This window comes from Rosa rugosa, chromosome 2 (assembly GCF_958449725.1).
Source record: "Rosa rugosa chromosome 2, drRosRugo1.1, whole genome shotgun sequence".
In the NCBI taxonomy this organism is placed as follows: Eukaryota; Viridiplantae; Streptophyta; class Magnoliopsida; order Rosales; family Rosaceae; genus Rosa; species Rosa rugosa.
In genome coordinates, this window is record NC_084821.1 from 145,669 (window position 1) to 422,422 (window position 276,754).

Genomic DNA, 276,754 nt, shown 5'->3' on the forward strand with positions numbered 1-276,754 from the left:
AAAAATATATATATATAAACTCAGAAGAGTGAATTTGTACTTCTTGCAGTTCATTGAAATGAGACGTTATAAAGTCTAAGACATCACAAGAACTGCAAAAACTACCACTGAAAACGGAAGAAATAAATACCAGCAAGTTCGACCAGCCCCCTTCTGAAAGCACAGACTTTGCTAAATCCTTCGGAGAGATAGTCTGGTAATTAATGGCTGCCTTGACTCTGTTATTTGAAAGCATATAATCAGCAAATTAAGAACAAAGAGCATTACTTTAGAGAAAACAACCCTCAACCCCTAAGATGGTTGCTACCAAAATGTTCCATTATTTGACCAAATCTCTATGTGCACAGCACGCTGCCATCAAAGGAGATGACACGGTAAGGAATATTGATATGGCAAGGCTCTATCCAAGAGTCAAAAATAGATTCTTTTAATCTTTTACTGAAGGGCTAGATTAAAAATAGAAAAATGAATCCCACAGGGTAGCCACCCTGTTGTCTCCCAGGTCATATTTCATCTCCTGAAAAGAGGATTTGCATGGCATCATTGGCCTGAACAGGACTAGACTAATTTTTGGATTTGAATGGATTGGACGAGCTGAAGCTAGCACTGCCATTGTGTTTGATGTAGGAAACTGACTACCCGTATTACTTGAAACTAAATGGACCTCAATTTGATAGGAAGGCAGCATAGGTAAATTAAAGTGACATGGAACACGGCAGGCAGACTTGAGTTGAAATAGTAAGAAAGAAAAGGTAACACATACTGATGGTAGTGCGGTGACCAGAGGAAAGCTGGCACTGTGTTGTAAGTGGAGGGCATCGTAAGCCCTGAAGGAATCTGAGAGGCAAGCAACAAAGCCACCAAATATGCTAGCAAAGGTAGAGCAGCCTTCATCTTTGGTCCTGCACTCAATCCATGTTACAGATCAGATTCATACCTCGTTCGAATTACGCATTCGAATCCATCCATATGCGAATGCGAACAGAGATCGATGCAAATATAGATAAGTAAATAATAACCAATCTGATATAGCGAATCTAAGGGCAACAAGGAAACTAATAGATCGTTTTGGGGACCAACCTGAGGGCTGAGGCTGAGAAACTTGATCAGAAATTCAGAAAATCCTTTTGCTGGTATTATCAGAATTCAGAATTCAGAAATCAGATTCCCAAAACCAATTGAATCTGTCGACGCCTTTCTCCCTTGGCTACTGGAGATTTCTACCTACAAAATGCCAAGCCAGACTCTCATCCAATCACTTATTCTGAACTTTGGGCCCAATCATCCCTACTTTTAATCGCCAGGCCCTTTAGTTGTTTTTTTTTTTTTTTGGTCAAATAGAGGTCTGACGTCTGAGCATTTTAACCCGAAAATTAGGAAAACCGACCCAACATGTCTCGACCTGGGACCGTTTGGTCCATCTTTGTAGATAAATTTGAAAGTGTTTATAGGCCCGGACCGGTATGTATATACTTTGGGCCGATCTTGGGCCTTAGCATACATTTGAAGTTAATCAAGCCTCAACAAGGCCCTTCTAGTGACAGATCCAATTTTTTTACAATTTTAAGAGATAACTTATTAGACCCACTTTTCGATCACATATTCACATCTTAACCGTTTAGTTTTTAGGTATATATGAGCACATCACCTTTGCAAATTTTCAGCTAAATTGATGATCGTTAAGGTATCGAACCAAGTTAAATCAATGGATTAACCGAATATATCCAACCTGAACCGTTCGTGTTCATAATTGTAAATTGCAGTTATGAATGCCTTAATGATTATCAATTTGATTGAAAATTTGCACAGATGATCTACTCATATATACCTAAACGACTGAACGGTTAAGATATGAATATATGATCGAAAACTGGGCCTAATGAGTGATCCCTTAAAATGACTAAAAAAATGGATCCCCCATTAGAAGGGTCAAGGGTAAGATGTTCGATAAATTGTCTCAAAAAACTTAAGGGCAATAAGACAAATAGAGTATGAGCTAGGGAGTGCATACTTCTTCATCTCTCCCACGCTACTTGGGTCAGAGTGTTAGCTAGTGATGCTTTTGGCTATCCCCGAGGAAGAAAAATTCGTTCATAGATCCGCCACCTCTGTTTGTTCATGCATGTCAACATCCGCAATCTCATTGGACAATCTCTTAAAATTAAGGTATGCACAAGAATTCCACCGGCAATCAAGTATAAAGGTGAGAGGTCATGCACCGCTCATGCTATAATTAATCCTGTTGGTGCTGGACTCTGGCGGGCATTTGATGCATTAGCTAGTTCATCCTTTTCATTTACCTTCTTAATTAAACAGGTTAGCTAGAGAGTGAATGTTAATCATGCACCTCAACCGATTCAAAAGAAAATTAACAATATTTATTTTGTACCAATGGATTTATTATGATTTATGATCGAGACAGTACTAACTACTAGCTATAATACTAGTGGATTGATTGATGGAAAGGGTCTTGCAGAGTGCGGGGGAAAATCTTGTGAAGGCTGGCTAGCTCTCGTTTGTCATGTGAATGCTATTAATATTAAAGGTTAGCTAACTAGCCTGAGCTACTTCTATGCAACTAATATCTCTACACCGCTCCCATTCAGCTAGTTTGTATGTCCTAGCTACCTAAAAAACAGCTGCTAGTTTAATTTGTATGTGCTAGCTAGAACCTCTTCGATCTGTCTTCAGTTCATCCGCATCCATCTCCTAACTAGATGCTCTGGCGGTGGTGCGTGCTCCCTCTAGCAATCAATGAGAGACGTGTCCTTATTTCTCCTGAAGAACTCTCTGGGATCGAAGATGAAGAAAGGCTTGAGAAACTTCTGCAACGACGATGGCTCAACCTCTACCCTCAACCAACACGGCAATAGCCGCCCCAGCCCCCTTGGTCTTGCTCTTAGTCAACATGATCATGATCATACCTCCCCAGTAGGTCCTGTCAATGTCGACTCTGGCTTTAATAAACATTGGCAAAATGCTGCTGCTAATACTGATCATCATCAATATCGTCTTCAGGAAATGGAAAGGCAGCCAACGTTGGAGGAGATGATATTGAAGTTGGATTTGGAAGAGGAGATTGCAAGAAAATCAAAGGAGCTGCAGCTCATGAAAGAGGGCCACGAAGACGATGACTACAATATTGATATGAATGGACTAATAATGCGAGGACCGGGTAGGATGTCTTGCGTAAATAATTCAGATATTTTGCGGTCTGCAAGGAATGCATTGAATCAGTACCCTCGTTTCTCTCTTGATGGCAGGGATGCCATGTACCGCTCTTCCTTCAGAAACAACTTACATTTGCAGCAGGATCATATTGGTATTGTAGGACAGGAAAAGCTGAGGCCAACTCATCGTGATCACAGAAGAAGCTCAGATGTATGCTCATCAATGGGTCGTGATGCAAGTAGCAGTACCACGAGGTCTTTGTATCGTCGTCGTTTGCCAGCAACTTTAGCAGGGGAGAGTGTCGTATGGTGCAAACCAGGTGTAGTAGCCAAACTGATGGGGCTAGACGCCATGCCAGTACCAGTAAGTGTTGGTGGTAAATTCAAAGGTAGTAGTAATGAAAAGTTGTGTTACATCTTGAAGCAGAGTCAACGGAACATGATCACTATGAGGAGCAGAGGTGAGCAGAGACATGAAATGGAGAGAAGATCAATGATGCATGCTATGGATCGTAGTATTCCTGCAGCACGTAATTGTAGCAGATATAATAATTGTAAGAAAGGCAAGGCTGCTGCTGCTGCTACTGCTGGTTCCTGCAGTACCACATCCAAAACTACTCCAGCTGGCAATTACTGTGTTGTTAAGCCATTAGTCACCATACAGCATTCAGATCATAACTAGTAGATCGAGGGAGGGTCCTTAAAGCCTGTTTTATGACTGACAATGTATACGCGGTCAGAATTACAATCACCATCACTAATACTCTTCTGATTTGAAACGAGTGAAATCCTTTGGTAATAGTAATTGTGGATGACTCTTGCAGTTTCACCTTCAAAATGCTAATTATCGATCAGTAAGGAGATTTTTCCTTATATGCATGTGTTGGTTATTTGTTTATAATACTGCATACTGATATTTGTATAGTTCATATCCTTTTGATTCTATCTATGTGCAAGAAAATCCAATGTTTTTTGCTTATATCTGATGGTAAAGCCACATATTCTCTCCATTATTATTAGGGAAATTGCAAATTTCACCTCAATGGTTTTATTTTTTCTTTCAAGGGAGAAGAGCAATGTGTTTCAATTTCATGCAAGTCCTATGGACAATATTGGACTCTAATTTTGTCTTGAGCCACTTAGATCGATCGAATTTCAGGATCAACATACAGTTAGCTTTGATGATTTTGAGCAGTAAGAGTTTTGTTAAAATAAGATGACCAACCTTGAACCATATATAGGTGTGATTGCTCATGATGCAAGTAAGTGTCTTGGCCAGACTAAAAATCATAGATACCATTAGTAATTATGGTAGCGTGCAACAGGACTTAAGCTTTTCGATTATTACATGGATGCTAGGCAACCAAAAAAGTAAATTATAAGCTTCATATATATATATATATAAGCTCCTAGCTAGATACTACGTACAGAAGTTATGTTCATTAGTGCTGTAGGGCATAATAGGCTTTGTTAACCTGTAAAGATTGGACATTTGTACTCAAAAAGTGGCCGCGGTGGCATCATGATTCACAAAAAGGATTATACGTATGTAGCAGATGGTTACAGTTAAGATTGCCCAATAAAGTGCAGAAAAAGGTTCTTAGTTTGTACCAGAAAGGAGTATAGCGTGGGATCGAAGATTGTGATTCTCTCATTCATAATATATAGTTCTTTGAGCTTGACAGACGGTTTGCCACATGCTAAGCACTTTTGATAAAATTGATAAGATCCTGAATTTTTGGTAGTTAAGTTTTCCCCAATCTCCTTAACTTATCCCTCTATATATAAATATGATCGAGATTCGTTTCTTTGTACTAGTAGTAGCAGACTAGCAGCTGGTGTCAAAATTTCGATAGCAGGCATGGCAATTGGCATATAAAGAACTAATGTATCACAAATTCTGTATAAAGTCAAAGTAAAATGCCTGCCCCCATCATCCATTGATTCCATTTCCATGTGCCTAGTTGGGCACCCAAATTTAATTTTAAGTAAATACCAGGGTGTTAGAATATTTAGGTGAATATTCTGCTATATATTCAATCTAAAAAATCATATCAGATATAAAATAATGGGGGTTTGGTGCCTATTAATTTTTATTCGCAATGCAGAAATGGTAATTGGTCAAGTTGAGGATGCAGGTAGCTGATTGCAGTAAACTTCTGAAACAGTTAAGATTCTTGCTAGTAGCTGTAGGGATAGAAGCGGAGGGCAGCATCTGTTGGAATTCAGAAAGATGAATAGATGATCATAAAGTACAAGTGAATTGAGAAGTATATAAATGTACATTATATAATACATAACGTACAGAAGAGATTCGCGCCGGCCAAGAAAAGCTAGAGAGGAAAAGGAGAGAAAGGTTGGAAATTGGCCTCAGGCTCTTGAAAGAACCTAAGTAATACCAAGAAAGAGTACCTCATGTTCTTGGAATGCTGATGCTTTCATTCAGCTGACTAATTAAAAGTACTCCAGTCCAAGGGCCATGCGCGCATATCATCGTCTGTTACTGTTTTCTCTTTTCTGTTACACTTTAACTAATAACTATATATAAACTGTCATCTGAGTATGACTATGGGAGACTTGCTGTCATCCAAACTTGATCACTTGCCCACTTGCGTATGCATTTCCACGATCAAACATATATGTTCATTTAGTTAGGAAAACCCGGGCACATTCATCCATTATTACCACCATACTTGCTGGTCATTGAAAATAGAACTAGAATTAAATAGTCTCCATAGAAAAGTATGTAATCCATTATATATTTAGCCCTTCTTATCCTACAATAATCCACATGCAGGTTGTACTACTAGTGGTGCATGGTATAAACTTATCGATTTATATTGTTGGTCATTCTCTATCAGCTTAAGCCTGGTAGCCTAATTAACATGATTCTAATGGTGCAGTTACAGAATACAAATGTCATCCCCAACTCTCTGTCGATCTTTTTAGCTTTTGAGACCTGTAATTGTTTAATACACACATGCATACAGCACTCATCGGCAACGCATGGCAATCTTATAATCTTATTACTTGCAATATTACACTGCTATCAAACTCTCCGGTGTCTACTGGTTCATACTTCATAGTTTGATTGATCATAATTATTTTTCAAGTATTATCTAAGGAATCTTGGTTTATGAAAAGAAGGTCAAAAGTCCACTTGACTGCACTAATAGCCAGGCTGGGCGCAAACTGCCATTTTATATAAAGAGTCTTTCTTCAGCAAGCTTGGTATTTGATTTATATATTGGCTAGCTAGTTTCAGTTACTCATGAAGTTAGTTAATTGTCAGTATACTGTTTTGTGACTTTGTCCGTGTTTGTTTATTCCAAATTTTGGCCATTGATTAATTTACATATAAATATTCCTTGATCATATCCCATCTCGTAATCCCTGCCCCAGCATTCACATCTATATAAACCCAACAATCCCATCAGCCTTTTTATTCATCATCAGAAACCACTGATCAACTCTTTTCTCCCATCAACGGGAGCAATCTAGCTAGTTCCCGGGCTGCAGATTAATTATGGATGAATATCGTACGTGCATCATATTTGTAGTCCTTCTTGCCATTTCACAGACTGTGAAGAGTTCTGGTAATGGGTGGACAAATGCTCACGCCACTTTCTATGGAGGCAGTGATGCTTCAGGGACAATGGGTAAGTTTATTGATATAAGCTCATCATCATATAGAATATTTAATGGTGGTTGTAACTTGTAACTTAATTTGGGGTGACTTAATCGCAGGTGGGGCTTGTGGTTATGGAAATCTTTATAGCCAGGGGTATGGAACAAACACAGCTGCACTCAGTACTGCTTTGTTCAATAATGGGTTGAGTTGTGGAGGTTGCTATGAGATTAAATGTGTGAATGACAAACAATGGTGCTTACCAGGATCCATAGTAGTAACTGCAACTAATTTCTGCCCACCCAACGGCGCTCTTCCTAATAACGCTGGGGGCTGGTGCAATCCTCCATTGCGTCATTTTGATCTATCTCAGCCTGTTTTTCAACACATTGCTCAATCCAAAGCCGGAATTATCCCTGTGCAATACAGAAGGTATGTATAAATTAAACTCAATTTTGTAGATACCTTCTTAAGCATATGTGTATGTTTGAGATCTATATGTCAACATTATTCATCCTGCATCCAGGGTTGGTTGTAGCAAGAAGGGTGGAATCAGATTTACAATCAATGGGCACTCCTACTTCAATCTGGTGCTTATAACCAATGTGGGTGGAGCTGGTGATCTAGTGAGTGTGTCTATTAAAGGTTCGAAAAGTGGCAACGGTTGGATGGCCATGTCCCGGAACTGGGGTCAGAATTGGCAAAGCAACTCCTATCTTAATGGCCAAGCCCTTTCTTTCAAGGTTACAACCAGTGATGGACGCTCTCTTGTCTCCAACAATGTGGCTCCTCCCAACTGGTCTTTTGGTCAAACCTACACTGGAGGCCAGTTCTAAGATTTTAGCTCCTTGGTTAACTTCTGATGAATTAATCCAAAACTAACTTGATCCTCTGTCATTGTTGATATATTTTGGGTCTTTCTAGTGGTGCTCAATAATACACAAGGCACGCAACTGGATCTGAGCAAGCCTAGCTAGCTGCTAGCTAATACATCTTGTTTTTTTTTTCATGGACATTGGCTGAGGTGAACAAAGGTGGACACCCGGCCGCTCGATGAGTGGTTTCTATGAATTCTGTTAGTCGACTTGCTTTCTTAAGGAGATGAGAGACAGGGATATATATATATATATATATATATATATATATATATATAGTCCGGCTACGGTGCGGACGTCTGTACCGTGCGGACGGTACGGATTTCCCGTTTTCCCCCACTTTCCGATCACATTTTCACATCTTAACCGTTCAGTTTTTAGGTGCTAATGTATAGATCACCTCTGCAAAATTTCAGCCAATTTGGTGATCGTTAAGGCATCCAAAACTGCAATTTACCATTATAAATACGAACGGTTCCGGTTCGACAGATTCGGTCCGTTCGTGTAAATTGCAGTTTTGGATGCCTTAACGATCACCAAATTGGCTGAAATTTTGCAGAGGTGATCTATACATTAGGACCTAAAACTGAACGGTTAAGATGTAAAAATGTGGCCGGAAAGTTGTCGAAAACAGGAAATCCGTACCGAAAGTTCGGTACGGACGTCCGCACCTGAGAAAAATCCTATATATATATATATATATATATATATACATCAATTGTCAAATCATATAGCAAATACAGTGATGCAATGATCAGGGTAAAATGTTAACTCAAGATTGCTTATCAGTTTATTAGTTATTACTGTTGTTTGCTGAGTATATGTTGTTGGAACTCGGACTGTTATTTCATAGATAGTTATGAAGAAGTATACTGAGTTAATCGAACTCTGCTATGTGTTTTTCTTATTATTTCATTGATAATCCAAAAGTTCAATAATTTGAACTTCTAGTTCATCTCAAATGTGTATGTTCTATCTGTTTGGGATTTGTTTCTTTCACAGTGTTTTTTTTTTTTCCTTCACATAGCGTGTTTTTTTTTTTTTTTTTGGTGATTCTATTCAAACCTCTCACATTGGCATTTGCAACTCCTATCATATTTTTGTGATTAAACTTCCCATATATCTCTATGTACCTCTTATTCTCCACACTTCCACAACAATGAATACAAAGCAAATGTTTATCATCATTCACCATTGACAAAACCTTCGAGCACAGCAAACACTTTTTTTTTTTGAATGAGAGAGGAAAATTCCCCCCAAATTTATTAATAAAAGAAGAAAGAAGAAAGACTAACTAGATAGGGGGGACATGAACCTAACCCCTCCAGTAAGAAAGTTGGAAGACATCTGACCAAACAACCAAGCAAAAAACTACCGAAAGTGAAAATTAGGAAGCCCCATAAAATCTCTAGCTATTGCAAAAAGAAGCAACAAAATCCGGGGGCGAGTCCCACCAAACCATAGTATCTGAAGTGAAACCAAAATTTGCAAGAGCATCTGCAACTTGATTCCCTTCCCGAAATATATGAGAGCACCAGAATTGCATTTGAGAGATGCGGTGTAAGCAATTACCCCATTCCACTCGAATTTGCCAAGGCACCAAATTGGGTGATTTAAGAAAATGAAGAACTAGAGTTGAGTCAACCTCCAACCACACATGCTTCCAATCTCGAATCCAAGCTAGCTCAATTGCTTTAATAACCGCCATTACCTCAGCTGCCACTGAACTTGGAATGTCAAGATTAGAACAAAAGCCACCAAGAAATGTACCCTTGAAATCCTGAAACACACCACCATAGCCAGCTTGATCTAAGGCACTCCTCCAAGAGCCATCTGTATTAATTTTCACCCAACCCATTATAGGAGGGATCCAATTAACCTCAATGATAGAAGGAGCTCTACGTGGCCTGCATGTAGCCCCAAACCTTTTCAAAACAATTAGCTCTTGCACATTATTAAACATAGTACCTGAACCAAGCTTACTGGAAGCTAAGATCTGTCCATTAATCAATTGATATGCCATGGGTAGCTCGACAATAATTCCATCATATTTTACCTTGTTTCTGAAGTGCCAGATACACCATAGCACCACCACAAATGATGCAAGCCAAAGTTCACGTAGTTGGGGACTACGACCAGCCAACCCATGATGCAATATGTCCACAAGAGAACCATGAAGCCCACCCAAATCAAACAACTCTGCCATACGCCGCCAAATTGTTGTCGTGAAGGAACAAGACAAAAAAATATGATCAACGGACTCACCGTGATGATTACAAAGAACACATCTTGATGCAAGAGATACCCCACGTCTTTGAAGAAAATCCTCTAAAAGAACACGTCCTTTTAAAACTTTCCAAGCCAAGAGGGACATGCGGGGAGGAATAAATTTAGACCATATTAATTTTCCCCAACTTACTGTAGGAAATTTGTGACTCAAGAAACTATATGCATCACGAGCCGTTAGCTGCCCCGAAGGAGAATGTGTCCAGATTAGCTTATCTTCCTCATATGAATTAAGAAGCGGCACGGGAAAAGAAAAAGGAAACAGAAATGGGTGTTCTTCAAATAAAAAGGCAAAGAACAAAATTACACTTTGATCAAGCCCAGCTTCCAAATTCATGGTGGGTTGTTTGAGCAATTGATCAAATTGAAAAAATATTTAATCATTGCCCAAAAAAAAAATCTTCCGCAATATATATTATGAGAAATCAAAAGGCACTCTTGAATTGAGAAAAAAGACGAATTAGATTGTTATTTATATTTTTATAGTGACTTTTCTAATTTCTTGATGAAATTTTCTTTTTTCTCTATCAGTCAACAAAATCTAGTTGCAGATCCCCCTTTTGAGAATACGAGCTCAAGAACATGATCATAGTATTTCCTTAATTAAAGTTAGGAGAGTTAAAGACGGTTTCTCAACTAATCATTGTATAAAATCATATTAGACAGCAATTCGACAATCGATCATCAATGGTGAACAAAAGAAATGCAAAAGATGATGATGGAATTATGGTTCTCAGAGAGAGATAGAAGCTAGAGATGATTAGATTATTTTTAGGGAAATTGTCTGTACAGTATCTGACGTTTCAGGCATTCTAAACTTTTATACCTCAAGTCTTCAAAATGGTACCCGAGGTTCCGACACTGACCGAATATTTATATCTGGAGCCGTTACGGAGACTGCTAGCTGGCATATATTGATCATTAGATGACCAATTTACCCTTTATTTTTTGTTATCCTTAGTTCTTCTTCATATGATAAAAAAAAAAGCAAAAGAAAGTTTTTTTTTTTACTGGAATGCAAAAGAAGAATTTTGATCATCACCTTCTCCTTGCTTCTTGGTTATTCTTTCTTACTTTTTCTTCATTTGAATCATCTTTTCCACTAAAGATTCCAAATTCCGGCTAAAGATTTTGTTCAAAACTTGAAACTAAAATCTCAAATTCCAAAGCTCGGATATGACGAACAATGTCAAAGTATTGTTTGATTTCAATAATCTTGAAGTCAGCTCTTGGCCTATAGACTCTTTCACCCATATAGACATAAGCACCATGTCTCAGTTAGAGCTCCACGCCCTCTCTCTTGTCCTTGAACCGCCGACAGACGTACTCCCGCCTCCGGTGCCCCCAGTCAAATGTATCGACGGGCCATCGGCCGCTTGTGGCAGGCCTCCTCTCAACTTCGAAAGTGTCACCACCCTTAGCCCAAGCTAACGACCAGGAATGCAACGAGAACCATGCCATCATCACCTCCTTAAGCACTTGATTTCCCAGGATCCCAAATTTAATCAAATCGACTTGACAATCCTTGTTTTTGGACAAGAATATTGGAATTGCATAATTAAGTGTGAAGATGAGGACACGAGAGAGGAAGCCCAAAGTGAAAGGGTCAGGACGGGAGGGCATGCACAGATTGTAGACAAGAATTGTGCCCAGTTCTGTCTTTGTAAATCTTAGCTGCTTGTAGGGCTAGGCACGGGCCGATTTTGTGCTAATACCGAGCCCGATACCGAAAATATATCTTGGTACGGGATCTTGATTTTTCAAAGTTGATACCGACGGTACCGAAACCGAACAAGTTCAGTTCGGGCCCGGGCCCATTACGAGATTTAAGCTAGTTTTTTTTTTTTTTAATTAAAAAAAAAAATTGATCGTGCTCTCGAGCGAGCATCTGCCTAGACCACATTCTTGGCTCTAGCCATAAATTACAGCCAACCAAACAAAAATAAAGCGAGCAATACCAGCATCACCGATATAGAAAAGCATAGACTATCGAAATCCAAATACAACTCAATGATCAATTTTTACGAACCCAGATTTCAACTTTTACAAACCTAGATCTCAAGAAAAGGAAAATAATTAAAGGATTAAATTTTGTTTAGTCCCTGTACTCTGCCTCCAACATCGTTTCAGACCCTGACATTTTAATTTCATCCAAAAAGTCCCTGAGGTCATAATTTCCGTCTGATTGGTACACTCCGTCCAATTGCTTAGTTAATTGGCTGACGTGGCATAAATTTAAATGCCAACTCAGCGCCACGTACGTAAGCACAGTGGATGGTAAAATGTCAAGAATAGCCCTCCCCTTTTAACTTTTTAATTTTTTTTTATTCTACTCTATTTTTCTTCTTGCTGCAACATGTTCTTCCTCACACCGAATCCAAGGGAGCTTTCTGAGCTTAGAGAGAGGGAGGAGCGTTGTCGCCGTGGTCAAATTTTTGAAGCCAAACAAGGTCGTGATCCTCCTTCAGGGTCCCTACGGAGGTCGCAAGGGTCGTGTTCCTCCTTTAGGATCCTCTGCCACGCTCTACACACTCGACATCGATCTCGAGGTTGTCACCCGGACGTGCTCACCAGCAAGGAAAAGAAAGTCACCGCCTTGAAGGAGACCAAGAAGAGGTTTGAGGAGAGGTTCAAGATCGGAAAGAACAGTGGTCTGAATGTGGATTTGACCGGAAGGAGGTCTGAGGTGACCTTGCAGTTGAGGATAGAGATTCCGGTGTTTTGGTTGGGGTCCTCGTGGCCATCGAAGATTTCAGTTTTCAAATCAATTTTACATTCGGAGGTCAATTTCTCCATCAATTTTACATTTGGTTCGGCTTTGGTTCCCAATTTCTTCGATTTCTCGAAAATAGGGGCGTTTCATTGCTCTAATTCATCCGATTCTGCTCCAAATCTTCATAAAGCTTGGGTTTTTCAGCTACAATTCAGCTTCTGTAAGTAAAATTCCCGATGAATTTTGAACCTTTTAGTTGTTTTTTGTATTTCTGTGAGTGAAATAAGCATTCAATTTGTTGTTGTGGTGTGATTTTGGGTCAGTTTCTGTGATTGTTAGTGTAGTTTGGTTTTATTTGTTTGTTTTATGAAGATGATGAAAGTATTGTAAAGAGTGATGGATGATTCATGTGATCATAATTCAAGAACAATCGCTTCTGGGTATTCAATTTTCAATCTTCAATCGCCTCGAACTCAAGCAGGTGAAGCAGCAAAGCATAGACGTCCTCAAGGCTTATGAAGATTTCTAGGTTCGATTTCGGCTTTCGACTTTTCGATTTCAGATTCTTCAAGCTTGGTCAGTTGCTTGGTTCGATTTCTAGGTTCGACTTTCTTTAAGCTTGGTTCGAATTGCATCTGTTTTGCCTTGTATATGAGATGAAAATTGTATATGAAATTTGTTTTGCCTTTGTCTTATATCTTTTCTGCAAAGTGTGTTAATTTGCATCTATTTTGCAGAGTGTGTTAATTTGCATATGTTTTGCAGAGTGTGTTAATTTGTTCAGTCTTGTCTTGTTATTACTATATGTGTGTTTGTATCAGTTGGCTTCAGTAATTGCTTTGAAATGATGAAATCATAGTTGCATTCAAGCATCTGTTTTGGTATGCTAGACTGCAGTTGGGGGTTTGGAGTGAAAAATTGAATCACTTTGGAGTTATTTTTTGGTGAAGAATGGGGAAAAATGCATGGGGGATATATTGGACAATTTACAGGTCAAGTGGCATGCAAACTGCTGAGGTGGTGTGGCTTGGAGTGCCACATCAGCAAGTTAACGGCCCGAATTGACGGAGTGTACCAATCAGACGAAAATTGTAACGTTAGGGACTTTTCAGATTAATTGAGAATGTCAGGGACTGAAACGAAAAAATGGTCATAGTACAGGGACTAAACATAATTTAATCCATAATTAAATTACCCTACAGATACCATTTCTTTCATAGAACATGCACAAATTGACAAAACCCAGATCTTAAAAAAGATAATTAAAATCAATGGGTACAGATCTAAGAGGCGCTCCTTGTGGGTGGTGCGATGATTGTGGTGCCACTAAGGTCGACTGAAGATGGTGGTGGGCCGAGGATGCTGGAGATCCAGTGGTGTGGTGGTGATGTCTAGAGTGCAGAGACTATTTGAAAAAGAAAGGCTGAATAAAGGGTGAGGGAGAGAGAGAGAGAGAGATAAGAAAGTGGGATAAAGGGTGAGGGAGAGAGAGCCAGAGAGGGGATGAACACGGAGGGAGAAGGGGGGGGGGGAGAGAGAGAGAGAAAGAAAAGAAAGTGGGAGCCTTTTGGGAGGCGCACGAATGCCCCGTTTGGGATTGCTTCGCTTTAAAAAAAAAAAGCTTTTGTTCAAAATTTTAGATTTTATTGTGTTTGGTAAATAAATAAAAAGCAGCTTTAATTTAAAGTTATAGGTCACTGGCAGTAGATTTTAGAAGCAACCTAGATGTTGCTTTTAGAAGCTGCTGTGGATCAAAACACACTTTGCAGTTGTTTTAGTACTGACAACACTTTTAAAAATATTATTTACCAAACACGAAACTGTTTTAATTCACAACTGATTATTCTCACAACACAACAGCAACAATTTTTTTTTAAAAGTCACAGCAATCACAAACTAGCCCGAAGATGATGATTATGTAAATATATATGAGTCGGTATGGGCCTGGCCCAAACGGTACTTAAAATATGACAACTGAGGCCCGTCCCGTTTGTTCGGTTAGATACGGGCCAGGCCTAACAGTAGTTTTTTATATTTTTAATACCGGCCCGTTTTAGTTATTTTGCTACGGGCTCGGGTCAGGTTCGGTACTTTGGTTTTATATGCCCAACCCTAGCTGCTTGTAGTAGGGATAGGAAATGGTTGCAGTATGATGCTTTTATTAACATTCTGGGCAAATTGTATTCAAAATTTTCTCAACTCTCTGTGGGTTTTTGTGTTCTTGTTTTCTTATAATCTGATGATTGATACAACGATGAAAATTGAAATTGATTTGTGTTTGTTTTGGTCTTGAAATAGAGAGAATTGGGGAATATAAAAACTGGAACAACTTTCCCAATGTTGCCAAACATAGAAATGAATGATACATTTACTTACTTGGAATGGAAAAAGCCATGAATTAGAGACAACTGGAATGAAAGAAGTCACGAATCGAAGAAAACTGGAATGAGAGAAGAAAATAATCGGTGTGGGAATCATTTCTAAACCCATACCCCCATTGGTTATCAAATTAAGGGTTATTCAAGAACTGATTCATGATAATGAGGTGGGACGCACACCCATTTCAATATCTATATATGTTAATGAACGCAGGAATCTCATACATTGGAATCACATACCTATATATGTTAGTAAACGCAGGAATTCTCATACACTGTAATCATTCCATTCATTTCTATTCTAATTCCAAGTAAGTAAACGTGCTAGAAAAGTTCATGAGAATCTTAATTTTCCATTCTATGGGAAAGACAAAGGAATTACTTTCATTTCTGCGAACCAAATAAGACTTTAAAGTTTATCCGAAATGATTTCAAAAACCTCACTAGTTGAGACAATTTTTTAACAAAATAAGAAAACAAAATTCCCCTTTCAAATGGTACTTTCGACTTGCATCCAAAACGCTCCCGAAAACTCTAAGCAATACCAAAATCCTAGGTTTCGTGCAGTAGTGCAGCGGCGGCTTCGCGGATCCTCTTATTGTGCATGTTTCAATTTGTATTAAGTAACAATTGTTAAAGTGGTTTCCGGTCTAACCGGATTGTGGGTTCAACACTATGATGAAACTGTTTTAGCGATCTGACTACTCTATCCTAATTTAGTACGATCATTTTGTTTGAACCTAAAATGAGCATTTTGGCCTGACAAGACGTGTCTTGAAGAAATTGAGCCAATGTCAGTGGCTCAAGCTATATATTGTCGACAAGTTCGAAATATATTATTTAGAGGCTAGATAAAGCCTACCTGCAGAATTACGGAAAGAAAAGGAAATGATGGAAGCATGGAAATGAAAAGTCAACTTTAGCACATTTTCCTACTTCGGCTAGGAGAAACCGAGCTAAACAAGGAAGGAGGGGCGACAGACTAACCAAACAAAATCCAAATGAGCTAAAACTTTCCAGATTCATTCTAGACATCCCAAGGATCATTTCTTATGAATAGTGCAAGAGCTAGTTTGGAGTGGAAAACCTTCAAACAATTAGTCCAATTTTCTGAAAGACAAAACTGGAAACCGGACCCGTAAGGAGTCCAGCAGCGTTTTAGGCCCAACCACATGGAATTAAGCTCTGAAATTTTACCAGAGTAATCTACACTCATGGTGGATCATTTGATATGAAGAAGTCGAATGCCCATTATGAATTCTTGGTGGAGATATAACTGAAGGAATAAAGGAACAGAAAGTGACTCAAAACTACTCCAAAAACTCACCATTTTCAATTCCATTAGTGCTCCACTATCTCACTTAGTGCTCCACTATCCCATTTAGTGCTCCACTATCTCATTTATTAGTGCCCCACTATGATTTGTTTAAAGACCAACCACTATGGCTTGATAGTCTATATATAGAGGCTACAACAAGTAACAAGACACACAATTCATCAACAACAATCTCTAAGATTATCCAAGCCTCTCCAGAGCAACCCCTCTCCTTCTCTTGCCGGTGACCACACTCCAGTCCCAGAATCCTCAGGAGCCGACTGTCAGTGCTACCAAACCTTCTGTCAACGTGCTTCGGTCCTAGTCTCTTCGGGAGCCGACTGTAGTACCGCGACCACAACGGTTACGGAACCAGCCAAGCAAGGGTAACGCCCTCGCAAACCAGCCAAACTAAAGTCACGCTTTAGCAAGTTCTCCCCACTTGCCAGTGATTTTCGCTTTGCTCGATCTACGACGTCGAGTATCGATTGTGATTTTGAAGAAGCTCAGCAAAAGTCCTCGCCACGAGGCACAAAGAATCCCACGACGAGGTTGGTGCTATCCTCGTCCACAATCGCTTGAAAGAAGTCAGGTCAAGGGACACCTCCGACGACCTCACCCGAACGGTGCTGGCACGCCCACGCAAGAAAAGAGACTGTTGACTAGCTCAAGAAAAACTAGAGCCAAACACATTTATTATCAATGATCAAAACTTCACGGGGCTAGCAACTACTATGATGACTTTGCTGCCTCACCCAAACCCACTGCCATCTAAAGTTCCGCTTTCCTCTCTCCTGGAGACCATTCGCTTACTGAAAAAGCAGAATGAAAATGTGATATTTCATGCTTTAGGCACGAGTCGAATACCCTTCTTTTAGGAAAGATATTTCATATATTGATCATTAGATGACCAATTTACCCTTTATTTTTTGTTATCCTTAGTTCTTCTTCATATGATAAAAAAAAAGCAAAAGAAAGTTTTTTTTTTTACTGGAATGCAAAAGAAGAATTTTGATCATCACCTTCTCCTTGCTTCTTGGTTATTCTTTCTTACTTTTTCTTCATTTGAATCATCTTTTCCACTAAAGATTCCAAATTCCGGCTAAAGATTTTGTTCAAAACTTGAAACTAAAATCTCAAATTCCAAAGCTCGGATATGACGAACAATGTCAAAGTATTGTTTGATTTCAATAATCTTGAAGTCAGCTCTTGGCCTATAGACTCTTTCACCCATATAGACATAAGCACCATGTCTCAGTTAGAGCTCCACGCCCTCTCTCTTGTCCTTGAACCGCCGACAGACGTACTCCCGCCTCCGGTGCCCCCAGTCAAATGTATCGACGGGCCATCGGCCGCTTGTGGCAGGCCTCCTCTCAACTTCGAAAGTGTCACCACCCTTAGCCCAAGCTAACGACCAGGAATGCAACGAGAACCATGCCATCATCACCTCCTTAAGCACTTGATTTCCCAGGATCCCAAATTTAATCAAATCGACTTGACAATCCTTGTTTTTGGACAAGAATATTGGAATTGCATAATTAAGTGTGAAGATGAGGACACGAGAGAGGAAGCCCAAAGTGAAAGGGTCAGGACGGGAGGGCATGCACAGATTGTAGACAAGAATTGTGCCCAGTTCTGTCTTTGTAAATCTTAGCTGCTTGTAGGGCTAGGCACGGGCCGATTTTGTGCTAATACCGAGCCCGATACCGAAAATATATCTTGGTACGGGATCTTGATTTTTCAAAGTTGATACCGACGGTACCGAAACCGAACAAGTTCAGTTCGGGCCCGGGCCCATTACGAGATTTAAGCTAGTTTTTTTTTTTTTTAATTAAAAAAAAAAATTGATCGTGCTCTCGAGCGAGCATCTGCCTAGACCACATTCTTGGCTCTAGCCATAAATTACAGCCAACCAAACAAAAATAAAGCGAGCAATACCAGCATCACCGATATAGAAAAGCATAGACTATCGAAATCCAAATACAACTCAATGATCAATTTTTACGAACCCAGATTTCAACTTTTACAAACCTAGATCTCAAGAAAAGGAAAATAATTAAAGGATTAAATTTTGTTTAGTCCCTGTACTCTGCCTCCAACATCGTTTCAGACCCTGACATTTTAATTTCATCCAAAAAGTCCCTGAGGTCATAATTTCCGTCTGATTGGTACACTCCGTCCAATTGCTTAGTTAATTGGCTGACGTGGCATAAATTTAAATGCCAACTCAGCGCCACGTACGTAAGCACAGTGGATGGTAAAATGTCAAGAATAGCCCTCCCCTTTTAACTTTTTAATTTTTTTTTATTCTACTCTATTTTTCTTCTTGCTGCAACATGTTCTTCCTCACACCGAATCCAAGGGAGCTTTCTGAGCTTAGAGAGAGGGAGGAGCGTTGTCGCCGTGGTCAAATTTTTGAAGCCAAACAAGGTCGTGATCCTCCTTCAGGGTCCCTACGGAGGTCGCAAGGGTCGTGTTCCTCCTTTAGGATCCTCTGCCACGCTCTACACACTCGACATCGATCTCGAGGTTGTCACCCGGACGTGCTCACCAGCAAGGAAAAGAAAGTCACCGCCTTGAAGGAGACCAAGAAGAGGTTTGAGGAGAGGTTCAAGATCGGAAAGAACAGTGGTCTGAATGTGGATTTGACCGGAAGGAGGTCTGAGGTGACCTTGCAGTTGAGGATAGAGATTCCGGTGTTTTGGTTGGGGTCCTCGTGGCCATCGAAGATTTCAGTTTTCAAATCAATTTTACATTCGGAGGTCAATTTCTCCATCAATTTTACATTTGGTTCGGCTTTGGTTCCCAATTTCTTCGATTTCTCGAAAATAGGGGCGTTTCATTGCTCTAATTCATCCGATTCTGCTCCAAATCTTCATAAAGCTTGGGTTTTTCAGCTACAATTCAGCTTCTGTAAGTAAAATTCCCGATGAATTTTGAACCTTTTAGTTGTTTTTTGTATTTCTGTGAGTGAAATAAGCATTCAATTTGTTGTTGTGGTGTGATTTTGGGTCAGTTTCTGTGATTGTTAGTGTAGTTTGGTTTTATTTGTTTGTTTTATGAAGATGATGAAAGTATTGTAAAGAGTGATGGATGATTCATGTGATCATAATTCAAGAACAATCGCTTCTGGGTATTCAATTTTCAATCTTCAATCGCCTCGAACTCAAGCAGGTGAAGCAGCAAAGCATAGACGTCCTCAAGGCTTATGAAGATTTCTAGGTTCGATTTCGGCTTTCGACTTTTCGATTTCAGATTCTTCAAGCTTGGTCAGTTGCTTGGTTCGATTTCTAGGTTCGACTTTCTTTAAGCTTGGTTCGAATTGCATCTGTTTTGCCTTGTATATGAGATGAAAATTGTATATGAAATTTGTTTTGCCTTTGTCTTATATCTTTTCTGCAAAGTGTGTTAATTTGCATCTATTTTGCAGAGTGTGTTAATTTGCATATGTTTTGCAGAGTGTGTTAATTTGTTCAGTCTTGTCTTGTTATTACTATATGTGTGTTTGTATCAGTTGGCTTCAGTAATTGCTTTGAAATGATGAAATCATAGTTGCATTCAAGCATCTGTTTTGGTATGCTAGACTGCAGTTGGGGGTTTGGAGTGAAAAATTGAATCACTTTGGAGTTATTTTTTGGTGAAGAATGGGGAAAAATGCATGGGGGATATATTGGACAATTTACAGGTCAAGTGGCATGCAAACTGCTGAGGTGGTGTGGCTTGGAGTGCCACATCAGCAAGTTAACGGCCCGAATTGACGGAGTGTACCAATCAGACGAAAATTGTAACGTTAGGGACTTTTCAGATTAATTGAGAATGTCAGGGACTGAAACGAAAAAATGGTCATAGTACAGGGACTAAACATAATTTAATCCATAATTAAATTACCCTACAGATACCATTTCTTTCATAGAACATGCACAAATTGACAAAACCCAGATCTTAAAAAAGATAATTAAAATCAATGGGTACAGATCTAAGAGGCGCTCCTTGTGGGTGGTGCGATGATTGTGGTGCCACTAAGGTCGACTGAAGATGGTGGTGGGCCGAGGATGCTGGAGATCCAGTGGTGTGGTGGTGATGTCTAGAGTGCAGAGACTATTTGAAAAAGAAAGGCTGAATAAAGGGTGAGGGAGAGAGAGAGAGAGAGATAAGAAAGTGGGATAAAGGGTGAGGGAGAGAGAGCCAGAGAGGGGATGAACACGGAGGGAGAAGGGGGGGGGGGGGAGAGAGAGAGAGAAAGAAAAGAAAGTGGGAGCCTTTTGGGAGGCGCACGAATGCCCCGTTTGGGATTGCTTCGCTTTAAAAAAAAAAAGCTTTTGTTCAAAATTTTAGATTTTATTGTGTTTGGTAAATAAATAAAAAGCAGCTTTAATTTAAAGTTATAGGTCACTGGCAGTAGATTTTAGAAGCAACCTAGATGTTGCTTTTAGAAGCTGCTGTGGATCAAAACACACTTTGCAGTTGTTTTAGTACTGACAACACTTTTAAAAATATTATTTACCAAACACGAAACTGTTTTAATTCACAACTGATTATTCTCACAACACAACAGCAACAATTTTTTTTTAAAAGTCACAGCAATCACAAACTAGCCCGAAGATGATGATTATGTAAATATATATGAGTCGGTATGGGCCTGGCCCAAACGGTACTTAAAATATGACAACTGAGGCCCGTCCCGTTTGTTCGGTTAGATACGGGCCAGGCCTAACAGTAGTTTTTTATATTTTTAATACCGGCCCGTTTTAGTTATTTTGCTACGGGCTCGGGTCAGGTTCGGTACTTTGGTTTTATATGCCCAACCCTAGCTGCTTGTAGTAGGGATAGGAAATGGTTGCAGTATGATGCTTTTATTAACATTCTGGGCAAATTGTATTCAAAATTTTCTCAACTCTCTGTGGGTTTTTGTGTTCTTGTTTTCTTATAATCTGATGATTGATACAACGATGAAAATTGAAATTGATTTGTGTTTGTTTTGGTCTTGAAATAGAGAGAATTGGGGAATATAAAAACTGGAACAACTTTCCCAATGTTGCCAAACATAGAAATGAATGATACATTTACTTACTTGGAATGGAAAAAGCCATGAATTAGAGACAACTGGAATGAAAGAAGTCACGAATCGAAGAAAACTGGAATGAGAGAAGAAAATAATCGGTGTGGGAATCATTTCTAAACCCATACCCCCATTGGTTATCAAATTAAGGGTTATTCAAGAACTGATTCATGATAATGAGGTGGGACGCACACCCATTTCAATATCTATATATGTTAATGAACGCAGGAATCTCATACATTGGAATCACATACCTATATATGTTAGTAAACGCAGGAATTCTCATACACTGTAATCATTCCATTCATTTCTATTCTAATTCCAAGTAAGTAAACGTGCTAGAAAAGTTCATGAGAATCTTAATTTTCCATTCTATGGGAAAGACAAAGGAATTACTTTCATTTCTGCGAACCAAATAAGACTTTAAAGTTTATCCGAAATGATTTCAAAAACCTCACTAGTTGAGACAATTTTTTAACAAAATAAGAAAACAAAATTCCCCTTTCAAATGGTACTTTCGACTTGCATCCAAAACGCTCCCGAAAACTCTAAGCAATACCAAAATCCTAGGTTTCGTGCAGTAGTGCAGCGGCGGCTTCGCGGATCCTCTTATTGTGCATGTTTCAATTTGTATTAAGTAACAATTGTTAAAGTGGTTTCCGGTCTAACCGGATTGTGGGTTCAACACTATGATGAAACTGTTTTAGCGATCTGACTACTCTATCCTAATTTAGTACGATCATTTTGTTTGAACCTAAAATGAGCATTTTGGCCTGACAAGACGTGTCTTGAAGAAATTGAGCCAATGTCAGTGGCTCAAGCTATATATTGTCGACAAGTTCGAAATATATTATTTAGAGGCTAGATAAAGCCTACCTGCAGAATTACGGAAAGAAAAGGAAATGATGGAAGCATGGAAATGAAAAGTCAACTTTAGCACATTTTCCTACTTCGGCTAGGAGAAACCGAGCTAAACAAGGAAGGAGGGGCGACAGACTAACCAAACAAAATCCAAATGAGCTAAAACTTTCCAGATTCATTCTAGACATCCCAAGGATCATTTCTTATGAATAGTGCAAGAGCTAGTTTGGAGTGGAAAACCTTCAAACAATTAGTCCAATTTTCTGAAAGACAAAACTGGAAACCGGACCCGTAAGGAGTCCAGCAGCGTTTTAGGCCCAACCACATGGAATTAAGCTCTGAAATTTTACCAGAGTAATCTACACTCATGGTGGATCATTTGATATGAAGAAGTCGAATGCCCATTATGAATTCTTGGTGGAGATATAACTGAAGGAATAAAGGAACAGAAAGTGACTCAAAACTACTCCAAAAACTCACCATTTTCAATTCCATTAGTGCTCCACTATCTCACTTAGTGCTCCACTATCCCATTTAGTGCTCCACTATCTCATTTATTAGTGCCCCACTATGATTTGTTTAAAGACCAACCACTATGGCTTGATAGCCTATATATAGAGGCTACAACAAGTAACAAGACACACAATTCATCAACAACAATCTCTAAGATTATCCAAGCCTCTCCAGAGCAACCCCTCTCCTTCTCTTGCCGGTGACCACACTCCAGTCCCAGAATCCTCAGGAGCCGACTGTCAGTGCTACCAAACCTTCTGTCAACGTGCTTCGGTCCTAGTCTCTTCGGGAGCCGACTGTAGTACCGCGACCACAACGGTTACGGAACCAGCCAAGCAAGGGTAACGCCCTCGCAAACCAGCCAAACTAAAGTCACGCTTTAGCAAGTTCTCCCCACTTGCCAGTGATTTTCGCTTTGCTCGATCTACGACGTCGAGTATCGATTGTGATTTTGAAGAAGCTCAGCAAAAGTCCTCGCCACGAGGCACAAAGAATCCCACGACGAGGTTGGTGCTATCCTCGTCCACAATCGCTTGAAAGAAGTCAGGTCAAGGGACACCTCCGACGACCTCACCCGAACGGTGCTGGCACGCCCACGCAAGAAAAGAGACTGTTGACTAGCTCAAGAAAAACTAGAGCCAAACACATTTATTATCAATGATCAAAACTTCACGGGGCTAGCAACTACTATGATGACTTTGCTGCCTCACCCAAACCCACTGCCATCTAAAGTTCCGCTTTCCTCTCTCCTGGAGACCATTCGCTTACTGAAAAAGCAGAATGAAAATGTGATATTTCATGCTTTAGGCACGAGTCGAATACCCTTCTTTTAGGAAAGATATTTCATATATTGATCATTAGATGACCAATTTACCCTTTATTTTTTGTTATCCTTAGTTCTTCTTCATATGATAAAAAAAAAGCAAAAGAAAGTTTTTTTTTTTACTGGAATGCAAAAGAAGAATTTTGATCATCACCTTCTCCTTGCTTCTTGGTTATTCTTTCTTACTTTTTCTTCATTTGAATCATCTTTTCCACTAAAGATTCCAAATTCCGGCTAAAGATTTTGTTCAAAACTTGAAACTAAAATCTCAAATTCCAAAGCTCGGATATGACGAACAATGTCAAAGTATTGTTTGATTTCAATAATCTTGAAGTCAGCTCTTGGCCTATAGACTCTTTCACCCATATAGACATAAGCACCATGTCTCAGTTAGAGCTCCACGCCCTCTCTCTTGTCCTTGAACCGCCGACAGACGTACTCCCGCCTCCGGTGCCCCCAGTCAAATGTATCGACGGGCCATCGGCCGCTTGTGGCAGGCCTCCTCTCAACTTCGAAAGTGTCACCACCCTTAGCCCAAGCTAACGACCAGGAATGCAACGAGAACCATGCCATCATCACCTCCTTAAGCACTTGATTTCCCAGGATCCCAAATTTAATCAAATCGACTTGACAATCCTTGTTTTTGGACAAGAATATTGGAATTGCATAATTAAGTGTGAAGATGAGGACACGAGAGAGGAAGCCCAAAGTGAAAGGGTCAGGACGGGAGGGCATGCACAGATTGTAGACAAGAATTGTGCCCAGTTCTGTCTTTGTAAATCTTAGCTGCTTGTAGGGCTAGGCACGGGCCGATTTTGTGCTAATACCGAGCCCGATACCGAAAATATATCTTGGTACGGGATCTTGATTTTTCAAAGTTGATACCGACGGTACCGAAACCGAACAAGTTCAGTTCGGGCCCGGGCCCATTACGAGATTTAAGCTAGTTTTTTTTTTTTTTAATTAAAAAAAAAAATTGATCGTGCTCTCGAGCGAGCATCTGCCTAGACCACATTCTTGGCTCTAGCCATAAATTACAGCCAACCAAACAAAAATAAAGCGAGCAATACCAGCATCACCGATATAGAAAAGCATAGACTATCGAAATCCAAATACAACTCAATGATCAATTTTTACGAACCCAGATTTCAACTTTTACAAACCTAGATCTCAAGAAAAGGAAAATAATTAAAGGATTAAATTTTGTTTAGTCCCTGTACTCTGCCTCCAACATCGTTTCAGACCCTGACATTTTAATTTCATCCAAAAAGTCCCTGAGGTCATAATTTCCGTCTGATTGGTACACTCCGTCCAATTGCTTAGTTAATTGGCTGACGTGGCATAAATTTAAATGCCAACTCAGCGCCACGTACGTAAGCACAGTGGATGGTAAAATGTCAAGAATAGCCCTCCCCTTTTAACTTTTTAATTTTTTTTTATTCTACTCTATTTTTCTTCTTGCTGCAACATGTTCTTCCTCACACCGAATCCAAGGGAGCTTTCTGAGCTTAGAGAGAGGGAGGAGCGTTGTCGCCGTGGTCAAATTTTTGAAGCCAAACAAGGTCGTGATCCTCCTTCAGGGTCCCTACGGAGGTCGCAAGGGTCGTGTTCCTCCTTTAGGATCCTCTGCCACGCTCTACACACTCGACATCGATCTCGAGGTTGTCACCCGGACGTGCTCACCAGCAAGGAAAAGAAAGTCACCGCCTTGAAGGAGACCAAGAAGAGGTTTGAGGAGAGGTTCAAGATCGGAAAGAACAGTGGTCTGAATGTGGATTTGACCGGAAGGAGGTCTGAGGTGACCTTGCAGTTGAGGATAGAGATTCCGGTGTTTTGGTTGGGGTCCTCGTGGCCATCGAAGATTTCAGTTTTCAAATCAATTTTACATTCGGAGGTCAATTTCTCCATCAATTTTACATTTGGTTCGGCTTTGGTTCCCAATTTCTTCGATTTCTCGAAAATAGGGGCGTTTCATTGCTCTAATTCATCCGATTCTGCTCCAAATCTTCATAAAGCTTGGGTTTTTCAGCTACAATTCAGCTTCTGTAAGTAAAATTCCCGATGAATTTTGAACCTTTTAGTTGTTTTTTGTATTTCTGTGAGTGAAATAAGCATTCAATTTGTTGTTGTGGTGTGATTTTGGGTCAGTTTCTGTGATTGTTAGTGTAGTTTGGTTTTATTTGTTTGTTTTATGAAGATGATGAAAGTATTGTAAAGAGTGATGGATGATTCATGTGATCATAATTCAAGAACAATCGCTTCTGGGTATTCAATTTTCAATCTTCAATCGCCTCGAACTCAAGCAGGTGAAGCAGCAAAGCATAGACGTCCTCAAGGCTTATGAAGATTTCTAGGTTCGATTTCGGCTTTCGACTTTTCGATTTCAGATTCTTCAAGCTTGGTCAGTTGCTTGGTTCGATTTCTAGGTTCGACTTTCTTTAAGCTTGGTTCGAATTGCATCTGTTTTGCCTTGTATATGAGATGAAAATTGTATATGAAATTTGTTTTGCCTTTGTCTTATATCTTTTCTGCAAAGTGTGTTAATTTGCATCTATTTTGCAGAGTGTGTTAATTTGCATATGTTTTGCAGAGTGTGTTAATTTGTTCAGTCTTGTCTTGTTATTACTATATGTGTGTTTGTATCAGTTGGCTTCAGTAATTGCTTTGAAATGATGAAATCATAGTTGCATTCAAGCATCTGTTTTGGTATGCTAGACTGCAGTTGGGGGTTTGGAGTGAAAAATTGAATCACTTTGGAGTTATTTTTTGGTGAAGAATGGGGAAAAATGCATGGGGGATATATTGGACAATTTACAGGTCAAGTGGCATGCAAACTGCTGAGGTGGTGTGGCTTGGAGTGCCACATCAGCAAGTTAACGGCCCGAATTGACGGAGTGTACCAATCAGACGAAAATTGTAACGTTAGGGACTTTTCAGATTAATTGAGAATGTCAGGGACTGAAACGAAAAAATGGTCATAGTATAGGGACTAAACATAATTTAATCCATAATTAAATTACCCTACAGATACCATTTCTTTCATAGAACATGCACAAATTGACAAAACCCAGATCTTAAAAAAGATAATTAAAATCAATGGGTACAGATCTAAGAGGCGCTCCTTGTGGGTGGTGCGATGATTGTGGTGCCACTAAGGTCGACTGAAGATGGTGGTGGGCCGAGGATGCTGGAGATCCAGTGGTGTGGTGGTGATGTCTAGAGTGCAGAGACTATTTGAAAAAGAAAGGCTGAATAAAGGGTGAGGGAGAGAGAGAGAGAGAGATAAGAAAGTGGGATAAAGGGTGAGGGAGAGAGAGCCAGAGAGGGGATGAACACGGAGGGAGAAGGGGGGGGGGGAGAGAGAGAGAGAAAGAAAAGAAAGTGGGAGCCTTTTGGGAGGCGCACGAATGCCCCGTTTGGGATTGCTTCGCTTTAAAAAAAAAAAGCTTTTGTTCAAAATTTTAGATTTTATTGTGTTTGGTAAATAAATAAAAAGCAGCTTTAATTTAAAGTTATAGGTCACTGGCAGTAGATTTTAGAAGCAACCTAGATGTTGCTTTTAGAAGCTGCTGTGGATCAAAACACACTTTGCAGTTGTTTTAGTACTGACAACACTTTTAAAAATATTATTTACCAAACACGAAACTGTTTTAATTCACAACTGATTATTCTCACAACACAACAGCAACAATTTTTTTTTAAAAGTCACAGCAATCACAAACTAGCCCGAAGATGATGATTATGTAAATATATATGAGTCGGTATGGGCCTGGCCCAAACGGTACTTAAAATATGACAACTGAGGCCCGTCCCGTTTGTTCGGTTAGATACGGGCCAGGCCTAACAGTAGTTTTTTATATTTTTAATACCGGCCCGTTTTAGTTATTTTGCTACGGGCTCGGGTCAGGTTCGGTACTTTGGTTTTATATGCCCAACCCTAGCTGCTTGTAGTAGGGATAGGAAATGGTTGCAGTATGATGCTTTTATTAACATTCTGGGCAAATTGTATTCAAAATTTTCTCAACTCTCTGTGGGTTTTTGTGTTCTTGTTTTCTTATAATCTGATGATTGATACAACGATGAAAATTGAAATTGATTTGTGTTTGTTTTGGTCTTGAAATAGAGAGAATTGGGGAATATAAAAACTGGAACAACTTTCCCAATGTTGCCAAACATAGAAATGAATGATACATTTACTTACTTGGAATGGAAAAAGCCATGAATTAGAGACAACTGGAATGAAAGAAGTCACGAATCGAAGAAAACTGGAATGAGAGAAGAAAATAATCGGTGTGGGAATCATTTCTAAACCCATACCCCCATTGGTTATCAAATTAAGGGTTATTCAAGAACTGATTCATGATAATGAGGTGGGACGCACACCCATTTCAATATCTATATATGTTAATGAACGCAGGAATCTCATACATTGGAATCACATACCTATATATGTTAGTAAACGCAGGAATTCTCATACACTGTAATCATTCCATTCATTTCTATTCTAATTCCAAGTAAGTAAACGTGCTAGAAAAGTTCATGAGAATCTTAATTTTCCATTCTATGGGAAAGACAAAGGAATTACTTTCATTTCTGCGAACCAAATAAGACTTTAAAGTTTATCCGAAATGATTTCAAAAACCTCACTAGTTGAGACAATTTTTTAACAAAATAAGAAAACAAAATTCCCCTTTCAAATGGTACTTTCGACTTGCATCCAAAACGCTCCCGAAAACTCTAAGCAATACCAAAATCCTAGGTTTCGTGCAGTAGTGCAGCGGCGGCTTCGCGGATCCTCTTATTGTGCATGTTTCAATTTGTATTAAGTAACAATTGTTAAAGTGGTTTCCGGTCTAACCGGATTGTGGGTTCAACACTATGATGAAACTGTTTTAGCGATCTGACTACTCTATCCTAATTTAGTACGATCATTTTGTTTGAACCTAAAATGAGCATTTTGGCCTGACAAGACGTGTCTTGAAGAAATTGAGCCAATGTCAGTGGCTCAAGCTATATATTGTCGACAAGTTCGAAATATATTATTTAGAGGCTAGATAAAGCCTACCTGCAGAATTACGGAAAGAAAAGGAAATGATGGAAGCATGGAAATGAAAAGTCAACTTTAGCACATTTTCCTACTTCGGCTAGGAGAAACCGAGCTAAACAAGGAAGGAGGGGCGACAGACTAACCAAACAAAATCCAAATGAGCTAAAACTTTCCAGATTCATTCTAGACATCCCAAGGATCATTTCTTATGAATAGTGCAAGAGCTAGTTTGGAGTGGAAAACCTTCAAACAATTAGTCCAATTTTCTGAAAGACAAAACTGGAAACCGGACCCGTAAGGAGTCCAGCAGCGTTTTAGGCCCAACCACATGGAATTAAGCTCTGAAATTTTACCAGAGTAATCTACACTCATGGTGGATCATTTGATATGAAGAAGTCGAATGCCCATTATGAATTCTTGGTGGAGATATAACTGAAGGAATAAAGGAACAGAAAGTGACTCAAAACTACTCCAAAAACTCACCATTTTCAATTCCATTAGTGCTCCACTATCTCACTTAGTGCTCCACTATCCCATTTAGTGCTCCACTATCTCATTTATTAGTGCCCCACTATGATTTGTTTAAAGACCAACCACTATGGCTTGATAGTCTATATATAGAGGCTACAACAAGTAACAAGACACACAATTCATCAACAACAATCTCTAAGATTATCCAAGCCTCTCCAGAGCAACCCCTCTCCTTCTCTTGCCGGTGACCACACTCCAGTCCCAGAATCCTCAGGAGCCGACTGTCAGTGCTACCAAACCTTCTGTCAACGTGCTTCGGTCCTAGTCTCTTCGGGAGCCGACTGTAGTACCGCGACCACAACGGTTACGGAACCAGCCAAGCAAGGGTAACGCCCTCGCAAACCAGCCAAACTAAAGTCACGCTTTAGCAAGTTCTCCCCACTTGCCAGTGATTTTCGCTTTGCTCGATCTACGACGTCGAGTATCGATTGTGATTTTGAAGAAGCTCAGCAAAAGTCCTCGCCACGAGGCACAAAGAATCCCACGACGAGGTTGGTGCTATCCTCGTCCACAATCGCTTGAAAGAAGTCAGGTCAAGGGACACCTCCGACGACCTCACCCGAACGGTGCTGGCACGCCCACGCAAGAAAAGAGACTGTTGACTAGCTCAAGAAAAACTAGAGCCAAACACATTTATTATCAATGATCAAAACTTCACGGGGCTAGCAACTACTATGATGACTTTGCTGCCTCACCCAAACCCACTGCCATCTAAAGTTCCGCTTTCCTCTCTCCTGGAGACCATTCGCTTACTGAAAAAGCAGAATGAAAATGTGATATTTCATGCTTTAGGCACGAGTCGAATACCCTTCTTTTAGGAAAGAATGCCAAGCAGGTTATGAAAGAAAGAAGGTAATAAAACAGAAACCTGTGGAGATGGGAATCTTGCCTTTTCCAATGCTACAAAAGCCATAGCTTTTTCATTTTATCACAAGCTGATGAGATCGAGTAGAGAGCAAGGAAACGAAAGAAGTCGACCCGCCTTTAATTTACAAGAAAAAAAAAAAAGAAAAAAAAAATCCCTTTTCAAATGGACCGACGAAACATGACCGGTGGGCAATAAAAATACACAAAACGCGTGTAAATAACAACTCGGAACAAAAACTGTTAGTTAAAAAGTTTTTAACTAGAGCGGTGGACGGTGGCAAGCGGAGTTTAGGGCTGCGGGTCGGTGTTCCCGCCCAAACTCATCATACTGTAAGTGGTAGCCCCTAGGGTTTCGGCCAAGAAGTATGACTAAGAAAATAGTTGAACTTGAAGAAGAAATTGAAGGAGATATCGTAGAGACAAACGACTACATATTTGATAAGATCGGCGAGGCCGTTCCAATCAAGAGTGATGGTTTCAGTTTCGATCCCCAAAGCAGTCCCTCCCGGCCACTCGCCGTATCGGAGAAACACGGCCTCGTCTTCGTCGCTCATTCATCCGGTAAGCTTCTCGTTGATTGCCAACACCGAAATTGCAGCTTCTGATTTTGCACTTTCACATAACCTAACAATAACAATAACTTTTTGGTAGGGTTTCTCGTTGCGAGGACCAAAGATGTTATGGCTTCCGCCGCCGAGATTAAGGAAAAGGGAAGCTCTGCTTCTATACAGGAACTGAGTCTTGTGGATGTTCCCCTCCCCAACCTTCACATTCTCGCACTATCTACCGATAATTCTACTCTTGCAGCTACTGCCGATGCCGACATTCACTTCTTCTCCGTCGGCTCTCTCCTGGATAAGGTGCTTTTGAGCTCTACAATTCTACATCACTTCAATTTTAGATGATGCCTCATATATGTTCCATCATGATGGATAGCTCAACTTTGTTTTTACTGCCTTCGATTATACTTTTTGCACCATTCCTTAAGTTTAGGAGATAAATCACTTGAGGTACACAAAGAAAAGCAAATTGAACATGTTGATGTCATTGGCGGAGCTGCTAGATACACAAATTAGCTTTCTAGAAAGAGTGCAGTGCCTGTATAACATTTCATGTCTATGATACTACTTGTTATATTGATTGGCTTCCTAGAATTCTCCCAGACATACATTGGCGTATTTCATTGTCATGAGGTATCGGTGATTGCTCTTTTGAACTGTTTAATCCATGGGCCTTGCCTAAGGTGGTATTGAGTTGCAATGCTGCTGAATGTAGGAATCATGCAATTCTGGAATATTTTTGTTACTGCAAATTACAAGTTTTAAATCCGTGATTTGCTCCACATTATGCAGGGTCTAGAACCATCTTTTTCTTGCTCACTCAATGAATCCAGCTCTGTCAAGGATATTCAGTGGACAAAAAGTTCTGAAAATATGTATGTGGTTCTTTCAAATCTTGGAAAGCTATACCATGGAACGATTGGTGGCCCTGTGAAGGATCTAATGGACAATGTTGATGCTGGTATTTTTTCTTTCAATATATCATATACATTCTGCTGTGAGATACATCGTGGTGATGAATGATGATACTTGTTTCCATATGTATCTGATCATTAATGAACATTATCACCACACCTAACTACCATATGCTATGAACTTGATTCTTGAATTCATCTGTTTGAACTTGAATCTTGCCACTTCCCATTTGGTTCAACAAGTTGGTTACCTTTGCCACGTCAGTTCTATAACTTTTGCTCATATCTGTTTCCTAAGAGAGGTCAATTTGTTTTTTGCATGTTGAATTCAGTGTAATCTACTGTACTATACTGCGGTAACATATAAATCAGTTATGAAGACAGTTTTGAAATCTCAGTCCAGAGAGAAACATACTATAAGATATTTTGTACTATGTTCAACTAATGCTTATTTTGACTTGTGTTTTTTCATAGTTGAATGGAGTTCAAAAGGAAAATTAATTGCTGTGGCAAGGAAGGATACTCTCAACATTTTATCATCTAACTTCATTGAGAAGTCGTCTATGCTACTTTCGTTCAAGTCCTGGATCGGTGATCCTGATACAAACTGCATCGTAAAAGGTATGTTAGATTTTAAGGTTGTATTTCCATACCTGATTACTTGTTTTCATGCTTTTTGTCTTGAGGTATTAGGAATCAAGTTTTCTCTTATTCATTACACTTAGAAGATTGACCCTTTTATCAACCTCTGAAACTGAAGTATTTCCTCGATCATCAGTGGATACAATCAGGTGGGTTCGCAATGATAGCATCATTTTAGGATGCTTTCAACTGAATGCAGATGGGAATGAAGAAAATTACCTTGTACAAGTAATACAAATCAAAGATGGCAAGTTTACTAATGTAAGCAATCTATGATTATATTTTGCTTGCTGATAGGCTTCTTCTGTTCAGAATTTAATCTTGTACATAGTTCTGCAACATATTATAGCTTAATGTCAATATAAGAGTAAATGAGATATTGTGTAATTGGTAAACCAAGTTAAGGGTGCAAAACCATTCGTATTTTTTTTCTTCTTCTTTTAAAAGCCATATTAGATCAGGAGTTAAGGCTTAGTCCTAGGCATGCCTTGCCCTCCTTTTCTCTCAGGTTTGGCCTGGCACAACTTGTTGGCAATGGAGCTGCCTGCCTGGCTCATTTGTGCTGGTCCTAAAACATCTCATTGCAGATTGCAGATGTGATGAATTATCACTTCCTGACAATAGTAATCCGACTTAAATCATTTTGCTCTATGGCCATAATACTCATTTTTGGAAGTACAAGAAACCGGCTCAAGCGAACATCTTTTGCTTCGTTCTTGAATTTGCTTCAGCTATTTTTCTGTTTTGCAACTAAAGCTTCATCTTTTAGTGGTGCTTTTGCAAGTGTTTTATGTATATACACTTTTGGTTGCTGGTGCTTTTATGGTATGTGCAAAGCTGTTCATGGTTGTCTTTTATTGAATTTTCAACAGCAAGTGAGTTTTTTTTAAGATAGATAGGTATACTTGTAAGAAAAGAATATAAACTATAGTACCAATCAGGTGGGTCCTATTGGCCCCATTGGCCCTTGAAAACTCCAATTTGCATGATCCACACTTTCAACATATGGATTTTGAATTCATGAAGGTGATGAAATAAAAAAAAAAAAAAAAAGGCATGCCTTTTACATAAGCCTGGTAATTTCATTTTAAGTATTTGCTAATGTTATGAAACCTTTCTTGTAGGATTCCTGCAAGCCAGTTGTTATATCTTTCTATGATTTGTTTTCATGTCTCATTGATGACATTTTGCCGTCTGGAAGTGGACCTTACTTATTATTGAGCTATCTGGAGGAATGGTATGCATTCTCATTCAGTCCCCCGTTCTTGAGCTTTTATCAGTTGACTGAATGGTGGCCAACTTATTTCCATATAATTGTAATGAGTAACTCATTTTTTCTTTGGCGATATCATTGCAGTGAACTTGCAATAACTGCTAACAGGAAGAATGCGGATCAGCATGTTGTATATCTTAGTTGGTCGCTAGGAGAGGAGAGTAACGAAGCTGTAATTGTTGATATTGTACGAGATAATTTGAAACCAAGAATTGAGCTTCAAGGTTCTCAGAATTTTGATCTAGACTAACTACTAATGGTTCAATTAAACTAAGACTATTATTGTTCAGTTGATTAAGGTTCATCAGCATATTTTGTAGTCTCCGCTGTCATATTATGTGGTCTTGTCTCTTCCTTTTCAATTCATTTGCAGTGCATGTTTAAATATATGATCACTTTGTGGTGCATTGAATATCAATGTGGCTGGCACACCCCATTTTCAACCCATATAATGGTCTCTTATGCATCACCACTATTCATCTACTTTGTTTCTCTTGCTTTCTTTATGTTGGTTATATGTTAATCGGTTCGATTTTGTTCCTCTTTTCAGAAAATGGTGATGATAATTTGATTATGGGGCTCGGCATAGACAAAAGTTCAATAAGCCAGAAAGTTAGTGTCAGACTTGGATTGGAACAGAGAGAACTCTCACCATACTGCATTCTGATTTGTCTTACTCTAGACGGAAAGCTAATGATGTACCATGTTGCCAGGTAGCTTCTTGTTCTCTCAAATTTCTAATTATGCCTCAGCACATAGTTTTTTATTTTCTTGCTAGCTGTTTAAGTTTGTCACTCGTTGCGCTGCAGTCTTAGGTATTATTGCTTTTATATACTATAATATGCTTACCTGTATTAGCAACTGATTTTTTTTTTTCCTTCTTTCTTTTTTGTAGTGTTAATGATGTTACAGTTAAGCCTGCTAGTGTTTCTAGTGTTTCTGATGAGGAAGAGGATTCTACTGCATTGGTACCTGTAAGATGTGAACCAGCTAAATTTTCTCCCGAGCTGGGGAAGGAACAATTTGAAAAGCTTGCTATGGATGCTCCTTTGCTTAATAAGAACATACAGGAACTTGACAGAAAAGTAGGTCTTGATGTCCTTACAAAAGATGACCAGAGCTCTCTTAGTGTAAATGAGACTTCGATGCTCAAGGAGGAAAGTACCAACAGTAACAAGAAAGTGGAGTTTTCAACGACTTCTCAGTCATTTAAAGGTCAACAAGAACTTATTTTTTCGAACCCCTACTCAAATAAAAATGGTAAACAAGTGCAGCTTCCTGTACAGGAAAATAGAGATATACAACACGCATCTACTGATTCTTTTTCCCAAGACGGGAATAGTCTTGTGTACAGGGACTTAAGCAAGATAGGAACTCAAGAAAATGCTGTACTTGCAACTAGCAGTGTCTCTTTTGTTGAGACGGGGGTAAAATCTCTAGGAAAAATGGAGTCAGCAGATTTACAGAGGGTTTCATCTCAGTCCTGGTCAAGTGGAAAAATCATAACTTCAAAGGGCACTGATGTGAAATCTCCAACTGTGCCTTCAACTTTTATTCAAGGTAGCAGATCTGGAACATCAACTACCGTTAACTTTTCTGGTATGCCGGTTGAGAATAGGGGAAGGAGACCATCAGCTGCGGCTGGAAATATTGCATCAGTACCTCCCATTTCTGGCTTCCAGACGTCATCACAGGAAAATTTCTCGATTGGCAAGTCTTTCAACCACAAGATTCATCCATTGAAGGAAAATTACAGTGAACTCCCCCAGTCAAGGATGCTGAACTCTGAACCAAGTTTATCAAAAAAATTTGGCAATGTAATGTCCATGTCTATGAACCTTCTTTTCAAAGAGTTTACACCTGTTTTGTTGATCTCATCCCTTAAGTTCAGCTCAAATCTAACAATTATCTAAAGAAATTTATGAAACAAAGCAATTTGAATGAGTTAAACTTAATAGCTAGTGACACAAAATTTGCTGTGCATACATTATTTACAAGTATTACATACCAGAAAATTAACTACTTGAGAGAATATTATGCTGAACTCCATGTTGTTCTATCCGATGTTAATGCTAAATACTAAATATTTTAACATGAAATTTCACTATTTGTGCTGTTTACTCTATTTCTTGTAATGTTTCTTTTTCCTTGGGTCTTTGCATCTAATGTGCATTTAGAAAGGAAAAAATAAATAAATTTAACACTAGATTATAGTCCATTTTTTTATTTAGGACAGGATTAGATTCCTTGCCTCTTTTTTATTTTTTTTTATTTTATTTTTTTATGGTGGCTTCCTTGTCTAAGTAGTTTGAGGATGTCTTTATTCTGCTTGTTATGTGTTTGTAGAAGGCTTTTTCTAAGGTAGATTGCTTGTCCTTCTCCTTTTGTATTTTTCTTCATTCTTCCATGAAATTAATTGTCCCCTGTATAAGAAACAGTGATCTGCATATGTTTCTGTATTGCTTTATATTATAGTTTTTTTTTTCTCTCTCTCTCTCTTCTATAGGCTGTAAGGAATGTTCTTGAGACTGAAGTTTCTCATCGTCAGAGTTATTAATTATTTCGCTTTTTCATTCAGATAACAGAGATGACCAAGGAGTTGGATATGTTCCTACAATCTATAGAGGAACCAGGTGGTTTCAGGGATGCTTGCATTGTTAGTCAGAAAAGTTCTGTTGAAGAACTGGAGAGAGAGGTTGGCATTCTGTCTGAGAGATGCCGAACGTGGAAGGTGATGTTTCCCACTTAATGTCCTGATTGCTTTTTTTATTTTATTGGATAATTCATTTCACTTTCATAGGTTGTGTGTGTATTATTTTTTAACTCCTTTGTTATCTGATTTTTGGAAATAAAAACTTGACTTGTCATCATGTGCTAATCAAGAAATTATCAAATATTGCTAATTGGAACTTTTCTTTTTCTCTGTTCTGGTCTATGACATCTATGTCAATTACTAAGTTGGTCTCGGTTGTCTTTGTACTTTGCAGAGCACTATGGATGAACGACTTCATGAAGTCCAACATCTTTTTGACATGACTGTACAAGGTACTTTTAATGCCACAAATGTATAGTTTCATAAGCAGAATGCTTTGTATATATACATGGAACAATGTACACATCACTCTTAATGGAAGAAATGATTGTTTCAATTGGTTCAGTACTGGCACGGCAAATATACATGGAGGGGATTGTGAAACAAGCTTCTGATAGCCGATATTGGGACTTCTGGAGTTGTCAGAAATTGAGTTCAGAACTTGAGCTGAAGAGGCGACATATTTCAAAAATGAATCAGGTCAGACTTGTTCTATTGATGTTTTTGAACCGGACTTGCCCATTATTTTCTATTTCATGATTTTGTTCTATTTTTTTGTGTGTACCCAATGGCGCAATGTTGGACGTTTGGAAAGCAATAATAAAGGATGCTTCCTTTTGTTAAATGTATTTCAGGATTTGACTGATCAATTAATTAAATTGGAAAGGCATTTTAATGGCCTTGAGCTTAACAAATTTGGTGAAAATGATGGAGCTCATGCTGGTCGAAGCACTTTGCAAAGTCGATTTGGGCATTCAAGGTAGATTACGTTTTTGGCTGTAATAAGAGATTGAATGAAGTCTACTATTTTATGGTACCTTCTTTTTATTCTAAATAACATGAAGCAGTTACATGAACGGCAAAATCTGAATATACAGGAGGTTCAGTAGAAGGAACACCTTAGAAGAAATACAAACCTAATATTCGCAGGGCTAGGGGCCTACTTGTTAAAGTCTTTGTTTCAAATTAAGTACAGAAGAAAAAAGGAGAAACAGAGAAAAGTATTTGAAGGAGAGAGGAGAAATATATGTTTCTTTTCGAAAAAGAGAAGTATATGTTGGATGAGAAAATTATAGAAACGTAAAAATCTTAAAACACTATGTTGTAGGTTTTTCTTTTTTTCCTTGTTCACTTTTACTTCATCACCGCTTTCATGTCTTATCTACCTTTTTTCTCCCATATATTATGGCAACTTTTCAAAAATATATTGGACGTGCATTAGACCGAGCTTGCAATCTGTGCTCTAAGCCCTTTCCAAGCAGTTCAATCCAACTCATCAACTAAGATTCTAAAAAACCAGTATATAGATGTGGTGATTTTGTTTTAGGTAATTAAATAAATACAGGTCATTACAACTTTCTAACTTCACTGAGGTATTCTGTTGCAGGCACATTCAGTCCTTGCATAGTCTACATAGCACAATGACTTCACAATTAGCTGCGGCCGATCAACTTTCTGAGTGTCTATCAAAACAAATGGTGGCACTAAAGATCGAGTCACCTTCTGCAAAACAAAAGAATGTGAAAAAAGAGTTGTTTGAAACTATAGGGATTCCTTATGATGCCTCTTTCAGTTCCCCTTCCCCAGATGTGTCGAAGTTTCGTGGTACTCCAAAAGAGAAACTATCATTATCTTTGGGTTCATCTGCTGCTAAAGATCAAACCAGGAGAAATGCGAGCGCCATGAAGAATTATGAACCAGAAATTGCAAGGAGGAGGAGAGACTCACTGGATAGGGTAATGATTCCTTATATTCTGTCTTTTTGGATCCTTTATTGAAAAAGCCACTTTCTGCATGTCTCATGTTTACTTTTGTTTTTCCATGGTCGTGATCAAGAGCTGGGCAAATTATGAGCCTACAAAAGCCACTGTGAAAAGGTTGCTTTTGCAAGAAAGTGGAAAGGTAAGTGTGAATAGATCATCATTATCGGTTGATAAGCAACGCATTAGCTCTCGCCTGCTGGAGGGATCAACCGTTACTCGTCCATGGGATCACACAATGCCTGCAACATTCTTTCATCCATCTGAAAACAAAGGTGAGCTCTGAAAAAGTTCAAACCTGAAAGATATCTGAGTTTATTCTTGTCTTTGATAGGTAAAACTTGCTGATTGTTGCTCTTGCATGTAATTATATTTTAAGCAGGCATTCAGGATACACACTCAAAACAGGCTTCGGAAACCCCAGCAACTCCATTTGTTTTGCCTAAGGAATCAGTAGGGCAAAATCTTTTGAGGGAAACTAACATGACGGCAGAAAAATCTGGCGAGGGCATAACATCTGTTAAGAAGTCTGAATCAGTTTCTGCAAAGGAAAAGTCTGTTTTGCCATCAGACACTAGTCAGAAACTATCATCTTTTATGGTACCTACACAGCCATCCTCATTGTTTAAGAAACCCAATGATATGGTAAATTCATATACCAAAGAGAGTGTGAAGGACAGGCCTTTGAACACAACAGTTCCATCTCTGGAATCTGGGAAAAAATATAATTTTCCATTCTCTCCCTCATTTCCTGTTTCTGTGGCCCCTTCTGCCACATTCTCAATGTCAGTTTCAGCATCCACATCTTCAATATTTAGTTCATCATCAGCTCTATTGTCTTTATCAAGTCCCTCATCAACTTCTCCTTCCTTGTCCTCTGTGATGCCTTCAAACAGATCGTTGGCTTACTCAAACAATACTGCAGATATGAATAAACCTGTCACAACATCCCCAGTATCAGCTTTTCCCTCTCCAGCTGTTCTGCCTTCTGGTTCTTTCTTACTGAATGTTTCAAAATCACTGGTGCCCTCTGACATTTCGCCTGAGACAAATTCAGCATTAGAATCTCCAAAACAAGAGATTCAACCTTCCTCAAAGACTGCCGTGAATTCTAATACTATAGTACCACCAGTGGAATCTGGACCTTCCCCTGTCGAAACTAATTTGAATCTCAAACCTTCAATATTGCCTCCCCTTACAGTTGAAACTTCAACAGGACTAGCACCTGGAAATCAGTCCAGTCTCAGCAATTCTAGTGCTGCACCAGTAGTGGATCCTGGAAGCCAAACCAGTTTGAAGAATACATCAGGTCCTACACTTAATGTGACTGTAAATGCTCAGCGTGAACAGACATCTGCTGGACAATCTCTATTACCATTGGCCCTCTCAAATTCAGGGAGTGTTAATGGTAGGACTGTAGATGTCCAGAATGCCCAGGAGGATGACATGGATGAAGAGGCTCCTGACACAAGTAGCCCAGCTGGACTTAATTTAGGAGGCCTTGGTGCATTTGGGCTTGGCTCTTCCCCTAACCCAACTGCTGTTAAACCCAATCCATTTGGTGGAACATTTGGTAATGCAGCAACAAATGTGACAACTTTGCCTTTCCCCACGACTGTTCCTAGTGGAGAGTTGTTTCAGCCTGCATCTCTTAACTTCCAATCTCTACAGCCTTCTCCATTATCTCAGCCAACAAATTCAGGTGCATTTGCTAGTGGGTTTGGCACTGGTACTACTGCCCAATCTTCCAATCCGAGTGGGTTTGTCCAGCCATCACAGGTTGGACCAGGGCAGCAAGCATTAGGATCAGTTCTGGGTGCTTTTGGACAGTCGAGACAGCTTGGTACTGGTCTACCAGGAACTGGTTTTGGATCACCTAGTGGTTTTGGAGGTGCCATTGCTAGCAATAAACCTCCTGCTGGTTTCTCAGGTGCTGCTACTGGAGGATTTGCGGCTGTGGCTTCTGGTGGTGGTGGATTTGCGGCTGTGGCTTCTGGTGGTGGTGGATTTGCTGCTTTGGCTTCAGGGGGTGGGGGTTTTGGCGGTGCAGCTTCAGGGGTTGGGGGTTTTGGCGGTGCAGCTTCAGGGGCTGGGGGTTTTGGTGGTGCAGCTTCAGGGGCTTCAGGTTTTGGTGGTGCAGCTCCAGGTGGTGGCGGTTTTGCTGGGGCAGCTCCTGCTGGTAGCGGGTTTGCAGGAGCCAATGTGGCAGGTAGTTTTCTTATTAATTTTTTTTCCATGAATTTTGATGTGATTTATCTGTTAGGATATTCAGCTGATCTGTATCTTGGAAATATGTTCAGGTGGTGGATTTAGTACATTTGGTGGCCAGCAAGGATCTGGTGGTTTCTCTGCTTTTGGTAGTGGAGGAACCGGAAAGCCTCCAGATTTGTTCCAGATGAGAAAGTAACTGATTTTACCAAATCAAACTTGATGTATGCCTACTTGTCACAAATCATATGAATGTTGTTTGAGAAACTGCTTTTGGGCTAATGGCTATTCCCGGTTCTCATTGTACAGGTCTCCTTGTAGTCTGCAATATTATATGCTTGAGCAATTTTATTCCCTTGCATCCACCGCCTGTTAATTTCTAGCATGTTCAACCGTGCACATTATCTTGTTTGCATTGGTATTTGAACAATGGCAAAGAATTGAATAAATATATATCTTTGCAAATGCTTAATTAATTGAAGAACTCAAAATCACTCGGCCATTTTCACCTTTTTATTATACCCCTTGCAAACCTGCTTTAGGGATCTTGACTTGAAACTGGGGAATCCTGAACCCTATAGTCTTTAGAAGATGAGAAACTCCCGTGGCAAACAGTCGGAGTGGGGTACCATTGAGGATTAAAATGCAGACAATAATGAAGCGAACCATTGTTCCAACTGTAACCCCTTCATATAATGATTAATTTTCATTTCAAAACTAGTTCTTGTACTTGTCCCATCTCCATTTGCTGTCTTTCTCTCAAGGAAACTCGGTGACAAAATTGATTATCATTTACTGTATATACTATACTTTATTACAAAACACAAAACAGAACCAGTTATTGCATACCAAACATGAAACAACAAAACGAGAAGAGTAAGGGGTAGCGAAAAGCACCCCGTGTGATATATAAAAGTTCCAGTCTAAATGGCTTTTCAATCTCTGCAAGCTGTCACACTGGAACTCCTAACTCCGAAATCTTCATTATGCGTTTGTCCATCACAGACTTCTGCGTTTTCAATTGTGATGTCATTGCAGCAACCTAAATCAAACATAATCATATCCATTAAAACGATGCAACTACACAATCAGACGCATATTAGGAGGGGGTGGAATTTAAAGGAACAAATAGTGTGAACATAGTGTTTAGCTTACCTGTGCTCTGAGCTTCAAAGCTTCCCCGCTAGGAATTTCTCGCAGCCCATCCATTAAATCTACACAAGAAAATGTCATACAATGGGGAAAGTAAAGTTGAATCATTTTTCCATATCCAAGTTCATCACAAGTTGTTTCAGAGTCATGACAAATATAGAAACTCCCAAGACCAAGTTGAAGTCTCTCCAGTAATACACTTGAATATAACAAAAGGAGAGCAAGAATCAGTAATGAACTCAAACCTGCAGCTTGGGCGTCAACCTTGCGAATAGATTTGGATAGAGATTGAATTCGACTTCCCACATCCCTGCATAAATTTGTTTGAATCAATAAGAATATATGGGTAATGTACATGGATCACAAGAGTAGTTGAATGGGGGTGTACTTGAGCTCAGTTTGGCCAAATTTCATTTCCTTTTCAGCAAAAGCTGCCCTCTCAAGAAGTTTCTTGCTCTCCTGCTTCATCAGATCAACTGAAAGTTTGAACTGGTTTACATTCTTCTCAGCTTTGGCAAATTTTGCCTGCACAAAAATTAAAGTTTTAAGTTGATCAGTTTCAGAAGAAAAGGAAACTAGATGTAGAAGTTGTTTTGAGGTTGAGGTTGAAGTTGAGATTGAGAGAGGATACAACCTCGAGGCTCTGAAATCGACCCAATGTATGGCGAAATAAGAACCTTCTTGGTCCTGCAGACATTAGAAAGTAGAAAATGAGTGCAGACGTTGAGTGAAATCTTGTCATGTGTAATAACTAATAAAGCTTGTACAGGTAAGTAGGAAGTAGGAGGAGGACCTGGCAAAAGAATGAAAGCAGCAGTGAGGCCAATTCCAATGGTTGAGGCTGGGTTCTCTGTTGCACTCTTCAATCCATCTGCAGCAGCAGCAATGTAGTAGTACAAAATTACAAATTACAAATTTCACACAAACACAATAGTCATTGATCACAGGTTTGGATATTTTCAATTCTTGACTGACTAGTGAGCCACACTAGTCTAGAGCCGGCAATGTCAGGCAAAACTTTGATCGCTACTTAAGCGCATTTACACTTTTGTTTAGGGAATTAGATTCTGCGCAATGATCACAGTGATGTGTAAAAAAGAAGAATTGAGTAATTGACCTTTGATTTTGTGGAAGAAAGCATGTTCGTAGGTCCTGTAGTCGGAGACGGCTTTGTCCATATATTCCGGCACATTATCTTGGAGAGTGCGAGCTGAACGAATGGCAGAGTCCCTCGATTGCATCACCGTACGCTGCAGATCCTCCGCCATCGAAGCCATTGAAGCTGCTGCTGCTTCTGCTTCTGCTGCCACTCCCTTATACGCGCCGTCATCGCCTAACACCTGCTTCTCTTCCGGTGACGGCGTCGGCGTCGGCTCCTCCTCCACCATTTTGCTCTCTCTCTCTCTCTTCTCCTAAGCTTTGCTTTTTGGGGTTGCAGTCGTGCAGGTCAGCGTTTATTTTGGTTGTGGCCACTGGCCAGGCCTTTCGGGGTTTTCAGTATTATAATAATGTTGGGCCTCTCAGCCCAATTTAGTTGGTCGTGAAAGAGAGGGCCCAATGTGTCCGGCAAAATTAGTATAAAGCATGACATGCCGGAGGGCTCGTAGTCGTTGGTGTGAGACAGAGCAGAGGAAGGGAGGGCACCTAATGGTCAACGAAGACTGACCGGCTCCACTGAATTGTGAAATTGAATTGGGAGGGTGTAATTATTAGTTTACCACCACCCTATACAGATTACAGAATACAGTTGAAAGAAAAAGAAAAAGAGAAAAAAGGGAAAGGGGGAAGAAACAGAAAAGCAGCAGTTAGTTTAGACTTTAGACGGAACGGAAGGAGGAAGAAGAAGAAGAAGGAAGAATGAGTTGGCCCCTAGGGGGAGGGGGTTATAAACCCTAAATCGTCGTCGTCGTCGTCGTCGATTTCTTATTCGATTTTGTTATTGGTGAAAGAAAGAAGAGCGGAGAGCACTGGAGACGGCGGGTTAGGGAGGGAGTATATGATGCTTTGCGAAGCATTGCGTGATCGAATACAGGCATGGCTTCGTGACTACGACAGGCTTCAATATTTGGCCGTCATCCTCCTCTACATTCAGGTCTGTTCTCTTCTCTTCTTGCTGATTCATTCATAATTAGACGAGACGAGGGTTTCAATCAATCAATCAATCAATGGTTATGTATATATATATATACAGATTGCGTGCGCATTGCTAGGATCGCTGGGAGCATTGTACAACGGAGTGTTGCTGATCAATCTGGCGATTGCATTGTTCGCTCTGGTCGCAATCGAAAGTAGCAGTCAGAGCCTCGGCCGCACATACGCCGTCCTTCTCGTCTGCGCCATCTTCCTCGATATCTTCTGGTTCATTCTCTTTTGTCACGAAATATGGTCACTCATTAACTCACTCACTCTCTCTCATTTTCCATTCCTCCCCCATCTCTCTATCTCTTCTTACTTTCCCTACTCTCTCTCTTTTGCAGGATTCTTACTCCCGGCGATTATACAGCTCTCTATATCTTTTCAGTCAAACTCACTCTCGTTATGCAAATCATGGGCTTTTTTATCAGGTTTTCCTCCTCATTCCTGTGGATTCAGATCTACAGGTTGGGCCTTTCCTACGTAGTAGACCCTGCACCAACTCCTAGAGATGCAGATTTTGATTTACGAAATAGTTTCTTGAGTCCAACTACTCCCACGCCTGCTGTACTTAGACAAACCTCCGATTCTAGTGATGCCTTAGGAGGCTCTATCTATGATCCAGCTTATTACTCATCACTCTTCGAAGAGAGCCAGGTTTGTTCTAGGTCTATGCATGCTTTTTTTCATTATAATTACATGTCTTTCATTTGTATTTGCTCTTCTCCTTTTCATGTTCAATATCAGTTTTTGTCATCAACTCTTTCTCTTTCCATAATCATTGCACATTTAAAACAAGCTTACCACTACCAATCTTGGGAATTATAAACTCCACAGATTGGAGATTTTAGAGACTCTACTTCTTTTTCTTCATAAAAAACAAGAGTTAGATTCTACAATTGTCTTCAGAAAAGTTACAGTCTACTTCTGAAAATGTAACATAGAAAGCTAGTATGCCACTTAGAATTCCTAGGGTTGCCATGTGTGTACCTTTATCTATGAGAAAATTATTTCCATCTCAATGAGTTAGAAATCATTGGAAGGTCCTTCTATACTAACAAACATTATCATGGAGTAACCTTTTGAACTTGAAGGAGTTCTGATTGCGGCCCTTGTTTTGGGAGGTGATATATCCTGTTGTCACAGCTCTTTTTGTGCTTTCTTTTAGGGGGAACGTGTCACTTCTTGGTCTAGCTTTAATTTGCTTCTTTCATAAAAAATTGACAATAAAAATAGATTAAGGCACCATAGTGAAAAGGCTTTTCCATCTTCTCTATTATATGAGTGAGGATATGGCAGTGTGAGAAAGAGAAGATTGTCATCATTCATGCCAAGGAGGTCTCTATATTGTGTTGGCCTATGATAGTTTTCTGCTTTGGGATAAGAGGGATATAGACGCTCAAGTAACACTAGTATGGTGCCTTATAAGATCTCTCTTGTGTTTCTGCAGAAACCATGTGTGAGACAAATCTAAAGGATTTGGATTTTTCTAATAAGGTTCAACATGCAAGAGATGAGTATGTGAAAGCCCTTAGGTAGGACAGTCTACACAGTCACATGACAACAATTAATAGTTGAGGACTCATGGACTTTTTGTCTTACAGATCAGACTGTACTTGTGCCTTTAAGCTGGGGTTATAAGAATTTTTTTTTTTTTTTCATCTAGCATCCTTTTTAATTCTAAGCATGATGGTTTTGACGATAGTCCATACCGGGAAAACAAAATGGACTGGAATTATGTTTGGAAGTGTGGAGCTGTCTATGTTCTGTTTCTTCAGATGTGTTCGGGAAATTCTATAAATCCATACATACAATTACCACTTTCAGAACTTAATTACTCAAACGAAAACCTACTTTACTCAAATTATCTTAACGAGCACTTTTTTGTAGTTACCACATCATCCACATGAGTTGTTGAAGTGATAATATGCGTTCTCAAGTGGTAAAATATTACATGAAATAGGACATGTATGAGGAATGTTAACATACCATAGCCTTACCCGACATTGTTCTTGTCCATACGAATGTAGCACTGACCTTTTTTTAACAGTCTAGCAAGTTATATAATAACAAAAAGTAGCTGAGGTCGTGCGAGTTTTTTTATTTACGGTTTAGACTGTACTTGTGCTTTTAAGTAGGAGTTGCGAGAGAACTTTTCATATAGATCCTATTGATGGTCTTGACAGTAATCCAGCAGGCAAAAATAAAATGGAAGGGAATTATTTGTATAGTAATTGCAACCTCTAGTTTGGAGATCTACTTTTGCTATAATGTGAACTACTAAATTTGTCTTGATGTTTGGAAGTTTGGAGCTGTCTGAATTGTTCTATTTCTTTAGATCTGTTCATAATATTGTTCTTGTCAATCAGAAAGTGGCAATGCACTTTGTCAGCTGTTACTGAATTGAAATCACTGTTATTTGTTATTAGGGAAAATGTTTCGGTGGCAATGGATCTACATCTGCTGCTGAAGCTTGTAAGGTGAAACCATCTGTAGTCAGATCTTTTCAGTTCATAGATGTAAGTATTGATGAACACCTTTTGACCTTTTTTTTTTCATTGAACTTAGCAATATAATGTGTGATGATGTGGGGTGTGATCCCCACTGTTCTCCCATGGGCTAACTAACTATATATGATTTGATAGGTCTAATGATTTCTCCCCTACTGTTTTCTCTAATATCAACTTGACCATATATTTGATTAACATTTGAATTGGGTAGCATTTTGTTATGTACCTGGTTTCAAACCGAGAGTTTTTGACTGGAACCTTGTATGATACAATCACTACTTTTCCCAAGACTCATTGGATAACGGTTTGTCGTTATGAATCCCATATACTTGTAACTGTTATATGCAACTATTAAAAATATTGTGTAAATTGATTTTAGTCGTCCTGCTTTGAAAGGCTTTTGATTCTCTTACTTCAGTGTTGCTCTCATGCATTTTTTTTGGGCATCAAACTATGCTACCAATGCATTAAGTATTCATTTGTTTTTGGTGATAGTATTAGTGGTGGTTTTCCTGCTTGAGTTTAATTAGATATTAATTTGTCCAGGGGAGTTGTCAATCTGGCTGCTTCTAACTTGATTGGGTCCTTGCAGGAGGAGAAGACAGCAAGCCAGCATTCAGTTTAATTTTGAATAGGGTTATCTCTGTTTTCTTTTTGGATCCACTCCCATTATTGTTTAGAGGATCATTCACTTAGTCACTGCGGCCAGTCTGTGTATGGGAGTGGGCTTGTACAGTCAAAACACATTATTAAGCATTTTTTGCCCAGATGGAAGCTGCCAATCAAAGTAAAGGAACCGTGTGGTTTGGTATGTCAAAAGCTTGGATCAAGATTCAATCCCATGCTCCTTGTTATGTGGATGATGTTTCTTGGATATACAATTACATTTGGCATGTTGAATTGTCTGAGTTCAATCGGGCATGGTCCATGTAATGTGTATCAACTTTCTGGATTTGCAATGAGGCATAGATTGTATGCAGATTGTGCGGCGGGGAAGTTGAGGTTAAGGAACCCAGGCAATTGCCTTTTGTTCCCGTAGTATAAAGAATTGGTTGACCATTCAGTTCAATGGACCTTTGTTTTTGATGGATCAAACACTCCGTTACTATATCTTTTAACTATAATTGCAAGATTTTTTCAAATGTGTATGTTCAGTTGTCTAGTTGTATATCGTGTTACAGTTAAAAACTAGATTATGTATAAAAATATCAGGGAGACTGCTAGATGATGATAAACGAAGAAGATGAATACAAGAGTAGGAAAAAGTATTGGGTTGGGCTTTAAGTCAATCACAGTATCACACATGTATTCTAATAATCCTGACCTACGGAGTCGTTGCCTGGCTGAAACAGAAGTTGCGGAACGTAATCATCTAATTGGTGTGTTGAATGTGACACGTGAGGTACATAAGTCATGTAAGTGTTTTTAGAATAGAAATTACATAATATTAAGAGTTCAAGATGGTTACACGATATACAAGTATATTGGATTTGGTTAATTCTTCACTTAAAAACTGAAATGCAAGAAACAAAAATGTGATCCTAATGCGCTGCCCAAACAAACTTCACAAGGGGTAATATGTACATTTTTTAACCTATAACGTTTTTGCATAAATTTTCAGCCTAATTGATAATCGTTAAGACATTCATAACTATGATTTACAATTATAAACATGAATGGTTCAGGTTGGATAGATTTGGTTCGTCCATTGATTTAATTTCATTCGATACTTTAACGGTTATCAATTTGGCTGAAAATTTGTATAAGTGATCTATTCATGGAGTCACAAGAATTTATCGATCAAGATGCCGATATGTAACCGAAAAATGGATCACACAAAGGATCCCTTAAAATGACCAAAAATAAATAAATCCCTTAGTAAAAAGGGGTGTGTGTGCACGTGTTATAGTTTTTGTAGTTTTCCTCTTACATAACGAGTGGTATGAAATTATATACATTGATACATAAAGATATATATATTTTGTTGCATATTTGTTCTATATATAACGTAAGTTATTTTCATATATAACACATGAATAGAGGCAAAGATAGGTTATTATATATCTGTTTTATAAATAAGCTAATAGATTATTTCCAATTACAACCTAAAAGTCATGATCATTAGAACATTTTTTAATTAATTTGATTTCAGGTATGTATCTGATATATATGAGGTTAATTTTTTGACAAGAAATAGAGATATTATTAGATCCCAAAGCTAGAATGGCAAAAAAGACAAACTACACAAATTAGTAACCTAGCCACAAGCTCTGCCTCTCTCTCTCTCTCTCTCTCTCTAAACTAAGGCCGAGGCGGCACCACTCGTCCGGTGGCACTCCGACCGGCAGCAGGGTTGACCTTGATCGCGCTGCTATCATGACGGTGTTGCTGGACGGGTACTGAGTTCTATGGCTGGGCCCTTGGGTCGGCTCTGCTCGAAGGCTGGACGTGGATCCGGCTTGGCTGTTTTCATTGCTTTGAAGAGGTGATGGATGGGAGCACTAGTTTTCGGTTCATCGTCAGGCGCGCGTGGGCAGGGGTGATGGTGCAGCGGCGTCTTCTCGTTGGCGGCGTCAAGGTGGAGCCCTCGTTCTGATGGCGGTGATGGTGGCCGATGGTGGTGCTGCTACCAGATCTGCACAGAGAGTGAAGCATGGCTGGGTTGGGCCTATTGTTGGGCTTGAATTTTTGGGCTGGTAGGGTTTTTGCCCTAGGCCCATAAACATTCTCTTTGTTTTAGGGATCCTATGTTAGTAGAACTTACTTTCAATAATTTCCTAAGTTTTTAAGGATCTATGCACTTTCTGTGTCTCTAGTGCCTCTGGAGTAGTACTGAATGAGGATTTACGTTAGTCTCTACGAATTTGATGTATAATGAGTGGACCTATTTCTATGTATTACCGTGGGTACTACCACACCTTCTTGATCTGTCTAGTTAGTAATGGCCATTCTGGCATGTGATGAATGCAATTGACACCCGTTTTGGGTTTGATTCAAAAAAAAAAAAAACCACAAGCTCTGCTAAGGTTGAAGAAGAATTAGGATTTCGTCTATTTTTCTTGCATTTTCTCTTTTGGTGATGGCGGCTCGCTTTTTGGTGGCTTTGGCGTTGACAGAGGACGTGGTGGTGGACTTTGGTGAACGGCGTTTATTGTCAAAACCTATTTTTATCTGGTGGGGAGGATGATCTGCCCTAAGCTTAGGGATGAGAAGGGATTACTAGGCACCCTTGCTGTGGTGTAGTGATTGAAGGATCGGCTAGCAATCACGGTGCAGCGAGACGGGAGATTTCTATTTTATTTTAAGAAGGACGAGTGCAATCGGATACTACATGGAGGGCCATGACATTTCAATAGTTGGATGGTGGTGTTGGGCGAGTACAATAGGCTCGGGGACATGGCCGGTGTGCCCTTGCACTCGCTAGAGACATGGGTGGTGGTGCGACGGTTACCACCGCGTCTGAGAACGGAGGAATCCTTGATTTTGCTAGGATCCTCCATAGGTCAGTTTTTTAGGCTGGACTCTTTCACATTGCAACACAGAGATGCTTAACAGCATTTCCGGGCGAAGGTGGACTACGGCAAAGGTTGTGGACAACCAGATCTTTTGCGGTTCACGTCGGAGATGACGACGGAAGTAGACCTGCACTACAAGAAGATCAAGGGATTATGCCGTGCTTGTGGTATGTTTTTTCATGGAGCAGAGGGACGCAATCAGTTTTTGGTCAAGTAGGGGCCAAGGCGACAGTGGGGGATAGTAGTGTGTCAGACACGGTTTTGTCTACGTTGGGATCCGGCAAGAGGCTGATGATGGTGGGAACCAGGTTGAACCCGACTAGAAATGGAGGAAACTCAGAGGCTATAAGGTTTCCAACCCTAGCGTAGCAGAAGGGCAAACTAGTATAGGGATGGTGAAGCCGGTGCGGTCTTCGTTGGCCCAATTATTAGGCTTCTCCGCAATTGATTTTTAGGCGATCCTGAGATGGGAGAAGGTGGCGGCGGCTCCTCCGCTGGTGGTGGCTGAGAGTGATCTAGTACCACAAATACTTGGAGTATGGTGTGAGACACCAATGTCTCTGTTTGGACCCAAAATGAGCATTTTGGCTTGACAAGACACGTCTTGGAGAAATTGAGCCAATGTCAGTGGCTCAAGCTATATATTGTCGACAAGTTCGAAATATATATATATTTAGAGGCTAAATAAAGCCTACTAAAGAATCATGAAAAGTCAACTATAGCACATTTTCCTACTTCGGTTAGGAGAAACCGAGCTAAACAAGGAAGGAGGGGTGGCAGACTGACCAAATGAATTCGAAATGAGCTGAAACTCTGCAGATCCATTCTAGACAGCCCAAGAATCATTTCTTATGAAGAGTGCCAGAGCTAGCTTTGAGTGGAAGGCCTTCAAATAATCAGTCCAATTTTCTGCAGAAGCAAAACTGGAAAACTGGACCTGTAAGAGGTCCAGCAGCATTTCCGGCCCAACCACATGGAAATAAATTCTGAAATTTTACCACAACAATCTACATTCATGGTGGATCATTTCATATGAAGAAGTCATGGTCAAAATCTGAATTCTTGGTGGAGATATAGCTGCAGAAAAATTGGTGCAGTAAGTGCTTAAACCTAACATTTCATTAGTGTTTAAGTGCTTGAACCTAACAATTCCATAAACTCATAAGTGCTCCATAAACTCATAAGTGCTCCATCATGATCCCATTAAGTGCTCCATTATGATTTGTTTAAATGCCAAATAGTGTTGCTTGGTAGCCTATAAATAGAGGCTACAACATAGAACAATTCACTCATTCATACATCAAAACATCTCTAAGATGATCTAAGTTCTCTCTAGAGCAAACCTCTCTAAGAGCAACTCCTTTCCTTCTCTTTCTCTTATAGGTGATCACACTCTAAGTCCTAGTCTCCTCAGGAGCCGACTATCAGTGCCACCAAACCCTCTGTCAAAGTGCTTCGGTCCTAGTCTCCTCGGGAGCCGACTGTAGTACCGTGACCACAACGGTTACGGAACCAGCCAAGCAAGGGTAACGCCCTAGCAACCCAGCCAAGCTAAAGTCACGCTTTAGCAAGTACTTCTCTCTACTTCCCGGTGATTTTCGCTCTGCTCGATCTACGACGTCGAGTATCGATTTGGTGACGCAGAAGATTAGCAAAAGTCCTCACCACGAGGCATAAAGAATCCCACGACGAGGTTGGTGCTCTCCTCGTCCACAGTCGTTTGAAAGAAGTCAGGTCAAGGGACACCCCCGACGACCGCACCCGACGGTGCTGGCACGCCCGCGCAGAAAAGAGACTGTTGACCAGCTGCAACAAAATTGGAGCCAAACATTTTGGCACGCCCAGTGGGACAATCTGGATAACACTAGAGTCTTTTTGTGTTCGCCATCATTGGGATGTCAGGGGAAAATCTTTACCAAAAGAAATTCCTAAAGTGACAAGATGACCAATGTTGCCACCATTGGCAATATTGACATTGATGACGAGTTCGAACCACTCATCATTCCACCAGATGCTAGCCTGGATGAGAGGCTTCACATCCTTACACTGCATAGTGAAAATTATGGGAAGCATCTGGCAGCTTCGATGGCGAAAAGGGAACAACGAATTCGCGAGTTGGAGCAGCGAATGAATCAGAATGCTCAGAAAGCTAAAGAGCAGTCACAAAAGCTTTTCTCGAGCAGAGACAAACAGACTGCCCAACCTGCCGCGAACATCACATCTGAGTTCACGACCTTACGCGAGGAAGGTTCTACCTTGGCTAATTCGCATCAAGGAGAATTCGAACGTCAAAAATCTGCACGCGAAGAGGTTGTTTCTGAGACTAACTTGCCTATAGGTGGCAATCAACCTAAGGGTCTCACTGGTGAGTCACAGCCTTACACAGAGGTTGTGCATGGAGAAGACGGTCCACAAGAATGTTTTTCTGACAATGAAATTATTTCTAAACAGATAGCTGATTTCTCCACTGATCAAGCCAAATACGTGGCTACTGATCAGATGCATGGGGGGCAAGATATGGCCCATGATAATCCCTTTGATCAAAAGAAGCAAGTTCATGATCATTTTAATTGTGACTCTGCTACACGTCACACCATGTTCTGTGGCCAGCAAGTGGTCGTCTATAATGGCCAATCTGTGGCTAATCCTGAAGACACCATGTTCTATGACATGGTAGTTGGCGACAAAGCTGATCTTGGAACATCTTCATCTCCAAAAGTGCAATTGAAGATCATGTTTCGCCAACCAACAAAGATACTTGGGGGGCAAGATTACTCCTCCTACAAGCTAAATTTCTTCCAATTTTGGCACGCGAAGTATCTTTGTTGCTTTCCTTCAAGCTCCCACAAGGGGGGTTTTCATGCTATAAATTTTTACGCATCTGAGCTTGGAGTGAAGCATAGATGGCCTCCCCCGTGGCCTTCTGGAGGTTAGCTAAACATAGTGCTGCTAACTTCTTTCTTTGTTTTTAATTTCCTGTCAATTTTCAGTTTTCACTTTTATTTTCGTCATTTATATATATATAAAATATATATATATATATATATATATATATATATATATATATATATATATATATATATATAAAATTATTAAAAAAGTCATAAATACAACTCTTAGGGGGCAATTCTAAGTGTTCCTACACTCACTCGCAAAGCTACTAAGCCGAGTCAGCGGCTCCAGAAACTTTTTCCAGCTTTGCCCTCGCAGGAAAGGTTGAGCTCAAGGGAAATGTGAGAGCCACCACCGTGACCGCCACCTCCATCGGAAGTAGTCTTCATGTTGCCAAAGATGTCCTCACCATGCACGGGAAACAGTGAAAGGGTTTCAATCTCCTGGTGATCTTCTCCTCTTTGTTCCATGAAAGTTTGTTCTACATTCATGTCAAAGAAAGTAGAACTAGTTCCCCCTCCAACTGAGATTGAACAATCCCTAGCACTCTTCTCCATGTTCAAGGATCCATAACCACCATAGTTCCCCATCTGCCCGTTAAAAGCAATCATCACACCAGCGGAAGAAGCAGAAGCAGGTGCAGATGAATTGGTAACATTGTCATCACCAACAAGCCCTGAACTTTGCATGGGCACATGAACATCCGAAGTGGACCTCTTCTTCCGCTTCTCCCGAGCCCTTTGATTCACGAACCAAAAATAGACGTTCTTGAACTCGATCTTGCCGTACCATTTCAGCTGGAGACAGATCCTCTGAATCTGCTCTATAGTTGGGGACCTAACTCCCTTATTGTAGAAAAGCTCCTTGAGGATTCTTATCTGATCTGTAGTGGGATTCCACCTGTTCCGCCCCCGCAGCATGTTAGCACTACTCCCGGCTGCTTTGTTGCTTCCTCCATCCTCGGTTGGTTGCTGGGTTTGTGGTTCCATTAGTGATGGGTTGAGAGAATGCAAGAATTGAAGAGTGATGATGATGAGTAATTAAGAAAGATTGCTGTTAGAAATATTCGAGTTGATGAAATGATTTCGGGATTGGAAATTTGGGTTTATAATGTGGAGGAAGATATAGGCATGCAAATATCCACCCTTGGATGGACGGTCAAAGAGGAGTCAAATCGATGTCAGTAAATCGAGATTAGTGATTCCAAATCTCGGGAAAAAAGGGACTAGCAGCATGTGAGGAGCGGTTTTTGAGGAGTTAGCTATTATTAAAGGATTAATAGCATGTGGGGAAACCGAACGGTTTTCGAGGAGGTAACTGTTCTTTTCACGAGATTATTTTTCACGACTGTTGTTTTTCAACGAGTGATTAGTGCCTTAAATCTCGGAAAAGAAGGAATTATTGGCGCTAAGAGTTTTGAGTTGGGAGCCAGCAAGTGGATCCAAAAGATACATATTTTCTCAAAACCCTCACCGCGAGTCTCTTTTTGACGCGGAGCATATTTTAAAAAGTTCATATTATTTTCAATATACAACTATAGAGGCCTATATTTGGGGCCTTGCGAGACACAATTATTGGCTTCTCACGAATATTTGGATATCAGGATAAGAAAATATTATTTTATTCATAAAGTGGCTTTGCGGCCAAAAGCAGTACATTCATTACAAAGCCAAAAGTGGCTAGAATACAAAACAAGTATCTTCGGATTATCTTCTGAATCTTTTCTCAAGTGGAAGAAGCTATGGAATCCAACGTCGGGTTGAGCCGCGCCCCTTTACATGGAAGCGGCAGAGGAATACAACATAGGCTTGGCCAACGCCATTATCCATGAGAAAGGGAGACTCCAGTGAAAGAAAATGGAGCCTCCAAGCCCCCTCAATTGGAAGCAGCTATGGAATCCAACGCCGGGTTGAGCCGCGCCATTATCTCCTGGAGGGGCAGAGAGTGAAGGAACCGAATATCAGCTTGAGTCTCTGCACCCCCTCTAGCCTTGGTAACCACCATTAGTTGGACGTGAAGTATAGGAACAGCCATTCTGTGGCTTGAACCCATTCCTTTAAAGAGTCCAGCCCTTCTCATCCCTCCAAGATTCTATCAAGAAGAGAAAGGGGGAGAAGGAGGTGAGAACCAAAGCCCCTTCCATCTGGAGGGCACAACACGGGCCGGGTCCAGAAGGAAGGAAACAGAGGAGGAAAGACGAACCTCAGAGTGGCCGTCCTCCCTTTCTCCGTTTCGCTCCGTGTGTAGGATTATGACAAAGATGATCTCGCATGATCATGGATCCCACACTCGGAGCCCCCTCGCGTTTCTAAACCAATCTGAAGCCTGGCATTGTTGTTACAGACTCCAGAAAGGACGAAACAAGGGGTTGCCTAAGATTACGCCATGAGGCCTAACTCAGGCTTAAGATTACGCCATAAAGCCTAAAATTTAGAGGCTAAAGGTCATTTCATGAGGGGAAGATTTGTGAAGAAGGAGAAAAAGAAGCAAGGATTGAAAGGCCATTTCTCGAATATTTCAGAAAAGTTGTTGTGAGTATTCCCTTCCTGAAATACAACTATTTATAGGGACTTCAGGCAAATCCCCACCCTTGGATGAAGCTCAATTTCAAAACCGATGTCAGTAAATCGAGCTTAGTAATTCCAAATCTCGGAAAAAAAGGACTAAGCAGCATGTGAGGAGCGGTTTTTGAGGAGTTAGCTATTATTAGAGGATTAATAGCATGTGGGGAAACCGAACGGTTTTCGAGGAGGTAACTGTTCTTTTCACGAGATTACCTCCTCACGACCGTTGTTTTTCAACGAGTGATTAATGCCTTAAATCTCGGAAAAGAAGGGATTAACAGCATGTGAGGAGACCGAACGGTTTTCGAGGGGGCCTACAGAGATTGGCCCGCAAAGCTCAATTTCAAGCAAAGTTCCTCCACGCGGAGTTTCGCCGCAATAGCACTTGCTTCGGCCTGAGTGGCCCGTTCTCTGAGATGGGCCAGGTTGCGGCCCATTTCTTCAGAAGCAGCCAGAGGTTCATCGAGTTGGGCTTCTTCTGTAGCAATCGCGTTTTCAACAAAGGTTAAACCGGTATGGAGGTCCTCGATCCAAAGTTTGAAGTCGGACCTCTGGATTTGTAATTCCCGCAGGCGGATGGTTCGCTCATTTAAAATACCGCGAGAGATGTCCATTTCTCGAGAGAGGCTATTCAAAGCCTCTCGAGTGTCGTGAGCCTGGGCGTTCGCGACCGGTTGACGTTGGCGGGCCTCATCAAGTTCATTCAGCAGATCGTCAATGGCACTAAATTGCTGTAGGGTCAATGCCTTCTCCTGGCAAAGATACCTTAGGGCTTCCAAGACTCGCGGGAGGATGTCTGTCTCCAATACCTGAGGACCCAGATGTTCGTGAAGCACCATCTTAGCCTCATCCACAGCAGAAGGAGGAGTTATCTCCAACACCCTCATCAGTCTCTCGAATCTGGTGGGAGGAGGAGGAGGCAGCAGAGGCGCCACAGGATCACGAACCACCAATGCAAAAGGGTGGACAGCTTCCTCAGTTTCTTCATCTTCAATAGGTTGGTCTATCCCTTCAGCCGCGGGAGAATCTGGAAACTCAACTCGCGGCTCACCATGGGCAAGTGGAGCAGATTCAAGCACAGAGCCCTCAGCTTCGACGGTTGTCTCATTTGTTCGCGAGACTTGGGGGGCACCACCACCGTCAGTATCATTTTCTATCTCTGGGGCGACTGTCCCGCCGATAAGACCAGCAGCATTTGCAGCCACCTCCTCGGTACAAACAGAATCCTGGTCAGGTTCAGAAATGTCAGAGACCGGTTTTGGATCTAAAGGGAAATGGAAAGTATTGGCCAAACAGTGGCTTACCTCTCGAGCTGTCGGGTCAATATCTGGTACGTGGTCACCAAGAGGAAGAGGCCCCGCCTCATTCACCTCTTGAACCTCTAGTGCCGCGAGAATCTCTGTCGTCATCATTTCCTCATAAGTGGCAGAAGTCTCAGAGTGGCTTTCCACGCTTTCATCCTCCGAGGAGTCGTCATCGGAGATCGTTATTAGAATGGTAGGACCTTGCAGATGCTCTGTAGATGTGGGAGACGGAAGAGGCGCCACGGGGTTAGTTGATGCTTGAACTAGCGAGAGAGTTGGTTCTTCTGCAGTGGCTGAGGGTCCAGCCTCGCTTAGGCGAGAGGGATTAGTGGTCCTTTGACGGACCTGTCAAAAGATACATAGTGAAGATCCTGCCCAGATTCTAAAATTTAAATAGGATAAGACGGGGTCGGAGTTTACCAATCGCATTCCCAGAGGTTCGTCATCTTCAAAACTCTCTTCGACAAATTGAGCTCGATCGCGTTTGCAAGCAAAGACAGCAGTGGCCTGTACGAGAAAAGAGTCATAACTCAAAAGGGGGGGAAGCACCAAATATACAAGTTTGGGATCATTCTTAACTAAATTACCTCAGCGGGATCTTCATCATGCAAAGACTCTCCCTCAGAAGTCTCCTCTGCTATTGCCTTTCGTTTCCCGGCCTGAACAGAGGCTATCCTGCTCTGGGTAGTTTGCTGCAAAACACACTCAGGAATAAGAGCGGGAAAATCAACACAAGGAAAATGAATGGTGAAGAAAGACAAAAACTTACTGTTGCCCTAGGCTCCTGGATTTGTATCCCTGGACGCGATGAGCGAGAAGGTAGAATAGGTCGCGGGGGTTGTGCTGCAGGGTTGGAGAAGCGCTCAAGAATCTTGCGGTCCTCCGGACCAGGAATACTCATGCCACGAAAGATCAGGACGAAGAGTTCGTCATGTGGCAGGTCCCAACAGTTCACGGACACTTCTTTCCACCAATCAGCATAATCTTCGTCGACATCGTTGAGGGGGTACAGCGCTCTGACCCAAGGGGGAATCACTATCAAAGTAAACTGACTCTGAAAAGGGACAGACCCAGGTGGGGCTAATCTCCGCCAAGAGGTGTAGTAATTGGCAGAATCAACCAGAGGCCAGGGTACCAACTGGGCCAACCCAAATTGGCGAGCGAAGTGGTTAGGGGCATAGAGCTCATAACTTACGCGGTCGGTGGCAAGACGAATATCCAAGCAGGAGATGGCGCGACGAAAGGCTAGGAGGGCTCTTTCGCTATGATCCCGTCCACTGGGCAGAAAGCCATCGTCAAGGGGAGGAGGGAAACTCCTAGAAAGGACTATTTTTGGGTCCGGCATCTCTCCCAGCAAGTACAAGTAAATAAAACACTCGGAGTAGGGAGGAGCTCGATACCTTACGTTGCGGCAAAGCCAGTTCCCCAAAAGGGAATCAACTGGAGGTTCCTTTGGAATATCACCGCGACGGAAGAGAGGGAAATAAATCTGCAGCCAAAAGGCAAGGATCCAGAAGGGACCACTAATTTCGGTATCGAAGGGGCGCATTACGGCTCTATAAAGGGAGCGATATAACGCACCTAATACAGGTTGCCCAAGGCCAACGCAAATACCATTGTAGATAGCAGTGGCCAGAGAATTCCAGGGCCCAGTAGGTTTGTTGGAAGAAGTGCAAAAGATAAATTTGCAAAGCCAGAATTCCAGGAATGCGATACCTCCTGTATGGTCACGCTGGGTACAGTAATAGTCGCGCCAGAATGGGTAGGATCTGCTGTGATGCCCTCGACCAGCCATATCCATTCTCAAAGAAAATTGAATGCCATCAAACTGACCATGCACATAGGGGTCAAAGTCAATGGGCAACCCCGTGATGGTAAGAACATCCAGCAGAGTTATGCTCATCTGCCCAAACTGGAAGTCGAATGTATTGCTGGAGGTGTTCCAGAAGCAAAGAGCGGCGGCTAGCGGTGCAGGGCTAGTATTATGGGGAAGACAGAAGCATAGATCGATGGTTTGGGTGATACCCACCGCATCCCATCGGGCCAAATCTCTCGCTCGGACCTCCTGATACCAAACCTTTTCCTCGGGAGCGACGGTAGGCCAGAAGCCCACTTTCCTCCTTGGTCCCCAACTGCTAAAATCACCAGGCACCTGCCGAAGAGCCGCTATGGGACGGCGGATGGGAAGCGCATAATAGGCCATAGCATCATCTGGCAAACGATCGCGAGGTGTGGGACCCAGACTCGCTTGACTATCGCCGCCACCAAAGCCCATCAGTCGACTTCTCTCCTCTCCGGTCTGACTTCTACATCGAACACTCATGTTAGTCCGCCAGGTGAATGCGGCTTTCTCAGTGATTTCATCTGCCTGATCGATAACGAATGGTTTCTTGGATGCCATTTCTGGGTTGTGAGGAACACTTCTCCATTACACCTTGATTTATAGCTCAGATATTACTGGAGATTAATTTATTAGCTGGGCCAGTGAGTGGCCCTAGTTGATAATTAATGAGTTATTATTCCATCTTGAGAATCGCATCTAAGGCGACAGCGGAGATACTTCTCCATTACACTTCGATTTATAGCTCAGATCTTTCTGGAGATTAATTTATTAGCTGGGCCAGTGAGTGGCCCTAGTTAATAATTAATGAATCATTATTCCATCTTGAGAATCGCATCTAAGGCGACAGTGAAGATATTCCACCTTTTCCTACCACCGCAGGGCCAACATAGTGGCCTGAAGTTTTTAAATAAAACATGATTAAAACCGATGCGGGAAGTAGATACTAAAGTTGTAGCAGATACGGTGGTTTCACCTGGTCACACGTCATGATGTCGATAGCCATGATCTAATCATCCTCTTCGACATAAGACTCGCGAAGGATTAAATGACAGCAAATAGTTTGCTATTTTGCATCTTATTTCGCCAAGTACTATAGGCCTTGATCTAGCCAGGAAAGCGGCTTCAACACCTACATTTGAGAAAATCAACAGAGAGCCCGCGAACAAGGCAGATACATGTTGCTATACACATGGCGAAGCTACCACCAAGGAAGAGAAGGATACTCATTCGCAATCAAAAGCAGTCTCCTTCGCATGGGGGGCACGCTAAAGTTCTGATCTCCTACAACCTGCCCAAGTTTCGCCAGATCCATGGGGGGCAATAAAGTTGGCAAAGGAAGCATCAGTTCATAACAAAGGCAATCCAGATTGTGGCATTCAAGCTTTATGGCCTATTTAGAGGCCTATATGGAATCAGCAGTAATTTCAATCAAGCCAATACAAGTGGCTTTGGAGCAACAACATTATAAGAGTAGTGCTGATTCAAGACCTCTTCAGTCAAGACAAAACCTTTGACTTCGAGGTCTGGGGGGCAATGTTTGGACCCAAAATGAGCATTTTGGCTTGACAAGACACGTCTTGGAGAAATTGAGCCAATGTCAGTGGCTCAAGCTATATATTGTCGACAAGTTCGAAATATATATATATATTTAGAGGCTAAATAAAGCCTACTATGGAATCATGAAAAGTCAACTATAGCACATTTTCCTACTTCGGTTAGGAGAAACCGAGCTAAACAAGGAAGGAGGGGTGGCAGACTGACCAAATGAATTCGAAATGAGCTGAAACTCTGCAGATCCATTCTAGACAGCCCAAGAATCATTTCTTATGACGAGTACCAGAGCTAGCTTTGAGTGGAAGGCCTTCAAATAATCAGTCCAATTTTCTGCAGAAGCAAAACTGGAAAACTGGACCTGTAAGAGGTCCAGCAGCATTTCCGGCCCAACCACATGGAAATAAATTCTGAAATTTTACCACAACAATCTACATTCATGGTGGATCATTTCATATGAAGAAGTCATGGTCAAAATCTGAATTCTTGGTGGAGATATAGCTGCAGAAAAATTGGTACAGTAAGTGCTTAAACCTAACATTCCATTAGTGTTTAAGTGCTTGAACCTAACAATTCCATAAACTCATAAGTGCTCCATAAACTCATAAGTGCTCCATCATGATCCCATTAAGTGCTCCATTATGATTTGTTTAAATGCCAAATAGTGTTGCTTGGTAGCCTATAAATAGAGGCTACAACATAGAACAATTCACTCATTCATACATCAAAACATCTCTAAGATGATCTAAGTTCTCTCTAGAGCAAACCTCTCTAAGAGCAACTCCTTTCCTTCTCTTTCTCTTATAGGTGATCACACTCTAAGTCCTAGTCTCCTCAGGAGCCGACTATCAGTGCCACCAAACCCTCTGTCAAAGTGCTTCGGTCCTAGTCTCCTCGGGAGCCGACTGTAGTACCGTGACCACAACGGTTACGGAACCAGCCAAGCAAGGGTAACGCCCTAGCAACCCAGCCAAGCTAAAGTCACGCTTTAGCAAGTACTTCTCTCTACTTCCCGGTGATTTTCGCTCTGCTCGATCTACGACGTCGAGTATCGATTTGGTGACGCAGAAGATTAGCAAAAGTCCTCACCACGAGGCATAAAGAATCCCACGACGAGGTTGGTGCTCTCCTCGTCCACAGTCGTTTGAAAGAAGTCAGGTCAAGGGACACCCCCGACGACCGCACCCGACGGTGCTGGCACGCCCGCGCAGAAAAGAGACTGTTGACCAGCTGCAACAAAATTGGAGCCAAACAGTCTCCTATTAGACTAAGTAAGTGGTCCAAATTGGCTATAGTCCAGGTTGGGACTCGGCTAGATATGGAGGAACTTTTTAATCTTCCAAATAATAATGGAGTGGTTCATATTTCTGCTAAGAAGAAAAAGGAAGTCTAAAGGAGAGTAAGAAGGAGGTTAGGACTGCTAAGGGTCTAAGACTAGAAAAGATGAGGTTCTGACATAAGCTTGTCTTGACTGAGGCAGTGGGAGTTGAGGAGGCTGAAATAGTTGAAGATGAGGTTTTGGAGACCTCAATGGGAGAGGAGGTTGAAGAAGGTGTTGTTCTGCTACTTGAGATGGCACCTAGCTTGACTTAGACCAAAGATTATCCATATCGCCAAGAGTACCCACAATATCTATACACACTTGAGTTTTTTTATCATAAGTAGTGTGAGTAATTTTAGATGCTCTTCATTGTTTATTTAAAAAGGTTAAATTGCTTAAGTAACAGCTCTTTTTGACAACCCTACTAGGGTGGATCGTTATGTGTAATTTTGCTTATCTATAAAAGAGTTAACATATTTCTGAAAAAAAAAAAAAAAAAAAAAAAAAAAAAAAAAAAAGAGACAGAACATACAATATATGCAAGTAAGGGAAAATGTGCATCATCCGCTAGTACAATGAAGAGCCTACATACTATTTAAAGTCATTACACACAAAGTAAAATTTATTGGATCTCCCTTCGTCAATGCACTCAATTATGGTACTCTTGAAAATTCTTCGACTCGGTGTAAAAAAACACTTAGTATGTAACTTAAGCTAGCCATATGATTGTTAATTAGCAAGAAACGCTCTAATAAGAAATAACCCGACAAAGTTAAATCCACCAGGATCCCATATACGAAACCCTATAGAATAGGAGCCCAACAAGCCTAAAATTGAGCCCACTTCCAATTAGTTTCCCAAAACACTATGGGTACCTAAGACCCTCTTTTGGGTTGTCCAAGGACTAAGAACACCCTTCCTTGGCCAATTAGATTGATACCACAATTCCAGCCACTGTCAATAGTCCAGACACCCAACGAAGCTTCGACACCTCCAGCGACTAGAGTTAACTCCGATTCAATTTGCAAGAAATAGAATACACATGGATTTGTAGTTCTATATGTGGAAAACTCCACCCATCTGCCAGCGTTGGAGTGGCAAACACAACCGCGTGTGACACCCATCAATAGACCAGTCTGCCAACTTTCAACGAACCACCATCTCTGGCACCACTAAGGTATTGTCATCATAGACACTGTTGTAGCCTACCTAATAACTCCAAACCAACACTGAAACCACAATAGTCTAGTCATTAGGTTCAAGGTCAGGGTGAGACACACCAAACCACCGGGGTCCCAGATCCATGTCTTGACAGACACCTCATCCATCTTTGTCCTAATGAAATCGATAACGAAGGGAGAGCAAAAACTTGAGAAGGCGATCATGAAATCATTGATGGACTACTGCAAAAACATGCATCTGCCATGGTATCTTGGAATAGAGAGAAGAAAAATAAGAGACGGAGACACCCATTTCGACTTATGCAACACTAGAGGTGCCGGAATATATCTCCAACTGAGTTTCTTAATCGTGAAGGTAGCAATTAGTGTATCCTAATGAGAGGGCATTTATACCGCTAATTTTATGTGTGTGTGTGTGAGGTTTATTTGTTGTTTCTTTTCACTTGCAAGCTAAATGTTGATAGTTTTCTTATGACATCTCTATATTATACCTATGATTGTGAAAGGTACATATGATCAATTACCTATTTTAGAGGTATGTTATTTGTGAAAGGTATATATGATCAAGGAAAAATTTCAGTTTAGTACCCTGTGGTTTACACTCGACATCATGTCAGTCCATGTCCTTTCAATTTGATCAGCAACACCCCTGAGGTACCAATTTCGATCACCCGTGTCCAAAATTTCGTGGGTCGTCCAAAATAGACGTCAAATGCTGATCTGGCTCTGACAAGCCCAGCAAGAAGGCCCACAAGAAGGGTGAAATTCCTAATCTGCCCCTAATACTTCCCATCAGCCTCCACTGGATTAACCTAATTCATTTTGAACAAAATCAAACACCTCACTCTCCTAAAATCCTCCCCGAGCGACCCAAATCTCCCCCAAAATCTAGCACCGAAATCTAGCCTAAAATCGGGCAACCCTATAAAGGAAATCCTCCATTTGAAGCGTCAATGGATGAATGGAGACCCCGAAATGGGGGCGATACAGTTGCTGATGAAATTCCTAAATATGGTGAGTTGTTTTTGTTTAGAAAATTTGAATCCGGTCTTCGATTAGAGTAAATCGAACAATGGTTTTGAAATTTTGAGGGTTTGGTTGTTCGATTAGGAATGGGTTTGGGGGTTATTGCTATAAGCTAGGGTTTAGGGCATCGTTTAGCCCTCTTCGAAGCTTCTGATTTGGTGTATAGGTTTAGGGGGTGTTATTGTGGGTGGAATGGGTTTATAAATGGCAAAGTTTGTACCTTTCTTGTCTGTTTGCGCTGACGGTTTAGGGATTAAACATGTTTTTGATTTGGTGTTTGGAAATGTGAATGACTATTTTAGGGGTTTGATTGTGGGTGGAATGGGTTTATAAATGATTGTGTGTAGCTTTATTGTTGCATCTTTCATATTCAATTGAGCTGTTGTCTGTTTGTGTTTATGGTTTAGAGAAATTGTGGTGTAAAGTCGGTTAAAGTGTAAAGAATGCATGTGATGGTTGTTGGGAGCTGCTTTATGCACTTTAATATGGTACTGCATGTGTGGTCCTAATGTGGACAAAAGAAGAAATTTGACGGAGGGCTTTTAAAAGTTGTTGTTTTGTTTGGACTTGTGGTGCTTCTCATTCATTCAATTGTTTGGTTGTGTTGTTGTTTTGCATTCAATACATAGCTGATTAATTCCTTCTCTATGTTGCAGATCACCCAGATTACTTTACGGTCAAGATGTATCATGGTGGATGCGCAACTTTTATTGGTCTGGGGACCCTCTTAGAAAGGGAGCTGCTTTGATTTCTTGGAAGAACTGTTGTCTGCCTAAGGATTGTGGAGGGCTTGGATTAAAAAATATTTTCACTTTGAACAGAGCTCTTCTTCTTAGGAGATGCTGGGATATGGTGACAGGTTCTTCCGATTCTTCGATATTTCTGCGGGATAGATTCTTAAAGAAGAATTTAGACACGTTCTCTTATTATCAAAGATCATCTATTTGGACCGGCTTGAAGAAGTTGTGGCCAACTCTGGTTTCTAACCTGAGATGGCAAGTGGGTAATGGCAGGAGCATCCATTTCTGGAAAGACAATTGGCTTGGAGGTTCGTTGGTGGATAGCTTGAATATCAATCCTTCTTTCTGGCCTTATCTTCGTGACCGCGTTTGTGACTATATTGTGCAGAAACATTGGGTTCTGCCACATGAGTTCCTTGAGAATTTTCCAGAAGTTTCTGAAGACATTCTAAAGACTGAAATTCCAGCTATTGACATGGATGACACTGTCCTTTGGCCTACTACCTCTGCCGAATCCTTGAATGCGGCAGAAGCTTATTCTTTTCTCACTGGTCCTAGTACATCACTTGAGTGGGGTAAGGCTATTTGGCACAAAGCGGTGCAGCCCAGGAAAAGCATTGTATGTTGGAAGATCTTCCATCTTAAGATCATGGTTGACGAGGTACTGCAGAGAAGAGGTAAGATCCTTTGCTCCCAATGCTCTTTTTGCTGCTATAATGTGGAATCGGTCTCTCACCTATTTCTAAACTGTCCTTCGCTTGGGGAGTTGTGGACATGGTTGTTTGATATTTTTCGACTGCAGCGCCCAGTTGGATTAACCTTCCAGGGAATTTTTGATTCGAATATGATGAACCAATTGCCGGTGGCATCTAAATTATTATGGAGGCTAGCAGTTTGCAATATATTTTGGTGCATTTGGACTGAACGGAACAAAATAAGGTTTGATGGCAGGGTTTTTGATTTTCGGAGATTTAAACAGTTCTTCATTAATTCTTTTAAGGAATCGGCGATGTGCTACTTTGCTCCTTGTGGTCGTATTGGTACTGCAGCCCCGGTTTATTCTCTGCTGGGAGTTTCTCCTCTTCGAGCGCGAGCCCCAAAGTTTACCCCTGTGGTTTGGGAGTCTCCGCCTCCGGGTTGGATCAAGGCGAACACGGATGGGTCTTTTTCAGATCCTGCTAGAGCTGGCTTTGGCGGGGTCTTTAGGGATTCAGATGGTCTCTTCCTGGGAGGATTTTCTTATAAGGCTGCTGTCCCAAGTGCTATTGATGTTGAGGTTCTAGCAGTTATTGAAGCAGTTGAGGTGGCAATGGTTCGACGTTGGACTCATGTTTGGTTGGAAACTGATTCTGCTTTGGTGGTGCGTTACTTCAATAAACCTAATCTGATTCCTTGGAGATGGCGTATCCCTTGGATGAACTCTTTATATAAGATTAGCCATTTTACCTTTCGGATATCGCATATTTTCAGAGAAGGAAATGCATTGGCAGATAAATTTGCTCGCTATGGTGCTTTGAATATGGGAGCAGTTTGGTGGAGGAAACTCCCTTCATCCTTTCTCCCAGAGTATGCTAGAGACTTGACTTCTAGAGTTTCTTTTCGTTTCTCTTAGTGCAGGCTTGTTCTTATTTATTTGTTCTGTTACACTTTTAGGTCTTGTTTTCATAATTGTTCTGTTCTTATTTTGTACTGTGTGGGGTCTGTCTATCCATCCAGGGAGGTTTTGGTCTAGTCCCCCTCCCATGTTTGTATCTTTGTTCATTTTAATAAATTCCTGGCAAGGGACGGGCGGTGGGCTCCCGGTTGTTGCGGTCCCCTTCGGGGTTGTGTGGGTGCTAGTCACCCCTTTCAGACTGCTTCAGAGGAGCTAATATCGCCTAATCATTGCTAGATAAAAAAAAAAAAAAAAAGATGTATCATGGTGGATACATCAGTGGAAGCAATTATATTGGTGGTCAAGTCAACTACTATGACTATGTAGATAAGGATCGAATGTCACTTGTAGAGGTTGATGGGATGGTCAGAGGGTTAAACCAGAACTACAGTGGAAGGAGAATAGATTATTGGTACAGTATAGGGAATGAGGATGATGGTATGACTAAGATTAAGACAGACAAGGAAGCAATTACGATGTGTTGCTGTGTACCAGAAATTCGACTAGTCATCATCTACTTGGATCTACATGATGACTATGAAGAAATAAACTCGGATAGTGAGTTATATATGTATGAAGATGGGGAGGCAGATTGTTTTGTAAGTCCAGCTAGAAAGAAGAGTGGAGTTCTGATTGAAGAACTCCCAGATTCTCCAAGAAAGAAACCTGGGGTTATCATAAAAGAGCTTTCGGATTCACCAAGGAAGAAACCTGGGATAGAGAGAGCAGCCAAAAAAGAGCTTGCGATTGTGATTAGAGAATGGAATGGAGATGGCAGCATACCTACTCAAGCAAGCAGAACACCTACCTTGGATCCGAAGGCTAAAGGTAAACAAAAGGTCAGTGAAAGTGAGGATTTGTTTGACATTAAAGTGGGGGAGTTTAGGAAGAGAGAAAGAGTGGAGGTTGATTATAAGGAGGATGGGGGCAGAATCTGGAGATGATGATTCTGCAGATGAAGATTATAGGCCACATTTTGAAGATGATGAATATGGGGATTATGGTTGGGATGACGATTGGCTGGAAGATATGGAAGGTGAATTTGATGTCTTTGGTGAGAGTATTGGCCCAAGTACACAAGTAAAAGCTGCTGTTGGAAGTACTGTTGAGGAAGAGTTTGTGGTCGAGGACAATGAAGATATGTATAAAGCAGTTGATTCTGATGAGGAAGTACTAGGAGGTGCAGTGAGCTCTGATGGTGAGATAGGGGATGACTTTCCGGAGTTCAATCCCAAGAGTGACATGAAGGACCCATAGTTTAAGTTGGGGATGAACTTTGCATCAGCAAAAATTTTGAGAGCTGCTTTAAGAGAGAAAGCAATAATGGGAGGATGGGAATGCTGCTTTTTGAAGAGTGACAGAAAGAGGGTGAGAGTGATTTGCAAAGCGGACAACTGCCCCTTCGAGTTGTATGCTAGCAAAATGCAACATGAGTCAACCCTGATGGTGAAGACATATCATGCAAATCATACATGTTCTAGGGTTCATGTCAACTCTATGGTCAAGGCACCTTACCTAACTGAAAAGTTTGTGGATCAGATCAAGCTAAATCCTGATTGGAAAACAGGTACCTTTGTTTTCATATTTCTGATTTTCAACTCTTTGGAATGATTATGTTCCTAATCCATTCCTAATATGTTCCTTTATTTATTGAACAGAATCACTTGCACAGACGATGTCAGCGGGTGTAAAGGCAAAGGTATCCGTGCAGCAGGCCTATAGAGCTAAGAGGGCAGCCTTGAAGCTGCTTGAAAGGTCCATCATGGAGCAATATGCTAGAGTAAGGGACTATGGATCAGAACTAAAAAGAGTAGACCCTGAAACCACGGTGGACATAAAGTGTGATTTCAATGATGCTAGTGGGTTGCCTGTGTTTAAAAGGATGTACATGTGCCTCGGGGCATTGAAGACTGGTTTTAAAGCTGGATGCAGATCAGTAATCGGGCTGGACGATTGCCATTTAAAGAGTCCTCATGGTGGACAGCTCCTAACCGCAGTAGGAGTTGATGCAAATAACACCACCTGGGTAGTTGCATATGCTCAAGTTGAGATGGAGAGCACAGACTCTTGGAAATGGTTCTTACAGTTGCTGGTCAAGGACTTAGACATAGTGCATGAGGGGGCTGGATGGACCTTTATCAGTGACAAGCAGAAAGGCCTCTTACCAGCCTTTGAGTCCATTATCCCCCTTGCAGACCATCGGTTCTGTGTGCGACACCTTTGGACAAATTTTACGAAGTTGTTTCCTGGTAAAGCCATGAAGGACCAACTCTGGGCAATAGCAAAGTCAACCACCTTGGCGTATTTTCACAAGGAAATGGTTCTAATCAAACAAATGGACCCTAAGACTTATGATTGGCTGACAGGTTAGTATTGTTCTTGTTTATTTTATTTATTATTATTTTTTAAAGGGTCACCAAGTTAGTTTCTGCCCCATTTGGATTAATACATGTGTTTGTCTTGTAGATCCAACAAGGCCTCCCCTTCACTGGTGTAGAGCACACTTCAAGACTCACACTAAGTGTGATATTCTTCTGAATAATTTATGTGAGAGCTTTAACGCATTCATATTAGGTGCAAGAGGCAAGCCGGTTGTGTAAAGCTTTGAGGAGATGAGGGTTAAACTCATGAAGAGGATTATGTTGAGGAAGGAAAAGATGATGAAGTATGAGGGTACCATCTGCCCTAAACCTCGAGGAATTTTGGAAAAAAACAAAGTCAAAGCTGCCAGGGATTGTATCCCACATGGTTCTGGAGGTCCACAAATTGAAGTGGAAAGTTTTGGAGGAGGTAAGCATGTTGTTGATCTTGAAAGAAGGAGTTGTGCATGTCGGAGATGGGACTTGAGTGGTATACCATGTAAACATGGTGTTGCTGCAATTAACTTCATGAGGCTAAACCCGGATGACTTTGTTGATGCTTGCTACTTGAAAAAGACATATATGGCCACTTACAGCCACACCATCAAGCCTGTTAATGGCATGGAGTTGTGGTCCACTTCTGAAGAACCTACAATCCTACCCCCCCCCCCCCCCCAGTACACAAGACAGCCGGGAAGGCCAAGGACTGCAAGGATCAAGGATGCATCGGAGAGGGCTGAAAATGGAGGTTCCAAGCTTGGCAAAGTTCAGAGAAGTTTGAGGTGTGGTAATTGTGGTGTGGTTGGCCACAATGAGAGATCATGTCATAGGCACTTGCCTCCCAAGCCAAAAGCAACCAATATGAACAAGAGGAAGAGGAACAATGAAGAGGCAGGAACATCTGCAAATCAGGCAACCAAACTTTATTTTTTGTATAATCAACCAATTAGTTTTACCACATAACCATTCTTTTCGAATAATACAATGCTGATTTTGTTTCTTGATTTATTGTAGGGTACTGGTAAGAAAAAGGCTACCAAGACAAAGAATGAGTTAAGGCAGAAGGCAAGGGAAAGGGCAGAAGTACTAAAGGTTAGCTAATCGATCAAAATCTTATGATTAAAATGGTCCAATTAATTATGAGCTAAGTTGGTGTAGTTTGAGTGATTGTAGAAAAAAAGGGATGAGAAGAAGGCTGCCACAGCTAGAGCTGCTCCCACAAATGCAAGAGCTAGTTCTACAAATGCAAGAGCTGCTGCTGCTTCAAGCTCGAAAGGAACTGCTGCAAAAGGTACAGCCTCTGCAACACCCACTAGATCATCAAAGAGGCTTAGAGAAAGTGGAAAATAGAGTCAAAAGAATTTCAGATTAGCTGGCCTTAGTTTACTTTTAGGTGATCAGTTTTTGTTTTGGGATATTGATGATGATTTGTGTTTCAATCACTTGTGCAACCTTGTGTTGTGGTACAAGGTTGCTAGACCTAATCTTTTGATAAGATGATTAGGTCTACTAAAACTGCAATCTTTGGATCCCATTTGACATGTTTTTTTGGGTGATGGATGTAAGACATGTAACTTGTTTGGGTCTGCTATTCTTTTTTTTTTTTTTTTTTTTTTTTTTTTGATGAAAATATTCTTTATTATTGGTAAGTGAAAACAGATACAAGGCTCACATAGTATAGATACAAGCAGACTTTTTTTTTTAGCAATTAAATAGAGGATTAGGCGATATTAGTTCCTCTGCGACAGCTGATATGGGGTGACTGGCACCCACCCACAATCTCGAAAGAAAGGGGGCCATCGCAACCAGGAACCCACCGCCCATCCCTCTATTTTATTTTATTAAAAAAGGAAAAGAAAACACAAGAAGAGAGAGGGGGACAATAACCAAAACCTCTCTGAAAACAAAATGAAATAAAGTACTCAAAGTGAGCACTGAGCTAAAATAGTTACGAACTAATGAATAGAGCAATCATGCAGCAGAAACCACCGTTGCATGAAATCAATCAAGCACTTCAGAATTAGCTAATACGGAAATTCGGTAACCCTTGCAGATTGTGAACAAAGGCAGCTGATGCACAAGGAGGGCAAGAGTCCCACCAATAATGTCCCTCATGATCCACCCCATAGTTAGCTAAGCAATCAGCCACTTGATTCCCTTCTCGATAAATATGTGAAAACTGAATCTGCATAGAGGAGAGAATGGTACAACAATTGACCCAATCAACACTTAGACGCCAAGGGACTGAGTAATTTTTATTGGCAAGAAAGTGAATTGCTACCGCTGAATCACACTCAATCCAGAGAGAAGTCCATCCTTTTCCTGATGCTATTGAAACTGCATGAATAATGGCGTCTTGTTCCGCTGGGGAAAGGATACTTCAACATTCACTTTTCAACAGAGGATGATTTGCGAAGAGCATGATAACTGCTATTCTGAAATACAATTGACGATATTGATGTTATTGTTATTGTTTCAATTGGTCCTTGTTATTGTTTCATTGTATTGTTATAAATCAGGTTGTTTTCATGTCTTTAAATATGTTTGAATTGGAAAAAATGAAAGAATTAGGTTCTGTCAAATTCTGGGTTTTTGGAGGCAAGATTTGTCAATTGTCGATTTTACCCCTTCATGTGGGGCTTCTTGCTGGGCTTGTCAGAGCCAGGTCAGCAGTTAACGTCTGTTTTGGACGGCATGGACACGGGTGATCGAAATTGGTACCTCAGGGGTGTTACTGATCAAATTGAAAGGACAGGGACTGACATGATGTCGAGTGTAAACCACAGGGTACTAAACTGAAATTTATCCTATGATCAATTACCTATTTTAGAGGTATGTTATTTAATATCATGAATATAAGGTATGTTTAACATCATGGCTATAAGATAGTAGGCATGACTTTCAAGTTCAATAAATTTAATGCCTACTGACTTTTTTATTTTGATTTTTTTTTTTTTTATGCTATGAGCTACATTTTTTTTTTTTTTATTGTTCAATCACACGGTGTCCTCAAAGGCTTCCTAGGCCCAGAGACTAATTTGTGCTCGGGGGATCTTGTCAGAACGCTTCCTCCCCCCTGGCCACCAAGAATATATTGTGCTATGAGCTACATTGCTTACCTTTTCCAAAGGTATGATATTTACTAATGTTCATGGATATGAGTTATGTTGTTTTATGTTCTGAATTTTTTGTTTGATACCTTGTTAAGAGGTATATAGTTTTAGATACCTCATTGTTATGTGATTTATTAGTTATCTATTAAAAAGTCATGTTATATTATAATGTCCTAGCTATAAGGTATGTTTAATGTTATTTAATGTCATGGGCTTATGGCTAGCTATAAGGTATGTTTAACGTCATGGCTATTAGGTGGTAGACGTGACTTACAAGTTCTAAAAATTTAATGTCTACGGGCATTTTTAATTTATTTTATTTTATGTTACAAGTTTCATTGGTTACATATTCCAAAGATATGATATTTAGTGATATTCATGGATATGAGGTAGGTTCGTAGGTTGTATTATGCTATGATTTTTTTCTGATACCTTGTCAAGAGGTATATAGTTTTAGTCTTTTAAATACCTCATTGCTATGTGATTTATTGGTTACCTATTCTAGAAGTATGTTATTTAATGTCATGGCTATAAAGTATGTTTAATATTATGAGTTTCTTTTGATGCCTAGTCAGGAGGTATTTACATCGTAGGTATAGTTTTAGGTTACAGTGTCACGCATAGATCTATTTTTGGTTTTTCAAATAGTTGCCATACTCTCTCTTTAATGTTTAGTAATTTTTGCTAACAATGTCCTATAAATGTCTTAATTGGCTTTGTGTTTCAATCTCATATAAAACATGTTTTATTTGCAATTTGCATCACCTGAGAAGTTAGTTGGTAAATGTTATGATCTTTAATATACCTGAGAACATGGTATACGCTGATTGATGAAAGAAGGTATGCCCCCCACAAGCGCTTCGAGAAGACCTACCTACAATCTTCGATATAAATCATCATTCAGAAGGTTGAAAATTGGTTTAGCTGGGGGTGTGACTCTAATGAGGACCATTATAATAAGGATTTCATGAGAAGGTGACCTAGCGTATGGCACTCAAACTCAGCAACTACCTGCAGCCAGGTGTTGTCCGTGTCCGCCTCCATCCTATCCACCAAATCAAAAGGTCGTCGCCTCTGGAAAACCTTCGTTAGCCCAAGCGGTAACAGACATGCCCAAATGGATATGGACACCCAGCCATAACCATCCATTTCCATAGTTTTCGGCATCGTAGATTGCAATTCAAGTACCGTCACGACCCAGCACAACCACCAACTCATAAGCCAACTACCGCCCAAAACTGAGGACGATGAAAAAGACGCCCACGCCTAGGCCATGGCCAGAAGCCACCTAGCCCAATCCTCACCATCAACCACTGCAACATATAATCCCCATATTGAAGAAAACTCGACTTGAAATCGATAGGCGAGGTCGTAAAAGCTCTACTGTACTTGGCCACTAATGCGACCGCTAGTGGGGAGACTCTGAAGGCTCCCATTGGTGCCGCCTGTCGTTGGCAAAGCTAGGGTAGCCAGTAGCGAGGGCATTTGCTCTCGAAGGTTTTCATCTTCTTAAATAAGGTGTTTTTTTTTTGAGTTAATTACTGGTTACTCCCTATAGTTATAGGGTTTCGTCGTTTCAGTCCCTGACCTTCGAATTTCACCTAAAAAGTCCCTGAACTCTCAATTTCCTCCCATTTCGTCCCTGCTGTCAAGCTCCGTCCAAATTGTCCGTTAAATTGCTGACGTGGCATTCCTCACACGCTGAAATGTCTAATTTACCCTCACTTACTTTTTTAAAAAAATTTATTTATTTTCTTCTCTCTCTCTTCTGTTTTTCTTTTTTTCTTTTTACCTCTTCTCCTTCCATCTCTTTCCTCCTCTGTTCGAATTAAGCTAACAACACAGCAAGCTTCGTTTGCACAACACTCAATCGGTCTCCGAATCAGCATAGCTAAATCATCAACACAATTACAAATTGAGCTAAACAGACTATTAACAAACCAACCATAGACAACAATAACAGAGCAAAACCCGAAAAGCCGAAAATTCAATTAAAGAAACAAACTTTCAGACTAGAAACAATGGAACCAGAGGAACAAACCCAATCATCAGGATTGGCAGTGACGGCGTCCATGTGGCACCCCACAAAGGACAACACTTTCCCGGGCACAGTCCCTGGGTACTCCACAATCACGTTGCCCCTGCCGGGGTGGTAAGTCACGTGATTGATGAGGAGAGGTCCGCCGCCGGTAGTGGTGCTAAGGGGCAAGAGAGGCGAGCACGTGCTTGACGACTCGGTCCTCCTGAGGAATGAGGTCAGGGGGGTTGTTCTGGACGAACTTGGCCTCGCCGATGAGCTTGGAGAGGAGGGATATGAAGGAGTCCTTGTCGAGGTCGCCGAGGATTTTCTTGAGGTCGTCGGTGGTGGAGGAAGCCATGGTTGTGGAAAGTCAAAATCTTTGGGGGTTTTGGTGATCGACGAGGACGAGGATGAGGAAGAAGAGGACCATGAGGAAGAAAAACGGTTTCGCCGGAGATCGAGAACGGAAATGGGCGCGGCGACGGCGGCGGCAGCGGTGACAGGGTCCTCATCGCCGCCGATGCTGGAGTCCAAGTGTGCGGCTTAGGACTATTTCTTCATGATGGATGGAGGAAGAGAAGTGGAGGAGGATGAGGGAGCAGGAAGTGAAGATGGAGAGAGCTGGGTTTGTTTTTGGAAGAAGAAGACAGAGATAAACAGAGGAGGAAGAAGAAGAGGTAAAAAGAAAAAAAGAAAAACAGAAGAGAGAGAGAAGAAAATAAATAAATTTAAAAAAAAAAAGTAAGTGAGGGTAAATTAGACATTTCAGCGCGTGGGGAATGCCACGTCAGCAATTTAACGGACAATTTGGACGGAGCTTGACGGCATGGACGAAATGGGAGGAAATTGAGAGTTCAGGGACTTTTTAGGTGAAATTCGAAGGTCAGGGACTGAAACGACGAAACTCTATAACTATAGGGAGTAACCAGTATTTAACTCTCTTTTTTTTAACACTAATTGTAATAAATTAGAAAAGCAAGAATTCTTGTAAATGTTTTTATTTTAAGAAATAAAGAAGTTAGAATTCAAATTTCAATGAGTAGTTTCAATTGCTAAAATTAAAGATCAGTTATCATCTCATGTTACTTTTCACTACCCAAAGATTAAATCAGGTATATAGGAGAACACAAAAAATATTAATTATACAGTAAAACTCTACAAGAAAGGTTTTGCTTACATGAATTGGGTGTAAATTAATAAGAAAATAAGTAAGGCAGGCCTCGGTAATAAACCGAGGCTTTTTCTTCAAAACCGGCTACCGAACTGATGTTTGTCGGTAATCCATTTATGAAACTATTACCAATTCGACATATCGGTATACCGATTAGTCGGTAACTGAGATTTCGGATCGGCATTGATCGTTGCTTATGCATGCCAAACAACCTTGCAAAACTTTAATATTTGTAGCTGAAACTAGCTAGTTTATTCCACGAGTCCCTTAATATAAAGACCTTATACATATAAAGTTTGGTTAATAAGTAAATCATCTTCATACAAAGGTTGACTCACTGTACACAGTGACAGATTAGTTTGATTTGGTTTCAAGCTAATTTACCTCAATTTTGATTTGAGTGAATCAAGGATTTAAACCCTCACTATTGTATCTGACTTAGCCGTTCTCTGCTAGGGTTACTTTCTAAGGTTTAGAAAGCAAGCTCCGATCTACCATAGATATGAATATTCTTAGCTGGAATTGTCAAGGAATCTGCGATGACACTACAACTAGGGCTCTGAAGGATTTGATCTCTCAAAACAGGCCTCAAATTATCTTCCTATTTGAAACAAAAATAAGTCGACAATCTGACTTTACGACACTGCATAATGCGCTTGGCTTTGAGCATTCAACGGTGGTGTTGAGCGACAGCCAATTTGGTGGCCTGGGAGCTTTTTGGAATGATGATGTGCAGGTTCAAATGGGTACCACATCTGCGCATCACACGGACATGTTTGTGATTAGAAATTTTGGTGAACCTACCTAGAGATTGACGGGTTTTTATGGGTTTCCAAGGACTGCAGACAGAGATAAATCATGACAGCTTCTAAGGGATCTGTCTAACCTTGATTCTCTTCCTTGGATAGTGATCAGGGACGTTAATGAAATACTGAATAATGGGGAAAAAATTGATGGCCCGTCCAGGGCAGAGAGTCAGATGAGGGGATTTTGAGAAGCTCTTGGCTATGGAGACCTGTTGGATTTAGGGTTTCAGGGAGCCCGATCAACATGGTGGAATGCTAATACCAAACTACGGTTTGATAGAGCAGTATGCACTCCATCTTGGTTCGATATTTTTGTTTTTGCGAAGCTAGTGCACCTATCACCTAGTGATTCAGATCACATTCCTATTTTTTTACGTGCAAGCAAAGTCTCCTTACCCAAACGACCACGGTTTCATAGATTTAAATTTGAAGCATTCAGGCTTCAACATCCAGAGTGCGATCCCTTGGTGAAAGAAGCTTTGAGTACTGATGTTACTGGGGTGCCCTTATTTAGGGTTACAAAGAAGATTATGTATACAAGAATGGCACTTGATAAATGGCAGAAAAATGCCTTTCGAGCGAGGCAACAAAGCATGCTTGGTATACGTGCTCGGTTGGAGGAATTAATGGATGCTGCTGTTTGTGATACCATACATGATGAAAAGAAAGATTTGAGGTGTCGTCTACATACTCTTCTATCCCAAGAGGAAACTTTTTGGAGGCAACGATCAAAGGTAACATGGATGAGATAAGGCGATAGGAATACGAGATACTTTCAAAGGAAGGCAGTAAACAGAAAAAGGAAGAATTTGATTCAGGGTTTGTATGATGATGAAGGAAATTGGCATGAGGATGATGAAGGCATGGCTAAAGTGGTGTCTTCCTACTTTACTAAAATGTTTTTGGCTTCTGAACTTGATTTTGAAGCTATGAAAACTACTATTGCTGCCATTCAACCTTGTGTGACCCAAGAGATGAATGCGCAGCTTTGTTCACCATATTCTAGTGAAGAGATAAAGTGTGCCTTATTTCAAATGTATCCGACGAAGTCTCCAGGTCCGGATGGCATGCCTCCACTGTTCTTTCAACACTACTGGGAATCTATTGGTGAAGAAGTTACGGAAGCAGTTCAAAGTTTTCTTCATACTGGTCAGATTCTCAAACAGATAAATTTTACACATATTTGTCTAATCCCTAAAGTGAGTAATCCGGAGCATATGTCTGATCTTAGACCCATAGCTTTATGCAACGTGATTTATAAATTGTGCTAAAAAACTATTGCTAATAGATTGAAGCTTCTGCTGCCTGCTTTAATATCACCAATTCACCATTCCAGAGTGCTTTCATTTCGGGTAGGTTAATTACGGATAACATTCTTGTAGCTAATGAAATGGCCCATTTTGTTCACAATAAACGAGATGGTTCTGAGAGATTCATGGCTTTAAAATTGGACCTCAGTAAAACTTACGATCATATGGAGTGGGAGTTCCTTAGGAGGGTGATGAATCATTTTGGCTTTGCTCAGGATTGGATTGATTTGGTAATACAGTGTGTGACTACAGTCCGATATTCTTTTTTGGTGCGTGGTAATCCTAGAGGCTTTGTGATTCCTTCACGAGATCTGAGACAAGGGGATCCTTTATCTCCCTATTTGTTCTTGATTGGAGCTGAAGGCTCTATTGCAACAGAAGCAGAGGGAATGGTTACATTGAGATTTGTAGTGATGCCCCTGCAGTTGATCATTTATTGTTTGTAGAATTTATGGTGATATTGTGGACATGATAGCTTCAGCTCCAAATATGAGGATGGTTCATACTAAGAGAGGTGGCAATTCGGTAGCTCACTTGGTGACAGATCATGCCAAGACTTTGCAGTAGGACAATTTCTTTTTTTCTACACCTAGCTTTCTTATGGCTGCTATTGCAGCTGACTCTAATGCAATATAATTTTTCTATAATTCAATAAAGGGATGACCTCTTTTACTCAAAAAAAAAAAACTAATTTACCTCTACATAAAATTAAAATTAGCTTTACTAATTAAAAAAATTAATCTACCATTAATATACCGGTAATATATCGAAAATTATCTGTACATATAATATGTTTATCCCCGAACCGGCATCAAAAGAGTTGTCCTCGTGTAAAACGGCGCTCTTAAGTATTGACTAAAACTTCTTGTCAAAAATCCCAAAAAAAAAAGTATTGACTAAAACTGGATTTCTCTTTGAAGGACTTTTAAAAAATAAAATAAAAGAAAAGCCGAATCGGGAATGGTTGGCCTGCAGAGTGCCACGTCAGCACCACATGTGCAGACGACTGGTTTTGAAAAAGAAAAAAAAAAAAGGGTAAGTAAAATGTAGACATCCAATTCAAATTGTAGAGGTAGAGAGAGAGAGTAGAGACAAACGAAAATATCGAGACAAAAGATAAACCAGTAAATTGTAAAGGACATAAAAGAAAAGAAAAGAAAAAGGCTGTAAGAGAAATGGGATAGAGAGAGAGAAGGGGGAAGGTTTTGGAGGATTCTTCTTCTCTCTAAAACCAAAACCAGGAGAAAAATCCAAGGTTTTGGTTTGATCGCTTGCTGGCTTTTGGGTAAATTTCTGAATTCTTCCTGCTTAAATTTCAATTGTGGACTTTGTAGTTTATATATGTTGCATGTTCATACTGGGTAGGTTAGTTTACTGATCAATCACGTTTTTGTTTGCGTGTTAGATATGTTCTTCTCGAATTGTAATTCTATTTATTGTTCGGGGTATTAATTACTTGCCTGGCCTGGTCTTGAAATGAAATGAAATGAAAGCGATTATGCTGCTGCTGCTTCCAGATCCTTCTCACCCACCTCTCCATTTTTAAATTTCTCTCTGACTTATATATCCCTTTTTCATCATTCCTGACCTCCGATGCGATTTGGTTTCCCAGCCTCTGCTCTCTGATTTTGGATTTTTTTGGTAAGAATCAAACGTCAATTCTCTGTCTTCTCCTTTTCTTTCTCTTCTTTTTAAATTTTTATTTTTTTCTTGTTCGATGCTACCCGATCTGATCTGATACCGTGTTTCAATTGCTACCCTCCAGAATGCAACAAGCACAACTTGGATTGTTCCACTTCTTTTTAATATTTCCTTTTTCTTCATCATCACAGTTCATGGACTCTGCATGTTTGACCTTTTTTTTTTGGTAATTGAAGGCTTCATATTGTTAGAATTGTATCCTAGAATTTATGTGGGCGTTGTTTGTTATGATGGTCTAGATCTGTAAAGCCCCATGCTAATATCTTGATCAATTTCACCGTATTGGTATTTGACTTTACTTTGTTTTGTGATAGTGGCCAAAAAATAAAAAAATATATATAAAGAGAAATGGAGGAAGCAATGGCAGCTAGGTACTGGTGCCACATGTGTTCTGAAATGGTGAACCCCGTCATGGGAGTTGAAATGAAATGCCCATTATGCCAGAGCGGATTTATTGAGGAAATGGATGGCACCACAAGGGACAATCATGAACCCGACTCTGAATTTGGACCCGATCGACCTCTCTCCCTCTGGGCTCCAATCTTGATGGGGATGATGAACAACAATCCCCGTAGACGACGGAGATTGAGACGACAAGAGTTCGATGAGGATGATGATGAGGATAATGAGAATGATGATGCCCATGGGGGAGACACTGAACTGGACAGAGAACTTGAATCAATCATCCGAAGGAGGAGGAGAAGCTCATCTTCCATTCTTCAACTGCTTCGGGGCATTCGAGCAGCTGGCTTGGCATCTGAATCAGAGAATTCTGAGAGTGATAGGGACAGGGACAGGGATAGAGATAGGGACAGAGAAAGGGAACGCCTAATTCTTATCAATCCTTTCAATCAGACCATCATTCTTCATGGTTCTTATGATTCAAGTCAGGGTCAAAACAACAATCACACCGCTATTGGTTCATTAGGTGATTATTTTATCGGGCCTGGTCTGGACTTATTGCTGCAACATTTGGCAGAGAATGATCCTAATAGATATGGAACTCCTCCGGCACAAAAGGAGGCAGTGGAAGCTCTGCCCACTGTGACAATTAAGGAGAATTTGCAGTGTTCTGTGTGCTTGGATGATTTTAAGATCGGTGTTGAAGCAAAAGAAATGCCATGTAAGCATAAATTTCATGGTGACTGTATTCTGCCATGGCTGGAGCTTCATAGTTCCTGCCCAGTTTGCAGGTTTCAGTTGCCTGCTGATGAAGCCAAACATGATTCCAATAATTCTAGAAACAGCAGTAACCAGAGGGATAGTGAGAACACTGGCGGTGCTCGGGAAGAGGGAGATGAGGATGGGGATGGTATTGCGATTGGGAGAAATGGAAGTGGCAGAAGGTTTCAAATTCCGTGGCCTTTCAATCTGTTTTCATCGACAGAATCTCAATCTAGTGGCAGTGGGGGTAATTCTTCCTCATCAGCAAATGCAACTGGAAGCGGGAGTGGGAGTGGTTGGTCTCAAACAGATGACAATTGAATTCGAGTATATTTCCATATATTCGTTCTGTTCCTCCTATCCTTCATACATATTGGGTTCTTGTTCATTATGTGGCTTCAATGGTCTGCTGCGCTGCTACCTGTGTACATAGTATCTTACTTGAATGTGAATCTTGGGAGTTGAAGTTCTGTTCTTATGTTTTCCAAAGAAATGAGGTCTTTTGTAGATGTCATGGTCTTTTGTAGAATATGGTCTTTGATTTTCTATCTTGAATCTTGGTAAATTGATGTGCATTTGCTTTAACCATTTTTTGCTCTAGTTGCTTTAAAATTTTGAAAGGTTCAGCATAATTGAGAATGGTAGATGGACTTTTCACTTTTGGGTTGATCTTAATAGGTGGAGCCAACTGAGATGGACCAGTCACCAGTCTCTGTCTCATTATGGTCTATAATTTTATATAGGGAAAATCGTCCAAACAGTGTCTGAACTTTTTCAGACTATTAATTTTCATACTTATACTTTAAAAAACCTCATAATTGTACCTGAAGTTTTGGCCCCGACCCAATTTCCGTACCTAGCAACAGTAAAATCGTTAACAGAGTTAACTTTTAAAGGATATTTTCGTCATTTTACTGTTCATCTTCTCTGAAAATCGTCTGCATCCTCTTCTTCTTCTTCTCCTCCACCGAAACCATCACCAACACCTCTCTTGGGCCACTACTGTGGCTTACCGTCCACTGTCGTTGCACTACTTGGTCATTCGCCACACACAACCACGCTACTCGGAACTCCATAAATCAATCAACTTTGGCCGCTGCCTAGGAGCAATCTGAACATCTTCTTCTCTATTCATCACGATAAGATTCCATATTCCATTACAAAATTCCAATCAAATTGGCCAGAATATTCGCACCCACCTCGCCGAAATCCGACCCACCTCGCCACCAGTTAATGGGTTCTCTCCAAAACCAACGAGACAACCACAATAGGGGAAGAAGAGCAGAGCAGCAGTCAAGGCAAAGAACCAAACCATTCAGTCCATCTCGTCCCTCATCCCCCTCATCTACTCCATCAAAATCTTCGCCGGAAAATGGAAAACCATAACATCCAAGCTCGAAGAACTCAACTCCGGCCTCGCCGCAGTCGAAAACTCCGACGGAGATTCAGAGTTCTGTCGAAGACTTTAGCTACCATTAATGAGTGCCACGATCTTGCAGAATTACAGGTTACTGAGCCAGAGTTACCGGAACCGGTGATCTCTCGGCGACCCGTGATCCGGAAACGACGCACCTAATCTCGGTGCGTCCGCGACCCAGATCGCTAGGTTGAGCGATGCCTTATCGGTCCTCCATCTAACTTGATGTTTACCCATTTGGTGTTCTTGAATCTGATGTTTCCTCCATCTTCTGCGACTTTGTGGCTCGGCTTGATTATCCTCTTTTTTTTTTTAAGAGAATGATTTATCCTCTTCCTTTTCTGGAAGAGATTTTGATTCTACAAGAAATTTTGATCACGGTGAAAAAGATAAGCCCTAAGCTGAAGAACAGAGGAAGAGGAAGAATAGAGGAAGAAGACAATGTACAGTTATTGATTTTGCTCTAGCTAATTTTACAAAGAATGGCCGACTCATGAGTAAATTGACTCTGACCATCAACATTGACTCGTACTCTTAACACCTATTACCTCTAAAATAAAAATAAAAAAATTAGTTTTGGGCCAAGAGAGGTGTTGGTGATGGTTTCGGTGGAGGAGAAGAAGAGGATGCAGATGATTTTCAGAGAATATGAACAGTAAAATGACGAAAATATCATTCAAAAGTTAACTCTGTTAACGATTTTACTGTTGCTAGGTACGGAAATTGGGTCGGGGCCAAAACTTCAGGTACCATTATGAGGTTTTTTAAAGTATAGGTATGAAAATTAATAGTCTGGAAAAGTTCAGACACTGTTTGGACGATTTTCCATTTTATATATACAGATAAACGTTGAAGATAGCTCCTCCTAGTTTTGCTTATGGCATCTGAATCATTGCTGATGATATGAGTGAGGTTTCACGTTCAAGTTTGACAAAATAGAAAATGGTGGGTCCTGCTTGTATTTAGATGCCCTCCTTCTTTCTTCATCCTTGGGCTGAAATGCCAGCCCATTATTGCTTCAATTATACGCCAAGGAGGCCATGTGGACTGTTTGCTCTGCTCTTGTTTAGACAACGTGAATATTCAACAATGCTGTTCCTGATACATGAAACATGAGATATGATCGAATAGCTAGCATCTCTGTTACTGTGTGTCTATCTCCTTTCATGTTCCGGTGTGATCAAATAGCTAGCATCTCCGTTACCGTGTGTGTCTCCTTTCATGGTGTCATTGACAGATATTATAGATATCTCAATAGTGTGTGTCGCACATACTGAGAAATAATACAGACTGTCAATCAACAGTAACAAACAATAACAAACGGCTATTCAAAGAAAGGATGAAAATGATATTCCCCTTTCAGAGCAAGGCAGGGGCAACGATCCCACAGGCCAAAGCAAAAATATAGCAAATGATCCTAATAGTATTGAATTAAGTTCCATGTCGCACTGAGCAATTATATAGTAGATATCAAAGCCCCTGTCTCATCACAAGAGATGGGTGACAGTTTGATGTTTTTGCATCCAAAAACACACATTAAAAACCAGGCAAAAGTTATAAGCATTGTCATCAGTTCCTTCTGAGAAGGCCCGAAAGGAGAACAAAAAATTATCATGATGATCTGAATCAAACTCACTTCACAGTCAAGATCTTGATCACAGATGCATTTCCATCACGGTGCAGAGCCACAACAGCATCTCCATTCTTGCACAGTCCCTTTGCCTTAGCATGTTGAATGGCAAACTCCAGAGCTTCTTCAGTTGTTTCTGCATGAGAGGCCCTAGATGATCCTGCACTTAAGACTGGAACCAAACCACGGAAAATTAGACTATGCCTTGCTGGAGCTTCATCACTGCATGACCAGTCGAAAGAGTCAGTCTTAATCTCAGGGACAACAACAGACAGTATAGGCATGCCTGGCCTGTACTTGGCCACTAGTTTTGCAGTACTTCCTCCTCTGGTTAAGACCAAAATTAGAGCTGCTTTGGATGAGTTGGCTGTTTTAACGGCAGAAGAAGCCAGGCTCTCTAATGGGCTCATGGGCACCGGGGAGTGCTCCATAATCCTTTTGAAGACATCTCCATAGTGAAGGGTGCTTTCTGCTTCTACGCATATTTTTGCCATGGTGCGGACTGCAAGTTCAGGATAAGCTCCAGCAGCAGTCTCACCACTTAACATCACACAGTCTGTGCCATCTAGAACCGCATTTGCAACATCAGTAGCTTCAGCCCTAGTTGGACGGGGAGACTTGATCATTGATTCCAACATCTGTGTTGCCGTGACAACAGGTTTTCCTTGGATGTTGCACTTATAGATCATCACTTTCTGAGCCAGAAAGATCTTTTCAATTGGAATTTCCATTCCAAGATCACCTCGTGCCACCATGAATGCATCTGAATTTGCAAGGATATCATCAAAGTTTGCGACTCCTTCCTGATTCTCCACCTATCAATAAAAATTTTGGAATTAAAGAACAAGTAAAGCAAACAGGTGAAATTCACCTGTTAATAGTATCCATATAAGCAAGTAGTGGTTCCATTGCAAACAATCCCGTAGTTTCTAGTGATTATCCCAAAGACAATCCAAAGAATTATATTTGACCAATAATTGGATCCGTACTAGGCAATCTTTACTCTCAAATGAATCGATACATAGTACATTGCATACTGAAACACACCAATAATTGGTTCCATTTGCAATCTCTAAATAATCTAGGTAAGATAAACGTTTATTACTTTATTTTAGACCTCACCGTACTCCAAAGTGGTAAAATAACTAAATCCACAACTATTTTATATATCTTTTCATGGAAATGAACATACCTTTGACATGAGCAGGATGTTCTTAGCATGCTTTCCAAGGAGCTTGCGAACCTCCACTAGATCTGAACCTTTCCGAACAAAAGACAGAGCAATCATGTCAATCTTGTTTGGAATCCCCCACTTGAGAATATCTTCTTTGTCTTTTTCTGTCAAGGTAGGGAGATCCACAACGACCCCTGGAAGATTAACATTCTTTCTCTCACCAAGCATGGCAGAGTTCTCACATCGGCATCTGACGAGGCCCTTTACTTTGTCACAAGATAAAGCCAAAAATGAGATGGTACCATCAGCACAGAGTATCATGCTCCCTGGCTTGACATCCTCAGCCAACTTTTTGTAGCTCATGCAGATCATATTTTCATCACCCTTGAGGCTGTAGTCAGTGGATATGGTGATTTCTTGACCCTGTTTGAGCTGGACGGGTTTGCCATCCTTCAAAAACCCAGTTCGAATCTCCGGACCCTGTGTCAGTGCATATGAAATGAACAATCAGAAATTCCATACTTTTTTGCCATCATCATAAGAATGAGCGATACACATAAGAATTAGCTCAAGGTATTCTCAAAGGTAACAAACATGCTATTAAATCCAAAAAAAAAAAAATGTTTCGTTGTGCCTAATCTGAGGCAAGAGTGTTATCAGTAGAAATCTAATATACAAGTTGAGTTAGAGTTCCATAGTGTGAAGCAGAGAAGAAATGCACGCATAGATTGAGGACGAGACAAGTGCATATGTGTGGTGCGTATAAATTTCCAAACAAGCATATATATCATCAGCATCACACAACCAGCAGAGCCTATTTGTTTAAGTGTTTGTATAGCTTTAGTTTATGAACACTTGAAAAGAGAGGGGAAATCAAACACGAATTTCAAGTACGAGCCCTAAACCAAACAATAAATTGAACTGAACTGGAGGCGAAATCGAGCAAGCAAACAAAATAGAGAAACTGGAGGCAAAATGGAGCAAGCAAACAAAATAGAGAAACAAACAAACAAACAAAATAGAGAAACGAATAACAATAATGAAATGAATGAAGGAAGAGCGAGCGAGCGTATCCGAGAGATTCGGATCAAAAGGGGATCGGAGGGGAGACCTTGGTATCGAGCATGACGGCGCAGAGAATTCCGGTGGAATCCATGGCGGCCCTGAGGTTGTTGAGGGTCTCCTGATGGTACTCGTGGGAGCCATGGGAGAAGTTGAAGCGGGCCACGTTCATTCCGGCACGGAGAAGCTTCTCGACCATCGGCACCGACCTGGATGCAGGTCCCAGGGTGCACACGATCTTCGTCTTCGGCTTCTGATCCATCCTCTTTCTTTCTCTTCTCTCTCTCTCTCTCTCTCTCTCTCACTTGGTCTTCTTCTTCTTGTTTTTGTTCAATCTGTGAATTCAACCTCGATGTGAAGCACTTGTGTCAATAATGGGAAGTTAAAATATAAAGAAAACAAGCGAGAATACGATGGGCGAATATGAAAGAGAGAGAGAGAGAGAGAGTAATAGAAGACCGAGAAACGAGCATGTTCGGCGATGCCACTCTCCTTTTCTTTTAAATTATTAATGTATTATTTATTTATTTTGGTTATTATTCTATCACACTTTCCTACCAAAAAAACAGCATATTCTTAGTTTTTGCTTCTTGCACAACAAGGTAGCTTATGAAAATTAAATGCTTTTTTCTTTTATTTATTACTCGTCAATTAAAGGCTGTTCCTTATTCTAGTTCTAGTAGAGGGGAGTACTAACTGTAGAAGCACAATGCACAGTAGCCCTCCTTTAAGGACCTGAGAGACTAGGGGCCAAAACCATGCCTAGTCAACAATGGCGTCAGTCTCAATACCTAACTGGACACATTAGCACGCACCAACTCCCCCTTTCTCTTCCATTTTCATTTGTTTTCTCATACCGACCCGGTGGTGTAAAAAAAGGGGTTAGAGTTCGATCCCTTTCCGATATAACCCAAGAAAAGGACAAAAAAAAACTGGGGGTAGGTTAGCATGAGTCGTGGGTTGACCACCTGAATCCTGTGTGTTGAGTTTCAGCGTGCATTTAATAGTGTAGGAAAGGGGAAAGGGTTGGGATTTGACCCACCCAACGGCCTTCCTACCTCCTACGACTGGTGAAAGGTGACTCCTCATGATGCTCAGTCACAGATCACACAGAGCAGTCAAGACCCTTGCTTGCGCTGTCTACCCCTTTTGAGATTCACTTTAAACTTGAAACCCGCAATTGAATCAAATCAATGGGTTTTCCAATACCAATGGCCATAATCCTCCTAATGCTATAGGATTATAGCCAACAGAAACAAAGTAAACAGAAGCCGGATTACCAGGAAGCCAATGGGTTTGCACCTCCCATGACCATGTTACCACTTACCAATGCCCTAACTTCGTTACCGACAAAACCTCTTTTATTTGTATTGTCCACATTATGGTCCACCTTTACCATTTCCACCTCTAAAATCAGTGTCATAACAATATCTGGTTTGGGAGGCAAACTATTTTAGAAACTACATCATAATCATATCACATCTCAAATTACTAGTCTAAATGCTCATTTCAAAAATGTATCAGAGGATCAATCTATTAATGTCAGCTCTTGCCAGCTAGTAGACTTTCTATTTTGGAGCTCCCCACCATTGTGTTTCATAACTTAAAGATCCAGAGGGGACAGTTGTAGCTTCCTCGGAATCGTTCAAACCACCTGTGTACAAAACCAAGTGTGACATTCATTTATCCATCTACATATACACATAAGAATTGCTGAAAACAAAAGTGCATACTAGCTAGCTAGCTTACTCTCAGAGCGGTTGCATCACGACAATTTAGAGTTCATCATGGGCGTGTGGTTGTTCTTTGTTCATCAAGTCTAATTTATGTTGCAATTCCTGTTACATTTCATCCTATTAGACAGCTCAATGAAAAAGAAGAGCAGTAAACAATGCCCCAAGTCTTATTGGAACAAATTGCAATACCTGAAGTTTTTCCTCTAAGCAAATAGCTGGAGTTGATAACAATGCTACATACCTGCCACAGAAAACAGAAAGTTAGTCCCAGGGATACTGATCTTGTGTGTCTTTGTGTTTATTTAGGAGATACAAAGGAAGAAGCCTTTCTTACTCGCAGCGGCTTGGCTCATCAACATCAGCAACCTCATTTTTCAACCCACATCTAAGTCTGACCTGAAGAGTTACAAAGGATAAATCGAATAAGTAGTTTAACTAGTTTTTATGGCTCTAGCAAACCCATGACCCACAATTGTCTTACAATTACCCTTCAATAAACAAATAAAAGTGCTCTACAGAGATTTTATATGTGGCCAATATACCCATCCAAATAGAATTCATTCAACTGAAATTAAAAAATTCATAACAAAAAATGAATCATAACATGTAAAAGCATGGCAATAACTACCTTTAGACTTCTATCAGGTCCATTCCAGCATTTATCACCATTTGCAAAGATCATGACTTTATATGAGTCCTCAAACTTGTCCCAGCTCCTATTTTACACAAAATTATATAATTAGAAAAGATAGTATGAGATACAGTGAATACATCATTTCATATTAGTTGGTCAGAGAACAATAGAAAAACTGAACCTATAACGTATCTACTGCAAGCTGCCGCTTAACCAACAGGAGAACATATGGGGGATACAAATGCATGCAGCAAGGTATCTTCAATTAGTTGGATATTAAATCAGATAATAATTGCAAAATGACTTGCCTTCTGAACTGAACATGTCGACGACAATCTAGAAACAAATTGCATGAGTGGATATTTTCTTTCTTGGCAAAGTGGATTTGGAGACCTAATATGTGACGTTAATATCTAGATAGAATTCCGGTGGAAGAAGAAAATAATATAGATACTCCACACCCATAAAGAGTATTCATTCATATGATCTCCTGTTGTTTCTATCACTCTATGATTACTGAATCCAAGACTTCTTCTAATTTAGAACCCAAACACCAACCTCTTGACAGAAAATTCCTAAGGGATCCATACGATCCTGGTATGTGCATAAACTTGGTCTTATTTCAGCCCACCCAAGTCTTTTTTTTTTTTTCTGGTATATAATATGCGGGAGGCCATCAATATAGACAGATAAAAGTAGATACCTACCCTAGACGAGTTGTAGAGTGCCCCTCCTCCTGGGAAGCTTGCTTATATGGGCACACTTTGTAGACATACCTGCACAAAGAATTTTGAGTGCCCACAGGTCAGATACATCACAATTGAAAGTTATAATATTGACATTTGAGAGCTGTTAAGTTAAAGTAAGAAAAAGTTCGTAACTTATTCTGCTTGCTTTCAAAACAGCGACCATAGAATGAATAGAACTCCTTATCTGGTCCTGTAAGAGCAAATTTGAGTCAGCTCATGAAAGCCCCACCTAGAAACCAACTATGCTTTTAAAAATTCATATATTACACCAGCATGTGCAACTGATGTTATACTTACCAAAATCATGTTTTAGCTTTTGCGTCAAACTTGATATTCTTGACTCTATCTTGGACAATTTGGCACTGGATTCGTCATACTCCTTCCGTACACTAGCAGCCTCTAAACAGCGGATAAGCACCAAGAGATGAGCCATTACATGCACTTATTTCCCATAATCAAGCACTTAAGTAACATCGGACTTTTGATTACCTGATTGGTTCACTGGCGTCTGGAATATGTTAACAACGTGTAGAATGTTCCGCACAGTGTTTTGTATCTTCTCCAGCCAAGATGGGTTACTTAAGGTTGTTACATCTAAAATTCAGTTATGTTATGAGAAATTAATCAAGCATAATGGTTTAATTAAGCAGCTTGAGTTGCAAATTGAAGAACAAGTCCACTACCAATAGGCAGTTGCATACCAGACAAGTCTGAATCAGTGTCTGACTCGTATTTGTATGAAGAACCAGAATCACTGTGATCCTCCACGCCAAAATCATCATCTGCCTCATCCTCATGATCTTCATCATCATATTTTTGGTTGTCATCATCAGTTTCTGAAGCATAGCCATCAGACTGTTCATCATGGGTCTCCTTAGGCAACTCTTCATGATCTTCATGATCAGAATCTTTTGTAACATCAACTTCCCCTGATTCCTTTGTGGTATCTTCCCCTGTCCAGCGAGAAGCAACAAGGCGGCCCAACTCTTCCTTTGACAATGACTCTGTGTTTTCAGATGCATCATCTCCCTAAACATATAGAGCAAAGCAAAAAGCCATTAGCTCCCAAGGCTGATTGGACCAGAAACACTTAGTTGATTTTGGGAAGTTGGGATCCAATATCACAAAGTGGAAACCCTAAAAAAGAATATCACAGGAATACGACGCCTTTAAATTTATTTGCTCCTCTTTTTGATGCCTAATGATAAATGTTCAGCTGTGGTCAAAATAACAGAATACACATTATTTCCCACAGTTCTTTAAAAGCCCAAAAGTCATCAAGTTCCTTAAAAGGAAGAATTCTTTGAACTTAAAGCTGTCATTCAACAATTTTTCATTTAAAAATTAGTTTTCATTTAACTGGACATCATTTCTCTTAATATAAAATATTGTTGACTACTATAGAACAAGACAAGAAGCGGATGCAAGAACGAAATCTGTACTTATTTAAGCACTGATAGTACATGCTTACACTTCATAAGTGCCACAACTTGTATTGTAGCCTCAACAGTCTAGGACCTGATGGAGCACCCTAAATATCCATAAGGAACTTTGGCTAAACAAAAGAATCCTACCCTAGAATAACAATATTTCCAAAGAGAGCTTCATGTAAAAGAGGTGAAATTAAAAATTGGACCAAATTTTTCTTTCTAGCCATATCCTGGTAATGTTTTCTTACACAGTATGTACTTATAAAAGATGTTCTTACAGACCATCACGCTATACCTTTCAGCGGCCGAATCTATAAATAAAGTGATCTGATAGTCATTACCTCATCATGAGGCACCTTGCTTCCGCCATCAAAGTCAGGTTCAGATGTAGCAACAGACTCTTTCTTCTGCTTTACTGCTTCCTACAATAAGGTAGTAATTATGTCAAGATGACATGTTGTAATCTAACAAGTAACATAAGCAGTAAAAGCTCCAAAGAGTAGATTTTTCTATCTCAAAATATCAAGTTCAAAGTCTTGGTTTACCTGTTGTACACCATCAACCAGAGACCCTATATGTTCAGGAGTATCAATACTACCATCTTTAGTACCTAAGTCATCATGTTTCTCTGCTGTATCCTATGACAAGGCCGTCAACGTGAGACTAGAAGAAAATCCACTATTTGCATTGTCATTAAACATTGATTAAAGTCAAAAACTAATTTCAAGTAACAGAACATCTATTATAGTGTAGTAACTTGTATATATGCTTGTTTCCAGTTGCATCCACTAGATTCAGCAAATACAAAAAACTCATCCACACCAGCATATCATGACTTCAATCAGCATAAATACATTTTAATGTGGCCAAAGGAAAACTGTACACCTTAAATGTAAGAAGTCAAAAGTGTACGTATTTATTTGCACAATTTAATGGTGCTAAACAAATAGAAGAGAAGAGAAACAAATACGTAATCTGAGTAATTAGTTCAACCTGGTATGAATGAGAATCGTCCAAATTCCCAACATTATCATCATGTTGACTTTCTATAGGTTTGTCTTCAGCACTGCCATCCTCCACATCCTCACTCTTTTCCTTCTTAGCTTCCTCTTCAGCTTTAGTTTTCTCCTGGTCTTCACCACCACTGTTCTCCTGCTTAGCTTTCTCTTCCGCTTCTTTTTTCTCCTGCTCTTCTTTTTCTTTCTGTAACCGTTCCCTCTCCTCAGCCTTTTCTATTTGTTCTTTACGCTCTACACAACAGGCAAGCCAAAAGAACAGTTATGATGTTTAACAATATTAGCAGATAATTATAAAGATGTTGAATTATCTATGTTTATGTACCTCAGCACCAGAAAGACACTAAAGATACTTGGTGAATGTGTAGAGAGGGAAGGGAAAAAGAAAACTCGTAAAATCAAATGGGTATAAATCCATTATCATATGCTTGCTATATTGTCAAACTCTTAGATTCCCTCAACAGAAACATATAATCATGACGAAAATATACTGCTGACTTTAGGTACGTAAACAAATCAAGAAACATTTAAGGAAACAGATCACCCAAATACAGCAGCTACAATCCTAGAAATGTGGGGATGGAGATGATGAAAATGATGTCATATATAAGAGCCACAAGAAATATACCTCTGAGCTGTTCAACAAGTCGCTTTAGTGTTTTCTGGTCACTTTGCAGCTTTGATAGTTCTGCCTCATCTTTAGCCATAGCTACTTTTGCTTGTTCAACTTCCTGTTTTCGTATTGCAACTCCCTCTTGGTAAGTAGCAATCTTCTTTTTCAGCTTATCTCTAGCCACTTTCCCAGCCTCCCAACATGTATTTGGGCAACTTACTTTACCATCATATTCGTCACTCCCATCACAGCAGTCTGCATATTGTAAACAGGTAAACATGCATATCAGAGGAAATCAATTAACCAGGTCAGGAAGAATAAAGGATTTCACTACACAATAATGATATTCAGATACTAAGGAATTGAAAACTCATTTTCTGAGATTCAATGAATGAAGATGCATGACGCCTTCTCTATGCACGTCTCTTTCCCATTAAATTGGAAACAGGCATTGCGAGTATTAACTGCCTCAAGGTAAACCTACTTAAGGTTGCCTACTCGCCTTGCAAAATGGAAAATCAAAATGAAATACAAAATTGCAGCATGTCTGTGATGGTGCTCAAAGCATAGACCTTACCGCAAATACCATCATTGACTCTGGATGAAAATAGCTGGAGAGGAGCGTGACCCACATTTCGACAATAGAACTTTCCACCTGGGCATGCAGAAGTACCTGAAACCCCCACAAGTAGACATTCACTTTGATCAGCAGAAAAAACTCGAAGCATTGACAGAGATGAAAACCGAGTTTGACCATCATACAATTACAAACAGGTATATCATGCCATTTAAATAATCAAATCAAGCCTAACTATAGCAAGTACAGAAAAGTTAAGGCTGTTCCAATGACATGACTCTACACTATGCAATTTGTTAGAAGAGCAACGTATTGTGTTAGCTGAATGAACTGAGATCACTATAGCAACCGGAAATTTTTCAAAAGAGAAATTGAAGAGTGAGAAGGGGAAGGAATGCATACCAGGCTCGTCGGTACCGTCGGAGCAATCGCAGAAATCATCGTTGAGCTGAGCTCTGCTGAATTTCTTGGATCCGTCTTTACATTTGATCACCTCCGACGATTTGTAGTATTTCTCATCTGAACAAATCCAGTAACCGGCCTCAGATTAGTACACAGAATTTGAAAATTTTATGTAAACAACACACAAGATTGGGTAAGAGATGAGAAAAACTCGGCGGACCTTCGGGAGCAATTCCCAGAAATTGATTAGCTGCTGATCTGAGAATAGACTGTGAGAGTAGACACAAAACGCACAGCACCGTGGCAATGAAGCTCATCTTGTGCTTCATTTTCGATTAATTATTAGGACTCTATCAGTTCTTCCTCAAACAAGACCAGAGAGAGAGTTGTGGTATGGCGTTTCGAGTTGAAAAACGACGCCGGCTTTCTTGAGAGACACTACCTGCCCTTTTGTGTTTCGATCGAACCAGCGCCAAGTTAACGGGGGGTTTTACTTTTTTTTTTTTTTTTTTTTTTTTTTTTTTTGACTTTGTCAAGGGGAACCCAAAGGCTTCCTAGGCCCAAGATAAACCCCTTCGGCGCATGTGAAATGCTCCAACTGTGCATTGCAGCACAGTGGCTCGCCACTTTGACAGCTTCGGGGTTCGAACCTAGGTTGGGGAGTACACCCAACTAGGCAAGAATCACTAGGCCACTTGCAGTGGTTACGGGGGGTTTTACTTATTTCTTTTAGTAAAGTTTTTACCGTTGGTTTTTTTTATATTTACAATGAGACCACGTTTTTTCACCTTCGCCCCGGAGCTTATACCGACACTCACCGAGAGAAAAGATTCAACCTCAACCAACCAAGGAACGGGAACCCCAAGATACACACTGAAACAACCATTTACGATAAATAAAGTATCGGACACTGCCTGAACATACTGAATTGAGTAGAGTTAGGGCTGTCGATAATATTCCTCAAATTCTACGGGGGATAAACTGCCATCTACACCATTCAAGAAATGGTTCATAGCTATGTCATGATATCTCATGATCCTACAACTTCCTCGTTTGTGAACACTTCTATCACCTCACATTGTAAATAGAGAAGAAACCCTCTAAATTATTACTCAAGCTGACTTCAGCGTCAAAGGATCTTTGGCCAGTACCCACCGACCTCCTCTGACCGTTCGTTTCTGTTTTGCAAGTTTCATGCGCATTACTTCAAACTCAATCTCACTATCAACCTTCTCAGTTCAATTCGCTCCTTAGTTACATACCAAACTCTTGTGGATATTGGGGTAACACTTGCTATGAACAATCAAGTTTATTGATAGTTTTTTATATATCTAGGTAAAGGACGACGATAAGAAATTATGACAACTTCTAACATAGACAAACAAAATACCGTTAAACTAAAAGTTCAAATTTTTAAAAATTTATGCAAGTTTTATTCCAAAAAATCATTGTTTTAGAACTTAATTACCACGAGCACTTACCACGCATTTTTTGAATGTCATCGTCATACAAGCCAATCAAGCGTCCTTTTGGCATTGGCTGGTGTTGGATCATAATTCATATATATATTTGTGCCTTAAAACGTGGAAATTACTTGTTCTAAATTCCAATTTAATGTTGACTAATCTAATTCCATGTTTTATAGAAAATCTTGACAAGAGGAAAAAAAAAATGAAATTTCAGCGAATTTTTCATGCACCACCACTTTTGGCGGCGCAAGTGGCGGTTGACCACAACTCATACTGGTGCCATGTATTTTCCGGTCATATTCATGCATGGAGGAGCAAGGATGATGAGTAACATAGCATATATTCCATTACATCTATTCACCATTATTCTTTCTTCCATCTTTTCCATACCATCTCTACTTCATATTACCCAAAAGGCCAAAAGTCCACCATCATCATCACTTCAAAATTTATCATGTTTTAAGGTGTAATTACCATATTTTCTCCATCATTACCTACCCTAATCTACACCACTCCCTCCTTACCTTTTTTTTCCTTGATTTTGGATTCTATTACAACTCAAACACTCTTCCCTCCATGCTTCTTACAAGGCTATAATTGCTTCATTTTGCTATTAATGATGATTTCACACCTCTCTCTCCATCTATTTAAGAATCTCATCCCCTTACAAGCAAGACCACCACTCATACCACCCCATTACATCTCCTTTCTTTCTCCATCTCCACCTCCCAAAATCCAAATCCATAATATCCATACTCTCCTTACTACTCAATGTCCTCCATCATCACCACCACAACTACCATATTCCACCACCAAAAACTCTATCACCACCACCATAAACTTCATCACTACTACTCAAAATTAGCCAAATGAGCATCTATTTTCATCACCATTACATTCATCATCACCATCACCATCAACAAGTTCATAATGCATTCAATCCACCATCAAAGAGGATCCAAGGCAATCAAGGAGAACAATGAGGAGCTAGCCATCAATTTGTCAAGTTTCTACTAGTTCATTTTCTCCTTTAACTCTTTATTTTACCTTGACGTATATTATAAACTTGATGCTAATTTGTATGATTATGAATGAGTAGTTACTTTGTTGGGGCTAGGGTTGAAAGCCCTAACCAATCTTCTATGGATTGATGCTATAATATGATTTGATACAACTTTGATTAATGTGCCTACATGTTAGTTCAAGAGTTGAATGCATATGCTTAGACTTTTCAACTTTGAGTATGTGTATATGTCATGTCATGGTATAATGTTTAGAGTTTGGTAACCTTTGAATGTTAAAGCATGAAAGCACATTAGGTGTGCTGTGTGCATGTAGGGGGTTGTGAATTACAATCACTTAGAGATAAGCTTGGTTGGTTTGCATGATTTTTGCATCTCCAAATTTTATGCACTTAGGGTAATGCACTAGATACTGAACCGGATTGAAATCCATGACTTCAATAGTTAAGTAATACACCCGAGAGGGGTTGCTTGATATCACAAAAGAAGCATATCCCTTATTATACCCGAGAGGGATGCAAGGAGAGAAATTGGTTAATTAATTTAGCGTCATTTCCATTGAAATGCATCAATACTTGCAAGGGAGGTTAGTGGTAGACAATCTAAATCCAAACTTTCATCTATTTGATCACTAGTTTAGTTTATAGTAATTTAGTTTACATTTGAGCCTCTAGTTGTTTTCAATTCAAAACTATATTTAAAAACTAAAATAAAATCACTATTCCATCTTGCACATACTCACCATGAGCCTATATTTCCTTATGATTTTAGGTTCGTGATTGTATATTTGCATATTCTAGCTCTTTTTAAGTTCATACCCTAGCTAGTGACTATTTGGCTGACAGCTAGGGTGTGGTGAAGATAGTGAGAGATTGGCATCATGTGATCTAGAAATGGATTTGACCATACTATTTGGGGTCACCGATAGCGGATGAATTGCAAAGATGTTTGACATTGCAATTGGTTGCGGGTGAAGTAGTCTCGAGTTTCAAGTTCAACAAGTGATGCATGGGAAATTGAATGGGGATGGTTGAGTTGGCTAATCGGGAAACACATATTCGTTCTATGTGTGGTTTGTTTGATGGTCAATCGCCAACGACAACTGAGACTTATGGCAGATGGCGGCGCAATGGGGCAACAACTCAGTGGCGAATAAGTCGGCAATGAGACTAATGGTTGTGTCATTCATAATCTCTATATGTGGAGAAAGTCTTCATTATGAGTTTATGACTGCCGTGTTGGAAAGTAAATCTTGCAGTATTGAATTGGGATTGTCTTGATATGCAAGTTTGATTTGATTTGATTTGATTTGATAGGATTGTCTGTACAGTTTTGTTGATTCCAATTGTAATTGTGATAGTTGTCTTTCCTTACTGGTCTCCTAACTTGTTGGAGAACCACGAGATGTACAGTAGGTGCTTTGTATATATGTTACATGATTGAATACAATTGATTCATTCAACCAAGATATCTTTCTCTACATGGTATCAGAGCAGGAATAATTCCTGGCTCTTCTTCTTCTTCTCTTTGCCGTCACTAACAGCCTCTCCTTTTCAATTTTTCTGCCAAATACAAGCAGCCCTTTATGCTATTAAGTAGCAGCCTCACATTTTTTCCAATGGCAATTGGTGACGAATTTTTCTTTGAGACTCCTAATAGTGGAATTGGCACCAGCAATGCTTCCTCTGATGATACTGCCAATCCGCTTTTTCTTCATCATTCAGACCATCCCGGTCTTCTGCTTGTCTCGAAGAAATTGTCAGGTGACAATTATAACTCATGGTGTCGCTCTATGAGGATATCCCTGAGTGCCAAGAACAAAACCGGCTTCATCAACGGAACCATCAAAGAACCTTCTGCAGAAAGGAAACCTGATGAACATGCACTTTGGCAGAGGTGCAATGACATGGTGCTTTCATGGATTCTCAACTCTCTTGAACCTGAGCTTGCCGATTCAGTGCTTTGCTGCACCACACCACATGATGTTTGGGAAGACTTGCGAGAGAGATTCGCGTTGGGTAACGCCCCTCGCATATTTCAGGTTCAAAGAGACATTTATCGTATTGAACAAGGTCAATCATCCATTGCAGCATACTACACAAAGCTGAAAGGCTTATGGGACGAGCTTGCTTCGTACAGTACTGTCACTTGCACATGTGGAACGCAAAATGATCGCAGTAAGTTGATGCAATTTCTTATGGGTTTAAATGAGTCTTATGCTGCTACTCGTGGACAGATTTTGTTGATGAACCCTTTGCCTTCGGTGAGACAAGCTTATGCTTCCCTTGTCTAAGAAGAAAAACAACGGGAACTTGGTTCCTCTCTTATTACCCCATCTCACACCGCAGCGATGGCAGTGCGCATCAACTTTAGATCACAAACTCAGATGCAAGGGAATCAAGGTAATACCCAAGGTAGCAATTTTCGTCCTCGTGCCCCAATCAAGCATTGCACTTATTGCAACGAGGATTCTTTACCTAGTGGAGACACGGCTGGAATTTCTATGACTGGATCAATTCAATTTAATGATTCTTTTCAATTACATGACGTTCTCTGTGTGTCAAGTTTTAGAGTTGATCTTATGTCTGTTGGCAAGACTACCGATGATTTATCTTGTTCAGTGACATTTTTCCCATCTTGGTGTATTTTACAGGACTTGGCTACGAGGACGATGATTGGTGTGGGTAAGTGACGTGGTAACCTCTACTATCTTGTGGCGTTGGCTTCAACTTCTCCTTCATCTCACTTCGCTTGCAATCTCATCATATCCTCTGATCTTTGGCATCGTCGTTTGGGTCACCTTTCCTCCACCCGTCTCCAATTTTTAGCTAATAATTCTCTCAATTTTAATTTTGATTGTAATCATAAATGTGACAGACAAGTCTAATCGTCTGACATTGGGAGTGAGACATTAAATGTCTTGAGTCATTCATTGTGTTTTCAACATTAAAAAAAAAAAAATTTACATGTCACAAGTATGTCAGCTATTGGCATGACTTAAATTATATATTTTTGGTTTAGAAATAGGGAATTGAGAGAATTAGAGCAACTATTGGAGTTGAATCGGTTGATATTCAAAATGTTTTTGAATAGTTTTAGTAAAATTATTATTTAGAAGATGTGTAAGAGATGGTCTAATATTTTGGCAATGCAGATTTATTTATTTATTTATTTATTTTTATTTTTTATGATATAGAGATTTGGAATCCAGTCAAGCTGGGAGACTCATCCCCACACCCATATTGTTATTTATTGAATATAAATGCATCGAGGGGACATAAAACCTGAACCTCGAGCATTAATATTTACATTATAATAGTCCTCCAACAAAACATCATGTAAGAAACTAGGAGCCTCATCGAAAGACAGGTCAACAACATGACTTAAACTAGCAAAGTGAGCTAATCTATCTGCCACACTATTTGCTTCACGCAAGATGCGTCGAATTACAATGGTATCAAAATCAAGCAAAATATCCTTACAATCGTCTAATGGTTGTGTTATATTTTGGCAATGCAGGCTTGTTTCGAAATGTTACCGGTGCAAGTGGCCCCAGTTCGGCTATCCCTAAAACCCCTACAAAATCGCGCTGACGAGATATTTTGACACATTATCTAAATCTCCCAACAATGGAGGGAAGCTCGCTTCTCAGTCTCAGCTGCTCCTCTGCTCTTCCCAGTTTGATACCCACTCCCTCTTACTCCTCTCTAAGCTTCAACTCCCACTCCTCGTCTTCTTCTTCTTTGCTATTCGGAAAATCATATCTCGTGGGTTTAATCCCAAGACCATTCACCGTTCGAACCTCTCTCCGCACTTCCACGTTCGCCGCCGTCGATGAAGCTCTCGAAAAGCCCAACTCTGATTCCAGAGATATGTTGCCCAAGATTGACAAGAGTGGCAGATTTTGCAGCCCCAGAGCCGCCAGAGAGCTCGCTCTGTAAGTCCCATCTCATTTTCTTGTGAACCGTGTTTGTTTCTTGGAGACGTACGTACCCATGATTATTATTCATTCATATGCAGCTCCATTATTTATGCTTCCTGCTTAGAAGGTTCCGACCCAGTAAGGTTATTTGAAAAGCGAATGAATGTCCGTCGAGGTATATATTGCCCTCTTTCTCTTTCTTTCTTTCTTTCTTTCTGCTTTCGAGTCATTGTTCGTTCGGATATGCTTATTACTTACTGGACGACTTGTGTTTCCAGAACCCGGGTATGAATTTGACAAGGCTGCATTGTTGGAATATAATCCCATGAGCTTTGGAGGACCCCCTGTCACTGTTCAAACTGTTGAAGAAGCAGATGAGCTCCTGCTCAATGACCAAAAGGAATCTGCAATCGGTATGAATTTATTTGTGACGATTCTAACCTGACATGCATTCCTCCATATTTTAAACTTCATAGCTGCGCCAAGTATCACATTGTCGTCTAGTCTTACTTCATGTTTGTGCTAGAAAGTAAAGTGAAGAATTAGGTTGATGATTCAGATTTCCATGCTTTACTCTCAACCCATCTAGCTTGTCAGACTCACTATCAAAGGTTTTGCATGTGATGTGTTTTGATTAGTTCAGATCTATCATCCGTTTCTGGCAATGGAATTTGTTACTCTCTTTTATTTCAAAGTGGAACTCTGGCTAGATTTAGAACAGTAGCTCTTATATGAGTGCATCTGTACTTAGGATGGTTCTTAATGGAGGTCAGTTATGTCGCAAGTTTTTATGCTTTCTCTTTCAGAGGGTATCTCAACAGCTACATGAATGCGTTGTTCAAGAAACTTGTAATTTACAATCTCGTTAAGAAAATGATTAAAGTTGTCTCCTAGCTCTAACATCCCTCTAAAGGAAATTGTGTGCTACTTTTCTGATCTACTGAATTTTTCCAGTTAGCCAGAACTCTTTGTGCAGTTATTTTTAGTTGATAATATTATTAGACTTCACTATGTTTTTCATTTCCTCTGCGACTGCTGTCACTGCTCTTTCAAGAGGAATGATATCTGTTTTATTTCCATCTCAGAAGCGGAAGTTCTTGCAGCTCCTCCAAAGTTGGTATACAGCAAACTGATTTTGAGGTAAACCTTCTAAGTACATTGATCTAAATTCACTGTTTAAATGCAACCATTAGCTGTAGCAAACAGGATTGCTACAGATAGCAACTACTTATGTTTTCCTTTTCGTTGCAGATTTGCAAGGAAACTTTTGGTTGCAGTTACGGATAAATGGGACAGTCATGTGCTTGTCATTGACAGAGTTGCCCCTCCAAATTGGAAGGTGTGTACAAGGTTTAGGTCAAGTCACATTTTTACACTTCCACATTTGTCTTTTGTTCCAATGTTGATTCTGCAGTAGCTTACTTGGCTGTGCTTGCTGTTATGGTGTGTTTTTGCATTGTTTGCCCAGGTTTTATATGCTTTAACCTTGCCTGATATGGGGCCACATCAATAATTAATTTGTACACATACTCTTAACTTGCTCAAAGTTTCTGGGCTGGAAGGTTAATAGTAGTATATCTGAGTTATTCGTTATATTGACTATTCTGGTTAAGTTCTGGCTTATATGACTACAACATTGGCATAGGCGAATAACTGGTTTTTCTTTGTTTCGCCTACTCCTTTTGGAATTAGTAGTATTCTTATGCACCCAAAATTGAAGATGAGACTATTGTTCTGAAATGAAAAGAAATAAGAAGTTAATCGTAGTTGTTGTCTGGCCAAGTTAAAATAATATCTATTTGTCTACTGTAATCCTGATTAGTGATGTTGATGCTGGTGCTACTGCAGTACATCCTTAAATATGGCAGCTGATTCCGAAATTGTTCAATTCTTGAGAAGCATCAAATCTAGTTCAGTCATCTTCTGTGTTTCCAATTCATGCTGACCTATATTTATCTAGAAACTTTGGCAGTTGAATTCAAATTTGACTTGGACAAATTATATTTTCATGCTTGCCAGTGAAAAGAAAAGCAAACAGTATTTCTCCATCTCAAATTTAGATGTGGAGAAATATCATTTCTTCGTAAATAAAATTAAACAACTTTCTCCTTCCTTTTTACACCAATAAAACGGAAATATTACCGAGTTCTTGATATTTTACCACCCATCGGTTATGACCTTACACGGTTTGCTCCTATGTATTTATGATTGTCAGGATGAGCCAGGAAGCAGAATCTTGGAGCTTTGCATCCTTCACTTGGCAATGTCAGAAATAACAGTGTTAGGAACGCGACACCAGATTGTCATTAATGAGGTATAATCTTTTTTACGTTTTACTTGTTATGCTATCCTTGTTATATTGTTAGTGAAAAGAAAGGATTTGTGATATATCTGATTGCAATATCTGTTGCAAGTTTAATCAAATATGGCTCTATTTGTGAAGGCTGTAGATCTTGCTAAACGTTTCTGTGATGGGTCAGCCCCCCGCACAATCAATGGTTGTCTTAGAACATTCGTCAATGGCCTTGAAGAATCTGGTTTAACTCCAGCTTTGGGGAAACAGAAAGCCGTCACTTGATGTATTAACTGATTTTTGTTGATTTTTAACGAAACTCAGATAGTTGTTGGTAGGCTGAATTGAAGAGTCGCAGTTTGGGAGTAAGGCTCTAGTTTGTAGATGTTAGAAAACGTTGGAGGACTTAAAGTGAATTCTACAACGAGAAATTGAGGGCGTGTACCTGGATAGAACCATTGTTATAATAGCTAATTCTTTAAGAATTATGATGTATATGATAAATGTTATAGTATGGATTTTCTGAATGATATGAATCTTGGATAAGTGCGCTTCTCATCGAGTCAAGGGCTAATCCAGCTGTGTTTAAAGTTTAAGTTGTTCGATCTTATCTTGGCTTGGGAAGTTGTTTGAGCTTGTATACTTTATTTTTGCTTGTCAAAAGTGTTAGTTGGTGTTTGCATTGCCACTCTTCCTAGTTCGGTAGTTCCTACTTCCTACTTCCTACTTGTTAGGATATGCATTTGGCATTTGATTCTTGAAATAGGCAGACAAGGGAATTCATATTCTATCCATGGCACAAAGAAGATACAAGTCATAAGGTTAATCCCCAATAACTACATGTCGAATGATGATGCTCAAAAAGCTCACAATATCAACTTTCATTTTGCAATGTTATCGACACTTAACTTTAAAGAGCTACTAAACTAATACATTTCAATTTTCATTTTGCAAATAGAGAAACACCTTAAACTAAACTATTAAGATATGGGATAGAGAATGTAAATTAGAATTGAAGCATCTTCATTTTCTATGATTAAAAGCCTCCTTCCTAAATAAATAAAAAAAAAATTTCTGAGAGAGAGAGAGAGAGAGAAGAAAAAGAAAAAGGAGAGCCGGGCTTGGGCTAAATGTTATTGGGCTTAGAGCCCTCTAGGGTTTCGGTTATAATTGCTCTCTATAAAAGGAGCACAAATGCTCTTTCAATTTGTGACCGCAGAGACTCTTGTTTCGCCGCTGCAGGCTTGGAGTTCCCTTCGAGATCTGAAACCACAGCTTTCTCATCCTTTATGGTTTTTGTTTTATGTTGGTTAATTGTTGTGATGCCTAACATTGCAATTCTTTGATCCTATCGATCGAGGAATCTATCCTTAGGCTATAGTAAAGCCCCTGCATGCTCTGATTTTATGCATGCACTCCTCCTTTAGCTCCGATTATCCTTTGTTTCTTAGGATCTATTGGTGACAAGGACGATACATTCTTACTGTTTCTTCTTCTTTCTGTTTGTATTTTGAGTCGGAGGGTTTTATTGTGGTATGATGAAAAGAATCATTCGGATTCCCAATGATAGCATATATATGATATCTCAACCAGCTACTTCTGATCACATGGTTCCTTCACTCCCTACTTTCTTTTTTATTTTTTCTGAGTTTCAATGTTTTCAGTTTTGATTTTAGGCCGATGATGGATAACAATATTTGCTACTCTTGATGGGGAAATCCCATCTGATGATATTTTACCACCAAGATCTCTGAGGCCTATTTATCCATTTTCAACTGTTTTTATTAGTCCAGTTCCAATATACTTTTGTACCTTTTCCTCATAAAAAGGTTGAAAAGATCTCGAGGGTAGAATGCAATGTGCAAGAATGCTTGTGGTCTGGAATTTTGATTCCAAGTGGACATTCTTGATTATACAAAATAGAAAGTTTACTCTGGTGCTAAATGTTTCTGATCAAGTCAGTCTCTTGGTTGTGTTGTACTAAGGCCAGATTCAAAGGGAAGTACGGTACCAACACCAACAGAGTGAAAGACTAAGGATATCTGTATAGTACATGCAAACCATTTGAAATTGAGTCATTTGAGTGTGATGAATTAGGTTATCCATGATATCTCAAGTAAGAGGGATGATAATACGGATGGCACCAATCTGAAATTCTGAAAGTACCAATTTCCTTTCATGGTATTCCTACTCCGGTTCAAAGCCGTAGGAACTCACTTAACATGAATTAGAGCCGGTTCAAGGGTCACTAATTCACATCAAGAGGCCTAGAGTTCGAGGAATTAGACAACTAAGCTCACCATAACTGCGATCAAGCTAATCATGTAGTGAACCATGCTTGTATTTCTTACAATTATTAAATCGGGGTTCTAGCTCTAAAATCTAAGGATGTCGTCTCCTAAATTTTAATCTAGACTTATTAAAACACATACCTAAGAGTTGACAATTCCTAAGCATGCATTCTAATCGATTATCACAAAACACAAGCATCCAATAATTAACAAATTCCATATATAAATTAAATTAAGCATCCATTACATCAAATTTGGATTAGGGCACACAACCCTAACCCCAACAAGGAAATTACTCACAACCCATAATCATAGACATCAAAATTACAAAATTCAAATAGAAAAGAGTAGAGAAGTGTAGGAGAAAACAAGAATAGTCACAAATAGATAAAAAGCTAGCATGACTAGTCTTGATTTACAACTCCCACAATTACCCAAGTCTTGAATCTTGTAGTTCTTGATGAATCCTTGAAGCTTGTGTGAGTTATCCTTAAAATCTCCAAAGGAAAACATAAAGAGAAGAGGAAAAATGGAGGGGAAGGAGAGGAAAAGAGCAGCCCAAAGGGCTGCCTCTGTTTTCTTTTTGGTGCTTGCATAAACACATCCTACATTAAAAAATTATGTGGCCATCTACTCTTGAATTTAATTTTAAGAGTTTAGAGTAAAAATTCTTCAGAAGTTTCTTAATATTTGTTATTAATTAAATTTAAGAGCAGATGACTACAAAATCTGTAGTCACTTTGTGATCGTGTAAATATTACTAATGTTTTGTTATAAAGACGATATTTTTTTGAATTGGGGTATTGATCCATTAAAAATAGGAAGAGGCATATAACACAAGGGAAAAAAATACAAACAGTACCCAACTTAAGGCTCATTCTAAATTTGTATACCCAAATTTTTGAAACTATCACATTAGTACCCAGAATTTTCAATCTAACCCAGCATACATACAAGCCGTCTATAACGACGTTAACTAACCAACCACGTGGCAAATTTTGAGGGGTAATTCCGTCCCAACATCTTCTTTTTTTTTTACTTGATTAATAATCACTCTGGTTACTCTCTCCTTTCCCACTCTTGCCATAACTGCGATGATCATCTCGAACGATTGATCTTCAGAAATGCAAGACCCATTGGAATCAAACCCAGACTTCAAACTCAGGCAACGAGTCCACTCCACGGGTGACCCCTGTCGAATCAAGACAGTGAGGTACTTGGGACACGTTGAAGGCTATTCGGCAGAGATGGGTCGGAGTATGGCAACAGAGATGGCATGCATGATGGGTCGATAAATGGGGTCGAGACGTCGAGTATTTCTAGGAAAGCTTTGAAAGATTTGGCTCTTTTGTTCGAGCCCACAATCTAAGCTCTGGAATTTCATTGCTGCAAGCTCTTGAGCTCGTGTAAAATGTTCAACTTGTTGGTAAAGAATAGAGACAAAATTCAAGACAAGCTAAGTTGCTTCGAAGAGAGAAAGAGGTGTTGTTGTGAAATTGGTGCTGTTGTGCCAAATTTGAAGATTAGAATGAGATTCCCCTCTACCAAGAAAGCTATGGCTTCAGAACCACCAATTTTTGAAGAAGACGATCAGGATTGGATAAAGCCTTCCAATTAAAGGTAGTTACTTGGATTCTTTATGATGGATCTCTATACTTTGAGAAACGACACAATTGAGAGGTTGGAGGAGGTGGATGCAATATAAACGACAATTGAGTTTGTTGTTTGGGTTTGGGTTTTGGTCATTCTTTTTCTGTCTTTAGATTAAGGTTGGTTTGCTTTTGCATTTCCTACCCAGTTGCTGGGTTTTGCTGCCAAAACCCGATATTTGGCCCAAAAGAAGAAGAAAGGAACAAATTTTGGTGGTCAAAGTCTAGATTAATTAAAACATATGAGCTTGAACAGGGATTCATTGAGTTTGACTTTTTTTGGTTGGGATTCATTGAAGCTGGAAAAACTACCATTCCATATGATCCAAATTCCACAAACATCTACTCCAAAGATTAATCCAAATTCTTTGCACCAACTAAGAAGAAACAAGGAGAAGAATTGGGAAAACCCGAAATTGAGCCCAGAAAAAAAAAAAAAAAAAAAAAAAAAAAACTAGCAAAACTGCCTTCTTCTTTTCCAATGACCTTGCTGCCGTCTCCGGCCTCTTTCAACCGACCTTTTTACACCATTCTCTTCCTCTCTTCAATAGGAACACACTCATATAAGTTTTCTAATCTATCACCCACTGTATACAACAAATCGGGAAGAGAGGCAAAGACACAACAGATCGGAGAGAGAGAGAGAGAGGAAGAGAGAAAATGGACTCAAGAATAGGGATGGGTAAGTAAATGACACAAATACCCATCAAATACGCCACGTGGCACACTAGTTAACGTTGTTATGGACGGCAGGTACATATGTTGGGTCAGGCAAGGTATTTGGGGTACCATTGTGATAGATTCAAAAACTTGGGTATAGAAATTTATAGTGGACCTTAAGTTGGGTACTGTTTGTATTTTTTTCCCTATAACACAATAATCCGTCGTTACTATTGAGTTACTCCCAAGAGATCTAGAAAACCAAGAATTCTAAGTAAAGACGCCTCAGATAGCATAGTAGACCAACTAACCATCTGTCAGTAAAAGAATCTAATCCCCAAATTATTGATAATGCTTCTAGGACTCCTTATTGCCCCAGAAGCAACTACAACCTGAGCCGAAGGACTATCTATCATAACAAAGCCCATCTAAGCCCATAACCAGTAACCTTGGGCCTTAAGCCCAAATCCAAAACAACAGGCTCCAACAGCTCCACGTGCATTGCACCAGCGCATCAACAAGCAGTCCACGCTCGTCTTTAATATTGTGAATAGCGCCACCCATCGACTCAACAAACATATCCTTCTTACTTTGCCAAAAAAAAAAAAAAAAAAAAAATTTATCCTTCTTACATGTGCAGCCACCGATAAATACCGCGACGACAATCAGCCATGGATGAGGATCGAGGCGGGGCCGAACGAAGAACCATGACCACCAAGCACAACGGCACTGCATGACCAACACCATTAAGGTCAGAGAGAAGGTACCTTCACCGTGAACGAATGGATGAGATTGATGCATGGCTGCACCGAAAATACCTTCAACATGAAGTGTCAAAAAGCTGCGAAGGACGTCGCAGAGGAAGCCCTGCAACGCCATCACTGTATAGATAGGAGAGGAAGGACGGGAGGACAGGGAACCCTAGTCGCCCTCAACTCTGAGAGAGAGGAGAGAAGCCTCATCTCGACCATGATGCAAGATATAGTTAATTAATTCTAATACTTTTATGTATAAGAAAACATGAAAACGATGAACATTGGAGGCTTAGATCATCTTAGGACTATGCATCTATATTTATAATTGAGGAAAAACTCAAAATGATCTTGACATAACTAGGTCAATACCAACACAATCCCAAAATTTCGGACTTTCTGCAGCTTTCCCTCCTGGTGTAGTTCACAATATTCAATCGATTCATGTTCCTTTCTTTCCATTCCCTAATGAAATGGTTTGGGGCCCTACTAATAATGTTAAGTTTACAGTCGAGTCAGCTTCTAATTTGAGTCAGCAAAACATATATAGCAGCTCACTTTAAATCTAACCCTCTACTGAAAATGTGGAAACAAAATTTACCTCCCAAATCTCTTAGCAACTGATAAGAAAACGACTTCCTACAAGAGTTCGGATTTTACTAGACAATTTATTAATAGAAATTGCCCTCTGTGTGACTCCACTGCTGAAAATATAAATTTGACTGCCATCTTACAAGCAAATTTGGTATTCTCTTTATCCTAATCTCCAACCTCAATATTGGCATCATTCCTTCTCAGGATGCTAATCCTTTCAGCATAGCCTTAAATACAGCCTACTTTATCTGGAAGGCAATAAATGATAATATTTTTAGGAAATAAAATCGTATTTTTTAGGTTGCAGCTTCATCTTATCAAAACTATATCAATCATAATCCTATTAAGAAATCATCTGCTCCTCATCTAATTAAATGGTGTCCTTTTAAGGAGGGATGTATCAAACTGAATTTCGATGGTTCAGTGTTATCCCTTTCAAAGTGCAGATGGAGGTTTTGTGTTCAGAAATGCAGAATGTTTACCTATTCTAGCAGCCTGTAAATAGTTAAACTATGCTGATGTTCTTCTAGCAGAAGGATTGTCTTTAAGAGCAGGTTTGTTACATGGCTATACACGGATCCAAAGTTTTAATACACAATATCTCTGGCAACATTCAAGTTCCTTAAATGGCCGGAGTATAAAATCAGTTCTTCATGATATCAAGCAGTTGGCAAGTAATCTAGTAAATCTACGTACAAATTGTCTCTATCAAGCATATCAAACGAGAAGCCAACTTCCAAGCAGATGCTATTGCGAAAACCGGTCATCAATGTTCTGCTCAAGTGTGGAATAATTCCCTTCCCTTTACTGCATCTCAAGCTTTTCTTTTTTGATTCCTTGAATGTAGGTTGTTTGAGAGGTTCTACCGTTCTAGCTAGCTAGGTTGTAAGTTTATTCCACTTTTCAGAAGAAAAAAAAAAAAAAATATATATATATATATATATATATATATTGTCGGTGTTTGTCAAAGTTGCGTAAGTTCATGCTAATTGAGATTTTCAGTATATTTAATGATTCTGGGCTAAAATTTAAAATGTACGTTTACGAACTTGCAATAAATTTATTTCATAGTACAGTACGTAGAAGAATGTATTCAAATCAGATACGTATATTATTTGTGCAATTGAGAACTAAGATTGAATTATGAATGACTCAGTAATAGAAAATCAAATTCATATAACACATGTAATAACAAAATTATCTATGATGAAATTTTAATATCAACTAATAAAGAAGCGAAAGAGTTAAAGATGTTGGCGTTGAAACTTGGTCTGCTTCTAATGTTTCCCATTCGTTCATGAATTTATACTTTTTGGGTGATCAATTTTTAATGAGAGGCTCACCCGAGAAAAAGTCTTGTTTGTTCACATACTCAGCCAATGAATCTAAATTCTAAACATGAGAGCGAATCTGGATGTAAATTTAGAATAGGAATATTGTTTAGTGTGGTAGCACGCGCTTACAGTCAGCCACCGAAAAGAAAAGGGAATGTGAGACGTGGCGGATTTGTATAGGGCGTTGATGAAATTGCAGTGTCATCGTAGCAGATCCGTATGAAATTCCAGGAGTAACCTCGGAGGTCGGTTGAATTAAGGGGTAGGGAGAGGGTTAAATCGGGGCAGTATATAAGGGAGGCGAGGGTAAGAAGGGAGGCGGCCTCCATAAGCTCCCAGATCTTTCCCAACAACCAAACACAAAACGCTCTCCTCTCCTCTCTTCTCCTCATCTCTTCTTCTCTCATCAGATCCTTTTATCTCTCTCTTTTTAAGCTCCCCAATACAAATCTCTGGTCCTCTCTTGTATAAAACACATCCAAATTCAAAATCTTCCCGCTCCTCCCTTTTCCGTTCGATTTTCCCCAAATTTAAATCGCCGCAGATCTGTGCAACCTCTTTCAAGGTCCGATCTCTGTTTCATGCTTGATTCGATCTCAAATAACTCTTAACAATTATAACCCCCTTCTCATATTATTACGGATAATTATCAATAACCCACAAAACCAGCTCATCTGATTGTTTTCTTCAACCTGAAAGATGGATTTCGTGTTTTGGACTTATGATTTTGATAAAAACAAGAAAGAAACAAAGATTAAATCTTTTATGTTTTAATTGCAACTTATAGAGAGGGTAAAAGATCTGAAAGAGTTTGTTTCTGAACTTGTTTAATAAGATCCTCTATTCGTGTTTATGTTGTGTATGTTTTGAATTTATGTTTATGATGGATGGGTGTATATAGAGACTAGAGAGAGCGGAAGAAGCGCAAGGTCTTGACTAGAATAACTAAAGAAAGAAAAAGAAGGGAATGGCAGAACCAGGGTTGGAGGGCAGCGGAAGCCAACCTGTAGATCTCAAGCAACATCCTTCTGGGATCGTCCCTACTCTTCAGTCAGTACCTCAAATCCTTCTCAACTCTTTTTAACTTGTACATGCTTGCTTCACATGTTACTACTGGGTTTCTATATTCATTGAAAACTGCTACTTTTTGTAACATGTTTTATATTTGTATACTCCTGTGAACAAGTATCAGTCATTAATTGTCTGCACTTATCTCACATGTGGGGCTTAAGCTAATATTTGATATGGGTGGGTCATTGATTGTTTTCTGATCGATCAACACAGTTTGTGATGCTCGGCTGGTTACTTCAGTTGTGTATTAAGAATTCTGGCTAACACCAGACAAACTGACCCATTCTGGTTGTGTTGCAAATATATTTCTTCTTTTTGGGCCTCGTTTGTCTGTAAATTGCTTATGCCGATGTCCTTTTAATGGAGCCATTCAATTCAAATTACATGATTGGGTTTTGCTGTATGCTACATCTTTTATTTATGATTAGTTTGTTAGTGTAGGTGCTGTTTACTTAGAGATGACCACAAACTATTAAGCATTTCACTTAAATTGGATTATCTGCTCCTAAGTTGGAGTGTGCTTTGTCTGTTATGTGTTACCAAATGAAATGTTACCACTTGACGCAATACCGAAACTCAGAGTATTGCTGTATGAGTTCTCAACAAGCTGAATCTGCAACACCAAATAAATCGCTAATGTGTTGTTTGTGCTTTCAGGAATATTGTGTCCACAGTCAATTTGGACTGCAAATTGGATCTTAAGGCCATTGCGTTGCAAGCTCGTAATGCAGAATACAATCCCAAGGCATGTGATGTTGTTGAGCATAGCTCTCTCCCCCTCTCTCTTATTTCAGAACTATGATGGATATGTTCATATTGTTTTTGTGATTCCTTTCGGTGCATCTGGACTCTGAAACAGCACCGCCTGTTAGTTTAGTTGAGATTTTTTGGTTGCTAGAAGTTGCTATTATAGCCTTGACCAGAAAAACTAAATTTCCTGCTGCGTAGATTTTGTTTATAAAAAATTGCTATTATAGCCTTGTGTACACGAAAATAAATTTCATTTTCAATAATTATAAGGCATCATCACATTATAATCATAGTCCTCTTGCAGCGTTTTGCAGCTGTGATTATGAGAATAAGAGAACCGAAAACTACTGCACTGATATTTGCATCTGGTAAAATGGTAAGTCTGAAGTTCCAGCTAAGCACTTCTGTTTCTTTTTCAACTGAATACCAATCATGTGTTGATATATGCAGTGTTTTGGTCTCTGTCACTCTCTCTCTCGTTTTATTTACCTTTGTTATCCACATTTTTTTACTGGATTCTTGTAAGAATGACGTTTAGAGGAGTAATCATGTTTCTAGCTAATTTACTTTTTTATCTGTTGGTTTAGGTTTGTACAGGAGCTAAGAGTGAAGTACAATCGAAATTGGCAGCACGGAAGGTACTTTGATTATTTTCTAATATTCACATCCAGCCTATAGGTTTGTACATAGAGGATGTTTGGTTGTCCAATAGACTGGGGCAGTATACACCCTCCAATAAATTCAGAATGATATGTTTCATCTCTAGATGCTGTTATTTATTTATTTTTTAATCTCTAGTAACACATTATCTCTGTTCCTCAGTATGCTCGAATCATTCAGAAACTTGGTTTTCCTGCCAAGTTCAAGGTACTCTCTCTCTCTCTCTCTCTCTCTCTGTAGTAACACTTAATTACCAAATTTGATTTCATTTTTGTGGCACAGGACTTTAAAATCCAGAACATAGTTGGTTCTTGTGATGTTAAATTCCCCATAAGACTCGAAGGTCTGGCATATTCCCACGGTGCCTTCTCAAGTGTGAGTATACCTTTGTGTCTTGATGTGGTCGCTGTTGGATATCTAATTTTGAAACGAACTGTTTGCTGAATCTGTTTTAATTCTGGTTATCAGTATGAACCAGAACTGTTCCCTGGCTTGATTTATCGAATGAAACAACCAAAGATTGTGCTTCTTATCTTTGTGTCTGGAAAAATTGTTCTCACAGGAGCAAAGGTGATATTTTGCAAGGTTGCTTTTGTTTTCAATTTTTTTTTTATTATCTTTGGTATTAAGCATTATATTTTCCATTCTTCAGGTAAGAGGTGAGACATACGAAGCCTTTGAGAACATATACCCAGTTCTTACAGAATTCAGGAAAAATCAGCAGTGGTATGGCTACTTACATAACTGCTCAGTTGTGTGTGTTTTGTTGAGTCTTCTTTCCAATAATGTTCTCAACCTGTGCTCGTTTCAATTGACCGCAGATTAGTATTGGGAAGAACCAAGGTACAATTGTGTTTCAGGAAGGTCTTCCAAGATGTATGGAAATGTGGAAATGGAATGCACAGGGGTTGAATTGGACTGTAAATAAGTAGATTGTGCATTGTTTGATCAGTCAATGAAAGAAAAATAGAGACTCGTTATTCCGTTCCTTGTTTTGTTGTCATATCAATACAAAAGGAAAAAAGGAACTGGTTAACCCAATTGAAAGAGAACTGAGCATTATCATTAATCATGTTCCTTAACCGGTCGTTTGTAACAATCTTGTGCCTTCACCTATTCAAATGGAAAAAGCACATGTTTTATGCGAAAACTGATTTAAATCTTTTGACTCCCAACAATGTTCAAGTAGTTTAGGATCTTTGAAGACAGTTTTGTCAGAGTAGGTGTGCTCAATTGTTTTTTAATCTAAATCTATTGGTGAAAAATAATATGATAAAACAAATTCCAATTTCTTGATTTTTCTCCAGTCTTGGACATAAAACTGAGTAACCAATCAATTGAGTATATAAGGAATCAATGGATAGTTTACGTGCAGTCTTGCTCGTATCGTCTAATCTTGGTAAAGACATTGTGCGCTTTATTGGAGAATATCATTAGCCAAGGCCGCAAGGGGTAGCTTATGCTTGTTGTCGCACTCAAAAGCCACCCCATTACATTCACTACGCGCGCACACTATTGTGGTAAATCATGGTCCCGTCATAATCTCCAGCATACCGGCTACTGCTACATTATTCCCACACTCCCATCTTATTTTATTTGCAAGACGATTATGCAGCAATAACCCCTAGCCTAGGAAGAGAGAGAAAGCAGCATGCTTGCAATTTTACAGTACTAGTAATTTACAGTTGTTTTAATTGCGTCCAATATCTGCATCAAACAATAAGAGAGAGAGAGAGAACTCCACATAAGCAGAGGTATGTCACCAGAAGTACCACAAGAAAATATTGAAAAGGTTCAGATAACTAACCTTGTTCTTTGTGGGCATATAGAAAGGTTCAAACACAAGAGGGAAGGGGGTATCCAGACCACATACTCTTGAGACTGGTGCTTCTAACTGCACAATCCATTTTGTGTTAATGATTAGTTCAAAGACCAAGGTATCAGCTGCCTCCTTCCAACACCATAACAAGCAAATATCTTGATAGAAACACCTAAACATGAGAGTGTCTCAGGTTTGCGCTTACCCTCAAGAAGCAACTTTCAACAATTGAAGCTGCTATTTCGGCACCAAATCCTCCAGTAACTGGAGCTTCATGACTAATCTACAGATATGGCTTTGGATTATTCACCAATACAACACAAACGCATTTTCATGAAGTGTTTTCTGTATATTATTATTACACTTACAAGAAGCCTTCCAGTCTTTTTGACAGAAGCCTCTACTGTGTCCTTATCCCAAGGTATCAGAGTACGCAGGTCTATCAGTTCACATGAAATTCCATCCTGAAAATTTCTCAATAGTCAAATGACTTTTATATAGTCTAAGAGTACAAAGAATGAGAGAAATTTTGGTCTTTACAGTTACATGAACCATCCCATACAACTCAAACATTATGATCAAATAGTATAGTGACGAAAAAAGGGAACACCACTTCGTAGCAGTGAGGAAAACTTACTTTTTCAGCATCTAGACAGGCCTGTTCCATTACAGATAATTGAGCTCCCCACCCAACAAGTGTTATATCATTGCCCTCTCGTATTACCTGAGTAACACAGTTTCAATTTTCTTTTAGCTATGAAGTTCCTTGAATTAAACCACAAATACAGTTATCATTTTTCTTCTTCAAAATTAGATATTTGGACTACGATGGAACTAAATATGTACCTCAGCCTCTGATAACGGCAACATGAAATCGTGCTCAGGAACCTCTTCTACTGATAATCTGTACAACCACTGAACCCAAGATATTTGCACAGTTTCAGATTGCAACTTTTTACCAAACTTAACATTCTCTAATGGATCAACAAGTTTATTCTAGAATCACACACTACCTTTGGTTCAAAAAACACAACAGGGTTTGGATCGCGTATACAGGAAAGCAATAAGCCTTTTGCTTGTCGTGGGCTTCTAGGAATGACCACCTATATCAAAAGTACTTTTCAGATATCTAATAATGCTGCAACATCCTTAGAACTTACTAAAGTATCTGAAGCAAGAAAGAAAGAAGCATAAAAATCCTTTATCCTCTAGTAAACCTCACAGCATTTGGCTACACAGAAATTATTATCAACTAAAGAGGCTGATGGTACTACTGCCAGTTTAAATCCCAAGTTGATAGGCTCAAAATAACTCTCAGTGTTTGATAAAACTTTTCAATTTAGTGAATAATGTTAAGTTCATGACTTAATACAGAAGAAAAAAAGAAAAGAAAAAGCAATGACAACAATACCATTTGTGCAGCTGGATACATTTTAAGATGTTACTGTTGAAATGTACAATCTCATGATTTCAATTAGTTGAGTTGTTTACTTGTGGGAAAATGCATGTGATCACTCAGTCAGACCCTAAATATCACGCAAAATATGTCAAAAGGATGAGACTTACTTTGATACCAGGAGCATGACAGAAAAAAGCTTCAGGAGATTGTGAGTGGTAATGTCCACCGTGGCCTACAGCTCCATAGGGCGCTCTTATGGTTAAGCCTAAGAAGTTATACAAGGAACTGATTGATCATGAACAATAACAAGAGGGCTGGGGGAAGAAGTAAGCTTCAAAGCAATGAAATGAGTAAAGTTTTCACCTCCACAGTTAAATTGGTTTCCACTACGGTATCTGAATTTTGCAGCTTCATTGACAATCTGCAGAGTTAGAGTCACTCAATTAGTCATCAATGTGAGTGAATATGATAGAACCTAGTATATAGGAAGTGATTCATGCCTGATCAAAAGCGGGAAAAATATAATCTGCAAATTGGATTTCTGCAACAGCTCGATTGCCCTATGAGAGATGAGATGAAACCAAGAATTAATGAGGCTCATAGGTATCAGATAAGAAGCACAATTGAGAAGCCAAGTTGACGTCGGGAGTTATAGATTTAAGTGTCATGCACAACTTACCATAGCTGCGAGACCAATACCAAATCCTACAATGCCCTGGGTGCAAACAAAAGTAAAAAATGAAGATTATGAACTGCACCTTGCTTCTTCTTTATTTATAAGAAAGGCAAAGGTGTGACATAAAAAAGAAATACCTGTTCACAAAGAGGGGTATTGAAAACCCTTTGTTTACCAAAGCGATCAGCCAAGCCTGTGGTACAACGGAAGACCCCACCGAAGCCCACATCTTCTCCAAATACATAAGTACTGAGTGGAAATGAAAGGAGATATACAATACACACAAGTGTCGTCAGATTGCAGATGAAACAAGTGGTATGAATGAAGAAAAATGAATGAACCCAATACACAAAACAAGTGGAAGAAGCATCCTTGTAATTGTAGAAGAAAGAGGGAGAGGGAGAGGGAGAGGGAGAACCGTGGATCAGTTTCCAAGGCGATGTGGAGCGCTTGGTTGATGGCAGAGTAGAGGTTGAGTGATTTTCCAGTTTCGGAGGAGGAGGAGGTTGAGAATGCCTGCTGCTGGCTTCTGCTCCTCCTCCTCGTATCAGAGGCCGCCCAGTTCATCAATCTGCATCTGCTCCTCCTCATTACACTGCTGCGCCCCATCTCTCTTTGACAATATTAACAAGAGTTTCTTCTACCAACTGGCCGGATATGGATTATGGAGTCTCCTATTTATTATTATTATTATTATTATTATTATTATATAATAAATATAAACACCCCCACTTTACATGCGTTTCATCTCTTTTGTAACCAAACAAAAATTCCTTAATTGCCCATAAAAGAAAGTTTGGAACACGTCCACCTCACTTTACACGCCAATCATGTAATGCCGTCTTGTTCTAAAATCTAGTACTCTCATGGGCTGCCATCACAATTTAAGGAATAATTAATAGACAACTATGTTGCAAAATCATGCTTGAATTCTGAATCAGCCAGCCAATTGTACTGGGAGAGGGATACCATGATTCTCAGATTGAGTTTTGGTCTCTCCCATACGGAGACTACTAGTGCACATATACTCAAACAAGCAACTCTGTGAAAATCGGAATGAAATCAGTTGTCCCCAATACACTATCCCTATTTTGTCTCCATAGACACCAATGAATGCATGAGAACAGAATAAGGATAGTCTCATCCCGTAAAAATCTACCACGACTCAATTACACGGTTCACAACTGAGCACGTTCTCAAAACAGGCTTCTTCTTCATTTGACCTCATGATGCATCTTCACTCGAATAAACATGTCACGACTAATTGGATTAATAGCCAATGGCTTCCTCACCAATGATAACTCAGCAAGGCCATGATTTACATCAATTGTTACCTGACATGTAAAAACAAAAACAAGAAAAAACACTCCAATTGTCCGCTCAAAGACGCATAAGAACAGCCACGTGCCATGCTAACTAATACAAGGGAAGCACACAGGGAGACAGATAACCAAAAGGAAGGCACAGGCAACCATCTCAAACTAACTATATTTCTCTTACAAAACACAAGCCATGCTATCCCGCATATAAAGAGGCAGGATATTAGCAAAGAGTTAAAACCAACCCCCCAAATAAGAGAATAAGATGGGTTCGGGTGGGACTCTCAAAACACGAGCCTGCCTCATCAAGTCTCTAAAAAACACACCACTTCTACTGTGAATTATACTCTATTTAAAGCAGCTAAGCTAAACCAGCAAAACCTCCAAGGGGAATCTAGCAACCAACCATCTAACACATTTGTCACCTACTTTGTTACAATCACCTCAGACTCTTCAACAACTGGTTGTGGACCCTTCACGTCATCTCCAGCTTCTGCAACTGAGCCATTCTCCAAAGGCTTCACTTGTTCATCACTCTGATCAATTGGTGTTGGTTCCTTAACCAAATCCAATGCAGTTCCCAATGACTCTGGTGATTTGACTAGTGCCTCTTCTGTCCCATCATTTCTTCCATCAGTTGGCTTCTCCTCCAATACCTTCTGAATTAGCAGACACAAATTTCTCAGAATCAAACTAGCTTGAGAACAACATTATTAGAAGGGACAAAGATATAAACGCAAATACACTGGTTATTACTGAAGGAAAAAATCTTGCCTTCTTCCGAGTCTGCCGCTTTGCTTTAACTTCCTCAATTGTCTTTTGCCGATCTTCATAGAACTCAAAATCATCCAAAAGGCATGTTCTACCAGAATGATCCTTGAATAGTTTGATCAATTTAAGCCCCTCCTCTAACTTGACCTACAAAAACAATTTAAAACTTAATACTGCAAAAGAGAAACAAAGAACAAGATGGTAAAAAAAGTAGATAGACATACCTCTTGAGTGTCCCTACTGTTTGTGACAGGTTTGTTTTCATTGTTTTCAAGGGTAATGTGCTTTAGCAAACTGTTGGGTACGTCCTTTACAATGTGCCACTTAACAGGGAAACAACCAGTCCACTTGTCTTGTTGCCAATACTCCACATTCTTGTCAAAATCAACCGGCCCCACCATCTCCGCTAGGCCAACGAATTGACCACTAGCATTCACCTAGAAAGAAAAAAAGATGAAGGTAAAAAACAATGAGACAGAGAACGGAAATCAGTGGGAGAAAAAGTCAACATAAGAACTAAATCACAATGCTCACCGAGAAGAGCAGAAATACAGGGCAGCCACTAGCTTTCTCCTGAGCCTCCTGGTATGCGGCATTAAGTTTCTTGTTTCCATTTGGTGTGCTGGCCCAGACATTATACTTAACACTCTTATGAACGTCATCCTCACTATATGACTTTATAATGAAGAACTTAGCATCTGAGTAATTATCAATGATATCTGCTCCGGAGTGCTGCTCCCCCTCTGGAATGGTGCTAGTTGAATCCTTCTCATCATTAGCTTTATTCAACGCCACACTGACCCCGGCTTTATAACTCTTACCTCTAGGTCCTTTGTTCAACTCCTCCAACCCATCTATGTCCTGGTTACCATAGCGAAAGGTGCTGCCACGCCCCCTAGACTTACACTTGTTTTGGAGAGAGGTCCACCCATATCCATTTCTTGCCATACCAAAACTATTGGATCCAAACCCCATACCAAGTCCATATGTGTTCCAGTTATGACCATATAAATCGTTGGCATACATCCCACTAAGTCCACGAGCTGTATCCAAACCGTACCCCAACCTTGGCAGCAAACCCTGCAAGGTCATAGAATAGAAATTCTTGAGAGGCCACCTTAAAGAACAATCAATTGGATTCTGATCATCCTATCAATCATTAAATCACTACAATAACATAGCCTATATAGAGAGAAGAAACAAAAAATAGAAGAAAAAGATATTTGACAAGGATAGCAATGTATTTGGATGAATTATATTTTCTCAGTAAGGTCAACTTTAAGAAGAACACTGCTACATATTTAGTTCCAAACAGAATTCAAATGGAAAAATCTGAACTTAAGATCAACCCACTGCTCAGCAGTGTGTTAATATCTAGAATAGAAAATTGATTAAGCTTAACCACAAGTCTGAATTCACTTAAAAAATCAATCACATGTATTGCTCAGCCTATCTATACCTATTTCAGCCACAGCCAGTGAAGAGAGAAAAGAAGGCATTTTTCATAATGAAAGTAAGATGATAAGAGGTTACCATACCATGTATGGAGAATTTGGTCGGGAAATCTGATTCTTAGAAGACGGAGTTCTGTTGACTGTATTTCCGGTCATCCCCTTGGCCTGTCCATTTGAAAACGTTGACCCTTCTAACCATGGTATGGGAGACATCAAACCATCAAAACCATAAACTGCATCAGGGTATCCCTCATAGGAACCCTTTACATTCAGAGATGAGTTTTGATATTTGGAGAAGTCTGAAAGATTATTTTCCTTCAGCCCCACACTGGACAAAATACCATTAGATATCCCATTAGCTGTTCCTACCGGTGAGGACTTTTGGTCAGCATCCTTAGTGGTGGAAACACCCCCCTTGGAAGGAACAGCTGAATTAGGCATGTAGGGTGTACCACTTTTAGGAGTCAGCTGCTTAAAATAGGGAGGATATTGATACTGCTGTTCATATAGCTGACCACTTCCCACAGTTGGAGACCCTGCTGTTGAATATGTGTTATAGGGTGCATAACCATAACCATAGACAACCTGAAATATTCAAAAACCATGACACAAAATGATGTCAGGATAGAGAAGAGTTGCTCAGTCAATATTACAATAAGAACTCTCATTATAGGAGTAAGAAAATACACAGGAAAAAAAAAAAATAATTAGTCTCTGAACAAGCAAACATAAGCCCGAAAACTTACAGAATTCATATTGTTGCCCCACTCAAGTCCACCATATCCTGCCACAAAAGAAAAAAAAAATCCAGACCATCACCAACAAAGCCATGACTAGAATACAGAGCCAACAGCATCCACTGCCTCGCGGTGTGCATAATTTTCAACATGAAATATTGATCTTTGAAATTCCAACGTATCTAATACCCAATGACAGCGAAATTACCTCCATAGTAATAGGCAGAAGAGGCGTAGCCATTAGGGTGATAGGGCATGGTTGAATCCTTCAGTGATGGGGTGGTAGTCCTAGTCCGGTCAGTTGACTGGAGCTTAGTAGTCACAGCATTGGCCTGCACATGATGAAACCATAATCAAAATCAAGCTATAAAAAAGACGAAAAATAAAGCCCTTCTCCACTCTCCGAATAAGAAATTGAAAAGAAAACTAAACACAATTCTTATATCAACCTGAGATAACGGGGTTTGATCTTTAGATTGAATGATAGGTAAAAATGAAATTGGAAATTTACCTTCTTGGCGGGCTCAGAAATTTTGGCCTCCGTGGCCTGAGAATCCAATGACAAATTCTGCAGCAAGTCTGAAGCTTCTAAGGAAAAATCGAGACGGTCAAGGAGATACAACAGTCTTCGGCACAAAGAAGAATGAAAGCAAGACAAAAAAACCTAATCACACAACACAGTTCAAATTAAAAGAGATTTTCACATCCTCCTACAGAAGGATTAGCATAGAACTAAGACGAAATGAAAGAGAAAACCTAAAAACCAATATGTAACAGTACATTCCAAGAACAAAAAAACATCTGAAGTAGAGAGAGCAAAAGGAAAATCCCTAATTACAAGCAAAAACCCTAGCCGGATACAGATCTTAGATCTGTGCTAAATCGAAAGCAGAGATGAATTTCGAGAATAAGAAAAGGATTGGATCCGAAAGAGAAAACAAGTAAACAAGGAAAAAGGAGAGAGAAATCTAAGAAAAGGAGCAAGGATACGATCGGCAGGCGGCGGAAGTGAAGCGACGGTAGCCATGGCTGAGGCTGAGGAGACTCAGGAGATTGAAGAGAGTCAGAGTCAGAAGGGAAGAGAGCGGCCGGCCTCCACAAAGCTCAGCTTAGCTTAAAAAGGCGAAAAGGGTTTTAGGGGTTTTTGGGAGGCTCCCTCTTAATATGCTCCCTATTCATTCAAAATTAGCTTAGCCGCCACATTTATTGCATTCCAAACCCAATTACTATAAAAACAAAATATACATTCCTTTCTTCCCATATATTTTTTTTTTTTCCTTTCAACTTTTCAAGTGGTTGGGCAACAAGTGTCATTTTATGTTTGTTTGTACCATACAAGTGTCATTTTAGTGCTTTATATCAATCTTTATAATTTCTGATAAGGATAAAAATGTCTTTGTTCTCAATTGATTTTGTTTTTTTTTTTTTTAAATAAAGGGCTGGTGCGGCTCCTCAAGCCTTGATTAATAAAACCGTCGAATACAAACTAAAAAATTTCAGTTAAAGATTTTGTCAAATTGGTCTTCAGCCAAATTTGAAAGGGTTGATCTCTGACGGATTTACTATGTGATTTGAGATGGAGAATCTACCTTGAGGATAACCAAGAGTACTCAATGGCTTATGATAGCTTAGTAGTACGGTTTACCTGCTTGTACTCCTAATCTGCCTTTGGGGTGTATGATCACGGAAGTACTCAGTAGCTTGGTGCAACTTGCCCTCTTGTACCCCGTGCCCTTATACCGGCGTTTTTAGTTTCTACTTTCTAGGTTTAGTTTCCTTACACCGACTTATTGAGCTCAATTATTGTCACGTCGAGCTTCCTTTGTATTTAACTATTTATCATTCTGTATTGCTTCTTTTCTTGCCCTTTGAATCCTAGAGAAAAATCTAGTCCAAATTGGCCAAATCCCATTCCACTAAATGATACCAGAACTACCAAGCCAATGTAAGTATGTATCCCTGATACATACTTATATCAATTCTACCGTATAGCACTCAAAATTCACTTGTGTTCCCATGGAAAGCAAGGACACACTTTAGACAACAAGACTGGTAAGAGAAAAGAGCACAATAATCACATAAGAAAGAAAAATACTACAATAAAGGAAGAGTAAAACTGACTATATTGCAATATTTTCCCACCTTGCTTCTAGCTCACATACAAATACAAAAGCAGAGCTGCTCAGCAATGGAAATGATCTAGATTTACAAGACAGGAAATAAACAAACAAGTAAAAGGCAAAGAACAAAGAAAAGACAATATCAAAATATAAGACCCATGAAAAAGAGAAACCCTAAACCCAAAAACCTAGGCAATCAAAACCTGTTAGGAGCTTCAGCTAAAGACTGTAAAAAGACCCAAAGAAAACTGAGGTGAAACTTAAGACTACCGACACCCTAGCCTGCCTGCCTCAACATACAAATACTTATAAGTGCTGACTAACTTGCCATTCCTCAACGAAATATTGACTATTCAAGCAAGGCAAGAGTCAGTCATCATGGCGGTCCACCAAGTATGGAGACATGCAAGCTTTCAGCCAGCTTCAAGCACAACATTTTGAAGAGTACCAAAGACATGGACCGCCACTATGCAAAGGCAGACACTAGCAACCGTTTGCAACCCCATTTGCTACAACCCTCTTCTCAGCCACAACCGGCTTAGCACCCTTTGGGGCTTCTCCAGTTGCAATTGATCCATTTTCTGCAGGTTTCAGCTCCTCGCTGGCATGCACTATTGAGATAGACTCCTTAGTTATCTCAGAGGGAACATCCGATGAATTTTGTGTTTTGACTTGCCCGTTTGTCACCACCTCTTTCTTCTCATCGAGGGTTTTTCCTTCCCATACCTGCTTTTGTATTTCCAAAAAAAAAAAAGCAAATTATAGGTAATTTGGAATAATTAACTTGCAAAATAGTAAATAATACGGTCCATGCCTTCTGGCGGGACTTGAAGAAAGAGAACCAAAAAAAAAAAATGCAAGTTGCAAGAAACGATTTACCTGCTTCTGAAACTGCTGCTGTTGCTTAGCCTTCTTCTCCTGAATTGTCTTCTGGCGGGACTCATAAAATCCAAAGTCATCCAAAATGCATGTTTTGCTTGAATGCTCCTTGAATATTTTGATCATTTTAAGCCCTGGTTCCAACTTAACCTACATACCATAAAATTAATATTCACAAGTTGCAAACAAAGAAAACAGAAGTAGAAAAACTGTAAGATGTAAAAAATTACCTCTTGAGTGTCCCTACTATTAGTCACAGGCTTGTTCTCATTATTTTCAAGAGTAATATGCTTCAGCAAACTGTTAGGAACGTCTTTAACAATATGCCATTTGACAGAGAAACAGCCATTCCATTTGTCTTGCTGCCAGTACTCCAAATTCTTGTTAAAATCAACAGGCCCCAACATCTCAGCGACACCGACAAATTGCCCACTGGTATTGACCTAAGAAAGAAAATCGGGTAAACATTACTTTAAAAAAAGCCAAAGAATATCTTTAAAAAAAATTAATAAAATAGAAATAAAAAACCTCTCAAAGTCCTATACTTACCGAGAAAAAAAGAAATACAGGGCAGCCGCCGGTCTTCTCCTGGGCCTCCTGATATGCTGCATGAAGCTTCTTGTTGCCATTTGGTGTGCTGGCCCAAACATTATACTTGATGCTCTTATGGACATCATCCTCACTATATGACTTGATGATGAAAAATTTGGCATCAGTATAATCCTCCGGAAAATCTGCTTTGTTGTATTGCTCTCTGTCTGGTACAGAACTTGTATCCTTTTCCTCATCATTACTAAGATTTGCTGGCACGTTCTGTCCCTTGATAGCCAATGCACTAGGGGGAAAACTCTTTTGGTTCTTTGAGCCTCTCGCCCGAGGTCCTCTGTTGAGTTCATTTAAACCATCCGAGTTCTCATTACCATATCCATAGTAACCACCATTACGTCCCCTGGGTTGTTTATACTTGTTGTCAACAGCCAGCCATGTGCGTCCATTGGTTCGCGAATCATAACCATGAGACCCAAATCCCAGACCGGATCTAACTGTGTTTCCATACTGGCCAAATAGCTTGCTTGGGTACATGCTGCTATTCATAAACCCTTGAGCTGTACCTATTCCTGACAGCGGTCTTGGGTGGTGCAAACCCTGTAGGACAAAACAAGTGAAATTCATAAAAAGGAGTGCATTTACATTGATAAAAATCAGATATACATGATGAACCAGTACAAATCATTTACTAGCTTTTCAAGAATAACCTCCAATAGGATTCCCCTGACCTTATATGTTTTCACATAAAAAGATTAGAGGTTTCTGTTGGGACCAAGGAAACAATATAAACCAATTGGGTTGATACATAATGAACCAGTACACATCATTTACTAGCCTTTTAAGAATACTAACAATATTCCATTGGCTAGAACCTCCAATAGGATTCCCCTGACCTTATATGTTTTCACATCAAAAGATTAGAGGTTTCTATTGGGACCAAGGAAACAATGTAACCCAATTAGGTTGACATTTCCACTAGTTAATTCAATTAGACATCTGACCAGTAGCCGATATCAAAGGCACGCTACACCTCAACCACAGGAAAAGAAACAAGTTATTGAAAATAACCATACCATGAAGTGAGAATTTGGACGGTAGTTCTGATTCCTCAAAGATGGAATTCTATTGCCATTCGAGTTTGAAGAAGTAATGGGTGTATTTGCCACAGGTCTATGCTGCCCATCTGAAAAAAGTGGGGCATCTAACCAAGGAATTGGAGAACGTACTGTGTCATAACCATATCTTGGGTCCTGGTACCCAGGAGTAGGAACACGTGCAGGTAAAGCACCTCGTCCATATGAACCATTGGAGTTGAAAGATGTGGTTTGATATGTCGATAAGGGAGCTGAAATGTTATTTCCTTTCATATTTGCAATGCCATTAGAAATTCCATTAGCTGTTTCCACAGGCTGAGGCTTTTGGTCAGCAGCTAAAGATGTGGATACCTCATTCTGAGGGGCCACAGGACTGGGAGTGTATGGCCCACTGGTTGGAGTCAGCGGCTGGAAATAGGGCGGATACTGGTAGTGTTGAGGACCATATAATTGACCATCATTTCCCATAGTTGGAACAGGGGAAGCTGCTGGTGAATAAGGCCCATACGGTGCATACCCATAACCATGGTGGTACATAAGAGACCCGTTATCTCCATAAACCCCCTAAAAGCACACAATAAAATTACAAATTAGTAAATAACTGATGTGAGACCCAAAAGGAGAGCAATCACCAGGAGAACAATACCCAATGCAATAAAAGAAGAACTTACGGAAGTCATATCTACTCCCTCTGGATTCACATATCTCGAGTACTCATCCCAGTCGGCAGTCCCATCATAGCCTAAAAAATACAGAAAATGGACCATCCATGTCATGTCAATAATTTCAAAAACAAATTGATAATCCACCGAAAACAGATCTCAAGTAGAAATTTTGCCCGTCAACTTACCTCCATAGTAATAGGCTGTTGATGGATAACCATTTGGGAGATAGGAGAAAGATTGATCCATGAAATCAGTCGACAGTGGAGTCACAGAGCGATCAGATTGGATCTGACCATTTGCAGCGTTGCCAGAATCAATAGACCCATATTGGTTAACAGAAGGCTGCATAGAAAAAAGTAATTAACGCGTCTGATCATCAACTTTGATTTTGAAGAATACTGTTTCATGTTCCACTTTACTTGAGCAAAAACAATTGGATGTGATAACAACAACTAAAACATGTATAGTACCTTCTTTGTAGGCTCTGGAATTTCCAGGGTCTTGGTCTGAGAATCTATTGACAACTTCTGAAGCAAATCTGCTGCTTCTAAAGTAATCAAGAGTGAAGGAAACACAAAAATCGGTCTACATCTAATTCAAAGTACGAGTTATACTGCAACATGTTGTAATAATAAGCATACAGAATCAACAAACCAACAAAACAGTATTGACCTGAATTGAAATCACAAAAGGGTAAGCATCCAGTAGTCAAATTCAATCACTCCATCGACCGGTTACGGAAAAAAAAAACACTTAATTGTCAAGTTCCATGTATGACACGACTTCAATTAAGCAGAAATTATGCAAAACTAAAAGAGGACTTGAGTTTCTGCACATACAAATGCCAAATCTATAGCCATGAATTCCCAGACAAGTTGTACACAACCACAAATCAAGCCTAGAAAGTCAAAAACCAATACAAATCATCTAAAAGCAAAACCTCTACAGCGATCTACATGCTGAGAACAAAGCAATAGCAACAAGGTCAGATAAGATCGAATTTGATGGAAAACCAATCAGGAATAAACAGATCGAAGCAGAGCAGAGTGAGATAAGAAGAAAAATAATCAAAGTATACCGATATGGTTAAAATAGATAAGGATACGATCTGCAGGAGGAGCAACGGTGGCCATGGCCGTGAATTGAGAGCTGGATCTTCTACTCGGCCTGGATTGAACTCCGGAGTCTGCCTCAAATCCCTAAAATCCCAATTGGGGGTTTTAGCCAACGGAGAGAGAAACACAGAGAGAGACAACGGGTCTAACAGCCGCCAAGGGTTTGGGTTTTTGGAAAAAGAGGGTTTTGTTCATCCAAAAGCGGTGATTCAAATAGCACCACGGCTCCTCTACACTACTCTCCCTTCTGATTTACCCGCGGGTCACGCTGTCAGCTCATCGAGCCTATACCATTGGGCCACTCGGACACGTGGCGATTAACAACTGGGACATGTGACGTGTCCCTTTCGGTCTTTCTGGTCAAGGCGAAATCTGATTGGGCGGTGATGTGAATCTGACTAGTTGCGCACCCACTGGGAGAGTTTTGAAACCCTAATTACAAAGTATGTCCCCGTCCATTAAGGCATATGCGACTTTAACTGGTTTTACCCTCGTTTGGTACTTTTGGCTCTCTGCTTTATTACTACCCGGGGTGTTTGGGGGGGTGGGGGTCACTTTAATTTTGTGTTGCGGCCACTTCGGGGTTCATACTCATACAGACGTGCTTCTAAAGTGACTAGTCAAAATGATTTTTTAGTTATTTTGGTTAAAATTTAACTTTAAAATGGCTAGCATTGCTAAAGATACATAACAGTCTCTATTATTCAATATTACCAAATGGTAATTTCTTTATTTTTAAGAACAAACAAAATATGACCTAACTTTATATTCGAACATGATTTTCACATTCTGAACAATTTTTACACTTTGCACTTACGGTGGAATAAGTGTGACCAATTCGGTGTTTGGGCCAAAATCGGCCACTAAACCAACCACATTAGTTTCACCTACCAACAAATCAAGATTGAGACCAGCAAAATATCTTCCATACCCGAACAATTTTGATAGTATCTAGCCCAAATCTAGCTATACCTTAAATTGTTTAGGTTATATCGACCTTCTGACCATACAATGTACAAATTTAGTCAGTTATTTGCACAAAGGCCTAATCGACTACCAAACTAAATTAGAAAGCAACTATGATTTGAGACAATTGTTGGTTTAGATTGAAAACACTCATATCTGCTTGCATATATTGTATTTGTTTATATATTTTAGCATTTTTAAAAGTGATTGAAAATGAAATGCATTCGTTAAGTGTAAAGTGTGTTGAGAATCTGTGTGTAAAAATCACCCCCTTATTGATGGATGAAACATATGATTTGTGTTCTAATTTCATAGAGTTAAATGATTAGATGGAACAGAGCATGATGAGGGGTAAATTTAATCCCTTAGGCTTTATTTAACGTATTCAACAAGTGTGTATTTCGTTTTAAAACACAATAGCAAATTGATTGGATTTACAATTAAATGGAAATTGACTCATAGTGGAGAAGAAAATGATATCCAAACCCACAACAAAAACTATTCACCATAGGGATCTTTGAGCCTAGGCGTTCGACCTCGAAGGACCAAGAGACCAGCCCAAAATCTACGATTCAGTATGGGTTATGTTACACAAATTCTTAGTTCGTTGCCAAACCTGAACCGATATCAAATTATTCGGTTCGGTCTCGGGTTTACTCAAACATGGTCGATTTTGTAAACCAGGACACATGGCAGTATATTATTGGTTGTTTGTCAATTCTATACTACCACAATCCTTTGATCCTCTTTAAAAAAAAAAAAAAAAAAAAAAAAAAAACCACAATCATGCTCGGGTTTTTATTTTTTTTTGTGTTTGACTACATAGAGTAAAAAAAAAAAAAGCCCTAGCGCTGAGAGAGAAATTTTGAGAGCTCCTCCTTCCTGTCCTGCGGCGAGCCCTGTCGCCGTCGTCGGACGGGTTTTGTCGACTCCGTGTGGGTCTGGTGAGAGGCCGGGTTCGAGGGGATCACGGTGGCTAGCTGGAAAGGGAAGATTGAGTTGGTAGCTGTGTTTGGGTTGCTGCCTCGCTGGGATCGTCGACGAAACAGTGTGGAGATGCAGGTTCGGAGGTTGCCGGGCGAGGTTGGATCTGTGGCGGCGTGGATTGGATCGGATCGTACTGATCCCATCTGGAGTGCGTTTCACGGATCCAATTTGGGAATCGATTTGCTTGGAGGAGGCGGCGCTTACCTTTGGCGCGGCGGGGATGGTGGAATGACGATGATGTTGGTCCGGCGACAATGGACGGACGACGCAATTGGTGGTCTGCCGGCGGTGGGCATGGTGAGGTTGGGCCGGGCTCAGCTGGTGACTATTGGTCTTCCCTTTCAAGTGTATTGTGTCTAGATCGGATCGGTTGATACCGATCTGGGTTGAGTGCTTCATTTTCGACCTAAGGAAGGACGGCGTGGCTTGCTGGCGGAAGGTAGGAGACGGTGGTGCGCCGGCGAGATGGTTGGGTCACTACGTCTGCAACCAATTACTTCAACGTGGGTCGGATGCATTTTGGGCCTGGATTATTTGGTTTTTTGTTTTCAGTCTTTTTAGGGTTTAGGGTTGGGTTTTATTTTTGTTTTTGTTTTGTTGGTAATAAGGCACAACCAAGGTTTGGTGTGTGGTATTAGCTGTTGTTTCCAGTTGTGTTAGGTGTTAGCTGTCGAGTCGTGTGTACTACAAGATGTGGCAGAGACAATCTTCGCTTCGGCCTTCTAGTGGGTCCTACCTATCTGATTTTGGGTCAGCAAAAAAGTCTGGATGTGCCATAGACGAGCATTAATGGCCTTCTAGTGGGTAGTTCCTGTCTGGTTTTGGGTCGACGGCGATGGCGAGTTAGGGCAGTTGTGGGTTGATGGTGTTGACAATTTGGTGGTGACGGTGTGGGGTTTATTTTAGTCCCAGGTCCGAATGTCCGGGAATTCTGTTGGTCGGGTTTAGGTCACAACGAGTGTTGGCTTGGTCGATCAAAAGCTAGTCAGGAGGACTCTGGTTGGTGAGTTAGTGTTGACACAAGTGAGTTGTCCAGTTTAGAGTTCTTATTGGCTGGACAAGAGGTGAGCTGTCAAAGATTCACTGCTCCTGCGTTTGTTGTCTTTGCCATACAGTTGTAGTGCAAGTTTAGAGTCAGTCATTATAGAGTTCCAGTGTGAAGTCTATTGGCCATTTCTGTATAAGAGATGTCGCCTAAAACTTGTTGTAAGCAGTTCATTATTAATGAAGTTCTTATTTGATAAAAAAAAAGTATGGTTTAAGTGATATCAGAAACCGTAATTTCAGATTCCCAACCTCTCCGACTCAATTGATGGCACGTTTACTTACTTGGAATGAAAAATAATCATGAATCGGAGACAACTGGAATGAGAGAAGAAAGGAATTGGTATTGATTCCGGAGGAGTTAATTCCTAAACAGATCTTCTGTAATACCCCGAAAATCCAAATTAAATTCCATGGATTTTTAGAAATGATTTCACGGTAGTAGGAGCGAGTACGAAGCTTGGAGAAGTTGTGGAATTAGTTCGAACGATTTTATTTTCGAAAACGAACGTTTTTTAGGGGGGCCGAGAAAGTTGACTTTTTATACGTACGGAATTTGGGAAAACTTCCTTCATGAAAGTTGTAGAGCTCATCGATACGATCGCGTGCATATGTGGAACGCAATATTCGGAGTTCGTATGAATAAGTTATGAATATTTAAAAATTGGGATTTTTCTATAAATAGGTGGAAAATCTGATTTATTTCGGAAGGACGAAAGTTTCTCAAAATTGCATTTTGGTCCCTGAAACTCTCCGTTCTCTCTCCTCCCTACGCAGCCGACCCGACTGACCCGACCCGGACCCATCTCCCTCCTCCGGCGTCCTCCGGCCACGACCCGGCCATCCCTGGCTTCGCCGTGAGCCGTCCAGTCGCCTGGTGCCATCACCTTGCATCAACGCTGCCCCCAGACGTGGATCGAAGCCCCCCAGAGCCTAGCATTCGACCCGACCGGATCTTGGCCGTGCCGGCGTTGCACGGGCCGATCCTCCCCATTTTCGTGATCTCCTCTTCCTCCTGATCATCCCCATATAAGCCTTGCATGACGATTTTGGGTGTAGAGCGCTTGATCAAGGTTTGACTTTTTCGACGGCTCTGATTCAATCTGGAATCAGATCAGACGCTCCGGATTAATCGAACTTCAAAGCTTGATCTAGGACGATCTAGGCCAAACCAGACTTAGCTCCAGGTATGGAAGTCGATCACCCTTTCATTTTGAACCAGTTTGTAGTTGGTCACTTTGCCATCGGAGGTGGTTGACCGGCGTTGACCGCCGCGTTGACCGCCCACTGACCACCGCTTGTGGCGGCGTATCAGACCATATTTCGAGTTTTCATTATCTAGGCGATGATCTATGCATCCATACGAGCGTTTTGATATATAACTTGGTCATGTTAGAAAAAGTTGATAAATAGTGGATTTACATTTTTACGTTACTATTTACGGTTTTTACGTTTTATCTTCGGTTTACGATCTGCGAAGATCAGACCATCGGTTTTACTTCAAATTTTAATATGTTGATCGTATGACTGTCCCGGTGACTTTGTGAGGTCACGGGCGAAGATCCGACCGTTGGATCTTCGTATAATTGAGAAATAGTAATTCGGAAGGCGATTCGTGAGAATCCGACCGTCGGATTTTCGTATAATTTTGTGGAGATGTTAGTAAAGGCGATTCAGGAAGATCTGACCGTTGGATCTTCGTGATAATTTTGGAGGATGATCCTAAAGGCGATCCGTGAGGATCCGACCGTTGGATCATCATTAAATTCAGATCCGACCGTTGGATCATCGTTTAATTTGAATCTGAGCGTTGGATCGTCGTTTAATTACATTTATGAGTTGTTGGCTAAGTTAAGATCATTATTGGATTAGGTTATCGACGGATTGATTTGGCGGACAATTCGGGAAAATTGTTGTTTTAGCTGTTAAGAAGACGCAGCTGGATTAGAGGTGAGTAAATCTCACGTGGTTCATATTACGAACCGAATAAATTTAATTACTTTATTTTTGTCGCAATTGTGTGAAAATATTTGTGGAATAAATATTTGTTTTAAATCATATGGACTTGATCAACTACGGTCCATAGGTAAGTAAAATGATTTTATTATACAAATGAATTTCACGGTTTTTATGCTTGAACTATAGTTGGTATTAGTGGTCATCCCTGAGCGGATGATTACATATATATATATATATATATATATTTACGTGGAATATATATATTGGTTGACGTGTGATTGGTGTGATGAAATAATTGAGAATGAATTGGATATTATTCAAGCTATTAATCTCGCATTTAATTGTTGAATAATGAAATGTTGATCATGTGGTGTGAAAGCTATTTTATATGCCCAATTGTGAATATGTGGAAATTATTTTAAGAAATAAAGATTTGTCTTGAAATAATATGTCTCTTTATGTGGGTGTACATATACATATATACGATCTATAAATCATAAAGATTGTATTTTGTGATTTTGATTATGTCTGAGAAGTACAATTGTGAAGCCGGGTGTTATCTACTACCCCGTGCTTAAGTGAATTACTGGTAAATGTGTTTTGGTGTTATGTGGAAGTTAGCCTTGGGCCCTAGTCCCTACAGATAGTGCACTATTATACTCTTAGGAAGGTTGCTTACTTTGAGTATACATACTTGGGTATAGTACGTTGGACCCTAGTATGCTGCGGCTTTCCCGTACTTTGGGTATAGTACGTTGGACCCTAGTACGTGGATTTATGATTTGTTACCAGTCAACCTGGCTTACTTGTGCTTTGGGTATAGTACGTTGGACCCTAGCACTTGTATTTATGAATTGTTACCAGTTAATCCGAAAATTCACTAAAAAGAAAAGTGTACTTATATTATTTTGATCAAATATCTATTTGTGATATGTTGTTAATATGTGAAGGTGTTAGTGGAAAGAGAATCAAGCATGCTTTGCTTTAATGTTATTTCACATATTAATGTTGCAATATTCGTTGGTGGTGATCAGTCAAATGCTGAGTTTTAAAAGAAGTATCGAGAATAAATATGCTTATATATGTTTCTTTGATTTTTGGAATTACATTGTGAGTGCGTCGATTGTTTACTTGAGTTATAATAAATATAATTGAATAAATCAACAGTTCTTTCTTGTTTGCTCATACGGGCTGTCAAAAGCTCACCGGGTTTTGTGTTGTTGCAACTCCCGGTACACTATTCAAATTGTGTAGCGGGTAGTCTTACAGGTCAGGAGAATCAGGGCAGTGATCGTGCGGTTTAGAGTATTAGTATTAGATTTACAGCAATTGTTTTGTGAGGAGAATTATACTCATTTGAGTTTTACTATTTGATTTGGTGAGAGTGTGCTGTAATAAGTAGCTTGAGGATTTGGTTTATGTAATATCAAAGGTGTAATGTGCAGTTGATTTTGAGAAAGAAATTCTGAGATTATAAACAGGGTATTTGAGGTTCATGCTTCGAATATGAATTACTTAAATTCAGAATTCGGGGTGTGACATCTTCCCTCTTCGTAATCAAATTTCTGAGTATTCATGAATCGATTCCTTATAAGGAGGTGGAACCTACACCCATTTCGATTCCTTCATGTGTTAGTGTACGCATGAATACTTTTATCCGGAATCATTCCGATTCCTTTATGTGTTAGTAAACGTAGGAATAGTAAACGCATGAATAATTTTACCCCGTAATCATTACCTCCCATTCCAAGTAAGTAAATGTGCCCTGAACTTGATTCTCTCTCACTCACTCTTCTGTTTAGACCCCAATTTATGAATTTCCCTCAATGAAATTAGTTCACAAATCCATATGAAATCAGTTCGACCATTCGAATAAACACCAAATTCATCCCAAAGCCACCCAAATTTCATCCCAAATCAATTCATCCGATTTAATCAATTCATGGCATCCACCTCCAGAGCTAGCCTTACCTCGATCCCTTACTACGTACTTTACTAGTTTGGTTAATTGTTATTTCATTATTTGTTTTGTCAAGACTTTGTATTAGTTTAATTTGTTCTAAACTTGCTGTTCTGAGACTGAAATGATGTACTGAACATGTAGTTTTAACTTAAAGCTTGTTGCCTTGCTTGTTTGGTGACTTGCTCACTTTGCTCATTTGCTGCAGTAGTGAAAACTGAAATGTGCACTTGTGTTGTAATTTATGTTATGAGGTATAGATGAAATATTGATTGCTAGAGAATACTTATTTGCATTGCAGTCACCTCAAAAACAGAATAACAAATAATACAACTAAGTGTCAATAATCTAGGTTTTGGAACCAAAAACCTGAAAAGGATCGGTTTGGTCTTTAATCGGTTCCCATATCTCAAATAAACCGAACCGACCCAGATTGACTTGTTTGGGTTTGAGCTCAGTTCTAGAAAATTTTGGGACCGGCCCGACCTGAGCTTAGCCCTAGGGATCTCCATCCTTAATTGTCACCAAATTCCCCCCTATTAGGGGCATAGATCCATTAGAGACTTGCCCCGATGAGATTTTTGTCATCTCTACTTGTCACTTCCGCGGTATCAGTTATTTCAAATAACTAACAACTCCAACATTTATTGTATTATACTAACTAATGATCGGCCCAGTACGTGGTCGTTTTCTCCATTATTGAATGAGTGCCCAACTAAGTACCTTGCCTAGTTGGGTGTGCTCCCCAACCTAGGTTTGAACCCCGAATCTGTCAAAGTGGCCAGACACTATGCTGCAATGCACAGTTGGAGCATTTCACATGCGCCAAAAGGGTTTATCTTGGGCCTAGGAAGTCTTTGGGTTCCCCTTGACAAAGTCAAAAAAAAAAAAAAAGTCAAAAAAAAAAGTACCAATATATAACTAGTAGGACAAAATCTCAAACAGAACTCGGGACGTTTGAATTTCTCTCTTAATAGAACTGATAGAAGGTTCGTACCGAATAAAATAGTCTTATCCAGCATTACTTTGATTCTGGAGGAGAAATCAAATGCAAAAATATATAACTTGTTTCAAACATTAAACTTGGCTTACATAGCAGCCATGAAATTTGGGAAGTTTCAGCTTCTTCAATGATCACATGTAGCTTAAGTTCATGGAAGCATTGGAATCCTGAGTAGTGTTGACACAAACAACCAAAGGACTCCTGACCCTGTGGAAGCCATCAGACCAAACGATCTCTCCAAAATCATATCTTCCTTGTGACTTCTTTTGTGGTTTGAGCGTCACATAATATGTGTTTTCCGCCTTGAACCAGGAGAATACCAAAACTCTAGGCCATATCACTACCTCCACTCCATCAGGCTCAGAAATGGTCCCAAAATAAATGGCGTTCTTGTTCTCGCCCACATTACGCATGGTTCTTTTGATTGTCACAGCAGACTGGAGACTTGAAACTGTGATTGATGGGTAGTTTACATTGGCATTTGATTTGGGCACTCGTGGACAGCTTGTGTCAGTTCCTGAAGGGCAAAGAACAATCATGTTTATCTGTTCTTCAGTATAGCCAATGTTGCATAGGAATTGAACATAGTCACTTGTTTTCATGTCGTAGACAAGCCCCGGATCCATTGCCTTGATGGGGTCTATGTGACCGGCACCTAAGTCAAAAGGGTCGGAGGCTTTCATGGGTCCATCGGCTAGAATGGTGTCAAATGACGTGTCCTTTGTGTATGCTGTGGTCATGATAGCAGATTTAATGGCTGCAGGAGACCAATTTGGGTGTGCAGATTTGATGAGAGCAACAACTCCGGAGACATGAGGACAGGACATTGATGTTCCTGACTGAAAATTCCAGTTAACTGAACGGTTATCATCACGTCTCAAAGTTGGAGAAGTTTGATTAGGCCATGCTGCTAATATGTTCATCCCTGGAGCACTTATATCTGGCTGTTATATTATAAGACATCAAGATCAAGTTATACAAAGATTCATACCATATCAGCAACTACTGTGTCCCCCAGTAAGCTCGGATGGACCAACAGTTATATTCACCTGTCACTAATCACTTGAAGCTATTCTTCGTACCTTGAGAATATCAGGTGTAAGTGAGCTTGGGCCTCTTGAAGAGAAGTATGCGACTCTAGGGGCCAGTGACTTCCCGATAATAGTTTTACTTGCTTCTATCTGCACAACAGGCTTCCTGCGTAGTTCACAACATTAGTACGTACGTATTACATAAATTGCATACTTGCAAATACAAAGATAGAGACACACACAATACATGGATGAATGCTTGTCGCCTTACTTGGGAGATTCAGTAAGATAGTTCAAGATCCGAGTCCCTTGCTCAAGGTTGACATGGACTGAGGGGATGATGTCAACACCAATCTCCCTGGACATTGGTTCTACAAATATCAAAGCTGATGCATTGGCTAGCTTGGCAGCCACTTCAGCCTCACCAATATCATACGGTCCTATGGCTGAGAAGCATAGGATTACTCTACCTTCAGCAGATTTTGGTTTCTTCCAATTGCTGGACGTGCAAACCCTGCACAATAATATATAACAGAATACATATTTTGCACTCTAAATACTATAGCAAGTCATTATATTAGAAAATCAGATAGTTGGAGAGTCGACAGAAAAGAAAAGTCACCCATTATTAAAGAATACGCTCGCATCTGCCAATTTTGCTTTAATAGGTGTAGTAATTAAGCTCTCTCCCTGTACAAAATAGAGTGCTCTACTGAGTGATCAGCTAGTAAAATTTATTTACTGGCATACATGTGCTGCCTCGTCAAAAAAGCTTTAGTTAGGAAATGATCATATTTTGACCCACTTCTAATTATCAATAACCACAAACAAGACCCACGACTGTGTTTGTTGGTTAGTTTGTTTATTATTTGTTGATTTGTTATTTGAATAAGTACTAGTTGTTCTAGTCAACTGGAGTTTATCTAGTCAATAGCAGTTTACCTGGTCTTTAGGAGTATCTCAACAGTAGACGGGTTTGTTTACTTGAGAGATTAGGATTCCAGTTTTTTCTGAGAAGTTTGTTTTATGTATTGCTATTTATATTCCCCTCAGTCAATGAATAATATATCGAAGTCATTCAGTAGCCACTTTGTGTCAATTATAGCTTTCAATCAAGTTTTCCAACATTGTGGTATCAGAGCCCCCACTGGGCCTGAGGTAAAGAAAGCAGAAGCTTTGTGACTTGCAGCAGCAAGTATGTCAGCAGACAACAACTATTTACAACCTTCCATCCCTCGCTTCGATGGTCACTATGATCATTGGAGTATGCTAATGGAGAATTTTTTGAGGTCAAAGGAGTATTGGAGCCTCGTTGAAACCGGAATCGCAGAACCCCCTGCCGGAGAGGTGATGACGGCTGCACAGAGGAGAACATTGGAAGAGCTGAAGCTGAAGGATCTCAAGGTAAAGAATTACCTATTCCAAGCAATTGATCGTTCTGTCCTTGAGACCATTCTGGTGAAGGACACATCTAAGCAAATATGGGATTCAATGAAGAAAAAGTACCAAGGGAATGCAAGGGTTAAGCGTTCGCAACTCCAGGCACTTCGTAGAGAGTTTGAGACTCTTGAAATGAAACATGGTGAGTCTGTTTCAGATTACTTTTCAAGGACTATGTCAATTGCCAACAAGATGCGGATACATGGTGACCGGATGCAAGATGTCACCATAGTGGAGAAAATTCTCCGTTCTATGACTGAGAAATTTAACTACATAGTCTGCTCCATTGAAGAATCCAAGGATATAGATGAGCTGTCAGTTGATGAGTTGCAGAGTTCGTTGCTTGTTCATGAGCAAAAACTCAATCGGAGTACTGAAGCGGAGCAGGCTGCTTTGAAGGTTGCAGCTAATGGTGAATTCTCAAGGGGCAGAGGTCGAGGTGCATGGACAGGAAGAGGAGGTAGAGGCAACCGGGATGGCAGTGGCAGAGGTAGAGGAGGTTTTGACAAGTCCAACATTGAGTGCTACCGCTGTCATGGGTATGGTCATTTTAAGTCTGAATGTACTGCTAATTTGCGCTATGACAGAGGAGAGAAGTCCCACTTTGCTGAGAAAGAAGAGAAAGAAGAAGAAACCTTGTTGATGGCCTATCATGATAAGGAGGCAAAGTCGAACTTGTGGTACCTGGACTCTGGCTGCAGCAACCATATGTGCGGTAACAAGTCTTTATTTTCTGAATTGGACGAGTCATTTAATGAGACTGTGAAGCTTGGAAACAATTCTAGAATATCTGTCATGGGGAAGGGAAATATCAAGCTGAAAATTGGTGATCACATTATCAAAATATGTGATGTATTTTATGTTCCAGAGTTAACAAGCAATCTGATAAGTTTGGGTCAGTTGCAAGAAAAAGGGTACACTGTCATCATGCAAAGAGGCTGCTGTCGCATTCAACATCCAGTAAGAGGTTTAATTGCACAAGTCAACATGACTGGTAACCGGTTGTTTCCATTACATATTGTGAATGATATTCAAAGTTGCTTTAGTACAAAGGTGGATGACGCAACTTGGTTATGGCATCTTCGCTATGGACACTTGCATTTCAATGGCTTAAAGACCTTGCAGCAGAAACATATGGTGAGAGGCCTTCCTAAAATCATTTGTCCATCAAGAATTTGTGAAGAATGTGTTATTGGGAAGCAACATCGAGATTCCTTTCCAAGAGGGAATGCATGGAGGGCTAAGGATGTGTTGCAGCTGGTCCACTCTGATATATGCGGACCGATCAGTCCATCATCAAACAGCAATAAGAGGTATTTCATTACTTTTATTGATGACTGTAGTAGAAAGACTTGGGTTTATTTCTTGCAACATAAATCAGAAGCTCTTTCTATGTTTAAAAGATTTAAAGCCTCAGTTGAGAATGCTTCTGGGAAGACCATTAAGATACTTCGTACAGACCGTGGTGGTGAGTATAACTCACATGATTTTGCAAACTTTTGTGCAATGCATGGAATACGAAGACAACTTACAGCGGCATACTCACCACAGCAAAATGGTGTATCAGAGAGGAAAAATCGCACAGTTTTGAACATGGTGCGAAGCATGTTGGTGAAAAGAAATATTCCAAAGAGTTTTTGGGCAGAAGCAGTTAATTGGAGTGTTCATGTTCTGAATAGAAGCCCCACTCTTGCTGTTAAAGATAAGACACCAGAAGAAGCTTGGACTGGGAACAAACCATCTGTTGATCATTTCAAAGTCTTCGGTTGCCTAGCTTATGCACATGTTCCAGATGAGAAGAGACAAAAGCTTGATGACAAAGGTTTGAAATGTGTCTTCCTTGGAGTCAGTGAGGAATCTAAGGCGTACAGGTTGTTCGATCCTGCTACCAACAAGTTAACTATCAGTCGTGATGTGGTGTTTGATGAAGAAAACTCATGGGAATGGAATGAAATGGAGCCGCAGCAAGTTTCTGTGTCCCCTGATGAAGAAGAAACTGAGAGAGAGTCAAACCAGCAGCTGCAATTATCTAATGAAGATTCATCTGCTAATAATCAAAATGAAGGCCAGTCAACAGATCCATCTAGTACAAGAATTCAACGCACAAGAAAGAGGCCGGCATGGATGATGGATTATGAAAGTGGAGGTGAGTTGTCTGATGATGATACTGCTGCTCATTTTGCCTTATTTGCAGACTGTGACCCTATAGCATTTGAAGAAGCAGTGAAGGAACCTAAGTGGCAGAAAGCCATGGATTCAGAAATCAAAGCTATAGAGAAGAATGATACCTGGGAGCTGACGGACCTTCCGAAAGGGCAGAAAACAATTGGTGTGAAATGGGTGTATAAAACCAAGCTCAATGAAAAGGGTGCAGTGGACAAACATAAGGCACGGTTGGTTGCAAAAGGGTACAAACAGAAGTTTGGAGTGGATTATAAGGAAGTGTTTGCTCCAGTGGCTAGGATGGATACCATTCGACTTGTGATTTCGATGGCTGCACAACACTCATGGCCTATTTACCAACTTGATGTGAAATCAGCTTTTCTGCATGGAGATCTTCAAGAGCAGGTATATATTGATCAACCCCTTGGTTATGTGAAAAAGGGAAGTGAGGAGAAGGTATATAGGTTAAAGAAGGCTCTATATGGTCTAAAACAAGCACCACGTGCTTGGTATAGTCGTATAGATACCTACTTTTCTAATGCTGGCTTTCAAAGGTGTCCATATGAGCATACGCTCTACATTAAATCTGGAATTGCAGGAAAGTTTTTGGTGGTTTGTTTGTATGTAGATGACCTCATCTATACAGGCAATGATGATGATATGTTCGCTGAATTTAAGAACTCTATGATGGCTGAGTTCGAGATGACTGATCTGGGAAGATTGCACTATTTTCTTGGTATAGAAGTACTACAATCATCGGCTGGAATTTTCATCACACAAAGAAAGTATGCTCTGGAGGTTTTGGAGAAATTTGAGATGAAGGATTGTAATGCAATTGCAATCCCAGCAGAACCGGGACTGAAGTTGACTATGGATCCTGATGGCAAGAAAGTTGGTAGCACGTTCTTTAAGCAAATTGTTGGAAGTCTGATGTATCTTACAGCCACAAGGCCTGATATCATGCTTTCAGTAAGTCTCATTAGCAGGTTTATGGAACGTCCAACAGAGCAACATCTCTCTGCTGCAAAAAGAATCTTGCGCTATGTAAAAGGTACATTTGATTTTGGTGTTCTTTATAAGAGGGGAGAAAAGTCAGAGCTTGTTGGATTCACAGATAGTGATTATGCTGGTGATGTTAATGATAGAAGAAGCACATCTGCTTATGTTTTTATGATGGGGTCAGGACCAATTTCATGGGCTTCAAAGAAACAGCCAATTGTGACCCTATCAACTACGGAGGCTGAGTTTGTCGCAGCAACAGCTTGTGCTAGTCAGGCCATTTGGCTGAGGAAGTTACTTGAGGAGTTGAGTTATGAGCAACAAGGTCCAACGACAATTTATTGCGACAACATATCTGCAATCAAGCTCTCAAAGAATCTGGTTTTTCATGGAAGGAGCAAGCATATAGATGTTAGATACCACTTCTTGCGTGATTTGTGCAAGGTTGGTGTGATTGATATGGTTCATTGCAAAACGGAAGATCAGTTTGCAGACATACTGACCAAGCCTCTTAGGTCAGCTGTGTTTGTAAAACTCCGAGGTCTACTGGGTGTATGTTCAAGGAAAGAAGTGGTTGGCAATGGAGCAGATGAAGGTTGCTGGAGCTTTCTATGTAAACTGATACTTAAAGAAATTTAAGGCATCAGTTTAAGGGGGGATGTTTGTTGGTTAGTTTGTTTATTATTTGTTGATTTGTTATTTGAATAAGTACTAGTTGTTCTAGTCAACTGGAGTTTATCTAGTCAATAGCAGTTTACCTGGTCTTTAGGAGTATCTCAACAGTAGACGGGTTTGTTTACTTGAGAGATTAGGATTCCAGTTTTTTCTGAGAAGTTTGTTTTATGTATTGCTATTTATATTCCCCTCAGTCAATGAATAATATATCGAAGTCATTCAGTAGCCACTTTGTGTCAATTATAGCTTTCAATCAAGTTTTCCAACAGACTGTATATAACCCTACATTACCTTTAACTTCTTAAATATCGGGGCATACATATTATTATATTAACATCTATTATCCAAAATTTAAGAATTACCATGATAGAGAGCTTATTATCTAGGAGAATCCTGGTTGGGAACATTCTATCAATTGATGAAGCAGCAACACAGAGGCTCCAAGGAGCAACATTTGTGACCTGTGATGGATCTGGCCCTTCGTTACCTGCTGAGAACACCACACTAACACCTAACTGCATTGCATGAAACGAACCGATAGCACCTTCCGATTCAAACAATGGTATCAGTGGTGGTCTCGATCCAATAGACGCTGAAATAACATGAACTCCATCATGCAAAGCATCATCAAAAGCTGCAAGTATGTCTGCTCCAGTACACCTGCTACTATAATTCTGTCCCCAACAAACTTTGTACACTGCTAGACGAGCCTTAGGTGCTCCACCCCGGGCAGTGCCCTCTGCAAAACCATAGAAACTTGCATTGTTTTTCACTACTGAACCCACTGCTGTTGAGGCTGTGTGTGTCCCGTGACCAAGAAAGTCTCTAGCTGATCGAAATTCTGGATTGCCACTCATGTTTAGTGGCCCATAGTCTTCTTCAAAGCCTTCCAGGTAGTAGCGAGCGCCAATTAGCTTCCGGTTGCATGCTTTTGCTGGCTCAAACATCTCACCTTTCACACACTTTCCCTTCCAAGTTGAGGGGATAGGCCTCATATGTGGCTCTTCTCGGAAACTTTCTGATTCAGGCCATATACCTAATTAATGATCACCAAAACACTTTAGTATACTCATAGGCATTAGTTACGGTCAATTAAAGAAGATGTTGAGTTATATATGAAGGTTAAATTAAATACCTGTATCAAAAACCCCAACAATGACGTCTTGGCCATATGCTAGTTGCAATGGAGAGGCCGCTGCACTTGCAGTACTAGTACTGCTGCTGATCAAGGGAAGGCCCAAGAAGTCCCAACTCCTTGTTGTGTGCAACTGCAGTGTCTTACTTCTGAAAACCGATATCACTTCTTCCATCTCTGCAATTATTTGGTTCGTCTTACATTATTAACACATGTAATTTCTTAAGCACTGAGGTTATAAGCTTATCAAGGACAGAGAAAAGAGGAAAAAGCATGCTGAAAACCCTAAGAAAAAAGAAAGAAAAGAATAGCTTACTGGCCAAGGCGCTTGCTTGTGATGAATTGAGCTTTGCCGAAAACCCTGAGAAACTATGCTTGTAGCTATAAAGCATTGACCGTTTAACATCCTCTTCACTAAAGATAAACAACGCAAATAGAGAAATAAAACCTTAGAGGAAAAGAAAAACTTGAAGTAATATGTACATGCAGAGAAAACAAAGCATGAATGTAAACCTGGAAAAAACTTTGGAAAGGAGCTGAACATGGTGTTCTGAAGTCAGGTGAGGTTCATGAATATTATGACTGAGCCCCAAATAGACTATGTACACCTGCAGAAACTTGAAAAAATGGGAGTAAACTGAGGTAATATTTAGAGAGGAAAAAGGTGAAACAATACTTTTAGGTATAGAAAAGTTACATGAGGTGTCGAATTTGAGTGAATAAAATATAGTGAAAGTGAGAGGCAAAGGCCCCAAAAACACTGAGAATCACTAGCCATTGTTTCTCCTATTGAAGTATCACATGGATTGCTGGGATTAAATAGAGTTGAGTAACAGATGATTCATGATTTCCAATACCAAGTAGGTAGATTTCAGTTTTCAAACAATGCTTGTAAGCTATACTGCGTGTGTTCCAAGTCTTTCAAAGCTGCAAGAACACTAGTATACCCTCTTCCATGAGCCATGATGATATTTTCTCATTCAAGCTAGCTATATATATACATTAATATGAAGGTATGAGCCTTCTAATTTGTACATCTGCAGTACAATACCTATTGTACCTATCTACATTTTAGGAGGACTGCAGACCTCCATTATAGTTACCATTAATGCTGCTAAGAAAAATGCATGTGCCCTTCATCATAATAGCTATAATAAGTTGATTTTTTTTTCCTCTCTCCTTTTCCTTGTCTCAAAATTAGTATGAAGATATAGCTGCATTGTTTTAGTTTCAACATTTACCGAGAGAAAAAGCACATAATCTCTAAAACTGTCCTAACTATCAGTGAATCTTATCATTTCTAAATACTTGTTGATAAATCAATGATATTAATGCATGTTCACTGATACAAAAAAAAATTTCACAGAAAAGTAAATCTACTTTGAAAGTTTGAAGCCTACTAAACTTAATGGAAATCCTTGATAGAAAAGTAAATCTAGAGTTAGAGTAATGTTTTAATGAATTGATGTTCACTGATCAATAAAATACCTTTACATATGGCTTGATATTACTAAGAATAATACCATATTGTTACTGTGTTTTACTTTTTTTGAAGGTTGGAGTGTTGAACCCCTTATTTTTAGGGACCTTGTCTTGTATTTCTAAGCTACTGTCTATAGTACCTGTAGATTACTAATAAATCCTACTTTCTAGCTCTGAAAAGTTCATAGAGTGGTCATAGACTACATGAGTATGGATCAATTGTACCAAAGAAACTTGCAAAAACACATTCATTTCTAGTGTTTCCACTTGCTATGCTTCTCTTTAAGTAGAGTAGTTTAGGTTTTATAATAAATTCATTTGCTTTCCATTTTTCTAATGGAAAACTGCATGTACAGAAAGCTATACAATTCATACAGTTATGATGCCCTAGGATGTACAGCTACTGGAGGATCAAGCTGTTATGTATACAATGATCTGCTGGTATCTGCTGATCTCTGAAGAATACTACGCTCACTAGAAGAAGCAAACTTATTCTCAATCAAAATCATTGCCTGTTGGCAAAGTGTCGCCCAACACATTGCGTGAATCGATTCTAACTGTAGCGTAATCCAAGGAATATAATCAAGAAACTAAGACTTTCGAAGCACGGTTAAACCTTCCAAGTTCACATCATTAAGTCCTCTGCAAGAACTTGCTTTGCTGACAGGCATCCTCATCCATAGCAATCTATTATTGCATCTTCATGGAATGATAATATGATTTAAATAAAGTATATACATCTAGTTTGCTTTCATAAGCAGGAATTTCAAGTGTGCATAAAGAGATACATCTTTCTTATGGTATCTTAAAGTTGCTTAAATTGTATGGTTAAGATCAATTCACCATCCAGAACTATAATGTTTGATGTGATACAAAAAGATGGAAAAAAACATTGCTGCAGTACTGTTATCATATCAGATTTATACCCAGTTTTTTATTTTCAAGTTTAAATAATTCATGCAACTTGCTCTAAAAATGATAGGGCAATGACATTATTATCAGTATTTTGCATATGTAACCATAGGCTCGGATGAGAGTTTAGCATATGTCTTTAACATGCAGAAACAATGAGTTTTGTGGTAACTACTTTTATAGGTGAACCAGGTTTTCCAATATATGTACAGAACCATATATATGTCTTAAAGTGCAGTGTTTACAGGTATATAAGTTAAGGGATAGCATCTTATTTCTAGCTAGATAGTAATAATAGGGATAGTATCTTATTTGCAGATAAGTTGAGGTGATTCACTAGAAAAAAGGGATATATATATATATATATATATATAGCATCTTATTTGAAGCTAGATAGAAGTTGAAATATTGTAGAGCAATAAGTTTACGGATAAAATCAACTGTTAGGTATTGTTTGGTAGAGTTATTTACCCTAGCCAGCAGTTCTTTCATAGTTTAGCAATTTTGAAATCTTTATTCTACTATAAGTTGTTGAACATTGCAGAGTATATAGAATCAAAGAAAAGTGCAGATCGAAGAGCCTTATATGATCTGTTAGCTACAGAGAAAACACAATGAAGGCATTGAATTTGTTTTCACTGACCAGTTCTTTGATTATCTGAGAGATATAGTCAGCTAGCTTGTATAAAGAAACTGCAGTGCTCAATCTAATTAGCTGCATGGCCTTTAAGGGGGGTTCAACAAAGTCATGTCATGAAAAAAAATGATCTAAAATTTCAGATCTGTGAATGACTTTCCTACCCCAACTCTCAAGGTGACAAGTTTGATATAATTTCCCCAAAACAAATTAGCATGCTGCTGTCCTTTGCAGATAGATATGGGGCCAATTTGAAATCAAAGCATTTATAAGATTCAAGTAGTATATATGCAATGATTGATTTGAAATACTCACTGCAGTAATATTAGTGGAAAAGTGCTTTATAATTGTAGTTTTGGTTTAGAAGCAAGACACTAATACCAGTTTACATTATCATTATCTACTCCAGTCTCTATCTACCACATAACATTATATGTTAATTAGATTATGATTAACAACATACACTACTAGCACGTATATTACTAATCAATGGATAAAGACGTGATTGACACGGACTACACGTGCATGTGGTGGCGCATGCGTGAGGGATCGGAGTAGTAGTGGTCTAGTGGTCATCATCTTCATCTCCAGGGCTTTCCAGTAGAAAACAGAAAGCCAAAATACAAGGGGAGGCCATGTTAGATCATGAGGTTGGATATATCCTTGGATCAATGGACCCACCCACCATTCACTAAAACATTATTCCTGATTCCTTTCCACTTTGACTTGTCCTAAACTAGTACTATTGACTGATTGACTGCTAAGATTTGGGAAGAATTAGAATATGCATCAAGCTTTCCCAGTAGTCAGTCAGTCAGGTCAGTCATATCATATCCGGTGGGACACAACCTTAATCTAAATGAAATTTCTCCTACTTTCCAAGTTGGTTGCTACATTTTTGACTCTAGATTACGTTAGTTTAGACTTTTAGACTGATTTTAGTTCAATTTTCTGAGAATTGCAAGTCTTTAGAATGAAGCATATCGCAAATAAGTAAAATATATATGAAGAATTACTGAATAACCTGCCGAGGTTTGAACGTTAAGTATATACTAATCTCAAGGAACATGCATACCAGGAGAAATGAAGACCTTAAACTCTTGGAGACAATTCATCGAACACCTTGGCCGCGCCCCACTCCCTCAACCCACACCGCTAGTGAGTGCTGTCTGTCAATGTCAACTCTGCGCACACACAATGGCTAAGTAGCGTACGCGTGGGTGCCTTAAAACAGACAAAATCCAGAAAACAACACCAAAACCTTTCTAACAGCTGGAGCATATATCGCAAGTTTCATGTTTTGACAGAAGCCTTGCATGCATTTATAGACGCCTGATAAGACTGACAAAAATTGTGGAAGTCATCCTTTTCTTTTTATTGGCCAACAAAAAAGGTAACAATCCAACATGCACAAAAAGTTTGTCATATTTCCAAGTTTTCTGTAGAAGAGGAAGAGAGAACAGAGTAATGGGCTGCTTGTACAAGTTAAAACAGAGAGGTATATAAATAAATGCTTTAGTTTATTCTAAAGAAATCCTTGCTTGGCCAAAATTAGTGGAGAAAACAAGGAAAAATCAAAGGTTCTATAGTACCGAACTACTGATCACTCTTTTCGGTATTGCCCTATACAATGAGCTAGCTATATATCAAACGGGTTGCTGTCCTAGAGTTTTAAAAAACAAACCCCGATCGAGCACTAAAGAACAATCTTTCCCTTCAAGGGTTTTTGGCCTTTTGGGATGTTCCAAGCACTAGCAGCCATATGCTATGGGACCGTTTTGATCTGCAAAACCTTTTAGTACTCTTTGAGAAAAATTATGCTTTTCGAAGTGATTAAGTTGCAACTCTCCCCTAAAAGCTTAATTTATTTTTATTATGTGGATGATGGAATATGATACACTGTCAATTCACTTGATGCTACAATGGAATGTACATGGAACAAAAAGTTCTAGACAGACCTAGATTTTTAAGCTGATAGGAAGTAAGTTGTGGTGGTATACACGTGTGAACTTTCTTAGTTCAATACAAAACCAACTGATACGTACTGTGCTTATTTGATTATCCAATGTAATGCTCCAAAAGTGGGTCTATATTTTAACATTAATATATAGTTATTATACGTACACACCATAAACATGTATTAGTCCTAGTTCTGCCATTAGAAGAATTTTAATATGATAATGAAATGCTAGGTAAGGTAGTAGAAACTAACAGTAAGCTTCCAGCTTTTGGGGAATAGTGTGAATCAGAAGTAACAATTTAATTAGAAATATATATATACATTGTTATTGTTATGGTACAGTAGAGAAGAGGCTGCTAAGGAAAGAAAGAAAGGAAAAGAAATGTGATGGAAAAAGACTGGTGGGAATTGCAGTCCCATTCCACCATGACCATGTAATGCTAATTGCTATGTACGCTGTGCGCACTAAACAAAGTCTGAATATATTTTTGAAACCAAAACAAACAAACAAAAACCTCCCAAAGAGTATGTGGGCCCATTTCTGCCATGGCCAGGAACCAGCACCCACCTCAACCCCCTCATTCCATCATTACCATCAAGAAAGAATTCTCTCCTACTCTTTTCTTTCATTCTTCAACAACAAATTGTGTTTGTGTTAGTGTGTTTCGGTTGTACCCATTCAATTCAACAAAGTTCCCACATCAAAACCACTTCTCATTCTTCACTTTTGTTCTTCTATTTCAGGTCTAAATCCCATTCATCTTTCTCAAACAAAGACACAATCTTGGTTGTGGTGATGGGTGGTTGGTGAGGAAGTGGGCTTTGAGTTGTTTCTGGTTTTGGTAAAATGGGGAATTGTTGGTGCAGCAGGTGGGGGGAGCCTTCAGTTCACAGAGTCTCATCCAATGCAAAGTCAGGTTGGTTCTCTTAAACCTTTCTTTTTTCTGTTTTAGTATATTATATTCTGGAGATGAGTTTGTGTTTCTGTTCTTATCTCAGTAGATTAGTAGTAACAGATTAGAGTTGGAACTTTTGATTCTAATGATCATGCTCTGTTTTGGATCCTCATGTATAGTTAGTAGATTGTGGTGTTGCTTCCTCCTACAGGAAACTCTTATGAAATTTGGAGATCAAAATTACATTTTTTCTTTTAGTAGATATGCAAGAGTTCTGTTGTGTAATATAAAGGACAAAAGAAAAGGAACAACAGATGCTTTCACTTTTCCTATATGTCCACCTATAAAGGATTTACCTTTCCTGTAAAAAGCGGATGCACCTCGATTCTTATAGTGTGCCCTATTCGCTTTACCTAGGTTACATCCTTTTAGGTTCAAAAGTAAAATATTTCCCTTTCATTCTACTTCTATTTTAGATGTATGTTCCTTACTTTGGGGAAATTACTGATCTTTTAGGCTTCATCACGATCATCAATGATTTTTCCTCTATCTATTGTATGAAAATTGTTACTAGAACTAACTTGCAGCTTAGGAGGTTAAAAAATTAATTACACATCTTTTTGCTCATTGTATATTTTATCTCTTCATTAAGTTCATGGAAATTTTTACTTGTGTTGCTGTAGAGTATTGATCTTGATTTGTAAAAGAATTTCATTTGACCTTCAAAAAGCTGATACTGTATACCACTTGTTTCCTTTCTTCTGTTCTCCTAGTCTTTTAAGTTCTTTATATAGGATTCACTGTCAAGTTTGTCATGAAGGGAGATTGGTTTGATGCTTGCTTGTTATTGCATTTGATGATTGGATGTGTGACAGACTCTTAACTTTCTTTTCAGAATCCCCAAAAGACCAGAGCCCCTCAGTGAACCCTAGGGAGGATGATAGTAAGTTACCATCCAATCCTGAAGAAGTTGAGATCCTACGTCGTGATTCAGCTGCAAATCCATTGATCGCATTCACATTCAATGAACTAAAGATAATCACTGCAAATTTTAGGCAAGATCGTTTGTTGGGTGGTGGAGGATTTGGAAGTGTTTATAAAGGTTTCATTACGGAGGATTTAAGAGAGGGGCTCTCTTCCCTTCCAGTAGCCGTCAAGGTTCATGACGGCGATAACAGTTATCAAGGTCACAGAGAATGGCTGGTAAGCTTCTGTTGAATCTTTTAATCTATTAGGAAGATCAAAGAAAAGAAGAGAATTACATCATTGTCATGTTGTATGCATGATCTTTTCTTCCTGTAGTGTACATAGTCTAAATTATATCAGGTCCATTAAGAGCTTTGTGCATTTCTAGGCAGAAGTCATATTTTTGGGGCAGCTTTCTCATCCAAATTTGGTAAAACTCATTGGATATTGCTGTGAGGACAAGCAACGGGTGCTGATATATGAGTATATGGCTCGGGGTAGTGTGGAAAACAATTTATTTTCAAGTAAGTAACTAAGCATTTCCAATCACTGTTTCTTCTATAGTGAGTTCCTATCAACATTTTCTGATTAATGTATATGTGCTTAGAGAATTATGGGCTCCTTTTGGGGAGGCAAAATATAACAAATGTGAAGCAACATGACTGACCAGGCATAAGGATTTAATAGAATGTTGTTTTCATTAAATACTAATTGCTTTTTGCATCTGTCCTCCTTCGATGATTGACTTGGTGCATAAATTATGAAAACCCAAATCGTAGGCCGTAAGGTGATCCATTAATGACATTGGAGTATGTGGAATGGACATGTTAGGATATTGATTCTTTTGATGTTCTTAAAACAAAGGATGAGCAAACAAGTAACAAAAATTGATGTCCAGAACTTATCTGCAATATTGTTTAAAAAAAAAAGAAGCTTATCTGCAATCTTGTCAGTTTCAAGGTAACAAGGATAGATAAATGTCAGAAGGTGACTATATGGTGCTACAATTCAATGATATCATGGTATGCCTTCTAATAGTTGGTTTCAGCTAGAAATGATCCCTGAAAGCGGTGAAAGGGCATGTAGCCATGTACATCACCTTTTTTTTTTTAATGTTTATTCAAATTGCTAAGAGATGATCAATCTGAAAATGAAACATAAAAGATCAAGACTTGTTTCAAGAAAATCCTTATATTTGAGAAAATATAAAAAGTTATTCTGTTAGGACTTTCATGGGCCGATTCTTAAGACTGTATCTCACATGCGTATTCCCTCCGTTTTCCCAGAAGTGCTGCTTCCTTTGCCTTGGTCCGTAAGGATGAAGATTGCGTTTGGTGCAGCTAAAGGACTTGCTTTTCTCCATGATGCAGAGAAACCTGTTATCTATCGTGATTTCAAAACATCTAATATTCTGTTGGATCTGGTTCGTATATACTTGCTCTACCTTTTTTTTTTTTTTTTAAGTTAAAAGAAAGTTGAATCAGTTGGACTCATTGATACAAATATTAAGGAAGCTTAGAACTTTCATCTGAGGCTAGTGATATCTGAAGGATTAGACAGTAATGGTAATATTCAAAACATAATGCATGAAGAACAAGATCACCTAGGGTGAGGTAGGATGGACAAAAATTTCCAGCATGAGAGAGAGGCCAGGTTCATATATTCTTTATGATACCCCTTCCAACTTTAGTTGGAATGATAAATTTCCTAGATTTCCAAATACCAAGTATCATATCAGTTGCATTGGTCTAGGCTCGGGCTATCATAATAAATCCTAGCACGTATTATTGTTTCTAAGTGGTCATGAAAAAATCTAGGATTGGTGGAACAATCTTTATCCTTCTGAGGAATTCCAATTCATTTGCTTAAATACAATTGCACTTTCTTGTGCATCTAAAACAGGACTACAATGCAAAGCTTTCTGACTTTGGCCTTGCGAAAGATGGACCAGTTGGGGACAAATCTCATGTTTCTACACGCATAATGGGGACGTATGGATATGCTGCACCTGAGTATATCTTGACCGGTCAGTCCTTATATCACAAATTTAGACACATATTTATGTTCTCATTATTGTTGTTGTTGTTGTTGTTGTTGTTGTTATTATTATTATTTGTGCGTTAGGAATGTCTTTGGAACTGTGTGGACATAAAATCATTCTCTTCTGTTACCATCCGAAATTGATATTGAATTGTTGAACATGCCTTTGAAATTAATATTAGATGACTAATGATGAATGAGGCTATAAGAAGTCGCTTGTTCTCCCCAAGTCATAGCTTTGAAACCAACATAATGTTTTTCCATCTCTATGCAGGCCATCTTACTCCTAGAAGTGATGTTTATAGCTTTGGTGTTGTTCTTCTTGAACTTCTGACCGGAAGAAAATCTTTAGACAAGTCACGGCCAGCCCGAGAACAAAACCTTACTGATTGGGCTCTCCCCATGCTCAAAGAGAAGAAGAAATTGCTCAACATCATTGATCCAAGACTAGAAGGAGAATATCCTATTAAAGGAGTGCACAAGGCTGCCATGCTTGTCTACCATTGCTTGAACAGGAACCCAAAGGCAAGGCCTCTGATGCGCGATATTGTAGATACTTTGGAGCCTCTGCAGGTCAGTGATGAAGTTTCTGCTGAAAAAACTGTAACAGAGATTATTCAGTTCCCGGATGGTGAAATTAGAAGAAAAGAAGAGTTGCTGTAACTGACATGAGTGATTCATTTATTTAGATGGGAGTTTTTTGCATTGGATAGATGGTCTTGTGTGTATCGGAAAAGTATACGTACGGCTTCCTTTATTTCTTTTTGGTCCCTGGTAAAACTTGGTTTTGTGATGATAACTTGCAATCAAATTATTGTAACTTGGCGTAAATATCAATCTAAAAGCAGATGTTTTTTTTGTAGATGATATATTTAGCTGCCACTAACTGGTACTCGTCTTCCCTAAATTTTGTGGAGTTTGATCTAATATGAGTTGGAAATTGTGATCTTATTATATGTTAATACAGGGACAAGAAATGTGGTATAAAATAGATTCTTAGTAGTTTGTGCCATTTGTTAGTACAGAGATGAATGTGTAGCCTTTGATCCTGTAGATTTCTTCTGTGTATGTGTGTATTACATTCTCATATATCTTTCTTCCCAATGAGTTTTCTTGCATGCATTTACCTCTATTAATTCTGAAAGTTTTTGCAACTTGAATTTATGTTCATTTGGGAAGTTTTTTTTTTTGGATAAATGGGGGCCAAGATCCCCAGACACAAAGAAAACTACAAGGGAAAATGCTCATTTACCCAATTTTAGCTTAAAATGTGCCCACTTGCCCGACTAAGAGTTTTTAAACCCCATTTACCCAAAACACTCTAAGGGATTATTTCCCCTTTACCCAATTAATTCTTTTTATTAATTTTTGGAACTTTTTTGCCCTCTCCTTCAATCTCTCTACTCTCAGTTTCTCTCTCTCTCTCTCTCTCCCCCTCATCGATTTCTCTCTCCTCCCCCCTCACCGATTTCTCTATCTCTCTCTCTCTCTCTCTCTCTCTCTCTCTCTCTCTCTCTCTCTCTCTCTCTCTCTCTCTCTCTCTCTCTCTCTCTCTCTCTCTCTCTCTCTCTCTCTCTCCAGAAGACGTCGGATCTCTCTCTCCCTCCCTCCATCGCTCCGGCAGGTCGCCCACGACGCCTGCTCTAGCCATCGCCGCGCCGAAACTCGTCGTCGTGCTCTCCGCTGCCAGGCTCGACGCCAAGCCGACTGTCCTCGTCGCTGAGAAGCTCGGCGAGGCCGGGGTTGACCTTCTGAAGGAATCGACGACGGACTGAAAATGGCTATCTGCTATTGTGCAGTCATAACCATAAAAGTTGTAACATTAGTGCCCCCCAGTAGACTTTGTATTGGGGGCCAATGATGACTGCTTTATTTATTGACGGACTGAAAACTGCTATTCCAAAGTAAATGTAGTGTTAAATTGCAGTAGTTGATGGTCTATTGGGGGGCAGTAGACACATTAGTGCCACCCAATAATGTCTTTCTTAGGAGGCAGTAATCATCTCTTGTTGATTTGTTTGTGATAAAGTGCAATACACTGTGAATCCTTGAAACTGGTGCAAGTTTTAATGGTTTAGTGGGGGGCAGTAGACACATTACTGCCCCCAAATAATGTCTTCATACGAAGTCAGAACCCTTCACTTAACTGGTGCAAGTTTTAATGGTTTAGTGGGGGGCAGTAGACACATTACTGCCCCCAAATAATGTCTTCATACGAAGTCAGAACCCTTCACAAAACTGGGGCAAGTTTTAATGGTTTAGTGGGGGGCAGTAATAATGGTTTAGTGGGGGGCAGTAGACACATTACTGCCCCCAAATAATGTCTTCGTGTTAAGTTTAGGGTTTAGGGGCAGCGTTAGGGGCAGTAGACACATTGCCGATGAACTGCGACGAGGACGTTGGAGTGGCTGGATCGCCGATCAATCGAACGGCGACGAGAACGTTGGATCGCCGACTGGAGCTTCATCGTCGTGTTCAGATTTGGACTGCATCTCCGGCGCGGCGATCAGAGAGAGAGAGACAGACCGGAGGTGGAGATCATGGGGAGGGGAGAGAGAGAGAGAGAGAGAGAGAGAGAGAGAGAGAGAGAGAGTGGAGGTGGAGATCGGGGGGAGAGAGAGAGAGTTTGGGAAGGAGAGAGAGACTGATAAGAGATGGATGAGTTTTAATTTAATTAACAGGGGCTAAAATGTCAATAGATGTAAGATTGGGTAAATGGGGTTAAAAAACTCTTGGTGGAGTAAGTGGGCATTTTTTGGGCTAAAAATGGGTAACTGGTCACAGCCCCAAACTACAAATCAGAAACCACATTCCTAAATCTAGGACTTTCACACAAGTTATCAAGCAGGAAGGGCATCACTTGTGAAGGGGGTTGCTCCATGAAGTGCCCTCCAATGTCAGTGTCCAAACCAGCCTTGGAAAGCACATCAGCAACCTAGTTAATTTCTCTGTAAACATGCGTAATCTCACAACTCCAGGCATATGACCTCACTCCAAAATTTGTGGTCAACCGGTTTTTTTGCTAATACTCAAACAATTTGTGGTCAACTTCCTTTTTTTTTTTTTTTCAACGTACATTAGTGAGAATCTTACCATGACAAAGAAGTCAAAAGAAAGTCTTCAGCTTAGGTGGAATAGGAAGTTTCCATAGAAAAGGCCAAGGGAACTCCTCAAAGTGTTCTTCATTCAATCGAATATGATAAGCGGATCTCACGGTGAAGTGACCATTACTCGTACCATTCCAAATTATCCTTTTAGGACCACAACCAGTAGGTATTTTGACAATTCTATTAATAGCTATGTTGGTATATATACCTCCTAGACACAAGTATCGGAACCACAAGACTTATCTAGCTATCAAAAGATAACAAAGGAACTCCCAGCCAGAGATCCCGATACCCCTCGGGGGCGGTATCGGAAGCCAAGTCATCTCACACCGAATGAAATGAAACCATGCTCCCCCAAATCCATTACATAAGGATCATCTCCAACACCTAAAAGAGACAACTGTTTACTATCACTTTCCATTATCTTTATCTTATAACGATACTGACTTAGGCATCGGAGCGTCGAAGGCCGGCACACCCGGTCTTCCCTCTGACCTTTGCTTGTTTTACAGATAAACGGTCTTCCCTCTGACCTTTCCATTATCTTTATTTTATAACGATACTGACTTAGGCATCGAAATCAATGATGGGTTTTAGAGGGTGTAACTCATCCACTCCATGGTTGATTAAATTCACCAAAATCTCATAATCACACTCAACCAAAAGATGATGGCATTGGGAGGCTGAAACCATCTTTAACCCAAGTAATAAACCTCACGCTTCAGCCTGGAGCACAGATCCACAACCTAAATTTACGGTGAAACTAGAAATCTACAAGCCTGTGTGATCCCTTAACACACCACCACCAACAATATTACAATTTTTTTTTTTTTGAGGTGAATTATTGAAGTAAAGCAAAATTAAGAAGTACAAAGTTCAGCTGCTATTACAGCAGTAAGAAAAGAAGGAACATGATTGAAATCCATGGATACTCCTAAAGTACTAGCTTGAGCAGCCACCAAATGTGCTGCCATGTTGCCTTTTCTATTGACATGAGTAATGCGTACATTAGGCAAGTCAGCCAATTGTACCAGTAAATCCTCATAAACACGTCCCAACAAAGAAGAATTGGCGTCCCCTGCAGTAGTCAAGTGTTGTTGCACAACCAATGAGTCTGTTTCCAAAATCACAGGCTGAGTAACTTGCTCCATAATAAACTTCACTGCACATTTACAAGCAAGCAGCTCAGCGTGCTCTGCTGACAATAACCCAACAAGTGGTCTACCAATTCCAGTTAACAAATGTCCAGTAGCATCCCTGAACACCAAACCGGTGCCCCCTGTTTTGGTCTGCGAGTTGAATGCCCCATCCACATTTATCTTCACGCAATCACTCGGAGGACACTTCCATTTTGTGACCGTTTCACTCGGCCTTGCTACTACCATCCTCTTTTGGTTATGAAAAACATAATCCTGTAGTCTGGAAGTGGCCAATAACACCACATCACTAGCATTCTTGGTCTTTCTATCCCAAACTCTACAATTTCTTTCCTTCCATACACTCTATAACAAGAAAATTAAGATTGAGAAATGAGTAGCATCTAACCTTGTAGAGCAGTAATTAAGCCAATCCAAAGCAGTCATCTCATCTGTTGCTGATGTAAAACAAGTCTGCATTAGTATTAAATTGGATCCAACGATAGCCCTCGAGTAAGAACAGTTTCAACACAAATGTAGTATTGTTTCATCATTGTCATCACATAGCACACAACTTTGAGATTCAATCTGAACTTGTTTAGATGCTAGGCGATCCTTTGTGGGGAGTATATTCTGACATATTTTCCAAATGGTCACCTTAGCTGTATTTGGGATCTTGGCATTGCAAATCTTTTTCCAAAAACAAGCTGTAACATTCCCCAAAACATTTGCCCTCTCTATAGAATTAGAGTAAGCAAAATGGTAAGCAGTTTTAACCGTAAAATTGCCTCTACTCTCAAGCTTCCAAACGAGCCTATCATCAACTGGACGAGTAGACAAGGGCATTGCAAGAATAGCTTCAACTTCAGCCCCATTAAACAAAGCTCGAACCCTTTCCTCATGCCAAACACCTTGTGCCCTCATCAATTCGTTAACACTCAAATTGTCATTTACCTGAATCTGCGCAGCATGAGGTACAAAATTAGGCAGACCCGGTACCCAAGCATCTGACCAAACCTTAACTTTAGTCCCCGATCCAATCTGCCAATAGGACCCTGACTTTAGCAACTCTCTTGTAGCAAAGATACTCCTCCAAGAGTAAGAAGGAGCAGTATGAGCAGTAGCTGACCAAAAAGAGCCCTCTGAAAAATACTTGGCCTTGTACACTCTAGCTATAAGTGAAGCTGGATCTGAAATAATTCGCCAAGCCTGTTTTGCCAGCATTGCCAAGTTAAACTCAGTCAAGCTTCGAAAACCTAAACCTTCTTCTTCTTTAGGTAGGCAAAGAGCATCCCATGCTTTCCAATGTATTTTTCTTTTATCCTCGGTGCTTCCCCACCAGAACCTAGCACACATTTGTTCTAAATCTTCACAAAAATTCTTTGTCAGTTGGAAAGCACTCATAGCATAAGTGGGCAAAGCTTGAGCCACCACTCTGATTAATATGTCCTTCCCCGCACAGCTCAGCATCTTGCCTTGCCAACCTTTAAGTTTCTTGGCCAAATTGTCTTTGATATATTGAAAAGTTGCCATTTTCTTTCTGCCAACATAAGTCGGCAACCCCAAATACCGTTCATGTGACTCCACAACTTCCACCCCCAACAAAGAAGTCACTTCTTCTTGCAATTCAAGAGGAACATTTTTGCTAAAAACAACATAACTTTTATTAAAGTTCACCAGCTGCCCTGAAGCCCTCCCATATGTTTCAATGACATCCTGAATCTCATAACAAGCTTCAAGGGACGCCTGAGCATATAGCATACTGTCATCTGCAAATAATAAGTGATTAACTGCAGGGGCATCATTACATACCTCAATACCAGGGAGTAAGCCTAACTCTTGCTTCTTTTGCAGAAGTGCCGAAAAGCCTGCAACCCCAATTAAAAAGAGATAGGGTGATAAGGGATCTCCCTGTCTCAATCCTCTGCTAGGTGACACATAACCTCTAGGCTTACCCCTGATCAAGAAGGAAAATCTGACTGAACAGACGCATTGCATTACCAACTCAATCCAAACTCGAGTAAAACCAAATCTTTCCATAACTTTCCGGAGAAAGAACCACTCCATCTTGTCATATGCCTTGCTCAAATCTAACTTCAAGGCCATAACTCCCTCTGGACCCTCTCTTTTATTGTGTACAAAATGTGCAACTCCATTGGCCACTAGAATATTGTCAGTGATTAAACGCCCCGGCACAAAAACAGATTGAAACGGAGATATAATTGAAGGTAGGATTATCTTAAGCCTGTTTGCAATAGCCTTTGAGCAAATCTTATATATCACATTGCAAAGAGCTATGGGTCTCAAATCTACCATTCTTTCTGGATTGCTCACTTTCGGAATTAAACAAATATGGGTAAAATTCACTTGCTTCAAAAGATTACCCGTATGTAAAAAATTTTGAACAGCTTCTGTTACATCCTTGCCAATAGTATCTCAATAATGTTGAAAAAATAATGGAGGCATTCCATCTGGTCCTGGGGACTTTGTAGGATACATTTGGAACAGTGCTTCACGTATTTCTTCTTCTGTATAATTCCTACAAAGTTGAAGATTCATTTCAGCCGAAACACAGGGTTGAATGGCTTCCAAAGTATGTTGCATGGCTTCCATATCAATTGGAGACGCAGTGAACATCTGTGTAAAATAGGAGGTCACAATTTGTTCCATTCCCTTATCATCATCACGCCAAACCCCATTCTCATCATATAGACCATGTATCACATTTTTACGTCTCCGGTTTGCTGCCTTACGGTGGAAAAAGCCTGTGTTGCTATCACCCTCCTTCAACCACTGGATCTTTGCTCTCTGTCTCCAAAAAGCTTCCTCCTCAGAGAGCAGAACATGTAGCTTATCCATTAGGGTTTTCTTCTCCTCCTGGATAGTCACTGTAATTGTTGCATCCATCAACTCTTCTAGACGGGTTCTCACCCCCATCATTTGTTGTTGTCTCACTCTGAAGGTTTCTCTTTGCCATTTATCTAAGGCCATCCGTGTATTGGTAATCTTCTTGGTTACTTGGAACATAGGTGCCCCAGAAAAGTCAGCCTGCCATTTCTCCTTAACCAAAGAATCACAATCAGCATGTTGAAGCCAGAAGGATTCAAATTTAAATCTATGACGTCGAGGACGTTTTGGTATTGGGACTGTACTAGCATGGAGTAATATTGGAACATGATCTGACTCAGAAGGAGGCAAATGAATAACTTTTGCATAACCAAAAACATCACACCAGGAGGGCGTACAAACAGCCCTGTCTAACCTTAGATGTGTCTCAGAATTCCACCATGTTGCCCTAGAACCCTGAAACCCAAGATCCAACAACTCACAATAACCTAAAGCCTCTCTGAAACCTCTCATTTGCCGTTCAGCTCTTGGAGGCCCATCAATCTTCTCTCCATTGTTGAGTATTTCATTGAAGTCCCCGATTACAACCCAAGGGAGAGAGTCAAGATCACTAAGGTCCTTCAATAGCTACCATGATTTGTCACACTCAACCGTGCGCGCATACCCATAGAACCTAGATACTCTCCATCGCGGCTCACCTGGTCCACCGCGCACCTCCGCATCAATATGATGCGCAGACTTTGTAAGGGGTTGAATATCCACCTCCGCACACCAAAACAACGCTAACCCTCCTGACTGACCATCACTGAGGACCTCTACAGAATGAGGAAACCCTAGCGACAACTGCAACACTTGGAAGTCTTCCTTTCTACTGATCTTTGTCTCGCATAGAAACACAATTTGGGGACGATTCTGGGTCATCAGATCCTTCAATGCCCTTACAGTCGCATCATTGCAGATTCCCCTGCAATTCCAGCTAATAATATCCATGGTAATGGCACTCGGTGACTTTCTCTCTAGAACCCTAGAAAGCAAACCCTAGCAGAGCAGCTAGGTCAGGAAAAAAATTTTATCAACAACAATATTACAATTTTGTTGCCTAACACCATCAACATTTAACTTGTAGAAATTTGTAGGGGGTTTAATCTAGTACATACCAATAGTAGTTTTCTTAGATTTCCTAGTATTACTATTATTTGCAGACATCCACTCTTTAGCAGCATCAATAATCACATCGCTAGGATTAAATGGGAAATGGAAATCATTGTCAAAAACAGCTCTGTTTCTCCATTTCCATAAGTACCAACAGGTATACACAAAGATAGTACATCATTTCAGATTGGCATAACAGGATTTCTTGCATTGAGTATTAGCAAAAAAACCGTCCATACCAGTTTAGCTGCATAGTTCTTGAAATAGAGTCAAGTCATATGACCTGACCCCACACTCACTGAGCAATTGGGAAATCTCTAAGAAAGTAACAGTCTCAGGTTGATCATGACACACAGGGCAGTAACAATTTGTGGTCAACTTCCTTTTGCTTTTTTTTTTTTTTTCAACGTACATTAGTGAGAATCTTACCATGACAAAGCAGCCAAAAGAAAGTCTTCAGCTTAGGTGGAATAGGAAGTTTCCATAGAAAAGGCCAAGGGAACTCCTCAAAGTGTTCTTCATTCAATCGAATATGATAAGCGGATCTCACGGTGAAGTGACCATTACTGGTACCATTCCAAATTATCCTATTAGGACCACAACCAGTAGGTATTTTGACAATTCTATTAATAGCTATGTTGGTATATATACCTCCTAGACACAAGTATCGGAACCACAAGGCTTATCTAGCTATCAAAAGATAACAAAGGAACTCCCAGCCAGAGATCCCGATACCCCTCGGGGGCGGTATCGGAAGCCAAGTCATCTCACACCGAATGAAATGAAACCATGCTCCCCCAAATCCATTACATAAGGATCATCTCCAACACCTAAAAGAGACAACTGTTTACTATCACTTTCCATTATCTTTATCTTATAACGATACTGACTTAGGCATCGGAGCGTCGAAGGCCGGCACACCCGGTCTTCCCTCTGACCTTTGCTTGTTTTACAGATAAACGGTCTTCCCTCTGACCTTTCCATTATCTTTATTTTATAACGATACTGACTTAGGCATCGAAATCAATGGTGGGTTTTAGAGGGTGTAACTCATCCACTCCATGGTTGATTAAATTCACCAAAATCTCATAATCACACTCAACCAAAAGATGATGGCATTGGGAGGCTGAAACCATCTTTAACCCAAGTAATAAACCTCACACTTCAGCCTGCACCACAGATCCACAACCTAAATTTACGGTGAAACTAGAAATCCACAAGCCTGTGTGATCCGTTAACACACCACCACCAGCAATATTACCATTTTGTTGCCTAGCACCATCAATATTTAACTTATAGAAATCTCTAGGGGGTTTAATCCAGTACATACCAATAGTAGTTTTCTTAGATTTCCTAGTATTACTATTATTTGCAAACATCCACTCTTTAGCAGCATCAATAATCACCTCGCTATGATTAAATGGAAAATGGAAATCATTGTCAAAAACAGCTATGTTTCTCCATTTCCATAAGTACCAACAGGTATACACAAAGATAGTACATCATTTCAGATTGGCATAACAGGATTTCTTGCATTGAGTATTAGCAAAAAAACTGTCCATACCAGTTTAGCTGCATAGTTCTTGAAATAGAGTCCAGTCATATGACCTGACCCCACACTCACTGAGCAATTGGGCAATCTCTAAGAAAGTAACGGTCTCAAGTTGATCATGACACACAGGGCAATAACAATGTGTGGTCAACTTTTGCTTTTTTTTCAACGTACATTAGTGAGAATCTTACCATGACAAAGCGGCCAAAAGAAAGTCTTCAGTTTAGGTGGAATAGGAAGTTTCCATAGAAAAGGCCAAGGGAACTCCTCCAAGTGTTCTTCATTCAATCGAATATGATAAGCGGATCTCACGGTGAAGTGACCATTATTGGTACCATTCCAAATTATCCTATTAGGACCACAACCAGTAGGTATTTTGACAATTCTATTAATAGCTATGTTGGTATATATACCTCCCAGGCACAAGTACCGGAAGCACAAGGCTTATCTAGCTAGCTATCAAAAGATAACAAAGGAACTCCCAGCCAGAAATCCCGATACCCCTCGGGGGCGGTATCGGAAGCCCAGTCAGCTCACACCGAATGAAATGAAAATATGCTCCCCCAAATCCATTACATAAGGATCATCTCCAACACCCAAAAGAGGTAACTGTTTACTATCGCTTTCTATTATTTTTATCTTATAACAATACTGACTTAGGCATCGGAGCGTCGAAGGCTGGCACACCCGGTCTTCCCTCTGACCTTTGCTTGTTTTACAGATAAACGGTCTTCCCTCTGACCTTTCCATTATCTTTATTTTATAACGATACTGACTTAGGCATCGAAGCGTCGAAGACTGGCATACCCCGTCTTCCCTCCAACCTTTGCTTGTTTTACAGATAAACGAGACCGATAGCGATAGTAACAGAACAAGACATCATGTGATTCGGCTGGATTAGACATCTCTCTACACAACTGAAACATTTGGGAAGCTGCCGATGGTTCTAAGCCAAAAGACAATAAAAATAAAATAACAGATGGATAATAACTTCAAAGCAGCAAAGGTAGACGATAGATCTGGGCACTGGTGACATCATGGGAGTGACATCACCACCATATATACGGTTGGCTTTGCGTGTTGTCGAGATTCATCTCTGTACCGATGTCTGTGGACCAAACTATATAAATGTATATTTATTTTGTGCTTATCTAGCCTTGGTTTTACCCAGAAATTAGAAACAAAAAATAAAAAATAAAAAATTCTGGTTGACACGTCGTGCTGTCTGAGAATTTTCATGATAAAAAGTAACTGGTGAAACTGGTTGAGCTCAGTTTTCATTGGCTGAAAATTTGATCCCTGGCTATATAGCTGGGACGGAGTTGGCCTAACATTCATGGGAGCCTCATGATCATAACTATGGCGTAGGACTAGTTAGCTAGCTAGCTAGCTGATTAATTTATACATTATTTCCCATATCAGAAAGAGTGAGTGATATTTAATTACTTTTATTGCTGCCCTATCTCCGCGCTCTTGAGCTCACATACAAATTACACAGCAAGGAATTCAGGGATTTCTGGATAGAATCGCAGCCACGAGCAGGAGTAGTACTAAATCGCTGTAATATATATGTATGTCGTCTTCGATCTCCACCCTATATATTTTTCAGATGTTCTCTTAAAAATCAGTTTTTGATTCTCACTTATTTCTCGCTAACTACAAAAAAAAGATTTGTTGAAAATGCTTCAGAAAGTAGTAGTAGTAGTAAGGAATTAGTACGAATAGCAGTAATAAGTTTTCTGAGGAGCCGTACGGTAGATGGCTTTGTTAAGTAAGTACTCAAAAATATCTTTAGATTCTATATGAGCTATCTTTTACATTCTTTTGATCTACTGCATGATCCGTTTACTGATGTAGAGATTGAGAGGGAGTAGTTTCAGATCCTGAGATGTATTAATTAGTTCGATCTGCATAGTATTTAACATGCATATATGTCCGATTATCGATTGATTTTATATAGGGAAACTGATCATCATGATGAGGATGATCAGATATACGGAGAAGGAGAGGAGGTGCAAGACAACACCAGCTCAGGCGGAAGCAACAAATTGGTGATACCAGAAGATGGCTACGAATGGAAAAAATATGGACAAAAGTTCATTAAAAATGTTGGAAAGTTCAGGTGATCGAAGTATTACATATATGATATATTGATCTATTTCATATACTAGTGCTTGATATATAGCTAGCAAATGTAAGTTAATTAATGGTTGAATGAATGGTGATGGATCGATCAGGAGCTATTTCAAGTGCCAAAACAGCAATTGTAGAGCCAAGAAGCGAGCCGAGTGGTCGAGCTCCGAGCCTGATGAACTTCGAATAGTGTATGAAGGGGTGCACAATCACACCGATAATAATGCCTCATCTGCAGGATCGGCTTCACATTCACAGCAGCCGGATTCCTCATCATCTTTAAATCCGAGTACTGATGCAAACCGGTATGACTTGTACACACAAGTTTTTGGTAATCAATCCTTCTCCAAGTGGGATAAAAAAAGTTGAATCCCTTATGCAGCAGCAGGTTAATTCACACAGTACTAGTTCTACGATTGGCTTGTTTGTTTATAATCTTGTGCAGCTAGCATTTTACCCCTTAATAAATTGGATAAGCCTCGCCATTTCAATGAGTTGCACGCCAGTCTGTAATTGCAGTGCAAAGAACTAGAATAACCTTCTGCTTTGACATTGGTCCATCTATATCTACTGTATTTCATTACATTACACTTGTATAAGCAACCCTGGTCTCTTGGAAGTTGGAAGTGTATATTCTTCTACCACCGACATATACAAGGTGAATTGATCAGCACACACAAAGGGTCTTGTCGATCATTTGGTATCTTAGGCTAGGATCGGGAATCAATATCCACATGCAAAGTTTGTTGAGTAGGGTGATATACATCACATGTTGATCGAACATACTAAAAAGATACACAAATGAGAAAGAAACATGCAAGATCAGTAATTTCATTACCTTTTCACTTTAGTTGAAGAAGAAATCGAACTTGTGATCTCATCTAATATTGTGAAGAGAAATATCACAACTTATATGTTTATGCATATTTGAGTTTCCCCGGTTATTAAGCATGAGTTATAAGGACATTGATATAATAATGGAGCCCGTAACTCCAGTGATCAAGATCATCCGCAAATTTGGTAAAAAAGTTGAAGATTCTTGCCAAAAAAAAGTTCCTGAGATATGAACTTGTTTAATGGATGGGTCAAGAGTCCAAAGGTCGATGGAAAACCCAATATAAATGGGCCCTTACCCAATCAGTTGCATTTGGAGCTCGAAAAAGCTATAGAGTATTCGCAAGTAGGACAAAGAAAAAGCAGTCCAACGGCCCAGATGAGATGGAGATGGAGTGTTGAGTCTGGAAGCTTCACGAGGCAAAGTCTGATACCTAAAGGCATATAACCCTATCAGTTTTCTACTCTCTTAGTTACACCTACTCCATTTCGGCGTCTCTTATCCAAAACCCCCCCGCTAAACCCAGCAAAGCTTCAACCTTTGCTCCAATTCCTCTATCCCACTCCACTGTAAGTCCTCTCTTCAACCTTCTCTCCCCCTCACGTGTTACTATTATCGTTACCTGACTCCAAATTCTTTATCTTTTCCAGTAATTGTGCGCTTTGTACTTGTTTTGAACTTTCAATTTGTATCTTTGAGCTTTCAATTTGTATCTGTATCTGGGTGGTGTTGTTGTGTTTGGTGTCTGTAATCCGTAATGATTTCTGACTGAAAATGAAATTCCTTTTTTGGAAAAAAAATGGAAATCTAATGAAAAAGAGAGGACCCATGTCGAAATCTGTCAAGGTTGCTCATACTTGTTTTGATGGGTCTCAATTGTTATGAGTTATATTGGGTAATAATATAGGATTTGCTTCTTCTTTTTTCCCTTCTGGTTTAGTATAATATAAGGAGGATTATTGAGTTGCAGTGTTTCTGATGTAGAGGGTTTTACAGGGTAGATGGCGTCCACTTTTGCAGCCATGACTTCAGTTGGCTCATTGGCTGCTCCCAGTGGCCGTGTCGTCGCTGATAAGAAATTTGACACCTTGTCGTCTCGTGCTTCCATTTCTTCATTCTCATTCTCCAAGAGGCCCAATGTAGCTCTCAGGAGGACACGTTCCCCTAGAGTCTCCGCCATGGCCAAGGAGTTGCATTTCAACAAGGATGGTTCTGCCATCAAGAAGCTACAAGTGAGTCTTTTTGAATTACGAGGGTGCTATTTGCTGTCTTGCTACTCTTATCTTGATTATTCTGACTTTAATCGCGTGTGTTGTACAGACTGGTGTCAACAAGCTTGCCGACCTTGTTGGGGTTACCCTTGGTCCCAAGGGGAGGAATGTTGTTCTGGAGAGCAAGTACGGTTCCCCCAAAATTGTTAACGATGGTGTGACCGTGGCCAAAGAGGTATCCTATCTCTCTTTTTATTTTGTAGTCGCATTTTGTGATAGAACGGTCTAAAGCATGATTTTGTTTCACATGATTTTTAGTTGCGTGGTTTAATGTTGTTCTTTTCTTCTTTCAAAGGTTGAGTTGGAGGACCCTGTTGAGAACATTGGAGCTAAGTTGGTAAGGCAGGCAGCTGCCAAGACTAATGACTTAGCTGGTGACGGGACAACAACTTCTGTTGTTCTTGCACAAGGTCTTATAGCTGAAGGTGTCAAGGTTTGTGCCATGATATCTGTAATTCTATATTGCGATCTGTTGACCCTGATATTCAGGGTGACTGTCCAAACCAGTTCCGTTAACCAAGTTCAATTATTCAGGTTGTTGCAGCTGGAGCAAACCCTGTTCTAATCACACGTGGCATTGAGAAGACAACAAAAGCTCTTGTACGTGAGCTTAAGTTGATGTCCAAAGAGGTAAAGTGTCCAATTTATTTGGTATCAACCATTGGCCTGTGTCTGATCATGATAATATTGTTGTTTTCTCTCATACCATTATCCTTAAAATTGTGAAGAACTAAAACAAATTTTCAACTCATTGCAGGTTGAAGACAGCGAACTAGCAGATGTGGCTGCTGTCAGTGCAGGAAACAACTATGAAGTAGGACAAATGATTGCTGAAGCCTTGAGTAAGGTGGGTAGAAAGGGTGTCGTGACACTTGAAGAGGGGAAAAGTGCTGAGAACAGTCTTTATGTTGTTGAAGGAATGCAATTTGATCGTGGTTATATCTCACCTTACTTCGTCACTGATAGCGAGAAAATGGCTGTTGAATATGAGAACTGCAAGGTAATATAATCAGCTACTGTTTTGTATCTATCTTGAGGTTAATTTGGTTATTGTACTTTTGCATCCTAACACAAAGTTGTTTTTGCAGTTGCTTCTTGTTGATAAAAAGATAACAAATGCAAGAGACCTTGTTAACATTTTGGAGGATGCTATAAGAGGAGGATACCCAGTTGTGATAATTGCCGAAGACATTGAACAAGAAGCTCTGGCAACTCTTGTTGTGAACAAGCTCAGAGGATCTCTAAAGATTGCTGCCCTAAAAGCTCCTGGATTTGGAGATCGCAAGAGCCAGTATCTCGATGATATTGCTATATTGACCGGAGGTATTTGCACTTCCATCTCTTTTTGTTTGGTTTACCTTGTCTTGCTCAGTTCTATTGGGCTAATAGTATAGGTCACCATTCTTCCCTCACCATGGAAGGCTGGTGTAGGCATAGGAGTCTTATTTTGTCTCACAGTAATGTGATAGTGACATACTGTTATTTTATATAGGAACTGTGATCAGAGAAGAGGTGGGGCTTGCATTGGACAACGTTGGGAAGGAGGTCCTTGGCCACGCTTCAAAGGTGGTGCTTACAAAGGACACCAGCACAATTGTTGGTGATGGAAGTACCCAGGAAGCAGTTAACAAAAGAGTGGCACAAATTAAAAACCTTATTGAGGTAAGACTCGCATTCAGATGCAGTCTGTAATCATTATTGCTTTAACCTTGCTAATTTGGACTACTCATGCAGGCTGCAGAGCAGGAGTATGAAAAGGAAAAACTTAGTGAAAGGATTGCAAAACTATCTGGTGGTGTTGCCGTGATACAGGTAAGCGTTTGAGCACTAGTGAGCCTTTTTGGATAATGATTTTATTGCCAATGGTCCCTCATATAGAATATTTGTATCTTGATATTCAAAGGTCGGAGCACAAACTGAGACAGAGCTGAAAGAAAAGAAACTCAGAGTTGAAGATGCTCTCAATGCAACAAAGGTAACACATGGACAATAATGAACTCCTCTTTTTAAAATCTATCTGTCCATCTGCTATTTGTTGTACTAAAAGCATCATAAAACGTAAATTTCAGGCAGCTGTTGAGGAGGGTATTGTTGTTGGAGGAGGATGCACCCTTCTGAGGTTGGCCGCAAAGGTTGATGCAATTAAGAATGCTCTTGATAATGACGAAGAAAAGGTAAGTTATGCATTGCTTATGGACTTGCGTCTGTATGCTGATATATGAATTATCATAAGCTTCTGAGGATTGAATTTGAAGATTGGTTGCACAAATGGCTGTTGTCATAGGTTTCCTTCTTTTTCCTATCTATTTGATCTGCTTAAGGCTCAAATCATGTGGTAAATAACAGGTTGGAGCAGATATTGTTAAAAGAGCTCTTATTTACCCTCTGAAATTGATAGCCAAGAATGCTGGTGTGAATGGAAGTGTGGTCAGCGAGAAGGTATTTGTTTTGTTCTATATGCTTGGCATCCTTTCTAATTGCTTTAGTTTTATTGTAGTTTCTGATTTTTTCCCTTTTACAGGTGCTCTCTAGTGACAACTTTAAGTACGGATATAATGCTGCAACCGGAAACTATGAAGATTTAATGGCTGCTGGAATCATTGATCCGACCAAGGTGAGTTGCTGTGTTGAGCTTTTCTCTGGGAGGTGTGGACCATAAAATGGGGTTTGTGTCAATTGTCAAAACCCTACGCCACACTTGGTCAGTTACCTTAAACTTAAATTTCGGCAGTGCAGATAGTCTGAAGTGTTGTGGGATAACAAATGCCCCTCGTTTTTAAAGCAATCTATTATCTCATCTTTATGGACATATTCACTTGGTCCCTTGTTTGTGAATCAATGCATCCCCTGTCTATTTAAGTAATTTAACTGAAAACAGTAGGGTGGGATTGGGTTTTTAGCGTGAGGTTCTCTTGATAAATTGCATTTGTGTTTGTATGTTCCTTTTAATAGAGATAGAACTTTGGTCATGATAGCATTCATGTTAACTCATATTTGCATTGCTCTTTCCATTGGTTAGGTGGTGAGATGTTGCCTGGAGCATGCTGCCTCTGTGGCAAAAACTTTCTTAATGTCGGACTGTGTAGTTGTTGAGATCAAGGAGCCGGAGCCAGTGCCTCTTGCAAACCCCATGGACAACTCAGGTTTGTAGTTTTGGATAATCTGCTAGGCAAATGCCAAATTTTCTTTCTACTGCTAAATTTCCGGCTGCTGTATGCCAACTCATTTGCCCTTATTGTGACAGGATACGGTTACTGAAGAGTTAGATCTACTCAGACCTAGATGGTGGCCACAAGTTGCTAGAAATTAGAATGACAATGTTTGGACCCATTTTTTGTATACATAAAAGATTCTGGTGAGGTTAGCTTACTGGTGTGTGCGGCGGATGTATCAGAATTGGAGTTCAGTGTACCAATGATTTGCAATAATTTGAATGGAAGAAAATTTTCGTGCTATTTGTGTGCCTGTTTTTATTTTGCATGCTTTGTGTTTGTTTGGGTGTTTTGATGCAACTTGAATTTATGGTGCCATGTTTGATCCAGTTTTCATTAAATTGTTCAGTTTGGTTAGATGCTGTATTAGTACTAGCTGTAGGGTAGTGTATGATTAATGATGAAAACGTGCTCGCTTGTAGGCTCTACAATCTATAGTCTGCATTTAGAGCGTGCTATTGATTAGTGACTGCAATGATTCTCTTCCACAATAGGAACCTGGAATTGCACAGGCTGTGTCTCTGTGTCAAATTTGATTACTTATCTGAAAAATAGAGAGTTGATCACAAGCGGATTGAGTCCATAACAGTTAGGATTGCCTATAAACGTTACTTGCACTATAAGCTTTAGTGCATTGGATTCCCATTTGCTTGCCTTGCTTGGTGTTCTTCTACCCCAATCCCTCTATTGGGTGACTCATTGGAAAGTCCTTTGTGTTACCCTTCAGAATGAAGAGAGGAAACCAGGAATATTTCAGGCTTCAAGTTTGTATCTCAGCGACGGATGTGGGGAAGAAATCATCCCCTACCGTGTAGCAGCCGCCCGTTGTGGGGAAGAAGAAGTCATCCCGTCAAAACAAGGGCTATGCAGCATGCCTCAGGCAAGATAATCCTAACGGCTGCAAAACGTTGGGCTTTGCTCTCTAAACTGGACGAGAAAGCTCGTTCAAAGAATTAAATATTGTTTTACCTAATAATGTAAATGGTTCACAACGAGGGATTAGCTATAGGGCCAAATGAGGCTTAATTTTTTTTCTTTTACTTTTCTGTTTCTACTTGCCTACTTGGGTCCAGGATTATGCCACCATAATATTATGTGTGATAAGTTAATCTATTCTAGGGTCAGTTTATGTCAGTTTGAATCAATTAAGGCATTGAAGTGTTCTTGTATCTTCTTCAAAACACAAAAAAAGAGATAGCATCTCATACTAACCTCATAAGTTTTAAAAATGAGTATTTTTGTGTTTTTTTAATCGTTTGAGGGGGAATATTGGAAGAAATTATATTAATGTAGACAAAATTCCAAACAAAATTCTGATAAATATCAATTGTCTATTAAAGAATAAGTTATTTGTCATTCTTTGTTATAAATTTATTTTAATCTTGCTCACAAATTTAAAAATGTTCTGTACATAGATAAAGCAACAACATCTTGAAATCGATGGTTGGACTTGAACAGGTCAGACTCTAAACCTAAACCAACTGGATTTGGGTAGTTGTTTAACTATGAATATGAAAGGTGTTTACCATTAAACAATAGAGAATTCTCAAAGCAATATTACTTTATCACTAACAAATATGTTCAAGTCGTTAGGCAAAGGTGGATGGTAAATAAAAGAACAGTTATGAGGATCCGAACACCTCGCCATTGAACAGTTATGAGGATCAAACAAGAAATTGATATGGCCACTCCCACCTCCATAGTTGTATTCAAGTTCCAACAAAAGAAAAGAAAAGGTATTTAAGGGTGGGGCTGGGCACATTGTCAGCCTTATTATTAAGTTTCCAACCCATTCATCTTTCATGGACACTCACTTTATTCTCGTTGTTAGAGGTGGAGTTACTATTAGTCCATTAGTTTTGTACCTTATTTGTATTCTAATTTCACAGAAATGGAAGTAGGTCTCTCTCTTTATAACTCTCTCAAATGTGAATGTGAACCCAAACTTTGCTTGCTTGCTTTCAATTGCTATTATGTGGGCATGGGGGTCTACAATTCTAAAAAAAAACCTAAATTAACCTCTCATGGCTTGTATGGCATTGCCAATTCATCTGTTTTAATTTGGCGAGAACCAAATTGGGTAACACACACACCAAGAGAAAGATGCCCTTTCTATTTCATAACATAATCTCTAGGATTGTGGGTGAAATGGTGTGGGATAGGAATCATAGGCATAGGATAGTAACTTTTTTTGTTTTTTGTTTTGGGTTTGTTCCCAAAAAATAAAAAGTAATGGTAAATCTCTTTGGAATGTGAAACCAAAAAGCATAGAGACATGTAACATGAATGTAACATAGCAAATACCAAGCAAGAATTCCCATATTTCCTATGTGTCTACATCGTCATACTTTTAATATTGGCAATTCCATACCTCCACTCCATGCATGTAGTTGTTGTGTGCGCGAGTGAGTGTGTTGCCGAATCAAATGCCATCATCGATCCTCCATCTATTTCTCTCATCTTTAGATCAGTACTAGTCTCATTGAAAACAAACCATCTCTTCTTCTTCTTCTTCTTCACGCCGTCTCACTCACTCAATCCTCAGCTTAACCCAACAAACACTTATTTAACTGTCACTCCCTTTGCACTTGTTCCTTTAAATCTTTACCCAAACCACCCTCTTTCTCTTCTCCATTTCTCTGCCAAACACTCTCACTTTCTTTTGTATATGTCTCTGTTTTCTCCCTCACTCTGATTCCACTGCTCCTTTCTTTTCATGTTTTATCAAACACTCTTGCATACGTCTCACCTCTCTGCATTGTTTTTTACTCACACCCGTTGTACAAAGTTTTGATCTTTTTCTGATTCAGCATTTGGATTCTTGAGGATCAGGAGGATCATCTGGGTTTTCACGCATTTGATCATCATCTAATTGGGTATGTTTTTCTTTTGTTAATGTAGATATTTCCAGGCAATCCGATTGATCACTAGTTTTCTTTATTTGGTACGTAAGAATTCAGGAAAATGGATTTCCATTATCATTCTTGATGATCACGATGATCTTGATGTTCTGTGAGTCGTTTTGTGGACTCTGTTTTGGGACTGGGGTTAGGCATGCATTGATTTTTCTGGTTTACCAACTATTGCTGACTGATGCTTAATGAGATTTTTGGTGGGGCGATTTCAGACCATATTCTTGTTTTGATGGAATCAATGTGATGATCAGTTGCTTTACTTGAAAGAGTTGATTGGATTGTAGATTTTCATTTCATCCGGGTCTTTTGTAAAATGTGGGCTGTAATTTTCACGGAATTTATATAGGATTGTGTTTGGTATTCAAATCTATGGTTTTCAGTGAGGCTTTTGTCTTCTATTTACTCAATATTATAGTTATATATATCATGTGATTGTTTTGAGTTATAAGTTGTTGCTGAATTGAAGGGTTTCTATGTGGATTTGCCTTGGCTTCTAGACCATAGACAAATTGTGGCTGCAATATGGAAGGAGGGAGAACTGAACTAGAGTTTGATGAGTTTGAGAAGCTCCTTGGTGAGATACCGAATGCTACTTCACATTCTGAGGAATCTGGCACCAAGGCTGTATCCTTGAATGGAAGTTTGTCTCCCATTTATGTCAAGTCCTCTTACAAAGGAGGGCCTCTGGGTAAAAAACTCAATAACAATAATGGGAGGCTGGATGAGGGAAAGAACTCAGTGAAGAAAATTCAAAAATCGCCTGCAAAACGGGTTCAACCAGCAGAGGTATCAAATCTGCCTGATGACCAATCCTTAACATCTGCATTTGCAGGACTCAGCTTTGATGATGGCCAAATCCCAAACACCTTGAAGCCACAGCTTTCGAGTATGGATACTCCTCTTATGGTTGTTCCACCTTTCCAAGCAGCAACTGGCATATCTTGTGGTTTTTACGAGTTTGATTTCACAAACATTGGCCAAGAAAGTTCAAACATGTCAAAATTCAGTTCAGAAGAGCTTAAGAAACCTCAAGTTCCTATTGGAAATTTGTCATCAGCTGTGCCTGCAGCTCATGCTGTACAAGGTTTTCAGTTCCTCTCAAATGTGCCTGCTCCTGGTTTGCAGTTTCCTCTAACATCTGAACAGCAGCAATTCTTTTTGGATGCACAATCTCGTTTTCCATACCTACATTCACAACAACATCAAGTTAGTTGGAGGAATATCCAAGAGGAACAATATTTTAGGATGCAGCAGCGGTATGTGTACTTGCAGCAACTTCATGATCAGCGGTTGGAAGCTCCAAATATGGTTCAAGACAGAGGCAACATTGCTAGCAGACTAACTTGTCCGAACCCTAGGCACCCCCATTTTGAGGTGCCAATTTCTCACCGACTGGAGCAATCTAATCAAGAACAAATTTGGAACAATTATGTGATTCCTAGGGGTCCAAACCAATCAAGTACTCCTGCACTATCCTACACAGATTTTAACAGGATTCATGTTCTTGACAAAGTGGGAAAACAGAATGTTCCTGAGAAGATTCTAACACGTTCACATGGAATGAACACAATCAAAGCTGTGAAATTTGGTGCTGTTGGAGCAGCAGATGAATCACTTGGTCATGTTAGTCCTAATGGAAAAGTTGTCTCAAATGGTCATCTCCGGCATAACTTATCTACCCCAAATGCCGGTAACTTTCAATTGGATAATGTGAGCACATGGGGTATGTTCCCTGGTATAATGCATCTTAAGAGTACAGATTTGAAGGCACTGCCTCAGAAGTATAATGATACAAAGCCATTGCCTCAGAAATATAGCTCAACGGATGAAATAACTGGCAGAATTTATCTCATGGCTAAGGATCAGCATGGCTGCCGGTTCTTACAAAGAAAATTTTCTGAAGGAGCACGAAAAGATGTTGAGAATATATTTCTTGAAATCATAGATCACATTGTTGAGCTCATGACAGATCCTTTTGGGAATTACCTCATCCAGAAGCTTCTTGAAGTGTGTGATGATGACCAGCAAATGCAAATTCTTCATTCAATCACAAAAAAATCAGGAGAACTTGTTAATATTTCCTGTGATATGCATGGGTTTGCTCTCTCTCTCTCTCTCCTTCCCTCCCTCCCTCCCCCTCCTTTTATTTTAGTTTTTTTGTTTTTGTTTTTTTCATTATTCTGATACAAAAGAAATGGAATTCTTGCCAACAACAGGACAAGGGCTGTTCAAAAGGTTATTGAAACTCTCAAAACTCCAGAGCAGTTTTCCATGGTTGTTTCATCACTAAAGCCTGGGATAGTGAACTTGATAAAGAACACAAATGGCAACCACGTTGCGCAGCGCTGCTTGCAGTATTTAACACCTGAATATCGTGAGGTGAAAGATTTTTATTTGTGCATGACATGATCTCTGAAATTTACAAATATATGGATACTGCTAATGTGAAGATGATTTCTTTCTCTATGCAATGCTGCAACTGAGCTAGCTAACATATTGTGTATCTTGTTAGCTAGGCTGAGTTTTAAGTTGCAAGCATATAACTATAAATGTGGGATAGGAAACTTTTGAAGACCCTTAGATTTCTTTATATTAGTTTGAGCTTGACTATCTCAGTTCACTAGTCACTTAGCTCTGTATCGTTAGCTCTTAGGCCATGAATTTGCTCTTTGATTTATTCGTACTCAAAACCTCACTTTAATGTCTTATAGTGTTTTACTTGTTGTTAATCCTAGTGTAGAAGTAAATTAGACTTGTGACAGAATCTTGTAGCATGACGATGATGCTATCACTTTTGCAGTTTCTTTTTGAAGCTGCAACTAGTAATTGTGTTGAGCTTGCAACCGACCGTCATGGCTGTTGTGTGCTTCAAAAATGTCTTAGTCATTCTGATGGTGAGCAAAGAGACCGATTGATCTGCAAGATCACTTCCAATGCACTAATCCTTTCCCAAGATCCATTTGGGTACTCTTCTTTGCCCTTTTCTTTTCACCGTACATCCTTGATATCATGTGTTTTTTAATCATATACTATAGATGGTAAGCCTTAGGTTTGATTGATAATGAGCCCATGTTACACTGTTGATTATCAGTTCGAATTTGCAAATGAGCATCCGAACTCTATTTGGAATTCAAGTTTGAACTAATAATTCTGGACTTTGGAATGTCATTTTTCATTTTGCAGGAACTATGTCGTGCAATTTGTCTTTGAGCTTCAGCTTCCATGGGCGACAGTAGACATTCTTGAGCAGTTGGAGGGTAATTATGGGGATTTGTCTGTGCAGAAGTATAGCAGTAATGTGGTTGAAAAAAGCCTGAAATACGCAGGTGAAGAGCGCCGCACTCACATTATTCAGGAACTGATAGGGAATATGCGATTGGACCAAATCATGCAAGACCCTTATGGCAATTATGTTATCCAAGCAGCTCTCAGTCAATCAAAGGTCAGTAAATGCATTACAAGTCTATGTTATTTGTATTTGTTACACTGCAGTTGTTATATCTCAGATTTGTGAGTGCATAGAACATGTTTAATTGCAAGCTTCTTGTGTCAATATAATGAGTTGTTGTATGGTGTTATGAGCAGGGAACCCTTCATTCTAAACTGGTAGAAGCAATAAAACCTCATATGCCAGTTCTCCGGACCAGTCCCTATGGGAAGAAAATCCTCTCTACCAATATTTTGAAGAAATAATCTTATTGTTTTATTGGTATGACCACAATATCTTCTCCCTTGACATATTTCTGAGCTTTCTTGGCAACCCAGCTGATGCTTTTCTTTCTGCCAATGTAGGTTTAATTGTTCAAGAGAATTCGTTCCTGTAAAATGTGCAATAAGCAGGTGAACACATTGCGTTTAAACTTTTTGTAATGCCTTCAACTAGCTAATCACCAAAACAGATGGTTAGATATAAATCTTCCTATTTTCTCCAAACCAGGTTTTGACTATGTCAGAGCAATGTCACAGTACTTTGGTCGAGATCAACATGTATGTAGATGAGCGGATTTTTGTCCCTGTTTGTTTCCTTGCATAGGAATAAAGAAAAGTAGAGTTATTTGAGCTGAGCTAAGGCTGGGGAAGTCGGAAGTGTACCATGGTTAATTGGGTTTCTTGACTGAAGCCATAGCTAGTTGGGTGGTGTCAAGATGTATGTTTTTGTCATGCAAAACATTTCAGCAGTGTAATCTATTCTACATCTATAGATACCAAGTTTATCAAAGGTTTCTGTGTTGTTTTGCGTATATATGAGTTTTGAGTTTTGAGTATCCAGACACAAAAAAATAATAGTTATCATGTATAAGGCACATAAAGAAAATGTTCCCAGTAAAAAAGACAGGGACTTTTCATTGATAATCCGAAAGCTAGAAAAAAAAAAAAGAAGAAGCTAGAATAGTCATATATCAAGGTTTAACCCAAACAGGGTCTGTGTTTTTGGATTTAAAGAACTCTTTAATTCTTTTTTCCTTCTTGTTAATGTCTTTAGACTTTAGAGTAAGGGTTTAGGAAAATTCTTAATCTGTAAAATGTTTCTGCGAGAACTTACTGCTTGGTAGGAACACAGAACCCATATCATGCATAAACGGTCAAATTTGTCAACCACCCAAAATGGTGACACGTGTTCACACACGCAACGGCCTATTAGAGCCACTAGTCATGGGCTTGTAATCCAAACCTTTTTCTTTTGAGACCAAACAAATGGAGCTTCCATCCCAAAGCTCAGCAGCAAGTTATACAGATCATCTTCAACTCTGAGCAAGTAGAAGTACAAGACCAAACACTATGTCTTTAGCTCCAACCAGTCACCTATCTCTCTATACTTCACCACCATTGCCAAGAGCTGCTCTAACCAAGCACAACCCTCTTGTGTTTTCTCAAACCAACAAGAACTGGTCATGCCTCAGCACTTCTAGCTGTTTCCTCAATACCCAACTGGTAAAGCTATCCATTTTCATTGTAAGAGCATCAGAAACTAAGTCTCCAACTGCTGAAAGTGAAGGAGGAGGAGATGAACCATATGAGGAGTATGAGGTAGAGATTATACAGCCTTATGGGATCAAATTTGCAAAGGGTCGAGATGGTGGAACTTACATTGATGCAATTGCACCTGGTGGATTTGCTGAAAAGACCGGAAAGTTCGCTGTTGGGGATAAAGTACTTGCCACCAGGTTTCTCCTCCCCCTTTTAATTTCTCTTACCTTTGTATCAATGATGCTTATTGGTTGATATGCTAGTTGAATAAGCCAGGATGATTCATATTCTGTTTTGGTACTTCCTTTCTAAATTTCTTGATTGAGATATTATGGTTTTTCAATGAAATTCATGGAACAACTGAATGTTGGTTAATCAAAATGGCTTTGCTTGGACGAGAGCGGGTTCTTGATGGTTTAGATGTTGCTATAGGGACTAATGAAGTACTTGGGACTGCTTATGTTTTTTAATCCGATGATAATGCAATTCCTGTTTGCAAAAGAGTTGCTTGGCAATGTGATCAAAGAGTTCTAAAGACTAAAATGCTTGCAGTGCAGTTTTCGGGGATGAAATATGGCCTGCTTCTGAATATGGGAGGACAATGTACACCATGCGCCAAAGGATCGGTCCATTACTCATGAGAATGCAGAAGAGATACGGTTAGCTCATCCTGCTTTCTACTCTTTCAGTCTTTCTCATCTTCCACTATCTGATCATAATGTAAAAATGCTTACATTCCTTCCAAAAACTCAAATATATTTATGTTCGAATTCAAAACTTGTCACTTCACTGATTCAATAGTTTGTAACACTCTAAGCTTGTCAAGCCAACAATTTTGTTTCTTTTTCCAGGAAAGTTAGACACTTCAGGTGAACTAACTGAGAAGGAGATTATCAGAGCTGAAAGGAATTCTGGTATAGTTAGCGGCAAACTGAGGGAAATCCAAGTGAGTAAATTATTGTTTCCAATCAGGCAACATAAACAATGCTGAATATGCTTCTTCCTCATATAAGACGGATATACTAGAAATGGCCACCAATATAAGTTGTAAATGATTTCAGATGCAAAATTACTTGAGGAAAAAGGAACAGAAAGCACAGAGAGAAAGCGATCTTCGAGTAGGGCTGCAGCTTTACAAGTATGCAGCTTGATCTAACTAATGTTCAATATTACCAGTTATCTTACGACAGAACCATAACTCTTTGGACTCTCAGGTTCATATTATCAGATGTTCCCACTGACAATTTCTGTTGTTTGATCTTTTCTTTGTTGAAAAAGGAGTGGCAAATATGAGGAAGCACTGGAAAAATTTGAGTCTGTATTAGGTTCAAAGCCAGACACATTTGAAGCTTCAGTCGCAAGTTACAATGTTGCTTGTTGTTATTCTAAGCTTAATCAGGTATTGCTCTTGTTCGCATGAACAAGAATACCACTATTACATTTGAGTTTATGTTTTTTTTCAGCATTTCTCTTTGTTTTGGCATTGCAAAGTTTGATCAACACACTAATCCTTGAATAGGTAAAAGCTGGAATCTCTGCACTTGAGGAAGCCCTGAAATCTGGATTTGAAGACTTCAAGGTAATGCACTAGTATTCAAGAATACCATGATATATTTCACTGAGCTGCTTATCAAATTGTTACTACTGTCAACAGAGAATCCGGAGTGATCCTGACCTCGCCAATCTAAGAACATCTGAGGAATTTGATCCTCTATTAAAAAGATTTGATGAATCATTTATCAATGAGAATGCCATCAATGCCATCAAATCTCTATTTGGCTTCAACAAGAAGTAGATCCATGACCCGTTCCTACAGAAAGGTTCAAGGACTTGAGCTGGTGTGGGGTTGAGCTTAATACAAAGTCAACGAATGGATTGACTTGGCCATCAGCCATCTGGTGCTTCATGGTTCAGACAGATCAATTTCAGTATCCATTTGTTCATAGCTGTTAGTTTTGGATGAGTTCGAAGAGATTTTATTTTAGTGCTGCTTATGTCAATTGTTTTCTTCTGATGAGAGTCTTCTGTTTGTAACTTTCAAGAATTGTAGATATATAGAAGGTCAAAGACTGAACAATGAGACAAATGAGAGCATCTACATTTCAATTTTATTTCACTTTACATCGACTTAGGCTCTAAGTGCTTTCGTGTGAAAATAGTGCATCTTGACCATTTTAGAGCGTGAATCTGTGAGGAACATTTTAACAATCTAAATGGCAAAATAACTCCTTGAGAAAGTTTCAGAAATTGTTTGAAGTTTCATGACTAAACAAAGACAATGTTGTCGTGTAACAGAAACAAACTGGCTAACATTATTATATAAAGAACATAACTAGCTACTCTATTGAGTTATCAAGTGAGAGATGGCAGAGTGGCGAAATGGACTGGAATTTCAATTCTCCATAAGCAGCTCTGCTCAAATTTCAGACATATATTTATTTCTTGCTCTTGTCATTGCTTTATTGCTTCAGGAATTTGCAGAAGAATGGTCATAGAATAACACAAATGCAGCCTCTTCTGTTCTCGTATTCGTTGTCAGTGTCATCTAATTCACTGTTGAAGCAATAGAATTCACATATAGTAATTAGGTCAGAAATCAAAACTAAGTTCAATATATATAGGACTCACAACAAGTACAATGCACATTATCATTCCTGTTAAGATCGAAAATCCAGAAGGGTTTCATCTTTTCATTCTTTCTTTGACCAGCTAAACAATAGTATTTTTAATAATCTGTTAACCATAAAAATCAGTAGTCAATGTCACAAGGGTAAAAGAATATGATGAACATTTCTTAAATATAGATTAATGATTGGCAATAAATACACTTGGTACCTTTCATAAGTTATAAGCAACACCAAATATTCAACTTGAAAATGGAAATAAGGCTGTCATGAGTCATGACTCATAATTTTGAGCCTTCATGAGGTATGCACGTGGGGAATATCCAAATATAATATTCTAGAGAAATGGACTACTCCTTCATATCTGCTGCATTATGGAAAACCACTTATTTAAGATATCTTGCAGCTGCAGATATCCCTAAAACAGATATCTCACTAACAGATACACAGACATTTATATATCTATATATAACTATATATAGATGTAGATATCCAAAGTGTGGAGCCAGCACTGAACATCATTCTCAGTAAGACATATATGTCTTCATTTCAAGGATATATGCAAATTGAATTGTTGTTATTATACAGTTTTTAGTAATCCCAATTATGTCAGTTTTTCAAATTTTCCCTCCTAATCTTACACCCTCCTTTTCTTGGGTTAACTACATTCAATCTTGTCCTTTATCATTATGAAAGATCAGCTATGTACCAAAGATTCATCCACCTCCATTATGTTCTCATGTTAATGATTGATGCATATCCTTCATTCCACCACCATATTGTATTTGCTCCTATCAAAAGTCTTATAAAAAGGAAGAAAATCCCTAAACATGATTAAATAATGCAGGTCATAATAAGTCTCACCATCACCAAGGCAGTGCCTCATATCTTCTGGTAAAATAAAATAACACATATGTGGTTTCACATGAATGTTTTACTTGATCAAAGATCCAAACGGCCAAACAAAGCTATTGAAGATCTTAAAATTTTAACAAAACAAGACAAATTGAAAACAATGATGCAGTTAGTGGAGAGAGGAGAGAGAGAAAGTAAGCACCTGCATTCAAATTCCCTGATCTCAACAAGGTCCTTCCCTACAAAGTCCATCCACTGCACTCTCTTCTTCATCTCGTCTTTTGGAGCAGCAGGGTCTGAAGAATCCGGCTTTCTGAGATTACTTTTCAGAGAATTCTCAGCTGGTTTTGGATTCTCAGCTAAGCTCTCTTCCTTGATCTCAATAGGGTCATTAGGTAACTGATCAGAGGCGTCAGGTTTTGAAGAAGGAACATGTGGGTTTGGAGGTGGGGTATTCTCTAGCTTGAGTGGTCCAGGAGTGTATATATGAGGGGAAGGCTTACAAAAGCAAATAAAGGGAGGACAATGAATCTTGCAAAACATAAACCTCATCAAAATTGTGCCTGGTTTTCTGATTGATCATTAATAACATAGCATTACTACTATTGGCCCATTTTACAAGAACAAGTACCCAACAACAGGATTTCAATACCAAAATGTGAATTGAGTTGACATCCACATTCATCAGAAAACCATAAAGAAAGTATCTATCTTTACCAATAAAAGGGATCCATTTTTGCAAATCAAACAACAGAATCAAAGAAAGAACACTTTTGTTTGGTATTCATTCGTAGAATATAAGTTAAAATGGAATGGAATACCAATTCTGAGAAATAAGTGAAACCTTGCAAACTTGTGAAGAAATAAGTTTATCCAGAAATTTGGATTTCCCCTGTATGAGGCTGCAGGCTTATGATGGTGGACTCCCCTTCTTATAATGAACTGGAGCTGGGGCTGGAGCTGAAAGAAAGCAATCTGTCTATAGATCCTGAAATTACCTAGACACCCCCCACCTCTTTCAGGGTTTCACCTCCATGGACATTGTGGAAGGAGAGAAGCTAAGCTAGGAAGAAATGTAATGAGTAATGAGAGAGCAAAGTGTAGAATATATTTAGAAAGAACAAAAAGAAGGAAAGCTTATGAGCTGGAAAGCCAAGCCTAACAGAAAGACCGACCAATTTGGAAATTTGGAAGACTGCTGCAGGAAACCAACTGTGCAAACATTCCATCATCTAACTGTTAATCCCTCCAAAAGGAGAACTTTAACATTAACTGTCTAAAATATCTTATACTGTGTACATAAACACCTTAAACTATGTATTCAAATTGTAATTGAATATTTTAGACATTGATTAATTCTAAACTTGCATTAGGATCAATCCACTATGCAATGCAATGCAAGACATGTCATCTCTCTCATTGGTTCTTCTTTTCATTAGTTTATTTTAGCTCGCACGCATTAGTTTTGTTTCTTATCGGAAGTTTCTGATCGATTAGGCATATAACAAAGCCAGTCCAAATCTCTTTTTTGTTTTTAAAGGTAGAACCAGATATTCCAAGTTGCCTCACATGACTCATGTGTGTTTATTATAATTCTAGTTATACGGAATTTCATAAGGTGTAAGCAAAAGCAAAACCTTGAGGATTGACATTTTCAGAGTCTTAAATGAGGTATAGATGCTAATGAACCTCGATTCTATATATTCTTTCTTCATCATGATCAATTTCGTTGGGTAGCTTTCTTTCTTAAAAGGTGGTCTGCCTTGATTGCTTTTATAGGTCGACCTTTCTCCTTTCTTTCTTTCACTTTTGGTTAGAGAATCTAGCTGGTGCTAGAAAATATTAGATTTATGCACCCTTTTTTGATTAACAGTTGGTTAACATGGGTGTCATGAAATTAGGTGTTAGTAGTACATCAATTAAAGCAAATTACATGAAATGCAGACCATGTCCCTGGCTAATAGTTTTTCTTCTGTTCTGTCTTCTTATATATGCAGCATTCTCAAGATGGAATAGATACCTTGTCTGTTACAATATTACTTTGCTCTTCCATATTTTATCTGTTGCCATTATTCAGATATAGACAGCTTCATGGCTCATGATAGAATTTAATTAAGATGATAATTGCAGACTGAACGTACTTAGATGATAATTGCACGGCGAATATGCTCATTAAAAGAAAAGAAAGAAATCATGCATATAATGTTGAAAAAGGTAAAATTATTGTAGAGACAAAAATGTACACTTTGATCATGTCATGTGGTAGAGGGACTCATGTTCTAACGCGGCACATGATAATAATTGTTGGTACTTTGGACCGAGTAATGAGTACTTCAATAAACGTGTAACATCTGTAAAACCCTAATGTTATTACCATAATTTCTGAGAAGCCAAAAGAAGAAGGATGATGAAGAACAAGATTCATGGAAACCCAGGCAAGGAAGAGTAAGACTATGAATGGGGAAAGCCAAAGGGAAGCCAATTCGATGATGATGTAGACTAGCACTGCATGTATTCTAGTCAGTTTTTTCATGTGTTGGGGACAAGCGCATGCCCTCATGTATATCATTGTGGGGAGCAAAGGGCCAAAGGTACTTCCCTTTTGCAAATCTGTCTTGCATCATCATAATGATAACCACACCAAAATGAAAAATAAATACTGAGTGACATACCAACCTGTAACCGACGTCTAGACATGCTGCCTGCCACGACTTAGAAAAGTACTCATAGAATCTGCCAACGAAAACTTTGGAAAACATAGAAAAAGCGCCGTATTGGAAAATCTTTTACTTCTTACTTCAGTTCCCGCTTCTTGTGAGCAGGAAATGCATATCGTGTCTTTGCAGACCAGTTAAGTAATCAGAGTATCAGAACAAAGAAAGAATCCGGCACCTTCATAATATTGATCATATTCATAAACCACAAAAATTGGAAATGCAAGACATTGATCATGGGCTCTCATCATATCATTATAACAACGTTGCTTACATTTCTGGTAACAATCATTTTCCAACAGTAAATATCAATTTGACTAGTCTATCAAATGGCTCAAATGGAGTGAACAGTAGTAATACAATATGGCTAATAGAGTCTACAGAATGGCAACCAAGAAAGCAAAAATGGGGAAGCCGCAAATTATGCTTTGGTCCTCGCTCAAGACTAGGAGGCGAAGATATTTCCCACAAAACTGGACAGCAGTAAAAAAAAAAAAAACTGATAGAAAAATAAATAATCGGCCTTTGGACCTGCAGCTTTTCCTCAAAACAGCCTGATTCTAGGCCTCTTGCCTCTCTTACTAAGTTACTATTGCTGGATTTTTAGCACTGGGAAGGCAATTACATCTCTGATGCTGGCGGAATTCGTTAAAAGCATGACTAGCCTATCAATTCCAAGGCCCTGAAATATGAAAGTTGTTTCCGTCAGGGATTTGCATGGGGAGATGATAAGATATAAAACTCGATTGAAGATCACTCCAAATTTTCCCAGATTTACATAAGATGCAAAAACATGAACATACCATTCCTGAAGCTGGAGGCATCCCATATTCCAAAGCTGTAAGGAAATCATCATCAAGAGTCACTTCATATGACTCATCATTTTCCTCTCTTTTATCTTCTGCACCACCTATTTCTGAAATAGCTGCTGCTCTCTTCTCATTGTGCTGCCTTACTTGCTCTTCTAGTCGCCCTCTCTGCCAAAGTATATAGGCAATGAGAAAACCTGCGCTAGTTACTAGTGACTACTGACTACTATGTAATTCAACATGTCTACAATTGAAATAAAAATTTCTCAATTTTAAAAGGCTGCATACGGGAGCTTTTCATGGAAATATTGATCAATGTTTTTACAGAAGCTTGTAGTAGAATGATTATTTCGAGTAGTTCCCACTTCCCACCTATATAGACTCTCATGTTAACTATGGAAAAACTGCGGTGAAAATAGCCGATCAATGTTCATGATTACCTGATCCATAGGATCGGTCAATTCAGAAAAAGCATTGGCCAGCTCACGACCACATACAAAAAGCTCAAACCTCTCAGTCAACCCTACATGCCTGAATTGGAAGAACTAAGGAGTAAGATGACATGTAAAATACCGAAAATGCAGGTAAACTTAAAGTTAGCAATATATAGCAAAACAATAATACCTCCGATGTGGCTTGGCCAGAGGAGATATCTCAATAGGATAGTCTAAAACAAATGTGGGTTGCACAAGCTTTGGTTCAACAATAATCTCAAAAACCTGGAAAAATGAAAAATTTAGGACCAAAGAAAGCAGTTAACTGGAACAAAAAGAATTCAAATGCATATGGAGTTGCTCCTTTCATCAGTTTGTCTGTTTTTCCATATCAAGAGCCTCCCGGCCAGAAATACTAAGCAGGACTAATAAATAGAGATGCACAATTGCACATAGAAAACAAATATCAGAATTATGTAGTACAGATTCGCATCAACCTCATTAAGAAGGTGGCCAACAGATGAGCATGCTTCAATAGAAGATTTGTATTTGTAATCAAGGTCAGCTCCTAGGTTCTTCAGAGTAACTTCTTTAGCAACTTGAAGATCATTGCCTAACTCATTGAAAGTAATCCCAGTGCCTTCTTTTACAAGATTGTGCATGGTTTCCCTCCTCCAAGGTCGCTCAAGATGTATCTCCACCCCCTGCATATAAGGATCATATCAGCTACTTAGTAATCTGATTTCACAGTAATGTCAAGCAAATCCTGTCACAAGCTGTGTTGAAGGGACATTCACCTGGTAATCAAGGGTAAGCTTCCCATGAACTGCAAGTGCACATCGTGTAACAATTTCCTCTGTCATGTTCATCATGCTTTCATAGTCTGAATATGCTTCATACATCTAAGATCAAACTAATACCGATACCAATCAGAGCTTCACTCGATAAAATTAAGAAATTTAAATATCTAATAATATGAAACAAGTAACTAATCGCGTAAACTGCATTAGCATTAACCACATTACCGAATGAAATAAAAAGAAAATTATTTACCTCTATAGTGGTGAACTCAGGATTATGACGAGTTGAAATGCCTTCATTCCTGAATATTCGTCCAATCTCGTACACCTTCTCAAACCCCCCAACCTGTCATTCGTCGACAAAACTGTTCAATATATAACTCATACGCTATGGAACCAGTAGTCATTTACATATATACATGCACACAGACACATATATGTATATATAAATCAGCAACAATGGAGCATGTATGCTTAGTTACTTCCAAAACACCTTATTATATATCATACCAATTTCATAGTTCAATGCAGCATGTACGCATGCAACGAAACAATTAACATATATAGCAATATACACACAGAAAAATAATAATAATAATTTATGTGTTTTAATCAAGGGAGAAGCAGGGCAGTGGATTCGAACTTGGCAACTCTTCCAAGAAAGGGAAGAGATATACGGCCACACCACAGTGTAGTTGGAATATATAGCAAGTATAATTTGCATATACTCGTGAGCACTTGCTCCCAAGAAAAACAGAGAGAGAGAGAGAGAGAGAGAGAATAATAATAATAATAAATAATAAAAATAAAAAGCACTTGCCAGCATTCTCTTTAAGTGGAGCTCGGTCGCTATTCTCAAATACAGGTCCCTTCCAAGTGAATTATGGTATGTAACAAATGGCCTAGCCTCTGCCCCACCAGCTGCTCCCTAGTCGATCAAATCAATTAAGATTCCAGGTATATACAATCTTAAGAATTCACATATGGCATTAGAACAAAACCATAACAATGGTGAATATATTGTCAAACCTGCAGAACTGGAGTTTCAACTTCGATAAACCCGAAAGATTCAACCGTCTTGCGTATCTCTGATACAACCTACTCAATAAAATGAATGAGTAACTCATTTCTAAAAATGAAATCCTGAATATAAAAATTCCCATACACAAAAGGGAAACACCCAAATGCGTAGAACATTTCAATTTATATTAGTACAGAGTGAAGAGGCATCATTTACCTTTGCTCTTTTCCGGAATACATCAGCTACCTCAGGATTTGCAATCATATCTACATACCTAGATAGAGGAAAAATATAGATATAAGACAATGCGCACTGCTGACTACTAATGTCTAAATACCTAGGTCAAATGCGGATTTAATATATTTGAAGAACGATAACTAAATCATTTATCTTTGTTTACTTACACCCATAAACCTTATCATTTCTAATGCTATGGGCATACAGAATGCAATTAAAATAAATGCACTCACCGTTGACGGTAGCGCTTGTCCACATCTGTTAGACCATGATATTTGTCTGGCAGCGGGAGTAGAGATTTTGTAAGAATTGCAAAGGAATTTACACAAACAGACAGCTCCCCTGAAAAATTAACCAAGAGAGTGTCTTAGCTTTCTTTACAAGACTTGGAAGCTAAATAAGCGCAAGCATGAAACTTGTTGGATGGATTTACATTATTAGCTACTGCAAATTCACTTACACCAAAAGCTTCTACTCTTAGTTAGCCACCGATGCATAACGTAGGATTTACAACATTTATTTCTTGGTCACTTTTTAAAGTGGAATCCGTTTTCCTATCAGAGAAGTCAGCAACTAAGTATGGATAACAAACTTAGGACAGAATCAAAAGAGTTACCTTTCTCTGTCCGCTTGATGGATCCATTAGCACCAACTATATCACCAATATCAACAAGGGACTTTAACTGGTCAAATTGATCATCTGCGAGCCGTTCCTTCTCACAGTAAAGCTGAAACCAAACATTCATAACTTCACTCACTGCCTTCCTTTGATTAAATTTTAGTTCAATCTATTAAAAAGCACATAAAAAAGATGATATGCCTTCTCAAACAGAGCCCAAATGAGATATTACCATTAACATTTGCAAACATACCAAGACATGCGCATTATAACAATGAAATGCATGCAGTAATTGACATGAAATAACAAGTAACCAAAACCTGAATAGTTCCGGAATCGTCCCTGAGTGTCAAAAATGCAAGCTTTCCAAAAGCTCTGCGAGCCACAATTCTTCCTGCAATTGAGACACCATCTTTGTCGGGTTTGGACTCTTCACCATTCCCTAAATGCTTGTATATATCTTGCAGCTGATTAGCAGAATGAGTCCTTTCCCACCCATAACCATATGGCTCCAAACCTTTGCTCCTCAACTCTTCTACCTACACAACCCAAACACTCAACTCAAAAGTCTGAGACTTTTTTATTCAGTGGGAGCTTCATATAAGAAAGTTACCTTCTTTAAGCGAATGGCTCGAACAGCGTCTCTGTCGGAGGTGGAGGTTGATGATGTGGACAAGCGGCGGTTGCGGCCTCCGGCTTTGGGGGCTCGACCGCCGGGGTTGGTGGCGGTTGTAGTTGAAGAGCAGCAGCGGATGACAAGTCTAGTGGTGGTGGTACGAATGAGGTGCTTCAATGGCTGTGAGGACAGGCTCCATAGCCTCACCGCATCCATCTCTTCTCTTGTTTTGTGTTCCCAACTCAACTCAAGTAAGAGTGCTTTGGTTCTTCTACTTTAGTTCAACTCCAATGGGCCTCTCAGCGTAATCCAAAATAGTGGACTTTGTATCCACTAGTGGGCTTCTCAACATGGATGTCTGTTGTTTTCTTCTTCGTGTTTTTTTTTTAAGACCATGGAAAGGAAACCTCTATGGTTTCTTTTCGTGACACGGCATATCCGATGCGCCAATAACATGCAACTATGAATTGAACATGTTACGTGTTACATGCTTTAGTCTTACTAGAACAGCCCTCGAGTTTAGTTTGGTTGCTTTAGTGCTAAAATGGAGAGGTAAATGCTTTTACGATACATCATAGCTAGAACATCATCATAATGTAAGTTTCGAGTGCCCCTTATGCAACGTCAGAGAACATGATACAATTTTACAACGGTGCAAACGACAAACATCAATCATGGAGAACAAGTGTAAAAATAGGTCGTTTTCACAAAACCAATCATGTAAAAGACCCACTGTGGCTCAGTCTCAACCGAATATGGAATAATGTGCATTTCTAGAATCAATCCAAGAGGTCGTCGAGCCATACAAGTTTTACTTTACTACTCGATCATTACTCAGAACAGATGGGTCAAGGTCAAATAATAAGACCATTCAACCAGGGGGGAGTAGCATCCATATTCCATATCCCATATCCCAAAGCAAAGTCTGCAGAAGAAAGCAACGAGAGAGAGAGAGATGGTGTTCAATAGCCTGATAGTGGTGTCGGTGGCACACCTGTCAGCGGAGGCATGGCAACACGTGGCGTGCCTGCCGGAGCATCTGAGCAGCCGGCAGCTGTTGGATCTTGTGTGCTTCATCCCTCTCCAGGAATTGGGTCGCCTCACTCTTTGCCTCTGGACCTTCCTCTGCGTCCCTCCTCCCGACTCCTCCTACTTCTCCCGTTACTCCGACTCCTCCGATCACTCTGACTCCGACTCCTCCGCCACCGTCGATTACGATGACCATTACTACCACCCGCATTCCGATTGACTGATCATCTAACACTGCTCTGCTTCCTTTCACGCCCCACTGTAAAGTTACTTCTTTTTTTTTTCTTTTTTTATGGAATGTTGTGTTTGTGCATGTTTACGGATATATTTCTTTCTTGATTGATGGATGGATGGATGGACTAAGCGAATTGGTTGAACATAGGTTGTTCAGGGTTCTAAATCACCAAAGCATTAGCCTTTAGAACAAATACTAAATTTGTGCCTGCGGCATTGCCTTGTTGTGTATTGTGTATCTATGTGTTAAATAGTCTTTTGAGTCTTAGCTAGTCAGTTGTGCCATTAGGTTATATATGATCGACAACTCCATGTTAGTATTGCTGATATATAGTCCAGAGGGCAGAGTCTATAAATTAAACTTTGCAAGACATCATGCCTTGTCAATGTAATGGAAACCAAACTCCTGTTTCCTCCAATACAATGGTTTAAATATTATTTTAAAAAGTCTGATTCAATTGAGTAAAACACTCGCTGAATGAAATCTTAGCAGAATATCAGATTCTCTCATTCGCAAACATGTTGGTGAGAGTGACTCCCAAGTTTTCTTTTTGAAACATGAGTTTCAGATGTACATAAACATGATGGGGTTACCTAGACCCCCTCTAGAGTTATGCTTCTTTAGAAGCTGGAAGTTGGAATTTTAAGATATATAGAAATATTCAGCCTTGGAATTTGTTGAAACTGCATGGTATCGTAAAATGTATCTGTGTTCGACTTCTTGGGACACAGATACACCAGGTAATAAATTTCAACAGTTACTGTAGGAAGTTGCAAGATGGAAGATAAGATTCTTCAATAAAATGTTGCCCTGAGATATAGTGTAGGGTTCGATTGGAAGGGACAGGATAGCATTGCAGATTGGGAATGCTTGTCTTCATGGTAGTTTGATTATGGAGCAGTGCTGGATGATACAGAAATCATTTCCAGAGTAAGCTTAAGTGAGATTCCAGTCTAATGTTGTATAGGAAAACTTGAATAGTCTGGTTTCCTTACATAGATGGATCAAATTTTCTGGTCATAAATATATTAACAAACTCGATTAACAGTGGATAAAGAAAATCTACCCTGGCATAGCATCTTACTTTTTGCAGTATGTCTTTCATTTGAGGTTTCCTGGCTTTTATTTCATGTCTACTACTAGTAGTTTCTTGATATGATGTGATGTAGTGATTAACATTAGTATAATAATGAGACTATAGAAGCGCTAGATTCAAACTTAGAGTTAAGATGAACTAAAGCATCTAACATTAAGATCCAAAAAACTGATAGGGTGATCAATTTGCCATTTACATAACTTACTTAAGCTGAACTGGAAACTATTAAGGAAAATTGCAACATGATGCCTCTGATTTATGGTCAATACAGCATAGGTTGAAAGATGCTTTTTGAAAATGAAAATTAAGTACCTTATATATATTTCCTGGAATGCCATGTCTCTGAGATTGTTGATGGAGTTAGGGTGATTAGGTTAATGGAAATGCTCTAGCTAGTGTAAGGTTTTACAGCACTACAAAGTCGGGAAATGCCTTCTCTTGAGTGCTGTAAAATCCATATCACCAAGTGCCAAGAATGGGCCTGCTGGCACAATAAGAGAATGAGGGAGCTAATAATGAACTCAAGAGGACTTCCACTCGGGAAGTTTTCATTGTAAAAATGTATGACCAGCTTCAAGATTCAAAAAATTGTTTAGATACTTCATCTCATGTGCAAGTCAATTGCAATTGATTTTTAATTGTGATATTAGTCCTAGTCAAATTTCTAGCTTGGTGAGAGGAATGCATGCAATCATACAAGTATTTAGGGAGTGATGCTGGGTTTATTATATACTAACTGGTAACTGCGTCGTACTAGTTAAAACCTTGGATCTTTTGTTCATAAGAGACGTAAGAAAGTTATGGTTTGAGACCGATATATATTATAAGTGTATTACTCTAGTGCATGTTTCGGGGTATTACACTAGTATGTGTGGTTCACAACTTATAAAGGGTAATCAATTTTAACCAAGAGGCACTGCAAGGAACATGCAATGAGAGCCTGACTCTTGAAGACAGACCAAATGTGGCTTCCTTGCGGCCATATGCCTGCAATTTGATCTAACAAACCTTTGACTAAAGTGAATAGAGCTTTGCTTGGTTTTCTTCTTTTTTCTTGTTGATGATATATTGTCAAGGTTATCAGTTGCAGAAAAATGTAGCCGCATCTCTGCCAAAAAATTTATAACTTACATTGGACCATACCTTCTAGGCTTCTAGAGGACCCTTCAGGATTGGGAGTGACAGGTTCTAAGAAAAACTTGGTCTTGGACTTTGATTTGTGCAATATATGAATCTTTTGGTTGGTTTGTGCAAATAAATTATCTTAATCTTTTGACCGCTGGATAGTGTTACCATACCTGTGTTGGAGAATTGGTAGCATATTTCTTTTTATTGAATTAGTCGTCTGTTCAACATATATTACCAGGTTTTCTCGCAACATTTTCTCCTAACAGTGTTCATCTCTGCCATTTTTTCTTCCTTCTGCACTTTGAGCAGTCTCGAGTCTTGACAGTGTGCGACTCTGACTTAAAATGGAAGTAATGGTCATGAAACTAGAGGGTAGGAAGAATGTGTGCTTCAGCTGAAAATTGGTCCTTACCTAAAATGATGATATCCAGCTGTTAATGTGCAGCACAAGGTGGGTGGATTCTTGATGATTCCGTGATTAGGAGTTGACTTTAGCGTGATCTGAGATGGCAATATGATTAAGATGTTGTTGTGTGATTTAACATCTCAGCAAACTCACTGCCTCTATTTCTCTAACTATCATAGATCCGTCTATTCTTCACCAACAAACTGTTTCTTTAACCATTATGCACCATGTGCTTCCAAATATCATTACTACCAAAAAAAAAAAAATCAAATCCGAAAACGTAACGGCCTAAGAGGATTAACAGCCGAACAGAAATTCATGTGATATCGTAGGTTTTGAATTCAGCTGCCGTGCTTGAGCTCTTTAAAGTTCCTATATGAATGTGAATGGAATATTGACAATCTAAACAGAAACTCGTATGATTGTGAAGCATGACAAACCTCTTAGGTTGTTGCTTGTGACTTGAAAACACTACTATACTATACCAGCAAAAACAAGTCAAGTTAGTCACCAGAATACCAGATGCCATTTGAATGCAAATGGAAACCAAAAAAAGATGGTTTCCAGTTTGCAGATCACGTGTGGTGCGGTGAGAATAACCTTGACATATTGACATAGACCCTCAAATGATGACTATAGCTAGAATTGTAGCAGCAGAGGCTGTTAATTAAAACAGTAAGAAAGAAAAGGAATTATAGTAGAATTTTCGTTATATATGCACCAATCACGGTCTAATACTATTTTGTGTTGCATGCATGTGGGGTTTCGGCTTTTGATTTTTTCATCCTCATCTCACTCTCCAATCTCTATTATTAAGGCAAGGTAGGTACCCTCTGTTTGTTAGCTTTTGCTAGCTTATGGCCAGTGCTACACTTTGAGAGCACGATTATGAAGAGGAAAAGGGTCAAGAAAAGCTAAGCCTTTTAATCTAAAGGCCCCCCTAATCATGTGACTATCAGATATGCAATGCAATACCACATTAGAACTTTAATTGTATATACCCCCCTTTTTAAATCTTTGTTATTATTAGACATTGACTGATGGATGATAGCTTTCCAATTTCTCCCCCAAACTTTCCAGCTTTTTTTCACTTGGTGGGTTTGTTGTGTTTACTGGTGTGCGGTTTCTATCTTCTCTCTCTCTTCTATCTCTCAGTGTTGCCAAGAAAGGTCAAGCCTAAAATAATGGCTGTCTAGGTTGTTTGGTTCACACCAATCACCACCATAGAAGATCAATCTTTTAACTTTTTCAGTATTTGACTATTTATATCTCTCGTCTTCTTCTCAAATACTTGATATATATAGCGCACATTAATTTGACCGGCCCTTGAAAATGAACGGGTCCTCGATAATCTGTGAACGAATAAATTAGGTTAAGTTTACCGGTGATGGCGCAACAACAATTGGTTTTTCAACTTTCTAATTTGGCACACAACACAACAAAGTTATTCTAAAACTTTAGTAGTCCAAGATCGATTTCTGTACGTAAGAATCTATGCGCGCAGATGATATTTTTCCAGCTAGCAAATTGAAAAAATCTGTTTCCACATGAATAGATCGATCGATGTATTGCGATGTTTTGTTTGAATTAAATAAATTGCACCAATCGAAATATCGAAGATGATAGAAGCAACACTAGAACCACAAATATCTGTATGAGAATTGTCATTACGTTTTTCATATCAGTTGGGGCTTTGCATATATATCACAGATTCACAAACAAGAAGCATGATGTGGTGGGACTAGCTACAAGTGCATCTTGCTAAGTACCAACTTTTCATCGATATGGAAACATTGTCGGTGAGCGACTGAGCGGTCACCGATTGTGTGCATAAAACTATATATAATATACGTGTATCTCTTTTATCGAATGTTAAATTTTATTATATAGTTATGCACGTAATAAGAGAGATTGACATACAATTATTTATGGGAGTGCTTATTTATAGGAAAAATTACTCATGCGTGGTTCTACATATTCTGATATGCTAAATTGTATGACGGACATGAAAAACCTCGATCAGGTTTCAATTTGGGTACATTAAACTGAGATTCAATTAATGTGAAACCCTGTCTCAGGCTAGAGACTAGAAAAAGCTATTTGATCACAGACAAGTTTGAAACTTGTGGACGCAGCTGATGAGGATGGATTTTCATTGAACAAAACCAGATTTATAACGTGTTTATTTGTCCTGTACTTCCCAACTTCACATGTCCATGGACTTCTGTGTCTGATTTCTTTGTCCAATCGAGTCCCACATATTGTTTGCCAGTTAATTTTTTTTATTTTAAAAAACAACTAAATTAATAAATCAATAGAAAGAGACACGGTCTCTGCTTCTATATTTCTTCTCGATCAATCAAAGTTTGATACCCCTTGAAAATGGTGGCCATAATTGACTTTAGTTTTGAAGGAGTAGAAGAGCAATGCTGCTGATGGTGTCACTATTTCCACTTCTGTTTAGGAAATGATATAATACCCGGTTTTGCTCGATTCTGAGCTCATTATTGTCATATGATCAAGTCCAACATTGTATAGGCTTAGCCAGGATGATGATCGAACTACTTGTTTCATGGTAAGCTTCATCGTTAACTAGTTATTATGGTCTTCCTTTCATGTCATGTGTGACATGCACTACTTTATATAGTGATGTTCTATCTTTTCAGGATAGGCAACTAATTTCTTATTTGTTTCTTTTAAAAATAAAAGGAAAAAAAAAATAGCTTTCCTATCAGCCAATTGAATTATAACTTCACGTACTAAATATCATTATTCACATAGAAATTCTAATGGATTAGAAAGTGCAATGACTTGTATTTTTTGTTAGGCTGTCTGATGAAGAATGAAAATAAACTGGTTATATTGCTTGTCTATTCTTATTAACCTGGCCGGCCGACATCTTTTTGTTAGTGTTGTGGGGTTGATAAATTGTCCTACAACAAATTTGACCTTAAGTGGACAACATGCAATATATAATCAAGAGCATGCAATTTTGTATTAGACTTAATTGTGAATTACATGTCTAAGTATATATAAGTATTTTCGATTTCCATGTTTCTGTTCCCATTCCCAATTAACCTAATTTGTCTGCGACTAAGAATCTGAGACTAACCTCCAAAACAAAGGCATATTTAAGCCAATTTGGCTTTAACTTGGCATGGATCTGATCTGAATATATAGCTAGCCGGAACCTAGCTAGCCCTTCACATGTTTCTATCTTTCATGCATGGCTCGTCGACAAACGCACAATATTGCTACAAGACACCACCGCCCTATTCTATACTCTTCTATACATTAAATGATTGACAAGTATTTCTATTTAGAATATAGAAGGACGAAAATAAAGACAAAAACTAGTTATTGATTTGTATTTACATAAGAACTGTTACAATTCCGAAAGGTTCTCGTTCTTTTTTGTAAAAAGCTAGAAAATTCTCATTTACTTCGTGTATGCCGCGATTTGCCAGTGAAGAACGCAAGAACAGGGGCAAAAGCCAAAAAAGAAGCAAAGTAGCTTTTGATTGAAGCCTTTTTTTATTTATTTTTTTTTTTTTTTATGGTCACGTAGGTAGCTTTGAACTTTAATTGTATTTTTTCTTTTTTGGACTAAAATGCATATTATATAATTCGACAATGGAATATTTCCCGTAATTGATGATAGGTGATAGTAAAGCTACTTTTGAATGGAAAAGTAGCAAATCTCTAAAGTAGTTTTTCTATTTTATTTTGGTAAACCTCAAGTAGTTTGATAAATGCATGATGAAATAATCCAGAGAGAGTTAGTCATGCAACTTATTAATTAATTAAGGGGGCTTAATTTGTGATAAGATTAATTAGTCACCGGTTGGATGGTAATGGCCAACAAATGATGAGTCTTTTTCACACGTTTAATAGTTCTTAATGCACTAAAGGCCTCACCATTTGAGATATAATTAAGTAGGTACGTACACTAAACTCGGTCTCATAATGTTAATAGCAAAAAAAGATATAAATAAAGGTGCTATGATCATATATATAAAACATAAGAACGAAATTTTTTGATCGATGAATCTTAATAAATGTATAAAGAAAACAGAAATACTATATTACTAGAGTACTACTGTACAACACAGTTATTATTTGAGACATTGTTAAATCCAGGTTGGCTTTCATTAGTTTGGAAAACATTAAATGGCATTCGGTGTCTAATTTGCAGCATTTTACCTATAAGACAAAGCAAGTCATTTCATAGACAAAAAGTGAGAATATATATTGTGAATAGTTTCATTATTTTGGGAGAGCTAGGTTAAAATATCGTTAGGTGTCTAAGGGCGGAGGGACTGAGAAAAGAGATTATTATATGGATAATTTGGCCATTGTGATTGTTTTTGGGCATATATATATGCATGAATGGCTGGGAAAAGAGGTTAAATTTCATGGGGAGGGAGTGGAATGGAAGCTTCTGCTGCTGCTGCTGCTGCTGCTGTAATGGCATTAATGAGAGATGAAGGTTTCCGTTTTTACCTCTGTTGAGATTAAATACAGAGGCATGCAGCAAACCTTTAACCTTGGGACTTTACCTTTTAGGAAATTACGCAAAATGTGCGTTGCAGTAATATTTAAAGCGCGCGATGTGATTGAGATGACAAAACTGTCCGTAAGGTTGTGGACATAGTACCGCCGTGTCCCGCTGATTAAGGAGGACAAAACTGGCATGCATGCATGCACAGTGCCACAGTGGTGGTGAGTGACGGACACGCGCACGTCGCAGCACCACTCGCGAGTGGGAGTGGCTCTCTGTGCATATTTTTTTGAATCTTTTGAATTATGACTGCCCACTGCCCAATGCCTTTGGCTTCTTTGGATTCTCTCTACTACTCCAGCTCCAGAGCCCCAGCCCCAGCTCTGTGTTTTTTACCGTTGCAACCTCGTGATTCCTTCTAGCTAGGTCACGGGCTGAGCTTACTGCATCTACACGTGTACGGTCGCTGATGCATGCATGCGTTGCTACCACACGGGTGTCTACCTACACTTGACCACACCCATCACCTCTGTCCTTACCTTCATCATTCTATTCTACCCCGTGGATATACAATGTACCCTGTTTCACCGAAAATTCACATATTTATATCTTACATTCCAAAAATTCTAATATCAGAATCTACATTATTGAATTGTTTACCTACCCTAGCTCATTCACTAATTATCTCATACTCAGCAGTCGTCACTATATATATGATCCATTCTCTAAAATGATATATCACATTAGAACACAAATTAATCCACTCTTACTTATATATATATATATATATATATATGACGTGAATATGTCGTGTTTTGTTTCATCAATTGCGCTGCGATTCTATAATTTGTTTAATAAGATATTAGTTTCACACATATCTTCCACAAACTTTATAAGTTATAATTCGCTAGTTGTTATTGTTGTTCCATCCACTACATTAACTGTGACTCTCTAACTCTTGTAAATGCTTTATAACAACTACAGTATATAACGTAACTCTACCTGTTAAAAGTAATTAAAAGTTCATAATTATTTCGAAAAATTATAGGATATAAGTTGTATAGGTAATATTGTAATAATCTCATCGTGAAGATCAATCTCTTATAGCAAGTTCACCCGTTGAGGTTGGCAGGTCAATACTATTCACTGCTATTTGCCATTCATTTCCACCATTTAGGTTGCCATGTCATATACTGTTCACAAAAGGTCACCGAATGTCAGTTGGCAGGTCAATAAATTGATCCAGAGTGACATTTTGTAAACAGTATCTGACATGCCAACCTAAATGGTGGAAATGAAAGGCAAAAAGCAGTGAATAGTATTGACCTGTCAACCTCAACGGGTGAACTTGGTGAACTTGTTCTTAATATCTAAAGATGTACGTAGTACAGTTGGAAGAGTAGAGCCAGTGTCCCCGCAGCGGCTTCCTCCTCCCTGGACGTCCTTCCGTCGGTCCGTCCGTATTGGTAATAATGAAGAAGAAGCAGGTGAGGATGTGACGACACGCCTTGGCCAGCTTTCAAGCTTTCATCGGGATTCTGGGAAACACAGACACATACACATTAATAATGAACTGACCGTCTTACCCCTGCATGGTCGTACGAGTTCAAATAAATTACTTGATTCAATTCAAGATTTAGGAGTGCAGCTTCATTATTCTGTTACCTTGTCAGTGAGATTATCTCTCTGCCTCTCTGGCTCTCATCTCTGGTGGGCAAGAACTAAGAACAAGTCATTGAATAATCCACAAGATTTCAAATTTAATAACGGACTTCTGGCCGATAAGTGCAAACTTAGGTTTTTAAATCAAGTTTTGGTCATGGTGGACTACCAAAGAGAAAGCTGGAACCAAAGGAAGAAGGTGCGGTATGGGACATGCACATTTTATATCCATATGATATCATTATTGGGTTGGTACGTATAATGTCACAATGATTCGCATGTGCATCGCAGCAAGCACTTGCACAATTTACACTCACACTCGAGATCACCCTTGGCTTCCAATTTGTATGCATACCACATGTTAGTTACATGCTCTGGCTTGTTTAGAAGACAGAATCAAGCAACGAAGATTCCAACTTACTAGGACTTCAAACCCTATGCTTAGTGCAAATCGAGTTTTTTTTTTTTTTTTGGTAAAGGCTTGGATAGGTAAGGAGGAGATCCTTCCTAATCCTCTTATATCAAGCAAATCGAGCTAATGGTACTATCTCATCAAAATAGTTAAAAATATGTAATGCGCTAAGATAAAAGCTACGCATTAAAGACAAGATAATCCTCCTACTTTGGTGAATAAGTGAAACTTTATCTTTTAATATTTGTAACAAATGCTATTAGACTAAGAGTTTTTTTTTATGACTAAGAGTTTTTTTTTTTAATTATAATATAAATGATTATTTTTAATTTACTTTATATAATTCATGATGCCAATAAAATTTGAACCCATGACATTTCCATTGTGGATTATTTCAATAGAAATTACATAGTAGCACATGACCAAAGATGTAAACACAGAAAACCCACTTTAAAAAAGATTTATACAAATAAGGACATGAGCCCAGACCCAAAAGTCAAATGATGCAAGCCTGACTCCCAATTTTAAAGAAAAATGACCAAAATGCTCGAGTTTCATCACAATTTACGGACATTGCCACTGACCCAATATTCAATGCCCAAACCTCCACGCGCTCAGGATCGTCTACCGCAAGCTCAAACCTGAGAACGTCCTCCTCCGCGAGGATGATCACATCATGCTCTCCGACTTCGACCTCCGCAAGTCGCCAGGAATTACCAGAGGCCTCGAGGCTTTCTTGAAAATTCCGACTGTGTCCTTGACGCCGTTCTCTTTCGAGGTGTAGATTTCCTACTCCGTCGGGGTTTCGACGCACAGAGACTTGGATTTCGGAGACAAAAACCCTTGCGAGATCAGATCTTGGAAAACGGCGGAGTAAAAATGGACGGCCTTGATCCAGTCCTTGTTGGTGTACATGTCCTTCCTCTTCGGCCCCATCGTACTCGTCGAGACGGCGCCATTGGCCGCCACTGCGGCGGAAGCTCCGGTGCTGTTGATCATGAAATTGAGATTCTCAGGAAGATTGAGATGTATGTGAAATTTGATTTTATTGTGGAATTATTTGTTTGTTTTTTGTCAATTTTTTATGGCGGTCTTGACTTTTTGATCCTGTTTTGATTAGCTTGGTTTGCAACTGGGAATTGATGATAATGAAAGGAAGGGATAGGTTTGAGTATCTTGCTGGGTAACGATTTTGACTTGGTCATATGCTTGATTATGAGGGATTTTTGGTAATGAAGACTAAACGAAATGAAATTGGGAATAATGCTCATGTTCTTTTTTTTTTTTTTTTATCGGAATAATGCTCATGTTCTAGTATTCTCACTCAATAAAATTGAAAGCGAAAAGGACAGAGCATGAAGCAAATTATTTAGGAAGCAAATTATTTAACTAGATTACACACTGCGCGCTTTCTGATTTTATTAGGAGTCACCTTCTTGTTTATGCTCAGTTTAATTTCAAAGATTATGGGGGAGTAATGAAATTAGAGTATGTCTGCTACCTGTAAAAAGTTTTGCAAGAACACATCTTTTGCTACTTTGGGAAAGGACAATAGAAAAACTCATAAAAAAGAGTCAGGAATTGGTGTTGGTGGAAGTTCCTTACTGTTATTCTCAATGACTTCGCTGCAATTATTATGTTTGTTTTATTTATGCTTGAGCTGGTTTGTTTTATTTCTTCATGGATGGACAAATCTAATTGCTCCTGCTACTGCTACTGCTACTACTACTGCTGTTGCTACTGCTACTGCTGCTGCTAGAAGTGCAGTAGCAGGATTAGGCGATGACGAGTGCAGTAGCAGAACACGAGTAGCAGAACTAGACGAGTATGAGTGCAGCGAGTGCAGTATAGGATTGGACAATTGCAGTAGTAGGATTAGGCGATGACGAGTGCAATAGCAGAACTGGATAAGTATGAGTGCAGCAAGTGAAGTAGTAGGATTGGATGAGTGCAGTAGCAGGATTAGGCGATGATGAGTGCAGTAGTAGAACATGAGTACAAGTATAGTAGCATAACTAGACGAGTATGAGTACAACGAGTGCAGTGGCAGGATTGGACGAGTGCAGTAGCAGAATTAGGCGATGACGAGTGCAGTAGCAGAACATGAGTAGTAGGACTGGACAAGTATGAGTGCGGCGAGTGCAGTAGCAGGATTAGGCGATCACGAGTGCAGTAGCAGGATTATGTGATCACGAGTGCAGTAGCAGAACACGAGTACAAGTGCAGTAGCAGAACTGGACGAGTATGAGTGCAGTAGCAGGATTGGGCAATGAGATGAGAGTAGTAGGAGAGTGAGGTTTTGTGAAGTAACATAAAGGGATTATTCTCAAGAAAAAAAGAGAGTAATATAAACGAATTGTTCTCAGAAAAAAAAAAGTAACATAAATGGATTATTTTCAGAAAAAAAAGAAGTAACATAAACGGATTGTTCTCAAGAAACAAAAAAGGGATTGTTCTCAGAAAAAAAAAAGTAACATAAAAGGATTATTCTCAAGAAAAAAAAAAGTAACATAAAAGGATTATTCTAAAAAAAAAAAAAAGTAACATAAAGGAATTAGAAGTCAAAAGCAATAGTTAAGGGTAAAAAAGTAAATTAAATCATGACATGTGGCAAGTGGAGAGCAGATTGTCCTTATTTGTAAGATTTAATCTTTATAAAGAGATTAGAAGTCAAAAGAAATAGTTAAGGGTAAAAAAGTAAATTAACTCATGACATGTGGCAAGTGGAGAGCACATTGTCCTTATTTGTAAGATTTAGTCCTTATATGTTTAATTCAATCTTTAATGGATGTATTTGTTAAGTCATCTTTTGTCAATAACTTATATGTAATTTGTTATTATTTCAAATTACTAAATGATTACTAAGTTATTACACTAACAACCAATAAGTTATAGGATTTAGAATTAATTGATAATCCATTTATTTTTTTTAAACTGACAATTCTGTAGTAAAATAACAATATTGTCATATTTTGACGACTTGGGAAATTGTGCATTTCCATGGTTGAACACATTAAACTTTGTTTAAGTGATTGGACCATTGTTCCCGATTCATAAATTTAATCTGCTTCACTAATAAATAAACACAAGCCAGTGCCATCCACTAAAAATGTATCAATATGCTAATGGTATTATACTATTATAAAAAGTTGCATAATTGGATTGGTACATAAGAATCTTTGTCCAGAATAACAAAAAAAACATGATCTTGGATGAGACTCCACGCTGTTAAGGATTCCCAGCTCATTTGAATTATTCTGCTCACTTCTAAAATCTCATTTTTTTTTTTTTTTAAAATGAAGAAGATGTGATGATATGGTATTTTATTTTTAGTTGGTCACGAGCAATTTTTATTGGATTCCAATTAATGACGTTTAAATTATGCAATTATTATTATTTGTTCAGACCCCACTAACACCAAAAATAACTCATTCGATTCCAAACATGAAGAAAAAATCAACCATTCAATGATAGGGCAAGCCTTTGTATTTATCTTGTTTTATTTTCACTTGGTCACGAAGTGGCAATTTGGTAAATCTAAGAGGGGAAAATGGTGACACTGAAAAGATGATTCATGGACCGGGCAAAGAGCAGGGTTCCCAAACGACAACCCCAAGTTGTAGCCCGTGGGGTAGTAACTAGTACGTGACACCCATGCATTTATACCGTGGGGTAACGTTTCTTTTGGTCAGATTTTACCTAAATGTCGCTACATATTTAGATAAAAATCTATGTAATTTGATAATCAAGATTTGACAATATGATTATAAAGTTCATAAACTTTAATAAATTTTTAGCCATTCAATATTATTTATTCAAATAAAGTTACTTTATTAAGAACTAGAAAAGTTTTCAATAATATGGTTTCACTTTCACACGAGACTCTTGAATTACTACAGCCAAACTTATTCTTCCTCTCAAGCTCTTTAATTAATAGAAAAAAAGGTTTCGAACATCAAATTGTAGAAGAAAAAACAAGTTTCAATCACATTATTTGTAATTATGCGTTAAAAGTTATTTTAAAGCGAAGAGCACACAGAGGAAGAGAAGAATACACTGATATATGTATATGTATATCAAAATTATTGGAATTTCAGTTCAAAATAATAGAAAAAAGGTTTCGAACATCGAATTGTAGAAGAAAAAACAGGTGTCAAACACATTGTTTATAGTTATGCGTTAAAAGTTATGTTAAAACGAATAGCACGCCGAAGAAGCGAATATATGTATATACATCAAAATTATCTGAATTTCAGTTCAATAAAATCGATGAGTCATTGAGGTACATTTTTCTTTGAAAATTTATTGAACTCTATAAATTACAATAAATTTCATAAAAATCAGGTAAGTAATGGGTCAAATATGAAATTTAATACCTTGAATTATCATTAAATGGGCAGCTCCAATTAATAAATGAGATTGTAAAGAGGCAGCTCCAGAGAGAATTTAGCAACCCCTTCTTTTGATTCTAAATGAAGACATCTTCGGTTTGAAAATTTTCCCTTTAAACCGTGCTCGTGCACAAGGCCTAAAAAAAGAAAACAAAATCATTTAACTTTAAATTTTCCAGAGAAAGTGAGAAGGCCATTAATAGTAGAAAGGAAAGTTGTAGAGAGAGAGAGAGAGGGAAAATGACAAGAAAGGAAGAAATGTGCAGTTCTTGAAATGTGGAAGAAAGTAGAGAGAGAAAACGACAAAGTGCCAAAGTGGGTTCCTTTAGAGAGAGAGAAGCTGAGGTAGTGGTGGTCAGTTTTATTGGAGTTTTGTGTGAAGAACCACACCCACCTTGCTCAAAGCTGCTTCGTTTCATTTGGGGCTTTGAGACAACTCAGTCATATGCTCAATGCGCTTCAGCTCTAATTGAACTACACTACTACCGTGTTTCTGTAGTGTGGCTCCTCTGTGAGTGTGAGAGAGATAAAGAGCTCTGCTTTGATTTTGAGCTGTTGGGTCTTTGATTAATTTGGTGGGTTTAACCAAGATGGGTTTCGCTCAGTTTAGCAGAGGGAGGTCTAGGTTAGCTCTAGCAGTGCTGGTTTGCTTCTTGTTCATCTCTCTGTCCTGTGCGGCCAGATTGACTGCTTCATCAAGACAGAAGCTTGATGTTCAGAAGCACCTCAACCGTTTGAACAAGCCTGCTGTGAAAAGCATCAAGGTTTTTCCTTTTTCTCTATTTCTTTCGCTTTATCTTCTTCTTTCTTCATTGGACTTTCTTGGGTTCTGCTTTCTTTCTTGCTTTCTTTGGTTTGCTGGGAAAGTAGTGGAAAGTGAGGGGAACCAAGTAGGTTTCTATTGTTTTGAATAAAAAGTGGGTTTTATGGCTTTGGGGCTAAATGTTGGTGTATTTTCTGGGAGGTGTTCATATTTTCTCCATGTTGATTTCTGAAGGGGTGTAAATGCAAATGGGTTTCTTCTGTGATTTTCTCAGGTTTTTTCCTGGATATTTTTAATGAAGCAATGATTTTTCTGATTGTGCCCTGTTTTCTATCACTCTACAATGATTTCCCTTTTAACAGAGTTATTGAAGCAATAATGGAAATCAGCAGAATGAAAAGAAAATAATTTTGAAGCAATATTGTGAAATTGAAGCCTCATTTGTTATGATGAAGCACTGTCTCAGTGACCATTTGTGCTATAAATTTGACTTCTTTTGCTTCAACTGAGTTACTATCAGACTTAAAATGTAATTTCTTCATTGTTAATGGTTGAGAAGCATTTCGTTATCATACATGCCCACTGCTTTTGTTATCTAAGATCTAACACTATACTTTTCTGATTTTTTGATTGTCATCAGAGCCCAGATGGGGATATAATAGACTGTGTTCACATCTCTCAGCAACCTGCTTTTGATCATCCTTATCTCAAAGACCACAAAATTCAGGTTCATTTTCCTAAGCCATGAACTTTTATTGTTGACAATTTTTTCTGTTTTTGTTCTATGCTTTGTTTCTAAGTGTTTTGGATCTGTTTGGGTTATTAGATGAGGCCTAACTACCACCCAGAAGGCTTATTTCAAGGAAACAAAGTTGCTGAAAAATCGAAAGAAAAGCCAAACACCCAGCTGTGGCATGTGAATGGTAGATGCCCTGAAGATACCATACCCGTGAGGAGGACGAAGAAAGATGATATTCTGAGAGCAAGCTCAGTCAAAAGATATGGACGGAAGAAGGAGAAAACCATTCCAAAGTCTGCAGATCCTGATCTTGCCAATGAGAGTGGTCATCAGGTAAGGATTAAAGCTTTGTTTACATTTGAAAGAAATGAAGACTATATTTCCATTGGGTTTCTTTCGCTAGCTTTCTTGATTCTGTTTCTTTCTAATGATCTGTTCATTTGCTTTTGGGGATGATTAGCATGCAATTGCTTATGTAAATGGAGACAAGTATTTTGGAGCAAAAGCAACCATCAATGTCTGGGAGCCCAAGATTCAACAGCCTAATGAGTTCAGCTTGTCTCAGCTTTGGATATTAGGAGGGTCTTTTGGTGAAGACCTGAACAGCATTGAAGCTGGTTGGCAGGTATTATTTTGTATTCACTTTAATCCCCAAGGCCAGAAATGATTGAGTCCTTAATTTTTCTTTTCTGAAGTTGAATTATTGATCTTGATACTGGTTGGTGTTGGTGTTGGTGTTGGTGCATGACAACAGGTCAGCCCAGACCTCTATGGTGACAACAACACAAGACTATTTACCTATTGGACTGTAAGCTTCTAAACAACACTTCCATTTACTTTTTTTGTGTCTGCATATTGAGCTCTCTTCCCTTGTCTCGCCCCCTTTCCCTAATTTCCATGGCTGTGTTTACAGAGTGATGCATATCAAGCCACTGGTTGCTACAACCTCCTGTGCTCAGGCTTTATTCAAATCAACAGTGAAATAGCAATGGGCGCAAGCATCTCTCCTGTGTCGAGTTACCGAACTTCCCAATACGATATCAGTATACTTGTCTGGAAGGTAAAAACCAAAGGCTGACATAATAGTCTGGTGTAAGAGAGTGAAAAAGAGAAACGAAATTGCTGAAGAAAAATTACATCTTCAATAATTTCAAGTCTTCTGAGGAGTGGGGATCAGAAAATTATTGCAGTTCAGAATTCAGATGCTAAGAATCTCTTGGCATTTAGTTTTTGGATCCCTGATTCCCATCACTGTAGATGATAAAAAGGACACCGTTGCCTGGCAAGCCAGACATTTACAAGTTCCCAATTTTCATCTACCTTTCATTGCATGAATGTCGTCATGGGTGAAGATGAAAAGTACCTTATCTTGTCTCTCACTGCCAGGCGTCTAGCTTGGCACTCCTTTGCTTAAGCCAGGAGCCCTTTTGTACTAAAGTAGTAGATAGTAAATTAATTTTATTTACCATTCTTTATTCACTTGGGAAAAACTTGTATATTTTGTAGGATCCAAAGGAGGGGCATTGGTGGATGCAGTTCGGCAATGACTATGTGTTGGGGTATTGGCCTTCTTTCCTGTTCTCTTACTTGGCCGACAGTGCTTCCATGATTGAGTGGGGAGGTGAGGTTGTAAATTCGCAGTCGGATGGCCGCCACACCTCAACTCAAATGGGCAGTGGTCGTTTCCCGGAGGAGGGTTTTGGAAAATCAAGTTATTTCAGGAACATTCAAGTAGTTGATAGTTCCAATAATCTCAAGGCCCCCAAAGGGTTAGGCACCTTCACCGAGCAGTCAAACTGCTATGATGTTCAGACAGGAAGTAATGGGGATTGGGGTCACTACTTTTACTATGGAGGACCAGGTAGAAACGGAAATTGCCCATGAAGAAGTAAAACCCTCTAGTTTTCCCCCATGTGTATCATTCAATCTAGTGTAATACCCTTTTCTCTTTTCTCCTTTGTATACCCTTTTTCACTCCTAGGTTGGGCTGTGGCTGGTCTTGGTAGTAAATCATGTGATGGTCCCTTTTCTCTCTAGTGGCAAGTTTTGACTCTTTGTTTTTTAGTAAAAGAATCTCTCCATGTAAGTGGGTGGATGTGAAGGAAGGAAGAGGAAGGAAGGAAGGAAGTGGCCAAGTTTCTCAAAAGCCTAAAGAAACAGGGCCCTTTTCTGTTTTATAACTCTAGCTCTGTACTCTATTTGTTTGTATACTCCTTGATCTCCTTGGAGTTGCTTGTTAGTCAATGAATGAAAATCCGTTTCTCTCGGGTCCTAATCTAATCTTGAGCATTACACTCTCGGCTTGTATAACGATCGCAGATTCTGCTCCTGGTTTGGCACACTTTTTGTTTCTTTTTTATATGAATTGTTCCTGCAAATTTCAAACTTGATTTGGGAAAAGTTAGGTTGGGATGAGATTCTGCATGTGAGTGGATGACAGTACAATATTCAATTCTGTGGTGCATCCCATACTGCTCATCAGACACCTTTTGTTAGAATATGAAATCCCAGAGAGACACCTACTTAGCACCACTATCCTCCTTACCGGCCAAGAGCCACTTAGCATTTTACAAATACGAGTGCGGTCCTCTTGGAATTCCATTCGAGGATGTGTAATTGTAAAATGATCATCTTCTTCTTCTTCCAAGTAAGTAAGATTCCATTAATGGCCAAAAGGGTGGCTGCGTGTCTTGTTTAAAAACGAAAAAGCTAGATGCATTTCCAGAGAAGATTATATAAAGGATGGGAGTCTTTTTCGGCCAACTACTAATGTTGTTGGAAAGTATAGGTTTGCCACCTGGTTAGAACAACAGTGAGGGCTTAGAGTGGTGGGAGCTGAAGAGCAAATTGATTGAAACCTGTTTTCCATGATCGCCTTTTTGGTTGATATTTTAAGGAGATGATCTAGGTTCATGTTCTCCTCCAACTAGTTTTGCCTGTAAACAAGGGGATCAATTATGTCTGGGATCAACTGTTGTGGATTTGGCTGAACTGAGTGAATTCTATGCAGATAGACTTGATTTTGAATATATATATATATATATATATATAGAACTTAAATATGAACAGTTTGTCTAACTAGTGTTTATTGTAGTAATAATACATTTCTCTTCAACAAAGTATATGTACAAAGTTTGAATTCCACGTCTCGCGATGATAAGCAAAACTTATAATCAATATAGCAGGACAATTAATAAAAATTCCCTTAATAGAATGCTCATATGTATTCATCCTGGAATGATCACATTTCACAAATGTGTTTAATTAATGCATGTCATCCTTTATTCCCCCTATATTCCTGTTCTGATGGACTTTCCAACATACATCAGTAAATGTTGTGATAAACTTAACCTTATTTTAGTAGCTAATCGCAGGTGTTGTGATAGACTTGTTCAACATTAAATGAGGTCAAACAAATGGTTGGAATGTTGGATTCGACATTGAGAAGAGGCATTGACCATAAATGAAAGAACAAGAAAGGATATTTTACCAAAATACAAACTCCGTGAGAAATTATCAATATATGTAAAAGTCCCAAAGTTTTTAGCATTTGAATACCTCTCATTTCATTTTCAACGTAGTACTTTAGGATTCAAATAGGTCATCCTACGACTTTGTCTTCATGGAAGACCCTACTTTTGTGACATGTCTTTGTTCAAGTTTAGGTCCTTATGACAAACTTAGGCCCTAAACGAAGCCCGTATTGCGCAGCATGAAATGGGTTTTTGGGTTTTTTCTGTTTGCCCCACAAAGTGATAAACGATCTTGAGCAGCTCCACGCAATTTCTATCTGCAATTTTCATCTTTGCCAGAGTTCTTAGTGTACTGAAATCTTACACCATCTTTTACAACCTAACATATAATAAGCACTTTTGTATTTTTACCCCAAGTCTTTTCTTGGCATTTTGGGTCTTCCTCTACAAACTCAAGAGTAATGACAACAAAGAAGAGGCCCAGATTGAAATTAATTAATAACAGAAGATTGTTTCAAGCTTAATACTGCCTATTGCTGCCAACTGGGAAGCTCTTCTACATTTCATTCATGGTGGTCAAGCCTTTACTTGGAGCCAACAAGTTGAGGTACTCCAGACCTTGCTGTTCAAATGGTCTCAGCCAAAGCCAAATCAATTGGGAAATTGTGCAGCTGACAGTTTGGCTATATTAGCTCAGCTCTGGGTTGCTTTGCATTTGATTTGACATAGCAGCAAGGACCAAGGACACCTCATTTCAAAATCCCCATCTAGCTAGTTTTTGAAGTTACAATAGAAAAGTTTACTCCTCCTCCTTCCGTCAAAGACCAGTCGGGGGGCACAAGTCAATCACAAGAATTATAATACTAAAGAAAAATAAACCCACCTCCTCTAATTCTTTACCTAATTAAACAAACACTGTAGTAGGATCACATTATTCTACACCTACTAATTCAAGAAATGAAGAAATTAATCACTCCCATGGCAAACAATCTTGACTCCCTAAATATATTAAACTCCTAAATGTGGCCCCTTTTGTGGCAAGTCTTATTGAATTTTCAGGCTTTTGTTTTCTTGTCTGAATATATACACTGGTCACCCCCTGAAATTTCCACTCCTACTCTCACTCTCACACCACCTCCCAATAGCCAGGAGCCAAGTACCCCCCAACTAGACTTCTCCTTCCACTCAATCTGCGCGTGGCACACACGCGCACAACCCAAAAAGTGAGTATTAGTCCCTCAATGGCACAGAGATAGCTGTTATTTTATGGCCACTCTCCTTACTTTTTGATTATTTATTTTTTCCCTACTGAAAAATAATTTTAATTTAGTTATCTGTGTGTCTCTCTCTCTCTCTCTGAAAAAGCTCTTCCCTTTTTTTCACTTCACAGTTCACACAAAGATATATCTCAGTAGGGTTTTAATCTTTACTCTTTCTCCCTCTGAAAACAATCTGTGAGAAAAAACCCCAAACAAACATAAAAGCCAAACTCTTTTTAACCAATCAAGCCCTAATTTCCTCCTCCCATCATCTTCTTGTTGACCCAAAACCTGGGCTTTCACCCTTGTTCAGCTCCTCCTTTACTGCCCAGCTCCAATTTCAGCTCCAAACCCTAGTCCCAAACCTCAAAACCAGTTTCCAATATGACCCATTTCCTCTGAATTCACCACCATGCTACTGCCATTCTAGCCAATTGAGGCTACTGGGTGCCCACCTCATTTACCAAGTTCGATTCTTTTCCACTGAATTTGGAAGTTGGGGGAAATGCATGTGTTATCTAAGTGAGAAAGAGAGAGAGGGAAGCCATGGAAGGAGATGAGCGTCACGTGCTGCTCGCATGCGTCATTTCAGGAACCCTTTTCTCCGTTCTGGGTTCTGCTTCGTTTTCTATACTCTGGCTTGTGAATTGGAGGCCGTGGAGGATCTACAGGTAACTTCACCAAGTTTTTTTCGAATTTTTCGAAAATTTATAGCTTACTGTATCTGCCAACACTAAAGAGTAGATTTAATGCATTGCCTTAACTTATGCTAGTAGATTGTAATTCATGGTTGCATTGATCTACTTGTTCATATCTGCATTGGAACTGTAGTTTAGTTAGAATTTCATGTTAGCAGTGGCAAATGTAGTTTATGGGTTGCCTATTGGGTTTATAGATAGAGGCTAAGGAGGGCTACATTCAGTATGCAAGGTTGGAAATTTTGGGTTTAAAGGAATTTCAAGTTGTTGAAATTGAGGGCTCCGAGAAGAGTTTGGGTTGTGACAGATTTGGGTGTAAAGGAGTGAGAATTCTAGAGTCTGAGCTTTTATATTTTTCTTTCCCATTGCATAAAGTTTGAGACTTTGAGCTTTTGTTGAACCTCCAAACGTAGGAGACACTCATCCACAAGAGCAAGAATCTGGTCAAAGAGGTCGATGAGGCTCTTCCTTCTTTGATGTTAACTAGCTGATTTTGTATTAACTCAGCCGCTTGGTTTTTTAAGAGGTCTAACAGCAGAGTATACGTTTTGGTTTTTGAACCAAGTAAGGTCAAGTGGTGGAGAAAGATTCTTCCTATATTTGCCAAGACTAAAGAGTAAATCAAATGCATTACCTTAATCAGTATTGTACTTGCAATGTATGGACCTGAACTGTAATTAGGTAAAAATTTCATCAATGCATTACCTTAATCACTCTTATATCTGGTTTTGTTTGGAAACTGAAGATTACAGTAAATTATTGCTGGTTAGACCTTCATAAATTTTGGGTTTTGTGTACAAGAGTTATGACAATAAATTTATTTATTTTGGTTTGGATACAAAGTTTAGAGTTTTATTAACTTTGTGGGGAAGATTTTGGTATGACACTTTTAAATTAAATAGTAATGGGTCCAAATGATTTTTCAAAATAGTTTCCTTTTGCATGCTTGATATCTTTCTCAATTTAGAGGATATCGGCACTCACACTGAAGGACAGATATGTCTGATATATCGGAATTGAGGAGTGCATTTGTTGAGTGCTACGAAATATTGACCCTTGTGAAAAAGGAAATATTGGCAAATTTATCAGAGTATCACCTGATATTTCAAACCCTGACCCTTATTTTTATTGGATATGTGCGGCCACACATGTGCCTGATAAGCATTTCTTGCGTTGATGTACATCCGTGTGGTTTCTTCATCCAAAGTTAAGGAGTAAGGATCATTTCCTATTGGAGGGCTTGCTTTGCTGGAGCACAAACAATTTTAGACTCTCTATTTTGTACAAGTGGAACAATACCATGGATGTCAAAGACCTGGATTTATCCCGTCTTTAATTATGTTCTTGACAGGGTTGGTTAACAAATGATAAATTATGAATTGCATCAAAGAGGCATTGTATTAGAGTGAAAGTTGCATTTCTTTTCTGACCTTATTACTGAGTGAGGAATAATGAATAGGTGATGTCTGGTACAATTGTTTATAAATGCAGATGTGAAAATAGATTGGTATCTTTGATTCTTTGGAAGCCTTCTACTTGTTCCTTTAGCTTAATGATGACGTTGTATTATGTACTTATCTACCCTATTGTGACTATTAACGGTATTTGTTTGTCATTGATGTAATTGATTTAAGTTTGGATGCTTAACTCATTCATACAGTCATTCTTCTCTCACTCACTGTGGCTTTAACTCCAATTATAATTGTGTCACCTCTGTTTGTCTTTTCAGTTGGATATTCGCCAGGAAATGGCCAGATATCTTACACGGACCCCAGCTGGATATAGTATGTGGTTTTCTGTCACTCTCTGCATGGATTCTTGTCATTTCTCCAGTTCTTGTACTAATCATATGGGGAAGCTGGTTGGTTGTAATATTGGATCGACATATAATTGGTCTGGCTGTTATTATGGCTGGTACTGCTCTTCTACTGGCTTTCTATTCAATCATGCTTTGGTGGCGAACGCAATGGCAGAGCTCAAGTATGTATTTCTTGGACCTTTTCCTAATTGATATATCAACTTTATTTTTCTTAATATGATGGTTTAGTAAATGTAAAGAGGTAGTAAGATCTGAATTTCTTAAGATAATAAGAAAGCCTGGCAAGGTATTGTCTTTATGAACACAGAGTTGTTATTGCAAATGGTGCCTTGGTCGTCATATGGTTGATGAGTTAGTTATGGCACATAGTTCTACATGCATTATAAGTGAACAAACATTGTTAGCTGAGGCTGGCTATCCCTGGTCCTGGCTTACTGCCAGTCTGCTACTGGATAAATAGCTATAGAATGTCAATGCTAAATAAATTCAGGTTGTGATATTAATGATGGATACTCCCCTTAAAAAAAAAAAAAAAATTAATGATGGATACTTGATAGGTCTATTAGTGCACTCATGTGGAAGTTACTCGCATATACTTAGATAATTGAAGGTTTTGTTGGGGATCTAGTTTGATTAATTATAGTGGCTGGAAATATCTAAGTTTTTGCTTTTCATATTTATGTTCTTATACTGTCTATTTACAGATTTTATGCAAGTATTAAACTTGGTTTGAAATCTTATATTAAACAGGGGCTGTTGCTATTCTTCTTCTTCTTGCTGTTGCCCTTCTCTGTGCCTATGAACTCTGTGCTGTATATGTTACAGCTGGTTCAAAAGCATCTCAGCGGTATTCGCCTTCTGGTTTCTTTTTTGGTGTATCAGCAATTGCCTTGGCAATCAACATGCTCTTTATCTGTAGAATGGTGTTTAATGGTACCTTGCAAATCCTATCCCATTTAGTATATTTTTCTTCAATGCATTATGTTTCTCAATTGAAAGATGTTTATCTAACTGAAGTGATAATCTGTAATTTCTGCTATCAAAATGTTTTCCTCCTGTAATCTCTGTTTATATGTGCAGGAAATGGCTTAGATGTCGATGAGTATGTGAGGAAGGCATACAAATTTGCTTATTCTGATTGTATAGAAGTAGGTCCTGTGGCCTGTTTACCAGAACCACCAGATCCGAATGAGTTATATCCTCGACAATCTAGCAGGCAAGCCCCCTAAGTTCATGTTTTATTTTCGCAGTTGAACTTTTGCTTGGTATCAGTTAGGAGTTGCTAGTCCAACTCTGAAGTAGTTGCACTTCTTCTTTTCCCCTGTCCTCTGTTTAATAAATGCTTGTAAAGTGATTAGTTGTGCCTCTTTCACAGCGTTTTGTTGATATTCTCAAGTTTTTTGTTTTGCATGAATCCAATTCCTAATAAAAGAGGGACGGTGAACAGATCTCTTTTCAGTAAAGAAATGGTCTAAATAATCCTTATCGATACTTATTAAAATATTCCAGATAAAAGAGGGATGGTGAGTAGATCACTTTCGCAGTTAATAAATGGTCTAGACCTTATTTACTTATCTTAAACTTTGTGGACTTTCTCCAGGTTTTTGCCCTCCGTTAGGGAGAAATGGCATGGTTGGTTCAAGTCTCATTGATGTTGGTTTTTATAATAGACTTGTGCCTTTATGTAGTGCACTTTTTCTTTCTGGTTCCCAGAATTTTGTTCAATTACTTTCCTCATTTTCCCATTTTATCACTTGATTGTAGGGCTTCACATCTTGGGCTTCTTTACCTTGGCTCACTTGTAGTTCTTCTCGTGTACTCAATCCTATATGGACTTACTGCAAAGGACGCACGTTGGCTTGGAGCCATTACATCAGCTGCTGTGATAATTCTTGGTAAACCAAATCACCATGTTTATCTATTTGTATGAATCACATGGGATTTATTTATTAATTCTCTCATCAATAATGCTGTAGATTGGAACATGGGAGCATGTTTATATGGATTCGAACTCCTTAATAGTCGTGTAGCAGCATTATTTGTTGCCGGCACATCTCGAATTTTTCTCATTTGCTTCGGCGTTCACTACTGGTATGTGCATCTTTGATACTTTAATTGTAATGCCACTGCTTTGGTTTTTCATGGTCGTCATAGATATTGCCATTTCTTTCTCTCAGGTATTTGGGGCACTGCATTAGTTATGCAGTTGTAGCATCTGTTTTATTAGGTGCTTCTGTTTCTCGTCATTTATCTGTAACAAACCCATTGGCTGCAAGGAGAGATGCCTTACAGAGTACTGTTATTCGCCTCAGAGAGGGTTTCCGCAAAAAAGAACAGAACAGTTCATCAAGCTCGTCTGAAGGTTGTGGCTCAAGCATGAAACGCAGTAGTAGTGTTGAAGCAGGTTGCCTCGGTAATGTTGTTGAAGCAAGTAACAGGAGCGCAACACAGAGCACGGTTGATGCTAATAACTGGAGTAATGTTCTATTACGAACTGCGAGTTCTCACGAGGGGATTAATAGTGATAAAAGCATAGATAGTGGGAGGCCAAGTATAGCATTGTGTAGCAGTTCCTGTCGTTCAGTAATCCAAGAGCCTGAAGTGGGAACTTCCTTTACTGACAAAAATTGCGATCAAAATAGCGCATTGGTGGTTTGTTCTAGCAGTGGTCTTGAAAGCCAAGGCTGTGAATCCAGTGCATCAAATTCTGCAAGTCAACAAACTTTAGATTTGAATTTAGCTTTTGCATTGCAAGAAAGGTTGAATGACCCCAGGATAACATCTATGCTAAAGAAGAGGGGAAGACAAGGTGACCTTGAACTAGTTAATCTTTTGCAGGATAAAGGACTGGATCCTAACTTTGTTATGATGTTGAAGGAGAAGAGCTTGGATCCAACCATTCTGGCATTACTTCAAAGAAGTAGTTTGGATGCTGATAGGGATCATCGTGACAATACAGATATCACCATAGCTGACTCAAACAGTGTGGATAATGGTTTACCCAATCAAATCTCTTTATCAGAAGAACTGAGGCTTCACGGGCTTGAAAAATGGCTCCAATTATCTAGGATTGTTTTGCACCATGTAGTAGGTACCCCAGAGAGAGCATGGGTTCTCTTTAGTTTTGTTTTCATCCTCGAAACAATTGCTGTGGCAATTGTCCGTCCAAAGATAATCAAAATAATAAATGCGACACATCAACAGGTGAGTAAGGGCTCATTTTACTCTACATTATTATTCTATTAGTTTGTAAGTTTATTCTATAAATGTTACACCTGTAGTTATATTGTACCAGTACAAAACTTATGAAATTTTATCTTTACAGTTTGAATTTGGGTTTGCGGTGCTGCTGTTATCTCCTGTGGTCTGTTCAATCATGGCTTTTCTTCGATCTCTTCAAGCAGAAGAAATGGCCATGACCTCTAAGCCACGCAAGGTATTTACTACATACTTTGCTGGTATATTTTATTGGGTTGGAAGTTGGTGTTATACTTTCATCTCTTCCTCCTCAACTGATTTTGATATTGTAATTTTGTTTGGATGATGGTTTTGATATTATTCTTCCTGTATTGCTAATTGTACTGTGACATTTTTTTGGATCTAAAGTTATTATATTATTGCTTATGTTGACTCTTAAAATGTCATGTTTCTTTAGTATGGTTTTGTTGCTTGGCTGCTGAGCACCTGCGTTGGATTATTGCTTTCCTTCTTGAGGTATGTTCTTTTCATGTAATCACTCGAGTAATTTTTTCTTTTATATGAAAACCAATTTGTTTTCTTCTTTTGACATTTATTTGGAGAATAGGGCGCATCACATATGGAGAAAACTAAGTCCTTTCTTTTAAACTTTTTGGTATCAATTGTATAAAGATTTGTTGAAAGGATTAACAATGTCTGAATGAACAGAAGATGCCCCCCCCCCCATTCTCTCCTCTCTCTCTCTCTCTCCCTCTCCCTCTCCTTGTGTGTAAAAGAGTCTTGAAACTTTTTCTATAATATTTTGTCTTAAAAGGGATATTCTCTCTTGCCAAACCAGTGTCTATTTAACATCAAGCCTATGAATTCATTATCAAGCCTTTAGGTGGACAGAAATTGGAGGATTTTTGAAGTCTTAAGAGGGTGCATGTGCTTTTGGGAGTGTTAATTTGTGGGAAACTGTTTCAGTGCTTTTTATTTTTTGGATTTGGAAGGCAGTTATGGTTTAGGAATTCTGGCTTGATTAGGTGTTTGTCATTTAGGTTCTTTTGACTCTTTCCTGCTTTCTTTTTTTTCTTTTCTTTTTTTAATTTTTAATTTTAATTTTTTCCTGATGTGGACTTCCTGTCATCAAGATGCCCATTCGTCTCATGCACCTTTTTCAAAATGTATTAATCAAGATACCATTTTGTCAAATGCCCAATAGTATAGTACTGTCTTCCTGTCAACTGTTTTTGACCAATATATAGTTGCAAATACCTTTCGATTTTCTTTGTTTTCACCTCTTTTTATAAATCAATTATATCTGGTTTGCTTGTCCAATACTTTCTCGAAGTTGTATAATAGCAACTGCCCCTAAGCCGGTAGGTTTTTTTTTTCTGTTTCATTGAATATATGCTCTTTCTTTTGCAGCAAATCATCAGTTCTTCTGGGATTGTCTTTGACTGTTCCCCTCATGGTGGCATGCCTTTCTGTTGCCATTCCTACATGGATCCGTAATGGCTACCAATTTTGGGTTCCTCAATTACATTGTGCAGGTCCTGCAGGGAACCATCAAATTCGGGGAACAAAAGAGGTTTTTTGTTCATGCATTTTACACCAAGTTTAATGTGAACCCTTGAGCAGTGTAGATTTATTAGGTTTTGAATAGGCTCTTACTGGGTGTCGGGGTTGTATAACAACTGCATGACATGGTCTGCACACTGATGGGCTTGGTTGCTCTTACATCCCACTACTTAATGTGTTGTTCATTTAAAATATATAAATCATAAAAAACACTATATCCAAAAGCTAATCATTTCTGGAGCAATTACATGTAAATCGTGGTGTATGATGGGTGATAGTCTGGAGACAACAATTTAGCTCTATAAATGTCATTTCCCAGTATACACATAGGACTATGAAGTGATATCTTATATGCTGAATATTTGTCGATTGGCTTTATTTTTAATTGGTAATACCTAAAATGTCATTGATTTAGTTTGAGGTTCAAACTTTATGAGTACTTTGGCGTTCAGATTCATTTGCCCTGGACGTGTCTCACTTCAGTTGCTTGAATAGTAGCTTTTCTTCTACTTTTCACTCGTTAAATTTGTAGTTGACTTGAAATTCCGGGCAATTCTAATTCCATCTTTTACTTTTCCAGGGTGTTATTCTTGTCTTCTGCACAACATTATTTACTGGATCTGTATTAGCTCTCGGTGCAATAGTGTCTGCAAAGCCCTTGGATGACTTAAATTACAAAGGATGGACGGGTGAACAGAAAAGCTTTACATCTCCTTATGCATCATCTGTGTACATTGGCTGGGCTATGGCTTCTGCCATTGCTTTACTGGTTACTGGTGTACTGCCAATTGTTTCATGGTTTGCATCTTACCGGTTCTCCATGTTTTCTGCTGTGTGTGTCGGGATATTTACAGGTGAGTTTTTCTAGATTTTCTTGCTTCAAGACTTAGTTTTCTATTGAACATCATTGGTACTTGAAGCCTGTTTTATGTTTTCTCAAGAATTGTATGGAACTCCCCTCTTTTTGCAGCTGTCCTCGTGTCATTTTGTGGTGCATCCTATATTGAGGTTGTGAAATCTAGAGATGACCAAGTTCCAACAAAGGGTGATTTCCTTGCTGCTTTACTTCCTTTAATTTGCATTCCAGCATTTCTGTCTCTGTGCTCGGGGTTGTATAAATGGTAAGTGAACTCCTTGCTTTCTTGTAACTGTTTTGCGGCTGAAATCCATGGCTTGGTGTGTTTAGACATTGTGGTGAAATGCTATGGAATTCATTTTTCCAGGAAGGATGATAATTGGAAGCTTTCTCGGGGTGTTTATATCTTTGTAACCATCGGTCTTCTACTTCTGCTCGGAGCAATAGCAGCTGTTATAGTCGTAGTTACACCATGGACGGTAAGAGAGGACCAATTCTTGTCCTAGATTCTATCAATTTCAAGGTAGTTGGGCTCTCTAACGGGCTTCTTTTGACTTAACAACAGATTGGGGTATCATTTCTTTTAGTTCTTCTCATGATTGTACTGGCTATTGGTGCTATACATCATTGGGCCTCAAACAACTTTTATTTGACAAGGACCCAGACATTCTTTGTTTGTTTCCTCGCTTTTCTTTTGGCACTGGCTGCACTTCTTGTTGGATGGTTTGAAGGTGATAATAATTTGTATTCATTCTTATTATTGCATCACTGTCTCTTTAACACTTGTATACTAATCCTATCATCTTTACTCGTTTTATTCAGATAAACCATTTGTCGGTGCTTCTGTCGGCTACTTTTTGTTTTTGTTTCTTCTTGCCGGGAGGGCATTGACTGTGAGTTGAATTGAATATATTTGTATTCTTATTTTAGATGCTCACACTAGTATTTAATTTCTTCTTGTCTCTATTATCTCAATCCCCTTGATTCTGTGTTACATGACCTTTGGTGCAGGTTCTTCTTTCACCTCCTATAGTTGTTTATTCTCCAAGAGTTCTCCCTGTTTATGTTTATGATGCTCATGCAGACTGTGCAAAGAATGTCAGGTTTGTCAGATATCCCGTGTAATTTTCTCTCTTTCTTGTCAGTATCAGCATGTGATATGCATGCAGTTTAGCTTGACCATATGTTTTTATCTGATACTTGTAATTTGTGTTCCATAATAGTGCTGCATTTCTTGTGCTTTATGGGATTGCATTGGCAACTGAGGGCTGGGGTGTTGTTGCGAGTTTGAAAATTTATCCACCATTTGCTGGTGCCGCTGTATCAGCAATTACTCTTGTTGCTGCCTTTGGGTTTGCTTTCTCTCGTCCCTGCTTGACTCTCAAGGTTTGTGCAGTTTCCTCTAGATTTTTTCATTTGGCTCTTAATTCAAATTTGTAATTTTGAAACTATTTAAGTATTTATGTCATTAGTGAAAATGGCTCGAGATCTTAACTATAGATTACTTGTTTCTATATGCTATAAAATCTCTATCTCATTCTCTCATGTTCTTTTGTCTGACTAAATGTTCATTTTCATGTCTAGATGATGGAAGATGCAGTACACTTTCTTAGTAAAGAAACCGTTGTTCAAGCTATTGCTAGATCTGCCACCAAGGTCTGAGTAATATTATTATAAGCTGTTTTTTCAAGCATTGTTCTTGAATTTCCCATATGTACATGGTAGAAACACACATAAGTATTTGTGTTGTGATAAGCTATCGTGAATAAATAATAAATATAGCTTGCATAGAGCTAGCAATTAAACATATTAGGTTATTTGGTTGGGCATAGCTCAATAATTACCATAGCAAGAAATGGGGACCTCTTATCTTAGACCAAGGGTGAGTTATCTGTCTCCTAGGCCAGCTGTTATTGTAGCATCTTGGGTTTTGTTTTGTACTCGTCCACTTTCTTTATTGTATCTTTGTTTTGATCAATAAAATCTGTTTCTTTTCAGATAAAAAACAATAATTAGCTAAAAGTTATCAGTTGGATATCATAACAGTATTGTAACTAACTGCAATACTCTTTACTTCTTATCAGCAATGTGTGTCCTTCCTCGCGGCATTTGACTGTTGAGATTAAATGAAATGCTTATAAATCTATGATACTCAATGAGTACTGAAAGTTACTATCACCATAGACTGACTAGCATTTTACTATTACACCATAATAAACCTCTTGCTTGTGCAAATGTTAATATGTCGTCTTTAATGTGTCTTTGTTTCTAAAGCTGAATTTTCATTTTGTTTGATAAGGAGTGATGTATTTGTATGTAACTGGAAGTTATTTCTTAACCATGCAGACCAGAAATGCTTTATCTGGAACTTATTCGGCTCCACAAAGGTCTGCCAGTTCAGCTGCTCTTTTGGTTGGAGATCCCACGATAATGCGTGATAGGGCAGGAAATTTTGTGCTTCCCAGAGCAGATGTCATGAAATTGAGAGATCGCTTAAGAAATGAGGAGTTAGTTGCAGGATCATTCTTCGGAAGAATGAGATATGGAAGGACTTTCCGCCATGAGCCAACAAGTAGTATTGATCACCGAAGAGAGATGTGTGCTCATGCACGAATATTGGCTTTGGAAGAGGCGATTGATACTGAATGGGTATATATGTGGGATAAATTTGGTGGTTATCTGCTTCTTTTGCTTGGTTTGACTGCTAAGGCAGAACGAGTACAGGTAAATTATGAATATTGTTGCTTGACAGCTATGATATATTAGTTCTACTGTAAATATTGATGACGGTGTTCATGGGTTGTGCTAGGATGAGGTACGCTTGAGACTCTTTCTTGATAGCATAGGATTTGCAGACTTAAGTGCCAAGAAAATAAAAAAATGGATGCCAGAGGATCGTAGGCAGTTTGAGATTATTCAGGAGAGGTACAGATCTTTTCTAACATTTTGTTATCTCTATGTTATTATGACCATTTTCGGTGTGACTAATTGTCATAATATATTTGTTCTGTAGTTACATAAGAGAAAAGGAGATGGAAGAGGAACTCTTAATGCAAAGACGTGAAGAGGAGGGGAAAGGCAAAGAGAGAAGAAAGGCTCTCTTGGAGAAGGAAGAACGCAAATGGAAGGAGATAGAAGCGTCTTTAATTTCCTCCATTCCTAATGCTGGCAGCAGGGAAGCTGCAGCTGTGGCAGCTGCAGTGCGTGCAGTAGGGGGTGATTCTGTTCTTGATGATTCTTTTGCTCGAGAGAGAGTCTCAAGCATTGCGCGTCGCATACGCACAGCTCAGTTAACTCGGCGAGCACTGCAGGTGTTCTATCTTATATAATATCAAACTATTTCAAGTAAATCATTATAACTTTATAAGTGATAGCAACACCATTTTTATTAATGAAAAGAAGCTTCAAATCTCAGATGTTATCTGGACTTTATTCAATATATTTTAGTCTTAATGGCATCCACATAAGTTGATAATACAAGACCTATAGGCCACAGGAGTACTTTGTCTTGCATGTTCTAATGTTTTCTCTGTGATGGTTTTTTTTTTTTTTGTAGCCTGGATTTGGGAATGTTATTCCCAGGGTAGCCTTCTAGAATAAACTGTTATACTTAGATTGAAATCATATGAGAGATTTTCGCCTTCTAGGATAGATTGATATACCTAAAGTTGAAATCACACATGAGAGATTGTCTCAGATGGAAACAAATAGAGAGTGAGATACAAGGCATGGACCACGTCCAAGGGGTTTTATGTGGTCATACCATGTAATCAATCATCTCATGGACCAATAAATCCGTTGAGTCCTTGGGGGTTTATATGCTATTGCTTTTCTGTTTTACCTTATATCAAAATTTTATTTTTATTTTTATTTTTTATACATCTCTCTAATTTATCTTTCGGCTTAGTTTAGCTTGGACTTTTCCTTTCCTGGATCTAAGCTCATTTCTATAAGCTGCAACAAACCTAATTGTGAAAACTGTGGTTGTTAATGCTATTGGCAGACAGGAATTTCCGGTGCTGTATGCGTTCTAGATGATGAACCGACAACAAGTGGCAGGCACTGTGGCCAGATTGATTCTAGCATCTGTCAAAGTCAGAAGATCAGCTTTTCCATTGCAGTGATGATCCAACCTGTGTCTGGGCCTGTTTGCCTGTTAGGCACTGAGTTTCAAAAGAAAGTTTGTTGGGAAATATTGGTCGCCGGTTCTGAGCAAGGAATTGAAGCTGGACAAGTTGGGCTTAGATTGATCACTAAAGGCGACAGACAAACTACTGTTGCAAAGGAGTGGAGTATTAGTGCAACTAGTATTGCAGATGGAAGGTTTGGGCATTGTCCTTTTCCAAACAAAATTATTAGCATTGTCTTTCCTAAATATAATATTGGCGTTATCCTTCTTACAACCTTGTGTTGTACATGTGTGTGAGGCCAGGTTTTTTTTTTTTGTTAGTGAGTGTTGGGGAGAGGAAATCAGTGCGCGCTTAATCATGCTCTTTCAGCCATGTATACGTTTTTGTTGATAGCTGTCAAATCTCACTGGAGTCCTTACTTACATTTCAGGTGGCATTTGGTAACCATGACAATTGATGCTGATTTAGGTGAGGCAACTTGCTATCTTGATGGTGGTTTTGATGGCTACCAGACTGGTTTACCATTGCATGTGGGTAATACTATTTGGGAGCAAGGAACAGAAGTTTGGGTAGGTGTTAGACCGCCTACAGATATGGATGCATTTGGGAGGTCAGACAGTGAAGGGGCTGAGTCCAAGATGCATATTATGGATGTGTTTCTATGGGGAAGGTGCTTAACGGAGGATGATATTGCTGCTCTCCATACAGCTGTTGGGTCAGCTGATACTAGTATGATAGATTTTCCTGAAGATGCTTGGCAGTGGGCAGATTCACCTTCTAGAGTATGTTGTTTTCGTCATGTTATATGATTACATATCCATGCTCGAATATCGAGTATGTATTTTTGGTTGATGATATAAGTGGTTAAGTTACCCAATTCTGATTCTTGTTTTTTTTTCTTTTCCTTGAGTAGCTTGACGAATGGGATAGTGATCCTGCCGATGTAGATCTCTATGATAGGGATGAAGTTGATTGGGATGGGCAATATTCTAGTGGAAGGAAAAGAAGATCGGAGCGTGATGGAGTTCTGGTTGATTTGGATTCCTTTGCCAGGAGGTTTAGGAAACCTAGGATGGAAACGCAAGAAGAAATTAATCAACGAATGCTTTCTGTTGAATTGGCTGTCAAAGAAGCTCTCTGTGCAAGAGGAGAAACAAATTTTACTGATCAGGAGTTTCCTCCAAATGATCAATCACTATTTGTAGATTCGGAAAATCCCCCTTCAAAGTTGCAGGTAAGTTTTCTGACTTTTCTGACCACTTTTTAGGTTTAATGAGTGTGATATTAAATGACTTTTGGTTTTGCGAATCTAGGTCGTTTCAGAATGGATGAGGCCTGCTGATATTGTAAAAGAGAGCAGGCTTGCTACTCGGCCGTGCTTATTTTCTGGCACTGTGAATCCTTCTGATGTTTGTCAGGTTAGGCCCTTTATCAAAATGACATTTAAATTTGCTTCTTATTCTGGTCAGCATTTTCCACAAGTGACTTTGTGTTCTAAATAGGGTCGGCTGGGTGATTGTTGGTTTTTGAGTGCTGTTGCTGTTCTGACGGAAGTTTCTCGAATATCAGAAGTTATTATTACTCCAGAGTATAATGAGGAAGGAATCTACACTGTCCGCTTCTGTATTCAGGTGCCTTCATACTTTCGAGTTAAAATTTTAAATCTGTATCCATAGAAGCTCAGTTACAAATCTGGTTTGAATTGTAACAAAAAAAAAATGGTTTAAATTGTCTGTTGGATCTATATTTTTTTAGTATAGACTAATGGAAATTCTTTACATTCTTCACTTCTGGCTACAGTGATGATGGTTTTGCTTAATGTTAACTAGGACAGCTACAAAACTCTTTAATCATTTGTTGTATCCAATGATGTATGGGTGGACTTTTGTTTTACTCTATTGTCTTTTTAAAGTTCTTGTTTCTATAAAATTGTTCTGTTTCCTATTAAAAATAACTACTAACGAAGCTTGTTCCTGACTTTTCTTTAGGGTGAGTGGGTTCCTGTTGTTGTTGATGATTGGATTCCATGTGAATCACCGGGTAAACCAGCATTTGCTACTAGTAGAAAAGGTAACGAGTTGTGGGTCTCTTTACTGGAGAAGGCATATGCCAAATTGCATGGCTCCTATGAAGCATTAGAAGGTGGACTTGTCCAAGATGCTCTTGTAGACCTCACTGGAGGTGCAGGTGAAGAAATTGATATGAGGAGTGCTCAGGCCCAAATTGATCTTGCGAGTGGTCGATTATGGTCTCAATTGTTGCGCTTCAAACAAGAGGGATTTCTTCTGGGTGCTGGAAGTCCATCTGGTTCAGATGTACATATTTCCTCCAGTGGCATTGTGCAAGGTCATGCTTACTCGTTATTGCAGGTGAGTTGGAACGCCCACCAGACATTTTCTTTTTATGTGCAACCAAATGAAATTTTGATAAAGTTAGTCACACTAGCTAATCTTTTTAACTCAGGTGAGAGAGGTGGATGGTCACAAGCTTATTCAGATTCGCAATCCATGGGCCAATGAAGTTGAGTGGAATGGCCCCTGGTCTGACTCATCGCCTGAATGGACTGATAGGATGAAGCATAAGCTGAAGCATATTCCACAGGTCTGTTTATTGTAATTCATTTTCCACATCATATAAGTCTTACCTTGTTGTTTCCTTTACCCCACCCAACATCATCACCTGGGCTAACCCCCGAGGGTTTACCTAAGTCATTCAGTTCCTCTGACAGAAAGAAAGGTTTCTATGTCAGAGTTGTTACCATTGATGGCCTATCTATAACCATTCAATTTGATCCCATTGGTGTCATCTTTTTTTTTTCTTTTCTTATCATAACATTGTTTGTGTTCTCTTTTAACAGTCAAAAGATGGCATATTCTGGATGTCCTGGCAAGACTTCCAAATTCATTTTCGATCAATATATGTTTGCCGTATCTATCCCCCAGAGATGCGCTACTCTGTTCATGGCCAATGGCGAAGTTATAGTGCTGGTGGCTGCCAAGACTATGAGACATGGCATCAAAATCCACAATTCCGATTGAGGGCCACAGGGCCAGATGCCTCATTTCCAATTCATGTATTCATTACGTTGACACAGGTATCTTTTGGACCCCCTGTTGCAGATTTATCCATAATTATCTTTTTATTGCTACATTTTTTTATTGACCTTTTTCACATGTTCTCTGCCTAGGGTGTGAGCTTCTCAAGAACAGTTGCTGGTTTCAGAAACTATCAATCCAGTCATGATTCAATGATGTTCTATATTGGGATGAGGATACTCAAAACTCGAGGCCGCCGAGCTGCTTACAATATATACCTACATGAATCAGTCGGCGGGACAGATTATGTTAATTCACGAGAAATATCTTGTGAAATGGTTTTGGATCCAGATCCAAAAGGTTACACAATAGTGCCGACGACTATACACCCTGGCGAAGAAGCTCCATTTGTTCTTTCTGTTTTCACAAAAGCATCAATAACCTTGGAAGCCTTGTAGTATGCAGTGGTGGCTCTTCTGTTATTTTCTTCTCCTTTGGTCTGAGAGCGTATTTGCAGAAATTTTGAATGCTTGGGCTGGACGTTGACTAGGTTTGCCTGCTGGCAGGTTAGAGGCCACAAATCAGAAAACATGCTGACAAGGTAATCTTCCATCTCTCACTTCTTCTTCCTCTTTTTAAATTTTTTGTTTTGTTTTTTGTTTTTAGAAGAAACAACAAAGTGTCATTCATATTCTAGTTTCTTTCCAGATGCTATAAACAATTGTATATTCTTCCCTATCATATTTGAATTACCAAAATTGCATGCCTGTTGCACTTCTCATTTCAATATGTACTTCCAATACATTAGGTACTAAAATAACTTTGCTGCCGAAACAAAGGTGTTTGGAAATTATTGAGTGTCTTAAAGCACTAATTAATTAGGCCTTGTTCATGTACAGGCCGGGCAGACACTGAGCGATTCTCTCACAACTTGAAATGCAAAAATGGGCCAGGTGACAGGTGATACCCTCTGGCAGAACTCAGCTCTACAAGCTCAATCCATCCGAGAGTTGAGTTATTCGTCAGTGAAAATCAGTAAGATTGAATGTCATGATGTGATGTGAACTGGTGTATCTATTGTCCCTTGACTTGGCCTCCAAGTATATCTATCCTTTGCTTCTGCGGTATCAAAGAGGGAAGAGAGCTTTCCGTGGGTTTTGTAATTTTCCTTGTACATACAACTGATTGTTTTGGAGGGAATGAATATAGGGTAGGTTTGATCTTGTAAATGAGGGGGAAATAGGAGGAAAGGAATAGGAATGTTTAGTTCAAGGTTGATATAAGTCAGCAAACTTAGCTAGAATTCTTTGTTCAGGCTGATGCAATTTTGAATTTGAGGGTGTCATATTTGTACAAAGATTGACATTTTCAATGCAAGTTGTAATATTTCATTTCGTTCTTTGTATAATAAATAGGGACACTACTTGTGGCAATTGCGCATGCATTATGTGGATGCTGTTAATTCAATGTTGATTTCTCCTCTCATTTTCAGTGAGTTGATGATTATGTCGGAGAAACTCATCTCATTTGAAACCCTGTGAATATTTTAGTTTTCCTTGAAAGGAAGTGGTGGATAGAACTCATTAAAAAGAGGTCACAATTAAAAACCAGCAACTGTAGGGAAATTACAAATTCTAAGTCTAGCTAGCATTAACCCTTCTCTTCATCTTGTTGATACGCAGCACAATCAGTACGCAGAACATATCTTGCACCTTATCAAGGAATCTGAAGTATGCATATCTCCATGTCTTTTTGAAAATCAATGAACCAGTGACTCCCCAGAATCCTACGATGAACCCAATCCCAGCCCCCGGAATATAAAAGTAAAACGATGGAATTTTATGCTCATCGTCCATATCTTGATCATCAAATCCCTTGACTGAATGGCACTCATTTGGAAGTGGAAAACCACAAACTTTCGCGTTCCCTTCAAACGCAGATACATCAAAGCCTTGTATCTGAGTGCCTGTTGGTATTCGCCCTTCCAGATTGTTGTAGGAGACATTGAAAAATGACAAAAAATTGATCAGACTAGTCAATGATGATGAAATTTGTCCAGACAAATGATTCTCGGAGAGATCCAAATAATTCAAGTCCTTGAGGTTAGATATTTGGCGTGGGATGTTGCCGGCCGGTGAAGTTGTTGTGCTCAAGCCCCAAGCGACGGAGACTATCCAATTGGCCGATTTCAATAGGTATACTTCCATATATGCTGGCTGTTGTGTCCCAAGTATATCGCCGGTGGATAGGAAGAAAATGACCTGTACGTGTGGCTGACCTATTAGACCATCAGTTGTATCCAATACAGGCAGTTCAAAATCAGGATGATGATTGATCTTCCCCTTGTTTAGATTTAGATAACAACATAGGTAGTCTCAAAAGCTGCTTTGGAAATTCACCTACAATTCTGTTTGAACTAAAATCCACATTAAACAGCCTTGGGAGATTCCCCAGTTGACTTGGAATTGGCCCTGTGATTTTATTAGAATTTAAATGTAAGACTATTAGATTCGACAACCATGCAGGCATTCTCACCGGTGAGGTTACAACTTACAACCACTCAACTCCAAATTTTCGAGCCTTTGGAACCCATCATCAAAATCAGCTATGCCGAAATCAGCTGGACTTTCCTCGTCTGCTACATAACTAAATTGAAAGGCTAGAAATGTGAGACTTTTGGAATGCATCAATATATTCATTGCCTTTGTGATATTTCTCAATCTACTGTAACTAATTGAGAGGAAGGACAAGGATTTCAATGATAGGATCTCAGGTTCTATTTGTCCCTCTATATCGTTTGCACCAAGTCGAATTGCTTTCAGGGACTTGCATGAGTAAAGGCTCATTGGCAAACTGCCATTCAAGTTATTGGACAGGAGGTCGAGTTTAGTGAGTTGACTGAGTTTTGAGAAATTAAGCGTGGAAATATCCCCTTGCAAATGATTGCCTCCTAAACTTAGTTGTATAAGGTTCGTGCAATTCATCAAAGATGGGGGCAGAGAACCTTCAAAATTGTTCAAAGGAAGGTACAAGATTTTCAACTTGGAGAGCTTCCCAAAATCGAGAGGAAGCACACCCCTCAATTGGTTGACACGGAGGTCAAGAATTGCAAGGTTGGTGAGGTTCACAATTCTATCACTAATGACTCCATCAAGTGAATTGCGAGGTATTGCAATTTCTTCAAGTTTGGCAGCCTTGTAGATATCTTCTGGATTCTGGAAGTCCTCCCGAGAGGTTGTTGTACCCGGCACGAAAAACTTTCAGTTTGGAACACCCTCCTAGTCCACTGGACAAACTGCCACTGAAATCATTAATTAAAGGAAAAATCCAATTCACTAATCAAAGGAGAAGAGTGAAGACAAAGTGAGGACGGGATAGATCCTGAGAAGATATTGTTGCTGACCCGGAAACTAGTCAAGTTCCTAGCTTGTCGGAAGAATGGAGATGGAATTGGACCACTGAATTGATTGTTGGACAAATCCAGCACTCGGATACCGGATGGTAGAAAAAGTGGTAGCTCCCCAGAAAAAAGGTTAGAGCTCAAATCAAGGACTTCAAGATGACTCAAGGACAAGAAGGAACCAACACTTTGATCTAGGTAATTGTCTGAGAGATTCAAGTGGGTGAGATGTGTGAGATTTCCAAGTACTACAGTTGATGAAGGAAAAGTAGTACCTTGTTTGAGTGTGAGCCCTTAATTTGGAGGGCAATGACAGATGGGTGATCCAACCAGCCGCATCGCAATTGATGCCTTGCCAGCGGCAACAGTCATCGGAAGTCCAATTTAAGCTAGGAAGAAGGAGAAGAAAGAGTGAGGGCGAAGGATAAGAGAGAAGTACGTTCAGTTTGGCTGCATGCATGGATATTAGTAGTAGTACACACTACACAGTATGCATTAATAGAATACGATAACAAAAAGAAGGAAACAATGAGCCATATGAATGAACTGGACTTGTGGGATATATGTATATGTCTTTGTCTACGTATATACACACACATTCCATTTTGACTTTTTGAGAGAGTTGAAAAAGCACTTTCTCGTTGAAAGGTTCTATACATCTGCCCCTTCTCTTGGAGATGGCTGGCTGACTGAAATACCATCATCTGATTTGAATTGGTTTATTATCTCATTGTTTGTATTCTTAATTTGTCAACGAAACCATATAATACTGGAAGCGTATAAGAGATAAGGCCGGCAATACTTAATAATCAAGTCGTACAATTCACGGCAACTGTAGTTGACTGACCAGCTCTATTTCAGGAACTAATCTCACGCAGCATCATCCAACTTGTTTCTTCATCAGGAAACTGCAGTTGTCCAGCTTTATGACAGTTGAACACTTTGAAAGAGTCTACCTTAATTATTACCCTGGTATTACATGCTGCAGAAAAGCACTCACACTTCTTGCAAACTCTTGTTTTTGAGACCGATCGATCGAGAGAATGAACAATATTGTCAAATTCATGAACAAGTCTGCTTCCAAAAATATTTGGACTGTCAATTTCAAGATTTCGCCTTGTGAGTATCGGATACAACCAAAGGTGTCTCCAACGAGGGGAGATGATACTAGTATTCACTGCATTTCTTATAATTTATAGTTAGCATATATTGAAACTATGGATTCGAGAATGCTATCTGGCGGCTCATGGATCAGAGCCTTACTCCGGCCCTTACCCTGAAAGCATATGAATTTTGAACAACGAATTAAGAGCAAATAGTGGGAATATTACCGATTAACTCAAGAACAAGAGATTAAAGAGAAGAAAAAAAATTTAAGAAACAGAGAGATAAATTAATGGTCAAAACACCAGGATCCCAAATTTCCATTAGCGTGCAGGCAGGTATGTTTTTTTTGTATTTCCTTGTAAGCCTTTATAAACCCTACCGTAGAAGATAAGTTTCTCTTTCTTCCAGTAGCTTGTTGACCCATTGACCTTCACTTTGAAGAGAAAGCTGGGCACGGCTGATATCGGAACAGAAGAACAAACGGTTTAATGAAGGAGAATGGGGCAATCCATTCTTTTCCTTTGGTCTAAGTGGACACATTCTCCGGGAAAAAGTCACAAACAGTATCCCAACTTAAAGTTATTCTACATTTTGGTACCCCATCTTTTAAATATATCAAAGTGATATCTCAACATATTACGTACTTATGCATAACATTCGTACACGCCGTTAATAACACTGTTAACTCAAGTATCAAGTAGCTTTATGTCATGGGTATTTTCGTCTATTTATGTTTTCCCACCAAAAATTCCATGGGAGAGGATCTAAAATTCCTTTCTTTTTGCTGAAAATAAAATTTGTCATCAAGGAAAATATTATATTTGGGTTTATGGAAGATCAATTTAAGTTATTATACTGAAAATTTTGACTTACCAAAATGGCATGCCTGATGCACTTCTCATTTCATTATGTACTTCCAATAATGCACTAAGTACTAAAATAACTTTGCTGCCAGTACAAATGTGTTTGAAAATTTATTGAGCGTCTTAAAGCAAGTGTTTATGTACAGGTCAGGCAGTGTGGGAGTGGTCAACTTTTGCTGGGCCCGCAATTAAGGCGATTAACTCCGCAATTAGTATGGAGATAAATTCCAGTCATGAATGCAGCGATTATTACGGCCTTAACTACGACAATCACTACAAACATGATTACAGTTATTAATGAGCGATGAATGACTGTCGTAAATGAGTCATGATTAACCGACGTTAATACAACAATGATTATCATCATAAGTGAGCAAATGAATGTGACCATAAAGGTGGGAATAATGACGGCTTGTCCCCCAAGTAGGTCATCGCCTATATAAAGGCGGCTCAACGTCAAGGTAAAACATCTCATTCCGACTCTTTCTACTCCACTCGACTAAGAAACATACTGGCTTAGGCATCAGAGGGTTTTCTACAGGTACCCCCCACCTCTTCGAGCCGACGGTCAAACTTTCGAGTCAACGCTCAAAGGAAGCTTCTCGATCAATCCTGGTCAGCTCCCGCTCCAGTCCGCATTCATTGGTGAGTCAAAATCCTCTTCGGAATTTTTCGTCACCAACAGGCAGACAGTATGGAAGTGGTCAACTTTTGCTGGGCCCGCAATTAAGGCGATTAACTCCGCAATTAGTATGGAGATAAATTCCAGTCATGAATGCATCGATTATTACGGCCTTAACTACGACAATAACTACACACAATGATTACGGTTATTAATGAGCGATGAATGACTATCGTAAATGAGTCATGATTAACCGACGTTAATACAACAATGATTATCATCATAAGTGAGCAAATGAATGCGACCATAAAGGTGGGAATAATGACGACTTGTCCCCCAAGTAGGTCATCGCCTATATAAAGACGGCTCAACGTCAAGGTAAAACATCTCATTCCGACTCTTTCTACTCCACTCGACTAAGAAACATACTGGCTTAGGCATCAGAGGGTTTTCTGCAGGTACCCCCCTCCTCTTTGAGCCGACGGTCAAACTTTCGAGTCAACGCTCAAAGGAATCTTCTCGATCAATTCTGGTCAGCTCCGGCTCCAGTCCGCATTCATTGGTGAGTCAAAATCCTCTTCGGAATTTTTCGTCACCAACAGGCAGACATTGTGATCGATTCTCTCACAACTTCAAATGCAGGTGACAGGTGATACCCTTCGGCAGAACTCAGCTCTACAAGCTCAATCCATCCAAGAGTCGAGAGTTCTCAGTGAGTGAGAATCAGTAAGATTGAATGACATGATGTGATATGAACTGGTGCTTGTGAAAGACTTGGGCTTAAATATATCTATCCTTCGCTTTTGCAGTATCAAAGAGGGAAAAGGGCTTTCCGTGAGTCTTGTTATTTTATTTGTACATACAACTAATTGTTTTGTAGGGAATGAATATAGGGTAGGTTTGATCTTGTAAATAAGGGGGGAAATAGGAAGAAAGGAATAGGAATGTTTAGTTCAAGGGTGATATAAGTAAGGGAAAATCGTCCAAACAGTGTCTGAACTTTTCCAGACTATTAATTTTCATACCTGTATTTTGAAAAATATCAAAATGGTACCTGGCGATTTGAGCCCGACCCAATATTCATACCTAGAAACAGTAAAAACGTTAACTTCGTTAAATTTTTAAGGGTAAAAGCGGTACTTCAGAAACAAAAAACTTTTTTTTGGAGTTAACCCCCTCTCCTTCCTTTTTTTTTTGGGGCCGTGACCACTTACCCAATTTTAGCCTAAAAATTGCCCATTTACTCCACTAAGAGTTTTCTAATCCTATTTACTCAATCTAACATCTATTGACAGTATTGCCCTCATTTTAATTAATAAATTACACTCATATCTCTCTCTCTCCTCCCCCCTCACCGATTTCTCTCTCTCTTTCTCTAAACTCGTCTCAGACTCTCTCTCTCTCTCTCTCTCTCTCTCTCTCCAGCCGGTCGGCCAGATGCAGAGCAACGACGCCTTCAACACCTTCTTCTCCAAGACCAGCGCCGGCAAGCACGTCCCAAGCGCAATCTTCGTCGACAATCTGCTCCTAGTCCCAAATCGGCGTTATTCTTCCCAAAAACCTCCGCCATCCTAGTCCGCTCCTCTTCCATCTCTTGAAGCTCCCTAATCTGCTTCTCTTTTCTTTCTTTAATCTCCCTATCCAATTGCTCTATCTCAGGTGTCTGCATGTCGAAGAAAATCCCCATTCTCTTGCGTCGCAGGAATTCGAGTTTAACTAATAGAGAATCGAAGACGCGGATTTGGTAGGAATTGGGGCTGGGCGTGGGCTTTAGGGGTCAGGTTCTCTCTGATGTGGTCTTGTGTCGCATAAATTGGGGGTCGGGAATCGTAGATTGTGGACAACGAGGATTTGGTTTTGAAATTGGGTTTGGGCGTCAGGTTCTTTCTCATGTGGTCTTGCGTAGTAGGAGGAATTAGGGGTCTGAAATCGTAGACTGTGGAAGCGCGGATTTGATTTTGGAATTTGGGTTGGGCGTCGGATTTAGGGGTCATTCCATCATTGGTAGTTCAAGTATTCTATATTATGTACCAAAAATGTGAATATATCCATCCTGACCTTCGCTTAGAGCAATCACCGGTGTCTTTGTCTTTGGTCGATCCGATCTGGTTATTATTGGGGGCAATAATATGATTATTGGGAGGCAATAATATGATTATTAGGAGGCAATAATATAACTATTGGAGGGCAATAATATGATTATTGGGGGGCAATAATATGGTTACTGGGCATTATAGGGGGCAATAAAATCAGACGCCGGAATTCGGTCACCAGTCCGGTTGTCGGATTTGGGATTCCGGTGACCGGTCGCCGGAGTCCGTCACCGGAGTCCCCGACCGGCCACTGGTCACCGGAGTCCGGCAAGGTCTCTGATGACTTCTCTCACTAAGTGACAAAGAAGGAGAGGGCAAAATTGTCCCAAAAATAAATAAAAAAGAATAAAAAAATACTTAATTGGGTATTAGGGAAATAATCTCTTAGAGTGTTTGGGTAAGTGGGCAATTTTTAAGCTAAAATTGGGTAAATGATAATTTTTTTTTTTTTTTTTGGGTCGTGACCACTTACCCAATTTTAACCTTAAAATTGCCCACTTACTCCACTGAGAGTTTTTTACTCCCACTTACCCAGTTTAATCCCAAGTGACATTTTTACCCCCCAATCTAATTAATAAACTACAAACACCTCTCTCTCCTCCTATCACTCTCTCTCTCCGCCATACACCAGATTTGATCCAGACTCCATCAGCTCCTCTGACTCCGCCATCTCGACGCCGACAGGGACAGGTCGACGACTCCAGCCCGACCAACGATCTCAGTGGCCTCAACGACGACTCCAGCCCACCGGCGAAGACTCCACCTGATCATCTCCAAGCACCGGCGACGACTCCACCTGCACACCTCCGCCAGCGACGACTCCACCTGCACACCGCCGCCAGCGACAACCTCGATCTCACCTGTACAAGCTGACCTCGACCGCCCAGACGCCGACGACTCCCTCTCCGGTGTTCAACCACCGACCCGAGCCAGTCGATTGCATCCTAGCAGCAGCGAATCATCTGCCATTCGACCCAGACCGGACCCGGCATCGACAACCAATAATCATCTGCCATTTGATTCAGACCAGACCCGCCATCGACAACCACTGCTCTTCCCTCAGATTTCAACTTCAACCCAGACTATATATATATATATATATATATATATATATATATATATATATATATATATATATATATATATATATATATATATAAAATTGAACATATAAATTGATCAATTGTGCCTGTATTTATTTTGATTTTGGGAGTTTATGCAATTCACCGATGGGCAATAATATGATTATTAGGGGAAATAATATGATTATTAGGAGGCAATAATATGAGTATTGGGGGGGTAATAATATGTATATAAATTGATCAATTGTGCCTGTAGTGTATTCATTTTGGTTTTGGGAGTTTATGCAATTCATTGGAGGGCAATAATATGATTGTTGGAGGCAATAATATGATTATTGAGAGGCAATAATATGAGTATTGGGGGGCAATAATATGATTACTGAGGAGTAATAATATGGTTACTGGGTATTATTAGGGGGCAATAAATTCAGACGCCGGAATCCGGTCAACAGTCCGGTGGCCGGATTCCGGTCGCCGGAGTCCGCGGCCGGCCACTGGTCACCGGAGCACAGCAAGGTGGAGGATGACTTTTCTCTCTAAGTGAGAAAGAAAGAGAGGGCAAAAAAGTCCCAAAAATAAATATAAAAAAATAAAAAAGAATTAATTGGGTAAATGGGAAATAATCTCTTAGAGTGTTTTGGGTAAATGAGGTTAAAAAACTGTTAGTGGAGCAAGTGGGCAAATTTTAAGCTGAAATTGGGTAAATGATCATTTCCTTTTTTTTTTTTTTGGTCTGAACCCCCTCTCCTTCCAGATGCTTTCGGATTCTTTTCTTTCTCTCTTTATCTGATTGATTGATTCACTTCACAATAGTGCTCTTTAGAGGAAGAAAGAAAGAAGAACGAGGAATTGATTTTGATGTAGAGCGGAGGAGAAGCAAGTGTAAAGGCCAAGATTGGGAAGCTATTTCCAGAAATTGATTTGGACACCCAAATGTCTCTGGGTGTCTTAACCTCCATTTTCCTGCCTCGCCTGGACGTCCGACAGGCACCATTGGACTCTTCTCGGCGGCGCGAAGCTCTACCCAGTCGTTCTGACTCCGAACGACCGGCGACGGTGGCAGAGCGAAGCCTGAAATCTTCTCGGATTTTTCGGTGTAGTTTCTGATTCCGGCTAAATCAAGGCGTCTCACTGGTATGATATGGCTTAGTCTTGATGTTCCCTTCGTGTCTGTAGGTTTAGTTTCTTCAGAGAAGCTTCGTAGAGAGAGAATCAAATGAAAGAAGATTTTGACTTTTCCAGTGAGTTTCCTTCTTTTCCGGTGACCTTCGATTTCAAGTTAGGTATAAAAGTTGGTCAGTTCGTCGAGCTCTGTCTCTTTGTATACTTGAAATTCAATTTGATTCTGAATCCGAACGGCGGCTCCGATGTGGTTGAGTGTGTTTGATTCGGACCAGAATGCGAAGGTCAATGCTTTTGGAGTCCAGTTTGATAGCAAGTAGAGAGTTGCAGAAGCCATCTCATCAGCATTATGAAGTTGCTGACCAGTAGGTTTTTCTATTGCCATCCAACACCTTAAGATTTCCATCTTCTGCAATAGAGAGAACTCCACGAGTATCTAAAAGAGGGTTGTCTCTATCTGCAACCCACACGACAGTCTGTGGATTTGATCTGTAAAACCGAATTCCAACATATCTTCTAGTACCAGAGCTTCCATTAGGAGTAAAGAACTCGAGTTCAAATTTTTCTCTTGATATAAAACTGAGGTAGGTAGCTGACTTCTGCAGCTCTCAGTGGAGTTGTTCTTAGTGTTAGATTTAGTTTATTGAAAGAGAGGATGATTAACAACCAACAATTGTTGACCCAGTGGCTGAGATATTGAGAAGTAAATTAGGCTAGGCTGTGTGAGTTCGAGCCATGGCAAGCTCTTTTTTTATTTATTTTTTATTTTTTATATTTGTCTAATTTGGAGAAGATGAATACTGAAAAGATGAAAATACCCTTGAAAATTTAACGGAGTTAACGTTTTTACTGCTTCTAGGTATGAATATTGGGTCAGGCTCAAATCTTCAGGTACCATGCATTTTGATATTTTTCAAAATACAGGTATGAAAATTAATAGTCTGGAAAAGTTCAAACACTGTTTGGACGATTTTCCCTATAAGTAAACAAACTTGGCTAGAATTATTTGTTGTTCAAGCTTATGCAATTTTGAACTTGAGGGGGTCATAATTGGAACCATTAATTTGTATCAAAATTTGACATTTTCAAAGCAAGTTGTATTATTTCATTTTCGTTCTTTATATAATAGGAAATACAAGGCGCATGCAACAATTGCGCATTATCTTTGCGCGGTGTTCCAATGTTGGTTTCTTGACTTGCTCCTCTCATTTTGAGTGAGTTGATGATTATGTTGGAATCCTGTTATAGAAACTCATCCCATTTTTGCTACCCTGTCAATACTTTAGTTTTCCTTGAAAGTAAGTAGTGGATAGAACTCATTAAAAAGAGGAAGCATATCAAAAACATCACTCTCAAAATCTAGGTGTCACAAATTGAAAACTACAAGACAAACACCTTATTTTACCAACGAGTAATGCTAGGTGAACAACTTAAAGCCCGTCTTAGATGGCAGCTAATGCGGCATGGTCACATCATCAAAGCATAATTTTTAATTATGATTTTTTTTTTACTTTCTTGATTTTATCTTTTAAACCCCTATTTTTTATCTTTCTGATATGATATGTGCGACGTCTTCATTAGACGTTGTTATCTTCTCACCTCCTCTCATCCCTCTTCAATTGATGAATGCCTTCTTAATCTGATTTTGGTTTCCTCGCAAGCATCGTCAACAAAAGCTTTGCCTAAACGTGGTTAGTTTTTTTTTTTTTTTTTCCTGAGTATGAAATACATATAGCATAGCATGTTTGGAATTAGGGTTTAGAGCGAAGTGGATTTAAATTAAGGTTTAGCATATTTCTTGTTTTTTTTTTTTATACATTTTTTTTTATCCTGAATTATTTCTAGCACTCTTTTTTACTAACAACTATTGTACAAGTGTTCCACAGTTGCTGCATGTTCCTTTTCTCTTTGTTCACTATTGTCAGTTTGTCTCTTATCCATAAACATCTCTTAAGTGGCTAGCTAACCTTGCCCGTTCAACAAGCATACATTCTTGCAGAGGACATATACGTATACTGTACTAATTGATCAACAAGTACACGCAGTCTGCTAATGTGGTCCTAGTAGCTTGTTTACTGACACGTGTAGCATACCCTACTCTTTGGGGAGTAACGTTTTTTCATCATTACCTAGACCAAGCTCAACACGAAGTAAACAGATAGCCTCTTCTGTTTCGTTTCCCCTCCCCCAAGAATCCAAAACTGTTCTCGAATCGTTTGGCCGGAATCATGCGGCCTTCGACCGGAGGCATAGCAGAGAATCGGCTTTCGAATCAACAGGCAGCGGCGATGAATTACTCTCCCTGCGAACTGTATGGTCATCATCTCATGCGCCCTCGCGATAAACTGGGCGACGTCATTGCTATCACGACGGTGAGGGCGAGATTCAGGTTCCTGGGAAGAGCGTAACCCTATCGATATCAAGCAGATGATGCCCTCCGCTTTCAGTAATGCGGGTGATTTCTTCGTATAATCTTGTAGGCATAATTGAAGGATCTAGGGGATATGTGCAACCTAGACTACAGAACCTGTACAATTCTTGCCTCAAAGAGTTCAAGGTATGTGGTTTTCTTCCTTCAATTTTCAATTCTGTGATCAATAACCCTAGTTTCTTGTTTATGAGTTTCTTGGTTTTCTGCAGACCGTTGTTGTTGAATTTGGGGCCCGACGTGTTCATTTGGTTTTCTACAGAAACCTGTATTTCCGCACTGTGAGTATCACCATCTACACTTCGTAACCCTTGAATTTTGAGAGCAAATGATTGCTTATCGTTCCACTCTATGAAATTTTTCTCCAAATTCAACACAATCCCCAAATACCTATTATCAAGCAATGAAACGCCAGACCTGTAGAGACGGTTTGCTGGAACTATGTAGCAGCTACGAAATATACCATTTATCGGTATTTCAATCGAAATATCGAGACGGGGCATCTGTTCTTTTTCTTGTTCTTGAATCGATTGGAACGGAATGATGAATCTATTTCTTCGCCTCTTTGTCAATAAAAAATTATCATGGCGAATAGGAGGATGGAGCAAGATACGACTTATTTGAAATTAATTAAATGAACAATTCCTACAAAAATATTTCGGTGATAGTTCATATATTCTGTAGTTCCTTACCGTATCAATTTCCAATATTTGGTCAATGAAGGCAATATAATATATTTTCTAAGAATCGATTGGGTTACTAACAAAAAACCTCTTAGTACTTGGAGGTGGTGGGAACGACAGAACCTGTGAATGCATAAGATTCTATTGAAAACGAATCCTAATGATTTAGTGGGTAGGATGGCGGAATGACAGGTACAAATATTAAGTAAACGAAAATCTTTTTATATGATGGAAGGTATTCCTATTATCCCTATTAATTAGGATCTAGTACAAGATGATATTAGAGATATGGAGTAAAATCTGGATAGAAAATATTTTGATTGGAGAATTATCGATTTTTCGTACAAGGAAGAGGATAAAAAAGAGGAAGCCAAAATAAAGGAGAAAGTACGTATAGAAATAGCGGAAGTCTGGGATAGTATTTTACTTTCTCAAGTACTAAGAGGTTTTTTGTCAGTAACCCAATCGATTCTTAGAAAATATATTATATTGCCTCATTGACCAAAAATTGGAAATTGATACAGTAAGGAACTATAGAATATATGAACTGTCACAGAAAGATTTTTGTAGGAATTGTTCATTTAATTAATTTCAAATAAGTCATATCTTGCTCAATCCTCCTATTCGCCATGATAATTTTTTATTGACAAAGAGGTGAAGAAATAGATTCATCATTCCGTTCCAATCGATTCAAGAACAAGAGAAAGAACAAATGCCTCGTCCCGATATTTCGATTGAAATACTGATAAATGGTATTTTTCGTAGCTGCTACATAGTTCCAGCAAACCGTCTCTACAGGTCTGGCATTTCATTGCTTGATAATAGGTATTTGGGGATTGTGTTGAATTTGGAGAAAAATTTCATAGAGTGGAACGATAAGCAATCATTTGCTCTCAAAATTCAAGGGTTACGAAGTGTAGATGGTGATACTCACAGTGCGGAAATTGACCGATATGAAGAGGACAGAAACATGTTACAGCAGTATATTGACACCGATAGTGTCGTGTCCCATGCAAATGGTTTAATGCCATGTCAACAATCATTTAGGACATTTCACATTTCAACAATCTTATGTGGCCCTGAGTTGGCATATGGTTTAATGCCATGTCAGCCATATCACGGAGCATTTGGATGGAGCGGACCGATTGGAATGAAATTGGGACGTCAGTGAGTTTTTAGATTAAATTAGAAGGTTAGGGACTGAAACAATGAGAGAGGCATACTATAGGGACTAAACAAATTTTTTCCCTTTTATTTTTTTTGAATAGAAGGAGATCAACCATTTTATTCAATAAGAAAAAAAAAACTATTAGACAGTGACTAGCCGCAATGGAGCCTTCATAAAGAGACACCTCTAAACGCAATATCATTCCACATATTAAGTGAAGCTTAGGAGGGACTAAATTAATAAGATACTAACAATTTTTTTTCTCCCACAAAATCCATTAGTAGACTCGCTGACAACCTCAAATCAATAAGCCATACAGTTCCTCGCGGGAATTTGATCCCAATAAAAATAAAAAGGTAGGTATAGAATCGAGAACCGTCACGGATCTTAAATTTTTATAGAGAAGCCATCCTACCATCCTAATCCAAAACTTAGGAAGCCCAAATTCTTTTGCTCTACTCCACCCACTAAGGTTCTAGCCTAAGTCCAAATTACCAACTTGAGCCCAAGCCCCACTAGGACGTCTCCTAGCAGTCAATTCATATGGATAGTCGACCCTGGCGCCGCAGACGCACCAAGCCATGTCCACGTACACTACCACTCGATGGTCCGTCATCTGCACCACCAAGCACGTTGCGTCGGCGTCAATGATCACCTGCTATCCTGAAGAAGCATTCAACTCCACCAAAAGCAGACCCATATATCATACGCAATAACGTTAGACTCGTATGATCCAGCCAGAGAAAAATTAGATCCACCCTTCACAACCACCGACTGCTCATGGCGTCAACATCACCACCGAGATGAATCAACCCACTAAGACCACCGTGAAAGGAAGGCAACAGATTCAACCCTATACTTGGATCCTACTTCTCCCAACAACCGCCGCCACCCTCCTCTGTCGTCCCACTAGTTCTTTGGCTCACCAGCACGACCACACCAATGCCCAAACTCCCCTAACAAATCACTTTGTCTTGAAAGCAATGAAGATGAACACAAAGAGGGCTAGTGCGGCTTCCCTCAAGTCTTGATTAATGAAATTGCATGATACCACCGGGGGGGGGGGGGGCATAGAGCCTGAACCCCATATTATAATAAGCATCAAGAAACATCTCGAAATAATATTAGGAGTCTCCACAGAATCTATATATTCTAACATGGACCAATTAGCAAAGAGTGCTCGACTGGCTACTCTATTTGCTTTAACAAAGCGGTGACATAATGAAAAGATAACTCTATCACGAGGAAGCATCATTACAAAAAGCACAGCTTTCCTATTATGTTGCTGCACATAATAGATCCGGCGACATGCACTTCATTTCATCCTGCCACTAGGAGTTTGCGTCCATTTAATCAAGTAAATAGCTCGCTGCCTCGCTATGTCAGACAAGGCACACTGAGTGTGCATACCGAGAGTCGCTCTACCCCCTACCCTAGAATTGCAGGACTTATTACCGGTATAAAGCTACCTCTAACTATAAGTAAAAAACAATAATACATAAAAGTAAAATAGTAAATGCCCAAAGACTAGGCCCAATCACTATTAACGAGTTGGGTAGCCTAACATTCGGCCCAAATAAGTAAATGCCCAAAGACTAGGCCCAATCACTATTAACGAGTTGGGCAGCCTAACATTCGGCCCAAATAAGTAAATGCCCAAAGACTAGGCCCAATCACCATTAACGAGTTGGGCAGCCCAACATTCGGCCCAAATAAGTAAATGCCCAAAGACTAGGCCCAATCACCATTAACGAGTTGGGCAGCCCAACATTCAGCCCAAATAACAATGAGGAGAAACCAGCCCACAACCCAGGCCCAATAAAGCATCACTCTCCCCACCTCCAGCAACCCAACGACGCCGCCACCGCCACTGCATTCCTTATGCCGGCCCATCACTAACGTGAAAAGAACTTCATCACTGTCGCACCACCCTAGCAACCAAACCCAACCAGATCTTGATTGAATCTTCTGGATTGCACCACAAAGAGATCGCAGCCAAGATCGTCGGCTCACCGTTCGATCCCAACGCCTCCATCCAGATTGCCCATCACCTGCCAGCCCTCTGACCCGATCTAATTCCTCTATCGATGCAACGCCACCTTGAGGTGCCCACCACCGATGCAACGCCACCTCAAGTTGATTTCTCATTGTATCTACCGCTTTCTGCTAGAAGCCTAGCCTAATCCATCGAGCAGCCATCACCCACAACAAACGACCCGTCCGGCTACACTCACAACCCTTCGATTAGGCCAGCTGATAGGAGTATTTTATGCGACATTATATGGTTAATCCCTATATTAATCTTTGTTAGGTTATTCTATTTTCTCTTTATTTATTTACTTTTGTGTTTATTAGGTTTTTTGGAGTAAATATATAAAAAAAGAGATAGTATGGAGGAAATAAAGAAAAGCTTGAAGTCCTGACCCAAGCAAGAGATCTTGATGGATCAAGGTGCCCAATCTATGAAAATGACTCAGAAAATATGGAGGATATTCACATTTATCTCATTGATGACATGACAAGCTTTTATTGGAAAGATGATGTGGAGAATCCTAATTCAAATAGAGAATCAAGAAGTTGGCTTGCTCTACAATTCAAGGAATCTTAAACCGAAAAGGAATGAAAGAGGACTCAAGGAGGAATATAAAAGGGCTGTGCAATATCTAAGAAAGCTCTCTCTCCTCTCTCCCCCGACTTCTTCTTTTTTCTTCTTTATTTTTTTTTTTCAAGAATAAATAACTCTTTAGTAGTTAGGGGTTATTGAAGCCCCAATCATGATTGTATTGCTATGCTATGCCATTTAATTAGTTTTTAATTATCATATGGATGAGAACCTAATTTCTACTTCTACATCGATGAGTTCTTTGCATGTTTTATTTGGTGCGCAACTTAGATTGCCTGTTTAGGGTTCTATTGCTATGAATTATCATTGATTGCCCCTTGTTAAATAAGGTCCCTTTGAGAGTTCATGAGTAGCAAAGTATCTAAGCATAATATATGTTTTTAGGTTCCTGAGTTAATTGAGACGCGTCGTACTCAAGATGCCTTGCGATGTCTCGTTTTTCTAAATCATAATGATTTCTTTGTGTTAAATATAGAGTTGCTAACTTAGGTTGCATTTTTGAAAATATGTTAGGTGTAGAGCTGTTCTCTTACTTAGCACACACGTAAGGAAAAACAATAGGTTAATTCTAACAGTGAATTAGATTGAGCATCTTCATCCATGGATAGATAAGGCTAGGATAAACATGGCTATGCATACATGATTGACTGGTGATGGTTGCAAATCCCCTAACTTGATTTATCTTTGATTTTCAAACTCTTTTTATAATTTTCGGTGTCATTTAATGTTTCGTCTTTATTTAATTATTTCGTCAACCAAAACACCTTCAAAAATGAGCAAACTCTACTGTGTCTATAGTCTGTGTGTAAATTTTCGTGACATTTAGAATCATTTAAAGTCGTCTTCCAGTTAGATCTTTCTAACTGGACAGTTTAGATTTTGTCTTATTTTGAGTCTTAGATTAATTATTAGACCATAATCTCTTGTGGAAACAAACCCTACTTGCCCATACTACTTTCGACAGTCTTGTAGGGTTAAGTTATAGGCATTTTTGTGCATTTATTTTAGTGGATAGAAAAAGCCTATCAACAGCCTCAGCATGGTGAGCCGCTAGACGAGAACAGAGACACGACTAAACCCTAGTCTTTAGAGGAGCGCGTGTAGTGCGTTCCACACAGCCTTTTTTAGGTCTCGGATATAACCATAGTTTGAAGAATTATTAAAAGAGAAAAATTCAGCTATCGTCCCCAAACTATTTTGCCAAGGCCAATTTGATACCCGAACTCTCAAAAGTATCAATGTGATACCCAAAGACCTAAATTGGTATCAACGTGATACTTCGGTCAAAATTTTCAGACGGCGCCGTCTGTTTGCTGACGTGGCAAGCACGTGGGTCCAAAAAAAAAAGTGAAATGACCAATTTACCCCTTTTTTTTTTTTTTTTTTTAGAAAAATTCATCTATCGTCCCCAAACTATTTTGCCAAGACCAATTTGATGCCCAAACTCTCAAAAGTATCAATGTGATACCCAAAGACCTAAATTGGTATCAACGTGATACCTCCGTCCAAAATTTCTGACAGCGCCGTATGTTTGCTGACATGGCAAGCACGTAGGTCCCAAAAAAAGTGAAATAACCAATTTTCCTTTTTTTTTTTTGTTAATTCATTTCTTTTTCTTCCTTCTTCTTCTTCTTAGGGTTTCGCGGCGCCAAGCAGCTTGGGGCTGAAGCTTCCAATCGAACCCGATACCGGTCGAAGAACCTGCTGGTGTTGAGATGATCAACGACCCGTCGGCGTAAATTGGGGCTGCCGAGTTGTTGAGCGAGACGAGGCGTTCAGCCGGAAGGTACCGTGAGAGAGTGGCCGTCGAGGCGGAGTATGTAAGGTCTCCGAATGGAAGGCGGTCCAGTTCTAGGGATGTCATTTTAGCTATTCTTCTTCTTCTCTCTCCTCCTCTCTCTCTCTCCTCTCCTTCTCCTCCGCCCGGCCAAACCATCACTAACTTCGCCGAGATCCTCTCCAATTCCTGCTACAAATCCATCTCGGCGACGTTAGTGATGGTTTGGGCGGAGGAGAAGGAGAGGAGAGAGAGAGAGGAGGAGAGAGAAGAAGAAGAAGAATAGCTAAAATGGCATCCCTAGAACTGGACCGCCTTCCATTCGGAGACCTTACATACTCCGCCTCGACGGCCACTCTCTCACGGTACCTTCCGGCTGAACGCCTCGTCTCGCTCAACAGCTCGACGACCCCAATGTACGCGGACGGGTCGTTGATAATCTCAGCACCAGCAGCTTCTTCGACCAGTATCGGGTTCGATTGGAAGCTTCAACCCCAAGCTGCTTGGCGCCGCGAAACCCTAAGAAGAAGAAGAAGAAGGAATCACGTTGATACCAATTTAGGTCTTTGGGTATCACATTGATACTTTTGAGAGTTCGGGTATCAAATTGGCATTGGCAAAATAGTTTGGGGACGGTAGATGAATTTTTCTATAAAAAAAAAAGGTAAATTTGTCATTTCACTTTTTTTTTTTGACCCACGTGCTTGCCACGTCAGCAAACAGACGGCGCCGTTAGAAAATTTTGACGGAAGTATCACGTTGATACCAATTTAGGTCTTTGGGTATCACATTGATATTTTTGAGAGTTCGGGTATCAAATTGGCCTTGGCAGCATAGTTTGGGGACGGTACCTGAATTTTTCTCTTATTAAAATCTTAATTGAATACCACAAGAATTTAATGAACTTTTTAAAATCTTAACTAATGCCTATAGATTTTTAAAATCCAATACACCCAACCCACTAAGATGCCACTCCCTCTCGAGTGTCGGCTAGATTTACTAATCAACTATCTTGATCAAACAAAAGGAACCGAGATAGATACTGAAATTTATTTTCCAACGTAAAAAATGCCAGAGAAATTTCTACACAGACAATCAAACAAAAGGAACCGGGCGGATGATGAAATTTACAGACAACCAAGGGAAGATTAGATCACACCATTTGTTTCATTGTATTTTTGCCGGCTTTGATCAGTGTCCCTTGGTTGCCTACTGGCTAACAGTCCTAGCTAATCTCAATAAAAAAAAAAAAAAAAATTAAAAACTAATCTCAAAAAGCTGTATCCTCTTTTGCAATTTGTCTATCTCTCAATCTGAATCACTATCCAAACTTCCCATAGCCTTCAATCCCCTGGCTCTCTGCATCATCATATGGAAACATGGTCACATAACATTCTAATTGCACAAGAACAAAACAAGTTTAAGGACATGAAAGATGTTACCTTTTTTGAAGTCTTCTTCTCCCTCACTTCATACCTCTCTCGGCACAAATCTGATAACCATACACCTGGCATTACCAACTGCACACCAAAGTAAGGAAAAATAAGTCACAAACACATCACAAACTCTCTGTCCCTCTCCCTTCACTCGCTCAAGGTCATGGACAACTTACATGTAAGCTTTTTTGAAGCAACTTTCCTCTTTTCTTGGGCCTTTGAGGTAACCTGCACCCTTTCATTGCCATGAAATCCTCTTCCTTTTCTTTACTAGACAATGATAGGAACAATTTTGGCCAAACATTGCTTCCTTTATCCTCCACTGCATGACCATGATGATCTAATCCTAACATCTTACCATTATCATCTAAACCTAAGGAACCCCTAGTTGTGTAATACCGATCTTCCTTCTCCGGCGATGTGATAAATAACTTTCTACTATTCATTGGCGACGCTGAGCTCCTGCTATCAAACAAAACACAATCACTCAGAAAAATGATAAGCACCATCCCCTTTCCAACTAATCTGTATTTGCTCAGAAGTGTGTCATAATAAACAAAAGGGCTATGAAAACTCGAATCCAATGTATCAACAACACCTCCACAAGTATCATGTGATTCCAGGATTGATCAATTTCTTTCCAAACAACAAATTTCAGCATCAGTTAAAGTATTCTCTTTCCAAGTACCCCTTGTTTCTACACCCAATTGAATTTTCGATTTCAAAACAATATAACAAACAAGCTCTACAATAGTTTCTTGAACTAAAATCTCTAGCATAGTTTCTCTAGAAAGTCAGGAATTTCTTTTCTTGTTTAAACTAAAGCATTGATCTTTCTTTTCTTGCTTGAACTAAAGCATTGATATTTTTTTTCTTACTTGTTGATGCGCTGTGGTAGTGGAGAGGGAGAGTCTTTGATTTTCCTGGGTTTGGGGTTGCTGTCAAAGCTTCGTTCTTTCTTGACCTTCACCTTCTGACATCTAAGCCTCTTCTTGTTCCCCCATTGCAGCACAAACTCTGACTCTCTACTTTTACTGCTATTCCCTTGCTTTTCCATCCCTGAAGCACAAAAAATTTAATCTTATCATTACCCAATTGAAATTCAATTAACAAAAAAACAATACAGACTTCATTTCTCATACATATGGAAACTGAAAACTGACCTCAAGATCTGAGGAGATAACTGTGAAATCAATGGATTTCCTCTCAGATTACCCTGCATTTAAAGAATTACGATGACCCATTAGCGAATTAGATCGAAAAACACCGAAATCAGAAAGAAGAAAGCGAAGAACCAAATGGAATCGGGACTCTGCTGAGTCTTAAATCCATCCAAGTTCTTTTCTTGTTTCTCTTTTGCTTCAGAAAGCAAAAGAATCTACATAATCAGAAGATAGAGAGGTTTGAAGGAGAAAGGTGATTACATATCAGAAAGGAGCAGCCTCAAAATCTGTGGTGAAGAATAAGAAAAAGAAATTTGAAAAAAAGAGTGATGGGTGTAATCTTTTGAGAGGGCAAGAAATCAAAAAAATCGGCGCTTTGTTTCTTTGTTATCTTCACTGAAACCTCAGAGTCTCTCAGTCTCTCTCTCTCTTCCTCTTTACATCCATTCACCCTAAACTTATTACTACTTTGTTTTGCTTTATGTTGTTGCCCTGTGTTCTCTATTCTTTGTATCCGAAGTTACTATTGTATTCTAAACCGTCGGATATGAGATAGATGGGTTTCCCTCCAACCGTCCCACTAAAAACTGTTAAGAAAGAAAAACAAAGTACAAAAAAGAAAGGTGTCACCCTAGTTTATAGCTTTATTTTGCCCACCAAAATCTCTAAATCATCAAAATTTATTTTTACTTTTCGGGTTCGGCATAGTTCGAGTCAGTCCTGACAACAAATGGAACCGCAGTCCATCAACATGTCTCGTTCAATTCGAGTTCCCTTGATAATATTGACAATGCCAAATTGTCAATAGAGAGAGAGAGAGAAACGGTTGCCTAACTCTGGTTGGTGAGTTAGTGTCGACACAAGTGAGTTGTCTAGCTTTGGAGTTCTTATTGGCTGGACGAGAGGTGAGATGTCAAGGGTTCACTGCTCCTGCGCTTATTGTCTTTGCCATACAGTTGTAGTGTAAGTTTAGAGTCAGTCATTATAGAGTTCCAGTGTGAAGTCTAATGGTCATTTCTGGGTTAGAGATGTCGCCCAAAACTCATTGTAAGCAGTTCATTATTAATGAAGTTCTTATTTGATCAAAAAAAAAAACTTAAAACCAATTACGGTGAAATATTTGTTGGTAACGACCTTTTCAAAAAAAAAAAAAAAAATCTTTGTTATTTGGCTTGTAATTTGAAACAAACCATACTTCTCTTGCTGAAACAACCCATGATTGGCCTCTTGTAATTCTCTGCCGCTAACTTCTCTTGAATGCTAAATTTCTCCTAAAATCGTGTGTTATATAGAGCAAGTTTTCTTTTATTTGAGACGCTTTACATTTCACACTTTAAAAAAATGGATTAGGGGAATGACTTTTGCCAACAAAATGATTGTCGAAAATGCCTCTTAAATTCAAAAAATTAAATTAAGGAAACTACCTCTGCCCATGATTCTTTAGCCAACAATGGTCATTAGATTTGAAATATTTTTTAGGGCAACGGAAGACTAAACCGTCAATATGAAATCATATTACCTCACTCGGTCAAGCTTGAGAGATCCGAAGACCCCTCATATTACAAATCTATGCTCAAAGAAAACGACTACAATCCAAAACGGAAACTCCAAAAAGACTAAAATCATAAAAGAACTGAAGCAAAAGAAAATGCAGAATTTGAAAAAAACTCTCCAACCCTACACAGCCCTAAAATGGAACCAATGTCTTTAACATCTTGACACCTAAGACCCTCTTGGTGTACGTTGCAATATTCAACACACCCACAGCAACACTCTAGGAACAGGTGCAGGACAAAGAGCAAGACAAACCACCCCCAAAAGACCCAAACCTGACCCAAGTGTGAGAGAATAGGGGAATTGGGCAAACCTAAGCCCAATTCACTGGACTGCATCTCTGTATCCCATGAAGGCAGAGGCCCAGCCCACTGCCCAAACCCTATGTCCCCAACACCCAGCCAGCCGAATCGAACTCTTTCGAGAAGCCGCCTACCACCACCTAATCAATCCACATGGCCTCCCCAGGCAGAAGACCATGGCGACCATCTCGCCGCCCTCCAAACCTGTGCTTGCGACCGCACTCGCAGCAACAGGCCGATCCTTCAAGCTTGAACCAAACACCTCAATTGGCAACCCGAACACCAAACTCTAGCAAATCCTCTCCGACCTCACTCATTCGTCAGACCCGAGATCGTGTCGCTGATCTCCTCCTCTTCAAACTTGATGTCACTGCAGATTAGTATACCGGTTTTGTTTACAAACCCAAGACCAAGTTTGAATCTTTGACTCTGTCGTCCTGCCAAACAGCCTCCGCTACGCACGAAGGAGGTGAAGCCTCCTCCTCTTATGGCTTGCAACGTCGGAGCGCCCTGCTGCAGACAGGATCGGAATGCCGCCGCACTACTACACGAAACCTAGCTCGGTCCAAAATTAAAATGACTTTTACTAACAAAATTGTCGTCGCAATAATTGTCAAATTCAAAAATTTACTTAGGGGTAGTACAGCAATATTTGTCAGTAGTCTACTATTCGTTGGCAATGGTTGTCAAATTTAGAAGATAAAAGTAACCTTTACCGACGGATGAAATGTTGTCGACAATGTTTGTCAACAAACAAAAAGTCACCGATCGCCATTTGTTCTTCAAACGACGGAAATTCGTTGACAATAGTCGTCAAATTTAAAAATTAAAATGACCTTTGGAGAGATATGTCGTCGGTAATGCTTACTAACGAAAATTCGTTAGGAAGAGTTCAAAAAATTAAAATGACCTTGGGCGACGGGTACTCCGTTGGCAGTGTTTTTCAACCGATGTACGAAAATTTGTAATGTTGTCAAATTCAAAAAAAAAAAAATTGAAGAAAATTAGGAACGACCTATACTGACGACATGGTGCCTAGATATTTAAACTCTTCTGTTTTCAAAGATTCCTCATATATATAGATGAATCAGTTTGACCCAGAAGGGTATGAAGAAGAAGAAGAAGAAGAAGAGTACTAATAATGTTCTGGAATCGTTTTTTCTTTCGAAAGGGATATTGTTCTGGTCTTCTGGAATCTTAAATGTATAGAAGCTTGGGCTATTATGACTTATAAGGCACTAGCTACCACCCCATATGATCGATCTCCACACCATGCACTCTAGCCAAATTGATCACTATATATGCAAGCATATGTATATGAGGATGAAGCCTGGATTGCCAATCAAAGACATAGATGATCGAGAGTACGTGAAGGCTGTGAGGCAGTAGCAAGCACAACAGTACCATATCCCCCTATGCCAATTATCAAACCGATACCACTGTAGTTGGGAAATGAAAGAATGAAAAAGTTGCAAGTGAAACAACAAAAGGACCGGAGTAGCTATTGGAGGGATGACATGATGACCAGCCATTCAGCTAAACATATATGATCGAACTTGAAGTAGTTGAATGAAAGAGGTAAGTGTTGGTTCTTAATTCATTCTTACGTAGAGCCTTGCCTTACTCTCTACGTAATTAATCAGACAGATTGGTCTAATAGTTTATTGTCAATTAATATTGGAATGTTTATCAAACCTTTGCCTGATATGCCAATACAAGCATATAATATACGTACATATATATTATATGCTTGTATTGGTTGGAAGCAAATTGCTGCGCGCATTTGACTTGGGAGGCATCAATGAACTGAATGAATCAGACTATGTATGATTCGACTTGATTTGCAAGCTAGCAATTGGTTCAACAAATATTAATTTGTTGAATTCTTCCTACTTCATAGCTAGGTCATGACTCATGACTCATGATACTCTCTACCTGTAAACCATATACATGGCTGCCAAATTCAATGGTTTTTGGGATCACAGAAACATTTCTTTAGACGTGTGAACAAATCAGACACAGAAGATTAAGAAAGGCTTATGCAGGAACCAAAAAGAAAAGGTCTCATCTTTTATTTATTATTCATTTTCTCAACGATAAAAACCTAACCCACATATATCAGTTGCCATTGTTATACTTCTGTACTGCTTAATAATATGTAAGAGTAGCCAGACTGACCTTGTATATGACGACTTAACTAAAATCCTTCCAATATACATTAAAATGATTGATAAGCATATATTGCATTTGATTTTCCACCATTACTGAACCTTAATTAACTAGATTGCTTGTTTGATTTGAATCAAATTTGTTTTAGACTTTAGTGGTAACACATCCCATATTCAAACTCATTTTGATTTGGACAAGACACCAACTCGTGTCATTAGGTAAAAATTAGGTGGCCCATCTAAATTCTAGGCTAGCTGCCCTGCCCACAAATACTTCAGATTGTAGACTACAAACAGTTCAAATTTCCTTTTCATTTGGATTTTAAGCTAGAGTTTCTGCTTCAATGACTTGACTTGCATCATAGCTCATGTACGGATCCATTTAATTCAATTCATTCCTTAACTTCCAACTTCAAATTGAAGACCAGAATAATTATACATCCAAAAGTTAATTATTTCCACTTTCTAGAAAACATGTTATATAATTAGACATTACAAGGCAAACCCATGTTAGAGAAGCATCACCCAAACACCATCCAATTAACAGCTCATCACTTCTCATTATCTTTCCTACCAAATTAACAATATAACAATAGAAAGCAAACATTCACTCATGAGTCATGCAAGAGTAACAAACAACAACAACCACAACCATGAGGCATCTACTTAATTCTTCTTTTTTGGTTTGAATGAACTTTAATTCATTAACAAGTAAAAAGGAAGATGGAAAAATAACAAGAGTTCCAAAACAGTGGTTTAAGACAGCAAAGGTTAGGGGCCCAAATAGGCAAAATGACAGCTGTATGGCAAGTGTGGCCAAAGCCAACCTGTCAAGTGTCAACTTCCATCATTTGGGCAGCTGCCTTTGAAACTCAATTCTCTGTTTTATTTTATGGAGGTTATATTCTTATATTCTTTTTTTTTTGAAATATATATTCTTATATTCTTTTGTGTGTGTGTGTGTGTGTGTGTGTGTGTGTATATATATAGCCCACCACCCACAACCATTGTCCTTACAATTCCAATACTCACAAGCCTAGCTCTCTGCCCTTCCAAAGCTTCCTCCTTTCATTTTAAAGTTTGCAACTTGTTCTTTCAAGTACTTTGAAATGGAGTCAATGAAGATGAAGCTTTCAGTGGCTATGTTGGTGGTTGTTATGGTGGCCTTGTCAAGCATTGAGAAGGTGGCTGCAGCTGATGCTCCAGCACCTAGCCCAACATCTGATGCCACCACCCTCTTTGTGCCCACTTTCTTTGCATCTCTAGGAGCTTTGGCTTTTGGAGTCCTCTTCTGAATCAGCTCATGATCAGTCATGACTGCATTTTAGGCTGATTGGTGTAGTAGTTATATATTATGCATTTCTCTATCTTTCTCACGCACTTTTCCTTCTCTCTCTAGAATCACTTGTATTCAGTTTTTCAGGAAAGAGAGAGTGGAAATGGGTTGGATCGGTATTTTATCTTCTTTCTTTCTTGGGGATTTCAGGTTGTAATTTGATTATTTATTGGTGTTGATATGAGGAGGGATTTGTATGAGTGTGATTGATGTATATTAATCTTCTTTTTCTTGTATTGTATTTTCTTCCTGTTATGATCTTCTAATTCATTGTATTTGTGCTGCATTTGTGGTAATAAAATCCCATTATTGTTTCTTTACACTCTTGAAGTACCATTTCTCATTTCTGAAATTGGTTACACCACTGGATTCTTCCTGCATTTTGTTTATTAAGCACTTGGAATAAAGCAGAAAAAAAAAAAAAAAAAGAAGAAGAAGAGATGAACAGAAAGAGGAAGTGTAGGAGTGGACCTGGAATATATGTTGGCAGTTGTGGTGATAAGGGTAAGGATGAGCTGTTGCTTGGGAGATTCCAATAGAGGTTCGTGATACTGAAGGGCATGTTGTGGGACCTCTGCCATAATATGTAGGCCATTGGAATAATTTGAAGAGGAGAGGATGCTTCTTTAAATTGAATCTAGACCAAATAATTTGCTTGTGGCAAGTAGCAGGATACCAAATATCAGGTTTTGTGGCGGGCTTGGTCTTTGAGTCTATGATTTTTTTCCAGAACAGCCATGAATGTACTATTAACTTGTTGTGGTGCAAATGAATTCCTTCGTGGTGGGTCATATTCATTCAATGCCAAAGGATGACGAGTACATGATTTTCTGGCCTCAACCCAATATCATATATATGTTCTGCATGTAAGTGCAGAAAATGTGAGATTCATGTGCATAGTTTACTAGAGAAGTCGTACATAACCAGTCTAAACAAACATTCTTCAATCACTTCGAGCTTTAAGATGACAAAAAATCTTCAGCTATTAACATTTTGGTCAAGTAGGTATTTCTCTCAAATAAAATGTTGGAAAAGTTCCAAGTTCGAATTCTCTCCGATTCTAATTAAAATAAATAAATAAAAAGATGATGTTAATTTTGTGAAAGAACAACAATTATGCGTAGAAAGTAGAAACCAACCGCCTCAATAACAGGGAAGCTTGACATGATTAGTAATACAGTTCACATGGAATGATGAAAAAAAAATAATTGAGAGGAGGACCAGGAAGGAAAGAAATGATGTGAACTAGCGAACAAACATCACATGCTTCATGCTTGGACCAGCTGCCCATATCAGCTATCGCTTTCAGAAAGACAACAAGAAAGAACTCTCTTGGTGTTGGATTCCATTGGTTAATACATTCCATCTGCTCACTTAATATTTGAGTAAATTCTTTTAATCTAATTTCAACAACTACACGTGCTAGACAAGAAGGTCGGTCATCTTAAAATGGGGAGTCGGGATTTGTTCCCAATCTCACATTCTCACTAGACATCCCTCAAAATGATAACTTCAGAATTAGAGACCAAATCATATTTCTGGAAGAAAAAAAAATCTACATTAGTGCTGTTGTCCTTCACTAGTTCATTACATCATCAAAATCTACATATGTTAGATCTAACTATTTCCACCCAGACTGCCTATTTTCATTGACATCAGTTTCGACAAAGATTGCTATAAATTAGGCTAAAACTACATCTAAACCTATTAAGTTACAAATCATGGGCTGCCTATAGCTGATTAGGGTATTTCATTCTTCAATATTATATTTACCACTGACCAATAAATTAACTGCTGTCTTCCAACTTTTAAGCCACAGTCTGTGCCTTCTCAGGATGCTTAGAGAGCTCCTTATCAGCAAAATGAAGAAGCCTCCTCAGTCTCAAAACCATATCACAGTGGAAAGGCAGGGCAGTCCGCCTCTCCAGGTATGCTGGACTCAGGGTCATCCAAGAGAGTGCATGAAGCTCTGCTGCAACAGATTCAAGGATGGCATGAGCCTCAATTTCAAATTCTCTAGCTTCCGAGCTTGGACTCCTTCCCAGTTGTTTAGCATTACCTCTCATGATCTTTTCTTGGCTAAAGTTATTACCTCCATAGTGATCAATAAGACTGACCAAAAGAGTTGAAGGCCATTCCTCTTTCAAGTTGCTCCTATAATCTTTCCTCATAGTAGGTACAGCTTTTGAAACCACAAAACAAGTAGAAAGGGGAATAGCAGAGCCTTTGCTGTGAAGGAGATGTGCTAGTGGAGGTGATTCAGCAGTGAGACATGTGGGCAGCTGAAGAGGTGTTGGAGGAAGGAAACGCATGCTAGGTGACGGGATCAGAATGTAAGATGCAGGTGTGGAGCCAAGAGACTTCACAGGGGTGAAGCCTTCCAGATATCCGGACGAGCCCACACCAAAACCACCTTGAGCTCCTGCACAATACGATCAAACAACTTCACTAACATCCACTTTAAAGATTATATAGTGCTATTTTCAAAGTCGCTCCGTATCAAACAACTGATGGTATGGCTAACTCAACTATTTTCACAATAGACACCTTTAAATGGAAATCCGGACGGGAAGAAAGAACTCACCAGGAGAAGGTATATCTGCCTGAAAGACGAGCTGTAAAGAATGGTCAATTGCAATTGTGACAAAGCTGATGCTTTGCACCCACTGAAGCAAACTTCTTGAGCTGTCAATCAACGTATGTGCACCCATAAGCTGCTTTCTCGCAGAAGGTTGTCCCAAACCACCTTTCATATATCCAGACATCTTTGAGTGAGGGCTTCCATATAGAGGGCCAGGTGACGAAGGTAGATTTCTTTCTTGAATCAAACTCATTTCCTGCTGCTGCAAGGAAGGCCCATTACTACTAGCAGACATCCCATCAGATACAGATCGCCGCAATTGCAAGTTCCATTTTTTCACTTCTGAACCCCCAACTGAATTAATTGCTTTCTGCCACTCTGTTCACAATCAGATGGGTAAACACACAAACTCAATATCAATGCCATTTCACAAGATGGGAGAATGAATTACAATTTAATGAAAATGGTTTAAGTAACAAAAAAGGTGTATAGATCTTCTTTGTAAATAAAGAAAAAAAGTTGGAAAAAGAAGGAACAGATGACTTTAAAAAGTGACCGCAGCCATGCATTTACAAACAGAAAACGGGGAAAAATAAAAGCTAAACTACATGTGGGAACCTTTATAACATGATACAATTGTCAACTACATGTAATTTATCTTCATGACAGTTCATTAAAACAAAGTATGCATATGTTGTTTCTATTCAATACTGTTGCAGCTTCCTCACAGCACCTCAACAGTATATGAAATTTTCAACAAAAAATTAAATGATGGGATGAACTCCTATACCTTGGTATTCAAGTTCGTAGAAACTTCCAATGCGTGCAATCACGAAGTCCCTGGGTTTTGTCAGTCCAGTATCAGAAGAGCATACCTGCAGTATCTGACAGCCTTGCTGCAGAACTTGGACAAAAAGGCACTCCAGTCCCTTTGTGTCTTGTCTACTACTAATTCCACCAAAGGGGAATATGTGGCTATCAAGTAATTCTCCCCTAGAATCTGTCCAGATGCATATTAGCCAGCGCCAATCCTCTGTCCATCCATAGCAACAATGCAGGCTTGGAGTCTTATCTAACTCAGATACATCAGCTTGAGAGCCTGATCCAGTATCCCCACTTGCAGTTGGCATAAAAACTCCACCACTCTCATCGGAAAATGGCTTAGAAGATTCTGATGGATAATTACCAGAAGCCAAAGGTGAAATCCCACGATCTACAGAACCAGGTTCCGCAAGAATAAAAAACGGTTCAAACATGTAGCGAGTTTCATCTTGAAGGAAAATATCTCCCATTCGGCTGGGATCACAGCTTACAGCTGCAGTTCTTGGCCATGAACCATCCCAGGCACCAGTCCTCAAACTAGCGTCAATTTCACCCTCTCTTGGAAGGGAATGCCCGGTAATACGAGGGCCAACACAATCCTTCCACATCCCCGGAGAGGGAGAAGACATTTGTGTGAGGACTGAATGGGATCTACTAGACAATGATGATGACTGGACTGTATCATTAGAAGATCCTCGTGATATTCGACGAGCCTTGTTGTAAACAGTAAAAGCAGTCTCCTTAAGAATCACAAGCTCATTCAGTGATGGACTAGTAACTTTGAAAATGGCATCAACTGTCACAATCTGCAGTACCAATTTAGGAACGCTAAACCCAGAGAGTACTAAAACATTTGATATTGATGCTTCGTCCACTGCTGCTGAGTAGCTTAATGCCTTTGAAACCTGACTGTGCAATGTAGATCTCCTTTCTCTGTCTGATTGGAAGACAACGGATCCAATAGCAACAGAAGATTCAATAACTGTCTGCAAAACTGCAATAGGTTCGGGGAAGGGGCACACCACATATATTACCTGTATACAAAGAACCAGCAGCATATGTGATGTCAAATCTGTTAGCCATGTTAGATTAGTGGGGCTTTTAGATACAAGAACAACTAAGTTATGATGATTATCCAGTACACAATATGCACTTATGCAGTGTGGGCCTGGCAGACATTAAATTTTTCAAGTAACCATCAAAGTAAGAGAAATGGAGTTTCCAACATATTCAAAAGAGTCGCAGATAGATAAGTAAAGCATTGTAATTTAGCAAGTACTTCTCAAATCTAAATATTAATTGCCTTAACTATAGGGACAGCATAAAATTTCTATAATCCGGGAAAATTGAACACAAAAGAGCATGTTTACTACAACAATTATTGAAGGTAACTTTAATGGCTACTGCTACTTACCATGGAAGGACTGCTGCTTCCTTCTTTTGCATTTGGAGACAAGCATTGACCAAGTTTCAAAGCTTTGAGAGCCTTTGAAAGAGACTTCAGGTAGCTCGTCAAGTCCCAACCATTTGAAAGAGAAAGAAAATAATCACTTATTGAGCCCACTAGAGATGCATTGCTGCTTTCAATCTTCATTGCTTGAGGGCAATCAAGTAGCATGAATCCAGCAGATGCCAATTTTCCAGAGTCAACCTCCATTTGATTCCCAAAACTCTGAGGTAAATGAGTTCCCAATTTACATGTTTCATAAACTGGAGAAGAAGAAACCACCAGAATACATTCAAATACGCACATACACACAAAGAGGTGATAATAGTTTGTTTATCCTAAGAGAATTCTCTAGTTGCAATTTTCTTAAAGAAGTATGGTCTATCCACATTTTTTTTTTTCAGGGGTGGATTAGTTATGTATTGCTCTCCACATGATTCATATTTTTCATGACCTTGTCCAAATTCAAGAGGAATTTGTCATGCCCCTTACCTAACTAGCCCAGGATAGGTCAGGACAGCTGCCCGAGACAAAATTGTTACCTTGTAAGACTAGGATTTTGAGTCAAGAATCATAATATTAAAGTTTTGTCAGTTTGTCATCCTAGTAACTGATAACATTGTTTTTCTCCTTCACACGTAAAATAGAAAAGCAGATAATTATAACCACCACTTGGGGCAAATTTACCACTTACCACTTCCTAGTTGCTGAAAAAAATCAGCAGCGGCAGAGGTAAGGGGATCGATGTCTGGACATATAACACAATAAGTAATCTGCAACAATTAATGAACAGAGAGATATTTCAAACATCTGACAAATGCAATTTCAAAGTTGAAGAGCCATTGAAAAATGCAAGCAATTGTAAACAGTCCTCCACACTATCTATACAGGGATGTGTATTACTCAAATAGTTTGTATCTGACATTTGGTTCAATTGGTTTCAACCTTTCAATGAACTTACAGGTTTTTGCAGAGCATATGGCTCAAGGGGAGCCTTTTCCCAGAGGTGCAGAGAGCTTGCTGATGTCTTAAGCCAATCATCTTGATACCTAGATACAAACAGTTTATTGAACATTACTTTATATGAAACTGATGCAAAAGGAGGTAGAAAGTTAATTCAATATGCCAACTAATTCACATCCTCTAGAAAACTAGTATGGAGAAGACCCAGAACAGGAATATTGCTCGAAACCAGAGTTGCAAGTCAAATTAATCTAGGTGGAACACTTCAGAGGTTTGTGTAACAGTTTTTTTAATAAAACGGAAAGAAGGCTTACATAGTACAATAGTACCAGTAACTCGCAATATTTTCAAAGGCAAAAGAAGGCAAACAAGGTGTTTTAATACCTGCCAGAAGGCAAGGTTAAAGATATGGTTGACGTCTAATATCACTCACTTCCAGATGTTGTGATATAAAATTGGTATCAGGATACATACCCAACAAGTATAGCAGGCAATGGAGCAACCAAAAGTGTCGGTCTTAGCCGCGAGCTTATCTGCAGGTCAGATTCAGAACTACTGTTTTCTTGGTTTGATCTTCTTTGGGATGTCTCATCCACTTTCGCTACATCTATTAGAGTACATAATATTGGAAGTCAAACTGATTGTTATAATTAAATTAACATTTTTCATCAATTACATACAAGTGAAGTTACCTTTAAGGCCAGTTGATCCAACAGAAGGTGATGGGCTCAATGGTTCTCCCATAGATAGTGCTACAGTACTTGACGAATCTCTACAATCACTTATAGTGGACTCAGCAGAAAATCCATCCACTGTGGTTTCTCCTGATTGGTTGCGGCCTTTGCACCAATCAGTGACAGACAATGGCCCATCCAACATACCAAATGCAGACTTTAAGGCCGTCTTTATGTCAGACTGCAGCAAACTAATCACAGATGAAGCATGAACCTGAAATGGGGGGGGGAGGTGATCATCAGATATCTTCTCAAACATAATCCCATAAGGAAATATACTCATATATACCTAAATCAGATTACACACACCACACACACGAGATCAGCATCAGCATGCTCCTAGGGGAAAAAAAAACTATCTACAGAAGAAACCATATATAACAAGAGCTTACATCAGCAGAGAGCGGATCAGTTAACTCCACACCAGCAATGTCCAGGGAGTGACAAGAAGCCAGTGTACCCCCACAACCTGCATGGACCATAGAAGGCCCACAAGAAAATCCCTTTCTCCACTGCTCTTGTAAAGCAAGCCAACCATAAGGACCATCACCACAATCTGAGTCCAGAGCCAAATCAACAAAAGCAGTAGCTTGTTGTACAATTAATGTAATGCCATCAAGAAGTTCCTGAAGTGGTTGTCGTTGCCCATAAGAAAGCATACCCTCATCACCGAATGAGGTATGAGGCAAGGATGTGCTAATTTCCATACTAGATGAACTTGAGGGTTTCGAGACCCGAGGAGCTCCTACAGAGCGCCAAACACCAACAGGCGCATTGAGATGTCCATCTATTATTCCTCCATCATTATCACCAGCAATTCTAATTGGTATGGAATCTTTCCTCTTCAGCTCATGTTTTCCCGATACATTATCTGGCATCATACTTGGTTCACCAGGCAGCCTGCCAATAGATGAAAGACTACTTGAAGACAATAAGGTGTGCCGTATCTTACACATTGACGCCTGGAATATGAGGCATTCAATTTCAGTTGCAGGAATGGTACTCATTGACAAAAAGAAATTTTCTGAGTCAAATGTCCCTTCAATCATTTTCCTCTGAGATGCTTTGACAGCATTTGTAGAATTAAGTGTTGAGAATGAAGATGGTGCGACCCCATCACGTGTGAGTACAGTGTCTTTACTACTTGTAAACAATCTTCCGTCTTGTTGCTCTTTACCACTGCCCACATGGATGTAATAGTTCTTTGACCAGAGAATGTTGTTTGCATCTTTCTTTCCAGGACATGCTTTTGAATTCATTGGCATACCAGTCTTCTCATCACATACATCAAAGCAAGGAGAAGGTGGTGTTGCACCATACGTGTAATTATTTGCACTTGAACTTGAACTCTCCACTTTTCTAGATTTTGGCAAGTATGGGCTTCGGAAAATGGAAGATGAGACTTCACTTGTAGGGGTTTCAACAGCTCCATATTCAGGAGCAAATGTCATCAGTGCCTCGGCTTTTATTATGTGATCAAATTCACTGACATTAGATGCTGAAGAGCAGTTCACAGGACCTGATGCCAAAGCACCATTTCCGACTCCTTGATTTTTGCCGAGTGTCTCTTCCATGGGTGCCGGAGGGGGTGGGATAAGGCTTTCGAACGATGCAAAACCCTCTGACAGAAGCAACTGATCAGAAACATCCATAGCCCCAACTGCATTGTCGACTACATCGCCAGAATCTGGAGCGGAAAACATAAGTGTCTGAGATTCTGCAGTTCCTGGGGGCTTCACAGTACAAAGATACATCATCAGACTTAAAAGAAGCACAATAATCTTTATTCTTTTGGTCAAAAGAAGCACAATCATCGTATTAAACTGAACAGAGATGAACAACACTGTGGGTCTGGACTCTGAAGAAAGGAAACTGAAAACTCAATTCAAGCAAATCAATGAATATTAATGTTCCTCCAGTAAGTCCATGGGTCTAGGGTCTAGATTTCAATTTACTAATAAATAATTGTTTTGATCAATTCAAATGAAGTTGGCATCAAATAACTGGTAATGTATACATGAAGATCAATCAAACAAATACATATTGCAATACAAACTGCAAAGAAGCCGCTGTTTTTAAAGAAAATTTATCAACATATGCACTGCACTGCACTCAGATAAGAAAATACCTCCCCAAAAGGCAAGGCATCATTTTCAAAGAAATCTCCAAAACCTCCAAACTCATCCAGCAAAGCATGTATATCGGTGCCATTGTCACTATCATCACCATCCCAATCCCAATGAGATCCAATCTGTTCGTTTGCAAATCCAGTGATCGCCGAGTTGTTGACTTCCACAGAACCATAATCAGACTTGTACGTATCCTGCAAAGAAGCACTTGTAGATGTACCCACTTGAGCAAACGACTCAGTCATCCCAGGTCGAGGGCGCTTAGAACCCTGTAGAAAAAGAATAGTCACATTATCCCACAAACTCATCTGCTACAAACAAACAGAAGTCATGAAATCAATCTCAATGCTGCTGCATTCTGAGATTTACTATTCAATAGACAGATATATCCAGATATAAATGAGTTCACATTCAATATTCATAAAAGTGCTGCATCCTAATACAGTTGAGTTCACGTTTATTATCCATAAGAAAATACACAAATTCCGTGATTTTATTAACAAATCAATTGCACCAAGAACTAAAAGAAAAGTAACAATAAACTCGTAGCTTGCAGTGAACATATTATGAATAAAATTGGCAGCACTCTTAGTCAACATATTGGGTACTACATACAAGCCATGTGACGAGCATCCGACAGTACCCAGTATGTTGCGGACCCTTCTCCCTACTAACACTAGCTTGGGCATCTTTGCAGACTCAACAGTGATCTAATACCTTAACACTGCAAAAATTATTTTATTTTCTTATTTGTGTTTGCTACTGTCAGATAGAGTGATATTACAGACAAAAAAGAAAAAAGAAAAAAGAAAAAAAAATCAACAGTTTCCAGAAGCTGCAAGTTGGTGTCCATATACCATGGGAGAAATATGTTTATTAAAGATTAGATAAGGTACCAATTTCAACATATCATTTTCTGCACGATCGTGAAAAGATAAACCAGACTGTCTACAGCTTAAAGAATCAGCGTCAGCCTCTAGTTCACCGGCTCCTGTTGCCATCTTGTAATCAGTTTCACTCGAGCTGCTACTTATGCTACTAATGCTGCTACAATTACTGTTACTACTACTATTATAGCCACGTTGTGTGCGAATACCATTGGTTTCATTCCATTCCTCCATAGGATCTATACTATCAGAACTGCTGAAACAATAACAACCAGAAGAGAGAAGATAAGAAGATAAGTTTTATCCAACATATATAGTAAAGTGTGAGAGTGTGTGTGTGTGATCTCTATCTATAAGGAAATTTTTACATGAACCTCATACAATAAAAAATATAGTTACAATAAATAGAAACAAAGGTCAAATGTATTGTTTAAACATCAATACATTTCTATTTACCAAAGGGGAAGGGGTAATCCAACTTGGGACAGCACTTTGTTGTAGAGAAATGCCTTGGCATTTGGGCAACTTCAAGTCCTATTAAGTAATATCAGATGAGAGGCAACTGGTCTAAACTAGTCTGGCACAGAAAAAGATTGCACCAATACTACACCAATCCACTACAATTGCTAACTTTTTGTTTTCTTTTCTATAAAGAAACCTTTGTTACTAACAAAATTCACATTTTACTCCAATATCAAGCCACAAACAGATTGAATTCAATTTCCATGGTCTTTCTGAGGGTTCTGGACTCCAACTTTAGCCTTAAGATTCTAAAATCCATATATTATTCCCAAGGCTACTACATCATTAGCCATAGATAGCACATTATTTTCTTAATCCTCTTTCCCTACATTGCCTGCACTCTACTATCCGAAAATTCCTATAACCTGAAGCCCTGCTAGATAATTAATAGCTATAGATTTTTTTTCTTTATTCTTAATCCCTGTATCCATCTAAGTCCCAATTATGTTACTGTAGTTCTAAGTCACGCTAATGACAGTGACATCAGCAACCATAGTCCACCAAAAGAAATGCAAATGTACGTGTGCGCGCGCAGAAGCGTGTGTTCTAATAGTTCCATGCTAGAGAGAACCTCAAAAAGAATTAACTTACTATATTGAAGGCACAGTATGACAATAAAAATATCTTAACTGAAGAATGCTAGAATACATAAAAGAAGTCACTAACCAAAGCATAAAGAAAGATGAGCCTGGCATGGAGGGCCCTATCCAATTCTGCAGCCAAAATCTGCTAGTTCATGACAGTAACCATTGCAATATATAAGGAGCAGAACACATAAATAAAAAAGTCTAAACAGTTCATCTTGGACAATATAGGTGAAAAACTCATATTGGACTGAACTAATTGTTTCTGTGAAATGCACAGGTTATTGCTTGTGGACGAAAACAATACCGATCAGGATGGACAAAACTGTCATTGCACAAGTTCCGAAAAATTTAATCTATCTAAGCATATACAAGATATCCATCTTTTTGTATAAGAAAGAATGTTATACCATTAATCACAAAAGGTGCAGTGGGCAGTGTATCCAGAAACAAACTACAAATCTGCTGAACCTAAAAAATCCAGGAGGAAAACAAGAACTACAGGATCAAGACATAGCAGCTGCTAGTCTACAACCGCTTGTTCAACTAGATCTAGACTACTGCAGCTTTCCAATTGGAAAATATCCCCCAAACCCTAAGACTGCCTATACTGATGCACAGTAAGAACGTAAAAGTGGGTTGGACTATTGCAACTAATTTGAACCAAGCTCATAACAAATATTCAATTTCATGACTGCAGCTATACTTGACTGAGAAAAATTAAGTACCTTTTCAGAGATGATCTCGCAAATTGCAAAGCTGGGACAAGCACTGCCTCAGCTGGATATACAAATGTTTTCTCATAAACTGTTGAATTATCCAAAGATCCCTTCTGATCACCTCTTCCTAAAGCAGGAGATTCAGCAAGTTGATGCTTCACTACATTCCTGAAGGAATGTGAGTTTGATTGCAAGGCCCTGTCACTTCCAGGTCTAGGACAGCCAAGAGTAACTTCAACATAGCAACTTTGACCCCTAAGTTGGCAACCAGAACCTTGAGAGACGTGATTTGGCAGACCAATGAAACCATTTGAAGTCTTAGACTTGCTAGAACTGCTGGAAGTAAAATAAATAATTAAATAAACAAACTTAAAAAGTGGTACTCAAAATAGAAGATTAAACACACATGATAAAAGAGTTAAACTACCTGAAATACACTTGTTTCACAAGATCACTTGGGCAACATCCAGTAAGCCTACCACATATTCCATGAGGAGATGCAATTACTGTGACAATCGATCCAAAACAATTTTAGTACAGACCAAATACTTCAGGTGATAATATAATTAGGCATACTTTTATCTTGCCACCAACAGCGAAATTCAACCAAAAGGGAACATTGGGTGGGCTCAGTTTCAACAGGACCTGGATGGGATCTTCAATACTCTTATTCTGAAGCCTTTCTCCAATAAATAAAATATAAAAAAAAAATTGATAAAAAACAGAACAAAATCCTCAAGTAAAGATATCCCTCCACTATCTTCACTTGCTAGCATTAAGATTTACCTACTTCAGGTAATTTGGCATATTTTTATCTAGCCACCAACCATGAAACCAGAGGCAGAGTTAAGGCACAAATTTTAGGTGAGCTAACTCTAATGTGGACATACATGTATACTTTTTCTTCTTAAAAACAACAGAGCTGCAGTCGGTGCAGCGATTTGCCCAGTTTAGTGTTTGCAAATGGTCCTTGGTTCAAGTGTTGGTGCAGCAGACAGTTTTTTTGTATTTTAGCAAAAACTAGCCCAGCTTTAGCTGGGTAAGGATGCTCTTAGATCCACCTCTGTACCAAAAGGGAATATTGGGCTCAGTTTCAACAGATCCTGGTTGGGATCTTCAAAACAACCACCTTTTTATTTTTTTTTTATATATATATTTTTTTCTGAACCAATTCCAAGTGGAGCATCTTCTCCCTAGACTCCATAAACACTGCTTGAAAAGGTGGTGCTCCAACCACAAGTTCTCAAACTAGAACAACACTGGGACAAGCTTATATGATTATTTTCTAGGAAAACCCTCCTCTATCTAATCAAGGCTTCTTGCTAAACAGAATGCAAAATATAAGAATAGATCCCTCTCCTATATTCAATCAGACAAAAAAAAAAAGCAGCATTCTAATGTAGTAATCAAGTTAGAGAGCTCTACTACACCTCATAAAAGTAAATAACCGAACCCATAACATAGAAATTACACAAACCTGGAAGCCTATAACCAGAATTTTTGGAAGAATGCTTCAGTACTCTCTCCAAATCACCACTGGAAAGTGCTCGGACATGCCTATAATGAGTTTTTAATGCAAAAATCTGTTTCCATTAGTGTTACATTAACAAATAATCCAGTAAATAGAATGAAGGTGTAAACTTTACATACTTTGCTGACACTAAGGCATGCACAAATATTCCCTCTTCAGTGGCAGCAAAAATAAATTCAATTGTAGGCTGCCCTCTCCTGCAAAACATCAATCAAGCAATAGGCAATTCAAACTAGCATCAGAAAAATCATCACCTATTAAGGTGAAAACGGCTCAGGAACAGAAAAAGTAGTTCAATGCATGCCCATGTGCACACACCAAAAAGAAAGAAATGAAGAAGTTACTTTGCTTTGCAGATCCTGAGTTGGGCAGATAGGCATTTTACGGCCAATTCAGTTAATTGTCCTTTTTGAAGAGAAATAACATTTTATTAGAAAATACCCCCTCCTCAAAATGACTTTGTTTTTAAGAGAAATGACATCTTAGTGATCTTACCAATTCAATCATTTTACAGCCAATTCAGTTAATGTCTTACTATTATGTAGATGGTGATCATCACTGTGTAGTAATTAATACTTCCAATCTTTATAATACATTTCGATCCGTCGGGATGTTAACGAATATATAAAATACCTGAGATGCTCTTCACTTTGTGATGGATGGAACTTTGAAAAAACATCTCCAAATCTCATATAGGCGAATCCAGATAGCACTCTGTAGATATAATGAAATAATTGTCAAATATGAGCGTGATGAACATTATTCCAAGGACTTTGGATTATTGATGTACAATGACCTCTCTATACGATTCCTCAGAGCCTGAGAAAGGGCAGTTGCAACCTCTTCTGAGTCCCCAGGAGATATCCAAACTCCAGATGCAACAACTTCCTCGAAACAAATCAAAATCATAATTAAATTCACAGACACAATTATATATCATAAATACATACGCAATCCGGCTATAGTACAAAACAAGTATTTGATAAAAATAAAAATAACTATCATTTATTCATTCATAAGTAATAGATGCTACAATAATAAGACCCAAGAGCACATAGTACCTCTTAATTTAGACACTGCAACTTGAGCAGAGTCGGGAACAGTTGAATAACGCCCAGGCAGGAAAAGCCATAGTTTAATTTTCTCATCTGTTTATGTTGTACAAAGCAGAAGTTAGAACCAAATATGGTATCCCATACAACAGACAGCATATGTGAAACTCTCCATATTCTGTTAAACAAGTTACAAATAAAAACCAAAGCCAGAAGCAAAAGCTATTAGGTAAGGAAGTTTATTGGATATTCATACCTACACTAATGATTGTCAATTATCAAATCGGGATTATTTCACCAACAAAATCAACAAAACAATCACACATTGAGGAACCACATGACCCATTTCTTACCCGGGTTGTGCATGCCCTGTGATGGATCCCAAGGCCCAACAAAGGAATTGGTCCATGTGCTGAGTAATCCTTCCTTCTGCAACTGTAAATGTGATGAAAGTACCATCTGCGTGGCAGCATCTTTCACACTGCTGCTCGGGGAAAAAAACATTTATGTCAGTTAATGCTTAAAGACCATGACAAAGAAAACCTTTCGCCTAATTATTAGGAAACTGAGAAAGAACCTGGGACAGATTTTTAACCTTTTGTCTGGTAGTTTGATCAACTCCGACTCGTGAGGGAGATATTGATACCATGATAGTTGTTTAAAACCAGGCTGCAAAATTGATCTCAAGCAGTTACAATAGTACTAAAATAAATTAAGTACCCTAACTAAATATGGCATTTCACAACACCCAAAAGAATATAGAATACCATCAAGTAAACTATTCAAAGAATTACAGTCAGAGAGCTCATTTACATACTTAAAGACTATCGAGAGTCTACCCTACATTGTGCTTCCATTTTCCTCTTGGAAACACTCTACACTTTATTCTGACATGGTGTGAATTTGAAGAGTTTAAGTGAAACTACATAACTTCAGGGTGTTTCTTCGGTTTACAACAGTTAAACTATACTGTAATACTTGTACATTCTTTCCTCCATAACCACAGGTTCGATACGATTATATTCACTCTCATATCCCCCTTAACAGGTTATCAAACATACCTTCACTCAAAACATTAAGCAACACCATATTATACTGAAATCCAATAACTGAAGCTGCGAGAATTCAAAGCTAGTGAAAGAAAAGGAAACATACAAGTTTGAAAACATTGGTCCACATTCCTTTTCAGTATGATCGTATAATCTACAAAGCTCCTTCCTTTTCCTTCAGTCCTCAACTATTCCCAAGCGTCCGTTCTTCTTGTGAAAACTCACACCAAATCAAAACCCCAAGAACTTCTCATCCTGCAAAACAATAGCTCAAACATTCAAACCACTGCAACCTCATAATAAAACAAAAAAGCAATGAAATTGCAATGAAAGAGAGTGTAAACCCTAACATGAAAGCTGAGAATTCAGAAACAAGCTTTGAAATTTGAAAATTGAGCTCGGAAGATTTCTTGAGCAGCTTTCAAAAACGGAGCTATAGAGAATTGAAAATTGGGGAAATTGAATGGAATTCGAATTCGAATTTGAATTTTGGGGGAGAGGGGTGGTGGTTCTTCACTGAACAGAGTCCACGGGAATTGATTTGGATCGAGAGCGCGTAAACGAATCGGATCTTCAGTCGGGTTCTACTTGATGTCTTGATTATATAGCTCAACCCTGCACTCGCACTTTGATTTTAGCTGAAATACAGATACTAATGACAATATTAAAAATTAAATAAAAATTAAACTGTTTTTTCTTTTTCTTTTTTTTTTATTCTACATAAAAAGCTTGTTTTTGTAAATTTATTTTTTACCCAATTCCATACTTCATAAGCTCACATTAGTCAATTATGAAATTTTATATTTGCTTTTTAATTCAAGCTATAATGCTTTTATTTTATCTTAATAATATTAATTTCTCAATTATCAAATTTAACAATAATTTTTTAATGAGAGTTTCTATTAGAGTCTCCAAAATTTTCTCCTAATACCTCCCTTACTCATTACCCCTCCTTTTTTTTCTTTTTAAACAACAAATTTGCTTATTACTAACATAACCTTATTTATATACAAATATAGTAACCTGAGGTAAATTTATTCTCCATAAATCCATTTATTAGTTTTTCTTTCCAAATGTTCTTTTTTCAATTATTTTGTTGCTGATCCTCCATTTTTGTTTAACCCTCCATGACTTTTGATTTCCAATTAACTGCCAATCCAATCAGGCGTGGGGATGAGCCTCCCAGCTTGGCTGGGTTCCAAACCCCTTCAAAAAAAAAAAAAATACAAAATTATTGAGGTGAATTTCTTTTTAACACATGCAAGCTTCTTCATAGAGATCGCTAATTTTTTTCTTATATGTCTAGGCATATATAATCAAGTAAAATCATGCAGATAAATGTTAGTAACTCAATTAAAAAATATTTTTTCTATTATTGTTAATTTTTTAATAAAATTTCAAGTACCTATGTTTGTCACTTATTTAGTATCTTTCTTTTTTATCGGGGGTGAGGTAGCAAGCCACAACGGTTACGTTAACGAGTTAGTAACACACTCACCCAGTCAGTATTTCAACCGAAGTCCTTGAGGGTATCTCAGCAAAATAAAACTTATTTAGTATCTTGAATTTGAAAAGCGATATTAACGTGAAGTAGATGAAGATATGGAAAGTAACATAACCTTAAAAACTAAAAATTACAACTTATGTCATATCCCCCCTCTCTCTCCCAATCTCCGTGTCTAAAATGTCATTAGAAAATACTAAAACCAAATAAAAGAAATTTAGAAAATAAGAAAAAGAAGTACACAATTTCAATTCAAAATTTACTGAGAGGAGTTTTTCAACTTTTACTCTTTTGAGGTTGCAAAAGTTTGAGGCGAAAAAACAACAAAATATAACATAAAAACTCCGAACATCGCAAGTAAAGTGGAAGCCCAAACTTGGGTGTTGGCCAAATCATCAATGCTGAAGCTAGGGGGTTGTTTTCTGGGTTGAAACTTGCTTCTGACCTAAATATCAGAAAGCTTGAAGTAGAATCTGACTCAGCTATCTTTGTTAAGTTGCTGATTGATGGTTGCCCTATATCTTATCCTTTAGGCAACATTATCAACAGTTGTAGACGTCTAATCAATGGTTTTGAAGACGTTAGGATCCGGCATATTTTCAGGGAATGCAACTATACTGCTGATGCTCTTGCTAAGAGCAAGTTCACCCGTTGGGTCACCTACTATTCACTGCTTTTTAGTGTATATTTTCATTCTCTGGGTCACGAAAGACACTGTGCTCGTGACCCAGGGCACGAAATACACTGTGCTCGTGACCCAGGGCACGAAATTAACACTAAAAAGTAGTGAATAGTGGGTGACCTGGTGACCCAACGGGTGAACTTGCCCTAAGGGAAGTCTCAGCCATGACTATGGTATTGTGATTTTTGACACCCCTCCCCCTCATGTTGCTAGTGCTTTCGCTGATGATCTTTGCAATCTCCCAAGAGGTAGGAGAGTTAGAACAGGGCCTGAGGGTTAATTTTCTGTTTTTTCTTTTGTTTAAGGCCTCCTTTGTAACCAAAAAAAAAAAAGTGGAAGCCCAAACGAGATCGTCTCTCGCGGTGACTCGGTTTCCTCAAGACGATAGACATATAGACTAGAAGAGAAAAGAAGAAGAAGAAAATGCAAGCGGTGGCTGCCAAACTCACTCGCCCTCACTTCCTCACCAGAACCTTAACCACCCTCACTCTCTCTTCTTCTTCTCCTCTCTCCAACCTGCTATCCTCCCCCGGCCGTGACGCCGCCACCGACACGTGTCTCACCCGCCGAACATCTCTCCTCTCATCTCCTCCTTGGTCCGCCACTCAACACCGCGGCGCCAGAGTCCAAGGCGCCGATGTAAGTTTGCCGAACACCTTTTCCGACTGTAAATCGCATTCTCTCTCTCATCGCTAATTCATCGTGATCCTGCAGGTGAGACCTGGCAATGTGATTCAAAAGAAAGGTACTTTGTAATCGAAATTCAGTTCAAGTTTCTCTGTATGTATGTACTGATGAAATTTCGGGTGTGATTATGGTGCTGCAGATCGTATTTACCAGGTGAGAGCTGGTTTTTTCTGTTATTTTCAATTGAGAAAAACGATGTTATTGGTTAATTAGGGTATGATTTACGGATGTATTACTCGTAATTGTGTAGGTGATAAAGGTAGAGCATTCACATGAAGGAAGAGGAAAGGCCAACATTAAGGTGTGGAGTGTTGATCATCACTTTAGTTTACTAATTGTCACTGTCACCATCATTATTGTTATTATTACTATTAGCTAACTGAAGTTGTTGTTTTTCGTTGTAGCTGGAGCTTCGTGATGTCGACTCTGGGAACAAGACATCCCAAAGATTGGGGACAGAGGAGTCAGTTGATAGTATGGAATATCTAACTGTGCTACTAACTTCATCTAGGATGCTTGTTGCCTTTTCAATTGGTTTATATGGTTGCAGTTAGATTCATTGGTAGTTGTGTGATCTTTTAATTGCTCTGATGACTATTTCTGCATTGGCTTTTCTTATTTGTATTCTGTTTCTGTTTTATTTTCTACAAACTCTGCTTTGACAATGAATTTACCGTCTTTATTTTTCGGGGGGTTTGTTGGCAAAGAGAATGAGCAGTGCTCAAAACATACAATGAGTATACATTGATTTTTCTACACTTACCTCTAGAAACTAATGGGCTAAAGTTGAGCCTTTTAGTGGATGCCCTTTGTTCTTTTAGTACTTGTATTCTTTAGTGGATTCCCATTGCTCAATAATGGCAGACATCCTTTACTGAAGTAATGTAATGTTGACAAATGGGCTGGATTGTCACAGTTATTTCCAGTTGCATATCTATAATATCCCATTGTTTAAGTTTTTATAGATGTGTGCTCTAAAATGATAAAGTCTCATATCAATTGCTACAGGAGTGTTTGTCATGTCAAAAAGTTACATTTACATGTGCACAGACCGGGATGGCAAAGTATTATTGATGGAGTGAGTGTTATTACTTTCTCTTTTCTGAAAAAATTTCCTCTCGTCCTCTCCCTCTCACTTTACTGTTTTTACTTTCTCTTAAAAAACTTCTCTTTGTAATTCTTATCAGTCCTGATACGCTTGATCAGCTCGAAGTGAATGAAGACGTATTTGGAAAGAATGCTAAATACCTACAAGGTCAATGCTTTTATAATACATGTTCCTTTCTGTTCGTTTGTTATTTATCATATAACTTTAACCCTGAATATTTTCTTAGTGTCTGTATTCCAAAATATATCAATAACTCATGGTTATGGAATAAAATTTAAAGTTATAGTTTTATACAAATTGGTTCAAAGTTATTGATTACAATTATTTGAATAAGCCTTCTAGCTTCCACCAATGGTGTTACTTATGCTGGTTTCTGAAAATGATGATGTCGTGTTGCTGCTGTCACATGGTCATTTTCTAACCATTTACCTGTCAAAACAATTTACCAACTGTTTGTCTTCTGTCCAGATTTTATTGATCAATGCATTGAAAGCTCTTATTGCATGACCATTCTTATAAACTCTGCTAATTGGAGGACCTTCCAGCCAAATACTATTTTCATGTATACGACGTTTTGTGTTCCTGGGGACTTTCTAATATGAACTGTAGTCATTTTAAGGTGATTGTCATGCATTAAACTACCAATGAGTCAACAGAACTATAGAAACGTGAATTTATACCTGATCAGCTTATCACATATACAGGCACACTTACGGTGGATGCTTACTTATGTCTTCTTTCTCGTGAGAATAATGTGTGCATGTATTCTTGCAGTTATTGTTTCTATAACTTTCTATGATGCCTCCTAGATACAACTATCTAAGATGTCATAGTCATTTATGGTTATATAATAACACTACCATACCTTGTTTTCTCGTGTTTTCTTCTGGTTGTCGTGGGCAGAAAATTGGTTTCACATATGTAATTTAAATATTGTTTCATCATCATTGATAGTTGTTGTGGCTGCCATTTGTTATACTAAACTAAAATTTGATATTCATTATAAACAGAAGAAATGAAAGTTAGAGTGGAGCTGTTTAACGGGACCCCTTTATCTGCATCAGTTCCAAAACATGTGACCTGCACTGTCAAGGAAGCACAACCTCCTATAAAGGGGATTGCAGCAACACCTAAGTACGTTTTCTTTGTACAAATGCTGCTGTATTCAGCACACTTCATCTCGCTACACATTGTTACTTTGTTTTTCAGTCTGCTTTCTCCTTGGAATATCACTTGACATGAATAAGCTGCTTGACCTGCATGACATCATTGGGTTCATATCATTATTATGACATAAAAAGAGGGAATTCTTGTCGTATAGAAATTCTGCAAGTCTTTCTCATAGATTGAATATCCATATTTTATTAAAGCCTTGATAACTTAGAAGTTATTGGCTGGCTTTTGTATTTTGTAAGATGAATTTGTAGGAAATTTTGTAAGATGAACATCGGAGGCTTTAGGAAGAAGAAGAAAAGAGTTGTAGATAATTTTGGGGCAACTTGAGGATGAATAGATAGCTAGTGTCATTGAGGCTGTTTTGATGTCCTTCTCGATTCAAAATGAAAAGCATAAGAATCGAACTTGTTTTGTAGATAATAGCGCTGAGGTGCAAAGAATTAGATAGAAGACGGATGAAGAATAGAAAGGAGTATACTTACTATTTTCTTTGTACGTTTTTGAGTCATATTTAATTCCTCAATACCTACACTGATGATCTATGTGCTTTTGCTACATAGCCTAACATTTTTCATAAATGCAGGGATAAAATAGCTACAATCCAAAATGGCTTCACTATAAAAGTAAGTTACATTTTTTATATAATATTTTTACACATGCTAGGTGTTTGTAGCTATTATGAGAAGAAAAATATGGTATAAAAATTAAGTAGATAGGCTGTCCATTATGGTTCTATTTGAGTTGCAATCTTGCTCCTGGAAAAGGGATTACCTTGCTTGCTAGATTTCCACATTCTTGCACAGTTCAGCTTGTTGTTGGAGCTTGTTTCTCCCTTCTCCCTGTTCTACCATCCTTAAATGCATACATATGAAACACACAGATCCTTTGGGGAATGAAGAATTGAAGATATGCTATAGGTGTCATGAATCCCAAGTTGCATTTTATCTAATTTCTTTTATTCTTTCTCATCTACCCAGGTACCAGCTCATATCATAGCTGGTGAGTCTGTGGTTATTGACACCGAGGATGACTCTTATGTTAGAAGGTAATTTGGCTGGATTGTCTTTTATTCTCATCAATCCGAATTGATTAGTTTGTTCATTTCTTAGTGATTTTAGGGAACACACACACGTATATTTTTGGTAGCTTTGTTTCTAGATCATCTATTAAGCTTGTCTTATTTATTACGTTTTTTTCCTTTTGGTATCAGGGTCAAGGCATAATGCTTAATATCATTGCTACAATCTGGTGGAGACATTTTCTTTTTTATTTGTCTGAATCTGGCGGAAGGGTGGAATATCATTCGTGCACTGTCTAAGGCGTCTGGCTCGTTTCTATGATGATGAAAGTGTTTACCATCTTGAGGTAGCTGATTCAAAGTAATACATATTTACTCATACAACATGGACTTTGGCAATGGAAAAGATACAGCTCTTTTAGGAAGATAAAAGCTTGGCGCTCAACTTGAACAGTTTTCTCTTGGGTCAAATTCAGATTTGTAGAACAAGAATAAAAGTTTCACGTCATTATTTATCCAAAAACTAAAAGAAATGTTGTCGAGTACTTTATATTGGTTTTATGAGAAGGGAAGATTTATTATACTGATGCAAATTGTATTGATGCTTTCTAGTGTTATCTTTGTGTTGGATTGTAAGCACCATAGAGAATTATTGTAATGACCAGTGGAGTGATTTAACCAGTTCTTGATGCCATACCACTTTTATGGAGCTATGATGATCATAGAGAGAGAGAGAGAGAGAGAGAGAGAGAGGAAAAAAAAAAGAAAAAAAAAAAAAAGAGAGAACACATTCTGAAATCTGATGTTGATCTCTTTCATCTTTTTGCTATAGGCAGTGACTCAGGTTCTCAATTTATGAAATTAGGTCATCTGAGTTAGTGATCAAATCTGTCTGATTTGATAAACTAATTATGCTGATATGTATAAGGAACAGGTATAGTTTATCTCACACAAAAAATATATAAAGGTGTCCATTTAAACTTACAGTCCCTTACTATAAATACTAGGCAGAATATCAATCATGTTACTAAAATGATCTGCTGCTTGACTACATCGCATACAACTCCCACTCCCAGAGAGCGAGGCTCAACATGAATCCATAAAGATTTCATCCCATATAGTCCGCTGATACAATTTGCCAAAGCCAACTTCACATCTCACTGCAGACATCCATTACTTAAAATGCTACAATCAAATTTGCAGATTGAGTTTCTGGAGTTTTTCATAAACAAACGGTATAGGCTGTAAAACCATGAAGAAGACAACACAATCAACCAATTGCAAATATAGATCAACAGGGCGTTATTGTGTGCATGTTCATAAGAGAGGAAGCGCAGGAAAGATAGAGTACCATGACAAGATGGCAGAGGAAAAGAACTGCCGTGAAAATCTTGTGTAGAATGCAAGGGGCCCTCCTGATTTTAGAATGTCAATGGCACAATGCAGAGAGCTAGCATATCTACCACTTTGCTTGCATGCGACAACATGTTCCACAGGAGAACGGCATACTGCAAAAGAGAATGCTGAAATTGCACTGGCACCTGAATAAAAGAGGAAGAAAAGTGAGCTGACACAATATTTGTATTCTGTTGAGAGCATTACGTTTGCTATCACCGTAGATGTATTAATCATAGTCGAGAACTCGAGATCTTAGAAACCTACAACTTGCTTATGAATTTTTCTCTAAAATGAGTTTTTCGGTCACCAAAATCTCTCTTCCTAGGTTTAAGTTGCCTCCTCTCCCACTTGCCTCGACCACAGCTGGTACTTTACTATTTTTTCATTGTTACTAATATTTTTGCCTAGTACGTTTTGTTAACAGTTCATTTGATTCGGCTCTACTATGTTTTTAGAAAAGGGGTCACAGCACTGGCACACACTTTTGCTCCCTCATCATACTTTGGTATGCTAGCATTTGAATATGTTTGTGTGGGAGTGTTGTGTGATTTAAGTTTCATTAGTGGGTCATTAGCATTTGTTGTCACTTTTTCCCTGTTGGTGATCAGTGTACATTTAATTATATGGAATCATTGGAATGTGTGTGTGGGGTGTCGTGTGGTTTAATTTTTTTTAGCATCTGCGGTATTCTTGTTCCCTCATCATACTTTGGTATGCTAGCATTTGAATTGCATCAAACTGCTATCCATATTTATATATTATTATTCAACAAACATTTGCAACGAAGATTGTTAGATGTTCTAGCTCAAATTGCACATATATGTTCCAAAGCTGCGAACAGCTCACTTGTGCACAATCTTAATTTCCATTTTAAAAGTTAATCTTGGACAGCAAGCTGTCCCGTGACAATGATATAAATAGTAAGATTCAATTAACATAGTGAATTTGCCTAATTTGGAAAACAATAATTGACTAAAGGTAGAGAAAAAGTAATTGACAAGACCAAAAAAGAACAATAATTAAGAGGTAGAACATGCGCCAGCCTTAATCTGTGTGATTAGTGTGCACTAAACTCTACTATCAATTATTGACACAATGATGAAACTCGAGAGACAAAAACCAACGAAAAGACTTGGAAGTACAAAGAATCAGCAAGTAGGAAAGGGTGATTTGTTCAAACTATTTAGGACTAGAAAATAAACAAGAATCAGCAAGTAGGTAAGGGTAATTTGTTCAAAGTATTTAAAAGGACTAGAGAATAAACAAGAATCAGCAAGGAGTTTAATAAATCTGAAAATCACCTTGACACCCCGCACACACACACATTCCATATGATTAAATGTACATTGATCACCAACAGGGAAAAAGTGGCAACAGATGCTAATGACCCACTAATAAAACTTAAATCACACAACACTACCACGCAAACATAATCAAATGCTAGCATACCAGAGGATGATGAGGGAGCAACAGTGGTTGCTGTTAGTGTGACCCCAGTTTCAAAAACATAGTAAAGCCGAATTAAAGGAACTGTTAACAAAACTGATAACATGTACTTGGCAAAAACATTAGTAACAATGAAAAAAATAGTAAAGTACCAGCAGTGGTCGAGGCAAATGGGTGAGGAGGCAACTTAAACGTATCAAAACTCAAAAGTGCTTGGCGATGGTGTGACCCCTGTTTCACAAAAATAGTAAAACAGAATCAAAGGAACTGCTAACAAAACTGAAGAAATGTACTCGGCCGAAACATTGGTAGCAATGAAAGAATATATTCAAATGCTAATGACCCACAAATAAAACTTGAACCACACAACACTACCACACAAAACATATTCAAATGCTAGCATACCAGAGGATGATGAGGGAGCACGAGCGCTTGCCGTTGGTTTGACCCCTGTTTCAAAAACATAGTAAAGCCGAATCAAATGAACTGTTTACAAAACTAATAAAATGTACAAGGCAGTAACATTAGTAACAATGAAAAATAGTAAAGTACCAGCAGTGGTCAAGGGAAGTGGGTAAGGAGACAACTTAGAGCTAGGAAGAGCGCTTTACGATGGTGTGACCCCTGTTTCACAAAAATAGTAAAGCAGAATCAAAGGAACTGTTAACAAAACTGATGAAATGTACTAGGCAGCAACATTAGTAGCAATGGAAAAATATATTCAAATGCTAATGACCCACTAATAAAACTTGAATCACACAACACTACCACACAAACATATTCAAATGCTAGCATACCAAAAGATGATGAGGGAGCAAGAGTTGTGACCCCTGTTTCAAAAACACAGTAAAGCCGAATCAAAGGAACTGTTAACAAAACTGATGAAATGTACCAGGTAGATACATTAGTAACAATGAAAAAATAGTGAGTATTAGAGTACGATGAGAATGTATCAATGAAAAAATAGTGAGTACCAGAGTACGATGAGGAATGATCTTCTTCAAGAGCCTTTCTTGAGTCGGATGACGATTGAGGCACTAGTTGCCAATCAACTTCTTCAACATTCTCTTCTACAACACTCTTTCCAGGATCATCCGAGTGAGCATAGCACACTTTCCATTGCCATTTGTCCGGGAAGAATTTGAAACGCATATCCACCAACGCATCTTGACTATCACTCTCCCGCTCAAACTCCACAAAAGCACAATTCTTCTTCCACGGGTAAGGAATAATTTTCGTCCTGCCAACAATAACCAAAATCTCTCAAACACAGATTGATCAAAAAAGAATTTGTCAAGTTTTTCGGTCACCGAAATCTCTCTAAAAGCTCTCTTCCTAGGTTTAAGTTGCCTCCTCTCCCACTTGCCTCGACCACAGCTGGTACTTTACTATTTTTTCATTGTTACTAATATTTTTGCCTAGTACAATTTATCAGTTTTGTTAACAGTTCCTTTGATTCGGCTCTACTATGTTTTTGGAAAAGGGGTCACAGCACTGGCACATACTTTTGCTCCCTCATCATACTTTGGTATGCTAGCATTTGAATATGTTTGTGTGGGAGTGTTGTGTGATTTAAGTTTCATTAGTGGGTCATTAGCATTTGTTGTCACTTTTTCCCTGTTGGTGATCGGTGTACATTTAATTATATGGAATCATTGGAATGTGTGTGTGGGGTGTTGTGTGGTTTAATTTTTTTTAGCATCTGCGGTATTCTTGTTCGTGCTTGCTTCATCAATAGTTTTCATATTCCTCATCTTTCTAATGATGCAGTGGATTTACCTCACTCAAGTCCACCCACAAGCCGCACAACTTTCCCAGCTCACATCAAAGTTCCCGAAGTTTTCTCAGACACCCTGACTTTTGGAACAGTTGGGGGTATCCTTCATAGCATTAGCTGCAGTTAAGAAGAATCATTCCTACATTCCTATTTTTGTATATTCTAGTTACGCTTACTAATATGTCTGAGCTGAGGCCATTGCAACATGGCCGGCTAGTCTGTAACTTCCAAGGGATTTTGTAATGTAAAGACAGGTTTCATTGCAACATGGTCGGCTAGGCTGTAACTTTTAAGGGATTTTGAAATGTAAAGACAGGTTTACAGCGACTCTGGTAGAAGGGTAGAAATCCTGTTCTTCAATGGGTGAAGTCACCAGACTCACCACTCGGATACAGATGCATGTTTCTAATGTAATTTAGTAATTAGTTTTGATAAGAAAAACAAATAAGTTACAATCATAATTCAAAAGATAATTGAAAATCTTATTTAACCAGCAATATAAGGTGAAGAAATAGAAATTAGAAGCTGCTTCATCTTTTACAAGTTTACTCAACAACTCGGGTAATTACCCTTTCCACACGGCAAATGGAAGATGACAACTTGTTACTTCTTTATTTGGACAACTAGTTACTTCTTAACTGCAGTCACTTTGCACAATATCTGATGTAACAATAGAAGGACATTCCTATACATCATATCAACTGTACACTAATAACCTAAACAGTAGCTTGAGAGGGGTCACTGGCTCACAAACTCCTTGCAAGTCTCTCAATGAAAATCTGCCGCATTGAATAAGAATCAATAATTACAAATATTCAGAGATGAAATACATGTTCCTAAATTTAATTTATGTGGTGGATCACTTTCTTGATGACAGTGATAAGCAGTAAAACTAGGGAGATTAACATTCCAGAGGGAGAATTGATCCACATTCACGTGCATTTGAAAAATTTACTCAATAGTAGAAAAGAATACTTCAATTCAGGGTTAATTCGATAATTCTATTCATTCCACAATGAGGGTATATATACAAGTACCAAAGAGTAGTCTAACTCTAATAGGAAACAATCTTTCCATAATTACAGGATATCCTAATTAAATAAAAATCCTAATTACATACAGATTTACAGCGATTCTACACTCCCCCTCAAGTTGGTGCATAGATGTCTATCATGCCCAACTTGTCAACTGAGCTGTCAAATACCTTCCTGGACACTCCTTTAGTAAGAACATCAGCTAATTGCTCCTCTGAGTTTACAAATGGAAAGCGAATAACCTTTCTGTCAAGATTTTCTTTAATAAAATGACGGTCAACCTCCACATGCTTTGTTCTATCATGCTGAACTGGATTATGTGCAATCTCAATGGCAGCTGTATTATCACAATGCAAATCCATAGGCTTTTTAAGCTTGTAACCCAGGTCTTTCAAGACATTACGAATCCACAACATTTCACAGACTCCGTGTGCCATACCTCGGAACTCAGCTTCTGCACTTGATCTGGCAACAACTTTCTGCTTTTTGCTACGCCAAGTGACAAGGTTCCCTCCAACAAAAGTGAAGTACCCAGATGTAGAACGTCTGTCAGTTTTATCACCAGCCCAATCTGCATCTGTGTACCCAATAACTTCCAATTCATCTTTTTTCTGAAACAGTAACCCTTTACCTGGCGCCATCTTCAAGTACTTCAAAATACGAAAGACTGCATCCATATGCTTTTCACTAGGACAATGCATAAATTGACTAACAACACTCACAGCATAAGCAATATTAGGTCTAGTATGTGAAAGATAAATCAACCTTCCTACAAGACGTTGATACCTCCCTTTGTCAGTTGGAACTTGATCAGGATAAATAGCAAGTCTGTGATTCATCTCAATGGGTGTCTCTATTGGTCTACAGTCCAGCATCCCTGTTTCAGCAAGTAAATCAAGGACATACTTCCTTTGTGAAAGCAAAATCCCCTTCTTAGACCTTGCAACTTCAATACCTAGAAAATACTTCAGTTGTCCCAGATCCTTCATTTCAAACTCCTTTGACAGATACTTTTGCAATTCATTCATCTCTTTCGGATCATCCCCTGTAACAATCATGTCATCAACATACACAATAAGAGCTGTAATCTTACCATTCTTGCGTTTGATAAACAAGGTATGGTCAGAATTGCTCTGTCTGTACCCAAAGGCTTTCATGGACTTTGAAAATCTTCCAAACCAAGCTCTTGGAGACTGCTTCAGGCCATACAAAGACTTCTTCAATTTACACACCTTGCCAACGTCACTTGGGTAATTCTTAACACCTGGGGGCACATCCATGTACACTTCTTCCTCCAAATTCCCATTAAGAAACGCATTCTTCACATCAAACTGGTGCAAGGGCCAATCTTTGTTTGCTGCAAGTGAGATTAGAATCCGGACAGTATTAATCTTTGCCACAGGTGCAAAAGTCTCCTCATAATCAATCCCATAGCGTTGTGTATATCCTTTGGCAACCAACCTCGCCTTGTATCTATTAATAGTTCCATCTGCATTAAGCTTCACAGTAAATACCCAACGACACCCTACAGTCTTCTTTCCAACCGGCATAGGTACTAGCTCCCATGTTGCATTCTTTTGAAGAGCTTCCAATTCTTCATTCATCGCCTTTGTCCATTTTGGATCCGTCAATGCATCCTGCACGTTACTAGGAATAGATACAGTAGATAATTGATCAACAACAAGTGCATGTGACCCAGAAA

The 276,754-nt window shown here is 39.1% G+C and overlaps 32 protein-coding genes, 1 long non-coding RNA gene and 2 other non-coding genes across 65 annotated transcripts in view; 19 read left to right on the plus strand and 16 right to left on the minus strand.

Moving 5' to 3' along the window:
* Positions 1-1,258, minus strand: part of LOC133731506 (uncharacterized) — a 4,032-nt gene extending 2,774 nt beyond the window's left edge. Inside the window, exons 1-3 of the mRNA XM_062158872.1 lie at positions 1,081-1,258; positions 764-902; positions 131-218 (exon numbers count right to left, since the gene is read on the minus strand). Coding sequence (XP_062014856.1) covers positions 131-218; positions 764-894 — 219 coding nt within the window. The 5' untranslated portion in view covers positions 895-902; positions 1,081-1,258. The remainder of the gene's footprint in view (positions 1-130; positions 219-763; positions 903-1,080) is intronic.
* A 1,232-nt stretch (positions 1,259-2,490) lies between these two features.
* Positions 2,491-4,048, plus strand: LOC133731505 (uncharacterized). The gene is made up of 2 exons (XM_062158871.1): positions 2,491-2,931; positions 3,019-4,048. Exons 1-2 carry the CDS (start codon positions 2,755-2,757, stop codon positions 3,850-3,852), a joined length of 1,011 nt encoding a protein of 336 aa, XP_062014855.1. The 5' UTR covers positions 2,491-2,754; the 3' UTR covers positions 3,853-4,048.
* Positions 4,049-6,161: 2,113 nt separating this feature from the next.
* Positions 6,162-8,034, plus strand: LOC133731507 (expansin-A1-like). Its single transcript, XM_062158873.1, has 3 exons — positions 6,162-6,829; positions 6,918-7,230; positions 7,325-8,034. The coding sequence occupies exons 1-3, from the start codon at positions 6,697-6,699 to the stop codon at positions 7,632-7,634; spliced, it is 756 nt and encodes a 251-aa protein (XP_062014857.1). The 5' UTR covers positions 6,162-6,696; the 3' UTR covers positions 7,635-8,034.
* A 22,247-nt stretch (positions 8,035-30,281) lies between these two features.
* LOC133731666 (nuclear pore complex protein NUP214) lies at positions 30,282-40,594 on the plus strand. Of its 2 annotated transcripts, none has more exons than XM_062159060.1 (17): positions 30,282-30,627; positions 30,718-30,926; positions 31,419-31,587; positions 32,015-32,161; positions 32,319-32,443; positions 33,307-33,419; positions 33,540-33,679; positions 34,006-34,168; positions 34,351-35,272; positions 36,034-36,186; positions 36,443-36,500; positions 36,614-36,747; positions 36,903-37,027; positions 37,655-38,003; positions 38,104-38,302; positions 38,407-40,236; positions 40,328-40,594. In XM_062159060.1, exons 1-17 carry the CDS (start codon positions 30,432-30,434, stop codon positions 40,432-40,434), a joined length of 5,139 nt encoding a protein of 1,712 aa, XP_062015044.1. In that variant the 5' UTR covers positions 30,282-30,431; the 3' UTR covers positions 40,435-40,594. The 2 variants fall into 2 exon arrangements, with proteins under 2 accessions (XP_062015044.1, XP_062015045.1); XM_062159061.1 differs by having other exon boundaries at positions 30,283-30,627; positions 38,410-40,236.
* Positions 40,595-41,008: 414 nt separating this feature from the next.
* On the minus strand, positions 41,009-42,860 carry LOC133731667 (RGS1-HXK1-interacting protein 1). Its single transcript, XM_062159062.1, has 7 exons — positions 42,505-42,860; positions 42,181-42,258; positions 42,022-42,074; positions 41,776-41,912; positions 41,633-41,697; positions 41,391-41,449; positions 41,009-41,277 (listed from the first exon to the last, which is right to left on the minus strand). The coding sequence occupies exons 1-7, from the start codon at positions 42,773-42,775 to the stop codon at positions 41,188-41,190; spliced, it is 753 nt and encodes a 250-aa protein (XP_062015046.1). The 5' UTR covers positions 42,776-42,860; the 3' UTR covers positions 41,009-41,187.
* A 215-nt stretch (positions 42,861-43,075) lies between these two features.
* On the plus strand, positions 43,076-47,178 carry LOC133731668 (uncharacterized). 6 transcript variants are annotated; one of them, XR_009856751.1, is made up of 6 exons: positions 43,084-43,479; positions 43,579-43,772; positions 43,865-44,177; positions 44,971-45,055; positions 45,950-46,039; positions 46,623-47,178. XR_009856751.1 is itself a non-coding variant. In XM_062159065.1 (5 exons), the coding sequence occupies exons 1-5, from the start codon at positions 43,384-43,386 to the stop codon at positions 46,653-46,655; spliced, it is 699 nt and encodes a 232-aa protein (XP_062015049.1). In that variant the 5' UTR covers positions 43,076-43,383; the 3' UTR covers positions 46,656-47,178. The 6 variants fall into 6 exon arrangements, 4 of the variants coding, with proteins under 4 accessions (XP_062015049.1, XP_062015048.1, XP_062015050.1 ...); XR_009856752.1 differs by having other exon boundaries at positions 45,950-46,000; XM_062159065.1 differs by lacking the exon at positions 44,971-45,055 and having other exon boundaries at positions 43,076-43,479; positions 43,579-43,745.
* Positions 47,179-77,527: 30,349 nt separating this feature from the next.
* Positions 77,528-79,851, plus strand: LOC133731629 (E3 ubiquitin-protein ligase SIRP1-like). 2 transcript variants are annotated; one of them, XM_062159004.1, is made up of 3 exons: positions 77,531-77,686; positions 77,807-78,042; positions 78,417-79,851. In XM_062159004.1, the coding sequence occupies exon 3, from the start codon at positions 78,451-78,453 to the stop codon at positions 79,585-79,587; it is 1,137 nt and encodes a 378-aa protein (XP_062014988.1). In that variant the 5' UTR covers positions 77,531-77,686; positions 77,807-78,042; positions 78,417-78,450; the 3' UTR covers positions 79,588-79,851. The 2 variants fall into 2 exon arrangements, with proteins under 2 accessions (XP_062014989.1, XP_062014988.1); XM_062159005.1 differs by lacking the exon at positions 77,807-78,042 and having other exon boundaries at positions 77,528-77,686.
* A 2,235-nt stretch (positions 79,852-82,086) lies between these two features.
* On the minus strand, positions 82,087-85,019 carry LOC133732645 (pyruvate kinase, cytosolic isozyme). Its single transcript, XM_062160233.1, has 3 exons — positions 84,599-85,019; positions 83,506-83,967; positions 82,087-83,128 (listed from the first exon to the last, which is right to left on the minus strand). The coding sequence occupies exons 1-3, from the start codon at positions 84,809-84,811 to the stop codon at positions 82,316-82,318; spliced, it is 1,488 nt and encodes a 495-aa protein (XP_062016217.1). The 5' UTR covers positions 84,812-85,019; the 3' UTR covers positions 82,087-82,315.
* An 873-nt stretch (positions 85,020-85,892) lies between these two features.
* LOC133732644 (glucosidase 2 subunit beta) lies at positions 85,893-92,172 on the minus strand. Of its 2 annotated transcripts, XM_062160231.1 has the most exons (17): positions 91,927-92,172; positions 91,707-91,823; positions 91,305-91,400; positions 90,743-90,982; positions 90,092-90,348; positions 89,644-89,736; positions 89,440-89,520; positions 88,370-88,697; positions 88,158-88,262; positions 87,966-88,067; positions 87,801-87,858; positions 87,627-87,695; positions 86,914-87,001; positions 86,620-86,681; positions 86,475-86,526; positions 86,299-86,387; positions 85,893-86,203 (listed from the first exon to the last, which is right to left on the minus strand). In XM_062160231.1, the coding sequence occupies exons 1-16, from the start codon at positions 92,033-92,035 to the stop codon at positions 86,325-86,327; spliced, it is 1,920 nt and encodes a 639-aa protein (XP_062016215.1). In that variant the 5' UTR covers positions 92,036-92,172; the 3' UTR covers positions 85,893-86,203; positions 86,299-86,324. The 2 variants fall into 2 exon arrangements, with proteins under 2 accessions (XP_062016215.1, XP_062016216.1); XM_062160232.1 differs by lacking the exon at positions 89,644-89,736.
* Positions 92,173-97,735: 5,563 nt separating this feature from the next.
* Positions 97,736-101,020, plus strand: LOC133732064 (uncharacterized). Of its 2 annotated transcripts, none has more exons than XM_062159519.1 (7): positions 97,736-98,134; positions 98,218-98,294; positions 98,398-98,532; positions 99,205-99,259; positions 99,371-99,458; positions 100,335-100,433; positions 100,751-101,020. In XM_062159519.1, the coding sequence occupies exons 1-7, from the start codon at positions 97,827-97,829 to the stop codon at positions 100,787-100,789; spliced, it is 801 nt and encodes a 266-aa protein (XP_062015503.1). In that variant the 5' UTR covers positions 97,736-97,826; the 3' UTR covers positions 100,790-101,020. The 2 variants fall into 2 exon arrangements, with proteins under 2 accessions (XP_062015503.1, XP_062015502.1); XM_062159518.1 differs by having other exon boundaries at positions 97,738-98,134; positions 100,563-101,020.
* Positions 101,021-101,941: 921 nt separating this feature from the next.
* Positions 101,942-102,020, plus strand: LOC133734913 (small nucleolar RNA R12). The gene has a single exon (XR_009858658.1). It is a non-coding gene; the product is annotated as a small nucleolar RNA R12 (small nucleolar RNA).
* Positions 102,021-102,087: 67 nt separating this feature from the next.
* On the plus strand, positions 102,088-102,170 carry LOC133735001 (small nucleolar RNA SNORD24). The gene has a single exon (XR_009858741.1). It is a non-coding gene; the product is annotated as a small nucleolar RNA SNORD24 (small nucleolar RNA).
* A 5,839-nt stretch (positions 102,171-108,009) lies between these two features.
* LOC133733363 (TATA-box-binding protein 2) lies at positions 108,010-111,161 on the plus strand. The gene is made up of 10 exons (XM_062161003.1): positions 108,010-108,257; positions 108,594-108,742; positions 109,421-109,508; positions 109,818-109,889; positions 110,101-110,151; positions 110,336-110,380; positions 110,456-110,548; positions 110,642-110,743; positions 110,826-110,899; positions 110,995-111,161. Coding segments are annotated over exons 2-10 (609 nt in total). The 5' UTR covers positions 108,010-108,257; positions 108,594-108,659; the 3' UTR covers positions 110,996-111,161.
* A 282-nt stretch (positions 111,162-111,443) lies between these two features.
* On the minus strand, positions 111,444-114,727 carry LOC133733362 (2-oxoisovalerate dehydrogenase subunit beta 1, mitochondrial). Its single transcript, XM_062161002.1, has 13 exons — positions 114,486-114,727; positions 114,205-114,316; positions 114,071-114,106; positions 113,892-113,951; positions 113,755-113,812; positions 113,559-113,656; positions 113,006-113,095; positions 112,839-112,907; positions 112,630-112,716; positions 112,361-112,456; positions 112,198-112,275; positions 111,981-112,067; positions 111,444-111,880 (listed from the first exon to the last, which is right to left on the minus strand). The coding sequence occupies exons 1-13, from the start codon at positions 114,674-114,676 to the stop codon at positions 111,845-111,847; spliced, it is 1,098 nt and encodes a 365-aa protein (XP_062016986.1). The 5' UTR covers positions 114,677-114,727; the 3' UTR covers positions 111,444-111,844.
* A 787-nt stretch (positions 114,728-115,514) lies between these two features.
* On the minus strand, positions 115,515-119,532 carry LOC133733361 (YTH domain-containing protein ECT2-like). 5 transcript variants are annotated; one of them, XM_062160998.1, is made up of 9 exons: positions 119,339-119,532; positions 118,860-118,948; positions 118,557-118,680; positions 118,358-118,395; positions 117,696-118,196; positions 116,692-117,237; positions 116,382-116,594; positions 116,161-116,304; positions 115,515-116,042 (listed from the first exon to the last, which is right to left on the minus strand). In XM_062160998.1, the coding sequence occupies exons 1-9, from the start codon at positions 119,373-119,375 to the stop codon at positions 115,812-115,814; spliced, it is 1,923 nt and encodes a 640-aa protein (XP_062016982.1). In that variant the 5' UTR covers positions 119,376-119,532; the 3' UTR covers positions 115,515-115,811. The 5 variants fall into 5 exon arrangements, with proteins under 5 accessions (XP_062016982.1, XP_062016985.1, XP_062016984.1 ...); XM_062161001.1 differs by having other exon boundaries at positions 118,860-118,936; positions 119,339-119,531; XM_062161000.1 differs by having other exon boundaries at positions 115,515-116,045; positions 118,860-118,933; positions 119,339-119,530.
* Positions 119,533-120,453: 921 nt separating this feature from the next.
* LOC133734183 (YTH domain-containing protein ECT4-like) lies at positions 120,454-124,961 on the minus strand. 3 transcript variants are annotated; one of them, XM_062161817.1, is made up of 9 exons: positions 124,761-124,961; positions 124,126-124,199; positions 123,841-123,997; positions 123,662-123,732; positions 122,970-123,554; positions 121,897-122,493; positions 121,578-121,790; positions 121,348-121,497; positions 120,454-121,197 (listed from the first exon to the last, which is right to left on the minus strand). In XM_062161817.1, exons 1-9 carry the CDS (start codon positions 124,786-124,788, stop codon positions 120,952-120,954), a joined length of 2,121 nt encoding a protein of 706 aa, XP_062017801.1. In that variant the 5' UTR covers positions 124,789-124,961; the 3' UTR covers positions 120,454-120,951. The 3 variants fall into 3 exon arrangements, with proteins under 3 accessions (XP_062017801.1, XP_062017800.1, XP_062017799.1); XM_062161816.1 differs by having other exon boundaries at positions 120,454-121,194; positions 124,126-124,202; XM_062161815.1 differs by having other exon boundaries at positions 124,126-124,202.
* Positions 124,962-132,637: 7,676 nt separating this feature from the next.
* LOC133731554 (subtilisin-like protease SBT3.18) lies at positions 132,638-144,646 on the minus strand. Of its 7 annotated transcripts, none has more exons than XM_062158923.1 (9): positions 144,239-144,646; positions 140,646-140,740; positions 140,449-140,501; positions 140,133-140,309; positions 139,360-140,033; positions 134,343-134,410; positions 133,992-134,234; positions 133,772-133,886; positions 132,638-133,633 (listed from the first exon to the last, which is right to left on the minus strand). In XM_062158923.1, exons 4-9 carry the CDS (start codon positions 140,305-140,307, stop codon positions 132,821-132,823), a joined length of 2,088 nt encoding a protein of 695 aa, XP_062014907.1. In that variant the 5' UTR covers positions 140,308-140,309; positions 140,449-140,501; positions 140,646-140,740; positions 144,239-144,646; the 3' UTR covers positions 132,638-132,820. The 7 variants fall into 7 exon arrangements, with proteins under 7 accessions (XP_062014907.1, XP_062014906.1, XP_062014904.1 ...); XM_062158922.1 differs by having other exon boundaries at positions 140,449-140,513; XM_062158920.1 differs by having other exon boundaries at positions 140,449-140,546.
* Positions 144,647-145,601: 955 nt separating this feature from the next.
* Positions 145,602-149,892, plus strand: LOC133731556 (probable serine/threonine-protein kinase PBL16). 2 transcript variants are annotated; one of them, XM_062158929.1, is made up of 7 exons: positions 145,602-145,722; positions 145,868-146,040; positions 146,915-147,222; positions 147,374-147,509; positions 148,272-148,408; positions 148,888-149,011; positions 149,300-149,892. In XM_062158929.1, the coding sequence occupies exons 2-7, from the start codon at positions 145,971-145,973 to the stop codon at positions 149,686-149,688; spliced, it is 1,164 nt and encodes a 387-aa protein (XP_062014913.1). In that variant the 5' UTR covers positions 145,602-145,722; positions 145,868-145,970; the 3' UTR covers positions 149,689-149,892. The 2 variants fall into 2 exon arrangements, with proteins under 2 accessions (XP_062014913.1, XP_062014912.1); XM_062158928.1 differs by having other exon boundaries at positions 145,612-145,777.
* Positions 149,893-152,992: 3,100 nt separating this feature from the next.
* On the minus strand, positions 152,993-155,584 carry LOC133734539 (uncharacterized). Its single transcript, XM_062162169.1, has 2 exons — positions 153,926-155,584; positions 152,993-153,634 (listed from the first exon to the last, which is right to left on the minus strand). Exons 1-2 carry the CDS (start codon positions 155,582-155,584, stop codon positions 152,993-152,995), a joined length of 2,301 nt encoding a protein of 766 aa, XP_062018153.1.
* Positions 155,585-155,704: 120 nt separating this feature from the next.
* Positions 155,705-157,105, minus strand: LOC133734543 (uncharacterized). Its single transcript, XM_062162172.1, has 2 exons — positions 156,830-157,105; positions 155,705-156,742 (listed from the first exon to the last, which is right to left on the minus strand). The coding sequence occupies exons 1-2, from the start codon at positions 157,103-157,105 to the stop codon at positions 155,705-155,707; spliced, it is 1,314 nt and encodes a 437-aa protein (XP_062018156.1).
* A 2,949-nt stretch (positions 157,106-160,054) lies between these two features.
* Positions 160,055-162,053, plus strand: LOC133731725 (WRKY transcription factor 44-like). The gene is made up of 3 exons (XM_062159131.1): positions 160,055-160,390; positions 160,780-160,941; positions 161,057-162,053. Coding segments are annotated over exons 1-3 (429 nt in total). The 5' UTR covers positions 160,055-160,388; the 3' UTR covers positions 161,322-162,053.
* A 156-nt stretch (positions 162,054-162,209) lies between these two features.
* On the plus strand, positions 162,210-166,513 carry LOC133731724 (ruBisCO large subunit-binding protein subunit beta, chloroplastic). Of its 2 annotated transcripts, none has more exons than XM_062159129.1 (15): positions 162,210-162,356; positions 162,784-163,019; positions 163,108-163,233; positions 163,354-163,491; positions 163,593-163,688; positions 163,816-164,058; positions 164,147-164,381; positions 164,551-164,720; positions 164,793-164,870; positions 164,962-165,033; positions 165,128-165,232; positions 165,405-165,497; positions 165,580-165,672; positions 166,078-166,201; positions 166,303-166,513. In XM_062159129.1, the coding sequence occupies exons 2-15, from the start codon at positions 162,789-162,791 to the stop codon at positions 166,314-166,316; spliced, it is 1,818 nt and encodes a 605-aa protein (XP_062015113.1). In that variant the 5' UTR covers positions 162,210-162,356; positions 162,784-162,788; the 3' UTR covers positions 166,317-166,513. The 2 variants fall into 2 exon arrangements, with proteins under 2 accessions (XP_062015113.1, XP_062015114.1); XM_062159130.1 differs by having other exon boundaries at positions 162,220-162,356; positions 162,772-163,019.
* A 2,165-nt stretch (positions 166,514-168,678) lies between these two features.
* On the plus strand, positions 168,679-173,429 carry LOC133732233 (pumilio homolog 12). 2 transcript variants are annotated; one of them, XM_062159734.1, is made up of 8 exons: positions 168,679-169,146; positions 169,652-171,281; positions 171,402-171,564; positions 171,986-172,149; positions 172,369-172,627; positions 172,771-172,894; positions 172,978-173,025; positions 173,123-173,429. In XM_062159734.1, exons 2-6 carry the CDS (start codon positions 169,708-169,710, stop codon positions 172,876-172,878), a joined length of 2,268 nt encoding a protein of 755 aa, XP_062015718.1. In that variant the 5' UTR covers positions 168,679-169,146; positions 169,652-169,707; the 3' UTR covers positions 172,879-172,894; positions 172,978-173,025; positions 173,123-173,429. The 2 variants fall into 2 exon arrangements, with proteins under 2 accessions (XP_062015718.1, XP_062015719.1); XM_062159735.1 differs by having other exon boundaries at positions 169,683-171,281.
* A 420-nt stretch (positions 173,430-173,849) lies between these two features.
* Positions 173,850-176,280, plus strand: LOC133732975 (protein MET1, chloroplastic). Its single transcript, XM_062160576.1, has 7 exons — positions 173,850-174,350; positions 174,706-174,812; positions 175,005-175,099; positions 175,215-175,291; positions 175,432-175,552; positions 175,673-175,732; positions 175,808-176,280. Exons 1-7 carry the CDS (start codon positions 173,965-173,967, stop codon positions 175,946-175,948), a joined length of 987 nt encoding a protein of 328 aa, XP_062016560.1. The 5' UTR covers positions 173,850-173,964; the 3' UTR covers positions 175,949-176,280.
* A 102-nt stretch (positions 176,281-176,382) lies between these two features.
* LOC133732976 (uncharacterized) lies at positions 176,383-178,836 on the minus strand. Its single transcript, XM_062160577.1, has 2 exons — positions 177,835-178,836; positions 176,383-176,706 (listed from the first exon to the last, which is right to left on the minus strand). The coding sequence occupies exons 1-2, from the start codon at positions 178,182-178,184 to the stop codon at positions 176,643-176,645; spliced, it is 414 nt and encodes a 137-aa protein (XP_062016561.1). The 5' UTR covers positions 178,185-178,836; the 3' UTR covers positions 176,383-176,642.
* A 1,740-nt stretch (positions 178,837-180,576) lies between these two features.
* LOC133731645 (lysine--tRNA ligase, chloroplastic/mitochondrial) lies at positions 180,577-185,159 on the minus strand. The gene is made up of 14 exons (XM_062159033.1): positions 184,880-185,159; positions 184,587-184,805; positions 184,264-184,375; positions 183,881-183,989; positions 183,627-183,684; positions 183,419-183,487; positions 183,210-183,317; positions 182,643-182,735; positions 182,387-182,491; positions 182,087-182,293; positions 181,780-181,874; positions 181,596-181,686; positions 181,150-181,323; positions 180,577-181,028 (listed from the first exon to the last, which is right to left on the minus strand). The coding sequence occupies exons 1-14, from the start codon at positions 185,096-185,098 to the stop codon at positions 180,936-180,938; spliced, it is 1,752 nt and encodes a 583-aa protein (XP_062015017.1). The 5' UTR covers positions 185,099-185,159; the 3' UTR covers positions 180,577-180,935.
* Positions 185,160-185,679: 520 nt separating this feature from the next.
* LOC133727819 (uncharacterized) lies at positions 185,680-186,290 on the plus strand. The gene has a single exon (XM_062155222.1). It carries the CDS (start codon positions 185,838-185,840, stop codon positions 186,129-186,131), a length of 294 nt encoding a protein of 97 aa, XP_062011206.1. The 5' UTR covers positions 185,680-185,837; the 3' UTR covers positions 186,132-186,290.
* A 13,723-nt stretch (positions 186,291-200,013) lies between these two features.
* LOC133731632 (protein neprosin) lies at positions 200,014-203,524 on the plus strand. The gene is made up of 7 exons (XM_062159011.1): positions 200,014-200,506; positions 201,146-201,232; positions 201,332-201,577; positions 201,705-201,869; positions 201,999-202,052; positions 202,158-202,304; positions 202,751-203,524. Exons 1-7 carry the CDS (start codon positions 200,333-200,335, stop codon positions 203,126-203,128), a joined length of 1,251 nt encoding a protein of 416 aa, XP_062014995.1. The 5' UTR covers positions 200,014-200,332; the 3' UTR covers positions 203,129-203,524.
* Positions 203,525-206,042: 2,518 nt separating this feature from the next.
* On the plus strand, positions 206,043-222,669 carry LOC133732886 (calpain-type cysteine protease DEK1). The gene is made up of 31 exons (XM_062160487.1): positions 206,043-206,647; positions 208,404-208,654; positions 209,244-209,426; positions 209,574-209,709; positions 210,258-210,388; positions 210,470-210,584; positions 210,671-211,697; positions 211,819-211,929; positions 212,149-212,207; positions 213,102-213,264; positions 213,835-214,108; positions 214,225-214,375; positions 214,478-214,589; positions 214,676-214,841; positions 214,933-215,003; positions 215,122-215,213; positions 215,334-215,496; positions 215,695-215,766; positions 216,457-216,834; positions 216,920-217,035; positions 217,124-217,421; positions 218,114-218,433; positions 218,671-219,022; positions 219,154-219,474; positions 219,554-219,658; positions 219,743-219,871; positions 220,229-220,609; positions 220,704-220,841; positions 221,098-221,334; positions 221,428-221,876; positions 222,175-222,669. Exons 1-30 carry the CDS (start codon positions 206,523-206,525, stop codon positions 221,731-221,733), a joined length of 6,483 nt encoding a protein of 2,160 aa, XP_062016471.1. The 5' UTR covers positions 206,043-206,522; the 3' UTR covers positions 221,734-221,876; positions 222,175-222,669.
* A 246-nt stretch (positions 222,670-222,915) lies between these two features.
* On the minus strand, positions 222,916-228,954 carry LOC133734552 (receptor-like protein 3). Its single transcript, XM_062162181.1, has 4 exons — positions 228,829-228,954; positions 223,830-224,532; positions 223,679-223,746; positions 222,916-223,617 (listed from the first exon to the last, which is right to left on the minus strand). Exons 1-4 carry the CDS (start codon positions 228,952-228,954, stop codon positions 222,916-222,918), a joined length of 1,599 nt encoding a protein of 532 aa, XP_062018165.1.
* Positions 228,955-241,270: 12,316 nt separating this feature from the next.
* On the minus strand, positions 241,271-243,327 carry LOC133731950 (uncharacterized). Of its 2 annotated transcripts, none has more exons than XM_062159401.1 (6): positions 243,104-243,327; positions 242,843-242,895; positions 242,558-242,738; positions 241,856-242,141; positions 241,686-241,763; positions 241,271-241,602 (listed from the first exon to the last, which is right to left on the minus strand). In XM_062159401.1, exons 3-6 carry the CDS (start codon positions 242,734-242,736, stop codon positions 241,552-241,554), a joined length of 594 nt encoding a protein of 197 aa, XP_062015385.1. In that variant the 5' UTR covers positions 242,737-242,738; positions 242,843-242,895; positions 243,104-243,327; the 3' UTR covers positions 241,271-241,551. The 2 variants fall into 2 exon arrangements, with proteins under 2 accessions (XP_062015385.1, XP_062015384.1); XM_062159400.1 differs by having other exon boundaries at positions 241,856-242,144.
* Positions 243,328-247,865: 4,538 nt separating this feature from the next.
* On the plus strand, positions 247,866-248,522 carry LOC133732297 (arabinogalactan protein 13-like). The gene has a single exon (XM_062159821.1). It carries the CDS (start codon positions 247,976-247,978, stop codon positions 248,159-248,161), a length of 186 nt encoding a protein of 61 aa, XP_062015805.1. The 5' UTR covers positions 247,866-247,975; the 3' UTR covers positions 248,162-248,522.
* A 1,184-nt stretch (positions 248,523-249,706) lies between these two features.
* On the minus strand, positions 249,707-263,854 carry LOC133732516 (mediator of RNA polymerase II transcription subunit 13). Of its 6 annotated transcripts, none has more exons than XM_062160081.1 (23): positions 263,573-263,854; positions 263,329-263,477; positions 262,769-262,842; positions 262,527-262,657; positions 262,183-262,269; positions 261,918-262,005; positions 261,755-261,835; positions 261,241-261,318; positions 261,068-261,147; positions 260,018-260,096; positions 259,600-259,923; positions 258,954-259,013; positions 257,775-258,018; positions 256,878-257,147; positions 255,142-256,482; positions 254,708-254,963; positions 254,490-254,622; positions 254,014-254,101; positions 253,747-253,825; positions 253,020-253,315; positions 251,574-252,639; positions 250,787-251,161; positions 249,707-250,624 (listed from the first exon to the last, which is right to left on the minus strand). In XM_062160081.1, exons 2-23 carry the CDS (start codon positions 263,350-263,352, stop codon positions 250,011-250,013), a joined length of 5,868 nt encoding a protein of 1,955 aa, XP_062016065.1. In that variant the 5' UTR covers positions 263,353-263,477; positions 263,573-263,854; the 3' UTR covers positions 249,707-250,010. The 6 variants fall into 6 exon arrangements, with proteins under 6 accessions (XP_062016065.1, XP_062016064.1, XP_062016063.1 ...); XM_062160080.1 differs by having other exon boundaries at positions 257,775-258,021; XM_062160079.1 differs by having other exon boundaries at positions 259,600-259,926.
* A 1,916-nt stretch (positions 263,855-265,770) lies between these two features.
* LOC133733933 (uncharacterized) lies at positions 265,771-270,098 on the plus strand. The gene is made up of 11 exons (XM_062161591.1): positions 265,771-266,047; positions 266,123-266,153; positions 266,235-266,248; positions 266,346-266,396; positions 266,500-266,569; positions 267,104-267,173; positions 267,283-267,350; positions 268,214-268,337; positions 268,963-269,002; positions 269,357-269,424; positions 269,590-270,098. Exons 1-11 carry the CDS (start codon positions 265,832-265,834, stop codon positions 269,600-269,602), a joined length of 765 nt encoding a protein of 254 aa, XP_062017575.1. The 5' UTR covers positions 265,771-265,831; the 3' UTR covers positions 269,603-270,098.
* Positions 270,099-272,417: 2,319 nt separating this feature from the next.
* Positions 272,418-273,477, minus strand: LOC133729292 (uncharacterized). The gene is made up of 5 exons (XR_009856330.1): positions 273,216-273,477; positions 273,039-273,071; positions 272,794-272,865; positions 272,647-272,691; positions 272,418-272,472 (listed from the first exon to the last, which is right to left on the minus strand). It is a non-coding gene; the product is annotated as an uncharacterized LOC133729292 (long non-coding RNA).
* Positions 273,478-276,754: the final 3,277 nt, after the last annotated feature.

Excerpts from the sequence above, each read along its gene's own strand:
- LOC133731505 (XM_062158871.1), top strand. The coding sequence starts at position 2,755 with ATGAGAGACGTGTCCTTATTTCTCCTGAAGAACTCTCTGGGATCGAAG. Across the intron at positions 2,932-3,018 it reads ATCATGATCATACCTCCCCA|GAAATGGAAAGGCAGCCAAC; the intron begins GTAGGTCCTGTC and ends TATCGTCTTCAG.
- LOC133731507 (XM_062158873.1), top strand. The coding sequence starts at position 6,697 with ATGGATGAATATCGTACGTGCATCATATTTGTAGTCCTTCTTGCCATT. Across the intron at positions 6,830-6,917 it reads TGATGCTTCAGGGACAATGG|GTGGGGCTTGTGGTTATGGA; the intron begins GTAAGTTTATTG and ends ACTTAATCGCAG. Across the intron at positions 7,231-7,324 it reads ATCCCTGTGCAATACAGAAG|GGTTGGTTGTAGCAAGAAGG; the intron begins GTATGTATAAAT and ends TCCTGCATCCAG.
- LOC133731666 (XM_062159060.1), top strand. The coding sequence starts at position 30,432 with ATGACTAAGAAAATAGTTGAACTTGAAGAAGAAATTGAAGGAGATATC. Across the intron at positions 34,169-34,350 it reads ATGATGTACCATGTTGCCAG|TGTTAATGATGTTACAGTTA; the intron begins GTAGCTTCTTGT and ends TCTTTTTTGTAG. Across the intron at positions 35,273-36,033 it reads TATCAAAAAAATTTGGCAAT|ATAACAGAGATGACCAAGGA; the intron begins GTAATGTCCATG and ends TTTTTCATTCAG.
- LOC133731667 (XM_062159062.1), bottom strand. The coding sequence starts at position 42,775 with ATGGTGGAGGAGGAGCCGACGCCGACGCCGTCACCGGAAGAGAAGCAG. Across the intron at positions 42,075-42,180 it reads TGCTTTCATTCTTTTGCCAG|GACCAAGAAGGTTCTTATTT; the intron begins GTCCTCCTCCTA and ends TAATGTCTGCAG. Across the intron at positions 41,450-41,632 it reads GGTTGACGCCCAAGCTGCAG|ATTTAATGGATGGGCTGCGA; the intron begins GTTTGAGTTCAT and ends TTTCTTGTGTAG.
- LOC133731668 (XM_062159063.1), top strand. The coding sequence starts at position 43,384 with ATGATGCTTTGCGAAGCATTGCGTGATCGAATACAGGCATGGCTTCGT. Across the intron at positions 43,773-43,864 it reads CTCTTTTGTCACGAAATATG|GATTCTTACTCCCGGCGATT; the intron begins GTCACTCATTAA and ends TCTCTTTTGCAG. Across the intron at positions 44,178-45,949 it reads CACTCTTCGAAGAGAGCCAG|GGAAAATGTTTCGGTGGCAA; the intron begins GTTTGTTCTAGG and ends ATTTGTTATTAG.
- LOC133731629 (XM_062159005.1), top strand. The coding sequence starts at position 78,451 with ATGGAGGAAGCAATGGCAGCTAGGTACTGGTGCCACATGTGTTCTGAA.
- LOC133732645 (XM_062160233.1), bottom strand. The coding sequence starts at position 84,811 with ATGGATCAGAAGCCGAAGACGAAGATCGTGTGCACCCTGGGACCTGCA. Across the intron at positions 83,968-84,598 it reads CCGTCATGCTCGATACCAAG|GGTCCGGAGATTCGAACTGG; the intron begins GTCTCCCCTCCG and ends GCACTGACACAG. Across the intron at positions 83,129-83,505 it reads ACATCCTGCTCATGTCAAAG|GTGGAGAATCAGGAAGGAGT; the intron begins GTATGTTCATTT and ends TTTTATTGATAG.
- LOC133732644 (XM_062160231.1), bottom strand. The coding sequence starts at position 92,035 with ATGAAGCACAAGATGAGCTTCATTGCCACGGTGCTGTGCGTTTTGTGT. Across the intron at positions 88,068-88,157 it reads GACGCCAGTGAACCAATCAG|AGGCTGCTAGTGTACGGAAG; the intron begins GTAATCAAAAGT and ends TCCGCTGTTTAG. Across the intron at positions 87,002-87,626 it reads CACTCTACAACTCGTCTAGG|GAGCTGGGACAAGTTTGAGG; the intron begins GTAGGTATCTAC and ends TGTGTAAAATAG.
- LOC133732064 (XM_062159518.1), top strand. The coding sequence starts at position 97,827 with ATGGAGGGAAGCTCGCTTCTCAGTCTCAGCTGCTCCTCTGCTCTTCCC. Across the intron at positions 98,295-98,397 it reads GCGAATGAATGTCCGTCGAG|AACCCGGGTATGAATTTGAC; the intron begins GTATATATTGCC and ends TTGTGTTTCCAG. Across the intron at positions 99,459-100,334 it reads TTGCCCCTCCAAATTGGAAG|GATGAGCCAGGAAGCAGAAT; the intron begins GTGTGTACAAGG and ends TATGATTGTCAG.
- LOC133733363 (XM_062161003.1), top strand. The coding sequence starts at position 108,660 with ATGGCAGAACCAGGGTTGGAGGGCAGCGGAAGCCAACCTGTAGATCTC. Across the intron at positions 108,743-109,420 it reads GGGATCGTCCCTACTCTTCA|GAATATTGTGTCCACAGTCA; the intron begins GTCAGTACCTCA and ends TTGTGCTTTCAG. Across the intron at positions 109,509-109,817 it reads ATGCAGAATACAATCCCAAG|CGTTTTGCAGCTGTGATTAT; the intron begins GCATGTGATGTT and ends GTCCTCTTGCAG.
- LOC133733362 (XM_062161002.1), bottom strand. The coding sequence starts at position 114,676 with ATGGGGCGCAGCAGTGTAATGAGGAGGAGCAGATGCAGATTGATGAAC. Across the intron at positions 114,107-114,204 it reads ATACCCCTCTTTGTGAACAG|GGCATTGTAGGATTTGGTAT; the intron begins GTATTTCTTTTT and ends GTTTGCACCCAG. Across the intron at positions 113,657-113,754 it reads AAACCAATTTAACTGTGGAG|GCTTAACCATAAGAGCGCCC; the intron begins GTGAAAACTTTA and ends ATAACTTCTTAG.
- LOC133733361 (XM_062160997.1), bottom strand. The coding sequence starts at position 119,375 with ATGGCTACCGTCGCTTCACTTCCGCCGCCTGCCGATC. Across the intron at positions 118,396-118,556 it reads TTCTGCCTATTACTATGGAG|GATATGGTGGACTTGAGTGG; the intron begins GTAATTTCGCTG and ends CTTTTGTGGCAG. Across the intron at positions 116,305-116,381 it reads ACAGTAGGGACACTCAAGAG|GTCAAGTTAGAGGAGGGGCT; the intron begins GTATGTCTATCT and ends TTGTTTTTGTAG.
- LOC133734183 (XM_062161815.1), bottom strand. The coding sequence starts at position 124,788 with ATGGCCACCGTTGCTCCTCCTGCAGATC. Across the intron at positions 123,555-123,661 it reads AGGGAGTAGATATGACTTCC|GGGGTTTATGGAGATAACGG; the intron begins GTAAGTTCTTCT and ends GTGTGCTTTTAG. Across the intron at positions 121,198-121,347 it reads AGCAGCAGTTTCAGAAGCAG|CAGGTATGGGAAGGAAAAAC; the intron begins GTAAATCGTTTC and ends GAAATACAAAAG.
- LOC133731554 (XM_062158926.1), bottom strand. The coding sequence starts at position 140,910 with ATGGCTAGTGATTCTCAGTGTTTTTGGGGCCTTTGCCTCTCACTTTCA. Across the intron at positions 133,887-133,991 it reads TATCTTACTGAATCTCCCAA|GAAGCCTGTTGTGCAGATAG; the intron begins GTAAGGCGACAA and ends TGAACTACGCAG. Across the intron at positions 133,634-133,771 it reads TTACACCTGATATTCTCAAG|CCAGATATAAGTGCTCCAGG; the intron begins GTACGAAGAATA and ends ATAATATAACAG.
- LOC133731556 (XM_062158929.1), top strand. The coding sequence starts at position 145,971 with ATGGGGAATTGTTGGTGCAGCAGGTGGGGGGAGCCTTCAGTTCACAGA. Across the intron at positions 146,041-146,914 it reads CTCATCCAATGCAAAGTCAG|AATCCCCAAAAGACCAGAGC; the intron begins GTTGGTTCTCTT and ends CTTTCTTTTCAG. Across the intron at positions 149,012-149,299 it reads ACCTGAGTATATCTTGACCG|GCCATCTTACTCCTAGAAGT; the intron begins GTCAGTCCTTAT and ends ATCTCTATGCAG.
- LOC133734539 (XM_062162169.1), bottom strand. The coding sequence starts at position 155,584 with ATGGTAGATTTGAGACCCATAGCTCTTTGCAATGTGATATATAAGATT. Across the intron at positions 153,635-153,925 it reads AGATCCCAAATACAGCTAAG|AGTGTATGGAAGGAAAGAAA; the intron begins GTGACCATTTGG and ends TTCTTGTTATAG.
- LOC133734543 (XM_062162172.1), bottom strand. The coding sequence starts at position 157,105 with ATGGATATTATTAGCTGGAATTGCAGGGGAATCTGCAATGATGCGACT. Across the intron at positions 156,743-156,829 it reads CGCATCATATTGATGCGGAG|CTATTGAAGGACCTTAGTGA; the intron begins GTGCGCGGTGGA and ends AAATCATGGTAG.
- LOC133731725 (XM_062159131.1), top strand. Across the intron at positions 160,942-161,056 it reads AAAAATGTTGGAAAGTTCAG|GAGCTATTTCAAGTGCCAAA; the intron begins GTGATCGAAGTA and ends TGGATCGATCAG.
- LOC133731724 (XM_062159129.1), top strand. The coding sequence starts at position 162,789 with ATGGCGTCCACTTTTGCAGCCATGACTTCAGTTGGCTCATTGGCTGCT. Across the intron at positions 164,059-164,146 it reads TTGAATATGAGAACTGCAAG|TTGCTTCTTGTTGATAAAAA; the intron begins GTAATATAATCA and ends TTGTTTTTGCAG. Across the intron at positions 164,382-164,550 it reads TATTGCTATATTGACCGGAG|GAACTGTGATCAGAGAAGAG; the intron begins GTATTTGCACTT and ends TATTTTATATAG.
- LOC133732233 (XM_062159734.1), top strand. The coding sequence starts at position 169,708 with ATGGAAGGAGGGAGAACTGAACTAGAGTTTGATGAGTTTGAGAAGCTC. Across the intron at positions 171,282-171,401 it reads ATTTCCTGTGATATGCATGG|GACAAGGGCTGTTCAAAAGG; the intron begins GTTTGCTCTCTC and ends TGCCAACAACAG. Across the intron at positions 171,565-171,985 it reads TAACACCTGAATATCGTGAG|TTTCTTTTTGAAGCTGCAAC; the intron begins GTGAAAGATTTT and ends TCACTTTTGCAG.
- LOC133732975 (XM_062160576.1), top strand. The coding sequence starts at position 173,965 with ATGTCTTTAGCTCCAACCAGTCACCTATCTCTCTATACTTCACCACCA. Across the intron at positions 174,813-175,004 it reads GAGAATGCAGAAGAGATACG|GAAAGTTAGACACTTCAGGT; the intron begins GTTAGCTCATCC and ends TTCTTTTTCCAG. Across the intron at positions 175,733-175,807 it reads CTGGATTTGAAGACTTCAAG|AGAATCCGGAGTGATCCTGA; the intron begins GTAATGCACTAG and ends TACTGTCAACAG.
- LOC133732976 (XM_062160577.1), bottom strand. The coding sequence starts at position 178,184 with ATGAGGTTTATGTTTTGCAAGATTCATTGTCCTCCCTTTATTTGCTTT. Across the intron at positions 176,707-177,834 it reads ATCAGGGAATTTGAATGCAG|TGAATTAGATGACACTGACA; the intron begins GTGCTTACTTTC and ends TTGCTTCAACAG.
- LOC133731645 (XM_062159033.1), bottom strand. The coding sequence starts at position 185,098 with ATGGATGCGGTGAGGCTATGGAGCCTGTCCTCACAGCCATTGAAGCAC. Across the intron at positions 181,875-182,086 it reads TTGGCCACCTTCTTAATGAG|GTTTTTGAGATTATTGTTGA; the intron begins GTTGATGCGAAT and ends TCATTTTTCCAG. Across the intron at positions 181,324-181,595 it reads TGACCGATCCTATGGATCAG|AGAGGGCGACTAGAAGAGCA; the intron begins GTAATCATGAAC and ends ATACTTTGGCAG.
- LOC133727819 (XM_062155222.1), top strand. The coding sequence starts at position 185,838 with ATGGTGTTCAATAGCCTGATAGTGGTGTCGGTGGCACACCTGTCAGCG.
- LOC133731632 (XM_062159011.1), top strand. The coding sequence starts at position 200,333 with ATGGGTTTCGCTCAGTTTAGCAGAGGGAGGTCTAGGTTAGCTCTAGCA. Across the intron at positions 201,578-201,704 it reads CCAATGAGAGTGGTCATCAG|CATGCAATTGCTTATGTAAA; the intron begins GTAAGGATTAAA and ends GGGGATGATTAG. Across the intron at positions 202,305-202,750 it reads TCAGTATACTTGTCTGGAAG|GATCCAAAGGAGGGGCATTG; the intron begins GTAAAAACCAAA and ends TATATTTTGTAG.
- LOC133732886 (XM_062160487.1), top strand. The coding sequence starts at position 206,523 with ATGGAAGGAGATGAGCGTCACGTGCTGCTCGCATGCGTCATTTCAGGA. Across the intron at positions 215,767-216,456 it reads TTGCTAGATCTGCCACCAAG|ACCAGAAATGCTTTATCTGG; the intron begins GTCTGAGTAATA and ends TTAACCATGCAG. Across the intron at positions 221,335-221,427 it reads TATTCATTACGTTGACACAG|GGTGTGAGCTTCTCAAGAAC; the intron begins GTATCTTTTGGA and ends TTCTCTGCCTAG.
- LOC133734552 (XM_062162181.1), bottom strand. The coding sequence starts at position 228,954 with ATGGGGATTTTCTTCGACATGCAGACACCTGAGATAGAGCAATTGGAT. Across the intron at positions 223,747-223,829 it reads AAATTTGGAGTTGAGTGGTT|GGCCAATTCCAAGTCAACTG; the intron begins GTAAGTTGTAAC and ends ATAAAATCACAG. Across the intron at positions 223,618-223,678 it reads ATTTTAGTTCAAACAGAATT|GGGAAGATCAATCATCATCC; the intron begins GTAGGTGAATTT and ends AATCTAAACAAG.
- LOC133731950 (XM_062159400.1), bottom strand. The coding sequence starts at position 242,736 with ATGGAAAAGCAAGGGAATAGCAGTAAAAGTAGAGAGTCAGAGTTTGTG. Across the intron at positions 241,764-241,855 it reads TGCTTCAAAAAAGCTTACAT|TTGGTAATGCCAGGTGTATG; the intron begins GTAAGTTGTCCA and ends TTTGGTGTGCAG. Across the intron at positions 241,603-241,685 it reads AGAAGAAGACTTCAAAAAAG|AGAGCCAGGGGATTGAAGGC; the intron begins GTAACATCTTTC and ends ATGATGATGCAG.
- LOC133732297 (XM_062159821.1), top strand. The coding sequence starts at position 247,976 with ATGGAGTCAATGAAGATGAAGCTTTCAGTGGCTATGTTGGTGGTTGTT.
- LOC133732516 (XM_062160078.1), bottom strand. The coding sequence starts at position 263,352 with ATGTGGACCAATGTTTTCAAACTT. Across the intron at positions 259,014-259,599 it reads GCGAGATCATCTCTGAAAAG|ATTTTGGCTGCAGAATTGGA; the intron begins GTACTTAATTTT and ends ATGAACTAGCAG. Across the intron at positions 258,022-258,953 it reads TCATCTTTCTTTATGCTTTG|CAGTTCTGATAGTATAGATC; the intron begins GTTAGTGACTTC and ends TTATTGTTTCAG.
- LOC133733933 (XM_062161591.1), top strand. The coding sequence starts at position 265,832 with ATGCAAGCGGTGGCTGCCAAACTCACTCGCCCTCACTTCCTCACCAGA. Across the intron at positions 266,397-266,499 it reads GAGGAAAGGCCAACATTAAG|CTGGAGCTTCGTGATGTCGA; the intron begins GTGTGGAGTGTT and ends TTTTCGTTGTAG. Across the intron at positions 266,570-267,103 it reads GACAGAGGAGTCAGTTGATA|GAGTGTTTGTCATGTCAAAA; the intron begins GTATGGAATATC and ends CAATTGCTACAG.